Genomic DNA, 274439 nt, shown 5'->3' on the forward strand with positions numbered 1-274439 from the left:
TGATCTTTGATATATTATGATATATTTGAACAATGCAATAAAAAACTCAATGATCTCATCATATACTTTTCCATATCACACATCATATCTCTTTTTAAGCATGCCATCACATCAATACCAACGGCATTTTAAGTTTTAAGTGAATGAAATAATTTTGAGTAAGCTATGCATAAAGTGAGATACAGGTATATAACTCCCACTGTGCCTATTGTGATTACCATAAGTAACCTCTTTCTAAAAAGATTTCGTATGTCCAAACAGTGACATCGTATAAGACAAAAATAATATCATGTTACGTCTCATATAAGTACAAACATCGAAGTTCAAAGTGTTTTGTTTCTCAAAAAATTTTTATCACCGTATTATCATGCAGAAGGCATATTAGTTATATTAAGAGAAATCCGTTTGTATTTCATTATCATTATTTTATTCCCAAGTTGTCCAAAGCATGACATTAGCTTTCTATAGACTGCCATTAGAATTCAGCGGGCTGAATCCAGCGTTCTCCGATGTCCTTGACAAGATCTGCCTACCTTAAGGATGGACGTCTTACACTCCATTTGTTTTTTTATTACTTTTTCGTTTCTAACTTAAAGTCACAATGGAAGTGCTAAGTATTAAATTTTGTACTTCAAAACATTGGAACTTTCGTATTGTTATGTATTAAACGTATACTTTTGATAAGAGAACTTTGCGGGTTTATAACAATAAATACTTACGTATATTGTTTAGTTGCAATAAATTTAGTACTAAACTCGAAGGCACTATGCAAGGGTCCCATCGCCAATAAAAATAGCTTAAGAGCCTGAGGTCGGCAGGCCTTTGTTTTTTTCTAAGTTGTTATTCCGCGTGATGACAAGGTTGAACCAATTTTAAAAAAAATGCCAAAGAATTTTAATGCACACTCAAGGCTACGACACTAGAAAATGACCTCATAGACGATAGCACAATATTTATGAAATACGTCATTTTGTAAAAAATAAAAGGTAATTTATTTCCCCTGTTCTTTTAAGGTCTGAGGCATTTATCATCCTAACATTTGGTAGCTGAGTCAGCTTGACATCATCAAGAGATATAACCAATCGATGATGAAAAATAAATTTTGAATTTCGAATGACGGACTATGAAGATTTACTTGCGGTCAGGTAACTCATATCAAAACTCAGCATAAGTCAGAACTGTTAAAACTGCCTAGTTATTCAATAAATATATTCTCATAGTATGTGAAGTAACAAAGACGTATCAGACAAAGATGATTATCCTATAAGTCTTAAAGACCCGAAATCGATACTATAGAAGAGCAAGCGAAACGTAAGATGTCCACTCACAAGGAAGATATGTAATAAGTCGCCTTCCGGAGAGAGAACGAATCATATTCCACTGAGCTAGCCACTATCTTAGTAGGGACTGCTGATGGACTGTTACTATTAATATTAGGTATTTGCTGATTTCCTCATAGATTTGTCTCTCTTGATTTCTAATAAGGGACGATAATTCATAACTTATCCAGAGTATTCGCCTACCGGGAATTACAAATATATTCTTTTTCAATACCCTATTAGTTCTTGTAATGTCTCATTGTTTCAGCCAATAGTCGCCCACTGCAAGGCATAAACCTCCCCCAAAGGTGTGTGTGGGGGATATACCTCATTCGCCACTCTTTGCAGGCGCGTTGACGACCGCAGTGCGCTGTTACGGTACATAGAGGACGCTACTGTTCATTCTTTGGAAACTTGTTAGAGAACAGTATCAAGCCGAAATAATTCATTCACAAAGTGCGAATTATCCAACAAGATGTCCCGGATACCGTCACAAGTCTCAGTCCTTTACTCTAAATTTCTATTAAGTGATTATAAAGCCTATATCAGTTCTATTTTTTTCCACAGCTCTTTCTATTGTGCTTAATATATTTAGACCCATGTAAAACATTATTAGCTTCCAGAGAATTCATTAAGGGATATCTGAAATACCTACTAGGTGGACAGATGACCTTGTAAGAACTTTGGGAATAGTTTAATGCAGGCCGCATCCGACCTATCTTATTGGAATTTTATGGAAGAGACCTGTGTCCACCAATGGACGCCGTATAGCTTAAACAATCAAAATGTATGTGAGGTGACGGTTACTGGCTCTTAGACTATAAGGGTTTGTGATTTTCAAAATACAGCTATGCGCATCTGTGACCCAACATGACGTAATAACTAAAATAGCTTACAAACATAAAACAATCTCAAAACACTAGAGTTAAACACCTGCTGCGTCTGTCCACCCCCACAAAGTAAAACCATAGTGTCCGCATACATCTTTTTCAATAGCTTCGGACACTTCTCGAGTGTTTCGCTCACAGCTTTGAGCCCGTCATTGTTTACTACGCATGAGTGTTTGTAAACGTGTAATTATTATAGACGACGAGCCCTCTATGCGTGTTCGAGAGAACCGGACGGGCTACCGTTCTCACGGGTTGAAGCGTTTTTCAATATTTCCGACACAAATTTTCTTAAAAATGTAAAATTAATATGCCTACATTTCAGCATCTATGTTTGTTAATATGAATTTATGTATATATGTACATAGTATATTTATACGGTATGGAACGAAAAACAGTGTAATTGTCATTTTAATTTAATTAATAAAACCGATACAAAGACAGATAAAGCATGTAGTAGTGATCGTCTTTCGTTTGTTTTCAGGAAATATCACAAACGTTGTTACACGTGTCTTTATTTACGTTAATATATATATATGTGTTTGTTTCTATGTAGTGTTCACATTGTAAAACACAAAGTATCTCTTGAAGAGAAAGTTAAAATTAACAGACGATCTACATTATTTATGTTTACTCGAAGATCTCAAACAACAAAATCGAAGGACAGTTGATGGTAACTTAATTAAAAAAGTATCCTAATTGTAAAATGTAGAAAAATGCCGCTTATTTCAATAAACATCAACAATTTATTAAAATTGTTCTAGCGAATACAGTATTTATTGCCGAAGCCAAACTTTTAACATTGCCCAGATAGTAACAAAGTTTTAGATAGGGTAAATTAAAAAATATGAAGTACAACCGTGCACGAAAATATAAATGAAAAATTACATATTAATTACAAATCCAAAACAATTATAACTCTAAGAGTAGAGACATACAAGATGCTTTTCAAATCATTCGATACGTTTCATATCTATCAAAATTTTAACATTACTATTGCAGTAATTATAAACATGATTAATAACTTTTTACGCAATTAAAACAAAAAATTAAATATGTGTATATTTCTCGTTTATTTTAACAAACACAAAAGTCGAAGCCATTGGAAACCGCATCGTTTTCCGTCCCTGTGATATATGCACACGCAAATTATACGGATGATGGCGGTGAACGAGCGATATCCATTATGCGACAGGGAAATTACGTCTAATTTTTCTAACAATTGAAGGTCGAAGATTCTTTCCTTACTTTTTACATACTCTTGACCAAGTGAACTAGCATTCGACTGAAAAGGCCACACGGAGTGCAAAACAGAATACCGCTATTGCCTTAAGATTTTAGAGCGAAGACCACGGAACGGTAAGCAATGCGTAAGAAGGTGGAAATACAACTTAGTTAAGGTAGTCAGAAGACACTAGATGCAGACCGCTTTCAAGCTACATGTTGTTGAAAACACTATCTTATGTGACCAAAAGTTTCAAAACACTCTTTGAAACGAAGAAGTCTAAATACAACTTCCAATATTAATATATTCCCATGACCCATGCACTAGATGCATTAAACTTTAACCAATACATAGATAACTGATCGCATTCCGGGCCCTTTATTTCGCAAATGGACCGAACTGTAAGTTTATAAATGCATTTAGTAAAGAGAAAGTAGGCTGTATTGTCCGTTCTCTATCTACCTCTAATAGATTAGGTCTTTGTTATATAACACTGTTAACGATTATTGCTAAATCATGTACTTAGATACTGACGGCCACATAAAATATGCCTGCTACTCTGCAAGCGTTCTATTAAATTATCGTTAATAATAGATAAAATAGATAATTAAATATTCATAATAGCTGCGATCAAAATTTAAATTTCATGGTACCAGTGCATACGAGTTTTCACCAATATTTCTCCTGTACACAATTGTATTAAATCATTTATTTATAAGCAGTAGTATAGAACAAGAAGTGCTTTAATCATTATAATTAAATTACATGAAAGTATTTACATTTTGATACACCTAGTAAAAGTTTGAATAGTTGAAATCTACAACAATAATATTTAACAAAGATATTTATTTATTGCAGACGGTATACGTATGTACAATAAATATTCAAAAAAAATATCCTATCTGCCATTGCGGAAATGTAAATCAATAATAAAAACATGTTTATAAGAAGAGTATATTACTTTACCTAAGAATACCAAACTGATCTTAATGCGTAGAATTGAAATTGAAATGTTGTTGATGCTCAGTCAAGAAGCTAATTAAAGTAATGGACTCATTGTAGTATCTTCCTGTAGTATTGAAAATATGGTTATTTTATGTTGATTGTCGATTCAGAAATGCTTGTTGCAGCCTATTTGAATAAAGAATATTTTGATTGTGATATTTTGGATCATCAATAAATAGTTTAAATACAAAGTACATTATTAAATTTTACTATATATTTCGTGCGCTTTTTATTTAAGAATGTAACATTTATATTCGAAAACTCATCGCCTTTCCTCCCTCTATTCCTTTTCCAAAATATTACAGTTTTACTTATCGCAGTTATATATCTCATTTAGTTATTTCACTTATTTTTATTCTTTTATCTCTAATTTTTTTTATTATATTACTATCGCTTAACATTTTTTTTAAATTTTATTCTTTTTATGAAGTTTTTGTGGTCTTTCCCGACCTTTTACACACTTTTATTCTTTTGTATTGCATTTTGGATGTTCCTGCAATATCTTGGTAATGGTAAGCGACACTTATCATGGCCCAAGAGACAGGCGATGGTTCCTATAAGTTCATTAGAACATTACTACAGTAACCAAATCATCGAAATCAACGCCACCACGAAGAAAACAGTCGTCTACATGTAACTCTCGTTAAGGCCGCCGTTCCAGATATTGCACAAATAACCACTCAACACGGTACTCACCAAACCGAGCTCACATCACGCCTAATTTGATCGCCAACCGATTTGAACCGCTAACATCAACCGGCTCCTAATAAATTGACAATTGTAGCACTATTTCTTACATTTCTCTTATTTAAGCTAATTGCTTGTTATAACGATATTAAGCCGTCAATGTAAAGGTAATAATTTTTTATTTACCTTACCTGTCTATAATACACTTATTTTCTTAAAAACCTTACCCAATAGACTTCGTACTGTTGTAAGTTATAGTAAAACAATGCTCACAGACGAAAAGAAAAAATAAATTACCAAAAAATATTTCAAAATGAGCAGTCTATTTATAAACTTTATATATCTTAATAATAAACAAAGATTACTTACAAAAATAGGTTTTTTATTTCGTATCTTGTTATTTCGATCATATTTTAATTGTAATGCTTTTGAGTATACGTTTTTTTCTTCGTACATTTTTAACACACATTTGTTTAGTTTTAATTGACGTTAAATATTTCCGTTGGAGAACCAAAGTAACAACATGGCTCGAAGAATTGCCCGTCTGAAATGGCAGTGAGCGAGGTACATCGCGAGTCCATTGAACGTTTAAGCTCAAAGTTTTTAGACTGGTGAACATGAGCCGGTAGACGCTTGGGTAAGACATTCTGTGGATAAGAGATCTATTACTGTAGATCTATGGACTCTTAAAATACAAATGAACAGCGAGGAAAATTTTCTTTCTCTCCATTTCATTTCCTGGATCTTCTACTTCATTGTTTTGGTCCATAGACGCCCACTGCTGGGCAAAAAATGACCAGGCTTTGATACCTATACACAAATTCACTTTTAAAGATGTTTACCATATATGTATATATGTGACTAGAACTGGAACTTTTATAATGCATGCATCTTGTCGGGGATCGAACCCTAAACTTCGTTACCTACAATCGTTGTGGTTTACTGACTTCAGTTATGTTAAATGCTATTAAATTACATCGATTCGGCGTAGACAAGGTTTACAAACGGTCCAGTTTATTTACCTATAAATCTAAGTGTTTACGCACCTTCCCTTCATTGGTCCCTTAAAAGGAAATTTTATCATGATCGCAATGTTACACCGACGATAATAATACAATGTTGCTGCTTTATCTAATTTAGCTTAAAGTTATAGTGCCTGTTTTTCAAGGATAGAATATATAAAGACATCAGAGACTTAATTAAGGATAAGTTAAAGAGTTCGCTTATTATTGAAAGGCTTTTTTATGTCTAACAAATTTCGCTCACCACTTTACCTACGATACGAATCCCTATCAATATTAATCAAAATAATTAGTAGTATCTGTACATCTGTACGTCGGTGAATAGCTTCAGTAGTGTTTTAAGAAATGTGCGATATCGGCTTCACCGACATGGAAATTTTTTGCTGATTACAATGCTTCCAACACAATACAGTTTCGAAGAATCTATTTCGTCGTTTCAGCCTATAGACACCCCCTGCAAGGATAGACTTCCTCCAAAAATATCTATGGAGGATATTAAATAATCGCCACGCTTGGCAGGCGAGTTGGCGATCGCAGTGTTGTATTACGATACGCAGAGGATTCTGCCCAACCTCTGGCAACTTGTTTTTGAGCAGAGGTTTGCATTACAATCCTGTATAATTAATGCACAAAATGTAAATTATCTAACTGTGTCTCAAGAATCGAACCCACGACCGACGATCCTAGCCTCATAGCCGCAGTCCTCCAGCACTGGGCTACCATTACTCGAGATATAATTATGTCTTGTATACATATAAGATAATAATAAAGGAGAGACAAGAATCATATGAAAATTGAAGATTTCAATAGAAACAAATCGAATATAAAACAAATGCTCTTTAAAAAAAGAAACGACAATTAAAATCAAAAATCGGTTTCACTTTTCATAATCACCAAAAATCTTAATTAACTAATAACGATATTCACACCATTCATTGTTGTGACAGCTCGGTTGTGTTTTATGATCCTTGTCGGCTATCATTACTTTTGTCGCCATCTATGGAGTAAACAACAACATACCTACTGCTTTATCGTTAGAGAAGTGCTATACATAAAGGCAGATAATATTAGAGAAATATGTTTTCTTTTCATGTATGTGTACTTTTATTTCTTAACCGACCATGATAACATGCTGGGTAGCGTTTAGCCCACTCCAACATACAGGATGATTAGTTACAGGAGTAAAAGCTTTCAAGGGATGAATATGGCGAATACTTCTTTCTAACCAGCTTAATGATAAGTATGAGATATATGTAATATAATTTAATTTTTTCTTTTGAAATGCTACGGGTCAATAACTTCTGACTTTACAGTGTCTTACTTTCCTTACTTTATTTAATCATTTTTTATCATTGATTTATGGATAAGGTTAGGATATATTAATTTTATAAAAAGCAAAAGAAGTAGATATTCATAACATAAATCTTTAATATATAAATAATGAAGAGAATCAAATAAAAAAATATTAGTGTACCGTTTCACCACATCGCCGGGAAAGATCGCAACCTGAGAGCAGACACGCGTTGTCGCCAGAGACATTGCCGCACGAGCCAACGGTTGTGTCACGAACAAATAAATTCGTTACTTTAAACGCTTCGTTCCGCTTCGGTCCTGTACTAAGATCCACAGTAGATACATAGCTTTAAGCATCTGTCTTAACACCTATTGCTATTTAAGACTTATGATTTAATTTTTTTAATTTAATACACACCAAAACTATAGATAAAAAATCAAAAAACAAATGTAATAAAATGACATAGAAATAATAACGAATAGTAAATTAACTGCTAACTAATATATACACATACGTATATATATATATATATATACATATATATCTAAATATATATATTTATATTATACGTCTCATTATCAATATCAATAGGATCTACTGCTAGACATAGGCTTCCTCCATTGATTTCCAATAAGATCAGTTGGAAGCAACCTGCATCCAGTGTCTTCTGACGATCTTAACCAGGTCGTCTGTCGACCTTCTGTGCTTCCACATCATGTTCTACTGCTATGTGGCTACTGCCATTTCGACTTGTCAAACCGCTGAGCTATGGTTACTTTAACAGCTCTGTTACTGATTTGATCTCGTACAGTTATCTCGAGCATAGCCCCCTCCACGGCTTTTTACGCGCACGCAAAGTAAAGTACAATTTTTATCTTAATATTCTTTTTTATTTTCGGTAAAAAATTTCGCTCCAGATACAATAGGAATAAACCCTCTAAACGTCAAAACAGTGAACATAAAAGGCGATCGGCAGTACTCAAAATCATTTCAGGTTAATCACTTACTAATTAAAAATCTCATGCCTATATTTATACGTAAAATAACGATTCTGTGTACATTACTTCGACGTTTATGCTTCGACAGCGAATTTGCGGTGCCGCTAAAAATTTGTCCTCATTCCGATACCGCTTTAACGAATTTTTAAATAATTTAACTGTTATTAATAATTACAGGACAATAAAATAATTATTTTTATTCCTTATTTCCAAATATATGTTAATAATTACCCTGCCACTCATATATTAATCATTATGAGAATAAAAGTCCAGATATACACATATCACTAGTCAAAATTAAGTAATTAATTATCAATAAACAATTTTTAGGCTAACGGGACATACCATAACGTCGAAAATTGCCTGGCAGTTTTTGTAATTTGCTCTAATGCTTAAGAGATTTCGGCCTTATCAATGGCAGTAAAATATTCCAGTGTTTAAATTTAAAATCCTTCAGTTATAACATAAGACGATATCTGTAATCGTCTTCATTAATTCCATGCGGTAATTAGACGTAACATTTAACTAAGCATGTTATTATATCATACATCATTCGACACACACCTATATTTGTTAACAATGTAGCTAGTGAAATGTTACTGTGCTAATAAGATGTAGAATCTTATGTCTTAAAGGTGACGTGCGTAGATGTAAGGTTACGCAAGATTTTGTGATATCACGGGTGTCGGTGTTGGGTCCAGTCTTGTATATAATACACAGAAACGAATCTCACGCACTAAATGTAGTGATAGAGCTATTCGTAGACGACACCCACTTCGTAACTTTATACATAACACCGATGTCATATGTCGACGCTAATCGGGACCAGCTAAAGTTATAAAATGCTGGTTCTGGAAATGTAAGTTTGTAAACAACTGGTAAACATTACTAGACTCTTATCTTTCACCTTCTTTTCACTTTAAATGATTGACGATAATTATTTATAGCAACTTAAAAGATATGACAGTTTTTATCTACTTTTTATTTTACATTTAACTTTGTTTTCAAATCTAAAAATCCTTTTCTTGAAGAGGTGATACGGAGAAACAGAGAGTATAAGTAACAATTTACACATATAGTGAATGCAGCAAACACATAAATTTATTGTAACTTAATTACCGTTACAGGATTTGTCTCTAATAATATATGAATCCGTGATAGAACACAAGACGCGTCGACGAATACACAAATGTATTTCTTGCACATAAATCAATAACTTAGTATTTCTCTGATATCGATATCTGCCACCAAGCAATATTGTATAAATTATACGATATCGTTAAAAATTACGTAGTAACTAATGCAATTACTAAATTTAAATGATGGTTACTTTACAGGGTCATTAGTTATAGGTATGATAAAGGTGTAAATGTCTAAATTATTTGCCAGCAAAAAGGTTCACAGATTTTATGTCTATTTCTAATCACTGAATAAAATCGTCACTCTTAAATATGTTACACAAATTATATTTTCTGTTGAAATGCGACAGGCTAAAAGGTACAGTATGCAGGGACAGATAATAAACAACAATTGATTTTAAAATGTAGTTAGTGTTTCGGGTTTTAGAAGCGCTTTGTTTATTATTTTTGTAACAGAGTATTCATACATTCATTCGTGTAAGACGATACGCACTTATAGCAAGGTATAGGTCCGCTTTCAAGTATCGCCACAATAGAGTGTACGATATATTATTTGTACATTCAAATATTCATTCACTTTTTTAAGGCTTTCAAATCAGAAGCAATTCTTAAGGTTTACGAAAATAAACATATTTTTACTTTAAAGCCAATGCAATACAATTAATGTGAGTCGTTAGTTAAATACCTTGTCACGGTAATAAGAAAAATAATTTTGCATACAATGAGTTGAATGAAAATGAAACCACGAGTGTTAATGTTGATTATCATTGGTTGATGTCAGAATTCATACGTTTTTTTTGTGGCCTTTGTTTTTGGTGGCCGCTCGTACACCCCTAGCTTATTGTCGAAAAGTACATTTAAATTTTTAACGTGTCTTCCATTTTCGATCTTTTACTCCAGTCTTCACATAACCGTTCATTCACTCTTCTAACATATATCACATTCTCATTCATTCTAAATTTTCATCTGTGCATCGCCTTTCATCCTCTCCTCAATTGTCACAGTCTAGGTCTACTCCGTAACAATGTATCACAGTCTATTCTCATTTCAAACGTGTTAGTTAATACCCAATTTAAAACATAGGTGGTTGAGATGGGAAAGCATAATCTTGGTGCACTGGATACACTAATTTAGTGCAGGTGAAAGCGTACGAACAGTAAACAAAGAGTATTTCGTCAACCTGCCATCAAGCATGGGTCTCTATGTATATAAAAGTTAGATTCTGTCCGTCTGTTTCATAAATTTCTATTCATAAAATCCCGTTTTCGTTATCTTCTCACTAGTTTCTTCAATTCAAAAGATCCTGTTCATCATAAATATTTTTTGACGGAATCAATGGCAAGCTCTTTCCATATCATTCTGCCGTTTACTTTCCTCATGGCAATAGTTATAAAGTGTCAAATTGATCATACCAGCGGGTAGGTGATCGATCACAATTTCTTTTGATGGCTACTTAATTACAAGTAGTTTACTAATTATTTTTAAAATAAGTCATTAAAAAATTCAAGAGGGAATTAAATCAATTAGGTGCGCAACTAGACTCCCACTGCTTTTTTTCTGCAACTTAATTGTGCAGAAATATTTACGCATGCAGTGGTAGGCTAGCGATAAAGTAGACTTGCGTTCGTGGACCACGGATTCGATTTCCGGAATACAATCTTATATGAATCAAACTCTGTTCAATAACTATAATACTACCATCATAATCCCACACTGTGATCACCAACCCAACTGCTAAGCTTGAGGGAGGCCTATGCCATGAAGTAAGCAACTTGAACTTATATTGTACAATCTATAGTCGTAGCTAGGACTTCATCCTATTTTTTTGGCACAACACGAACACCGTTTCGATAAAAGTGATCATTTCTTAAAGCTGTTTGGTTTCTGAAATGGTGATAATATTATCCAGGTAAAAGACAAAGTCGTAGATGAATGCATTTTAAATGACAGCTCTAGCCGAGATCCCCTCTCAGGGATCCTTGCGCTATATCACTCCATTAAGGAATTGCTTTAGCGATCTAAAATCTCGAAGTCTTCCCAATCCGACAATACAGTAGAGTGAGCCCTTTTATATTGTTATTTCTTTTTACAAAAAAGCGATCAGTGATCATCGATAACTTTCAATGTCTTATTGCAGTTTTCATAATTGCTGTTGTTATGAAATAAAAAATATAGCGGGCGAACCCACTAAGTGCCGCTAGTGTAGTAAAAAGTGACTGCTTTGACCTGACAGGCGATACACCTGGCTGCCCGTACTCAATCGCGGTTCGGCGGTGGCCAGTAAAACTGATGAGTTAGTTAACTTAAGTAATATACAAAAACAATCTACTACATATCACACCGCTTTAATAATTATTGGATAGTTTAAATGGAATCGTTAGAAAGTTCAAAAAAGCGATGATTTAATACGAACTTACCTTAACTTGATGAGTTACTAAACCATCTTTACAGCTTTATATAAGAAGTGTAACAAAGACTTACTAAATATATGTAGATATGTACATATCATAAAAATTTCCGTATTTTAAATTCGAGAATTTCTTATCTTTTGCTTCTGCACAGGCGACCTACTAAAATAGAATATTTTATTAATCTATTTATTCGTAATTAATTAAAGCCGCTTCAGTAATGTTACAGCTAAAAATTAATACGGAATAAATATGAATTCTAAGATCGGTAATAAAGAACACCAGTCTGCTGTATTTTGTTTATCTTGAGTCACTCCCTGAAAAACTACCACTGTCATATTACTGAGTAATTCGACGTAGCAATTCTTCAATTTGTCACCAAAATTTTATTATAATTATTAATTAAAATATAAATATTTTTTACACGTAATAAAAAAAGATTTATACTTTAATTAATGAAAATGTAAATAAATAGACAATAATAGTTTTGATTTCATTAACGGAAACACGATGAAAATCAAAACAAAAATGTAACAAATTGTTTTACTACGCTGGTTTCATAGCCCCAACCTAATGAGTAGACGGGTAATAAAGGTAAAGAAGTGTAATTGGTCGGGTGGCACGCGCTTGCCACGCTTCTGCTACACGCGGACACAATAGGTAAATCGTTTTGACATAATGCACTCTATTCCGTCGCATCATGAAGCAAAACCGCTTGTTTTCACGATTTAGACATTTTTCTTAACGATAACGTCTTAGAATCAGTTAGTAAAATCAATCTTAATTTGTGGAAGTTTAGAGTTTATTTTCCTGTGCACATATGAAACGATTCATGTGACTACGATAGCGTGTGTGAAATGTGATGAATGTACGTCATAAAGTTTTTTTTTTTGTTTATGTCCCGGAACTAGATAATAACAATTAATTGAATTAATCTATTCTTTACACGTTGTTTATTAATTTTTTAAAGTGTAAGACACCAGTTCACATAATTACATCCAGAAGTTTCAAAACAAAAAACAGTAGCGCGGATGGCAGCGGGAAATCAAACGTGCACGTATTTCTTCCTTCTTATTTACGAGGAAAGTAAAAAGCTGCGATCTTCATCTGGTATATATATAAAAGACAATATTTAGAATAATAACTGACCTAACAATAATAGCAGTGATTATCCATACATTAAAGTCTGAATTACAACCAGGGTTCTGAATTCGAGCGAGCAATAATAATAATTTGCTTAGCATTCGATAGATTCAACGCGAGGTCTGTGTACTGTGCTCGACGCATTCACCTTCCCCAATCATACTTTTATCCATTTCTACATTTTAAATGATTTAAGCAAAGCTATAAAATCACTTCCATAAATTGGAAGAGACCATTACATTTGAATTGACATTGCCTTTAGTACTATAAGAATAACTTTTTTTTTAATTTTCATATTTTTTCTCAGTTGATTCCTTCTTCCGCAATCCTTCTAATCATCGTTTAACAGAAAAATTAAATGAAATCAATGTTTTATTCTAATAATGGAAAGCACAAACAAACGTCAGACACACAAACACATTAACTGATTAAAAAAAGTATTAGTTCCTTATGTGATAAAAAAATTTTTACTTGATTAACTTTTTTTGTTGTTTAATACATTTGAACGTATCATTTAATTATTTTGATATTTAAGTAGTTAACGGCTGTTACACCGTCAATAAGTACGTACATCTGCCAACAATATACTAGGAAAAGATATTTTAAATTTAAATAAATAAATAATTTTAGTGACATACACATAAAATTCATCTATACATATATAGGGCGCATAGCTTTTAAAAATCATGTCCAAATTTGAAAAGGATTTTTCGTAGTGAAAGTACAATAAAATGGATCATTAAAAACTTTTACTGTCTATATTTATAATTTTACCTTTGCGAAAATGTAACTGACTTTTCATTCATAATGTAATGCGATCATAACTATTTTATACAAGTTTTGAGATCTGTGGATAAGGCTGTAGAGTATAATTTGAGATTTTAGTGGCTTAGTCCTAGCGAATTAAAAGCAAATAATTCATCGATCCAGATTAATACATTTATTAATATTTTATTTATTGGCTTTCCCTTTTATTTTATCAGACAAATCAACTGTTAATCAATGTATACCCTGTTTTGAGTTCCTTTAAAATTATTCCTTAAAAATATTCAGAAGCAATTTCTTTTATATAAAGAAATCAATAATAGAAACTTGTTATAATTTTGAGAGTCTTACACAGAAAAATTTGAAAAAAAAAATTACAGTATGAACTATCTACTACTGTATAGGCTAAAAGATACTCTTCTGTTTTTGTTGCTCTTTTAAGATCAAAGCGTGTTTAGAACCCTCGTATGTCATTACAGAGGAACTCAATTTGATTCTAGTTCGTATGACATACGTATGTTCACAAGTGATTACTCTTAAAGGTTCTATGTAGATTTTTATCCACATAAGTTAATTATATCGATATTATGTCAATTAATAATTTAATGCTTTGAATGGCTATCATCTATAGAACCTTTAGCCATGAGTAATGACAATTTCGCTGTGGTGAAGCAACGGCGTAGACAATATTAAACAATTATGTTAATGAGCCGAGAATCGAACACGATATCAACGATCGTCATTCTCCATTCAACAAAACGTATTGACTTGCAGAAAAAGTCTTATAGCTTTTATATTAAAATGAGAAATCTTTTTTTCATGATAAACTGCAATGACAATTTAAAACAGGATGTGTCCGGGTGTCGATGCAAATGCTAAAGACGATTGGCGCCAGAACTAATTCGATTTTCATATCGTGAGATCCGCACTCGAGAAATCGATTAAATCAGACAGAGTATCGACTAATATTATGTTCCTAGCTTCCCATCCTCGTATAAGAAGCTGTTACCTTTGTGGTTATTAAATTTGACTCTATACGAAGAAGTTAAGTCTAACAAGTTGTTCGACTGTGAAGTGCTTATCATATTATTTTTTTATGCCAAGCATCATATTCTGCTCTTTTCTTACAGGTTGAGATATGAGTTTTAGCTTAAATTAATTTTAAAAATTAGTTAAGAAATCAATACGAGGCTTTTGTACGTACAATCTTACTGAACTGAAATAAAAACATTTTATTTATTAGTTATAATTATTTATAATTCTAGTAGGCATTTATTTACATGAACTTTTGAATCGCTTATCATTGCAACTATTTAAATAGTAAGCTACTATTGGCTAGAAATGCTGACCTACTGAGATGAGCCGAAAATCAACACTTTTTTTTAATGAAAAATTAGTTACTTTTGTTTATAACATCAACCATGTAAATGTGCCAACATACCAAACTCCAGGCATTTAGATCATCTAAAAGGCTAGTATTAGATGTATTTAATAATACACTCTCAATTTTAACTTTATATTTAGATATATATATACATAAGACAGATTTATGTAATGAGTCATATGTAATGTTATTAGTGCTATCTATTGATGTTTTTCTTACCGCAATTCAAGAGTTCAAATGCCCTCCAAATTGACGAGAGCTTTTTTTTGGACGCGACTCGTGCCAGCGATTTCTCGGTGATTTTATGATATGTGGCGTTTATACCGCCTTTATAGTTCGTATGTAACAGGAATGTTTTATTGTGCACTTTATATTTTCAGCTCTTTATCTTGAGCAGGAGCAATGCGATTCCGAGTACAAACCGCAGAGTGACCGTTAAATCTCTTAGTTCATCTTTAACGATTGCCATACGGGACATTGTGAGTAATGATCTTTGTTGTTAATTAACTGGCAAGTATATAGTTTTTATCTGTATTTTAGGACGCACAGATAATAAACACTGACGTCTAAATGTCATGTTATGGTGAATTTTTTTTTTAATTTAACTTAATCAGTATTATGTTCTATAATACTTCCAATTATCTACTTAAAATAGTTTGAGACTATTTTAAGTGGATATTTAAAATTTTTAATTAACATATTGCACTTTATACCATTACCTATAGACAGAATCCCTACTGTAATTTACTTCTAGAATGCCATTATTTCGAAGTAGTATTGGAAAATCAAGCATAAAAAATTTGTATTTTTTCCTCTAATATACGGGATTTACAAGTCAAGGGATTAAATTCTAACTAAAAACAGATTAAATGTAAAAAAATTGCACTGTTTTCCGGTTTCTTATTTAATTAAAACAAGTGTTTTTTTTTTCTTTTTTTTTTTTTGACGGACAGCACTCATATGGCCCCTATCCTAAACCTCGTTTTATAACAAAGCACTAGTACTCACTCGGGAGCCTCGAATCGGGCCGTTTCTTACGAATTTACCACCGGTTCGGGTAAAATTACGTATTCTAGGAAGCTTTCACACTAATTTTAAACAATTTGTACAACTAATTACAAGGAAAAGAAATCAAAACAGTGAAATCATCAAAAATACGATGAAAATGGACAATACGGGCAAGTGAAACGTAACAGAAGGATATTCCGGTAGGGTAATCCAATGGGATATTAAGGTTTAAAACATAATTCAGTCAGGTAGACAATCTTCTATCTTATGTTGTATATTATTCTGTACAACTAAAGACTTTTTAAGAATCAGAAAACTTATCAGTATTACTACAGCATTCGTTAGGTAATTTGCACATACTTGGTATTGGACAGTGAGAGCCTAACACTGATATTCTATGAGGAGGAAAAAGGCAAGAGATTGGGGGACAAATGATGAAGATGGAAATCCCCTGACCTCTGGTGAAAGGACAAGGTTGCTGATTTCTACCCATTACACGGGTCAACATGAAATTTGACTTTGATTGCAAAGCATTAAATTTCGGTAGTTTAGGTCGTAATAAGACGGAAAAAAAATATATGGCATGAAAAACTTTGCTTTTGTGCTTAGAAGACTGATTGAACGAAATTTTTAAAAATCTCGGATTTTAATTTTTGATTGAAAATAAAACTATTGAAATAAAAATGTTTATTATTTTTATTAAGTTTTACTATCAAATTAGCTTACAGAAAAGTGGAAAATAACTTAAAAGTGCACACTTTTACTTTTTCTTTTATGTTCATAGCTACTTTCTCTCAATAAACCCCATATATAGTCGCCCATCATGTTTTCATTGTATTGGCCTTGATCTTAACATCATCAAGCAAATTCCACTGTTTTAACCGAGAGCCTAGAAGCTCTGCTTTATTTTTTGGCAAATTTAAATCTCTAATTAGATCGTTAAAATCTTCTGAAGTAATGAGATAGTGTTTTGGTTGTTCAGGTGTAGGCAAAAACTCCTTATCGGAATTACTTTTATAAGAACTAAAAGATGAGCTACTTTTCTGCGATAATTTTTTTGGTGGCTCAGGTACTGGTCGTGTCAGGTCGTGAGCAATTGGAGCAGAAGAAGATTCGAGGTCAGGATATTCAATAGGTTTTGCATTTTTACCTCTACGTCTTTTACTCGGATTCACCATACAAAAGTAGCAGTCAGTAATATGGTCTTTTGGTTCTCGCCAAATCCTTGGTATTGCAAATTTCATAGACCTTTTCTCACCTCGATACCAAAATAAAAATATAAAAATTAAAATTAATATGTCTATTATTTTGGATTCATCGCTTAATTAAATAAAAATTGCTTACCTTCCAAACACCTTTTACAATAACTACAAGCAACATGTGGAGCCCATGGCTTATCTTGATTCCGTACAGGGCAGTCAAAATATGCTTCATAGGCTTCACAGAGAACGTGAGATGTCTTTAGTTCATATTTCACGTCTCGAACTTTAATAAATTGACCACATATAAAACAAAATGCATCAGCATCGTATTTGCACTTTCGTGACGACATTTTAAGTTATTCTGGGCTTGTAAATAACACCTGATGGTTGTTTATCACTCGGGTGCCATCTAGCGGCACAGTGTAAACGTTAATACCCCACTCTCACCGCGCGGTCTTTTTAAAAATATTAAAATCAATTAAAATTTATGAAAAAATTGAAGAATGAGTATTATTATTATAACTATCACAAAAGCAAACTTTATACCGAAAAAAGGTATTTTCTTTTCGTTTTTGTGCATAACTAACTGGAAAATAATAGTATAAACTTTAGGACAAAGAACGAAAATTTTTTTGTAGAGTCGTGTTATAACTCTCTCGGTGGCTGTTTTTCTTTCTTTCGGAAGGGCAAACGGACCTCCTACGGAACTCGCAGGTGTTCCTTAGAGAGACACATAGATATCTAATAGGCAATGTAATATTAATCTTTTGCAATATTTGAGCACATCCAATTTTTCGCAAAGCATATACGGAAACATTGTACCCAGAATACATTATATTACTTCTATCTAATGTTCACACATTTACTAAAGTGAAGGAAACAAATACAAAACTACACGAAACTAATAAATCCGCGTTAGATTTAAACTTCGATCGAGAAAATTTTCATTCCAGTGACTATGCTTTGCTCCGCAAAACTAGTCTTTGTTGCGGATCACATCCTTCTAAATCACAGAGTCGAGGCCATTCGAGCCAGCCCATAAACCATGTATTCAAAGATCATCACTGCTGCCTTCACACGCGGTAATTGGTAGACGCTTCAACACTTAGCAAGTAGGTGTACCATAAACATAGATTAGAAAATCAGGACAGAAATTTTACACTCCTTTTTGACTCGATTTAAGAGTCAATTATACTTGTTATTACTCATATTGCTTTCATTAAATAAATAATTCAATCTAATCTGCTGTAAAATTGTACTAAATTAATAACGATATAAAAATAGCATTAATAATTAATAACTCTTTCAGAAAATGATAAAAACGGTGAAGTCAATTTCATCAAAATAACCTTATAAGTTTAACCCTATCATTGGTTTTAATAATTAAGATATTGTTAATCTTTAAAGCTGTAATAAGTTTAAATATGGTGTTTCCAGAGGATGGACAGCAGCGACCTCTGCGTACCATAATCCACACCGCAATCGCTAGCCTGCCTACCAAATGTGACAATTATGGTATATCCACTCGTAGATAAGTTTGCGAGTAGCCTATGCCACCATCTAAGCCATCACTGCAAGGCATAGGTTTTTCATGTATGTATTGAATCAACGACGTCGGAATTATGTCTAGTACAAGTGGTGCTTTATTGAAAATAAAATGATTTGAAAGCACAAACAGAGGAATCGCGAAAACTAGGAAACAAAACAGTAAAATCAATTACGTAAAATCGCAATGCTATTAATCGAAACATAAAATAAGCCTGTAGGACATTGTCACCCTATTCGTAGACGCTGACCACAATATAATGACTGTTGGTGGACAATTGTTGCGCATTGCACGAAAACAGCACAATGAAGTGGGTAAATCAAAGGGCTGTGTCATTAACGACATTATTTACGAGTGCTATACATTTTGTTGCCGAGAGTATTTCCCTGAGAATTAAGCAGTGCGCTCTATCACTTAACCATAAGAGAACATCGGACGGGACTCATAAATTTAGATTAAAAAGGTAACCACATGTCAATTTTCAAAAAAAAAGATAGTCCTTATTAAATTACAATTTAATTAATGAAAGCTGTATATTTTAAATAATTTTTGAATTTCACTATAGCTTATGGATTTTCATTCTTTCCTTTATCCATGGAACATTCACAGTATCTAATTAAGTATTTTAAGTTCAGACCTTTTTAAAGGCGCCTTTGCTATTTGAAATTATAGCTCTTTTATTTCCGTGTATTCCAAAAAATAACCACATATTTTAAGAAATAAATAAAAAAACTAATCTTTTACTTTTAATCTATTTGTAAAATTTTTGTACTTTACGTAAAAAACAGAATATTGAAAACTGACAATATTATGTAGTTAATAATATTAAAGTTTTTGAATAAAAAAATATTTTAATTATTATTAACTAAAAACTATCATCGGCTATCCTGTAAAGAAAGGCGTTGCCAAATTTATTAACTGAAAGTGGCAAATAATAAAATTCAAATAAAAGAAAAAAAAATGAAAGAAGTTTCGAGCGGTCACATTTTTTGTAAAGATAATTTTTTTTTAAATAATTGTCATTGTTAAATATTCTTAGATTTGTTTATACAGAATTTGTGCTGACTCCAACAATATTTCACCATCATCGCTATATTACTGAGCCCCGGGATTACTTACAAATATTTGCTGTCCCACCAGCGACAACCGACGCTGGCCCATTTCAGAAGAGAATAAATTCTTTCCCTTCCCAAGGAAAGCGCTGGGAGCAAAAAAGCGAACACTCGCAAATGCAAAACTCTTCTCAACTCTTCTATAGCCCTATCACCACCGGATAGAACTAAGCGATTTTAAAAACTTAAAAACCTAAAAAGGATTCTTTTCTAGCCACCTCTATATTTTTTGTGAGACAGAGACAGATAAAAACTACTAGTGGTTTGCGGACCACGACTCCTATTACTTGGGAATGTCCCAAATAACCTGAAAATATATGCAAAAATTAAAAAAGAAATAAAAAATACAGAGAAACATTGTTTCGTAGACGGTTTTTATCGTCATAGAACGTGGTAAAAAAATCGTACATTTTTACTGAAGATTTTTAATATAATTTTAATATAATATAGCTTGTGAATGAATTGCTTCAACCAGTAATTAAATCATTTGTGAAATTCACACAAAAATCCACAGTTCCTTGTGGGCTCTTTTCAGATCCTTTAGCGTTTGAAACCTAGATTAATTTAAGCTGAGGGGTGTCATTATATAGGAACTCAAATTTATAATAGCTTTTATCAAATTGGACTCTTCTATCATTCATCTTATGACGTATATATGTGATCACGTTAAATGATTAAAAATATAAAATAAGTTGAATGAACGAATAAAATCATCTTATCTGAAATCACATTAAAAGGTAGTCCGAAATAAAATTATCTTTTAACTATAAATCTTGTAGGTAACAAGTTAATTAACGTCGAACAGAGCGCCCGTATAACACCTAATTAAGTTCTAATCAAGCCGAGCACGTAGGTCAGGAAGGTATCTTATTGCCACGTGAATTTATCCAAGCCATTTAAGAAACAGTAATCACTACCGGCGCACGCCGTAAAATTAATAATAATAGGTATCTATAACTTTAGAGAACACCCAGCCATTTCCTTTGAATATAAACTGCACTGCCTTAATTAAAGGTTTATCTTCCTACGAGCACTGTGAACTACGTCCGCCTATAAAAACACTCGAGCTAAGGCTGCGTGCACACGTACAACTTAAATGTGTGAATCAAAAAAATATTATTCAATAATTGTACATAATGGGACCGCGTTCAGAGTATCCTTTTGAGTATATAAAATATACTTGTATTAATATAACAGTATTATATATATAATAAGGTCGAAGCTGTTTCACCGGTGTGTTTTGCAGGTGGTAACGTTCGGATCTAAGAAATGGTTGTTCACGATGGGCCTATGAAGCCTCAAGGTCACCCAGTGTGCAATAAAGAGGGCTATGCTTGGAGCTTCGTTGTGAAATCAAAATGGTGGTATCATATCCAACTATAAACACTGCAAGGCATAGGTCTCCCTTAAAGATCGTCGCGATGAAGGGTCTTGCGCTGCCTGTATATATATATCAGAGATAATATATAGTGGGAAGTCAGTAATAGTATCATTAGTAGTTTAAAAATTATGACGTCAGCAACTTTGGAGACACTAACTAGTTTTGGTGTCTTCAACAGACTTCCAATAAATTGTTTCGAAGAATCTTTCTATATTTGACCATAAATAGTTGCATTACGTTCAATAAAAACATTTTCAACAATTACGCATTTTTACAAACAGATCACGTTGACGTATTTAATACATTATTTTTTACTTAAAGATGCTTTTAAGTTTGATGTATATTAAAACTAGTCGACTCTAGTTGTACTGTATTTCCTGATGATGACGTCAATTGAAAGATAAACTTTATCTATAATCTAATAACAATATTATCTATATTCTTGTTGTTGAAGTGATTCCTTGTGTAACTTTTGCAAATCAATATTAACAGCGAGGAATATTATTAATCATAACAAGAATGTTCCCGGTTTCCTGGCGTTGAATCCTATTGCTACACAGCAAATTTTAATTCTTCCCATTGTTAGGACAATAACTACCGTTTAAGGAGAAACGAATTTACAACATTAGCCCATCTTCATTTTAACCATAAGACAACCATTGCGAGACAGAAGCCTCCCCCGTAGTTTTCCAATAAGACTAGCTGAAAGCGACGTGCATTCAGCGAGTATTTTTCAATAAAAAGAAACATTCTTATTGTATATAGTCATGTTATATATATAGATATCTCATGTATAAGTGTAATAAATAAATTAATTGTAATGTAACCCTTCGACAAAATGCTCTAACATATAAACTTAAATAAACATGTATATACGTACAACTGTCATATTTTGTAAAACTTTTAATCATTATTGATTTAACATATGACCGATTACGTCAAAAACAAAAAATTTACTTATTCATGAAATAGTAAGATAAAACGTGTTTAAAATTCGAATTAATGCATATTAAAATTAATTATTGTAAATTATCTGTCTCTGTAGACTTTGTACTGCCAAAAGTTAATAATGTTATATATTTCATAGTGATCACTTTATACAGAGTGATTAGAAATAGATGTAAAAGCTTTAGAGCCTTTTGGTGACAATTGAGCTAAATATTCGCTTTATAGAGAACCTTTACACTTATAACCAATCACACTTTATATATAAGCTGTAATAATAATTCATAGAATAAACAATTCACTGATAGTATGTCGTAAATGATTTAATGTGTGATTCTAACTGTCGCGTCTATTTCAATCGTTTACGACAAATCTTTGATCCGGTTTAAATTACATCTCTCAGTCTAGAGTAGTCCTTACAAGGTGTATAGAGAACAAGTAAATCGTAGCGTGCTACAGTGCGGCTGGTCGACCGGACGCAGCAGGTGCTACCGAGGGTTCAACCGGGTTCACGCCCCCCCTTTACCCCCATGTCCCCTTTGCTTCCCTCCTATCCCCACCTTTTCCCCAGGCCCCGCGCCGCAACCCCAACAGCATCCGCGCAAACCCGTTCCTCTAATAATATAAGGTAGAAATGAAAGATTAATGAGAGCAACTAGTGCACGCCTCTTTCACTCGCGTTTTAGTGATGTTCTAAATGTTTTATCGATAGGCATTGTTTTTATTTATATTTGTTATACTATTATTTATATATTAAATACTGTGATACGATGCTTAACTATTTTTTTATAAATGACCCCCGTTTTTGGGGGCCGCTCGTTCGATATTAATATTTATTTTAAATATTAACATTCATGCTATACTCGTAGAAGTAGGTTCTGGTGCTTGTAGCGCAATCTTAGAACGTTGTTTCTTAAACCCTTTAAACCTAATCTTCACTTTCACACTCTTTAAAAGCAGATATTTAATTCGGATTTTTTTTAGGAATAATCAGGTTTCAACATTAAAAAATCAATTGTATAAACCAATAAATTAAAACCTCTAAAAATTTAACTGTACATCCTTTATAGACGATGGCTTATAAAATGTATACTGACTGTACTTCATACTAGCAATGTTTAACAACACTGCTGGTAAAAGAAACAGTCAGAAGTATCGTAGTAGGTAGTGGGCTGGGACCTGCGATTGTAGGTTGCTGGATCGATTCCGAGGATACAACATTAAATAATTCACACTTTTTACATTATTTATGAGGGTTACCACTGCCTACAAAAAAGTTTCAATGGGATAGGCAGCAGCGTGCTCTGCGTACCATAATACCAAACTTGTGATCGTCAACCCGACTACCAAGCGTGGCGTTTATGGTAGCTATATATCTTCCTATAAATATATTTGAGGGAAGTCTATGCCTTACGATGGACATCTGAAACGATGATTGAGACAGGCGTAGCGTGGTGCAAGTTTTGGGTTACAAAATTGTCGGTATTTACATATATCGTTTGTTATTTAACTCAGCGTGTATATATTCTTTAGAAGACTCTGTACCTATTTCTTTATTTTATCGGCATCGTTAAATCAAGTTCTAAATTTAATTAAAAGACGCCTGAAAAGAAATAACTAAAGCAGATGGAAAAATTTAAATACCCTAATAAATCTGTGAATAATATTACAGGCTTTTTTAGCATTTCCTTGAGGATAAAAATATGAATAAATGAAAAAAAAAATATGCACTTTATTGTAACCAGTTGCAGCTTGCTTCAAACCATAACAGAGTAATATTTGAGAATATAAAAAAATTAATTTGTCAATATTACACCGGTACATCACTAAACGCAACAAGAGCCGATCACGGGCGCAATGAAGACCGCCCAGATAAAATATTAGCCGCGAGCCGGCCGGTAGCCGCCTCGCCACGATGACAGTCGCATTGTCCCGGAGGAATGCCCGCGCTGGAGTCGCGATTAATGTCCCGGTCAAGGTGTACATTTATCAACAATCTAAATTAAGAACACAGGCTAAAGTAATAACGAACTTTTCAACAACAACTTTGTTTTGCAAATTTTAATTATATAATTATTTTTACGAAAAACACTCATCTCTTGATTTTATTTGATATACTAAGGTCTGACAATATATCAAATGTGCATTCTTTATTCAAAAAGTTATATTACTTTTGCACGAAATACAACGGATCTGTTCAATTAATCACGACAAAAAAATTAAGTTTTAAGACTGAAATTGATTTCAATAACATAAATGTTTATTATAGTTTGCCGAAAAATAATTAAATTAGTTTATATCGAACAATCGAAGCGACAAATCAACAACAAAATATCGTATATATGTATACGATAGGAACATTTGGTGTCTAATTATGCCGCATTACCACATATTTAGCAACAAAAAGATTCATCTAACTTTTAAATCTAACACACGTCGAAATACTTACGCGATAAGTAGAACAGAGGTTTAAAAAAACGACACACGTACGAAATAACATTAATTAACTACAATTTGAGAGCAATAACTAAGCTATAATTGAACTAAGATGCTGAATTTCTTCATAATTACACAAGAGCAAAGATGAAACTAATTATTAATGATTAAAAAATCTTAACGTATTTCAGCGTTACCTGTTTGTTAAGTAAGCAAAAAAGTGTAACTTTTCATACTTTTATTTGAATCAAATACAGACAATCTATGTATGGTTCGATTAAAATAATAATTGTTATCGTTTTTGCTTACGAATTAGTAAGACAAAGTGGCAGTATTCAGAGCCTTATGTTTCTAGAGTGGCGATCAAGCACTGGCTAGCACAGCGTAGGACTACCTAGAAAATAGACCGACGACCTTGTCCAACCGGTCTAAATGTAAATCTATGAGACCTATGTCCAGCTGTGAACTTCCTATGGCCGGAGAGACGATAATGATGATAATTGCTACTCACCCATAATCTTTTACATCTTTTTTTCATCGGGTTTGAAGTTGACATAGCGATAAATTGCATTATACATAATTGTCTTAAGAAAATAGAAAACAAAATTAAAAATAACACAGTTCAGAGTGAATTAATATAAACTTAACCACAAGTGGGTAGGCGCTAGGTGCTAAAATCGCAGGAAGTCGCTAGATGCGAGCAGAGCGATACCGCTCATCATGTCGATTTTTGGGGGAGGTCTATGCCATGCAGAGGGCGTAATATAGGGTGAGCCGTAAATTTTTGCACTTTTGAAACATGTGTAGAAATAAAAGTACAAATGCTATTTTGTTTATGATTTATTTACCGTAATTATCATTTATTAAAATTTATTTTTTAAAAATTACATCGTCGACATGTGCTCCGTCTCGCCGTTGGCCCCTTACTTTCACGGTTTTGGAGAAATCAAGTGTTGCTATTTGCAAAAATTTTTGACCCACCCTATATATAGACTATAGGCTATAGGCTGAAACATTGTTTTTCACTTCTGAATTTTGATGCATAAGCACACATCTGCTCTACGTGCTATGTCGTCGCTATGCCGTCTGGCCACTGCCAGTTCTATCGTTACTAGGATACCCGTCAAGGCTGTATCCGAACGCTGGATCTATAGTTATTATCAAATTAATATCGATAATTTAGTCAATAAAAATACTAGTTATTAATCATTTGATAACTTCGTAATAATCAGAGAATTACAGATAGACAACTGACTATTATTTTATTATAAAAAACATAAAGTTGTTCTTTTTTTAAAACATAAAAGTAATTTTCTGTAACACATAATTAGAGTCCAATCAGAGATAGAAATGTTAAAAAGCATAGTATTAATCATTTATCTGTCCGAGAAAGTACTAATTCAGAGAGAATCTTAATTACATATGTAACTTGCTATCATATCAACGAAACGTAATTCGTCATCAATCATCCGTAACGACTCTACTATGATAATACAAGTTTATAACACGTATCCGCTTAGACAGAATAAAAATAGTTTATATGTATTTGCTTTGATAAGGTTTTGGTGATCTCAAAAAGATTCAAATTACAAGATTTTGCTAACAAAATCGTATTTACTAAGTGACTAATGCAATAAATGATGTTAAGATTTCATATTTCATACATCGAACGAGTGATCTATTATATCACCACATGATACATATTATACAAGAGAATTCAATATGATATAATTTTTATCGTATCAAATAACAACTATAAAAAAATATTGCTCTTTATTATTAAATAATTAGTAATTCAAGAATGAATAACCAAGTTTATGTAAAAGAAAAATACATTAAAGACTATAAATAGTCAAGAAATGGACTTTATTGTTTAAAATATATCGAACATTAGATATACATGTAAAAATAAATTAAAATATATCACTGAATTTTCCTAATACCTGAGTAGGTTCTCATAGAAAAAAAATCCAGATGGTCTAGCATTAAAATGTTCATAAAGAATCAATGGGGCAGGCGTTGAGTGTTGTGTGTATCGTTCTTGAAAATAGACGTTGTGTACAGGACCGTATGTCTCGTATCGGAATGTATCAACATTATTTATTTACGTACCAGATAATAGAACTAATAATCAATAATCATTATAATAAACACCACTTTTTTGAGATAGCTTTACTATATTTGTTGAGCATTTAATTATTGATTAATAGCCAAGACAACAGTTGTCGTTACCTAATATTTATATATACACATATCTTTAGGTATATTGGATTGTCATCTATGTGGGGACATACCATAATAGCCACGCTGGACAGGCGAGTTGGCGATCACGGCGTGTTATGGTACACAGAGGATGCCACTGCATCTTCTGGAAACCGATCCCTTATTCGCCTCATACGGCATCCACGGGACGAAATGAGGTGGGCTTATTCTATAACGGGCCTATATGGCAGGAAATGATAGAAGCAGAAATAAGGAGAAACCCATAAAAACCAAGTTCACTGACCAAATTCTAAGATGTGGTCGTCTGAATTGGCAGTGGCCAGGAAACATGGCCAGTGCGGCGGTTAGGTCCAAAAGGTTCTCGAATGGCGACCACAAGCCAACAAAACGCAGTGTAAGTAGGTCCTACTAGGTAGAACGAAAATATAAGGTCGCGGGCAGCGCAAGACGGTCATCGTGGTGACCTCTAAGGAGGACTATGCCTCTTTAAGATGTCAATAATCGCACATTTATGTTACTTCAAATATAATATTTTTTAGCGAGGAGAAATAAATTAATTCAATAACTCTTAACTGCAGATCTAATAATATGTTTATTCAATTAAACAAAATGAGTTATAACGGCTAAAATAGAAATAAAAACAATTGCGAATAAACTCATCGTAAAATATATAAATAAAGATACGGTACGAACATCTGATATTCAAAGCGGCAGTGAAGCCTGAACAATTAAAAAAAAAGATCGGGGCATCGACCAGCACGCTCTCTTTCGCCAGCAAATATGACCCGGCGTCCTTCGAGATGCGGCGCAACGTGCATTAATTGCACATTAGCACGAGCAAGATAATACAACGATGCACACCAGCTCCAATCTTACGGATGGTACATTACAACTGATTGATGCTTACAGATCACATCTGCGTAACGAGTTGATAAAACTTCTTTATTAAAATAAATACAGGGTGATTGGTTAGGCTAAAGTTTAAAGGTGTGAAGGTATGGCTAATTTGTCGTCAAAAAGTTTTAAAACTTTTACACCTTCCAATCACCCTATATAAAATCACTCTGAAACTTGTTACATTATTTTTTTGCGGGAATATATAATACATAATAATTAATGTTATCGTACGATAACCCGAATTTTAAAAATGCTCATTGTTACTACATTTTCATTATTTTTGATAACATCGATTTTTAGACAGGTTGTAACATACATTGATTACCAGAAAATGATCTTTACATTCATCCCTTTAAAGCTTTTTACACCTACTAGTAATCACCCTGCCTATAGTCACTCATAAATATACTAGACTTTTTTTCTATTCGAATGCAATAGGCAATAAATAATTAATTTTAGCTAATGATACCATCGATTTTTAGACAGGTTGTACCATACATTGATTGACAGAAAGTGACACCTATAAAAATCTCCGTAAACAAAAACTTTCGGAATCTAAACATATGTTTTACTACTATCGAATTAATAGATAACAGTAAAAAAACTTATAAATCGCAAACAACTGTACAGACAATAGACAAAGTGCATGGCAGACCGCTCAGCTCAAACGGCGGACTCTATTGTCTGTGGCACGAGTGATAGCATTTCACCTGCCTTATCGAGATCCCGGATACCCCGACTCCGAGATATGGTTAATTGTAACTTCACGCTTTCACGTTACACTGTTGCGTCATGAAACCGTTAAATTCGCACTGAACTTGATTAACACCCATGATTTAATATCATTTGTCAGATTACCGGAACATTCTCTTGATATTCTTATAATGTCGGCATTACGTCTTGCTGAAAGGTAACTGTAATGTAGCTGTGAGGGTTCTTAAATAATTCTTTTTTTTTTCACAGTCGCGGCGGATTATACGAACAAGAATGAACTTTTAAAACTGTTTACCGATAAGCACAAGGTTAGCGCTAAAATATAGGCAAGCTCCTTATTTCTAATAAACATAACATTGACAAGTTAAAGTGACAACATGCAGGTCACATAGCGCGCAGAACTGGTGGCTGCCAAGACTTTAAGGTCATGGAGCGAATACCACGGACCAGCCAGCGCTAACCAATCCAGCAGGTCCCCTAAAAGTTTTTGCTATCCTACCAAGAAGTCAAAGCCCCCTTGGTAAAAAATTATCCAAGATTATAACTACGTCACTTAAGCTCACATTAATGTCACTCCTGTTTCGTACTCGTGGAATTAAAGTTGGCAGGTACTCGTTCAGCCACCTTTTCCAATATTGATCTGCCAACCTGAGAGCGTGCTTCTAATCTCATCTAAGTAATAGATCTTGATCTCAGAGCCTAACTGGCTATGGAGCCACCGATGATCAACCGAGGATAAGATGAAAGGGTGTAAAAGCTTCAGGAACATCTGGTGAGTTTGAAAGGTATGTAGGAGACTCATATCAAAAATATTGTAAATAATGCACACCTTAAACGGGCAGGAACATCATATTTTTACCTAACATTTACTTCTGATGTAAGTTAACAATATAAATAAAAAAATATATACGGCATATTAATTACAGAAACGCCAGTGGGCCACTTGTAATATGTGCAATAATGATACGAAACAACTATGACTCGATTCTACTAACGTAATTGAAGACCGTCGTCCAGTTTAGTAAGACAAACAAAAGAACCTCCAAAACACACAGACCAGTGAAAAACAACGTGTTAAACATGATGATGGTTAATTTACGGAGCAATCAAATTTCACGTTGCGCATACCGTCCGTTATGAAGTGCGAACGCAATTAAGCGGTTGTGAATGCTCGTAAAACTGTGGTTTCCAACCTTTTTCACGCACACACAGCAATTAAGAGATAGTTAAGATAGTATTTAGTTCGTTAAGAAATAGTTTACACAAGATTTAACTTACCCAACGGATACACCTTGGTACAAAATAGATCAATTATTTTCAAAATTGAAATGTTTTTTTTGTGTTTCATAACTAACTGATCGTTCTATTATATCGAACTAGTCATTTTTCTTCTTTTTTTCAACCGACGCCAAGACTACCACGATGTTCGCTCTTACGCTGCCCACATACAACGACTTGTAGCGAACCTAACTATGTCATCTTCCGGACTCCAGGTCGACTCCGAATGCCGGTTAGGCAGTAAGGTTAGCGAGAACTCTATGTTCTCGCTAATCGAAGACAAAGAAGCTAAACCAACGTTCCTAAAAATGTGCAGAACAATTACGGAATACGTGATAAAAAGAAACAAGAGTTGAGTTAAAATTAAAATTGTAAATAAAATTGTAAAAATAGGCAAGTATATAAAATAATACATATAAAAACGTATACATAGAAAAGATCAAAAATGTGATATAGAATAAAAACAAAGAAATTGTAATAGTTAAGATATGAGGAGAAGAAAGAATGGTATCGTATAAAAGGAAAAATGGATATGAAAGAGAAAGAAAGAAGAATTGCAGAAAGAAAGAAAATAAAGGAATAAAAGATCATAGGAGGAACAACAGAAGAGCGCGAAAAAATATTAAATAAAAAGAAAGTCACTGTCCCACAATAGTTAGGGGGGTACGAGGGGTCCCCATAGAAACCTTATTATAAAAAAACCTAACTATGTCGTCGGACTACTACTTAGCGGGGGGCCTATCCACACTTAGTCTACTAACTCATGGTCAGCACTCGACAACCTTTCTGCCCCGGCGGCCATCGGTTGCATGACCAATATGCCCTGCTCACTGTCACTTTAAGCGAGCAATTCTTCGAGCTACGCCGGTAACTATCGTTCTTCAGCCGATATCCTCATTGATGACTTCAAAATTCCGATCATATCTCTGCAAGTCATTCACCCTATATTAATTAAAACGTCAAACCATTGCCAACACATCGTTACTTTAAAATATAGACTTTTACGCAAGCGAGAACGACAAGAAAATAATTTTTCTTTCCCTTATTAAGTCATTTCAAACAAACCTTCTATTCTATGACTTAGACTTCATAAAACTAGTGACCCTTTTCAACAGTGTACGGTTCAACAAAAAAAAACCTTTTCACTTGGTAATACTACTTGTTTTAGTACTATTACGATAATTGTGAATATGATATAGTAGCCAGTCAAAATTTGTTGTGAGTTTTTTATAGATCAGGAAATGTTAGATACGCACGTAGGGTTAAATTAAGAGATGCCATTGTAGAGAAGCTTTATTTGATTCTAGTTTCTATTAATTTGGGCTCTTCTTATAATCTTTCTATGACGTACATAAGTGTTTATTATCATTTACTAATTATTATCCGATAAATAAATTGAACACATTTCAACGAATAATCCGATGATTATGACCAAAAAATATATTTACTAACATCATTATATGGACCTTTGTGTAAATGAAGCTTAAACAAATACAGAAGTTTGGGAAACCGTGTCTCGCAATTAAACCTCGCAAACGTCTTATATTAACTTAAGGAAAGATTTCTCTTGATACGCTAGGAATAATTAGAGCATCACCATATAAAACAATCAAGACGACTGTCTGTACGTTGCGGCACGCTGCCAGTGTTTTCCTCTCTCAGAAAGATACAGAAGTTTCACTACTTGAGTCACCTCTTAATTAAATTAACGTAATAATATTATATGATTTTCCTGTTGTGTAAGATGATAACACAGTTTTTTATTAATTTTAATTTTGTCAATTGGCATTTATAACTTCACCGGATTTCAGTCTTAATGAATAGAATGTTGTTATGGCCAAAATTTATGATTATCACAATTGGGCTGACAAGAAACTAAACACAGATACAATCACAATTTCAAATTAAATATTATAAAATACTTAGTGTACACTTCCTTTAACCCCATTTGGTCTAAAGAACCCACGAAGCGAAATGCTAAACGCGTGTCAAGTGACAACCCAAGTCGTTATTCCCAGGATCTCTCTCGACCGATCACTCTGTGGTGCATCAGTCGAAGCGACCTGATACCGTCCCTAACGGCCCGAATTAAAGGGCCTGAGTGTCCCCATAGACTTCATCATCATCATTTCAGCATTAGGACGCCCACTGCTGGACAAAGGCTAACACCGGTAGGAAGCGGCCTCAGATAAGCTTGTTTAAGTCATCGGATAACGCTGGATTATGGGTGAACTAATTTAAATTACATGACTATGTAAGTAATTGGAAATACAATGTATATTAAAAATCAAAATACATTGTACTTATGCTACATAAACTTCTTAGTGAAGAGTAAACAGAAGTAAAAGCTTAAAATATTACACAAACAAGTAATGGAGATTTACTAACCTTTTCAAATTAGATAGAGATTAAGTTTTACTTATAGACACAGGGAACTCGATCTACGAGCGTACAACTTGTTCAATAAATGATTTGTCTTAAAAGCTGGTTCAGATAAATAGAAACTAAGAAACAAATTTTCACTATCCAGGAATCTCAAATGTTTAATCCTACATAAAACGACTAAAAATAATATTTAATAATATGAAACAGACTAAGGAACTATAAGAACTTTTTACTAAATTCCTATTGTTTTACTCCATATATTAGATAAAATCCGAAGTCTATTTCATACAACTTTGGCAGTTTTTTATGCTTCTGCAGCACATGAATCGGGTTTTATTTTATATTAATGCAAGCCACGGGCTTCTATGACTATAAATATTATATTATCTAATGACAAATTTATGAATATCAATGAGACTTATAACTTGCCGTGGCCGTCATGTGGTGGAAACAATATAAGTTCTAGCTGACAGTATGACAGAATTTGTGAAAGTCAATCTCTGGTTCAAATGAGGAGCGTTTAAGCCAAAACAAAGTGTTTGTGTATTAGAAAGAATCAAAATTATAAATACCAATCTATCTTAACCTTGCTAGTGGTAAATTTCAAAGACTTTTTTTGACATTTCTTATAAAGTAGCGAAAGAGTTCAACTAGTTATCGATACTATTACTCTGCTCTAGACTATAAAGCGATATCCAGGTTTAAGAAACAAAATCTGTACACTTTCATGTAGTCGATAACATTCGAATAAATATGTGGCAATAAAATTGAAATAAAAAATTAGAAATATAGTCTTAATTATATAATGCCAGAAATGATGGGTACAAATGTTTACCTTAAAGCATATTTGGACAAATAAACATTTTTCCTCTAAAACTACACCCCTATAGGAATCTTGACATCTTTGAAATACAAAAAATAGGAACAAACTTAGTCGTAGTTAGACTTAAATTTAACATTCTAATCTGAACAATGCGAAGTATATTTATAATGTCTGAAATTAACACCGATCTCACTGAAAGTTCAAATTTTGCGAGTGCTTCGTCTTTAACCTGAAACGTCAAGACTAGGCTACCGCTATCAGTTTTCGTAGTTTAACAAAAAGTTTCAAAGAAGAAAGTGAAGTTTAAGCCGTTAGGGGTCCCGCACAAACCTTTCGTTGAGAATAAAGGATGTGATTTATTGTTTAGAACATTACTAGTTAATCGACCTCTAATGAATCAGGATTGATGAGACCCCTAGATGAACGAAAAGAACTGACATACCCTAGAGTGGCAAGTTGAAATGGTACCAGGCAAGCCACATAGCGTGCTGGACAAATAGCCTTTTAGGTCTTAAGATTCTGAACTTAAACCACGAACTAGTAAGCCTCTTACAGGACCTGTAGCCAAAGGGTAACGACCTTTTTAATATCATCAGAAGACGCTGAACGCAAGTCGCGCGCAGGGAGATTTATAGTCCGAAAGCCATATCCGCTTGTAATTCTTGATCTGTTTTAATTTTTCTCGAACTGTCGCGAATCTTGGCTGTTGATATGTACGTCGTAATGCTTTTCAAACCGACCTTTTGTTCTATTGTCGAAGTTAAAAAGCTATGACCGTGATGCAGATGCAATAAGCGTATCAGTTCCGCAGACAAGGCCGGGCGTTTGCGTTAGTATTTAATTAGGAATGATCTGCGCTGATTCACAGCTGTAACGGGCGCTCGCGATCTTACGAGACACCGCACGCCACGGCAACGATAAATCCAATCACGTGCCGGATATTTCAACAGATATACAATGATTTTCGTGATATTGACTCACCTGTTGTTTATGCTAACCTTAGGTTATCTTTTAATTTCTATTTTAAAATAATATCCATTTGTATAGATAAATCACCGGTGCTGGCATATTAACATCACGGCAGGAAAAAAATGTCAAATTTTAATTGCCGCAAAACAACAAAAAATTTTTTGGTTTCATATCGTAAAATAACCTAGCCCCCCTCTAGAGGCAGGGTATCTTAAACATTTACAAGAATTGTGCCCCAGAACCAAAAAACTAAATTAGGTTAGGTCTCTTTCTTATCCGGCTGTGGTACTCTTAATATTTAAGAACAAAATCATCAAAAATATTACCCAAGCAAATCGATTTTTTTTGTAAATACACTAATAATTTCATTTGGAGACAAAAGAGAAAAATCGTACGGAAAATACATAAAAAAACGCTTTCCTTTTTACATACAAATCACAAAGTGAAAGCATTTGCCAGTACTTTTCTAACATATATATATATTTATACATTTTTACACCCTTACAATTTTACAATCTTTGTAAAGGCGAATTTAATGCCTCTAGACGTTCTCTACCAGTCAACCTAAAGTGGTGCAGAGGCTATGAGTAGGCAGGTGAACATTTAATCTCACTTTTAGCCGTAAGACGTCTACTGCAAAAAAAAGGACTCGCCTAGATTTGAAATGAATCGATCGCAAGTAGCCTGCATCCAATAACTTCCAACGACCTTAACATGGTCGTCTATCTATTTAGTAACTGGACTTTTTCCACTGCACTTGTCAGTCCGTGGTCCACATAAGAATCTTAAGATCAACTTTTAAAAATGGAACGTGCAAAACTTTTAAGCAGATAAAATAGAAAAATTGCAAAGAATATAGAGGAAACAAACTACAGAATAAATACAACACCTTTTCACTAGTTGTTTGACATTTGGTCTTACTCTAAATCAAATGTACATGTACAGTACATGTAAAGATAATAATATTTATAGAAAGGTTTGCAGTGTATGACATAAAGAACTAATTTTTTTAAAGTAATCGTTGTTTACTGTCATAATCGAGTAAATAAGTCACTCTGAAATAAATTTAATTTCTCCTTTCTTTAGATTACGTTTTGTTATAAATATTTGTATAAGTTTAAAGTAATAATAATGTTTAAGATATAATGATTTTTTGTAATAATTTTGTAAGAATATAATAAATTTTACATTTACATAAAACTATGGTAGCGTGATATATATTATTCTCAGGATTTCGGCATAGGTCTATTTGAGCTATATTTCAGCGGAACATCTTCAATACACGAGATAAATTTTTAATGAAAAAAATCTTTGTATTGGTTTTCTACTTAGTATTACCCCGTGATTGTCGTCCTCGTAACTGTGGAAAGAGAATCGCCTACGGGTCGCATCGGTGCCGTTCAATACAGTGCCAAAACATGTTCAAAGGGAGAGCTAGACCTCCCTTGAAACCTAGAATAAAAATATTTTGAATTTTAATTTGAAACCCTCTTTTTCTTACATGAACACGAAAATATTTCTTATTGCAACTCTCTACAGATTAGCTTCAGTGGACAGTGAAGGCTGTTACTTTCAATCTAATTAATAAAATCCTTTGTCTTTTAAATTACTCTGATTTCAACTTATCAACACTGCAAGAAACCTATTATTTCATAAAAATATCGCGTTTTATATTTGTACAACTATAAAGTTCATTAGCAAAAAATATATATTGGGCCTAATTTAATTTAAAATTAACATTTTAAAAGAAAACTTAAAAAATATAGATATGGGCTGTCGGCTTTTAACGATTATACAATACAGAAATAAAGTTCTAAGTAAATAAATTTTTCGATTTTTAAAATTACACCTGTCTGTATTCGCTGAGTAAACATTGTAAACAAAACACCCTAGCGACACAAATGAAAATAGAAAAATTAAGTATTTTTCAAAACCTATTCTTATATAATCTGAAAACATTTATAAACAAACAATAAAGCAAAGGCGAGTAGTCGTGAATTAAGGAGTTCGTATCCTGACCTGCGTAACCAGAGCAAGGTCCGGTGGAAATGAGGCGAATATCGATCATTATAAATTTCCAGTTAGCGCTAACGGCGGCCGCGCACGCGACCCGACGCAAAGACTAACGGACGGACAGATGCGCACCTTTTACATTTATTATTACTCAAAGTATGGTTTAAGTAAAAAGTTTTTGGTTGCCAAACACAGAGTCACTAATCGGTGTAACATAACTCCTGAAGATGCCCCGTGGAGGGGTGAAACACGTGTTGAGTGATTTGACGCTGGCAGTTGTGTAATTCGCATTGTTCGCCGCATGCGCATTTATCAGCGGGCTGGCGGGCGGTACACTTTGTTGCACGACTACCACTGCATGTGCGGAAGTGGCTAAATATTGGTCCTTTTCTTACTTAGGATGGACTTCTGCAAGGTAACGCCTGATTCCATTAAATATTTAAACACAATGTTACAAAGACTTCTTGATACATGGAAAACTAGAGAGAATACATATGTTATTTATAGCAGGTATAAAAAAGGAATTTTCAAAATGATACATATTCTAATAAATGTAAATTAGTAACATATAATTTTTATATAAATAAAACTGATCCACTTCACTTGAGGCTTTCATAACATTAAAATATTAAGCATTTTAGAGTTGTATTGTTCGGACAGTAAACAAGCATCCATAGAAACCATACATGCTGTGAAAAATTAAATTTAAAGTATTTCTTAGAATTTTATCACGATCAGAGACTTGACAGCGAGCAAAATTTTTGAAAAATACATACACCAGTCAAATTTTTATAACACGATAATGTATTAAATAACTTTTAAGGATTTTTGATAAACCGCATAAGTTGTCACAAGACGGGCTGTTACCGTGATGTTAAGAGTTATGGTAAGACGACTAAAGTGAAGAAGATAGTAAGTCACAATATTTTCTAGTCTAGAAATTATCGCAGCTATGCCCTTTTAAAACAATAACACAGTAATCTTTACACTAATTGTACAAATCCTCCGTCTTGAGACAAGCTAGGTATTTAACTCCACAAATAACGTAACGAAAACGAACAGAAAACAAATCTTAGCCATAAAGGACAATGCTTTACTCGCCGGCAAAGACGGCAATAAACATACATGAGATACAGCCACATGCTGTTACTAATAACTTTTAGCTAAAGTTAGAAGTTTTTTTTAATTGGTAGTAATGATAAGTCGGTAACAGCTGAAGTCGAAGTTCAACTGTCTCGGGTAATTACAAGAATGCTAAACGATTTGAGCCCGAGCTAATCTTGTCGGCTCTTGCAGCTCATTACCCCAACTAAGTACTATCCAAGTAATCTAAGAACTCCTCCCCTTAATACAACTGAAGCTTCAGCAGTGAGAAGAAGCCACAAACTAGACGAAATTAGAGAGAGAAGCGGTTATTTAAATAAAAACGCAGTTAGAGGAAAGACGTAAATTTGCTTTGTACAAGGCTGATGACAATATATTGAAGGAAAACAGGAATAAAAAATGGAAAAATAAGTCGGACATTAACAATCGGGCTGACATCAGCACCGATAAGGAACGTGACGAAACGTGCGCCGGCGTTATCTCTTGCAGCGCCTTGCAATAGGTATTGTGTTCAACTGAACTGTCATTATTTTACTTCGTCGACGTCTTACACTGTGTCCATATTGTTCATTGAATTGAAAAACAAGTTCACTTTACCAACAAACCAAGCGTCCATTTTTAAGATTAACAGCGCCGTTACATCTAGATAAAAAGATTAACTTGATCATACACAATCGTTCCGTCTGGAAAAGAAGACGTAATTTTTTTTTACAAAATGAGGTAATTTTCGTGTAGTAAGCAAAAGATAATAAGAAGTAAATTTAGAGCGAAATGTTGCCAAGGAATATTTAATGGTAAAAGCCCAACTGAATTATAAATAGCTTAGAAGATACTTAATCATCGACGTGATCTTTTTTTCGATACTCAACGACAAATATTTATCTATTTCTGGTTAGTTCTTATCAAAAACTTCCTTTTCTCTGCTTATAACGTCGATTCTTCTGGAAGGAAGACGTCATACGTGCTTTCCTAAACGCGGCCTCTTCTTTAAAACTATCTTCTTTATCTGGCACACCATAGATGTGATTTGCTTACGATCGCTTCTTTATCGTCTACATGGAAGTGACCACTACAGCTAGAACAACGCCAACTTCTTTCGGTTGCTCGCAATGTGTCCAAACCAGATCCTGCACCATAGGCCTTACCGAAGATCGCATTGGTTGAAGACTATTTTATCATTGGGAGTTTTGCGAGGTGAGCATGTTGTAAAGGTTATCGAACTTTAGGACGAATTGTTTAACAAATTCATTGAAAAAGTTACCGCGGCGAAGCTGAGGTGGGGATTATGAATTTAATTACCCTTTTTATTTAATCTTTCCAAAAGGCACTTATAAAAAGTCAAGACGATATATAGCACATATTTGTATATGTATTTCTACATAGACTATTGAGAAATTCGAAACGTTGATTCTATTGAGAAGAACCTGTCAAAAAACTCAATAGTTACTCTTTTAATGCCACTTTTACTATTTTTATCTGTTAAAAACGTCTACAGTCATTCTTATCTAAACTTTATTCGCGATTCAAATTAAATATTGCTTCAGTAACTTTATTGTAGAACCCTATTCCAAAAAATTGTGTAAGCGAAAACTTGGTGTTGCAAACTTATATCTGCATTTGTTATTAAAAGAATAAAAAACAAATTTATAATCGGATCGGAATAAATAAATACAGAAATAAATAAATACAGATTGATATTCTTTCTATACATTTTACCTACTAGTGTTAGTACGAAATGTTCTGCCACTAAAATTGTTAAGGCCATTTTGCCTATCTGATCTATGGCAGCATTACGCCGCGCAGATTACTCCGTGCTCCTCGTCGTCTATAGATCACTGCGCTTGCTCTCTTTACCGACTCAATACCGATAGAAACTATACGATACATGATCTCCATTGCAAACAGGACTCTAAGATCAGAGTATTATAGTGGTAATTAAATAGTCGCTTCGAAGAAATCGCGTTTTTTCACCAGACGATACTTGACTACCATTTGCCGTATTTTAGAGGCACCGATGTCGCATAAATTCCATGCGCTGATTAACCCTATCTCGTCGGAAGTGCAGTCGCACATTTCGACAGCGATTTATTCATTCATTAGCTAAATAACCGCTTTATCTTCTAATTAGAGCGATTGATTAAGCTACCGCGTTTAAGAACGGGGCCCCGGTTATCTTGGGTCACAAGCAAACCATAATACCTTACTCCACGTTGACGATTCCATTACAGGATTCGGCGCGAACCGTTAAACCGGTTGTACGGATTGATACCGTGACAATTAAACCATAACGTTATCAATTTAATCTTCGATTATTATATAAACCAATTCGTACATTTTATAAGTAGCCGGTATAAATTATAAGTACTATTAATTACTTAATTCTTCTAATAAAATTTTGATTGATTGATCATATTTAGCGATAGACATACCGTTGATTAAAAAAATAGATTCTGTAATATTTTTGTAAAAAAAACATTGTATCTTAAAAAATATTGGGTAATTGACAATACGACAATTGTTACAAAAATGGAGTAATTATTGTCTAGTCTTAAACATGAAATTAACTTAAACTTTTATATACTCTCTAACATCGTTCACGACTTGTTAAATATATTTATAAGTCTATTGGCAACTCTGTTGGCAGTAATTCTGAAGTCATATAAATAATAAAAAAAAAAATATTGTAATAACAACATTTATGTAGTAACTGCCGACCTAGTCCGCTGGTTGACGTAAAAAATACAACCGTCACTCACGTCCCACGTTAGAGACGACCTACAAACTAGTATTAAAACATTTCGACTCCGTTCGCGCCACGGAGGTAGAACGGTGCAAAAACAATTGCTAGCGCTAATATCAGATAAATAAACACGGGATCGTAATCCCGGGCTCGATTCCGCTGCGCCGGAGCACCGTCTGAACCCAAGTGTTGCCTCTAAACAAACTAATTCAGAGCGCAGAAACATCGCGATGCAGCGATACGGGCTATCTGCCATCGCGTCCATTGTTGCCAGATCCAGCCCGTTGGGAGACCCCTAATTGTCCGCGAGCAACGCGTGCCTTTTGTCTTTGTTGTAATTACTTTTATAAATCTACTAAGCGATTTACATTTCATGGCGGCGATAGCATCGGGCGCGCAAAGGTTGCGACTTTGTTTCTGTTACGGTCCGGAGTACGCTATTTTCTATTAGAAAATAATTTATGGTGTGTTAGCTTACGTTGAACCGTAATTACGGTGCGAGCATCCGATCGTTCAGATTGCGGTATTTTTTTCTTACAATAAACATAGCGGGCATGTTATCTTTTAATAGTAGTAATTAATTTTTTTTTCCTTTCAATTTTAAATATAAGAACAAATCGCCTCTTTAGATCGAAGAGGTATTACGCATGATCTGTTTTAGATAACACTTTTTTAAGAACTAATCCAAGTAAAAATATAATTAATTGCTGGATTTCTACACCTGGTATTCAGTTTAAGACAGCGACCCCTGAATTGGAGAGTATTTTGAGGCACGATATGCCTCACCAGACCGAACATACTCTCAAATACATTTACGTACGTGTGGCGATAGTGTTGTTAAGAGAAATTGTAACCGTACATACATTGGCTTTTAGATTGCAACTATTTCTTATGGAAAAGCAAGCTCCTTTCAACGTACAGGTTGGAAAACGCAAACATTTAGATGTTTTTTTTTTATTTTAATTTTCGTTTACTCTGCCATCTATCGGTAGACGATGAACAAGCATGAAAGGATATGTACGCATTATCTGAGTTGCTCTTTAATAGGAATATCCTTCATGTTGAAAAAATGATCGGTGTAAAACTACTGAATTAATTTTAATAGTAATATGACCAATTTTTATCCCGATTACACTAATAACAGATTCATATATTTACACTATAATTGAACCGCCACTTTCACCTTGTGTTAGCCGGGATGATAGGACCTATTAACTCTGGTATTCAACCCCTCCTGGCCTCCTAAGATGTTATGTGGAAAGTTTATAGCTATGGTTTATTAGGCGACAAGTAATGTTCTACGTCAAATAACCACTATCAGAACTCCAGCTCCAGCGAGTGCGTACTTTTGTGTGGATATGTGTGTTTTTCCACATAGTAGATGAACATCTCTGCACTTGCTTGCCGGTCCGTCCACGCCAGAACTTTAGGATGAGCGGTCATTTGTTCTAAGCGCTATATATCCAACTGTACAAAACAGACTATCAATTGAAATAGTCACATAGGATCGATGAATGATCCAAATTCAAAAGCAAGCATGTATGAGTCAAGTTTTATGCTGAAAACAGTCTGTTAAATAAGACATACTGGCTTGCAATGAATAGATTTTAAGTATCAATCTTTAACATCTCAGCTGGTAGGTATCAAGTTTCATAAATATATTCCCATGATTTATATCTAAAGTACCTAACTTTTACAGAGAGATAAGGAAAATCAACACAAGTACTCTACATATATTTCGTTTCTAGAGACGAATATTAAATCTGTAAAGCAATAGCGACTACAATATATACTTTACGACTGATTCAATTTACCATCATTTTTAGAAATAACTTCCTTGTGTTAAATGTATTAGGAGTGCTAAATGCGTTAACTAATAAAGATGTATTCATAAATGCCAAAATAAATAAAGATACATTGAAATATGAAATCAAAGTTACCACAGTTATAGAGAGGGCTATGCTCGGGATTTCTCTAAAAGATCAAATCAGAAATTTGATCCGTAGACTAACGAAATTAATCGAGATATTTTAGTAGTTCACATCGCTTTTTGATTTCTATTTAGCTCTTTCTGACATTGTTTTATTATAACTACATGATATATTAAACCGATCGAATCGAGGTGGTTTGAAAATCTTGTCAAGATCTTTGGAAGTCGCAGGATGCAGGCTGCCTTCAACTGGTCTTATTGGAAATCTATAGGAGAAACCTATGTGCAACAGTAGCCGACCTATGGCTGATATTATGATAATGACGATCATACTACCATAAACCATAATGTCAATTTAATTTATACCATATAGCTTCTTAAATAGTTTTAGTCTAATTTAAGCTTAGATTAGTTTAACTTTTTTTTTAAATTTAGAACGCCAGTCAAAGAGTTTCTTAAGCGTCGTCACTGTTTCAACCCATAGACGTCCACGTAAGGCTTAGGTCCTTAAAGATATCTATGGGAGATATATCGTAATCGCTACGCTTTGCAGGCAGGTTGGCGATTACAGTATGGTATGCAGAGGACACTGCTGGCCGTCCTCTGGAAACTTGTTTGTGAAATCTTTGTATCCAGGGAATTGAACCTGCGACCTTCGATTTAAGATCGCCCTTTCAAAACCTCTAAGCTACCTGCAACTTTCTTAATGCAGTTCGGATATTTTTGGTAAGAAATATATTATTGTATCACGATAACCAACATTTTTAACCAATGAGATTACTATTCTAATAATTTAGAGTTTACATATTTTATATTATGTATAAAAGAAAGGAACACAAGTGTTGAAAACTAGATGGCATTACGGTGTTATTGACCGAAGAATCCTTTGCTAAGTGTAAGTCGTACTTATCTCTTTCTCTGTTACTAAATCAACATAATTGAAATGACCGCAAACATTAATTAGATTGTATTACCTTTTAATTTACTCTGGCATCTCAATTGGTCGATGATGTTTGTGAGACGATTCTCTCTATGCACGGCTGTCTTCATTTCATCATCATCCACTTCCATCTTTAATTGCACTTCACTTTTGCACACTTCATCCACTTTTTCACTTTTACACTTGTTTTCTAACGAACTGGAACCGTCTTCACTTTTATTTTTTATTGCATTTTCTAACATTGCTTCGGACATGATGTTTATGGTTGACAATAGTTTTTTTTTTTCCTTTTTAAAGCAATATTGGCACTGGGCTTGTTGCTATATTATTTTATTTATTTTTAACTCATTTGGCAAAAGAGATTAACCATTCTGTGTTAATTTTAGAACTATGTAACTGTATGGTGGAAGAAATAATGTTTAGTTATTAAAAAAAATTGTTAATATTACCCAGAAAATTAGTTAAAATTTTAACCCATTTTAAATATTAGTTATATTATTCAACAAATAGTTTCAATCGGGAATTGAACCAGGGACTTTTAGATGACGCTGGAATTCCAACGTAGTCGTAACTTTATCAATTTGTTTCAACAATATACTGCCATACCTTACAGTCCAATCAACCAGTATGTGCATATATACACATTTTACTGTCAATTCTTGCGCTGAATGAACGTGTTCTAATAGAAACGATATGGTCTTATTTACTGTTGAAGTTAAAATAAAAATTTTCAAAATTATTTTTTCTTATTTATTTATTTTACGATAAGATAACTCATAATTATGTAACTTATATACTTATGCCAAAATCTTTTCTAAACATAAATCTATGATAAGTTCACTTAGTTTCAAAATATTTTTCAATCTTATCCTTGTTGTAATGGAATATATAAAATTTAATTTAATGAATATAATTAACTACAATCTTTTAGTTTGCTCTTCGATCGCATTCTGTTTTCTGATGAAACATTTGTTACATCTTAACGAACGATTTCGAATTTTAAAAATTTATTTTTATGTGATACTTAAAGATTACTTATGACTTTTCAGTTCTCTATTCGATTCGATTGATTTTTGTTTAAAAAAAATGATTACGAATACGATCTATTCTGAGAAATTTCTTAAGCTTGTATTGTGCAAGCGATGACAGATTCAATCTTATCTTAACAGTTATTTAAATTAAACCTTCACTAACCAGAAGAAACACTGGAGACCACTGAAAAGTTAACAAGCTAGAGTCCACTAGAAATTTAAAAAAAAAAACTATAAACGGTTAAAAAAGGTAAAGCGAACAGGTACGGTGTCGGTACAGCGGTTATCACGACGCACAACTGATAACTGAGGTGTCAGGTCAAACGAGCAAATGGGGCGGCACCTAGGTACGTAGCGGCGATAAGCGCCGATAAGGGGCTCTTAACCTTCCGACGGTGGCACTTAGCTCGGAACCGTGTCATCAGGAATGAAGGGTACCGGCTATGGTAAACTATTCAGCAGCCGATACCCGCGAATAGATAGCATATAAATAGCCAGTGCCCTTCCTTATGGCGCTTGAACCTAATTTTATACGTAAATTATACTTTATTTCAAGACTACAAACATAATTATACCAGACTAGACTCTGTCTATATATGACATGAGCACAGTGTGACTGTAACGCATACGTTTGTGATCCGAACGGAAAAAGATTAAAAAATAACAGCCGAAAATGTAATCTGTAAAGCGCTAAAAAACTGTATTTATTTTTATTAGCAGCTATAATGAGTAATAATAATACAGTAATAAACAAATCTTATAAATTAATAAATATCATTGGCTTTCAATATAGCTACGGTGAATATTTAATATGAATTAAAAGACACAAGACTACGTTTGTTTATATTTTTATATTAGGAACATCAGAGTGAAATAGAAGTTGCGGTACTTTAGCCTAAAGAAGAATGGGACGATAGAACTGCAGAAAAGATCTTTATAAAAGCAAAAACTTATAAGAGGAATGTTATTTAATTATTAAAAAACCTTTTTTTTTCATGATCATTTCAGCCGCAGGACGTTCACGTTGTACGTATGCCTCACACATATATTTCCTATAACCTATTGAAAGCAGTCTACTTTCAACATCTTCCGATGACCTTATCGAGTTCGTCTGTCCACTTGTGGCTTTTTTTATGGCCCCCGCTATTGGAGGCCTCTCGTACCCCTAATTTGTTGGGATCAGGGTCTTTGTTTACAAATAAGTTTTTGAAATTTTTATCTTTATTCTTCACTCACGAAGAATGAATCTTCTCAATTTCTTTGGTTCTTACCTTTTTTCCTTCACAATATCTTTCATTTTGTTCTTTCATTCCTTCTTGCTTTCATCGCCTTCCTTCCATCGTCTTATTACCACGTCCACTTGTGGGTGGGTGTGCTGCCCTTACCACTCCTACCTTGACTCCACTCTAGAACCTTAAAGACTAACTTGTGCGCGTTATGTAGCCTGTTCACTGCTAGTTTAACTAAAAAACGTTAGTGAATTAATTTTCAAAATAGTACCGCTATTACAATCAATTCTTAAAAAAGAGCTGTAATAAGAAGATATATGCGTAATGTATTTATTTGTTGCTTGATTCTTCAAGAACGTGGTCTAAAATTATTAAATTTTATTGTATTAAAATTTGGATTTGTTACTATTTGTCATTCATAAAATCCAAAAATTGTTTATAACAAAATCCCAATAAAAACCGATTTTTAAAAAACTTGACTATTACCGCTTAAACCAATAATCATTTATCAGCTATATAACTTCATGGTAAATATTACCTGCGAAGCGTTCCACCTGACTTTGTACTCCCTGAAATTATTGGCCTGTCGTATTTTGATAGAAAATAGTAATGTAACATGTTTCAGAGTGATCACTTTATTTATTAAAACTTATATAAAAAAATATTTTTTAATCGATAGATACTGACCGATGCGATGCTGTTAAAGGACAATATAATGTAGTGGTGCATAAACTTATTACATATTTATCAACGAACTACATTTTAATAGGCATCATTTAGCTTCAATAGATATTTTATAAAATTTTATACTTACTGCAGTATTTTTTCAACATATGAACTAAAGCTATAAAGTCGTTCTCCAGTAATGGTGTGACTACGGAAACTAAGGGTTCATTTATGTGTATTCGCGAAGTGGTTCGTGATCAATACCGCTAGGACAAAATATTACGTAGTTTTATGGTTACACTGTTCGAACGGGAGAAATATTTCTATCATCTATAACATTGTTGTTTTGTACTATGTAACAATAATTTCATTTCATTCAGGATGATTAGTCATAGGTGTAAAGCCTTTTATGTAATGAATCTCATTTTTAATCTATTAACGTATTACTCTACTCAAAAGTCAATAGTTTTAGGAATATTAAATAATGACTTGATAATATAGCAATAATGTTTTCAAAATTCGGAGTCTAATTATTGTTTAGTTTCTGCAAAATCTTGTATTGCTAAAAGTCATTATCCTGTTATTATTGCCAACAGAAAAAAATATTTTGGTATGATCATTTTATACATGAGAATTGAAAAATATTTGAAAATCTTTAAAGCTCTTTGCTAAAAGAGCTATACATTCACTCCTTTAAAGGTTTTGCTTTTAATAGATCAACCTGTATATTTAAGAGATCTTTGTAAAATTTGAATTAATCTTTGAAACACGTTTATGTAAAAAATACGGTTGTATTTTTTATTACTAGTGACTCTTAAGTTAAAAATGTCGTTTCTTGTACACATTTAGCTAAATAACTTCATACATAAATAAAACAATATGTCTAGATACATATTGTTACATCTATAAAACTAGTTGGAAGCGGCCTTCTTCCAGCGACTTCCAAAGATATTAGCGAGATTGTCTATTCACCTTGTAAGTGGAAGTCGTATGTTATGCTTGGGGGTCCTTGCGCCCATCTGCTCTGTACGCTGTATGGCTTGCCCACTGCTATTTCAATTTACTAATCCGGTTGGCTAGGTTGTTTTTTTTTTTTTTTTCGTTTGTCCACAAAAAAAAACCGAAAAATTTATAGTATATAGCTTTGTAAATATGCATTGGATTTCACACTGAAACTCCTGTGCATAGCAGTACTTGCACGAAATGTTTGTTTTTTACTGTAAAATAAAATATTACATTAAATATTCTGACATAGAATATATATATATATATATTCTATTATTATATATTATATATATTCTATTATATTAAGCAAACAACTTATTAACCTTTCTTTAAAATTTCCTAAGTGAAGTAGAGTAAGCGTACCATGTCCTCTAAAAGACGAAGGCATTGATCTAGCGGATCAATCGATCGAAACCGATCGTTGGATGTGCAGCCGAGTTGCGCGGGCGCAGGGCGGTCACACCGTCGTGACTGGAGATAAGCCGATAAGACGGCCTGTGATAGCGAACTGTGACTCGCACGACCGCTGACAAAGCGAAGCGGTATCAGCTTCGAGGAAACGCGTTGATAATGTTATTTTTGCCCGTCCGAAACCGACAGCTGCACCCTATTTACTTTCAGTTACATAGACTAGTTCATAGGCTACGTACTGTCTTCAGTTAAGTCTTCAACATACACGCTTTCAACCATTTAGAAACATTTTAACTCTCATTAAATTGCCCCTGCTATTAGCACGTTGGTAAAACCAAATCAACTATAAATACAGCTTACAAAATTATTGTAACTGAAATTATGTAAATATATTGATAAGTAATACACAAAATCTAGGGGGCCTTCGTTCTTTCGCAGTTCATTAAGAATTCGTTTTAGCAATCTAAATTTTCGGCCATCTTCCAATCTGGTAAAAACTTAATATAACGACTTAGCAGTCCTTGAATAGTGTACTAAAACAAGTTTTCGACTAGAACTCCAGAACCCTACGACGTCCAATTCGTTAAATATGTGTTGACCAATAAGGCAATAACAGTAAATAAGAGTAACTTGCTTCATTAGATTTATGTTTTATCGCGCGCGAGAACAATTTTTATTATATTTTTTTAAAAAACTTTTTATGCTCTTTCGTATAACGTCGAACTTATTGCGAAAGGCAATCTTTGCCAGTTAACAGTTTAGGCGGTGCAAAGATAAATTGATAAGGTAGGTGAAAATAGTTAATATCAAAAATAAAAAGTAAAATCAAATTGAGAAGGAATAGAATCACATAAAAACACATACACATACACGCAAATATATATATATATATATACATATACATCTCTACATCTACATATATATCTACATATACCTTGACATTAGCTCTCACACCTTCACTTTAAATGCCCAACGATTCCTAATATCGAGGGGGAACGTGTTCCAGAAGCTTATATTGAAAAGGAAGAGTGGGTAAAGTCGGTGCTATAGAGGGGACATTTCACTAGACGATTTCTCAAGGAGCGAAGTGTTTTTTCATGTGAATTGGCTACGAAGTGGAATTGAGATGTTACATAGGCAGGTGAAGTGGGAGAAAAGAGTAAAGAGAAAAGTGTAGTTAGTGCAGCACGTAGCCATTTTAGCTGAAAACGGTAGGGAGATATGAAACTTAAATACATACAAGAAGAAGTGAACTGTTTAATTTAATACTTTTTTTTTAAATGTAATACCCACAAAGAAAACAAAAAACAGAATTGTAATAACACAAAGAGGTACTCGTATGTAGAATTCACGCTTCGTATTGTTGGCCAGTACAACCACAATACTTTTATATTAAAACATTCTTACGCGTTCGAATTTAAGGTAAGACGCCGATTTGAATTCGGACGCCATAAGTGATGTGGTCGCTGCTATTATATTAGAGTTGTGCAAATTGTAAATACTCTTTTTACATATGTGAATCACACCAACTTCGTGCAACCTTGGCTGTTTCTTTCCAGAGTACTCGGCTGGTAAATCACTTCCTCTCTAAACCACCTCCAGCCGCTAATTGCTAATATAGGTGACCCCGACATGATTAGTCATATAATGGGTGGTCTGGTCACATCATTCAAGCAATTTCTTAAAGAATACCATAGTATGAAAACAGAAGAAGGATAAATTGTGACAAGTAGGCATATACATTGTACGAGATAGTTAAAAACTTGATAAATACTTTTTAATAATAAATATGTTAAAGGCATTATTATAATTAAGTAGAAACACGAGAAAATTATATTATTATAGTTTATTCACATATATTTGCATATTTAATAAACTTTGATCCTATAATATTTCTGGTTGGTAATTCGGAATAAAAGTCACTGCTATATTAAAGACACATTTCTCCAGAGAATCGAAATATCCGCGACTTATTGTATTTTATACGATATAAATGTTTTTATATTTATACAATTATTAACATATAAGTATGGGTGTCTTTATATAGAAATAGATAGGTTTCGTTAATTGTAAATATATGTGTATGTATATTTGAATGCTAATATATTTATATTGTCTCAAACGCAAGCGCCTGGCGAATTCGGCACGCTAATTTCGACGCAGGAGGTCGTGACCCGACCTGACGATTCTAAAAACGCGCGCCAACTAACGTCACACGCCGTTTGTAACTGTGACGTCACGGGCCAATAGCTATTTTTAATCTTTAGCCAATGGTTTTCTGTTTGTCATTGTAACTTATTTATCTGTATCAAATATTGTTACACGGTCATAACCGTTTCGTAGACGATTTTTTTCCTTTTTGGTTTTGATAATAAAACATAATTTCAGTTTTTAAAATCGTATCGAATTTATAATATTTGTTTTCAAAGTCGCTTTACAATAGCTATATATATGTCCTCTCTAGATGAACCGGTGACATAACAATGATGGTAAGAAGCTGCTGGGTATAGCGCAAGACGTACGATTACCCCTAGGACTGTTTGGCAGCGGCCTACATCTAGCGTCTTCCGACGACCTTAACAAGGTCGCGTCTACCTTGTAGGTGGTCGTCATACGCTGGTAGTTTGGTATATGAATCCCACTCCACAACCTAAAAGACACAGCGACCATCTGATCGCCACTTTGTGACGTGTCCACACCCACTTCTACTTATTAATCTGTTGGACTATGTCGGTTACATTCGTTCGTCATGTGATGAAAGTCCTCATAAAAATAATTTGTAATTAAGAATTTAAAAATATGTTACTGCTTGTGTCACTTCGGGCACATATATTGTGTGTAATATATGTATATGATGTTTATTTTGATAAATTGTAACTGAAAAACTAGAGATTTTACCTAAAAATATACAGTCATGGATATTTGTTCACAATACCAAAGATAAATAACTCTTAAATATTAAATGTAGAAAGTTTGAATGAACACAATATTTGTGTTTGATAAGATGAGATGACCGATAGGCGATCTGAATACGCGACGGTGGCGTTTCGTTTTTGGCTTGGTTCCACGTCTAGGAGTATTTCAGGAGCCGGCGGGCCGAGGTCATGACCCTCCACCTTCCGCCCGCACCCCAAGCCCGCCGTATACGCCGGCGAACCGCGTTGGTTGATACTATATTAAAACTAAACTTGCGATGTGACCTGTTATGTAACTTTTCATGGATGTGTTTTACTTGCTCTCCGCAGACGCAAGTTTATAATACAGTCCCACCAAGATTTTGTCTGAAACCATTACCATACCTCACATAAAATATTGTGAGGCATCTAATACATAGGTATAGCATAGCATAGCATAAAATATTTACTATTAAAAATATGCAAAATTAAATAACAAAATTTAACAAGACAGCTGACTGAGACTATGGTACTGAGTCTATATTTTAGATATATCTCAGTAAACAAATTAACAAACTTAGACATTAAAACTGTTTATTGACAAAACTGAAACATTTGTTCTCCTGAAAAAATCCAATGCATAGTTTACACCCTTAAACTAAATATGCAAAGTGACCTGTTATTTAACATTCTCTGAATGTATTTCACTTTCTGATACAGATATTTCTGTCTAAAATGCTATTCAGAATTTTACATTAATCAATTAACACATCCCACGTGAACTTTATTCGTAGGTTAATAATAGGTATTGAAGTCGTAAGGCGAAAAACAATATTCACTCTCATAAATATGCAAAATCATATACCAAAATATAATCAGTCGGTATTCTTTTGAAGTAATGCCTATAATAATATCTCGTAATAAATAACAACTTAATGTTGAATAAACTAAAAATCTGATCTTGTATAAAGTTCCTAAGTTTAAACCCATACATAAATGAATATTGTGGCCAATTCTCTCAATGTCCTCTAAATTTGTTTTTTATATTTTTGAGAAGCCACATATCAAAAGGACAAAACAGTCGGCTAATAATTTATTCCCTAAAATACATTTTGAGGCAATTCCTGAACTCTTACATAATTATAGTGATTAATAAAAAATACGGAAGAATAAAAGTATTGAAATTCAAAATCTGAAAGCAAAGTAGTTTTTACTAAAGAGATGTACTAGTCTCTTTCAGTTTACCATATTCTACATTAACACTTCTATTTCTACTGCCAAACATTTCAGCGCAAGGGTCACGGCATTTTCAAAAGAACTGTACAGCTGAAATTTTTAGCAGAAGCTAAAACCTAGCTAGAACCTAGTCGGGTTTAATTTTGAATTACAAAATTCTTAACCGATTTACACTACTTTAACTATAGCATTAATAAATATTTATCAAGGGATCAATCACTTCTGTATCGACACTTACGATTTCTTTGTATCTGACAAAGAAATATAAAATTACGTACACCATTCACATTATATTCACGCTAACATTTCGTTTTATTTCTGCGATAAGAAAATTCATATTATATTATAGAAAAACAAAATTAGATTCTGTGAATACAAGAAACCAATTTATGGATAATAAAAATTCTCTCACGTTTTCCATTTTTAAGAATTTTCAATGAAATTGGTACGATTTTACTTTGCCTAAATAAACTTGAATGCGACTTCAAAATTAAAATGAAAACTTGTTTGCAGTTTATTAACATTCAAATTATATTACTGCTTTTGCGTTTATTGCGAAATTCAACAGGGCAATACCCCGGAATATTGAGTGTACTCCACCACTATCCGGAACAAAGGTATAGTTATCAGCGTAACGACAGAGATTACTACGATTTTTCGAAAGAAGGTATGCGAAAGTTGAGTCGTCATCGGAAGAAAATATTTCGAACTAGCGAAGAAATGTTCCAGAAGACCAACGGGAAATACGATAATTATGAGGATTATCATTGTAAATGCTCGTGTAGAAATTGTGCAAAGATTAAACCTTGTTGCATTGAAAAATGTGCGGAGTGTTTCAAAAATGATAGTCCGAGTGTTGTTTACGTGCCGTATCCAGTACCGCTTGTTATTTCTGTACCAAGCTCTTTGCAACCATCTTCAGTTACCACCACCACAACATATTTTAGCACACTGCCACCTACTGCAACCACCGCTGCAACAATAAGAGAATCAAGTACAAGTACAAGACCTCCACAACCATTACCACAAACATTGACTTCATTTAACAATAACTTTAAATACTGCTCGCCAATGACAAATTGTAGAGGATACGAAAAGCGTCAACGAAGCAACTTTCATAGATTATTACCGAATAGATACGACTCATACGAGAAAAATGGTATCAGACGGACAATACCAGATTACGAGTTTGTCATCGGCAAATCTATGAGACAAACGAAGAGAGATTGGATGCCTAAATACTTTATGCCGATTCACGATGATCTAGGCGTAAAGTTTCGATCGGACTTGCGAAACTATAATTAAAATCAACATAAATCAGCTTTTTTTGATCATCATCAACACCATTTCAGCCGTAAAACTTCCACTGCTAGACATATGTCTCATTAGTAATTTTCCAATAGGACAGGTTGGAATCGGCCTACATCCAATGACTTCCAACGTCTTTAATGCGTCTTATTTTAATGACAATAAACTAATAATAAGAAAAGAAATTTAATTGTTCTGGATATTGCCAATTAACAACAATTATTGTACATGCTTATAACTAGAAAGTAAAAAAGATTAGTCAAACGTAATGCCAATGTTTTGGAGTCGTTAATCCATTGCTTCATATAGTACGTAATAAAGCATCTTAAACTTATTAATAACATATTTAAATATAAGATACATAGTGCTCATCATAAAGTGTACAAGACAGATACTTTTAACATAATTTTACAGGCTTTGTCTGTCGTCAGTTTCTTTACAAGAATAGTCAGTAATAACATAATTATAATCTCAATTCATATGTTAAGAAAAGAGTTATTTGAATTAAAAAGATCTTTACAAAATGTGTACATATCATGAATAATTAAAATAAAAATAAATAATAAAAAGAATATACTCGTATTTAAGAAATTTTAGTAAAGCACCTTATAATCGTTATGAAAATCGAATATTGACAAAATTCTTCTTTGAGCTGCGTCGGTGATGTTTATTCTTCTACGGATCTCTTCATTTCTGATTCAATCTCGCAGCGAAACTTCAAGCATATTGCTTCATTATTACTTCATTGCTCTCTGGGTGACTTTGGGCCTTTTTAGTAGGCTCCACGTCTTGGATCCGTACGCCATCGCTAGCAACACACATTGATCAAAACCCTCGTTTTTAGTCATTGAAGTACTTTAGAAGTAGAGTTAAGCAAACAAATTTAAATAATACAGTATATTTATCGAGCTCTTTAAAAAAATGATAAATAGTGTTTTTATTATTGATTTTCCATAAAAAGAAGAATATGTTACTAAATAAATTGTTTGTTTTGTAATAAGAATACTCTTATTTTAATTTCATAAGAATATTTAGCTAATTAGGTTCTAATATGAAGACATAGTTTAAATTCTTTGTTAGGTTAATAAATATTATCTTCAAAAGCATCATAATTTCAGCTGTAAGACATCCACAGCTGGACATAGGCCTTCATTACAAATTTTTTTGGGCCAGTTGGACGGGCTTTGCATCCAGCGTCTTCTGATGCCCTTGACTAAATCGTCCGTCCACTTTATGGGTTGCCCACCTAAGCTGCGCTTGACGGGCAGTTGCCCGTCTCTGTCTCCACTCAGGTACTATCAGGATCTGGCGGTCATCTACTCTGCATGTTGTGGCCTACTCCCTACCACTTCATCTTGCCAATTCGTTGGACTATTCCGGTTATTTTAGTTGATCTACGAATCATATAATTCCTGATTGGATATCGTAGAGAATTACTGAGCCTGCATGTCTCTCCGTGGATTGTTCAGCAAATGAGTTTGCCAATGAATCCCAGAGTATGAGACCACGTTTCAATGCTGTAAGTCATCACTGGTAACACATATTAGTGGTAGACTTTCGTCTTTGGGCAATGAGGGATATTGAACAAAAAGTTGTTTTGTGGTTTTCCAAATGCCAGACCATAAATTCATAAATAATAATTCGCACATGTAACACCTGCTTCAATAGAATTCCAATATGAAATTATTACGTTTCTTATCAACTTGATTCGTTCGAATTGGTTTGATAAACAATATTTCAGAATTTTACAGCCTGGTCGTACAATAATTTTAAATATCGTTTTATTTCGTATTTCAATTTTCACATTTAAAAAACTAGAGTTTTTTTTATCATGAATGCTGTTAATTTTTGTTTGTATCTTTTATTTTATACTTCCACCTTTATACAGTAACTAAATTTTACGGGTTCTTGAGAACCCCTCAGGTTTTACGTTGTATAAAAAATTGGACCTCAATGTGTTTTCACATTTGTTTATTATGAAAACTGTGCGGAATGCGTTAATATATGTAATATTATAAAATTAATTGATTAAAAAATAATATTTGAAAATTTATTTTCAGATAATCAACGTTCAAATAATGTTATTTACATTTCAAAATTCAGCTTGTCAACCGATTGGTTATTTACTGGATAATTCAGAGCAAAGGTATAAACAGAACTACGACAGCGACTACAGCGAATGGTCAAAAGAAAGAATGAGGAAATTAAACCTTCACAGAAGAAGAGTACTCCGTATCAGTAAGATGTTAGATATTAATAGAGATAATAGCGGTGAGAATAGTGAATGCGAATGCTCTTGTCGAAATTGCTCGAACCCAAAGCCATGCTGTAGAGAAATATGCGCCTCTTGTCCGGACCCAGATGATATATTCGAAATGCCTCAGATAAAACGACGTAGAATTATTTTACCAAAATATCTTCGAAATTCTCCCACCACGAGCACTATGCCGCCAACTCCTAAAACCAAGACACCAAGCACCAGAAGTACACAAGCGGTTACAATTAGAAGGACATTGGCTACATCTACTAAAAGAAGCAGTATGACTAAAGATAAGTTAAGAGGCGAGTTCGCGAATCTACCAACACGGTCGGGATTAAGAAGTAGATGGAACTATTGTCTACCCATGATCAATTGTGAAGACGACGATGGAGATCACGACCATCCGAACTTGTATAAGAAAATCTTAGCGAACAGATTTCTGTGAAAATAAAATACATTTAAATCAAGTACTATTAGTGAAAAATAATAGAGTTATAATATATTTGTGACTAAGTTACAATCTTAGATTAAATATAATAAACGTGAATGATTGAATGAAGTAATTAATTCCAATTATATTTTAAAAATTATTAGTCTTGATTTGATTTGGATGTCGATCTACTTCTAATGTATTCCATGTCTCCTCGTGTTTTGTTCAATCAGTCCCTACCCGCTAATTCCGAAGTATCATATGTATCTCATTTTGTGAGTCCAGACCACTATTTCTTTTCCAGTTGGACCTCCCGGTTTTATTGAAACCTTTATGTTTACAGCGCACTATGTACCGACCCGATCGTAACTTTGATCTAAGAGCCTACGTGAGTGGGTCGTATACGTTAATAGTGCATCTTATATCTTGGCATCTGATTTTTAAGGTTCTTCTTATCGCGAATATATAAGTACATCTCTGCATTGATTTTTCGTGGTTTTTATTCTACATTTAACTTTATGGTGAAAGTCCATGTTTGGTAACCATTGAGTATGTAATACATGTACTAATCCTTTTCAGGATTATGCTGAAAATGTCAATGTATATTCCAAAATAATTAATGTCATTTATATAGAGAATAATATATATTATTTTAATCATAATATTTTCAAAATGTACTTTTGTTCCTACTTCACAAATGTATTTTTCGAAGTGTAAAGCTTCTGTTAATAATTGCAATTTTGCAAAAAATACGATAGCTAGTTTCACTTTTTTTTTCATTTTTACGTCAAATTTATTGGTTTTGGTTGTATTTCAATGAAAACTTCGTTCTGAAAATACTTTATTTTATAAATATGTTGCATTGAGGATTTGACGTGTAATATTATTGACACGAATCCAAGTGGTAAAAATATTTTATTCAATAAATGTTTTCATAGTTACCATTATAAGAATATGGGGTACGAGTTATCTGACAGCAAGAGATTTCTGATGCCTCACAACAATACCATAATAAAGAACATTTAAAACATATAATCTTTCTAGTTATATTAGAAGTAAAGACGACTTTTGCTTTTGCCACCTCTTAACATCTTACGTCGGGATATGGTATTCCATTAGCAACATGATACTATCTATGTACAGATCTCTTCAGGGTCAGAGTGCATAGGTATCTACTGAGTTCGCGTGCCTTCATCTTTGACTACATCGCCCCTTTCCATGAGGAGTTGGTGGTCAAATGCGAATAAGAAAACATTCAAAAAAATTTTGATGTTATTCGAAACTCTCATCCTTAGTCACGTAAGCATACGCATTACTTATGTTTGTTATAAAAATATATCAGTAGTGGGAGGAGAATAAGAAGGTTTTGTGTATCTTATCTGTTTAAATTTTATCTATGCCATAATAGGCAAGATTTAAATTTTTTTCGACCATAGGCATCTTTTTTAAGGTCATTGATAAAAAAACATAAAAAACTTTTATTGAAGAATTGTTCATTAAAATAACGACTTTTGTGTTATATAAAATAAAGTGAAATCAAGGGCTATCTAGTCCTATTTTATCGTAGAAAAATCATATATTTGAAATAATTATATTTTATTGAGGAAGTGTTCAAATTAATAATGGAATGGAATGGGAATTAGTGACTTGATTTAAGGTGACGAGGATGATATTTTCAGTTTGTAGTCGTTTATTTTAATTTTCATAATAATAATAAATAACATTTTTTTTTCATTTTATTTTAAAACTTGAACGAACTTTTGTTATGATGATTAGCAAATTATTTTATATATTTCGCAGCTCCATTTCAATGTAAGTAGATTTTTCTAGGTATCCTGAATTTAGTTCACACACATTGCTATATACAAAAAAACTGAAAATGTTTAGAATCATAACGATTGGATTCCAAAAAGGTCTGTTTCATATTGATCAATAGGTAATGTTCAATATCGAACAATGGTTTGATTTCACTTTTGCAACAAGAAAAATTTAACGCCTATACTTGAACACCTGCACACAAGCGCCGCAGTCGAACTATTGTTGAAGCAGCGGCCAGGATGTCACTGGAGAAGAAGTAGACTGACTCTACATATATTATGAAACTGGTATGAATTCTTTATTTAAATGTACGTTTTAATAAACCCAAATGTGTAAAATAAAACTATGTAATACTAATAAAACTGTGTAATAGAAACTGTGACTCATAAAAATCTACTGAAATAGTAGACAGTAATCGCTCGTTTGAAGTGGCGGTGGATGGAAAACATCGTTCGTGCAATCGACGGCCGTTGGACCTAAAGATTCTCAAGTGGCAACCTCGACCCGGTATTGGCATACAGGCCCCTCACTAGATGAACTGATGACTTAAAGTCGCGGAAAGTCGCAGGATAGGATTAGCGCCAAAACTGTTCATCGTAATGATCCTAGGTGATGGCCTGTACCTTGCAGTAAGCGTCTATCGGCTGTTATGATGATGACTATGAATGACTACAGAATTAAAACAATTTGTCATCAATTATAACGATTCGTCTAACCTCTGTAAGCCCAAAACAACCCATTTAATCCTAAGAGGTAGGTTAGGCTTTCTGAGAGAAACTTAGGATCCAAAAATCGGAACTTAGCTATATTTGTTTACATATATTTTAATATATACTTTCCTTATTATCAAATTTATTTTTGACAGGCTATTTAAGCTAAAATATGTTTTCGTTAAAAAAAAAAAACAATTAAGTGTAATTTTATACCATTTTTAAGATCTCATTACATTATAAAGTTCTGCTTTTTTAGACAACTAAATATTGTTACTGCAATTTGACTAAATAATTTTATTAAATTAACTTAAAACAGCTCTCAGCTTTTTCTCTGTAATCCTTTTCTCTGCTTTTCTCTAGGCAGTAGTAAAGGAACCAAGTTATTCACACATTCAACGGATAAGTGTCATTTTCCCTGCCACCGGTAATTTGACGAAATTTTCCTATTGTCTACGGGTAATGGTAGAAGCCTATATATGCAGCGATGAACGTCATACGACTGAATTGATGATATTTCTTTACAGATAAGCAACATTCTCGCTTTTTGCATGATGGTGAATTGTGGTCGTTCACAATTTGAATATGGAGAATACTTTAAGCAACAGTCACCAGACGTCGAGTACCACGGTATATCACAGTCCAACTACCTGAATAACGCAGACGCACTGCCGATTTTTGGCAACGAATACAACTACGACACAGCCGTCTGTGAATGCACCTGCGACATATGCTACACAGAACCTAAGACATGTTGCATTCAATTCTGCTCCAAATGCGCGCAAGCAGGCGGACAACCAGGCTACGTGTACGTTCCCTATCCGTACATTGTTGTAAATTCACCTAAAACCACAAACGCCCAAACAAAAGAATTGGAAACAACAACAACTCCTCGAACTACGACTAAAGTTACAAAACCAACAACACAATCAACAACAATAGAGACGATTACCGAAACTGAAACACTCCAATCGGAAAATGAAGATACTTTACAAGGCAATTACATGAAAGAGCTAATGGAAAATCAAAGAACGTTCAAAAAAAATAAAAACGACGAAGTAATGCTAACGTCTGTGAGACGCACAAAACCAAGATGGATGCCGAGATTTGGTATAGTGCCTATACCGGACCAATTAGCGGAAAAATTAATGTTGCGTATTAGACACATGAAGGTTTTGCATCCTGAGAGAGATACAGTTAGAAAAATTGAATCGATATATCCTAATGACAGTAACATAAATTTGTAACGAAAAACATTGAATATTTAACTTACATTTTTATTATATTAGAACTTTAACAGAATTTTAAGCTAGTTCATAACTAGATTTTAAAATTAAAATTCTTCGTATCACAGATTAACAGCCTTGCAGTTTGAGTTGTAAATTAAAAAAAAATTCAAAATAGTTTAAAATTATTTAAAAAAACATTGAAATGCTTGAAAACATTACGATAAGGATATAGTAATGAAAAACATTATTCATAAATATTACTAATTTAATGTATTTGATAATATTTTTTCTAATTTAGGTGTATTTTATAACAGTATTTTAATTTTTTTATATTCAATTTTAAAAATTCTTGAATGAATTTACGTTGGATTGCTTATCTCAATGACTTCAATTTGAGTCTACTGCCTGTTCAGATGATACAGTAAATGCTTTAAACCTCAAAAACATGCAAAAGAAGGTCAGCGAGAGCAACATACATGTCTTTTAAATAATGTAAAATCACATATATAATGATTATTAAAATGGAAAAAATCTAAATGGAAATGATGTGTTCGCATCCCGATTGTACGAACTTTTGTGATCTATATAATACGATGCTACTATTCTGAAAATGTTTTTGGATATCCTTTTGTAAATTTCTAGCCGGCTCTTCTCAGGTCAGCATTCCGACCTGGTGATAGCTTACTCGTGAATTTACTGATCTTTTTTATAATATTGAAAATTATAAACGATTCAAAAGTGCGGGTAAATGCCTAGTTGAATATTTTTAATTTGAATTTAAATTTGTAAAATCATATACATTGCTCATAACAAGATTAAGTGACTCGATAAAGTCGTAGGTAACCAAAGTATGATTTTGAAACAATAGAACTACGCTAAAAAAATTCTTTTGAATAGCCTTTACTTATCGCATTTGTAAAGTCAAGACATTATATACAACACTTTAAATGGGTATTTACACGTAGACGCCAGGACGAGAAAAACCTCGCAAGAAACTTCAAAGTTACTCTTAAACGTTGATTTTACAACTTTTTCTGTTTTATATCGTCTATTTATTATCGTCTACTTATCGCGTGAAAATTAGTATGATACTAATCTCAGGCATGTGTATATCCAATATAATCTTCAATACAATAAAATGCCTTTTTGATCAACCATTGCAACAAGCATTGAATTTTAATTTACCTCTGGTGTTTACATTGCCTAGTCTCATTTAGGAAAATGGGTTTTCTATGTTAGCTGATACTATCTCCCCTAAAACTGACACTGAACCGTACAATATCAAACTGTCACATCACTAAAGCACACAACGAAAACCGGCACAGAGAATCGATTCGCGAGAGGAAGGGCCGCGGAAGAGATCGCGGTGTAATCTGCGATTGGTTTTACATAAATTATCGCGCGAAACAATGGGCCGCGACATGTCGGACGGGATTTGACCTTTCCGAACGGCGTGCGACTGCGGCCGAGTCGCGCGGGGTCACCAAAGATGTATTTTTAGAGTTGAAAGTTCGAAATACGACGGTTACGCGCTGCGACCGCCCGGCGCGTGAGGCGCTTCCGGCCGTTGAATCCCGAATTTTTATTATCCTTTTAACGCACCATCGCAGAAATAAAAATTCAGCCTCTCCTTATCTGTTGAATTTATCTCGCAAAATTTAAGAAATTATAATTACGGAAGGAATACATAAACAAACCCTCAACCGGTTCTCTTATTTGAAAAATGGATCCGAATTTAATTATATCATTATGCACTTAGTGTCATTTACAGAAGAAACTTTTTAAAAAATTTGAAAGAAATCGGTAAAATCGTCCTCAAGTTATCTGATGGTCGAAGGAAATAGCGATGCGTTTTTATTTACTGTGATTACTTATAAGGTGTAAAATTTTGAAAGGACACAAAACAAAGGCAATATGTCAGCAAAAAGCTTTAAGGCTTTTTTATCTATTTTCCCTCCTTCTGTATAAAGTGATCACTCTAAAATATATTACACTAATTTATTTTTTCTTTTTGAATGCGACTGGCAAAAACTTCTGGGAGTATAGTCTACAGGGAAAGATAGTAAACAATAGTTAAATTTCATATGCAGGAATCCGAATTTTAACGTATTATTATATTTATTATCTCGATAACCATTGATTTTTACATTCGATGTTTCATACAGTAATTTACCTCTCTAAAAGTTTTTACAGCAATAACCAAACATTCTATATAAGAAGGAACTACGGCGGTAAGTTTTGTATCAAGAATTTATTTGTATTAAATATATAAGACCGGGCTTTTCCTACACATACCATGACTAACAATATTCGCTGACTTGCATTTTCTTATTTTCTACATCTGTACTAATTCCGCAAACATTTCTCACATTATTCATTTATTCAAATTATTTTCAAAAGTTCCAAACGCGCTCTGATCTAAGAATAGCCTACAGAAAACTCAGAGTTGTTTTTTTTTGTGTTCACCAACGATATCATTAATACAATAGTAGAGTGATTCATTACCAGGCTTATTATCACTTAGAATATTTCACACTGTGATACAATTTTTTTACAAATTTTTGTTAATAAAACTTCATTTTTTCACGAAGGTACGTGACATCAGACTGGAGGTATTGTGATACCACACATTTTAAAGCTATATACGTTCTCTTTTAATCCCTAAAAGAAACGTCCCCTTTACGATTTCAAAGATATAGTATTAGATTAAGTAAAGCCTCGTTATTCAACTATTTTATAAAGTTAAAATGCCAAATATAAATGCCAATCCAAGCAACGCGTTCACTTGACGGCAAAGGCAACAAGCTTAAATTTAAAAAAAAAACATGCTGCGCAAGAATACACACATCTACATATTTACGTTTATCACATAAAATTCACCTAAAATTATATTATGTAGTAATTACGACTAATAAAACCTATCACAAGTAATTTGATGTAAAAAAATTAATATTCAAAATTCGAAGATATGAGATTTTAGAGTTTATTGAAATAAAATATAGCATTTTGAGTTGGAAATAGTAAGTTAGTTATTTATTGTACACGCTTGAAAATATATACCTAATTGCATAATAGTAAAGAAAAAAGTACAATGGGCGGTTTTATCACACGAGGCATTTTCTTCCTGACAGCCATAGTATGCAACAGTAATAAGTTTTAAATAGGAAAAAGTCTTCAATATTAAACCATTCGTAAACTCAGGAACAAATAAAATTTAAAAGTAACAAAAATTAAGTTAATCTTTCACCGATGAAATGAATTCCTCTGAAATATTTGTTTACAGCGAAGTTTCGTCACGTTTGTGAGTAAGCCTATACATTAATATATTTGCTTACGAATTCATTTATAGTTTCTGGAAGCATTCATGTCTTTCATCATTATTTTAACTGTAAGACGTTCACTGCAGTCTTATTTATATTATAACAAATATTAAAATTAGACGAACGTTTTTGTAAATGTCGACTCTGTCACTTACATTTAAATGATCTAAACGAATTTCGAATACATTTTTTTTATTTACAGTTAGATTTTACGAATTATTTTTAACCTCTTAATGTATGTTACTACAATGTATAGAGACCTAAGAATTGTTGAAAAAGCTAAAGTAATGTTTCGTGAATAAAAAATTATAATAATATACTTACGTCAATTTATACATGATAACTTTGTCAATATCCTATAAGAAGAAAGATTAGGACTTACTAATTAATGTTATGAATAGACATTTGGACAATCTTGTTTTACTTTTCTCTTGGCTCTTTTATGGGCAATTGTGTACTCTTTTACAATAAAATTAGTGCTTAATTCCTACTACTTTGTAAAGTTTTATTAAGAAAAAACTACAGAAAGAAATTACAGCAATTAGTCAAAAGATAAATAAAATAAAAAAAAATATTTAAAACTGTGGTGGTGTAGCAAACTGTGATCTAGGAACGAAGATGAGGGAACGAACTAGACTGACTTTTTCCCTTTCTATCGCTTTTCATTATTTTGACATTTCTTTTGAAAATTAATATCTAAATATTTAGAATATTAATAACACTTTGGCTAAGAATCATCAACATTGTAACAATTCAATTTAATTCGACTGTATTTGTTAAAAAAATGTATGTACATTTATCATTCCTCTAGTTTGTATACATAGGTTTCTTAATAGATATGTATATTTTAAATAAAATTATTTTATTTTATTATTTACATGGTGCCTTATCAAAGTTAACAAACGCAAATGAATACCACGAAGTAAAGTTTCTCCGAAATTAAATTAACCAGCACCTTTAGTAATTAAAGAATATGAGCAATACTAACTAAATATCAAGCTTTAACTTAAAGTTTAATAACATTTAATACTACCTAAAAACACAATAATACTACCTAAAAGTTGATAATAAAATGTACTTATTATTAAACCACTAACACTGTTATAAGTGACCGATGCTATACGCCTATTAGAAAAAAATAGCAATAAATGAAATATGTAAGTAATGCTCAAATTATATACCAGGCGTTATCAACAGAACACTGAACACAGATGTAAATCTCTAAGGCTTGTTTTAACAACATAATTTAACAATACCCTCAATTACAAAAATGGAAATAATAGTTCATCTTTGGAAGGACCTCATCAGGTTAACTTTAAAATATACATACGCATCCGAAAACCAAGACAGTTCTCGAAATTCTGGACGATGAGACGATAGTAATTCAAGCCTCATAAATAAGCATCAATTAAAAACAAGCAGTGCTTATTGGCGAAGACATACTTCTTCACGCGATCACGTAGTTCAGGGTAGTTAACCTTGTTGCGTTTTTCTGAACGCAGCTATTGCATTGTACAGGAAACCCTGACAGGACTGTCAGATACCGTCTTATTTGTCAACGCACGAAATACCGTGCGTTGACAAATTATATACAGTTGACGTATTAATAAATAACCCTGTACTAGTTAATACATTAATTTAAGTATATAGATATGCTCGTTTCATTCCGGTGCCAATCCTTCAAGATTAATTGCCACACAAGGGTTTCCAGACCATCAATTAAAAGGGATATTGCAGGAATTTCGTTCGCCACTTCTTCTAGCGCTAATACTTTTCGAAGTAGTAATAATGTTAACTAGGCTATAGCAACTGACCAAGTCAAGGGTCGATCATACATACTAAGTGACAGCACTTACAGAGGACCTCATTTAGGGATACTAAAGTCAGGTAACTCCATCGAACATTGGCAAAAACAATCTAAGAGCACGGTTCCTTTCTGGTAATGAAAATAGTTCTGCTCTCAAGCGAAAGCGAAGTCAACTCGTCTTGTTTTACATACGACTCGCCTTCAAGAAAATCGCTGCAACGGACGACGCAGTTAGAGAAAAGCCGTCACATACTGCACTTTACCAGGCGTCACTAGAATAATCCATGTTAGGGAGTCCAATACAGCAACAGCGTATGTTGTTTTTCGCCGTTGCAGTAGTAATGCGTTCGTAGTAAATAGGTCGAGGCAGAGTAAAAAGTCTAAACCAGCGTCATGCGAATATATAACCTTCAAGTCGTCATGTATGGGTCAAAATGAAAACATACAGTATGCCATACAACGCGCGATTATCGCAACCGTTTATGATATTAACACCGTGGCTGCATAATTATCCATTTTATTTTGACAACACAAGCATTCTGTAAGGAAGATCGATGCGGTTTACTTCACAATCCAGATACAGTTGGTATTTTATTAAAATTAGAATTAACAAATTATCTGAAATATGGCCTTTCCAATTTTTATATACGGAGCTGAGACCTGGACGCTAATAATTCCAGATCTAGAAATGAGGTGCTGAAGATGCTTAGAATCCTGAGAAGAACCGCAGCAAAGTTTTGATCCTCAAAGAACTCAACATAAAAGACAGGTTATCATTGACTGTGCAAATACGAATCCTCAAGTTCTTTGGACATGTAACTCGTAATGAGGACTCACTGGAACGTTTGGTGGTGCAAGACAAAGTGAAAGGCAAGCAATCTGTTCTCCAGCTAGATAGACAGATCTTAAAACTGCCATTATATACCCGGCAAATATTTGGGGGACCGGAAAGTAGTGTTGTTTATCTTAACATATTTTACAGAAAAAACAATTGATTTTTACTGCTCCCGCATTGAAAATTTGTATACTAGATAGCAAAAGGTTCTTGATAACGAAGGTGAATATATTGTTCAAATTCTTCGTCTCATAGTAAAATTGTACTGGCAAAGAATTTGGGTTCCTCGTGAATTGACAGAAACGGCGCTTGATGAACAGCGTACCACTTGCTCGTCTTCAACTTTTTTTAATTTGTTATTTTTGACTACTCTTCTTAGTAAGATGTTATAGCTATGGAAAAGAAGCTGGGAAACATTTCACAACAAAACATCTTTCAAAAAAATTAGTGTCATGAGAGATTTTGTACTCCATTTATTGATTATATGGTGATGATAATGATAGCAAATCCAAATAATGTAAGGGTATTAAAATAAAAAACAAGAAAAACATTATGGAAATTTTATATTTATCTTAAAACTAGGAAGTACACAGCCATCTTTGTTTACTATATATTAACACAACACAATAGTCAAACGTAATAGTCAAAATATGAAACAAACTATTGACTCTATAACAATTATTATATTAATTATTAACAATACGAGCATGCTTGAGAAGCTCTAGACCATATTTGCGCCTTTATAGATTACATTTAACATATAGGCTAGTATATAGTTTTTACAACCGTCAAACTTCAATAAGGAGCCATCAATAAGCCAGGCACGGGATTTTTCATTTTTCTATGAGATCGAATCAGAAATGAGTTTTGCCGATTGGCAAGTCGAAATAGCAGTGGGCAGGCCCCATATAGTCCACAGAACTCATTTTTACCCACAAATTATACAGACGATCAATCAAAAGATACAAACCGCCTATCCTATCGACCTAATTGGAAATGATGGCCTATTTTCAGTGGACGTTCTATAGCTGAAATTATGATATGCTGAAACCTACAAGGAAAAGTGATAGAAAAATATCTCTCTTCGGACCAATTTGTTAATAGTGACCAGGAATCAGAGCTCCAAACAATGCAATAGTACAATAAATAATTACCTATTCGATTATAATAGTAAATGTACGATATATTAAAATAACATAAGAATTCTTCACTAAAAATAAATGTGTAAATAATTATATTCTCGACTACACACACTCAATCGGGACTATGCCCCGATAATACTTAGTCTAAAAACTTTTGTACTGAATGTACTGTACAATCAAATCACACAACATAGATGTAAATAAATGCGCAATCCAATTCCGCTTCTATAACTATTAAATATAAAGTTTAAATTCAAATTTACATAATAGCAACATTTTAGCTAATATCCACAGTTGCGAACGCTTTTATTCTAAAGCAATAAGGTCTTAAATAGTATATCTAAATTCTTCTATGATAGATAAGAGGAACTCATTTCGCTTGGATTGTGAGGGAGCTTATGAGCTCTTGAAAATCGGTGACGTACCACAGCGCCCTCTTTTTAACCTCCTCTCGCACCACGTTGCCTCCGAATCCTGCAAATTAGTGTTAGTAGAATGTTAATATTATTCAATACTAAATTTAATACACTAAAAATCTTTAAATTATTATGTTACCACATGAGGAATATATTATACTAACTATATAATATATATACTTCCTTATTACAATGCTTTCGGGTATAAAAATTATTTTTTACTTTTTATTAGACAGAAAAACACACATTAAATTAATGTATTAGTACACCTTATCGACAAATAAATGATTCCAGAAATAATAACTAACCTAATGAAAATAAAGTTAAAAAAAACGTTTTTAAAATTTGTACAGTAGTACATTCATATAAAATATAATATAATTTCATATAAAAATAATTATTGATCACTATTTGTCCATACCGACTTTGACATGAGCGCCAGAAATTATCGGCATGTCGCATTCCAGTGAAAAAAATCAATTGATTTAACAATATTTCTTAGTATCTCACATCATACAGGGTGATTAGAAATAAGTGTAATATTATGCACACTATTGAGCTATGCATACACTCTCTTTAAAGTATACACGTAGTCCCATAAATCAACGTCGAAATTAAATCCGGTGAAAGTAGAGATAGCTAACCTAGCAATCATAAAAAAACAATGTAAGATATTAAATTGGAGGTATACCTATGAAACCATCAGCAGGCGGGCAAGCCTCAGCATCCGTAGCCCCGTCTCCAATCATGACCAAACGTTGGTAGTTGTGATGCTCCTTCAACCTTTTGATCACCAGCCCCTTACCGCCAGACCTCGACGTGGGTTCGTTCTCATCGAAACCTGCATATTCACCTGGAATAAATAAACATACTAATTATAAATAACAGTTAACCAACACGAAGCTTTCTACAAAAAATAAAAAGTAATTGCAAAAATTAAAAAAACAAACAGCGTAGTTTCCAATATCATATATTCCACAATATTTTTAGTCACAGGACGCCATGCGGAGCCTTTTTGCAAGTCTTTTGGAACTCCAAATTAGAGAGTTAGTGAGAAAGAAAAGCCAGATTTAAAACTACAATAAACAAAATTTTAGTATACAGGACGGGCGTTTTCATATCCAAAATGTTTAATTTTTGATACAAGTATAAGATCTTTCTTTTAAAACTAAGCTATATCACTGACAGAAGCACCTGTTAAACGATGTAAATTTTCAAATCGCATAACAAACATAACCTTCTGCCAAAACTACCTACTAACCTATACCTACGAACAAACAAAGAATAAGATAAGATATATAGAAGTTTTTCACAAGTTATAGAGTCAACAAATTAGTCAATAATTTTTGCATATGTCGGCGCCCCTACCGAATATAATGGACAATCGCCGTTATCATTTTTATCGGGTTTCTCCAATATTTCCAATCTACGAGATCCTATACATTGTCAATTTTTTCATTAGTTTCGGGCAAAAAATTTCGAAGATAGTTTCCCATCTCCGACATTTTCGCGTGGCTGGGGGCGGCGATATCTATTTATTGCAGCCACAAAATATTTATTTGTATAAAATGTTGTAAAGTTATATTATTACTTAACAGATGTAAGTGAGGAGTAATCCTCTTTAGAGGCCTTAAAATTCTGGAGACCACAGATCTGCAAACGCAGCCTAGGACGTCCTCGTAGAGGGTGAACAAAAGACATTGTTAAAGTCGTAGGTGGATATTGGATGCGTACCGCTTTCTACCAATCATATTAGAAATCTATAGTGAGAGGTTTACGTAGTGAACGGCATACGGCTGAAAAAATTATGATGATGACTCTTTTTTTGTATCTCATCATACAACTAGATTTGAGCTTTAGTGAAACTATCTAATTCGTTATAACAGCTGATATATCTGACATGATTAACTAAAAGAAAAAATCTTGAATAGTTCGCTAGCAGTTTCACCTTGACCAATCCTCGGGCACAGACTACAATGAAAACAATTATATTACAAAAACAAGTAACATCGTTGTCCCAGATCCGATTTACGCAAAAGGCAGCAAACAGTCGTCAGCAAACACGCACGACGCGCGTGCCCACAGATTATGCATGAGCATAAACAATACGGGATACTCGTGTTTTGTTTGTTATGAAATTATACAATATATATTTTTATTCCTCTATTTATTCGCTTTATTTTCCACAATTTATCATTTATAATGACTTTTTTATTTACATCTATATTACAAAAAATATATAATCTCTTCAATTCAATTACAAAGAGTTTACCGTGCATCATTGTGTACATAAAGGATGATCAGAAATAGGTGTAAAAGCTTTAAAAGTGTAGAAAAAAAGCCAGTTAAGCAACATTTGCTGTCAATTTATGTATGGTATATCTTATCCAAAAATTGATAGTTTCAGAAGTAATAAATAACGTAATAGTAATATAACGAGAAAAGCGTTTTCGAAAATCAAATTTCCACATTTCACAATTATTTATTTTTTATTATTATAATTACCCGTAGACCGTAGCTGGCAGAAGTTATTGTCCAATAATTGAGAAAAAAAAACATTAATGTCACATATTTCATAGTCTTAAATATTTGCTGATGAATGAGCATTCACCCCTTTAAACTGCCCCAATTACACCTCGTATCTTTATATATCTTACGCATAAAAAACATATTATTAAAAAATATCAGTATTGAAATTATATTTGAAATCACTATATTTTAATTTTTAATTAAAAATAGTGGCAATAGTTAATGAAAAATGTACCATAGTAAATAAGTCAATTTTAAATCAAAGACAATTCGAAAAAAGAACATACGAATTTATGATTTCACGAGTAATATACGAATTCTACACTTCCGTATTGTTTATTTTCAAAAATAGAATATCGGTAGTATGAAACTGAGTTTCTCCATAATAGCATCGTTTAATCGCATCCTGATTCGAAAACATTGGCGCAAAATATATTATTTAAAAATTAATGTTTTATGTCCATTATCGATCGCCTTTGAATTCACAACGCATAACTCCTTAGACACACAAAAAACTAATGTAAAATTCTTACCCAGAAGAGAACTTTAAAAAAGCTTAAACTAATGATGTAATGATAATTTAAGAATAATATGAAAAAATAGTAAAAAATATATAATAATAATCCTCACAATAGCGGCATGCGGTTGAAAACAATGTTTAATATCTTCATAAACAACAGAGGTCAATCACGTAGTTTAATATACGCATAACAATGTATTTCTTCAATAAATTACAATACTTCAAGGAAGTATTAATAACTGGGGTTCCTAAAATAAGGTTAGAATTGTCCAAAGAAATGTTTAATAGATATTTCAAGATTATTCCAATTGCGTAATCTTATCAACATCGATAGGAAAACTAGCGGAAAAATTTTACAATTCCCTGTTTACTTAAACATTTTTCAAACAAAAGGTTTTATGGCATGTGATCGTAATATAAAAACAGAGAATATAGTACACAGAATTTGTTTCAAATATAAAAACAGGATAAATTAATTTCGTAGTACGTTTAGTTATAATTAATTCTCAAATTAATGTACAATGCCACAATAACTAGCAGAAATGACTTTGCTCAACAATTTTGGTCATCTACTCGATATGAATACAGGTTGCGTGTAAATATTTGCCACTGCAAGGCACATAGCCTCCACCAGAGATATCTATAAAGGAATATACGATGAACGCCACGTTTGGGAGACATTCTCTGAAAACTTTTAGTGAGCAGTGATAATCCCATATAAATAATGCACAAAGTGTAAATTACACAGATTAAATTCCAGAAATCGAACTTGCGACCTATCCGCAAGTCTTGGTCCTCCACCGCTGGTCTACGACTTTTATGGTGTTTAATATGATCTAAGTATTTCATTAATTCTAAACATCTACGTAAATGAACTCTTATATTATATATTGTTGATTGTAATTTGTTATTGTAATAAGCTAGTTTCATTTAAATAAAAAAATATTTCGAAACGGCTGGAGCCAGTGCCTTTGGACAATCTTAAAAACTTCGTCCCCACTCTAAATCCTTAAGCGGTTTGTTCTGCGCGTTACATAATTTACCCACTGCTACCTCAACTTGCCAATTCGCTGGCTATTTCATTTACTTAGTTCATCTACGGATTTCCTTAAATAATTCAATCTCGTAAATAAATGACGAGCATAGCTATCTCTTATTACTCGGTAATTGACATTAGAGCCTATTAAATTAAAAAAATCGCTTTGATATTACTATACACCTTTTTTCTCGTGGGGAAATCCTGCATGGGATACCCCTCCGCTGCGGGAGCAACGAAAGAGTTATGTCGGGTAAATGACTGTACACCTAAAGCAATAGATACACAATTTTGTCTTTACTAAAATTATCGACTTATAATCCAGGCATGTACATCACCCCTTATTTAATTGCGCGTCAGCGGTGTTTACATAAAGTGTGTATCATGCAGAGTTCATAAGTCAATAACGCCCCCCTCGACGTTTCTTATCACTATACGTACAATTTCTACTCGATATTACACTATCTGGATTGACGATTTTATGTATTTGTAGTGCTGTATGTACAACAAATTTATTTAAAAATCAATGTATCGATAGATACGTTCGTATGCATCGTATATCGATACATTATTAATGTCTATTAAATTTATTTTATGGACACTGGACATGGGCCCCCCTTATAGATTACGAATGAGACTGGTTGGAAGCGATCTACATCCAGCGTGTTCCAGAATCATATCAAAAACATCTGTTCACCTTGTGGGTGAAAGTCGTACGGTTCCCTAACGTTAAGATCGTCATACTTTTTAGACCATAGACGCTCACTCCAAGGCTAAAATCTCTCTTAAACATATCTTTAGAGAAATATAACATAATCATGCTTGGCAGGGGGCTTGGCAATCGCAATGTGGTATAATGGTACGCTGAGGACGCTTTTGCCCATCCTCAGGAAACATGTTTATAAGCCGTGGCAATTCTATATAATTAACGCTATAATTAACGCAAGTGTAAATCGTATAAGATTGTATCCCGGGAATAAAACCCGTGGCCTAAGATCGCAAGTCTTAGTTTTCTACTGCTACGCTACAACTGCTCGTGAATACGCCATATATATTCGTACGCCTGTGGACCGCAAGTTTTGGCACAAACCGGTACATTCTAAACTTATCATAACTTTGTTATTTATAAAGCAATTTACGTGAAACTTTCAGAAATTTTACAGTTTAATGTAAGTCTTAGTTTTCTAGACTAGCACTGCTGCCTGTTACTACAGCTACAAATATTAAATGGATTTTCTTCACTTTTATGTTACTAAATTTCATTAGTCTGATATTAAAGGAAAATAGCACTTGTTACAACTGTACCAAAATTAATAACAAGGTCCTTCGTTTAAAAATTTTAAAAATACGTAGTATACACATTTCCTGACCACCGGAAGCAAGCAACAGCAACACAGCAACACCGGCCTTATCACTTGATTTCGCATTGATTTTAATTTATGACATCATGTACATTTATTAATACCATTCTAAAAAAAATTGTTTATTCTAAAGTCATGAAATTTAATTTGATCTTCGAGTGCATGTTTATGTTCACAGTGCGTTAACTGATTACGGAAAGTCCTTTTCTATCGCAACAATTTCGAAATACGAACGGGCGAATGATATGACACCTGCTTGTGCGCAGTTACACAGTATGAATACAATATTTTTTTAATTTTATATTTCATTAACCAATTTTAGTGTATATAGATATACATTCGAGTATAAGTTCAATGTATCATATGCCTACATATTTAAAAATACATGACGCAATCAATACGTCTCTAAAAATTTCATAGCATGACCTATGTAACGAAAACAAACAAAAATTGGAAATATACTCAAGCTGTGATAAGACTACAAACTCGCAGTCGGGGAAATCTCTTTATCACCATAATTTCGTAAACTAAAAATATCTCAGGTCAAAGCATATGTAATCGTCTTAGCGCGTTGTCTATATTTAACTACTGCTACGGTATATGCAAACACGAGATATAATCTTATAAAATTACTAATTAACACATTTCTTCGACGGAAAATAATAGGGTTTTCCCTTGCTGTTTGTTTCCTTTGTATACCTCAATATTCATAGAAACTTATGAAGACATCTAGATATATTTACTTTCGCGTATCAGTTAGCTATTAAATTTAATTAATTTAATATATATTATACACTATTTTATATAAACACTATTTTCATGTCTTCACATATATATGCTCGAAACCCATAAGAAGCTCTAACGATGGCATTCCCTTCTCGTAAATGAAAAACTATTTTCCTAAAATAGTTTACGAATTAGAGACATAATTTCTCAACATTGCATGGATTCAACTTGCGGGTGCCAAGTCTATTGTTGTAAATTAAGTTCTCGTTCCAGGAAAAAAGGCCGGATAAAGTTAACGAGATTGAAAAACAGCGTAGCAGTTTCAGAGGCTCCGCCTTATTTAATGCTACGTTTTTAGAACCTCTCGTTCCTCTGTTATGGACACGTCAGAAACTTTATTTCGATGATATTTTTACATAGCTTTGTTTACGTGCTCATCTTTAATATTTCTCAATTTCACCATTCCTTTCCTTCTTCCATTCTTCTTAATTCCTCTCACCCCATGATTTTCCAATACATGCTTTCCACTCATCGCCTTCCATCCTTTTGCTGTATATCACAAAGCACTTCATTATATTTTTATATTTTGTTTTCCTTTTTACGTTTTGTTTAAATTATAATTTATACAATGAAAACATTTTTATTCTTGTAAAATTTTCTAAAATGTATATAGCACTGGTATTACCACTTCATTTGTTTAAAAGGGTCTCTCCTTGCAATACGTTCACCACAAGGTTACTCTCCCTACTCAACAAATTTGAAACGAACCTACCAATACTAATAAATAGGCTGTCGTTCTACCTTCACGGGCCTTAAATCCATTAGTAGGTTATAGAGATTCGCTATAACGACGTTATAACAATACCGTCTCTCTTCTTACCTTCACCACGGATAAATTCACTATGATTTTATCCTAAATCATTTCATTGCCAAAGTTCCTTAAAAAATTTAATAAAATGGAGTAAAATATTATATTTACACAACACATCTTAATGGAGTATAGATTTGTAAATATATATGTATAAATATATTACTAGCTGTCCGACGCTCGCGTACGTAATGAACAGGAAGACGTTCACGCATGGGCAAGAATTTCATAAAATCCTTTCTTACCTAACCACTAATCGGCAAAAGGAATATTCCTACTCTAAGTCTTATAGTTTCAGAGATATCGTAATGACTCAGTACTTCATTTATGTATTTAGATTAATTATTTGTAAATTTCATAACGTCGGTTTTATCTTTAAATATCGTACGATAGCGGACGCTTCACGACTATTGCGCATGTACTGTTTTTATGGCGCGTTTTCAATCACGTGCCATATTAACAGGTCGACCGCCACCCTCTGACACGATTAGTCATATGTTCGATTATAATAAAATAGATAAAAGTAACTTGGCAGTGCAATTATAAATTATAAAAAAGGCAATTATAAAAAAGTCACTTCCTTATATTATTCTTTTTTCGAAATAATAAGTACATGTCATCTTTCGAACACTAGCAAAAATTTATTTATAGATATCACAAATATCACAGTAATGTGTCCTATATTGAGAAATCTTTTATGTTCACGAAGCAGAAGGGTCAGTGAACTAAGTTCCGATGAAGCTATAAAAGCCTACGGGCTAACAGCACCAACTTCAAGCGAAAGCAAACAAATTAAGAAATCATTTTTAAAAATATATATTCATCAATAAATAATATGGCAATATATAAATATGTCAGATAGGTTAAGAATCTAGTGACACAAGGAAATCCCCGATTTCTATTACTACAAAGAAGTCTATGCTAAGCGTTTTCAGCACTCTGACACTAGGCGTTAAAACAGACTATATGAGCACGTTGGCCTAACTTTATATTTAGGAACGATTTTATTGGTCATTGAGCTCGGGTAGGTAAATGGACAATGAATCACTGCATTCTTAATACGAACAGACAGTAGTTGGTGCTTTCTTACAAGGCCACAGATCTAAAACTACGTAATATGACTTAAAGAAAAAAAGTTTAAAGCATAAGCCTTATCAGCAAAAAGCTTTAAAGTGTTCACGCCATTTTTTATAATATCAAATGTTCACTCTGAAATATGTTACATTAATTTATGTTGTCTATTGTACGCGTTCTATTTCTCGTAATATCTTAAGCATATACTATGTTATCAGTTCTTTATTTATTATTTCCGAAACCTTTGATTTTTGGATAGGGTGTACTATACATAAATTGACAGCAAATGATCTACACCTTCATCACTGAAGCTTATAACTAATAACCCTACATTTACACTTAAGATACCTGCAGAAAATAAACAACGGATAAAAAATTCGCCATGTTTGCTAACTTACTCACCGTCAAAGAAAAACTTCAGTCTGTTTGCGTAGACATTGGTCACGGGGATGTTAAGCAACTCCGCAACAGGATCTATGAGACAACGGAAGCCTCCAGACACCAGATACACCTTCACACCTCGGTCTTGCAATGCCTTCACTAGCTGTCTGTTGATTAAATACAAATATATCGTTTACATAATTGTAATCAAAAATAATTTACTATGGATGTCTGGAAGAAATTGCCTCGTGCAATAAGACCGTACATTGTACTTAACTATTGTGCAACTAGGCATATACTTTCTAACGTTAACCATGATATTAAAAAAAGATTGGAGACTCCAAAAAATGCTCGAGAAACAGCTGTAGAGAAGTAGCTCATAATAACAAATGCATTTACAATAGCGGCTTGTAATAAAACTTTTATGCTTGCAAAAGAATTAATTAAATACAATCGATTATTCAACGTAGTATAGGGATACCAGCAGTTAATTAGTTTTAAATATCAACACACTTTAGATGACAAACTAAATTAAATTATAATTATTATATCAGGACACATTTTTGACTCTTTCTAACCTATATACTACTAATTCAGTTATTTATTTTTAATGTTTCCTTTAAGCACGAGAGAGATTCTTTTAAAGAGTAAATCAAAAATTGCGAGGAGAGTAAGAATTACAATTTACTTATTACCTTTTTTTCTCCTTACCTTCTTTTCTTTTTTATTTGACCCTGAATGAAAGAAATCAATTCTAACAAAGAATATATTTTACAATTTAATAAGGGAAAAATTGTGTATAATTTATAATACATTTGCATTACAATGAAAATATAACAGCATTATTAGTATAGCCTTGAATTGTACGAATCATTTCATTGCTTACTATTCCGACATTAAATCAATTGATAAATAGAATGATCTCTATGAAATACTATAGTTAGTACAAACTGTTTTTTTTTTTCTATTAATTTACGACATGACAAGTCAGCCAGTACGAAATCTGTCGAAGCATATTTTTTTAATTATTTATCATTTATTTCCATATAATTGTATTTTTATTACTGTATTATAAAGTAATGCAAAAAATCGAATTTGCGTTAGTGTTCCGTAAAAGGAGATCGAATTATCTCCGGCGAGGTCGGGAGTGATAAGGGAAGAAGCGGTGCGGTCTAGATAGTGGTCAAACTAACCGTGCGAACGCGGTGATGAAATGTAAACACTTTGTTAAGTAGCTCAATGACTTATTTCCATTTTCCTTTTATTTTGATAACACTTTATATAGATCGCATAATGGATTTAGAACTTAAAAATTGTGTTAATATCTTTTTGTGCGAAACTGGTAGCAGTGTATTCTAAGTTTAAGGTTTTATAGGAGATCTCAATTTGATTCTAATTTCGATCTTTTATCGTTATTCTCATTACATATATAAGTGATAATATAAATTGTCCAAGTTGGATAACAATATTTATGTATTTATTTACTCGTTGTTGTAACAAAAAGACTAAAATATGTGCAAAAGGCGGTCTTGTCGCAAATTTCTTCCAGACAACCAATTTTTTGTGTAATGGACCCCGTTTTTGGGGGTTTCTCGTTCCCCCTGGTACTTGTGGTGCAGGGAGGTTACATTTGAGGTGTGAATAATTTTTTTCCTGTCAAATTCTTTTTCTTTTCTCACATCTTCCACAAAATCTTTCATTCTCCAGGTTCTGATCTTCTTTCACACATCGCTTTACTTCTCTCATCTATATTCCTGATTACATTCAGTTCTTATATCACAGCATGTATTTGTTTCTTTTCTTTATTTACAATTTTTTTATCCTTTGTATCTATTTATTTATCCCATAATAATCGGTAGTGGACTTTACTCTTTTATTGTATACATATACAACTTTTGGTTTCTTGTTAGAAAAAAAAATAATATAGGATAAAGGATATAGTGGTCATTGAGCGATAGAAAGTTAAATTTATTTATGAATATTATACTTACTTTAAGAAATAGGAAACGTGTTTTATGTTACATGATTATAGATTAATACCGACGTCGCTATATGCGGACGACCGGCCATCGTTGCGATATTTAGAGGAAGCCTATACCTTGCAGTACCCCTATCGGCTGATATAAAGATGATGAAAGATCCAATTAAACAAAGGATACACTTACGATATTCCTGGTGTGAGATTGATGGGGAACGTAGAAATGAACTGGCGGATCTGACTAACACTCGGCCTGATGATGTCCAGCCTTTTCTTCAACGCTTCCTGAAACGTCATACTGCCTCCCATTGCCTCGGCAGTTCTGTAACAAATATTTTTGTTAAGAAAAAAAAAACATTATCAACATTTGTATTTGCCCTAATAACCTCGAGGTGAAAACTTGTACAACAAATACAACAGATTGTATTGTACGTCATTTCATTTTAAATTGTACATGCCGATAACCGATATTTTAATTTTTTACCGGTTATTTATATTGTAACACAATTACAAAATTAAAAAAATATACCGGAGATTCCATATTTGGGTCTTACGTAATACTTTTTGCCTTTGTTATTTTATGATCTATTTTAAGACCTAATTTTATTACATACTCGCTGACACGACCGACTTTATACTATTAAAAGTTATTTGCCAGTGCCTGTCCAATAGAAAACAAAATATGTAGGTTATTTCTCAGAAATTATTTCTTCCTTTCAGCCCATAGACGCCTACAGGAAGGAATAAGCCTCCCGCGATATATAGGAAGATATATAGGAGGATATTCAATAATCTCCACTCAGGCGGATTGGCGATCGCAGTGTGGTATTATGGTAAGCAGAGAACGCTGCTGCCTATCCTCTGGAAACTTGTTTGCGAGCATTGGCAATCCTATATAATTAATTCAAAAAATGTGAATTATATAAAATTGTATCCGGGAATCGAACTCGCCCACCTACAGTCGCAAGTCTCTGTCCTTTACTGCTGGCTTACTACTTCAGAAACGATTACATACAAAAATGTTTACTTTTGCGTATCAAATTGTTATCATTTTCACCTTTATATTCGTTTTCCAATAACACTCCTTAATTTATATTAGCGCTACGGAAAGTTTTCAATTCGGAGAGATCACGTAGTTCAATAAGTCGCAAAATATAAATAATGTGGGGCGTTTTAATCATGACTATGAATCGGTTCGAAGCGGTTTCGACACGTGGTTGATGCAGACTACACAATGACCCGTAAAGCAACTGACAACACAATTTTTATCAGCTGCTAACGTTGAACGATTTATAAGACACATGTACATAATCGTGACTAGCTGTATATTTTCTTTTATTTTTTTTCTCTATGCACTACCTATTAAATAATTTAATTAAAATAGTTGCACTATGTGAATCTAAGCTAGAACCCTGGTGAATACCGAGTCCCCCGAACACTAAGTTAGAACCAAAGCAATCCTCATCAAACGACCCTTGAGTTTTTCTTCTCGGACAAGACGTTGGATATTTACACATTCTTCTAGACAGCTTACTCGCTATATCGAAGTCTATGAAATTAGATTATTGATCATTGATCTGCAGTAGGCAGTTTGTGTTTTACCTTAACCTATGAAGTATAAAAAAAAACTGTAAAAATAGAAAATGGCAAATATTAATGTTGATATTACATTACACGAATATGAAAGTCATCCATAAAAAATGTTTTCATAATTCGCGTATAATCATACCACAGCATTAATACATATATCATTGGCACATAGCAACATTTACCTTATCATTTACGTTACAATACAATCAAATGTATTGTAGGTCATCTATAAAGTACTTAATGCGAAATCGATACGAACTAGTGACTAAGGACATTCGATAAAAAAAATATTTATCAGTGTTTTTAAACAAACACTTTGATGTCCGCACAATCTTATAATATGCGTAGTATTCTTGTTTTTATTTAATACAACGCAAATATTAGTCATTTTATATTGTTTTTGTTTTTTATCAATAATCGTCCTTTCATAAAAAAAGATAATATAAACCGAACAAAAACATTTATTTGCGAGATCTAAATCCGATGTGTTATCAATGATGACTTATGGTTAAGAAACGTGGTCTCATTGGCCAACTCAGTCGCTCAACGAACCATGACAGACTATACTCGGATTTCTCTATGAGATCGTAGGTTAAAGTGACAGTGGATAGGCCTGATAGCCTGTAGAACCGATGCCCGCTAGGGCCTTAACGTTCTGGAATGGAGATCAAGTACCATCATGCGCAGCGCAGCGTCTTGAGGGTGGTAAGACAACCTTGTAAGGTCGTTGAAAGTTAAAATTAATTAACTCTCCTTATGAAATCGATCGACTTGATCAAAATATGAAAGTATTTTTTTACGATTTCCATTTTAACAATGAGATAATGTTCATTTAAACAAGTTAACATTTATATCTATCCCATCCCACATGCTAAGTAATATTAGAATAGCTTAGTCCCCTACCTCTCGTAAAAGAAGACTAAAAGAGGGCGTTGGTTTCGCGAGTCCACGCACGTTAAGCAAACTCGAGGAAGGTAGCGACACGAAGTAGTCTCGTGTAAGTTGAATCTACCCCGGCTTCTACACTATACAGTACCTATATAATAGTAACCTATATAACCCATATGTAGAAGATACAGGGGCCCTTCTATATTGAAGTCGGACACCAAAGTGTTTTTGATGGATAGAAATATTATATAACCTTTGTCTTCCCGCAATGAGAAAGAGTACATTGTGTATATCCAGATTAAGACTCCCCCAACAAAAAGGTAATAAGTAAATAATAAAATGAATACTACACTATTACTTAAGAGGCATTTAAAATTTCCGCAAGTTCGAGGGGGCAGTGCGCGGATGGCGTTAAGACTAAATCTTAATCTCTTTTATCGTTAAAAAAAACTCGAGGACGCCCTAGGGAATCACGGTTCGAACCGCTACAATCGACATCGGGATTGGGAGAGAACGATTGCACAACTGCCGGTCATGAACTAGAAACCTCTCTGCTAGAGAATAAATAGTTTAACACGCGAGCTCAATTCGGATAGTATTTCATATTTTTAGTTCCAAAACATTCAAGATTCCTTACATTTTTTTCCTTCAATCTTTACAATCAGCGGTAATATAGTTCGAATCCGCGACCTACAGTCGCATTCTTTATCCACTAAGCTACCACTGCTCTATTAGCGTTTTAATCGGCAATCAATTTTTTTGTTATCATATATGGACGACGAAAAACTTCTACATTAATTTTATCTCAATTATTTACAGTTTATAAAAATATGTAGAGTTTATATTTATTAAATGGACATAAATAGCATTTAACAATTTAGCATTTATATTAATAAAAACGAATCAACAAATGTGTTGCTAAGCACTAAAATCGAAAACTGCTGATTCAATTCACATTTTTATTTTCCTGTCAATATTAGTGATTACATAATTTGTAACAAAAACACTGTTTATTGTCAAGTTTTTTGTGTCACGACTTTTTAATTCTATTTTCTGATGCGTTAGGAAATAACATTGATTACGAGAATATGCGACGTACAAATGGCAAAACATGTATTTTCAAGATAAATTTTCTTTTGGCTTTGTTTTTACGGCCGCTCGTTCCTCTATCATTTTTAGGGATCTTTATTTCATTATTTTTTATTTGTTTCTTTCCTTTCACATTTACATATTTATGAAGCATCGAGAGACAATTGCAATTTATTTATCGATAAAAAAGTCGTTATGGAGTAATCATGTGACCACGAGAAATAGGGACTAATTTTATAAATACACATTTTAAAAATCTTATTAAATTGATAACAAAAAATTGAAAAATCGCGAGGAAAGAATTTAAAAAAAGTCGAGGAAATTTACCCACCTATCCCTAAGCTATCAAATATTTGATGTCAAACAAAACCAAAACGGCGTATTATTATATATAACGTGATTATGTTTTATACTTTATGTTTATTATAAAAAGACATTAAATATACGTTAAAAGTATTTTAAAGTAATCATTTCACTTATTTATAATTTTTTCCCGCTATATTGCGACAAGCCAACAACTCTTTTCAATATGAAGTCTTCTGAGAACATTTCACAAGGAAGTCAAGATCAATTATTACATCAGCTGTAAAGGAAAAAAAAAGTAAATACGATTTACTTACAATCGTTTAACTTCGTCGCCTTTGCCGCAAAACTTGGCCAACTCATCAATACCCTCATCTTGGATGACCGTGGAGTCTACATCGAAACACACGCAGTCGGCAGTACGGAACAACTCCTGGACGCTCTGCTGCGGTGACATCACGCTTATTGACACTAGTGATAGAGTCTTCAGGGTTGCGTACTGAAGATTACTTTTTAAACTGCAACGATAAATACATATTAAACCTCCTTTTAACTCGATACTACATATCTATTAAACATACAATAAAATTAAAAAAATATATACATTCTATTTATTTATTTGAATTTTTGACGTCTTACCAAAAGAAGCCACTACACACATTTAACAAGCTAACATGCAGTGGCTTTGAAAGAACGTTAGTGTAACAATGACACAATGGTCTGTCGTTAGAAATATAGAGTGAAAATTGTGGTCATATTGCGTGCGATAAAAATAGAATCAAAGGTTTATATGTACTCGTAGTTTGCGGTGACGAGTTGGTTGCATTAAATAATCATAGCTACAACGGTATCACGTCGACCGTGAGCTCAAACCTTGAATGTTACTGGTGCGCACTGGCGTTTACCGTCGGTTCTAATTCAATTCAATTTCCATGCATTAAAAATGACTAGAATGTTCATGCATAACGTGCATTCGAAATTCAAAAAAATACCTGTACAGTGCCATTTTCAGTCTTCTCAAATAACAAAAAAAAATGAACACGACTTTATACAGCAAGCGGCCAAATGAAACTTCTCTCAATTAAAGTTAAAGAGGAACCTTATAGAACCCGTTTGTTGACAAGCACGTACACGCCTCCGTCGTATGTGATATCATAAAGTACAGTGCACTCGTCGACCCTTTATCGCCTTATATTCGCAGGCGTCCCCGAGATAATGTTGTGATGCGAGCTACAGCACTGCTATCTGAGAGCTACGTACTATGAATGACGTCAAAACATCATCTTCATTAAAAGACATACGGCCAGACACAAGTGATTTTATAAGTAAGGGCGCTAAACCAGCATCTATCTCGCTCACTCGTGATAGAAGAGTGTGGAATGTTTGTGAAGACACTTGTTTTGCGAATTGCGCCGAGCGCAAAACCGATAAGCCGAGAGATAAGCACGGAGACAATATAAAAATATTATATTAAAATATCTATTAAACGTAATTTCTAATCGTACAAACAAACCGATACAAATATAACCTTGATATTTAAGCTTTAATATGAACAACGCATGCAATTTCTTAAAAAAAAGTCAAAACGAACCAAAATAGGTATTAATTAAAGTTAAGTAAATGTGCCTATCATTACATCACTTTATCTAAGTTAGGTACAAATATTTTATAAACAAAAAAACATGTTGACAATAATGCAAATAAGATTTTAAGCCAACCAATCCATCACCAACTGCTTTATCGATTACAGAATATTAAGCAAGATGCCATAAAATATATTTTTTTTAAATAAAAGAATTATTTTCAAAAAGTGACATAATAATTTTTTTTAAATGTATACAGGGTAATTGGTTATACATATGAATATAGCTTTAATGGGGAGAATGGGTACCATAATTGTCAGCAAAATGCTTTCAACCTTTATAAAGTGATCACTCATAAAAATTTTACATTAATTTACTTTTTTCATTTGAATACTAAAAGACAATAGTAATTTTACATTGTCAGATTATAAACAATAATTCATTTTAATTTAAAATTTTTATATCTTGTAATCCAAATTATAAAAACACTTTTCGCTAGTTATAGTATCATTACATTATTTATTTTTTCTGATTTTTGTTTGAGGTGCATACATTCATTGACAACAAATAGGGTTTTACATTCACTCCATTTAAACCTTTTACATATATAACCAATCATCATGTATATAACTAGTTGTCTTCGGCCCCAATTGCATAATTCACACTATTTCAGTTTCGGCAATTAATGCCCCAAAATAAATATTCAGGTCAAGTTTCATACTCTTATGACCTATATAGTTTGAAATTATAGTTTTTTTAATGAATACTTTTTCAACAAAACTTATAGGTGGAATTTCATAATTTTTTTTCTTACCTGACCTCTACTCAGCATAAGGAATGATCCTACTAAATTTCATGCATCTAAGCACCAGAGATATATAGTGATGAGTCAGTGTATGGTTGGAAATTTTGTGTATATATATAGATGAACAATACAGAGGTTGGATGTTCAGATGCATATTTACCTAAAGTTGAAGAGTTGGCTTATTGCAGAAAGCATTTTTGTTTTAAAGAAATCCAGGAATGTAAATGGGAGATTGAGACTGATAACTATGCCTCCTTGTGCATAAGTAGAAGGCACTGAAAACAGAACCTTTTGTTAGTTTATACTTTAACAGATAATTAAAGCAACAATTACAATTTTTAGCCAAATGAAAACCCAAGGCAAATATACATCTGATTATTTGATGTGTGGTTATTAATTATTATTACCACTTAATATGCTGGGTAATTGGTTAAAGAGGTGACTGTATAGCTGATTTGTCAGCAAAAAACTTAAAGGCTTTTATATTTATTTTCAATCATCATTTATTTATAGTTTTTTAAAGGCATAATGCTTGCTACCATTATGACCAGCTAGTATTCATTAGTTTTGTTAAAGATTAAATACAAGTCGTATCAAGTACTCATATCTGTTGATAATAACAAAAAAAAACAGTGGCCTGGTTTTTTCTCTTCCAATAATATTGTCATATACAAATTAGAACAGATAATTTTGTGTCAATACATAAAAAAAATTTAAATAAACTAATAGTAAACTTTTATAATAAAATTTCATGTCTTCTCTAAATTACCATCGGGTTTAGCGGAAAGATTATTGGCACAATCACAGTATAGATAACTTTTTTATTATCTATTGGTCACACCATATGTTTATTGATAATTATTATGGAATGACTACTGTAGAATTTAATAAACTGTTCAAAAAATATCACAAATTTAAAATCCATTAATGAAATAGATTATAACATTCCTTCATAGCCTTTAATTCCTATTATTTTACTCAACAGCTCCAAAAAAATTACTTCAATATATGTTTATCCTTTAAATAAATTTAAATTAAATGTTTATAAGTGTAAATTAATTCGAATTCGTTGAATAGACTAGGTTATGATACAATCAGTTCGAATAAACTTATTTACTTTAACGGATAATATATAAATTATACATACAAACATACGATATCATTTAATATAACCTTAACCTAAATTTAACCATCTAGGTAAAAGTACTCTACCTGTAACGAATGCACTTAACTTGACGATCTTTATTTTTAGGGCATATATATAGCCTTGCTAAAATTTCAGTACCACCAAATGAAAATGCAGGATACTTTCAACTTCTTCAGATTATTGAACCATCTCAGACACACATTCAATCAGTGACAGGAATATATAGTATGGCTTTTATTTCTGTAATTTTTCTAGGTCACTTTCATCAACATTTCACTCAAAAACCATATTAATTAATACATTAATGGCTTAATTTACCTTTAAAAACAGGTCGTATTTACTTTTTACCTATGCATTTGACATTGATGACTTATAGATAGGTACGTCAGTGTCAAATGGATAAACCTAGAATGATTTTTGATGACATCATTTTTCTAAGGAGTTCTTGCACAGACAACACATGGAAATTATATTCCCGTATTTATACTGTATTCGCCAGTCTAGATACCAGAAAATGAAGAACATATATCATAAGTTAACAATAACGATAGATAAAGTTATTTACGTGCACGTAATTCACATATTTCTATGTAACCTGTAAATAAACATGTTCTTACATTAATTTCTGTTTAATATGACTTTGTGTGTTTATAAGACAAAGATGGCTAGTACGTAAAAAAAATCGCAATGTAATGATTGGAAAGGCATTTGTCGGCAACTAAGATGGTGATGAGAAAAAATTTAAAAACATATTTTGCTACTTTTATATGAATAATCTCATTTAAAGGATTTTTTAGCACAGAAAACAAAAAATAAATATAAATACGTATATCACTATTTTTTGATGAATAGTCTTGTAAAGATTTCTTTACTGATTAAAAATTAATTTCAATGGAGTCATAAGTATATTTCATTTTACATACAAAAATACAGTCGATAATTTTCTATAGTATTCACCCACCGAATAAATATAACTTTATTATGGTTGCTGGCTGAATAGATCAAAATTTAGTCAACTATTATAATAAAAAAAAATTGTTGTGAAAATTGGAGGGAATCGGTGCTCCGGCGTCATAATTTGGATTTTATTTTACGAAAATATTATTTCAGTACACTTTTTCATTTGCATTAAATTTCATCTATTTTGGTAAGGTTTAATAATGAACGTCGTTCAAAGGGATACGCGTGTAAAAAAATTAAAACAAAAATTAAACAACCAGTTTGTTAGAAAAGATGCATCTTTGGGTAAGAAGTGCAGAAAAATTTTGCGCATGTTATGTTATTCTAAGTCATTGTTTTTTTGTCCCGTTATTTAAGCAATAATCACTTACATAATATAATTTTGTTGGAATTATTTTACTCTATTTATGTAATTTATGTATTAGGTATTTCGTTTGAGTAACGAAATTTAATTTTTAATCACCTTTAAAAATTACTATATCTCTGCGATGTTTCCTATTTTTAACGTAAAAAGATTAAAATAACTTTTTTTTGTTCTCCAGGAATTCGAGGAGGTATGACTATTTTACCACCGAACAAGGTACCTCGCTATCAATTTACTGCAAATACTCGAAATTCCCTTCCAACCGGTAACCCAATGGGACCACCAGAAGGATCACCCCGAAGATTAAAACGAAAGTAAATATAAAATACAACAATATTTGTTAAATATTTATTATTGTGTTTAATACACCGCATCTTAAGAGATCAAAGATTAGATATTCATCTAAAGTTATTTGATGATGCAATTTACTTATTTTTATTGGCTATAAAGTTAATGAGGTGGCTTCAGTATTACTAACTAGTATAAACTCACTAATGGGACTGTTTTCGGAGTCTAACTGCATAAGTAAATTTTGTAATTATCTGATTGACTAGTTCGCATATCCGGATTTTTTAGATACAAAAATACTTTCCGTAATAAGCCAATACTTAAACTTCAAGTAATGCAACATCATCAACATTCCATTTTTATCTTTTATTTCTCGATCGGAATTTTAATATAGAAGCAGTAGATATATCATAAAGTTTATCTCCGTTAGTTACACTTGGATTGGGATAAACCGTTTTATCTATAAATAATTATGATAAACTAATTTTAAAACTAGTTACCTATGACTAGTATGATGACATCTAAAGGTCGCTGCGCACGGGCCATGAGCAACGGCCGCTAAACTTTAGAAAACGCTACAAAGTACGCTGCCAGTTTGTGGAGTTTCCTGAAACTGGTGAAACACATGCAGTCAATGGCTTCTATTTTAGTTCTTTCGCGCATTATCATAATGAACTCTGATGAGGAAGTTTATGTACTGTTTCTCATCAAAAACGTCACAGTAGATGATATTGTGGTTAAGAGCAAAAAAATAAAAAGTAGCTCGTCCACCAGGCACGGTGACGATTTGTAGCTTGTACCAGTCTACTTTGTGTGGCGAATCCTTATGAAATAAACAAAAACTACGGGAAATATGTTAATGATGGTATTTTGTAGAGTTCACATAGCTAACCTAAACAAGTAAATTATAATTTAAACACCATAATTTCCTTGCAATCCTAGAATGGTATACAATTCAAGTTCAGCAAAACCTGAATCCTCATCCAGTGGCCAAGCGAGACCAAGGATACTGGCGAGTGACTCAGGAGCCGTTGATACAACACAAGATTTTGTTACGCCGAAGAACAGGCCATTGCCGATTAGATACATTAGTAGCAGTAGTAGAGGTGAAGAAATTTTCTTATCACCATCATGTTAAACTAGTTACACTAGACGCTATACAATACGTATACAGGTCCAGGGACTTCCCGCCTTGATTACGTCATCAGTAGCTAACTAGTGGGGAACATACTCACACCACATCCACAGATTAGTCGTCCTTGCAATAGTCATAAAAGAGGTTTTATATCTTCATAACAAAAATTCCAAAAAATATAAACTCTCTTTTTGGTCTTGTGACGGTATTAAAACTGTAACCTAATCCTTTATTATTTATTCATTTTTAAAATAATGGATGTCCTATCCGTGACTTGAACTGTATTACGAATACTAAAATTAAATAATCGACTTTGACTCGCAAGTCTTATCGACCAGTAGCACTCGGTCCGAACGTGTGCCTGACCTAATAAATGACATTCCAACAAAGTTAGCATTCGGATCAAATATATATATTTTAAATTTGGAATTCCTCTTCGATGAACGCATCCATATAAATTAGCAAATTTATTCAATTTTCTGAATAAGACACCGTTTCGTTGAGTTTTTGGGCAAATGTGTCAAAATCGTAATCAAATCCGCCGATGAACGCCTAATGCAAGGCATATGGATCCCATAGTTCGCCACGATGTCCGAAACGGTTAAATAATATATTTAATCAGTGTATAATATAAAGTATAACAATGATCTGAAAAGAATATTTAAAAGTTTTGAAACTGTAAATTATAATATATTAATAATCTTTATAATTAAATTTTAATGAAAATCAAAAAATGACCTCAATGTCAACTGCAAGTTTTCGATCTCAATAACATCCATAACGAATAAATATGTAATAAAGTGATTCCCCTTTTCCGATTGTTTGTGGTATTGGTTCAGAAACAGGGACTGTTTTCTCGTTATCTTAATGTATGTTAGCCCACAAATGTCATTTATTTTTGCAATATTATTACCTATTTATACAAGTTTATTTGTCAGTTAATATTTATGGTTAACTTCCTTAGTACATTTGAAAAAGGAACAAATAAATATCTCGATGGTTCCAGAGTGTTCTTTTTATGAAAATGTTCAATATTTGACGTAGGTAATTGGAATTCCTAAACTCAAATGACTTTGACTTCCAATAAAAAAAAAGATGCACATGGTTTTTAACAGTTCATCGATTATTTTGTTTTAATGCAAAGTTCTATAGGTTTTATTACTGAGGTTGCAGCTATTGAAATATTTGATATTTTACTTACTCTATCTTAAGGCGGCTATAGCGGTACTAAGTTCGCCCGTTCGACTTCCATCTCAGTGGTTGAAGCCAGTGTTATCCTCGGTAAGTTCTACTATAGTATTAATATTTTTTTGTTGAATAAATTATCAATTGAATATAAATTAACTGATTATTAAAAACTTAAGAGTTTCAATCAAAAAAAAATTGCTTTCAATCTTGAGTCAAAGCAAACAGGAGCAAACCTTTGCTTTGTAGGGTATCCTCATATTATTTCAATGAGAAATAAAACCGTAGTGACTTTTATTTATTTATTTCGACGTCCTTAAAAGCTGTCAGTTTCGTTCGACCAATTATATGACTGAAATATTTTACGTCAAATTATTTTCTCTATAGTTATGCGACAAGTCAATAACTTAAGGGCAGTACACAGTCTGCAAGGACAGATAGTAATCTTAATATGTCAAATTTAAAAGTCGACGAAAAATTTCACTAATTATATTATCATTATGTTATTTATTAGTTCTAAAACCATGGATTTTAATAGGCTGTACACCATTGTATACTATACATGCACATCTTTAAAGCCTTTAACCGATCCCTATATATATATATATATATATATATATATATATCTTCTCATCATAGAAGTATCCATAAAATTGATCTTTGAAAATAATTTTAGCAATTTCGGAAGGCAGAGGCATGGCACGAGGTGAAATAGGCATGGCAGCGATAGATCTCAGACATCCACACTTAGTGCTTTGTCAGTTCAGCGATACCTTACTTTACACGCACACAATGACTAAAATTAATTACTTTAATCCAGTTGAGGTAAACAATTATTTTTTATTATTATTTCGCTTCTAACTCGTACAACTTTTGTTATGATAGATGGGCGAATATTTAACGTGCTTTTTGTTTCTTGGTCATGAAAAAAATTCTACAACCTTTATGTCGTTTTGGATTATTTCACTACAACAGAGTTTTGAGCTGTCCACACTTAAAAAGATGGAAAAGATTTTAACAAATAATGTATTTAAAGACACCGAATATTTTATTTAAATTTTTTTATCAAAAGTAAAAATATGGACTTATTAATAGTTATATTCTCTTATATTTATTAATTTATTATGTACATTAATATCCATATGAAGAATACCAGAAAAGTCCAGTTTAATAGAAACTAAAATTAAAATTAGCTTCTAGCACCTTTGATAATAAATAAAATAATGGCTCTGAGGTTTCTAAACTTATTATTATCTGAGAGGAGCCTGCAACGAATTTAGATGGATTTTTTCGTGTGAATAATTATATATGTCTTAAATCCATTTAACTTACAAACCTTATTACCTCTTAAAATAAGATTGGTACACTTAAAGATTTTTTAACGAATTTTCATTTTACACGCTATCTAAATATTTAGAATGAAAATTCACAACAAAACTTTTATAATATTATTTATTATTTATTATTACTGTATTCATTCAGTTCTTACGCCGAGCTCCACGAGATATATATGATTACGATAGTGGAGAACTTAAATGTAGGCTGGATTTGTTCTCGATGTAGACAGATAATATTTTAAGACGCTCAGCTACTGTTATTTGTATAAACCTGTATATTCCGCTCGAGACTAATTAATTGATTTAAAATTAAATTTGACTTTTTTTCTTTGAAAAATTAAAACCTGTTTGAAACTCAGTCGCAACACAAATTTCTATAGTTATATCTAATGTTAACATTGTCGAGTTTTGAGAATATGGTAGAAATGTTACTGGTGGTAATTTTGAAGATAATCTATAAGGAAAAAAAGTCTAAAAATCTTTTATCTAGATAATAGTACCGCACACATTCTGCGAGGGCGCTCAGCCAAGCCAACTGTACAAGCTAATGAAAGATCATTATCCGCTGGTGAATCTAACCACCGTACAAAGGAGACATTTCAACGACGCTGCAGGTCGACAACAGATTCAGTCTCTCTGTGCGCCACAATACAGCGCTGTTTATTTACAAGTGTTGCAGAAGTAAGACATTCAAATATTATTAACTGTGTAAATTATACTCCCTGTACAAATTATTTGGGGTACTTTATATATTATTTTAATTATTCACGGAACATTGTCTTTTTCAAGAAAGTCTGTACTGTAAATAAGTTAGAGTAGTTGCAATATCAATTATACCCATGGTTGCAATATATATACCATCATCATTATGTAAACCAATAAATACCAACTGCACGGCAAAGGCCTCCCCAAATGTAAATGTGATCGCCACGATGATCGGTCTTGCTCTGTCGACTTGTAAGACGACTTCCCGCGACCATAACTATGTCGTCTGTCGATCTATTGGAGCCTACACACGCCGCATATTAAAGAAAAAATCATTAAAAGGCGTTTGTTTTAAGACTCAAAATCAACCTGTTCTAACCATAGGGTAGCCAAAACGAAACAAATACGAATAAAATAAAAAACTTCTCTATAAACTATCTTCTCTAGCATTAACAAAAAATACGAGCCCGAGTAAAGTATTATCAAGTCTAAAGATTGTTTAAACAAAATCAATATCAACAACTAGCTAATAAGCCTTTTTATATTGTACACTTATGTTTAATAGAGCTGCCCATAGACGAACACTGCAAGGTATAGGGCTGCCCCAAAGATATCTACGGGAGATCCAAAAATAAGGTTGGCGATCGCAGTGTAATATTATGGTACGCTAAGGAAGCTACTTCCCTTTCTCTGGAAACTTGTTTGTATGCAGGGGCAATCTCATTTATTTAATGCAAACAATATGAATTATATAAGATTGTATGTTGGTAATCGAATCCGCGACTTACAATCGCAAGTATCAGTCCTCAACCGCCTGCTCATAGATACGCTTACATAGAATAACATTGTAGAATACAGGGGATGGTACAATACGTTAGTTATAGTAATTCTAATAAGCGCCTTACAAATCTAAACACAATCAATATTTACACGTTTTTATATAGCTATCATATATAGGCGCTGAAAGAAAGATATATTAATGCTTAAAGAATTTGTACGTAATATATAATTATCTCGGACCTGTTTATGGTCGAGACGTTATGACTGTGTATGTTTAAGTCTTTGTCCAACAGTGGACATCCTAATGATAATAATGATGAAATTCTCATAACAAGAATATTTCAGATTTTATGCTCTGACAGCTGCTGCGGCCGTTTTGAAATATGTGGAATACATTCAATGTATTGTTTTTGCAAGAGAATCTTTGAAGATTGAATATCACTCCTCGGAGGACACTATGATCATTGGTAATTTAAAAATTAATAGTTCAATATTTGTTATATTATTTATTCTGATTTTATTGTGTGATAATTTAATATTGATGTTTAATCTCCTATATCAAAACACAAATCTTTTAAAAATTATCCATTTCATGTCCCAACCACTTGTGACTATTACACGTGTACAACCCTTAAACTACTTGACAGGCACTGTAGAGACAAGACATCGTTCCGCAAAATAATAAAATAGTTTGCGCGCTTCCAACATCACATAGATTAAAATTCAGATGCTTCGACAATGACTCTCCTTTAAATTTGAATTTTGGAACATATATAAACATATAATACATAACATTGTAAATAACAGTTCAGAAATATCTTGTTTATTATCTATACATAGATGTAGGCACGGCTACCCAATTGGAGTTGGTTCAACCACTAGTCCCGTCGGCTGGGCCGACGTGTTGTCTGTTAGGCGTATTAGGGCCCACGTACACTATCGGCGGTATAAGAGCTCTAAGAGCAGCTATATTACAACCTCCGTGTAATAAAGATTTCATTGAAGAAAGATTAAATTGTGTACAAGAACTAATTGAAAGCGACAGTGGGTTAATGGTGGATTTGCAGGTGAACTATTTTTAATTTCATTATTGTAGGTGTAATTATTTTTTTAATTACGAATAATATTAATAACAAAATTTTATAAATTTTACGCTCATTAATTGTTGCGTAATACGTTATTATTAATTATTCTAATCACTATTAATTTTACCGTTGCTGGTACACGAGCTTGCCTAAAAGAGTAATAATGTAAAGGTATTAAAAAAAACATTGTCAAATATTGATATAATGTTACCGACACCGCGATACCGCGCTTAAGGAATGCGAGCGGCGACACAGGGGCAGTATTGGCTGCTCCGTACATCGTCGTATTTTCCTAAGGCATGGTACAATGGTATCTCTAACCATAAAATTGTATTTAATGTTTTCTTACTTATTTCATTGAGGAATCTTGAAGGATCTTTGGTTGTAGATCTACTCTAACCTAGTTCATTTGTTCCTTGTCTGTTGTCTTATTCAAACAGTAATAAAGAAAGTACTGTAACTGTAAGGCTGCCATACTTATTATTTTATACTATATACTATTTCATTGACGGTACTGTCCAGCATCTGTCTTTACAATATATGATGTGTTTAGCTCATTGTTAATAATTTCTTCGATTGAAAAAAAAATAAACATTAAATTGAACGTGATTTTTGTGTAGGACATCATAAAGAAACTCTGCGAGATCGATAAAATATTATTTCTCTGTATGGAAACACCGAATATTAATGTTTATAAATTTGGAGAGGCGCAACTCAATCAAACGATATTGCTAAAAACCACAATGGAATTGGTACCTAAATTAGCGGAAGCACTCCAAGTTGCAGAAAGTGGTAGACTAAGGAAAATTAAAATGGTAAATGTCACCTCTTATTATTATACATTCACGGTATATTATTATTAATTAAAGAGTTAAATACAATAAAAAAATAAAGACTGTCGTGGAAAAAAATGTTACCGATTTTGAGAGCGTATATCTGATATTAATTAATTTTGCAAAGATACTAAAATATAAATCAGAAAAGAAAATTTTAAACCTTAAGGACCTCAGATAAAAACTTTTTAATCATCTCTTTCTTCATCTTAGCCACTTCCTCGTGACTGCGAGGCGTGGCTAAACATGTCAGTCTAAAAGTAATACGTAAGGTAGTAATAGATTACAAAACATAACAATTTTTGATAAGGTAAAGCAAACTCGCTGTGATAAAAAAAATTGTGATATAGAAATAAGATGTAATAATAAAAGAATATAAAAACTGTAAGTAAAATTGTTAAAATATATATAAATGAAATAGTAAAAAAGAAGTCTAGGAGAAAGTGATGAAGGAAGAGGCGATGCATGAAAGGTAAAACAATAAAAGATTATGTAAGAGAAAAAAGGAACGAGTGAGGAGAGATATTGAGACGGACTAAAAAAGAGTGAGAAAACAAGTAGAAAAAACAATAAATTCTTAAGTAAAAGACTGTCCCTGTGAACCGCAGGGTCCACGAGAGGTCTAAAATAGCGAGCCCCAAATAAAAAAATATATTAGTCTAGTTTTAAGAAGCCATGCACGGTGGTGTTTCAAGTTTTTGTAACTACACCAGTCTACCAAATAGACTGTCTGTCCTCCCTTTTACATTCTACATTATCAATAACTAAACCTTTTCTATATTTTATGAGCTCATCTGTCAATTAAGGCTGTAGTATGTATGTATTCTACACAAGCAAACTGTGGATAATCGCGTCATTAATTTAAGCTCTTTGAGAATTAGTGCGGTGCGCTGTACAAAGGACTGTTACTGTAGGATTCTTCCTCGGGCCGGTCTTGAGGTAATAACAACATGAAGTCCGAAGTAGAAGTGTGTGTGTGTGTATTCATTTTGCTTCGTCCGTATTTATACCGAGGTAAAGAAAAAATAAAAAAAATCAGTGGAATTCCCCTTTTCGATGCGCCGCTGATGATGACGTAATCTTGCTCCTATATTACCATTCGGCGCCAACACCATATCTCTAATGCGTCTAACCTTTGCCTTGCAAGAAACACTTAATTTGGTGTTTTGTATGGATCGCCTTGTTTCTCCATTTTATTCACTTACTGTGTTATAATTACAAATTTATTGACACTCCGTCAAATAAAGATTTTATTTCCAAGCAATAAGTATTCTCTATGAATAAGAAAAATTAAATATATAATGTTATTCTATTAAGGATTTCGAAAATCCACATTACAACGAAATATATCAACGAATTCGTAAAATCATTCAAGAGGATGCGCATTTAGAAAAAGGCGCAATGGGCAGCTTACAAAGATGTTTCGCAGTCAAGCCCGATATAAATGGACTTTTAGACGTTGCCAGAAGAACGTATTCTGAACTCATAGAAGATATACAGAAGATAGTTGAACAACTAGCCGAATCTCATGACATGCCTCTTAGGGTGAGCCAAAATGTTATGAAAGGATTTCATATCATTTTACCGATTGCACCAAAAAACAGATGTAATTTCAATGTTGAAGATCTACCAGATATATTTATTCAGGTATATATAAACAAAGTTGTATTAATATTACTTTAAATACACAAGATGGTAAGATTATAGGTAAAATCTTTAAAAAGCTGCCAATTATTATATGATTCATCCTATCAAAAAAAAAAAACAATGGTTTCACAAATAAAGTAATGATAATATAGTAGGAAAAGGCATTTCCAAGAATCTGTGCCTGCAGGCTTTGTACAGTCAGAAGTTATAGAACTGAACCGTATTCCTGTAAAAAAATGCAACATATTTCAATATGTTTTTCTTATATAGGATAGGTAAACAGAAATAGCTATAAAGGTTTTTTTAAAGCGTATTGCTATGCTAACTATAGATTAACCCCTTTCACGCCTATAATCAAGCATCCTGTATATATCACTCATAACTACATTTCTGTAGATATTTTGCATACTCTAAAAATACTGCCTAAATTATTTATAACTTGTTCTGGTATAAATTATATGTTATTTCTTCTCGCTTAAAATTAATATATATCGCGTTTTTAAGGCGTTGTATTGTCTTGTGCACTTTCTATTGTTTTTGTTATTTAATTAGCCGTTTCACTATATTTTCTCTTAAATATTTATAGTATCAAAAATTACCTATAAACAACCTACAGTTAGCTAAAAAAATAACCTATAGTTTAAAATTGTTACATGGAACACAGTTACAACAGTTATGATAATTCACATTTGCCAACTTTATTTATTCTTCCAAGGTGCACTTCAATGGGGCAAGCGTTACCATGACAACCGAAGAACTTGTAGTCCTTGATCAACAGGCAAAAGAATCGCTAAATGAGATACAAAAAATGAGTAACATGTCAGTATTTTATTAATATTCGTGAGAGGTGTAACCATTGTAATATCTGTCGATAGATCAGAGATCGCCACGATGAAAAAAAAAACCATTACTGAAAGTTCTCGAATGGTGAGCACATGTCAGTAAACGCGGCGTGGGTAAGCACTGAACTAGATGGAAAGACGACAAAATATGTTATGTCTATTGTGATAATCTTAGGTAAAGCCTTTACCTTGCAGTAGACGTCTATCGGCTAACATGAATGAACCACAAAGTCTCTTTATATGACTAATTATCATCCTTTTTTGAAATTATTGAATATATGTATCACAAACATTAGTGTCCGTGCCTTTATATTTACAATAACAGTTAACATTTAATTCCGTTCTTCCTTTTTCACTCGCGTTTCTGCATGTCACAGTGTTTATTAAACTATATATTCTAGTCAAAAAAAAAGTGAATTCTACTTAATATTTTTGTGTTTTTTAATTTTCTTTTCTTTTCACAATTATAATTAAGGTCGCGGGAATTTGGTGGATGCGAGCAGCGCAAGGCTAGACGCGTGGTGATATTTGGAGGATACTTATGCCTAACAGTGGGCGTTTATTGATGGTCATGATGATGATCATAACTACATATTTTTATTATTTTATAATCGGTTTTAAGTTCATATTTTATGTCAAATTTGTTATATAAACGTTTCCACTTACAATGATAGTGCTTGTTACATTATTTTTTTATTATATTTTTACAACAATGGCTGATGGATCTAAATCCTTAGTTAAGAGTAGTCCAAGTGGACTCCCCGGGGTTCACAGTGAGATCGACGGGTGGTTTATGTTGGCATAATAAAAAAATGGAAGCTCACAATTCTTCCACAAAAATTTATTAGATAGTGAAGAGCTAAGATGTTGGATTGAATACTTTTAATATAGGCAAATAATATTTTAAAACGCTATGACTGTTACTTGCAAAATTTTGCATATATCATATTCAGTGCAATTTAAAACAATAATCTTCACGTTTTTTTGTTTACTTTTGAGGCTATACTAGGAAATATTGAAAGCTGCAGGAATCCACTGGAAATAGCCAAAATTTGAAAGTGGTTCATGAGAAAAAATGTTTGGGATTTACCGATTTAAATGAATAAATGAAAATGAAAAATAATATATTTATTATATGTATGTTCGCAGTGTAATATTTGAATTGCTTAAAGAATTACGACCATTTATGCCAAGTCTGTATCGGCTATGTGAGAACGTTGCGGAATTGGATATCCTGTTGGCCTTAGCTCAAGTATGTCATACATAAATATATTATATGAAGTTTATTGTTTTTAAATTGAAAATATCTAATAATCTTTTTCTAGGCAAGCTCCATTGGCTCGTATATAAGGCCAGAATTCAATGCGTACATGGATGTTAGGAACTCCGTTCATCCGCTTTTGGACTACAACAGTCAAACGATGCCGGTGCCAAACGATATAGTAATATATATATTAATGTCAAGTTTATTTTATAGTTTCATTTCCTTCATATGACAATATTTGACAAAAGAGTTTATAAACGTTCTAAACTTTTTCCAATAAAAATATTCAAAATACAAAACTAGTAAAAAAAACACATTAAATTGTTATTAACATCCAAATTTACCATAGATAACATATTATATACATAATTCATATTATTTATCTGCAGCAATTACAAAAAAAAGTTTTGCTTTCCTATAAAAAACGTATAAAATGTATACGGCCTCTCTCACAATTTCATCGATGTCTCCCCGAGCCATGCTCGCATTTATTGAGGGGCTATGTCTTGAGATTTTCTCACTTGTCCATCACTGATCTAGGCGATCGCAGGATCTAGACACAAATAATTAAAAGCAGCTATATATCTGGACCTTGTAATTATTATTAATTTTAGAAAGCAGATTAACGCCAAAGTACATTAAGTAATTTTAAGACAATAATTTCAATATAACTTAAAAACATTTTACAACATTTTAATAGCATTTATTTATATTAACAGTTCGCAAGCCCTGAATACAACTTCACTATAATAACGGGACCAAATATGGGAGGAAAAAGCATTTATATTAAACAGATTGCTTTAATGCAAATAATGGCACAAGTAAGTCCTTAAAAAAAAGCAAAACACTTATAAAAATGTAACTTTTAATTAATCGTCCCTTTTATATCTTTCAGTTGGGATGTTTTCTACCAGCAACTAACGCTGTACTAAGGCTATGCGATCGTATCTTTTCTAGGATAGGTTTTAATGATAGTGTCGAAATGAACGCGTCGACTTACGTCGTTGAAGTAAGATTCAAATATCAATGTTTAATTTTATCACAAATAATTATGTATATTTAATACTCTTTAAATATAATTATGTAAATATATACGTTAAATTTCATGAAAATCATAATACCGTCATCAACATCATTTCAGCCACAGAACGTCCACTACTGGACAGTCGAGAACGACATGCATTAAAACTATCGTACTCGTTTTTTTTTTAATTTAAAGGCTTTTATCTTTCTTGGACCTAATGCTATATTGGTTTCAAATGTCTGTACCTGTATCTTTAGAGATCTCTAACACTGCACTGCAATCCAAAATGATACTTCGATCTAATTCACTCTACGAGGCCACAGATTTTGTTATTAAAAATATGTAAAAGATTAATGACATTATTATTTTCAATAGATGAAGGAGATACAACATATACTTAAAGGGTTAACATCTTCAAGTCTTGTTATAATAGACGAACTATGCAGGTGAATTGTCAATCCAAGAGATCGTAAATATTTTTTATAAATATTCAAAATAATTGATATTTATACTAATTTATTTAGAGGTACATGTTCAGAAGAGGGTACCAGCATGGCGTGGGCCATTTGTGAAGAGTTGATCCAAAGCGAAGCATTCACATTTTTCACAACACATTTTTTGTACTTGACGAGATTGGAGAATTTGTACTTCAACGTTATTAAGTATTATAGCATTTTCTCTCAATTTTAAATCTCAGTAGTTTGAAATCTTAAAGATAACTACATGCTACATTGATGCTATTATTACTTTTTATAAAGTTTTTCACACTACATAGAATGCTTTTATGAAAAAATTGTATATTGTGCAAAAACTCAAAAAAGTTTGGAATAAAACGTATTTAAATTTAGCGCATTTGTCAGATCGCTATGAATTTGTGTGATGTATGATTCTTATTGAATTTCGCGCGTTTGACTATTAAATATTGATACAGCTGCATTGAGCAGTATTTATCTATTAAAAAAGCTTAGCCTTGTAGTCTGTCGAAAAAGTTAGCATTTATTAAAAAAAAAATCTTCGAAAAAAATTTGCTGCTGCCGAGACGTTTTACATAAAAAAAATCCCAAAATCATAATGGATAATTTCCTCTTACTGTTCCTAGTCGGTTTAGACGCGCTTCTCTTTAGAATACAATACATATTGTTCACGTAAATAATATAAACCTATGACAACAACTATTTAACCGAGGTTCGCACATATCTATCGTCCTTGAATGGCAATGGTCAACGGGATGCAACTAATAACCTTGATGGGGTTCCCACTCAGAGGGTTTTGAACCCCAAAAATTCATGAAGTTGACCAAGCAACTGAGCCAAAGCTTACTTATGGTAAAAAGCTGCACCTATTAGCGCTAAACGCCTTAAACTGTTTCCTTTGACGGAAAAACAACATTTACCCATATTAATAAAATATATATATTGCGAAGAATATTCATTCAGAGTGCCTTCATCAAAAAGACATGTGTTAACATATTTGTCTTCGTGTTACAACTGTACCATCATTTAACAGATTTTATAAAATTTAAAAAAAATATTAAAAAATGATTATGATTTTACGTTTTAACGTTGTAAATTTTTAACAGCTGTCACACGGTAGTAAAGGAAGAAACGACGAAAGATGAAAATAATATTCAACACAGACTTATATACCAACATAAGATCGAACGCGGGGTTACAAAAATCGAACATTATGGCTTATCATTAGCTGCCATCACAAATTTGCCAGAAGAAACCGTAAATCTCGCTCGGGAACTAGCACAGATGATTGCCAAAAATAAAACCGTAAATTATTTTCAATTTTACCTCCCGCTATATGTGCAGGGCTTGTACAATCTTTTGTACAAAATTTTATTAATGTAACACATGAATTGATTTCCTAGACATATTAACACTATCATAGTGTTAATATGTCTATCATCATCATTTAGGCCATCATCAGTTAGTGTCAGATAGTGTTTTCCAATAAATCCGGTAACAAGCAACCTGCGTCCAACTTCTTCAGACGACCGTTAATATTAAATCTAGTATTGAAGAAATCCATTCAACCTAGATAACTTGAAATCTGTCACGAGAATTGCATGAGCACGTTATAAAAATAATTTGGTCATTAGAAATAAACTGCAACATATTAAATGTTTAACTATTAAAATTATTATTGAACGATATAACGTAAACGGAATCAGTTCCAAATAATTAGGACGAAAGTCACCATTTAATTACATCGACGTTTGATCAAAATTATTTAAATTTGTTTGTTTGTTTATTTACATTTTTTTTAGTAAAAGTTAAATTTAAAATTCTTTTATGTAAATAATTATATTTGAGACTTTTTTTTCAGCCAAAGTGTTACAATAATCTACCCGTACAAGATAATGAAGATGCAATTCTTTATAAACTATATGCAGATGTAAAACAAGAAACAAGAAAAGCGGACAATTCTAACGAGCAGACGACAGCGATTCTTCGAAAATTTAAATTCGATAATAAAAATTGTTTCGAAAAAATTAAAAGTCAACACAGTGAATTAAATACTTATGTGAATTCTTCTAATCAATTTTCTTCTGAAAATAGTAAAACAATCGAAAGAGTCGCTTATGAATGTATTGATTCTGAAAGTACAAAAACCTTTACCAAAGAAACATCAACTAATAAGAAAGATATATTACAGAGTAAAAAAACTCCCAATTGTTCCCCTTTACCGATAAGAAATGTCAATAGTGATATTAAAAATTACGAAGATAATATTCGATCATGTGTCAAATTGTCCACTGAATTATTAACAACTGTACCGAATAATAATACCTTTAATGATGATTTAGAAATTATTCCTCAAAATTTGCCTGATGAGGTAATTACATCCGTAAATTATAAGTGTTCGCAACTGGAGAATACACTAAATGATCCAACTAATATATTGAATACCGAAGAGTATATAAGCTCCCAAAGGTTGAGTCACAACATAGATAAATTCTACTCTTTGGATTCTGACACAATGGATGATGATAAAAGTGTAGTTAATATGGAAGATGGTATAATTTCGCAAATTGTAATGAATGAAGAATCTGAAATTAGCGATATCGAAGCTGACGCTCTTACACAAGTCATAGCTAAATACTCCTCATCATCTTCTAACTCAAGTGAAACTAGCGAAACTAATTTTGTACGTGATGATTTAACTGAAGAAACTATAGACGATATAACTAAAGATTTTAATAATTTTGATGATAATGAAATTTTTGTACTAACTCCTCCACACGGTTTTCGTAATAATTAATTTAAAGAAATGTATTAGTGTTTATTTAAAGTAAATTAATATTTCTAGACGTAAAAAATATTATTCAAATTATTTTACCTTCTTTCACAATTCAAAAAGTTTTGTGTATTCTCAAAAAAGTAGTTTTTTGAGAATAGACAAAACTAATAGTGTTTTTAAATAAAATTAGTTCGTTAATAATACAGTTTTATTTATTCATTCTATTGATACGATACCAATAAAGAAACATTTAATAAACCAGTAATAATGTTTTCGTTTTAATGCGTTTATTGCGTTGCTTATGTAATGTCTAAAACCAACACAAGCCACCTAAATAGAAATCTTAATGCCAAATTCATAGCCTTATCGTATTTATTGGTTTAAGCCGCCAATCTTCAGCAAACGCACGGCGTTCGAGTTTTAGAAGTTTTAAGAGGCGTAGTCTTGTCCCAACTTTTTACTTGAGGCGATGAGCGTAAAAGTCATCTTTTTTACGAAAGTAAACTCCGACAGTCAATGTTGCTGTTAAAAATAGGCTATATCATTTTTCATGATCTAGCTATATCGACATAATAATTCAAGATATGAAAAAATATCCCTTAAAAATTATTTTAATCGATTACCGTAATTTAATACAAAAGTGTGTAATATTTTTAGAGCTTAAAGTAACGCTATGTATAAACTTTTACAAAATTGAATGCTAATTTAAAATTTGTAAAAAAATGCGTATGTCATACTGTATCAGATAGAAATTGCTTTTTTTTACATTCATTAAGATTTTTATTAATTAATAATACATCAAGAAGTAACCGGTTAATATAGTTTCGGCATCTGCACATCACTATCTACAAAAATAGCATTTGCAAATGGCTGCCGTTAAAATAATGGTTATATTTACGAACACTTTATTTTTACAGAAATAATTAATGTTTATTAATGCGAAAATAATTTAACAGCAAATATTGTAGAATAAGAGAGAAGTAAGTTTTTATTTTTCTTTTTATATATTTACATTTGCCGGCTAAAATAATCTATGTGATGGATCATGTCGCCATTAAATAAAGTTGTAGGTTTTGTGTTAGTGTATTATTCATTGTTTTAGAAGGCGTGCAGCCATGTCGCTGCCGCCGTATTTGTTGGGGCCCAACCCATGGGCCACAATGATGGCCCAGCAGCAACTTGCGGCCGCGCAGCAAGCTGCGTTGCAAGCGCATGCTGCCGCCGCTGCCGTTGCGCCTCCTGTGCCTCCATCGCAACCGCCAAAACCTCACCACATACCCGAAGAGAAAATAAAAGAAAAAGGTATAAATGTTCAAACTGTTTAGTTATTGATTTCATTTTTAATTTAAAAAGTACAAACTTGATTAATTGACTTTTTTAAATGGCATCATATACGACGTAAAAAATCAACGATGATCTAAAATTTTTTGCTCTAATATTCGCAGCAGCAATGTTTAAAAATCCTGACAACAAAATTTGTTTATGAGATATATGGAAAAACAGATATGATGTGTTCCTTTTTTATTTAGTTTAAATTATTTATCAAAACCTCCTTTAGGAATCTGGGAATATACATTAAATCTTATATATACCAATTCACAAAGGAAAGATAAATATGCAATAGATATAATTTTCTATTTAAGTATTATAGAAAATGCTGAAATTGCATACAATCATATGATTATTTTTTGGAAAGGAAAACTATTTTTTATTCTAATATGATCATCAATTGTTCGATACCAATCAAAAATTATTAAATAATTTGTGTATTTAAACCAAAAATGTCCATTTTAATTTTTTTAATGTATTTATACATTAGATTTAGTTTGTTAATTTTGATGTAAAAAGCTAGTTTGGCATTGATGCTCTGTGTTCTTCAAAAAATAATTACATTTTTGAGAAGTAACCTATATGAAAGTAATCTATCTTGAATATTTTGGAATACCAGTAATATCTATCTATCATTTCCCAGGTTTTTTAAATGACAAGTTTTTCCATGTACATTTTTTTGTAATAACCAAATATGTTTGTTCAATTAGCTCAAAAATGGCTTCAACTTCAATCAAAACGATTTGCCGAGAAGAGAAAATTCGGATTTGTCGATGCTCAGAAAGAAGACATGCCACCTGAACACATCAGAAAGATTATAAGAGATCATGGCGATATGACAAGTAGAAAATACCGTCATGACAAACGAGTCTATCTTGGTGCCTTGAAATACATGCCACATGCAGTTATGAAGCTTCTAGAAAATATGCCCATGCCCTGGGAACAGATCAGAGATGTTAAAGTTTTATACCATATTACTGGTGCTATCACATTTGTGAATGAAATCCCCTGGGTAATTGAGCCAGTATACATTGCACAGTGGGGCACTATGTGGATTATGATGAGAAGAGAAAAGCGAGATCGTAGACACTTCAAAAGAATGAGATTTCCTCCATTTGATGATGAGGAACCTCCCTTAGATTATGCTGATAATATACTTGATGTTGAACCTTTGGAGCCTATTCAAATTGAATTAGACCCTGAAGAAGATGCAGCTGTAGCATCATGGTTCTATGACCACAAGCCTCTTGTAGGGACAAGACATGTAAATGGTTCTACATACAGAAAATGGAATCTGACTCTACCACAAATGGCAACACTTTACCGTCTTGCCAATCAACTCTTAACTGATCTTGTGGATGATAATTACTTTTATTTGTTTGATTCTAAAAGCTTCTTTACTGCAAAAGCCTTAAACATGGCAATACCTGGAGGACCAAAATTTGAGCCTCTAGTCAAAGATAATTCAGCTGGTGATGAAGACTGGAATGAATTTAATGATATAAATAAGATTATTATTAGACAGCCAATAAGAACTGAATACAGGATTGCATTCCCATATTTGTACAACAACTTGCCTCATTTTGTTCAACTCTCATGGTAAATATATGTTTTTAAAGTGATTTTCATAAAATGTGGTATTCTTTGTGTAAAATATTTTTTTATTACTAGAGTTTACTATAGAATATACCAATTTCCAGGTATCACACCCCAAATGTAGTGTACATTAAAACTGAAGACCCTGATCTGCCTGCATTCTATTTTGATCCTTTGATAAATCCCATTTCACACCGACATTCAGTCAAGTCCTTAGATCCAGTGCCCGATGAAGATGAATTTGTTTTGCCTGAAGAAGTGTCTCCATTCCTCCAAGAAACTGCACTGTATACTGATAATACTGCCAATGGCATTGCTTTATTGTGGGCGCCAAGACCTTTCAATATGAGATCAGGTGAATGGTATTTTATATAAGAATTTCTTTATTGGCTTTGGCATATATATTTCTAGGGACCATGTATAATTTTTAAATTTATTTTTACAGGACGCACAAGACGTGCAATAGATGTGCCTCTGGTGAAGACATGGTATAAAGAACACTGTCCACCTGGTCAACCCGTAAAAGTTAGAGTTTCTTATCAGAAATTACTGAAGTACTATGTATTAAATGCATTAAAACACAGACCTCCAAAGCCACAGAAAAAAAGGTTAGTTAACTGTTAATATTAACACACTCAATTTTGCACCTTCATTATGTTATATGAAAGGGTGAATATAGGTATCTACACTAAATGCAACATGGGTAGTACCAATGACAGTCAAACTTGCAGCAATTGTCTATGGGCTAACATGATTGTTTATAACAGGGGTGGCCAAAGTACAGCTTTTGGCTTCGATTGGTTGTCGAATTATTTTAATTTAAATAACCTATGACAGCTCTTGGTAAATCAAAACAATTACTGGTGTGAATAATTATTGTTCCATCATAAAATTAGTGAAATCCAAACACCATTCTTATTGCATCTTAATCATTATTAGGAGAGGTATTAAATACATGTGTCATTATATCTAACTTCAATATGCAAATTTTGTACTTTTGTCATATAATTTCAGTAAATATAATTTTTGTAAAAAATATATTGGTTTGCGTGTTTTAAATGTGTATTAAATTGCGGCTCGCGAGCAATGGCTCCAACTATCAAGGAGCTTGGCCCCTGATATATAATGTAAGTTTATTCTTCCAGATATCTATTCCGATCATTCAAATCAACAAAATTCTTCCAAACAACAACTTTGGACTGGGTAGAAGCAGGTTTGCAAGTTTGCAGGCAGGGCTATAACATGTTGAATTTGTTAATTCACCGTAAGAACCTAAACTACCTCCACTTGGACTATAACTTCAACTTGAAGCCAGTGAAAACTTTAACAACTAAGGAGAGAAAGAAATCCCGATTTGGAAATGGTAATATTATATATATACACATATTTATTTAATGTTTAAAACTTAGTGTTGTAACTTTTTTAATTATTGTTAATTAACTGATAATAAATATTAATTGCACAATAACTATGCTGCCAAGGTACAAAATGATTGACTCAATAAAACAATGTAACATAATTTAAATCTCTATACCTAAAGAACGTGAATAATATATATAAGGAAAAAATGGTGACCCATGTGACATTTCAAAATGTACTTTGCTGCCTTAATGTACAGCAAAAAAAAAGATCTATAAAGCCACATTGATCCAATCTTAACATAACAGTAACCTAGAATCTCAAATTGCCAATTCAGCATTAAAAATTATTTATTGAAATAAATCAGTATACTTAATGTTTACAAAGAAATGTCACTTTGATCACTACAGTTCTCCCTTCCATGCCTGTATATTAAGCTACTGTAAGTACTATTGTGTAATACATGTATATTTCTAAAATAAATTTATTGTTTTGTTTTTTAGCATTCCATTTGTGTCGTGAGATCCTACGTTTGACAAAGCTGATTGTAGACTCTCATGTGCAATACAGGCTGAACAATGTGGACTCATTCCAACTTGCTGATGGACTGCAGTACATATTTGCACATGTTGGACAACTCACTGGAATGTACAGATACAAGTACAAGCTTATGAGACAAATCAGAATGTGTAAAGATTTAAAACATCTTATCTACTACAGATTTAATACTGTGAGTAACATTAAACACTTTTAATACTTCTTCATGTATTCTATTTTATTATACATTAAATTTGATCTGGATAGTTTTTATTTATTTATTGCAAAATCTCCTCAGAGTGCAAGACATTTTGCTTCATTATTATTTTTGCTAAGAAATGAAGGTTTTTTAAATTTTTTTTATTTTCACTAGTTCCAAGTATAGTTATCTATCTTACATACCCATCTCAATTTTTTTTCATACAAAAGCCCTACCCATAGTTATCCAACATGAGGAAAGTTTGCATGTGAATATTAAATCTATGGTTTATATAATTAAAAAGACTTATTACATACACTTACTTAATAGACCATACATGATTATTGTTTTTGTTTGCATTAGTCGTATGAAACAAAATATTTAGTGATATCACTTTTCATTAAAAAAAAGCATAATTGTTAATAAATGAGAAAGCAAAAAAATTTCTACCTGTAAAATATTTTACACTTATTATTTATTGATGTGAATAATAAAGTTTTAACGGTAATTCTAGGGTCCGGTGTCCAAAGGACCTGGATGCGGTTTCTGGGCGCCAGGTTGGCGTGTGTGGCTGTTTTTCATGCGAGGTATAACACCTTTGCTGGAACGTTGGCTGGGAAACTTGCTATCTCGTCAGTTTGAAGGACGTCATTCCAAAGGTAATCTCTATACCTTTATGTACATAGATAATCACTTATTTAATGTTATGTTTTGTCTACAGACATTTATTTTTAATTTCTCAAGGAAAGTCTGCAGAATTTGTACTGTTAAAATTTATTGATTTGTTACAGTCCTACAGAAAATATACTTGTTCCAGAGATTGTGTATATATATTAATTTAATGTCTTAATAATAAACAATGACTCATTAGAAAAATAAGTTTTCTATTTCATATGGAACATATTTGAGACTTGTTAATAATCTGGTCCATGTAACTTTTTGTTTGAGTACATTCTAAGGCATCCATCCATTTTTGGTTTAATTGAAGTTATGAACAAGATTTTACATTTTTACAAGTTTTCACTTTATTCCCTCTTCATAAAGACACTTTGAAATAAGTATGAAAAAAAGTATAACCAAATTGGTTGAGCCTTTCTACAAATTTGGTTATGTTTTATTTCTTACTTAATTTGCTATATATATAAAATTTGTAGCCATTATTCATGTATTGTATATTACATAACTTATATTTTGATAGGTGTCGCTAAGACCGTTACGAAGCAGCGTGTGGAGTCTCACTTCGATTTGGAGTTGCGCGCGTCAGTCATGCACGACATAGTAGACATGATGCCGGAAGGTATCAAGCAGAACAAAGCCAGAACAATATTGCAGCATCTTTCTGAGGCATGGCGATGCTGGAAGGCAAATATTCCTTGGAAGGTTTGTAGTTTCCTCATCACATATTTATATATTATAAAAACAAATGCTATCATTTAAATTAAAGATTTTCAATCTGGAAGACCATGGAAAATTTTGAAGGAGGTCTCGAAGGGACTTCTCATACTAACATAGACAAAATAGACTTTAAATGTGTGGTTTTTATTTAAAAATCTGATTGATTAAGTTATCAAAAATTGTTCTAATTAGGTGCCTGGATTACCAACGCCAATTGAAAACATGATCTTGAGGTATGTGAAGATGAAGGCAGATTGGTGGACAAATACTGCACATTATAATCGTGAGAGAATCCGTCGTGGCGCCACTGTTGATAAGACCGTATGTAAGAAAAATCTGGGACGTCTTACACGACTTTATCTTAAAGCTGAACAAGAGCGACAGCACAACTACTTAAAGGTAACAACAGAGTTGTTTACTTTACATAATAAAATTATCTTTTATTGTATTCTTTGTACATAATTATATTAAGGCTTTCATTACGAGCTTATAGACGACATCCGCGGAACAGTCTGTCTCGTGGCTATAATCCGTCGGGAATCAGTGTAATTTTATCACCTTTATGCAGAAACTCGCTTGAGTTAGCAATTAAAATCGGCGCCGCTCAAGTGCAATGGATTAAATTAATAGCAATAAACATATAAGTGTTAAAAGTTGTACATTATTTAGATTGATGCATAAGTATTTTTATGTTTAAAAAAAACAGGATGGACCTTACATCTCACCCGAAGAAGCCGTAGCAATTTACACTACAACAGTTCATTGGCTAGAATCACGGCGTTTCGCTCCGATACCTTTCCCGCCGCTGTCATACAAGCACGACACGAAACTCCTGATTCTGGCATTGGAAAGATTAAAAGAAGCATATAGCGTAAAGTCGCGCCTGAACCAGAGTCAGAGAGAAGAACTGGGACTTATTGAACAGGCATATGACAATCCTCATGAAGCGCTTTCCAGAATCAAACGTCATTTGCTTACGCAGAGGACTTTCAGAGAGGTGTTTATTTTACATTCTTTTCTTAACGAGATATCATTTTTTATTCATGTCACGCCTTTATCTATTTTATATTATTAAGTTTTGAATTAACTTCCGATTAAATTTAACATTTACATACAGTTTAACATTAATTTATTACACCTAAGTGCAGGTTCTTCCTAGCATATACTTTGATTATGTTCAATATATACTTATTTTACAGTTTTGGATAAAAATACTATTATAAAAAGGTTCTTATTGTGATTGTGAATAATAATGTATTTTTTGTACAAAAAATGACACAAAATAAGTATAATAATGATATAATACACATAAAATGAAATAAAACTGCTCTATAATAATTAATTAAATAAGCATAACTATGTTTGTACAGTTGTAATATTTTTTTTCAAAGTGGAATAAATAGGCGAATAATAAACACACACACTTAGATGGAGCAATTAAAGTGAATATTTCTTGTATTATCCAAGGGGAAAGTCCATGTCTGTGTATATAGACAGGTTTAAAGTTGGTTAATGCTACAATTAATATTTGAAATGTTAATTACGCTTTTCAAAATGGCTTTTTTGTAAGTTTGTTGCTTTTAACAGGTTGGCATTGAATTCATGGACCTCTATTCACACCTTGTCCCTGTTTATGATGTGGAGCCTCTTGAAAAGATAACTGATGCATATCTGGACCAATATCTGTGGTATGAAGCCGACAAACGCCGCCTCCTACCGCCATGGGTTAAGCCAGCTGATACAGAACCTTCTCCACTTCTCGTCTACAAATGGTGTCAAGGTAATATTAGTTTCGATCCTTGGCTTTTTAATACTTTAACCATTTTAATGCAGAGAGGTTCTAATACATTACCCTTGTATAACGAGACGAAACGCAATAGCGTTTCTCTCGTTGTACCAAGAATGCGGAAATGCTAATGTCTGTTAATATGATTTTTGCATCTATTAAGCGTATTTGTATTCTTATCAATTACTTTTATTTATTTCACCCAATTGAGGTTTGGCATAGAATAAGAATTAAAATATAGTGTGATTGTGGTAAAAATGTGTCAATACATAGATATAGATCATGTTTTGACTTAACTTTTTTTAAAATGATTACTAAATTTTTAAGAAATTAAAGACATTTTTATGTGCAGAATAATATATAAAACTAATTGCTTAATTTTTTCAACCATACCACAATCCACAGCTCTGGTATAATTGAGCTTACCCCACTGTGTTTCATTTATTTATTTGAAGTAAAAGTACTTTTTGAAAAGTTTAATAAAAAATTCAAGCATATAAGAAAATTCTTTAACAATCAAATAGTTAATGTTATTTTTTAAACAGGTTCTACAAAATTCGTTTTTGCAGACACATTTAAACATTTCGTTATAATACCATGTTTTAATTAAGCTATTTATTAGATTGTACTGTAAATATCTCTATTTTATATGAGTTATTTTTTTTCCGTAGGTTATTTGTGATGAGTGTGAATGTGAAGTTGAAAAGTACATTATATACATATAAAATATGTTTTCACTTAGCATTACATGTACATTGCAAATACCAATATATACATTTAACTTCATAATTGATTTGTTAATTGATAATATCTTAAGTATTTTGTGCCTGATAGATTTTTGACCTAAAACACCGATAATTATTTCTAAATTTCTTGATAAAAATATGACATTCTTATTACTATTCAAAATCAAAATTAAGAGAACAAAATATATTTATTGGCATTCAATATTTCAACATAATTTTGAATAATGAGATAATTTTCTTTTATAATAGTGTTTTTCATAGCTACACTGGATCATAAGTTAATAATCTTTTAGGTACTGTTGTCATTTTCAAGAAAATAACATTGCAGAATGTTTGTTTGCGCCATAATAACAAGATTAACCTTTTGGACAGATAGATGAATTGTTTTTTTTTTTTTTAATGGAAATGGATGTATTTTATACTGCCTCTCAATAGCCTGTGTACCTACTACGCCCACTTAAGGGCGGAACAGTCAACATTGGGAACCTATGAGCTACACTTTAGTACTAGAATAGAAGCCGATTGACCAACAAACAGAAGAAGCAATTACCCATAGTGTGCGTTGTGGCAAAGGAGATTTATGTGGTTGTATCATCCCCTTGTTACAAACCTCACGTTGGTTGATTGCACAGTCATCAGGTGATGTTGAAGAGGATCCAGAAGACAGGAGTTACATAAGCTGTATCAAATAAAATTATAATAAAAACTTGTTTAAAAAAAACATTTTGTGCTATGTATGCTTATGTAATAAACATTCACGCTTTAAAATAACACCAGTGTTCAATTCAACTCAAGGCTTTTTTCTTATTAGGTATTTTTATTTTGTCTCTGTATAAAAAAAATCTAAAATGATATTTTATAGTGCTATCAAAAACGCTGTATCGCGTTTTATGGGTCCTAAAAATAGCTTGAGTGCCGATTTCAGTACGGAGCAAACGTTGCTCCCCCCGTCTCACCACACTTATATACAAGGGACGGTACCGCGGTTTCGGTAGCACTATAACAGATATATTATATAATCTATAACATTAGTTAATGTTGGCATTTTAATATACATTTTTAGGCTGTGTCATTTAATGACTTAATAAACAAGTTTTTGAGCTTGACAAATTAATAAAATGTCGTTTGTTACCACAGAGTGTAGTAAGAATTTAATTTTAATGATACTATTTTTCCCGCCTTGTGTTAAAGGTATAAATAATCTGCAAGACGTTTGGGATGTGGGAGAGGGAGAATGTAACGTCCTCCTGGAGTCGAAGTTCGAGAAACTGTACGAAAAGATTGATCTTACACTCCTCAACCGTCTGCTTCGGCTGATAGTCGACCACAACATCGCAGATTACATGACTGCCAAGAACAACGTCGTAATCAATTACAAGGTAAATACAAATGTAAATGATAGAAACTACATAAAAAAAGGTATTTTCCAAAAAAATTTTGTCACTAATACAAAAACATGAAGTTATCCACTATAAACAGAGGTAATTGTCAGCGTACATACGCAATTTATAGCTAATAGTAGTAGTGTTTAGAAACATTTTAAAGCTAAAATGGTCGCTTGTTAAGGAAAGCACTTCGAAAATTCTCGCGACGCGTATAGTGAATTAAATCTTATAACCATCAACCACTGCACCTCCGAGACTCCGCACTGGACATAGCGTCATCCATTCTTAGAGGGCGGCCTCCCTAACCCCGAACAGCATGGGCGAACCGAGGTTGGAACCGAATCCTTGACTCGGGTGTGGTCCACGCTGCCGTCCCAAGCCGCATACACACAGCATAAACACTACACAGCTCTACTCAGGTAGAGCGGTTTACTACATGCGAACGACATGTGCAACTGGAATGCGACCATCCAGCTTCTGTTTTATTTTTAAATTCATGGTCCCTTTTGCTACGTGGACTCAGTTCCGATAAAGCTGTAAAAGCCTCAGGACTAGCAGCATAAACTGTAACCGAAACCAAGCAAGTTTTATAATTAAACCTGCCTTAAACTCTACTAACTGTTACTTTTGTTAGCTTATTTATTAGTAGTATCGAAGTTAGACACATATATCTTAGCGAAGCTAACTTAAAAAATTTCAATCTCAGGATAAGACAATGGTGTACTGGAGGTACAAAGAGGAGGATTTATTGATGGAACTTATATTGAACTACTACTATACAATTTGATTTAAAATTTCCATTTTAGGACATGAACCACACAAATTCCTATGGAATCATTCGAGGACTGCAGTTCGCGTCATTCATCGTACAATATTACGGACTGGTGTTGGACTTACTGGTATTAGGTTTACAACGGGCGAGCGAAATGGCTGGACCTCCTCAATTGCCTAATGATTTCCTATCTTATCAAGATAGACAGACTGAGGTCACGCATCCGATCCGTTTGTACTGTAGATACGTCGACAGGATTCATATATTCTTTAGGTGAGTAGATTAATTCATAAACCGAATTTATTTACATTTATAACATCCAGTCTGTCACCCGCTCACTCCACAAAGTTATTGAATCCCTTCCTCAAACCTCATGGATGGAATTAAGTAAAATTAGTTCTTAGCTTACCTCTATTAAAGGATAAAATTTAAATAATCGTGAAAATTCCTGTATTTTTCGTTTTGTGTATCACTGTCAGTAATTCATGTATGTTAAGCTTACCTTGTGAATGTAAAAGTAATATTAATAAAAAAAATATCTTATCACAGGTTCAGTGCAGAAGAAGCACGCGATCTGATCCAGAGATATCTGACTGAACACCCTGATCCAAACAACGAGAACATTGTTGGCTACAACAATAAGAAGTGCTGGCCAAGGGATGCACGTATGCGACTAATGAAACATGACGTCAATTTGTAAGTCGCTCTGTTACCTCAAAAGTGTCACAAAATTCTTTTAATATTTAGTATTTAATATGGTTCAAAGTCGATTAATAACATTATTCATTATTTTAAATTTATGCTATATACTCAACTAATTGTAAACAAATGTCACAATTGGTATATTGAGGGGAAGTAAAGATTTTATTTAATTAAAATAAAATAGACAAAAATTATTACAATTTAAAGAAATTGACAAAAAAATTGCACATTACTATGTGTATGATTGAAGCTGCTACTCAATTAAGGCTTTGTGCAGCTTCATTAAAATTGAGCTCTTGGAAATTGAGGCCTGTGAGCTAAAAAAATACTCTGGCTGATTGTATTCGAGTTACATAATTGACAAGAACAAATATGAAAACAATAATGTAGTGCACTACGGACAATTATCCGAATTGTTGACTGTCATGCATTGCATCTGGTTAAAAAATGTATCAGAGAAATATAAAAAAGATCACATAACATTCACCATTAATTTTCTTAAAGGTTTTGGTTTTTGTAATAAAATAAATTTAAAATTTGAGTCTTGTTAACATTTAGTTAACCATTTATACCAATGGTGCATAGTATGTTATTAAATTAATTATTTAATACTAAATATAATGGATTGTATGATTAAACTTTACTATTTGGAATATTAATAATAAAAGATAATTCTTGCAGGGGTCGTGCCGTGTTCTGGGACATCAAGAATCGTCTGCCGCGATCAGTCACCACCATACAATGGGAGAACAGTTTCGTATCTGTATATTCAAAGGATAATCCCAACCTACTCTTCAATATGGCTGGATTTGAATGCAGGATATTGCCAAAGGTACTTAGATTTTACCATCATATTATATTACATGCATTGACTAACTGTCCTCACCTGCATTGCATGGTGTACTCTGCCTTTTATAAGTAATTTCATTAAATATATTATTAGTTTTTAAAATCTAAAAAAAATGCAGGTTGATACCATTCAGAGAGCGATTCGTTTTTAGCTGTCCTCTACTAAAAATTCCTATTAAATTTAGTCTCTAAGCCTGATGGTTCCTGAGATATTGTTATGGATCAGTAATTAGGTGGAAATTTCTTATTCGAGAGCGGACATTTAGCGTGAATTTCAATTAATGATTTGATCGAAAATACATATTTTAATATTAGAAATATTTTAATTTGTCATATTATATTTGTCAGAGTACTGCAGTCATATAAAAAGTGCGTTAGGTACATACTGGCACATATTTATATATGATCCACTATCCAGTACTAATTGACTAATAACGACTTAATATGCGATCTGACTACAATGTGCTAAAATATCTGGATGTCCATCTAATATAGCTCCATTTTTATAACCAGTAAAGTATGTAATATTCAAGTACATTGAAGTTTGTTATACTCCCACTATTATTTTATTTTTTTATAGTGATATTCTTGAATGTAAATTATTGATTAAAATCCTAACAGTGCCGCAGTCAACACGAGGAGTTGTCCCATCGTGATGGCGTATGGAATCTCCAGAACGAAGTGACTAAGGAAAGGACTGCTCAGTGTTACCTGCGTGTTGATGATGAATCTCTAGCACGTTTCCACAACCGTGTGCGCCAGATACTGATGGCATCCGGATCTACTACCTTCACTAAGATTGTTAACAAATGGAACACTGCCTTAATTGGTGAGTTTTCTATTATATTAGGACATAAAAATGATTTCTAATTTGGAATTCAATATTGGTGATGTTTTGATAATTAGTGGTTCAGTTATTTGGATGTCTTAAAGTATTTTTCTTTAGTCACTCAAAAACTGCGACAAGGGGTACTCATCCCATCTACTTCTTTCCGTTAGTTCGCCCTCAATACATGCGGCGGCGGCATAGCTTTTTCGACAGCACCATACTTCTACACTTATGAGTTAAATAGTAAAATTTAGTAAGGTTAAGAGCTTATTTCTTAGTTTATGAAGATAAAAAATTTGAAGACTTGCTAAAATTATTTTTAGTCGTCTCTTTCATATCGAGCGATAGTTTTATTACTATTGTTTATTCTTTTAGCTAACACATGAAATTTAGATTACTAAGCATCCAAATATCTGATCTCTATTAACAATTAGACGTGATGAATCGCGTAGGGGTCCTGAAACCAGAGAATCCCTGTGCTCTGGGGATGGACAGTGACTATGGGCGCGCTGATCGTGACGTACCATAGCACTGTTCATTTGAGACAACGCTATCTGATCTAATGCAACATATAAAACCATATATATGCACTAGATATATGTCAACGAGTTAACTGTATGATATTTTTAGGTCTCATGACATACTTCCGCGAGGCTGTCGTCAATACTCAGGAATTACTGGATTTGTTGGTAAAATGCGAGAATAAAATTCAGACCCGTATCAAGATTGGTCTTAACTCAAAAATGCCTTCCCGTTTCCCGCCTGTAGTGTTCTACACACCTAAAGAGTTGGGTGGCCTTGGAATGTTGTCTATGGGTCATGTTTTAATTCCACAGGTAAAATATCGTTCCTTTGTTTTTTTTTTTACATAATTAATAGTATTTTAAAACTATTGAATATCATGTTAGTCCATAAGTGCCCACATAGTAGGCATAGGCATCACCGTGATGACCAAAGTGAAAATGAAATTATTGGCTATAAATATACATAATTAGTCTTTTACTCATGTTTTTCAAAGCAAGTTATGTATTATTTTTTGCTATCGACAAAATCGCCGGCTCCTTGTCTGCAAGGCCCAGAATACTTAACTAATGTTAAATGCCATCCATTTGTTGTGTTATATAGAAAAATTACTAGCTATAATGTTAGCAATAATTAATATTGTCAGTCACAACATAAATGCGGCCACTATTAACTTAGGTCGTTGGAAAATTCTGAATGCGGGCCATATTCAACAAGTCTTATAAATTTAAGGGGAAGGTTTTAGTCCTGTTTAGGGTGGCCATTGGCTGAGATGATGATGATGCTGAATAACAAATAATTCTTTATTACCAAAAATAACTTACTGTTGTCTTTACTTAGTTGTAAGTATAGATAATTTATGAGACTTGCAAAATATTAACCTAAATTATATAGTGCTAGGCGATTTCCCGAACATTATTGATTGCCTTATTTGTTTAAATGCTACACCAAGACTTTAATTTATAAGACTTTAGTTCATGCATTAACAATATTGTTAATACTCTTATTACGATTTTGGACCGTCGTTAGGCGTTTTTGAAACGCAATGATCTATGTGTAAGTTTATTTAATTAATTGTCCTGTTCTGCAATTGAAGCAGCAAAAGCTCTGAAACTACATTTGGTGAATGTATGTGAAGTCGTGTATTGCCCCATCTCATGTGCAGCAAGTCTTACACAGCATATTCTTTGGTGTTCTGGGAAAATGAGATTTCCATGTACAAGGGAAGGCCTCTTTATTCATGATCGACTCTAGAACCTGTAAATATTTACAAAAGTATATTTATGTTACAGTCTGACCTTCGTTGGTCGAAGCAAACCGACGTGGGCATCACCCATTTCCGTTCGGGTATGTCTCACGACGAGGACCAACTGATTCCCAATTTATATCGCTATATACAACCGTGGGAGGCTGAGTTTGTAGACTCACAACGCGTTTGGGCGGAATATGCGCTCAAGAGACAAGAAGCTAACGCTCAGAACAGGTACACATTTACCTTTCTATAACTGACAAATGTAACATTTGCTTGTACTTAAAAATGTAAAAGAATTGTCAATTCATTAGACATTTCTTTTAAATATCAATAAATCATGTAATTTTATTTTATTTGGGAGAACAAAAATAATAAATAATTACATTAAAGAATACAAGATAATAACAATAGTAAATTTATATATTATACAATTGGTGCTATTCACCAAATATATTTAAAAAAAAAACTGGCAAAACAGCAACAATAAAATGATGACAAATATACGAAGAAATCTTTATTTATTATTAAAAAAAACATAAGTAGATGAATTTTCTCTGAAGATATGTGAAAAAAAAATTAGAATTTTTTTCCGGACATAAAAAAATAAAATATTATTGAAATAAAGATAAAAGAAATATATTTAATAATGTTTCACAAGGTATCTTAGGCGTCCTTTTCTTAGTTTTAAATCAAAATTTAAACGTATATATTAAAATAAATCTTGTATAGTTTTCAAGTGTTTTTAGTTGATAGAAAGTTGTGGAACAACCATGCAGTTGATGTTATAATGTGTATTGCAAACATCGTTAATTGTCCTTGTTAATTTAGTAGCTTTTTTTTGAAGTATATAAATAACCAAAAATGATGAATTGCGTAGGGGTCCAGAAACCAGAGAAGCCATGTGCTCTGGGGACGTACGTCGTCTGTGAGCTCGCTGATCGCGAAGTATTGCAGCGTCTTGCGTCTGAAAATACGCTGTCTGATAATTTTTAACATAATATAAATTTATTTTCTTTATTGACATATTCAAAACAAATATATTTATTTATCATAGGCGTTTAACACTTGAAGACTTGGAAGATTCGTGGGACAGGGGAATACCTAGGATCAATACATTGTTCCAGAAGGATCGTCATACGCTAGCTTATGATAAAGGCTGGCGTATACGTACGGAGTTCAAACAGTATCAGGTAGATAAAAATTATTTAAATTTTTCTAGATTTCTTATAGAAGGAACATATTAGAACATACTAGAAGGAACAATTAACTGTTCCGAAAGAAGCGTATTTTTAGATCCTAAAATTAACTTAATACAAAATAAATTTTCATGTTGTGGCAAATGAAACTTTCAATACTATGAAATTTTTCAGGTGTTGAAACAAAATCCTTTCTGGTGGACGCACCAACGCCACGACGGAAAGTTGTGGAACTTGAACAATTACCGTACTGATATGATCCAAGCACTTGGAGGAGTTGAGGGCATCCTTGAACACACCCTGTTCAAAGGAACTTACTTCCCTACATGGGAAGGTTTGTTCTGGTCAGTATAATTTTTAAATGGAATCTAAAGGGTACTCAATTTAATTTTCGGTTATAATTATTTTTTATTAAATTGCCTATCTTTGGCCATTTACTTACTGATGTGTGCAATCACAGGGAGAAGGCATCAGGATTCGAAGAGTCAATGAAATACAAAAAGTTGACAAATGCTCAACGTTCTGGTTTGAACCAAATCCCCAACCGTCGATTTACGCTTTGGTGGTCGCCCACTATCAACAGAGCCAACGTGTACGTCGGTTTCCAGGTAATTTTTAGCAACTATTGATGAAGAAAATTGTTTGTAATTGTGAATTGTTTCTCAAGAGTTTTTGAAATGAATTAAAATTATTTTATTTTAGGTGCAACTGGATTTAACAGGAATTTTCATGCACGGTAAAATTCCAACGCTGAAAATTTCTCTCATCCAAATATTTAGGGCCCACTTGTGGCAGAAAGTACACGAGTCTATTGTCATGGACTTGTGTCAGGTAATATATTTTTTTAATCAAAAAACTTTTTAAAAAGTCATTTATCTATTTATGTGTTTTTATTTTAAATTTTCTGGGTATTATAAATATATATTCTATTCTTTAGGTGTTCGATCAAGAGTTAGATGCACTGGAAATTGAAACGGTACAAAAGGAGACAATCCATCCGCGAAAGTCTTACAAGATGAACTCCTCATGTGCAGATATTTTGCTCTTCTCTGCTTACAAGTGGAATGTTTCGCGTCCGTCGTTACTGGCTGACTCCAAGTATGTCTTACTATTTTTATAAACTTCGATTTCTATCATAAACACTCATATTACATGGTTAAAAAAAATAAAACAAGTCTTTCTTTATAGTATACTGTGATAAAGCAGAACATAAAGAATAAAATTATGCAAGAATAATTTATAAAGTTAAAAATATTCTTATATGCATAATCTTTGGGGATGGCTTTTATGTAATAAATTACAAGATTGTGCTAATTTATTAATTTATAGCATATAATATACAAAGGTTGTTGGGTAAGATTGCTTCTGCATATATTGTTTAATTCTTGGTAAATTTTTTTTTAATACATTTTGTTTTGGATATATTATTGTTTAATATTCTTAAATAATATAAACAAACTATAAATTAGGTTTGTACAAAACTTTGTTGATTAGCGTAATGTAAACTATCTATTGACCTTTCAAAATCACTGTCCATGACATAACATAAATTTTTTATTGACAATGCAGTAAAGATTTCTTTTCTTCTTTTGTCGTATTAGTAAATTTTCAAAAGATACTACCTAACTAACTATATACTAAAATCGTCACATTTTGTCATCAGCATTAGTAACAGTTAATAAAGCACTATCCAATAAGAAGTTATTTTATGTCTTTATTAATAACTTTTTTTATATCTAGAGATACAATGGACAACACAACAACACAGAAGTACTGGCTGGACATACAGTTACGCTGGGGCGACTACGATTCGCACGACGTGGAGCGCTACGCCCGCGCTAAGTTCCTTGACTACACCACGGACAACATGTCCATTTATCCATCACCAACTGGATTGCTTATAGCAATAGACCTTGCTTATAACTTGCACAGGTATGTTTAACAAACAAACATGCAAGTGTTGCATGACAAACACATGCCATGGCACAGGTTTTATTTTCGGATTAATAATTACTTAATGTTAACAAGTTACATTATTATGGAAAGCACTTTTGTATTAAAGTCTATGATACAAATAAGTTTATAAGATGTTAGTTATACCTGTTTGTGTACAGAGCGAAAATCTGAAGATGACTGACTACTGGTTCTTTTTGTTGATTTATCTGATAGTCATTAAAGCAACCTCCATAGTTTTTTTAGTTAAAAAAGACATAAGGTAAATATGCATTCAAAAGCCAAATCTCTGATAATGTTATGTTAACACACATTAGCTTTTCACTGAAAATCAGTATATAATACAATATAGAACTAAAATAAATAAGTCTTGTTAAAGAGATTGTGATTTCTATTCAAGCTTCATCATTATCTGAATTTTATTTTACAGTGCTTACGGTAATTGGTTCCCTGGCTGCAAACCATTGATTCAACAAGCCATGGCTAAGATTATGAAGGCAAATCCTGCTCTTTATGTGTTACGTGAACGCATACGAAAGGCCCTACAACTATACTCTTCTGAACCAACTGAACCTTACCTTTCTAGCCAAAATTATGGAGAACTTTTCTCTAATCAAATCATTTGGTGAGTATCTATATCAGTGTTGTTTTTAACCCCTTAACTCTTTTTTAATGTACTATTGCAATGAAAGGTAAAAACAGTGTAAAGCAAAAATAATTAAAATACTTTATCATTAATGGACTGGTGAAAATTTAAATCAGCATAATGTCTTAAAACAAGGAAGAGCATAAGCCTACATTACATTTTTCACTATAAACGAGAGATTCCTTCTTTCTCTTCTTCATCTATTTTACTGTAAAAAACACCATACAGTGTCTTGTCAGGGTGTTATTTTCCATTGATGGACTTTAAACTGGAAAAGAAAAATTAAATGAAACATGTCATTTCGTTAGCTTGAGAAACCAGAGTTTCTTTGGCTAAACATGCTTTGTGAGCCTAGATTCTGAGTGAAGTTCCTATATTATACACCATACAAGCTTAGTGCGTAAAATTAGATTTTCTTTCCTACTGTCAATTTTTTTCTGATACAATGATAGTTACAATTTTTGAAAGTCAAGTTGTAAGTAATTTTTTGTGTTATTTAAATGTATTATAACTAATTACATACACAGGTTTGTGGACGATACAAATGTATACAGAGTAACAATACACAAGACATTTGAGGGTAATCTTACAACTAAGCCGATCAATGGAGCCATCTTTATTTTCAATCCGCGCACTGGCCAATTATTCCTCAAGATCATCCACACCAGCGTATGGGCTGGACAGAAGCGTTTAGGACAGGTGATTTATTTATAATAATAATTTATTATCTTCATATTTTATATAAAAAGGAGCTTATTAAAATGTGACATAAGGTGGTAATTAACTCTATTTCATATAATTGATAAAATTTACCTTATTTTTAGAATGGAAGAATTATTCTAAATTAGTATACTGTTTAAAAAACAGTCAACTATACATCATGTTTCATAAGAATTAAACTTTGCTTTTATATGCCTTATACATTCATGTCATCTGAGAGACGCCCACTGCAAGCCATAGGCCACCGGTCTTATGCTGCAGCGTCCAGTGACTTTCAATGATCTTGATTATGTCGTCAGTCCAGCTAGTGGGCGGCCTACCCATATAACGTCATATAAAACGTAATAAGTAATAAATACAATGCACAAACATTTGGAAATCCCGTCTGTCTATAAGCTCATTAAAGTCTTTAAGGAATAGGCCAAGACTTTTTGTCAAGGTCTTTGTTGAATACAAACGAGGGTGTATTCTGAAAAGATTAAGACCAGGTTCAATCTGTATTAAACTTATATTATTAAATGTCAGATCATGGAAAGTAGTTCATCACCAAAAAGTTTTAATTACAGCTTTCTGACTGAATGTAGATAGAAAGAGGAAATTAATAAATATAAAAAATAATAGATAAACGCCAGTATAGTTCACCCTTTGTTATTGGTAACAAATTGGTGCTTACATGACATTTGATTAATATGTGATTTTATTTAAATTTAATAGCTTGCAAAATGGAAAACTGCTGAAGAAGTCGCAGCTCTTATTCGATCTCTGCCTGTAGAGGAACAGCCAAAACAAATTATTGTCACCAGAAAGGGAATGTTGGATCCATTGGAGGTAAAGTATAATTTATTTAATAATTATTATAACATACTCACACTAATACATAACAATGTGGTCTAGATATGCATAATACTGTTAATAAATATGAAACATAATGCATAAGGTTGCCACATACATCAGGAACTCTTGTGGATAACTGTGTATTGTAAAATAATATAATGTATCCTAATTATTATGTAATAAATTTAAAGAAGTTCTTTAAACTAAACTTTACATCAAATTTTAACAATCCTATTATAGTGTGAATGATTTTTATGTGATAATAAAACTTATGAATTAATTGCTCTACTACTTTCTGGAGGATTTTGTAAAGTGATCACAAAAAACAAATCCGTCAGTTTGTTGTGGGATTTTTGCAGATCAGGCCACTTTTGGAACTCACATTGCTTTAATTTTACGGTTACTATTATAGGGTAGCTCAATCTGATCCTGTAACAGTTTCTATCATTTTGAGTTCTTCTGGAATTCTTCCTGTGATGGTTACAAGTGGTGTATATGGTTAATAATATGAATATAACAGTTACTCATAATTTCATTAAAAATATGTTTTAAAAAATGTTTAATAAATGTCTTTGATTACCAGGTCCACTTGCTTGACTTCCCGAACATTGTCATCAAAGGTTCAGAACTCCAGTTGCCATTCCAAGCATGTCTAAAGGTGGAGAAATTCGGAGATTTGATTCTGAAAGCAACAGAACCTCAGATGGTACTATTCAACCTTTATGATGACTGGTTGAAGACTATTTCATCATATACCGTAAGTATTTATTATTTGTTATTTATATTCTTTGGAAAATTATTATTGATAATTTTATTAGTCGTAGCATCTCTAGATAAATATTTTCAATCCATCAAAGATCCAAGTATACATAAGTTGTACCTTCATTGCTTAATGCATCATTAAGTAAAGTTCATGTTGAAAATTTTTATTTAGGTTAAATGGGCCATAGCCTTTATCACCAAAATATTGTATATTTAACAATTCTTTCATCTTGTCATTTACGGTTTACAAATTTGGTTTACAGGCATTCAGTAGGTTGATATTGATCCTGCGCGCTTTGCACGTGAACACTGAACGCACTAAAGTACTACTAAAGCCAGACAAGACCACACTCACCGAGCCACATCACATTTGGCCCACTCTTTCTGATGATGATTGGATCAAAGTGGAAGTTCAACTCAAAGACCTCATCCTTGCTGATTATGGCAAAAAGAACAAGTAAGTTTGATTAATTTTTAAATTAATAGGTACTATTACGTCTTTCATATTATATTTTTGGTGCTGATGGTGGACAAGCAACCTTGTTAAAGTAGTTGAAAGACACTGGATGCAGCCCATCTTCACCCTAATGGAAGTTTATGGGGAAGTGAAACTGATGAAAAAAGTGATGATAGGCTAAGAATGAACTTAAGAGCTAAGGCACAGGTGACAGACCCCAATCCCAGAAATACTGTACCAAGCTTGTATTGCTAAATTTATGAAAGTTCATTCAGTTTAGGATTGCCAATATTTGCATACTTATTTATATATTTGCGTATATTTATATACTTAAAAATATATTAATGAAACTTATTTAACACAGTGTAAACGTTGCGTCACTCACACAATCTGAAATTCGAGACATAATCCTCGGTATGGAGATCTCCGCACCATCAGCTCAGCGGCAACAAATCGCGGAGATCGAGAAGCAGAGCAAGGAACAGAGCCAGCTGACTGCCACTACCACACGCACTGTGAACAAACACGGCGACGAAATCATCACATCCACTACCAGCAACTATGAGTCACAGACCTTCAGGTACAGAAACCTTCACCACCTTTGATTAATCCAATTTTTATATGTTTCACCTAAAATAAATATATTCTTTACATGTCAGTGTTTGCTACGATTTTATTTCAAGCTTTTCTGTTTTCTGAATGTTTTAAGGAATTGTACACGGCGTTGTTTCACGCTTTTAATTGTATTAGTCAACCAAATGGGATCCATCCTCTAGCTCTTTTACACTCTACATTTTCGACAATTAAAGCAATGTAATATCTGCAAATTATTGATAGTCGAGTTCTTTTTTTAATCTCCGACGATAGATAGATTTGTTGAATTAGTGTATTTTTAATATTTATTTTAAAATTGTAGAACACTTGTGATAGGTCCAACTTATTTACTCATTCTTGTATATTTTATCTAGTGCCATAAGTGTTGCATTGTCTCATAGGAATAAGGGAGGGATGGACACTTTCATGAAGTTGGTATAAAGCACATGGAGAAATAATTATCTAACTAAAATGTTTATTTTGCCGCATTATCGTTAAGGGGGTTGGAATTTTTTATTTCTTGTAAAAGGGGTGATATTCCAAGAAGGTGTTAGCTTTGGTTACATTACCCATGTTATATACTTTTTTCCCCACAGTTCGAAGACAGAGTGGCGCGTACGTGCAATCTCGGCGACAAACTTGCATTTGCGAACAAATCATATCTACGTGAGTTCAGATGACATTAAAGAGAGTGGCTATACATATATCCTACCGAAGAATCTGCTCAAGAAGTTTGTCACCATATCTGATTTAAGAGCACAGGTGAGCATATACTTCACATGTATAAAATCTTCGAAAACCGAACATGTTTAAATTTGTTGACTTGAAGTAACATACCAAATCATAAGTGGAATAATTAACCATTTATTATTTTAATTGTATGGAATTTTAATTACTTAAGTCTATTCTTGTCTCTTCTATTTGCTGATGAAGCCCTATTTATATAAACTTACCAATTTAAAAAAAATAATTTCCATTTGTTATCTATATAGGCATGTACTCGTAAAAATAATAGATACGAAGAATTTACGGCAAATTTAAGATAAAACTGGTCAGGAAAAAATTAAACAGATTAAAACTTAAATGTACATGTAAAAGCACAGTTTGAGTTTAATTTAGTGTATTTAGTTTGTACACTGAATCAAAAAATGATTAGACATTTCGTATCTCACTGCTAAACTATTAATGCAGAATAAATCAGTGTCTTAATGACATAAAATCTTGTTGAATTTACTTAAAATTAAATATCTCATAGAAATAAAAATGATGGTTATGAACATTAATATTTGTGTGGTTTTTTATTGGTGTTTAAAAATATTTCCTTTATGGTTATGTCCATAGATCGCATGTTACCTATATGGTAGCTCACCACCGGACAATCCAATGGTACGAGAGGTGCAGTGTGCCGTGGTGCCGCCCCAGTGGGGAACCCACCAGCAAGTCCATCTACCTCGTCAACTGCCCCGCCACGCAGCGCTTGCACATCTTCAGCCTCTCGGCTGGATGCATACTCAACCTAATGAGCTTCCACAGCTTTCCCCTCAGGTCTGTCCAAAATTAAACAAATATTTATTATTTTTAATAGGTACCTTTGCTAAGCACCTTCAAAAAGTCAAGATGTTGCTATAACGTAAATTATAATATTTATTTATACATGGACTACTGCAAGGTTCATAATGTTTAGTATATTGAGAAGAACCTGATTAGAAACTCGATAACTCTTTTAATTCCAATTTTACACTTTTCACAAGAAAATCATCAATACTAATTCCAGGCATGTTTATTTCTTGTATATTCTTTAATACAATAATAGCCTTTATTAATAAAGCTTTTACTTTTATGTCGACAAATTTAAAATTGCTTTATTGATTCTGTTATATAAAGTTTCACTCACACTGTTTTATAATGAAAATTGTGACTTAATGTCATTGTGGGGAAGACAAAGTTTAAAGATTGCTACCCATGAAAACTTACTAGATCTTACAATTTCTTACAGAGCATACCATTAGTTTGCTCTATCATGTGGAGGAACAGTTCTTATAGTTCATGTTCCACTACAACAACAGAAAGATAATTTATGTTTATGTCTTGGTATAGTGGATAGTGAAGGCCTCTGTCATTAATGCCTGCGAACTAGACACCCATTTTAATAGCCTTCGTAAAGGTTTGATTATAACTTAATCTTGGCAATAACATGTAAAGTGGTTTGCCTTAGTAGGTTGAGCTCTAAAAGACTTAGAAGGTTGCATATAAAGTGCAAGTACTAATTATATATACAATTTTTAACTATTTTAGGATATAACAACACATGCAAAGATTATGGCTGAAAATCCAACATGGGATGGAGAGAAGACAATAATCATCACTTGCTCTTTCACACCCGGTTCATGCTCCCTTACCGCGTACAAACTGACGCCCAGCGGTTATGAGTGGGGAGCTAAGAATACCGACAGAGGAAATAACCCTAAGGGTTACTTGCCCAGTCACTACGAAAGAGTGCAAATGTTACTCTCCGATCGCTTCCTTGGTTACTTCATGGTACCTTCTCAGGGTAGTTGGAATTACAATTTCATGGGTAAGTCAACCATATGTATAGTACATTGGCAAATTATTATTCAAAAAACTGTATGTTTTTTTTCTTTTTGCAATAAAATTGCAACTACACTTAGTTTTTTTCTAAAAACTCTTTACAATTCCATTTTCAATTACCCAAAACTTTTTGTAATTGCAGAGTGTACACAATATTTTTTGTAAAATCTTCTGTAAAAGCCTAAGGCCTTTATGATCGATGATAAATCTTTAATAATTTGTGTAGGTGTCCGACATGACCCCAACATGAAATATGGAGTACAGTTAGGCAATCCACGTGAATTCTACCATGAAGTTCATCGGCCTGCTCACTTCATGAACTTTGCAGCAATGGAAGATGCTACAGCTCCTACCCTCGCGGCCGACAGAGAAGACCTCTTCGCTTAGAAAATAGTTAATGATATTTTAATTGGGAAGCTGTATAATATAAGAATAATTTCAATTTTTTTTTCTTGTTTTATTTTTACACCTGTATCCAGTACATAATGAAACTAATTTTTATAAAAGAATAAATAATTAGGACATTACCTATTTTAATAAAAAATAATTGAATACAACAAAAGGTTGTAAGATAGAGAGAAATGTAGCATATAAATGATAAGTTACCATGTTTCATGTTATTTTCTATGTAAATAAACGTAAGGTAAATGTAAATGCTTGGTACAAGAACAATATACTTAACGTTTTACTAATAATTGTTCATTGCTGACAGTTTTAGAATTAGCCAGCTTCGAAATCATATTAAAAATATTGTTTTAAAATTTGAAAATGGTAATTTGTCTTTTCACATAAATTATTCTGGGTTCACAAATTGATGGCAACTAATAAATTACATTTCAGCATTATTTTTGAGCAACAAAAATTTTATTAAATCCACCACAATTGCCAATAAAAAATTCAGTGGAAGATGTGTGTGATCGAAGTGATTATATTTTTCCTTTTCTTTTGTTTGGTCAGACTGGCCATTAAGTAGCAATTGTTTTCGAAAATAAAAAAAAGCAGTAACATCAGAATGGTAAACAAGCATTTGTTTGCCTGTCGTTATGAAAAGTTACAACATGTAGTAGTCTGCTTATACCTGCGTATACCTTCAATAAGACAATGCGTAAGCATGCTCGACGAACAACCCAGTATTTGACTATGGTGAAATTATTGGGAGGATCCTCCTTACACCATACAGCTTTCATTTATATCTGAAGAAAAAAAACATCGAATACAGTTTGAAGATCCCGAAGACGCAGTGGCTACGTTCGATAACACCGTAAAAAATCTTAAAAGAGCAATGGGTCCACTTTTCAAAATGGTTTTATAGGATTCCAAAATTTTTGTATTTTAACTTTCAGTCCCACTTTTGTATTTGTTTTCTCTGTCTATTATACGATGTATGTCAAATAAAGTCCCTTGCTTTACGATACGAAAAAAACACTTGTCATTGACAAAATAGTTTTGACAGTTTGGTCCGTTAACCGTCAACATTTTTCTTCGTAAAAAAAGGATATCACTGTTGAGTGTTTGTTGAGTGTATGTTGAATATTTTGTTATTATTACATTAACATGGGGGATCACGACAATTTTGATGACAATCAATATCCGGATAATGATGAGTTTATACCGTATGTAACCGGAGGTAATTTACCTCAAAGAAATGGCGCGAAAGTTGCTTTGTGGGGAAAAGTTACTAAAGTTACGGCCAATGAAGGTTTCTATGTTAAAACCGTAGACGATCAAGAAGTTCTTATAAGAATGAAGAAACCTCTCTGTGAAGCTTTAGAAGGCTGGTATGAGATATACGGTGTGTCACAAGGCAAAAGCGTTCTTTGTGACGAGTATGTTGCATTTTCGAACGACATGACGAAGAACATCGATACTGAAGGTCATAAAAGTCTCGCTAAGTTTCTAGCAGCACTTGATGATCCTTGGAATCTTGGAGAACAATCTAGTGACATGCAAGGCGTTACTCCAATGGACTAAATTCATTGTGGTTGTTTTTGTAGAACTTAGTTCATGCTGTGTTAGTAGTATTTAAATGCAAAAACTTTTACAACAGACACGAAAACGACTTTGACTTTAAAAGTTAAATTGTTCTGTATGTGAGGTTTTATTAAAATTAGATACATCGTAAGTTAATTGTACTTTTAAGTTTCACAAATGTAATAGTAGTTTCAAAATTTAAAAGCCATAATCCCAGTATAATTTTCTCAAAATGTAACATAGTTAATACAGAAAAAAATTTAATTATAAAAAAAAAAACTATAATGCTACTACACTACAGTGTAACAAATGCTTTTAATGTTAACACATAACCTATTTAATGCTAAAATTATACTACTGTGTAAAGTATAAAGCCATAAATGTATTCTCTAATACATTTTGTTACAAATAATTTACTAGATATTAAGGCATTGAAATTAAAACATGTTTGTGAAAAAAAGTTTTATTTTGTTATATTTAAATAAAATATACTTTTATAACATTGTTTCATTGTTAACTTAAAAACATTCTGCATATTTGTCTTTAGTAATTTCAATTTGTTTCAGTTTTTTTTATTGACTTAGAGGACAATTTTCATAGTGTCTATTATATTGCAAATTGTCCTAAAACTTAGATAATTTTTCAGCAGTTTACCAACACTGTACTCTTGAGTATGCACAAATACCCATTTCCTTCTCTCTTTTCTCTTGAAGTTTCTTTCTCTTTTCATGTATTACAGCATTAGACAGTGCACCTTCTATACAGGTTACAGGACGAGGCCTATAAAAACAAACAGATGTTAGTTCGCAATGCTGGTATTGAATTTATTTTACTATATACCCATTTAATTTTGCTTTAGGACAATTGATTAGTTAATTTCTTAAATGTCTATCATATTTCTAGAAAAGAGTGTGTGCAATAATCATTCAATCATTAATAAAAAAGAAATAAATTGTAGTGTTCTAGTACATGTTTCAAAAATTTATTTTTAATGCAAAATTAAATTTATTCATATTCCTTTATTATAAATATTGTAAGAATTTTTTAAATTAATATTAATGGATTAAAAATGCAATCTAGAAGTTTATATTACTGATGTTCTAATTACATTAAAAAGAGATTTGAAGTCATGATTGATAAGATCATAGAAGATATGTCCTCATGACGTCTTTCAAATCTGTAGCATTAATAGAACTTACTGTTATAATTATATTAACTTCTGTGACCTAGTCAAAAAAATAGGGAATATATTCAAACTAATTTATTTATAATTTTTAAATATCTGTAACCTGTTGATGGACTGAAGCCTGACAAGAGTGACATCTGCTCATTTTTAGAACAGGCTTCTTAACATTGGTATATTCATTTCAATTTTGAATAGGTAGGTAAAGAAGTCTGGTCGGTGCAGGTCATATTGATTCATTCTTCAGATTTTTTAAGTGGTTTGTTAGCCTTCAGTACCATACTTGGTCTGACTTCCTACAATGCGAAGGACTTGAACTGGTATGATTACTTTGAATTCGGATAAGCAGGGAAAGGAGTGTAGCTAGTGAAGGTGGCACTGTTTTATTTCTTAATCTATTAAACCCTTTGAGCACCATATTGGATCCTTCACCCTACAAAGCAATGGACTTGGATTGGTATAATTATTTGAATTTGATTAGATTGGGAAAGGATTCTGGTCAATGAAGGTAATGCATGAAGCATTCCTTAACCTATTAAGCTGTTAGCTCTGAGTACAATACCCGGCCCCTCTCCCTACAGTGCAATGTACTGGGTGTCCACACGATCAAACTATAGAATGCTAAGGAATTACGTCTTTTTTTACAATTTGTTACTATACATAAGGTAAAGTTTATTTTTTAATATGAAAGTAAATACTACTACTACTAAAGATTTACATACAAATTGTTTCCTGTATCATTGATTTTCTGCAATCTTGTCTGTAGTTTCATACTTGCTGGTCTTTCTTTGCCGCCAGTAAGTGCCAGTTCTGTTAGATACTTTTTAATGTATTGCTTTAGTTGAACATTTTCTTTCGCAAGTTTTGCTTTTTCTGCTCTCAAGCACATTGATTGCACTTTGGCTCTGTTAACTTTTTGTAAGAATTTATCCATTTTTAAATACGCTTTGCATTCACTCTGTAAATAGCAATGATTATATACGTGCTGCAAGGTAGTTGATTCTAGAAGAAGACTATTTGCTATATCATTTTTTTTTATTACAATTGGTCCACTTACAGTTGAATATGAAGTGTACACACTAATTTAAAATAAGTTGCAAAATAATTATGAGCAAACACAATATGAAAACAGTAAAAAAAAGGGAAGATCCACTCTTTACCATACTTTCAATACAAATGTATGACATAAGGATATCACGATAAACGGATTAGGATTCAATTCAGTTAGCTAGACAATTAAGATGAGAATATGACAGTATTACTACTGCATTTGTTCACTAATATGCGTATTTGTTTGTATTCAACAGTAAGAACCAAACACGAATCTATAAGGAGGGCAAAAACAAGTGATTGAGCCATCTGGATTCCTTGCTAATACTTTAATATTAATTATTTACAATGGTCGTTTCAGCCCATAGACGCTTGCTGCAAGATGTAGGCTTCTACCAAAGAAATCTATGGGGGTGTATGCTAAGCTTGGCAGGAGGGTGGGCGATCAGAGTGTTGTATTATGAGGAGCGGACGCTGCTGCCCATCAACAATCATCTTCCGCAATCATATACATTTAATGTGCGGTGTGAATTATATGTAAAATTGTATCCTGAGAATCGAAGCCCCGACTTATGATCGCATGTCTCAGTCCTCTCAGAACCTAATTTAGAGCATAAACAGTCATATTATTTAAACAATAAAGCTATGGTTTGATAATTTTTTCAATAAACTAAATAATAATTTTGGGTCATAATGAACTTTTATTTTCAGACATGGAGTGTTATTAAACAAGAAAATTTTGGAATCAAGACCAAAGACTTCTAGAACTATTCACTTTTTTTTTAATTGCAAAGAGCTAGATTTGGCGGCATTGAGAAATTAAAAATGAAATGTGAATTTTCTATCAGAACTATTTATCATGTTTTGGCAAAAAGGGTTAGTCTCACTCCAGATTTTAAATATGCATTAATTTGATCCACTTTGTATAGACTCTATGTTTAACAAAGCCTCATAAAAATTATACTTGTTAATGAGATTACTTATATTCAGCTTGTGTACAGAAAATACATATAGACTTAGCATATTTTTATAACAAAATCAAAAAGTTATACAGTACTATCATCTCATCGGTGAGGTTTTCAAAATTTTGCGGGATCCATTCTTCAGAACAATCTTCTAGAACATCAATCCGTTCTTTTTCGTACTTACTGCATATTTGGTACATTTGTGTTATTTTATAAATTTTATCTCTCACTTCTTGTAAGCGCTGTAGAAAAACATTAACTTATTAAAATTGCATACCGTACATTAAGCACAACGGTAGGCTATCTCGACCTGGTTTCCGATTTTGTGGCATTGGGTTCAGTAGTGGACTGGGTTACATATGGTGAAGCTAAGAGAAACCTCCAGGTCGGCTTAGATTGAATGCCTGGTCCGAAGTGGCTTCTCTTATTGGACTCGATGAGTCCCTTTCAGTGAAGATACAAGTCATTTATTTATTTATTCACTTGTGTGTGTGATGATAAGAATTCCAGAAGACCCTGATTTGTTAAAAACTATAATCAGATTGAGCTACCCTAAGAATCCTTCAACTTAAAGCTACGAAGGTTTAACGCGTTTTTCTTTTGTTTCCTAGTGCTTTGTTTTCTTAAATGTGCGTCATAAATTTGGGTTTGGATTTCTCAATAAGTGCTAATAGGACTTCATAGATATGTTGGCTTCTTGTCTCAAATAGTTAAAACTTTATGTCTATAATACACTATTTCTTATTTGTTTTTAGATAAAAACAAAACGATTGTATTCTAAATATATGGTATTACTAACCTTAGTTGTATCTTGACTTGAATTTACAAGCACTGTTAACATATAATTGTCCCTATTAGTAGATGTTTTAGACTCTTTCTTCATCTGCCAATATTTCTTAGCAAGATCTTCCTTGTGCTTATTCATGCGGTCCACCTTATTGCTTATCGTTTTCGATGTCCGTAACCACTCGTGTTGCAGGTTTGTAACGATTTCCTATTAAATGTCATACTTAATTAAAAAAAAAAAAAAACTTTTTCTATTTCGATTAAATTATTAGGAAAATATCATTAAACGCAATATTTAAATAATGTTTTCGATGACCTGACGACCAGAGCTAATAGGGTCACGAAATATTAACAGTAAGGACGAATGTTGAAAATTTGTGAAGATTTCATTCTTAAGGAGCTTTAAATCAAACGTCTCTCGGCAATCGTTCAGTCTCAAATTTTAAAATGATTTTTCCGTAATTCCTAACGCAAACAACCCTATCGAGTAGCTTGTTCCATTACTTACGCGCGACCGCTGGGTCGCAAACCTTTGCAATGGATGGAACAGATGATGGTCCCCAGCGGCGCCCCCTGAGACAGCTAAGAGCATCGTCTTGGACTATCATGGTACAACAATGATATGACAGAAGCCGCCAGCCAGCGCGGTTGCGGCAGTTATCAAACGCGAGCGTCCTATGGACGGCTTCTTTTTCGAACATTATTTTTCAACTCAAAATAAACCTTATTTCACGTATTTAAAGTTTAGAACCGGCGGCAAAGTTAATAGTTATAGCTGCGAGGTGGGGGGGGGGGGGGGGATCAGGCCTAGAGCGTGCCAGGGTTTAATTGCACACGGGCGCTGCACGATCTAGAGCCGCCCCTGGGAATGGTAGCGGGAAATTTTGAGATGTGCCTGTATAAACTTACGTGATCACAATTACTCTAGCAAGAGCATCCAACTAAGACGAAGAGAGGCATTCATGGGTTCGCTGCATGGACAACGATAGAGTTATGACGGACTCCTAGTTAAATTCCCTTTGATGTTTATTGTCAAAAGTACGGGTACTTACGTTTTGGCATATTACCCTAGTTTAAATAGCGTTGGACTAGTGCAACAACCACTTAAGATAGAGCTGGAGTTTTCACGAGACAAAATAAGGAAAAAAATTCACATGGCATTCTAGACTTTGATAATCTTACCGAGGCTTGTTCTATAAGATGTTCATTTCTGGCGATATCTCTTTGGTAGAAGTCGTCTTTCTCTCGGAGCGCTCGGTAGTGACCCATGATGGGGTTGTGCTGTTCCTGGTATGAGTTGTACACTTCTCGTAGTCTACTGAAGTACATTTCTATCTCCAATTGCTTCGGACGGCAGAGATTCCGCATTTTTTCCTCATACTGTATAAAACGTACTTTAATTTTTACATTTATTTTAACTTATTTATTAACACAGATTACAATTTGAAATAGACGTTGATTAACAAAACATATTAGTATGAAATATTATGTGGGTGACAAATAAGCCTCGTATATCAATTATACTAATTTTACATTTACAATTATTGTAGTTGAAAGAGAAAATATCGAGTTTCTTGACAGTTTCTTCTCAATTAAATCAACTTTTTTAGTTTGACATTATGGAAATAATTAGGTACAATTTATAAATACATATTTGAATGTACATTACATAAATGTAATGACTTTTTCGAAGGTGCTTAGTAAAGCCTGTATGAAAAAAAAAGATTTGTTTTATTTTTCTATTAACAAATTTCATTGCGTCGTTAGTAAGAGGTTAATAATTTGAAGAAATTATATCTTAAACTAGCTGTCCCCACAGATTTGGTATTATCAGAAGTAATTGATCTGTTGCATTCCATCAGAAAAAATAAGTTAATGTAATAAATTTAAGAGTCTTTTTACTTTATTTTAGATTAAATGTGAAATATGTAAATTAATTTCGTGAACGATAAACACTGACCATACACTAAACTATAATGCAATTCTTTACAAGGCCAGACTAATTCAATGATACATTTTTAATTAGATATTATTTTTAAATGATTTAATTTTTAATTTTATATGGAGAATATCATACTTAATTTTCGATACAGGATGAAGATAATTTCGCTAAGAAGCTATAAATGGTGTAAATACAACGACTTAATTCTATGCTACTATTCTGTAAAGGTATTTTAAATTTCTCTTCTTATCATAGTCAATATCATAATCTATTCATCATTATTACGACCATCTGTAGATGGGATAAGAGGATGGGAGATCTGTATGTACCGATTTTTTCATTTCCGGTAACTATTCACATACGTGGATAGATATTTCCGTCGTTTTTATGATTCTGGTAGTTTGAGTGGCGTAGTTGATGAATCAGAAGCCCGTAATTGCGTAATATAATAAACTGAGCATAGCATATTTTAATCTGTGGATATTATTTCGATTTTACTTAATGTAACTTATTTTTCCTTTAAATTGTATGTTGAAGATACACATCGATACCATCATAAGTCAAGTAGATTATCAAAATTGAACTTGGAGAAGTCAAAGAGCAGATTACGCTTTGGCAGCGACTTTCAGCAGCCTGACCTCGAGCATTTAGAGAATTTTTTAAAATGGTAATCAAAATATATTTTTACAATAAATCTCTTTTAGAAATGTTAACAAGTTGGATACTTTAATAATCATCATCCTAATTTCAATCCTCTGACGTCTTCTGCTTGACAAAGGCCACTCATGTAGTTTTTCAATAGGGCAGACTACTTCCAGCGTCTTGCGATATTGTTTCAAAACCTCTATTGAATAACAATTATTAAAGAGGCTGATAAAATGGCAGTACAAATGTTTTAAAATAATTGAAAAAACAGAACACTTGTGAGCAAGCAAATAATAAAAAAAAGTATAAGGTACTTATTTATTTTTCAATAGCAATTGTTTGGATTAACCTAAAAGTATTGCATGTAAGCAACTCAAACCTATTCTAATTCCCATATCACTAAGACTGTATTAGATAATAATCTAATATTATTAAAGCCATTAAAACAATCTAAAACGGACTACATTATTATGAGATTTAGTTATCGTATACATTTGTGGCGAATGTGTATTATCTAAACAATTGTTCATAGATCGTGTGCGTCGGTTTAGTTTCGTGTCATTCAGAGGGTAGTCGAGCGTGGTGGACGCCATTTTATATATTATGCCGGTACCTTGTCACTGAACATTGTAATTGTTTGTTTGAAATTGGATATGAGTGCTCCGCGATTGTCGCTGGTTTTATGTTTTTCGTATTTTATTTACGGTTGCTCCGTGAGTATGTCAGTTTTGTATAGATTTCTTATTAAAATTAATGAGGATTACTGTGAAAGATACCATTTTGCCTAACGTAACGTTTTTAAACGTATTTAGTAATAATAAATTTGGGTATTAATATCTATATAAAATCGAAACAGTCTATATAATTTTTTACGAAGTTGAATAAATGATGAATTACTTCATTAACAACATCGAGTTAGCTCTTAACTTTTCAATATTCCCTCTGAGGGCCTAAAACTTTCATAAAAAGCCGCATGTTTGTGGTTTACTTATTATTTGGATCCTCAAGTAAATTAAGGGATATAGCACTTCCTTATGATATTTTACTCAGTTGTTAACTTACCAGAAAAGATTCGAAATTACGATCTGTGTCTAAGTGTAGTAAGCCCAGATTGTGCTGTCGGCAGATACTTATCTATATACGAAATTGTACATTCAGGATTTAACCGCACGAAATTTCTAATGAACGTACGAGGTTGAAGTTACTTTAAAAAATAGGGGTCAAGATATTTAAACATATCCTAGAAACATTGTATATTGAGGTCTCATAGAGTATTTTTCGCGACAGGGCTTGAACTGTCACATAAGAACAGGCCCCGGTAAAGAAAGTCAATGGATGAACATTTACAGAGATTGTGTAAAAAAACAAGAACTAAAGAATACGACTGGTGAAGATCATAAAAACGAAAACGTTTGGACTCGATATGAAATTGTACCAAAAGATAAAAAAGATCAAAAAAAGATTGATGAAAGCATTAGATTAAGTAAAGAAAATACAAAATATAATACCGATCAAGATGGTGTATCTGATAGAACGACTACAGAAAGCGACTACGGCGACGAGGATAGTACGGATGATGACGACGGTGATGTCAGTACAGAAGGAGAAGCAGAAAGTAGTAATACAAGCCACGGCGAAGAATACATGGATGTAAGTAAAGTAAAAGACTTACAAATTTTAGGACTGCATTAGAAGTTTGATGTAAAAGAAAGAAATAAAAGTTAACTATAAATTTATCATGTCAATAGTTTTGCGTTTTGCACACACTTCTCCATACTGCGATAAAGAATTGGCAATATATATTTAAATCGATAGAGCCTCATGGTAATAATTTCACGTTCACTGCTGTATAGATTCCCAATACGTTTTTCATCGATCTTAATGGGGTTATATTTCTACCTTGTAATTGGACCTCCTTCGTGTCTGGTACCTTATATAAAATGTTTATCATATCAACCTCTATTTCATTCTGCACATTTGCCATATTCTTAGATATTCATTGTCTTAAAACGTATTTTTCATCACTGAAAGTTTAGATATTTTGGAAATACATTTAAGAAATCGATAACTATTTGTTTCCATGTCTTCTAACTTCAGCTTTCTTAGGAGCGATAGAAACTTCCGTTATAGTTTATCCTGATCAGACTGGTAAGTGATCGTTCACGTGGTCTTTTGCTGTTTACCCTTTCTACAATCGTTGTCAGAGGTTATCGAAGTTATCTAATCGTCGAAGGTCTCGATCTGACCAAAACAGCTTAAAGTTCGTTAAATGCATATTGTGGTTTTTAGTTGAGCGCGGATGAACTTGCTGGTGCATTTTGCTGTTAATGCGCAACATTTTTCTCTTACACTACTTTTCAAAAGCTTAGATCTTTTTGTAGTCTGCTATACTCAGTCCTCGCTTTAAAATTTATCTAGTGACACAGACGTAACAAAGGAAAAAATATTTTTTTGTGAAATAAATTTTTTTTTAACTGTAGGACGTGGCCCAATACGAAAATTATCGATCGTTATCCTCCCGCCTCGATCGACAGAAGCGCGCAAAGAGTAAAGAGATGAACTCCGGACAGAGGAGCCAATACAATCCCAATATGAAGAGGGATTCCGAGGAGGATGATACTAATCAAAGCGCTGATACAGACCAACCACGCAAAGAACCGAAACACTCCAGGAACAACGCGTGTGCTTTGCATTGCTTTGTCGAAGCTTTGAAAATGGTGATAGAATTTATATTTTTATTTATTACCGATTAGTAGATCTCGAATTCTATTATTATATTATAGTAATTAAACAAATGATTATTATAGTAAGAAAGAGTGCTTTCAAAATTCGAACTACTTCTACTTTGCTATCTATTACTGCCGACTTTATACAGCTAGAAGTTATTGGTCTCTCGCACTTCAATAGTGTTTGAGAGTGATCACTCTATATAGGGTGATTAGGAATAGATGTTAAAGTTTTAAAGCTTTTTGTTGATCACCATCACCCTGCCAGGCGATAAACACCTAATGCAAGTCACCAAAAGATTGCCACAATAATGGGTCTTGTACTGCTCGCATTCAGCGTATTCACACAAACTAGACTATGTCTACACAACTATATGGACTAACCAATTACTCTGTATTTAATTAATATTAATATCTCAAATTATAATCTGTAATTTTTTTTCTAGACGGATGCTACGGGGTTCCCCAATAAATATTTTGTAAGACAAGCAATAACACAGGACATAGAGGATCAAGAATTAAAGGATTTCTTAAACGAGTCTTCCGATGAATGTTTTCAAATATTGAAGGGTGTGTCAAATTTAAATTATATATTTAAAAAGAGTTGAGACAGCATTGTCGTCATCAACAATATAGCTTTTGTGATTACGACAAGTTTCCGAACATCGGTAACAGCGGGACGCTCTGGTTGTTCAAATGACAATTCTATCGTCTTTGTGCCTTCGACGAGTTGTTATTTATTTTCACCAAAAATACATACATTTTGTTTATAGTAATTACTTTTTAACGTTCAAATGTTTTCGAAAAATTGTCTCTACGTTGTCGCTTCAGCCCATACACGTCTTCTGCAAGGTATAGGCCTCCCTCAAAGATATCTATGGTAAATATACTATAATTGTCACGCTTGGCAGGCGAGTTAGTAATTGCAGTGTGATATAATGGCACGCGGAGGACGCTGGTCCCCTTTCTTTGGTAACTTATTTGTGAAATGTGTGGCAATCATATATAATTAAGGTACAAAGTGTGAATTATTTGATATTGCATCACGAAATTGAACCCACGTCCTATGATCACATGTCTAAGTCCTCTATCACTGGGCTACTGATAGCTCAGCAATAGTGTCAGCCTTATAATAATAGCTTTCCAACATTTATTTAGAACATTTTCGTCGCTGCATGTAAGGACAATTCTTAGGTTAACGGAAGGTACAGGAATGGGTAGCAGTCTACAAACATAATTTTATTTTGCTTTAATCATTTGTTCCAGCAAACAAGGTGGACAAGTGCGAGTACTCTAGAAACCTACTGATATGCCTCTCAGACAAGGGTAAAGCAAACTGCGACGATTGGAAAAACGACATGCCCGAAATAGATTTGATAGGTATCAAACATTTCAAAGATCTATATAAATATTATGTACTGAATGGATTGTGGTCATAACGGTTTTTATAAACATAATTAATTTTAAATATAGTTTGTTTTTTATTTCATGACCTTATACAATAAAACTACACAAGTTTATATGAATAGTTTACAGTTAGTAATCAGAAATTATGATATCACTAGAAGAACCAATGTCACTGACGTAGCTTTGAGAATTATTCGTGTGAAGTGTCAGTAATCGGGGCACATTGGTTATACAACCGATAGCCGTCGTAATAAAAAAAAAATAACAAAACCAAATAGGAAAACTTGAACCAAAATGAATAATATGCACATGTAAAAGAACTTATTAAATAATAATAGAATGTAAGACAAGACTCTAATGTATTAAAAAGTCTAATCTAAACAAACCGGTGATATTAAAAGATAAGGATAGAAAATGTAAGAATACAATAAAGATTAGAAATAAAATTGTACCTAGCCATCTAAGAGTACAAAAGATGAGGAAAAGAAGGCGATGAAAGCAAGAAGGAATGAAAGAACAAAAAAAAATGAAAGATATTGTGAAGGATAAAAGGAAAGAATAAAAGAAATTGAGAAGAATGAAAGTGAGTGTAGAATAAAGATAAAACTCTGAAAAAATTATTTGTAAATAAAGTCCCTGTCTCAAAAAAAATAGTGGTACGAGAGGCTCCCAATAGCGGGGGCCATAAAAAAAACCGATAGCCGTCACAGCCAAAAGGTTTTCGAGTGACCAATACGAGCCAGTAGACCCGGCGTAGATAGGCCTCCCAATAGGTGGACTGACAACATAATGAAGGTCACAGAAAGTCCCTGGATGCGGGTAGCGAAAGACCGATCATCATGGCGATCTTTGGGCAAGGATCTATGTCTTTTTTTTCATGGCTTCCGTTTTTAGGGGCTCTCATTCACCCTTAGGTTATTGTGGGAAAGACTTTAACATTTTTAATAAATTTTTCGTGTCTTTTATTTTCACTATCTTCCAGTCTTCACCTAATCGTTCATTCACTCTTCGAACATATATCATAATCTAACATTCTCATTCATTCTAAATTTTCTTCTTTGAATCTCTTTTCATTCTCTCCTCAATTATCACAGTTTAGATCTATCCATAACAATGTATTTTAATAGACCTTAAGTTATTTATTAGTATTACAGATGTATTTCTATCATAGTTTATAGCTCTTTGGTGTTTTGTATATTAAATATTTTTAATTACATTTTTATTTTATCACCGTATTCCGTTACTTGTATTGCTTATCTATATTTTTATTCTTGTTTCTTATGCCTTTCCTTTTTTCTATCGATGATGATTACAATTGTATATGATCGTTATATTTTTATTAAAACTTGAGTTAGAGGAAAAGTAATTTTGACAATACGAAGTCAGTCCAGACAGCTTGTATGTAATACATGTATAATAATTAATCCCATAATCATGGTGACCCAATAATTTGAGAACTTTACTGATTTCATTTAATTTTCTAATAATTCGCAGAAGATTCTTACGGAAAAATATACGTAACACCAATGCAGTGTCGATAAATAAATCGTAAAGGCAGTTATTGAGTGTCTTAGCATCAATCTTAAAATTATTTTTTAACCAGAAAGTTTTAAATAATTACTATCAATATTGAGTACTGAAAGAAAAGTAAATTTTTAATTTATTCAAAAACTGATTGTTTTCCACGATAAAGTATTTGAAATTACTTTTCAGCAAAGATAGGGCAACGTCTGAACTTATTATGCAACACATCGCCATCAGGTCTAGCAATGTGTTATATAAATGAATCAGTCCTTACCTCCAGTCTTTCGTCGTTTTTAGTTGTTAACATTTCCATTTGTTTTTCCTTCTTATACGCTCTGAAATCTCTATCCTGTATGTAAGCTATCAAAGTCAACTTTAATTCTGCTTTATCCTGGCTATCCGTTATCCCTCCTTCTTCATTTTCCCAGGCCTCCAAAAGAATATCCTTTTGATTCTCGTATTCCGTCTGAAGCTTATCTAATTGCTGTGAACCTATCTCTGTAATTAAGCAAATTATTATTAATTTGAATAGAGTGGACACGATAAAGTGCTTTAAATTGATAAAAAGTTTGAAAGCGATAAAACTAAAATATCTTTTTCCAAAGTTTGTTACATGTTTCTTTGTCAATACATGTAAAAACTGCTACACACGGAACCCTGTTTTTTAATATGAGTAAGCATACCATGTTTTTTTAAATAAGCTTAAGGATTTTGAAATAACATGGTCTTCTTCATGGTATATATATACATATATATATGTGTATATATATATAATTTTTGGTGTTTTTAATAAAATAAAATACTTACTGAGGAAATAGTTTATATTCTCCGCGTGGGCCTGAAACGCGCGGCGGTGTTGGTCGTCGGAGTCCTCCAGTGCTTTGGTGAGAGATGCGATCAGACGGTCTTTTCTTTCCACCAAGAAGTTGAAGCTAAAGATCATGCCCTGTTAAAGATTACTATTTGAGTGGTACATTACGGCCTTCTTTATTTGAAAGTTATTCTGTTTTAGTTTTGTAATGTTGATCGAATGTAATTCTTCGCGAACCGTCAGCACTGCCATTAAGAAGTTGTTACTTAGTCAACAATAATATCTTTTTCTCGGTCAATTCCATAGAAATTGATCCGTGAATCGTAATAATTTGACTTGATACATCGGTTATGATATATACACTATATTTTTATTTCAGGACTCACCTGTATGTCGTGTGCCATTTGTTTACATTTTATTTTGCGTAATACGTAACGCCATTGCTGGTTAATCTTTGCAGTGTTCATCTTGCTGTAAGATTCCTCTTTTTCAAGTTTGTTCTAGAACAGTATAGATATATTGAAAGATTTTATCAGAATTTACAAAATAGATTAAAAGTTTGCAAGTTACTTCTTAGACTAGACATGCTTTTATGATACATTCGTCGTATTCCGTAGCTCTCCTATTAGAAGTTAAAGTAAATAAATGTGGAGAAAGGAGAATTTTTGGGAACTTTAGTTCACCGAAACATCTGGAAATAAACTTAACAAAACAAAGATACTAGAATACGTGGTAAGATTTAGACATATGACTACGAGAAGTGAGATAGTCATCTTCCATTACGACTCTTGTAGCAAAACTAAACCAAAAATATAATGTTTATGCACGACGACTTGTTTTATTTTCCTAAATTTGGTTAGAATAGTGCCCTGATTATTACAATTTCGTAGATATTCAAAGTAAACATTGAATAAGCTACAGCCTCCTCTTTCTTGCGTCATATCCCTCAGTATTAAACATCCTGATCCTCTTCTGGAAAGTTTGTCGTACATTTTGTTACAAATTTGTCTCCGGCTCTGTATATTATCTCGGCTACTATGATATCTAGCGTGGTTTGGACCTTGTCAAACCTGCGCAAGGGTCTGTGGTCACCTAATACCTTAATAAATCTGCCGATGAGTTCTCTCTTTCTCCGGCGTGCTTCTTCCTCCATGTCGGCTCTATGTTGGAGGTATTTAGCGCGCTCCTCGTCTGACATGCGCGCCAGCTTGTTCACTTTACTCTTCTTCGGCATCTTTATAAGCGACGCTACTGCAAAACTGGAAAAACTGAGAAAGAAGATAAACTTAACTTTAACTTTACTTAACTAAACTGAAGGCGAAATCACGCAAACTTAATAATGTACTACTTACAAATCATTCAAAGAACATCGTGGTCAGTGTGGACTATACTATATTTAACCAGAGATAGATTACAATTATAGATTTAATTTTTAACTTCAATTACTACTTTTTAATTAAAAATTTTTAAGCCATATATAAGTAAGTTAGGTCGCAGCACTTGTTCACCTTAGTTTAGGTACTTTTGTTTTTTTTTTTTCTTTTAATATAAAAGCCAGTTGCGTTACATAAAAAGCAACAATAATTTCCAAACAGAGAAGACTTAAAATCACGGTGTTTGCGTAATTTACCTAACAATAATTGCTATATAATAACTAGTGTATTATATATGAAGCAATATCAGTTAAATTATTATAAAGTTTCGTAAATTTTGTATAATAATATATAGCAGTTATTAGTATAGCTATTATTGCTCAAAACATTAAAGTAAAGTAGTGAAAAAGATTATTATTAAAAAAAAGTTTTGGAATTAGTTTCCTACCTTGTTAAACAACGCGAAGTGGCCGAGTTATTGAACAAACATTATATTCCGTTACGAAGCAACGGGTGTATAGATAGTCGAATCAGTTTTCTGGCGTTATCAGCATAAGTTTTTCATAGAATAATGGAGAATTGGTAACACGTCTAAATCCAGGAGTAAGTTATTTTTATAATACATGTATGTCGTAAATAATGTGTTTTATTTTAAATAAATATTTGTGTTTAAAAATAAATAAATTTTGGTTATTTTTTTGCGATAGTCACTAAATATTTAACCTTTATTACAATACTAGCTATCTTGCCCGCTTAACCAACTTGATGAATGACGCTTAACCTCTTGCAGGTGGGACTTGATAAAACCTGTTTTTACCTAACTTCTCCTGGGCGAAAAGAATATTTCAACAAAATTTCAAGTGTGTCAATTTCTAGGCTACGTAATTTCAAATATATTTTGTTTAGTCAGTATATAGGAAAAAATATCTGTTATAAATAGCCAAGCCGAGTAGTAGTAATCCAACGGTAGAGAACTGAAACTTGCGATCGTAAGTCGCGGGTTCGATTCCCGGGATATAATCTTATGTAATTCACATTTCGTGAATCATCTTTGGGGAAGGCCTATATTTGCAATGAGCATCTAGGGGCTAAAACATCTTTATGTATATATATATATATATATATATATATATATATATATATATATATACACACACACATAAATACATATGACATAGAGTGAGCGAGAGTTAATATTTAGTGTGTAAAATAAGTTGCATTATTCAAATTATCAATTTAAATTGGTCAACATGACAATATTTTTTCAAGAATCTTGGAAGTCCATAATAACATATACGTAGGTTTGGAATAATTTTCCTCAACCAGGCTTTACTATATCCTCACTGAGAGACTGATATTTATAGGTCATCTATAACTGAGAAGAGAGATCTAAACATAAAAAGTTTCCATTCATTATTTCGACTGTATTGTTGCCTTAGCAACCGATGTGTTTGCCAATCGTTGAATTGTGTTAGATATAATTATTAAATACGTTTTAGAATAAAAAAACAGGTCATGGAATCCCAGTCAGTTGGGACATTACAATCACCGTCTACCTTTTCGGAGAGCTCTAAGACTGGCAGCAGCAAATCCGGTGCCAGTGGCAAAGAAGAGCAAGATTTCACTAAAGATAACGGTAGCTATATTTTTACTTTGCGACGAAAATAGGAGTAGTGGTAGCGTAGTGGTTGATTGAAGTTTACTAACGTAATTCTGAATTACGATATTCAACAAGAAGTACCATTTTATCATAATTGTAACCGTAGGCCTGTTGGAAATCGCCCGTATCAAGCCTCATTCGACGATCTTAACAATATCATCTTTCTACATTGTGGGAGACATTACTTGGTGCTTACCGGTTTGTAATGTCTACACCAGAACCCCAAGGCAGCATTACCTAGTTTGAATAAAAAACGTCTATCTCATATAATTTAGTATATTTTGCAACCAAAAATCCGAAAAGTATCATTTTATCATCACACTTGACCGGCGTAGTGGATCCTTATCCTCTTCTTAATACGTGCCATTTTTTCGACTAATATACAAAGAAATATTTATAGCCTGTCAACGGAAAATATCAAATATGATACTTGAAGTCTGTGTTTGCTTGTTATGGGAGGCATTTTTATATCTAAAGTATCAATGAAATAGAATGAATAAAAAAAATTGATAATTATAACTGATCTGGTGAGCGATACTACAAATAATGCCTACATGGAATCCGTAAACAGTTCCTAATTAATTTTTCAATCAATAGGTCGTTGAAACCAACTCCTTAACATGCTTTTACAAATTCGAGTTCTATCTACGACATATGTTATACAAATTTATATAAATAGAATTGTGGTCTATTGTTGCTTCAATTGGTATCATTATTTCCATTGTTTTGATTATTAGAATAATAATAAATTAATTTTATAAGTAAATACAGAACATTGATTTTTTAAGACAAAATCTAATGAATTTCTTAATATGTGGCTTCACATATGAATGAACATGAATGAGGAACCAGGTATGAATAGATACGTAGGTGAACCTTCAGGAAAGGAGTCAAATTGTCAATTAAAATAGCAATGGGCAGGCCACATAACACGCAGAAGTGATGGCTGTTTATCTGCTGGTTTGACAGACAGACGACCTTGTTGAGGTTGTCGGAAGATTCTAGATGCAGGCCGCCTCCGGATGGTTCTAGTGGAAATCTTTTAGTGAGGGCTCATGTGTAGCAGGTCGACCTCTTACTTGATTTTAATAAACCAGATTAAAGAAGACTCAACGAGTCGATATTTGTAAATTAAATTTACACTTGTTAAATATGTTATGTTAACGTGTAAAATAAAAATGAATATATGATATAAATTCTTGTTTTACACAGCTGCTTCTCCCATCGATTTGGAATGCCACATCCAAGCAGAACGAATAACAAAAATTCTAGACGAATCAATAAACAAAACCAAGCTTGCTATATGCCTGCCGAACCTTGTGAAGGAGTATCGTACCCTGAGTTCAATCCTCTCCAGCCAGCACATGGATGATCTAATTTTAATTTTTGACCAGTACGACAGTCCCTTGTTCTCATCTAGTTTACTGAACACGAACGCTATTGATGATTTGAAAGCGGTAAGTGTTTGACATTGTTACTAAGACGGCAGACGATGAATGCAGGCCGCTACCAGCCGGTCCTATTAGAAATGTATGGAGGATCCTTATGTCCAATAGTGGATAACGAAGTGTTTAATTCATTTTAATACATTTTACGAAGAATTTCAATGCATGAATCATCTCAGAATAAGAGAACAAACCTTTATATGTTAAAAAAGAAGGTTCGTAACTTATTCGCGGAAGAATCGTCATAACTCCATCTGTATTGTTTCGAGAGATGTTTGTGCTGTTTCCTTAAGGCTTTTACAGCTTTATCGGACAAGAGTTCACGGAGCGGAAGGGTACACTACTCTTTCTAATAATAAATTATGTACGATCTATAAGCTGTTGTTTACGCTTTACTTTATCTTAAACATTTTTATTATTTTAATTACAATAATAATTAAACCTTTTGGATTTTCAGGGTGATGTATCATTAAAGAATCGCTTGAATCCTGAATTGGGCCTTCTTCTGCACATTATGAACAGCTACCCTGCGTTGAAAGCAGTGGTCAACGAAATGGTAGACGAGGTAATTTAAAAAAAATTACTCTGAACAAACACGTTATTCCTTTTTGGACTATTTTTTTATCCATTACTCGTAGCGAATAACGATGAGAAAATATAAAATAGAGATACAGATATAGAGGTAGATTGAATATAATAACATATATTTACATAGTCCATATATGTATAAATTTATTAAAAAAAATTCTGTGCTTTACAGATGAAATTGGAGGTATCAAATGGTGTAAGTTGTAACTGTTTTTGTTATAATTTAAATATAAATACGTTTAATATTGTATTATTAAATGTTAAATATAAACTGGATATCACAATTTATATTCTTTATTAATCATTATTATTCTTTTGTTTACACACTTAATATATTTTTTCTATATATTTAAGGATAAAGAAGCATCTCCCAGTTTGAAGTACATTATAGCTTTGGAAAATTTCCGCGATCTGATGATAAAGCAAATGGAAACCACAGCTGCCGAGGAATTAGCGATGAAGCTCAAAACCAGGAAGCTAGAGGCCTCGAATGAAAAACTAATCGAAAATATTAATGGTGATTTAGAAATCTCTATAAATTTTATGGTAATTTTTGTACCGAAAATATTATATGACAGGGGTGAACAAGCTCCTTGATAGTTCGAGCCATTGTTTGGAATTTACATATTTTCGCTAGTCGCAATTTGAATACGCATTTAAAACATGCAAAGAACATTCTTTTTTTTACAAAAAAATTATGACTAAAGTACAAAATATGTGTATTGAAGTTAGATATATGGTCCACGTGTATGACAGCACTCCTAATAATACTTAAGATGCCGGTTAGTTAATTATGATCGGTGTTTGGATTTCGCTAATTTTATGGTAAAATATTAATAATTATTATTCGCACCAGTAATTTGTTTCGATTTCCCAGAAACTGACATAGGTTATATAAATTTAAATATTGGAATAATTCGATAATCAATCGTGGCCAAAAACAATCGTTCAAAGAGCCGAAAGTGGTTTATGCGCAGTTTTGCTCCCTCTATTATATAATATATTCTTCTTATTAATGTGCCATCTTCTTACGAAGGTTGGCGACCATAAAGGTTATTTAAATTTTTGACATCGCGGCTCTGAAAATCAGGTTCTCTTTTTAAACCACTGACATAAGTTTTTCAGCGATCATATCCGGCTTCTACCAACGCTTTGCTTTCCATGAATTTTACCCTCTACGATAAGTATAATACATAAAGGGTTTACATAAATAATTTTTTATTACAGTCAGTACTTGACAGAAAAACCTTCGTTTACTTTATCATTGTAAGGAACAATGATACAGTACCTAATCGATTACAGCGATGAAAGAGGATAGAAAGAAATTGAAATTATGAGATAGATTAGCTTCTCACGACAACAGGTGGCTTAACCTAACCGAAAGGCTATGAATGGATTCCATCTATAAAAGCCAAGAATGTGTTTACTGATTGATGTTACACATTTTCGATTTGACCCAGATTATCACAGCTTGCTTGCATGGCATAAAATCATACAACTTTGTACACCATTTGCTGTTTGTTAGTTTATTAAGCCCTTAATATTTTCCAAATATTACTAAAAGGTCTTAAAGGTTAAGATTGTAGAAATTTTTCTTTTAATTACTCCGTGTTCGCAACACAGCATGAAACGACCGTTAGGAAGACGTTAGTATGATACGATGAAATACGTTTTTTATACTTCATATCATTCACTTTTTAATTGGCTAACTTCTACTTTCTTCCGACATTTTTAGACTTAGGACATATCAAGATTATGTACAATCTAATCCAAAACCATCTGTTAATTAAATTTGAGTTTAGTGAATAAGCAATGCAATGTCCATGACTAGTAGAGAATGTTATACGGCAGAAATGACAACGATGTGTGTCTAAACGAGAAAGCTAGTTCGAATTGCGTAATATAGAATATCTATTAAATGAAATACTTGAAATGTTTGTGATGCAGAGTACACGCGGACATTGAAAGAGGAGACCGAAAATTTCGAAGAGACGATGAAGAATAAGGCTCAGATCATCGCGAATCTGGAGAGCGATCTGGCCGCGCAGAACCACGAGACCTCCTTGAGACTGCAGAAAAAAATGTAAGATAGCCAAATTAAAAACATGACTTCAACTAATTCTTTAACACTTTTGTGGGTAACAAGTAATTATTTTTTACTGTACTTTAACAAACGAAAAAATTAAACATGCTGACTGCAATTTAGAATTAAATAGGTTTGGTTAGGTGGCGATTGTCTTAGCATTATCTTGGGACAAGCCCGATTAATCACTAACAGCATCAAATGAATACCCTGAAGTAAAACAATGTAATTGTCATACTTAATTTTTGTTAAACATATAACTGTACACGTTCTTTAAATTCAACGGTACACTAGTTTTTTTTATTAAGGGGTAATTGTTATTGTGGCTTATGTCCAGTTATGGATGTCTTACGTTTGAAATGATAAAAATGATAATGATGTCAGTGTTTGTTGGCGCTCTCATTTTAGGTTCCGAACCTGCTTTTTGTATACACGTGCCGTAGGGACGAAATGCGTAATTTTTTTCATTAGTTGTATTGTTTTTTCATTATGATTCAGCGTAGCGTCAATTGACGTCGTAAACTGTATCCACACTTGCTTGTCTTTTATCAGACGATGAGTTTGTTTGTAAGGCGTCCGGGGACTCCCCGTATACTTCACGTGTACTAAGATAAAATGTAACCGAAATAGAAATGAAATTATACTGTACGGTAATCTACTAATAGTCTATTTTCTTGTTGCTATAAATTTTAGACTTGATTCCGAGCGAAAGATGGTGTTGGCAACGCGGGCACATTTAGTCAAAAGTGAGATGCTTAAAGAAGAAGAAGCAGAGAGTATTGAAAATTACGAAACTCTTTTGAAGATGCATCTTGCCGATGAGAAAACTCAAAGAGCACGCAGGTGATATTGGTGTTTTATCTACATAATTTATGCTTTTTAATCATATTATAAATAAATATGAAATTGATCTAATGGTCCAAAAAAATTTCGACATAAATTTACTGCAGGGCCCAAAGTGGTTACATGACAAAACTAAAGACGGGAAAATTATGGCCACTTGTTAGATTTAAGCGAATATTACTCACGGTACAATTGAGTTTTACGGGCGTAGAGAGAGGTTCTCTATTCTGTCTGAAATGCAGCACTGTTGTGCGAAATAAGATAAGAATATGAAGTTGTTTATACATTAGCGGGAACAATATCACAAAAGATCAATCTGACTACCGCACGACGGATGAAGGCATTTTGTGGCGACGTTTGTCAATGCGATGTCCCTTTATAGCGGCGTTCCTGGTAGCGAGTCGTCCGCTGTCGCGGTCTAGTTAAAGTTGCTAGTCAAACAAGGTAGTTGTTAAAAGTCCAAAGGCCCAGCAGACTTAGGCTATAGTTCAGACTGAGGCAGCAAAAAGTCGTTTCCGCGACTATGGAACCATGCATCTTGTAAAAATTTTGATTGTTGGATTAACCTCAAAAATTAATAAATTATCAACACTAATCATTAAGCCTTATGCTGTAATGTAGCTTGACCCGTACAGCTTATCAGTAAAGAGTCATATGGATGTTGTTTTCAATATCACTTATATGTTATTTTTTGCACAAAGAAGGTATTAGTTTGATAAACGATACTGTTTGAAGTCTATGGCGGAGGCCTCTTTGTCATAACATGAACATTCTAGTGGTGATATGTTCTTCTTATTATCAGCCTATAGATGCCCGCTGCAAGACACAGGCCTCCAAATATTGCAATAATGAACTGTCTTGCGCCGCCTACAATCATTTAATTCCTGTGACCTTGATTATGTTGTCAATCGACCTAGTGTGCGACCTACCCACGCCGCATCTACAGGCTCATGGAAGTTACTCGAGAACCATTTGACTCCAACTGCTGATATGTTTATCATGTATTTTGCTTAAATTTTAAGACTCAAAGTGGAGACCCAGCTACTGTCGTGGTTGCAGAAGTACGATGGTGAGATGGCAGACAAGCAGTTGGAACTCGATGACTTCACCGAAAAATACGAGGATGAGTTGAACAAGTGTGAAGAATTGGAGGTGCGTTAATACAATGCATAGAGTAATGAAGTTTTTCAGCTCGCGAAGCCGAACCGCTGAGACCGACGAAGCTGTAATAGCCCTACGAGACTAACGTCGACATCAGTCGAAACCACAAATGGAAATTAAAATATAAAACCTTCTTGCTATTATTAGTATAGAAGTAATATACCTATTTAAATGGCTGAAATAAATTTTGAAGACTCAATTTAACGCGTCAAATGTCATTTAAAATCACTTTGTTGTCTGTGTTGTATTAGTTTCTAAATATTTATAGCTATTTAAGAATAAATGTGGATATGTAACAAATAAATGAAAACAGCACACATTTCAAGGTTATCTATTTAATTTTAATACAGTATTTCAAGGAACAAGACTTTTTTTCCAAAAATGTAATCAAATCTTTAAGATATTTATTCTGAGAAGTAAATTATTTGCCATTTGATTGGTAATGATAATTATGTATATTTACTATATTTAATAAACTTCGTCAAGTTTCGTGTGTTTCTTTGTCCACTAGGCGAAACTAGCAGAGCAGGACAAAGAATATATACCGCTTATGGAGGAAAGAGAGGCCGAGTACCATCAAGAAATGGCCGAGAAGATGGCAAAGTTCCTTCAAGAGCACGCCGCGAGGGTTATACAGACAGCATGGAGGACGGTTCTGACAAACCGCGCGGAAAAGAAAAAGGTATTTGAAAAGATTTTATTTTGTACTGATTTTTTGATAACTTTTACAATTGTCCCATAAATCCAATAGATTTTTGATCCTGGTATGTGCTGGATACCGTATGATATATTCTTTCATTGTTAGCAGCAATCTTACCAGATTACAAAGTGTCCCATAAATCAGCGTCAAAGTGACGTCTGTTGATAGGCATGTAGTGGTTAACCTCCAAAAATAATTTATTTTGAACTTTGAATGTCAATATCCTTTATATTACCATTCAATTAATACATAAATTTGTTATCTTCTTTATATTACAATAACTAAAAATTTTCACTATTACTTTTTTCACATTCAAATGAGTAGCTTCTGTGAACGACAGATGAAAATTCAATGCAATGGTCTAATTTACAAAGAAAATAGTACTTATTGCCAAACCATTTTTGTACCGATATTTAAATAAATGGAAGCAGAAATCTGCTTCCATCTTTAACCATCCGTAAAAATGTGTGACATATGTAGATTATTCATCAATATATGGGGCATACTGTATCACAATAAATTGCGAATCTAATCTTCAATATATTATGATAATATAATAAACCTGTAACGATCTTCTGTAAGTAAAATTAATGCAAAATTACTTTTGTTGCTTGTAGAAATTATTATGTTGTTAATATATGATGTAAAGGGAACACAAAGGATAATACGTCTCAATTTGTAGTGCACTTTTCTTAGATAAGGGCATGTTCAGAATTGTCGTTTTAAAATTTTATATTTGTCGCAGTTAAAAGGAAGATCTAAAAAGGCAAAAAAGAAGAATTAAACATCCAAGTTGTATCCCTCCCATCTCTTTTATTATTCCTTCCAAATCCGTTTCCTATGCCCATTAATTATTTTCAGCTCAAAAAGCTCCAGAAGAAAATGCAACAGGCCGCCGCCGCTGCGGAGAAAAAGGGAGGGAAAAAGTGAAACAGAGACGATTGTACTGTTACATTTTTATTTTTAATAATTGATAATAAAATCTAAAACATCATTATTTTTATTTACAAATAATATCCTAGACACATGGGTATAATGTACTTATGATGAAACGTTGAAGCATCTAAAGCAATTTCTATAAAGCGTACATTCAACGATATGAATTTCTATTCAATGTAGAGATAAATGCGCGGTCTATTTTTTATTTAAAATAGATATCTTTACCATCATTATCAGGACGTCTACAGCTGAACAAAAGCTTTTACTTATAGATTTATAATAAGATCGGTTGTAAGTGGCCTCCTGCAGGCCTCCAGACCTTCCTGGTTTTCTAGAGACCAGGAAGTCCTGACCCTGAACTTGATCATCTAGGTCATCTGCCGACGTAGGTGGATGTCCTACGCTGCGCTTCTCGGCTTCTCTGCGCATTCAATTTTTTCAATCCGCTCCCGGGTAATTTACTTGAACTATAGTCCGATTACAGCCCAGCGGACGAAATGAACTGGTTTTGCTCATTCCCATTCCTATTGCTATCGCGATCATATAGAGGAATTTCGAGCAAATGCCTTTCCATGGTTCGTCGGTCTAATGCGAGCTAGCCGCAGAGGCCCGAAGATGTACATTTGCTACGCAATAATACTATAGTTAAGTACTAAAATAATTTCTCAACGTTTTCTTATGCTATATCTTACTTTTCTTCATTAACTTTCGTATCATTATATTCTTTATTTCTATCTTTAATCATTTCATAAAATTTTAATCATAATTTCTCTTCATCGTCCAGAACTTTGAGATGTCTGATCGCTTTAACGTCAATAAGAGTGTCAGAAGAACTTTTGGTGGTCGGCACGAATGATATAGCGCGTCGAGCTCTTTCTCCGTTGCGGAATATTGGATGATCCTGTAAAAGATCGTCAAACATCTTTTAGTGATATTTGCATATTACAAAAGGGTGTATATTGATTTAAGTGTAAATTTCAACATGCAATAGTAACTAGATGTAATTGTTGAATGTAATAAAGCTTTTGATGAGTATCGGGCAGTGTTATGGCATAGTCCAAATCCAACAAGAAAACGTTAAAAACAGAAACAGTTTATTTTATAATTTATTGCTTATCAGGAACATAACTGCTTTTTATTCATACATAAACTGTCGTTTAACTGTGTTTAGCAGTATTAGGTTATAGAACCTTGCGCAGACGAATAATTAAAACTTTCTTAATTATCGTAAGCATGTACGACATTCCAATATACGATACTTGATGCAATTTGTGTCTTAACACGTATTCCTAGCTGTCAATTTCTCTGTGATTATATGTTATTATGTGGTAATAAAATGTTCCAGGCTATTTTGGAATTTCGACATTTTATCTCTTTAGGAAAGCATGTGCGATTTAAATATCAATAATGAAAATATTTGAATTGTCAGAGTTGTTTTCAGTTTTTTTGGTTAGTAACATAATTAATGATTAATTTGTATATACATACGTAGATAGATTAAAAAAGACAAAATCGAAATACACACGAAATATAATGAAATAATTAAAGTTGTTTTTATAACAAAGCATACAATGAAGCGTAACATGAAATGTGAATAATACTAACCCTTAGTTGTACATGCAGCGCTTGGGCGTTGTGTTCAGTCTTGGATATTTTCTCTTGGGCCGCTTTTAGTTCTGCATCCAGTCGCTGCTTCTCTTCTTCCAATTCTTTTAGTCTTCTTTCGGCTTCTGTAACATTAAACTATCGTTATAAGAATCCTCAAATTGTACACGATAAAAAATGTGACAATAATAATTATTTTATTACTACTCGTACATAACATAATCACCATCTCAACCGTAGGACATTCACTGTTGGAGACTGCTATCGATTTCCAATAAGACCGTTAAGAAGTGACCAGCATTGAACGTCTACCATCATACCTTTACAAGGTCACCTGTCTACCTTGTCGGTGAACGTTCTACACTACGCTTGCCGGTCCATAATCTTCAATCCAGAACCTTAAAGCCGTAGCAGTCATCCGTTCTGCGCTCTATGTGACCTGTCCACTGTCATTTTAACTTGCTAATCCACTAGGATACCTAAGTTACTATTGTTTAATGTACACAAAATAATCGACCTCGGAACTGAGCCTCTTTCTCCGCTTGAAGCATTTCAAACTGTTTCCTTTTAAGTCTTTCCTCTTCTAACAGTTTATTCTGTTCTTCTTGAAGACGCTCCAATTCTTCTCTTCTTTCCCATTCCTCAGCCAGAACTCTAAAAGTAAAATAAATGTGAAAATTAAGGTAATATAAAATTCCTCTAAAGATTTCTTATTTAATAACTTAAATTGAGCATTCACAGGCTTCATTATAGTTACTGTTTTTTTTTTTATTAATTCACGTTATGTATACTTTCCTACTCTTTAAGTAAACGGTCGGTACTTACGTATCCATTTTAAGAGAATTCTTTATTATACGGTATCACATTTCATTAAATATTTTTAATATTTGTTCTATATATTTATACGGATTATCTAAAATGTTGCCAGTTATATTTATGTTTATCTTTTTCTATTATTATTAATCCTATTTGTCTTTGTTTGCTCATAGACGTTCATTGCAAGGCATATATATATCTATAGATATCTAACTATAGATATATACACAGAGGGCGCTGCTGCCTGTCTTCTGGAAACTTCTATGTGACCAGTGGCAAACTTATATAATTCAAGCACAAAGCGTGAATTATATTACATTTTTTTTTCGAGAATCGAACCCGCAATCTACAATCGTAAGTATCGATACTCTACTGCTTGGCTACCACTGCTATATAAATACTAAACATAAGGTTTTTTTATCTATATATTTCATTTGCAATATATTGACTCTGGGGTGAACTGCTTTCTTAAGATAAAACTTTTGATTTTGTTTATATTATTGTACAATTTTGTAAATATGTAATAGCATTAAAGCTTAGCCGTCACTTAGCCATCACTTAGCCATTATGAATAAAATAAATAAAAGATATAGTAAGATATTATAAAATACCCATACACTTATACACACAATATTACATATATACATTGTTGTTACATATACATTATTGTTATATTTGTCATGTATCTGATTGTGTACAAATTCGATAGTCGATAATAATAAGTATCACTTTCCTGGCGCGATATATACCTTGCTTGCAGCGCCCTTACTATTTCTTCATCTCTTTTAGCCTGTGTCTCTTCTTGCAGAAGTTTTTCGAGCTCTGCTTGTGCGTTCTTCAATTCTTCTAATTTCTTATTGTCTTGCTGGGCTAATTCAGCTAATTCCTGTAAAGTATCTTTATATAATTTTTTACGTAGGTGACGAGAAGCCAAAATCACCAACACTTATTGTAATAAATATAGTGAACTCAATAGCACTGTATTTTAGCCCGGTTTTTGAAATACAATTTTCGGAAAAATGCTATAATTTTATTTAATTTCTATCTATCTTTCATTTTATAACCACGTCTACAGAGCGTTGTCTTTATCATACAGTGCTCCGTTAGTGTGGTACGTATGTACAGTAGTAAAATCAATATAGTCTATCGTCATCGTTTTAAAAATAAACACTCCTGGACAGGTCAGAAACGCCCTGTATTCAGGCGGTTGAAAATTTGAAAATGGAAGTCTTTCCGCTTAGGTTATGTAGAGCGTATACGTCCTACGCCGTGTTTGCCGGTTCGTGGTTTCTATTCCAGAACCATAATGGGACGTGCCAAATCAATTGACACGTTTACTGCAAAATTAAAAGACAGTATTGTTTGCATATTACCACTCGAGGGCCTGATGGTATTATCTGAAAGGCATACAAAGGAAGAGTAACACTTACTAATAATAGGAACCCTTATAGAAAAAAATACTATTGACTTTTTTAACAGGCTGAGGTCTCTTTTTGAGGTTTCTTGTAACAGGTCACTTTTTGGTAAGCCAATAAAATCTCACCTGCGCCTGCGCTTCGGCAGCGAGTCTCGCTCGAACTTCATGCTGTAGACGAGCTCTTGTCTCCCGGGCTTCTCTTTCTCGTCGTGCCCCCGCCCCGCGTCTCCCTGCTCGCGCCCTCCTCTGATAACCCTCTGCACCTCCTGACACCGCTGCCGCCTGACGCAGTGACGACACCCATTGCAACCGACTCCTGGTTTAACATTCGATATAAATGTAATTTCTAGAATGTACGACATAAGCCAGGCTATACCTGATGATGGATTTCGTTGTATAATAATTTATAACGAAATTCATCATCGGCTATATCGAGAGAGAGCGCGTTGCAGAGAAGAATAGATTCTATTGCGAATGAACAGTGAGTATAGTGATCAAAATAATACACAATCAGTGTTATGTACTTGTGATCTTGTGTGCCGAACTCGAAAGTCCTCTCTGGCGTGATCAGCTGGAACCTCTGCAGCTTGCCTTCCCCAGCTGCAGCCTCCACGGAGCAGTATTCATCGATGGCGATTCTTCCGCACTGCTCCCGCTGAGAGGAGCTCTTGTAGTAGGTGAGAGCGCAGGGCTGCAGCACGCACCAGTATTCGCGCATGGTCGGCAGGAGATAGCCTCGCTTGTAGAGGTAGCCCTGGTTATAAAACTTAGTTAACAATCTGTAAATAATCATTGTTTTATTTTTAGAAAAGCTTTTTAAGGTATTTTTATAGAGGCTCGCAATAAATAGATTAGTTTTATACATTATTCTCTTTTCTATTTTATTTCTAGAAATAAGCACATGCATTATACATAGCGTACGTAGGGTTGATGTAGGTATAAAAGTTTTAAAGGGGTGCACGTATAACTCATTTGATAACAAAATCTTTAAAGCCCATTACACTTATTTACAATCAACTTTTATAAAATTATCAATCTGATGCTCTTGAAGTGCGATAGGCCAAAAACTACTACTGGCAGTATATAATCTGCAAGGACAGGTAATAAAAATTAATTAATTTCTTTTAGTTATCTTATATATAGTCAGCCGAATTTTGTAATCGTTTTTTCTATATTGTCTGGTGTATAGAACTATATCTGACAGGAAATGAGCTATACACCTTTAAAGCTTTTGTACTTTTAACAAAATACCTTGTTTATTTTACCTTTTTAATGATATCCTCGATGAACACGTCGTATATTTCATCAACAGCCTCCACTATGGCTTCGGAGTGGAGCTGTTGGTCGCAGCAGTATTTCGCTTCGAGTACCGCGAGGAAGGCGGCCCACTTGAAGTGTCCGATGGAGGAGCCAAGCGCCTCCCAGTCGGCGGCGTCCCAACGCAAGCCTAGACAGTGCACCAGCTGCTCCGCCACTATACCTGCTTCGGACGGTTGCAGAACCACCTGGAAAGAAGTAACCAGCTAGTTAATATATATTAATTATTACGAAAGGCGAACATTAGATTATGTTATACTCGCCCTTTTAAATAATATATAGGAAGACTTTAAATTAAAAACAAATAAAAGGAATTACAAAATGATATACAAGCAGGTGTGAGGAAATATGTAGCTATTATTTTTTATTATAAAAGTTAAATCGTACCACAGAAGGCCATCGTGCTGGATAATTGCCACTTAGTTACGCCAATACGTACAAATCATTACATATTACATCAACGCTATATAAAAATAAATTTAATACCTAATAAGACGTAGTTATATTTTAAATTGTCTCCCATTCATTGATTTTATTAAAGGGTCATGTAACTTAGCTAATTGTAAGCACAAACGATTAGTTTAAAAGGTGCAATACGTAAAAAAATACATATTTAAGATGATTAATTGTAAATTTTGTATGACTTTTACATAATTACTGCTTACATCTAGCAATCTATTGTCGATAACATTCTCGAAGGGGCCTTCGAGTTTAGTCATTTATTGCATCTGTTGCCTAAGCGATTAAGACTTTTGTGGTTTTCCAATCCACTGGAACTGTAGCAGCTCGAGCCGAGGTGCCCCAAGGAGCCCTCTAGCTTTTGTACATAAAAGAGAGGTTGAGGATTTACATTTTTTGATGAGAACGGAGCGTGGCTACGCTGACGGACAATAATGATTCACATCTTTCTTAACGCAAACGAACCATAGGTGGGCATAGTATTTAATATTCCTCCATTAAAAGAAATTTGGTGCCTCATCATTTCAACGCCAAAAATAATTACGCTTTGTTAGATTATCTAAATATTATATCTGGGTATCGACTATGACGTATATTGTATAAAAATACAACGAAATCACTTTTGCCACTTGAAACACTTTTATCTATTGAATACTAAAAATAAAACTCAATTGCTTTGATCATCAACACGTAATTTTATTAAATGCACATCGTAAAACAGTCTGCGCGAATATAATTAAAGTAAAAAAAATTGGATGGAGGTAGTTGGAAGTGGCCAGTATTATCGGTAAATGTCGTCTATTCACTTTGACTATCTACCATCACATAACGTCCGCGGTATCAACTCCAGAAAGGCGCCAACTGACAGTTGTTCTGTGCTCAATGTGGCCAGTTCATTGCCACTTCTATTTTCCAATCTGCTAGGCTATGTCGATTACTTTCGTTCGTCTACGGATTTACTCATACCTAACCTGATCTCGTAGAGAAATTGAGAGCATAGACATTTCCATGGTTGAACGACTTCTCACATCACTGATAATTACTTTGAATAATTATTTATTAAATATTATGACAATAGTATGTAACAACATAAATAGGACATTTGCAGTTCAAAATTGATGGAAGTGTACCTTTACTTTGGATACTATCCACGAAAGTGTATCAAAGGATATGTTGAGCATCTAGGAATCATCAGAGACAACTAGATATCTGCCATAGCTTGTATCAGTAACCATTATAATATAAATATTTTAAAATATAAACTCTAAGGAGCTCTTTCACCGTGAAATCGATTCTATTAGGTTCAGTAGACTAATACCGGAAATTTAGTCCATTACACTAATGGCAACCATTAGTTAATAGCGTTAGTCTAAAATGTTTTAGCACTATTATTTTGCCTCGGTTTCCGCTCAGCAACCACTTTGAACATTTTCTTTAATTATAGTGCACCGATTTTTGATCATAAACACCAATACGTCAAATGCGATCAATATTTAACAAGTCGTAATTTTATGAATTATTAATTTTAAAAGTTATTATTTATTCACATTTAGGAATGTGTAATAAATTTAAATGATTATTAAAACGATTGCAATTTAATTATAGATATAGAAATATAGAGACTCAGATAAAATTATAGTGAAGATATTAGTTCGGTACATAGTCGATTTTTATGACAATCTAGTACATAGACCAAAGCGCAGATGTGTTAATAGATTTAATAAAAATAACAACGCGCATAAAAGTTAGCAGTAGATTCGTTTAATAAAGATAAGTGTGTCATACTCTGGGCTTTATTAAATTTGTAATTCTTTTGTGGACAACTGTGTACGACAGTATACACTCCCATGTAAAGCAAAAACTTGTAAAAATATCCATTTATAGTGTGAAGGTTTTCTTAAGTAATAATAAAGCCCCCAAAGATCTGCACGATGTCTGTTCTTACGCTTCCAACGATTGTCCGCGACCTTAACTATGTCATCGGTCCCACTAGTGGGAGACCTACCCACGCCGTGTCTATTGGTCTGAAGTTGCATCACGAGAACCTTTTGACCTCAACGGGCATCGGTTGTACGTACGATATGCCCCGCCCACTGCCACTAGAATTAATTTATCTGCTTTTGTACCTGAGGTTTTGTAAAAGTGACCACAAAAAAGTCCATCTAAGTTCGTTATGCGTTAGGTTCTCAGATAAGGTTGCGTTTAGAGAATCCAATCTGATTCTAGTTATTATCAAATTGTGCGTTAAAAGTATATGTGCGAATAGACTGTAATAATATATAAAGTATATTACATTCGATATTTTAGCTTCGAAGCCTTTATTCAAAGAAGAAGTAAATAGGCACGAACCAAATAAAATGTGATATAAAATCATACGTATATGTATATACATACTTGTATAAGTATTACAATGACTCGTTATGCACACTGTATCAATGCAAATGCGAGAAGATTTGTGCTCCATTTGCGACAAGTCAATTGAAGTTACAAGGGTGAATAACCTCGACAGGCAGTCGTTGTTCATCGCATCCATCACATCTGCAAACCGCATGTGCGATGTAAAAGATATGTGTGAAGACGTCATAAGACCTTTTTTGTTTTGGTGGTGATTATTTATTAATTAATGACCTACATGATATGTCTTGTCAAGATGTAATTCTTTACATAGGTTTTCTTACATTTAGTTAAATAGTCTTCCCAGTTTTGTATCCCTTATACAAAATTGATCGTAATGTTTTTTTTTAGTAAAAAAATGCGTTTTCAAAATTCGGACTACTATATATAAAATCAATTCTTTTTTACATATCCGTATAGCTCTGTACTGCGTGGAGTTTTTGGCCTGAGAAGTGTGACGTTTCAGCCAATAGATGCTCACTGCATAGGCACTCACATCATAGACCCCCCCCCCCCAAAAGATGGGGGGATGTATAATCGCCACGCAGTGCAGGCAGGTTAGCGATCGAAGTGTTTATGTATTATGGTACGCAGAGAACACTGATGGCCATCCTCTGGAAACATAAGTGTAATATAATTATAATAGATTGTATCGCAGAAATCGAACCCTCGACCTACTAACGCAAGTCTCAGTCCTCTACCGCTGGGCTACTGGTGATTTCTTAAGAAGTAATTGATTGATAATTGATTATTTCTAATCATCCTGTATATTGTCACACAAAGCATTCATAAAAGCTTATATACCAGTAAAAGCTTTAAAGTTATTTACGAATAAGTGAGTTGTATATTTACAAGTTTAATGATTTTACAACTATGACCAATCTACCTATATATTTAATAAGAGTTTTGGGAACTAACCTATAAATCAGGCTATGTATACAAAAATATCTATTCGTAGTTTTGTATATTTAGAAATTTTCCAGTATTTATGATGGAATAGGTCAAATACAATGTACTGCTTACAATAACCAAGATGTAACACTTATATGGAGCAAGTGTATTGTAAGTGTGGCCTTTGGTAATATTGAATCGCTATAATTATTTAAGCAAATAACGACAAAATTGGAGGAAATATCTTGATTGAAACTATTTCTAAAAAACTTGCAAGATCAAGAAAACTGAATAAACAGTCAGTAGATCTTTTATCTGCAAATGTATCCCTCGATATACATGAAGCAATGTTTCATACACATGGTCACCATTATCATCACTTCAGCCGCAGGATGTCCACTGTTGGCCTTCCTCATATTTCTAAATCGTTCTGCAATGACCCTAATAAGATCTATCGGCTTTGTGGCCAGTTTTAATTAACGATTTTTATATACATACATATCTGCATAAAGACTTATTCATTGCACCGGTCGTCATTGACGTTAAGGTTCCAAATTCGAAACAGAAACGTAAGTAAGCCCTTTTGGCCGCAGTCCAACTTATAACAACTTCATGACGCATGCGGAGACATACGCCGCGAATAATTAATGACACGTAATATGAATTAAATGCACACGATTATGAAGAACTATTCTTAAGTTTGTACGTGTCGTAAAGACCATAATCGTTTGACGTAAGTTTCGCAACACGTTTTTTAAAAATCAATACATGTGATGTATCGATTGGGTTACAAACGATTCTTGTGTTATTTGAGTGAATAGATATAAATTGGTGTCAAATGTAATTGATAAATAAACGATTATTAAATATATTAAAACAAAATAGTACTACTGTGATCAAAAAGTAAGGAGAATTAATTGATAAAATGTTGTAAATTCTTATTTTTTTTTTCCAAATCAATTTCATCCCCGTCAAAGTAATTCCCGTTCGATAAAACGCACTTTTGACAACGTTTCTCCAGTCTTCGAAAAGGTCGGAATAGCCTTCAAGAACTTCGATTCGGTTTTTATGTCAATCGTGTCAAAACTGTGTCCCCGTATTAACCTTTTGAGTTTGTTGAATAGCCAGAAGTCGCACGGAGTCAAATCAGGCGAATATGGTGGTTTGGAAAGATAAGATTCGAGTTTTTGGCAAAAAGTTGCGAAGAATCAATGCAGTATGACATTGACCTATAGAGACGACGCGTTTGAGCCCTCGTCGGTTTTAAATGACTATTTAACCATACTTTTTCACCACATTTAAAATGTACTACCTATTTTTGTACTTTTTATTTTCTGTTTCAAATATGCATTGATTTTTAGCGTAGTATTGATTAAACAAAATTGTAGTAAGAATGAAATAGTTTGTTTTTATTTTATCTTGGTGATTTTAATGTATTAATATCTAAAAAACAAACGTTACTTAACTTGAAGAGGTCTGGAATAGTCGCCATAGGGAACTTACCCAGAAATCAACAGAATCTGTGCTAGTATGGTAGGTGGGCAATAGAATAGGTAAAGGAGGTATGCAAAGGACTAGAGAAATGTGAAGGTATGATGTGGAGAGAAAAAGAATAGGCGATGAAAATATGGAAATGGCGAAATAATACGCAATGGAAATATGAAAAGGGCAACATAAAATGCTATGAAAAATAATAAAAGGGCGACATATTATGCGAAGGAAATATGAAAAGAACTAAAATTTTCGATGGTAATGTGAAGAGGTCAACGGAATATGCGATGGAGACGTAAAAAAGGCGACGTAATATGCGATAAAAATTAGAATGGGCTAGAAAATATGCGATGGCAATTTGAAGTTGGCAGAATTTGTTACGAATTCGACATGAGATCAAAATAGCGCCCAAACATTCGACAAAAAGATCGATTTAGCCAGAAACTGATTTTGAGATTGTATAGGGGAGAAAAAGCTTACCACATAACGGCTTGTTTCTTCAGCGTCATGTACGAGGTCAGCGAGCAGACAGAATATTCTGAATAGCTTGAACACCGACTCATCACCGAACACGGGCTTGTCGCGTTGCAGAAGACTCTTACGACAAACGAACCAGCAAACCTGAATAGGGAATAACTAGATAATTACATCATTTTGCAAAGTATCTGAAATTTATTGTTACTAATATAATAAAAAAGTTTAATGATTTTTACACAACCTTACGAACGTCATGCAATAAGTGAACTTGTTACAATTACGCCCACAGACGAAGAGCGATTGTCTTTCACCCGTAACCATTGCGCGATAGGAATATAAGATGTCTATTGTTTCACTACCGGTGCAGTCATTAGCCGGCGCACGGAACTGGTTATAGCGATTAGATATAAGCCCGGTTGATTTCAGACCACAAAGAACGTTATTAAGACTCTGTAGTAGTTCACATTGTTTTTTATATTTTTTGTACCGTGGTAGAAAGTGCTGGCCAGTTCTCAATTTAACAGTTTAACTAAAAAGCACAATTTAGCTACGGATGTATGAATTGCAGTTAGTATCTACCTTAATAGTCTAGCTTATATTTACCAATCTTGGAGTGCAGTTTTTGCAATGATACAATAGTGTACAATTACAACGAAAGGTAACATAGAAACATCTTAGGATACTAATAAAAACTGAACGACGAAGTATCGACTTGATTTATTGTATTTCAAAATAATTTCCTTGACTATCTATGAATCATTGCATCCTATTAAGCTATTGTGAGAAGCAGTAGGTCCATTTCTTTGAATGTGACTGCCAATGAACAAACTGCCAGGATTTTCTGATAGATAGTTCTCTAGTCATAGTCTATCAATTGCCGTGCAACTTTGATTAAAAATCTGAGACTTTTTTTAAAAAAAAATCATATTTTCAAACAATGGCTCATATAGCATAAAACTTAAATTTTTTTTAGGCTTGTTAAAAATTATCTTCATAATTTTATTGTATTAATACATACATGCACATAACAATACAATATGATAATAAATTATGATTAGTATCTTGCGTACCTCACTTATCTTCTTCTCGTATTCTCTGACAACGGGCAGCGTCACAGTCTTCGGCAGTGAACTGAAGACCTCATGCTGTAGGTAGTGGCGAAACTCATCAAAGGTCAACTCCTGGGAGGATCTGAAGTGGTCCAAACCTTTCTCCACTCCGTACAGGTCCAACAGTGTTCCAATGTTCGCAGTTAAGACCTGAAAATAATGGAAATCACCGATTTAGTTTTTACTTTGAGTCGTGTAAGTGCCTATTTTTATGCCTAGGTTTTTTATTATTAAAGTGGCAGTGGGCGAGGTACATTGCTCGTGCCGAAAGTTCTTCGAGCGGCGACCACGAGGCGGTAGATGCAGCGTGGGAAGGCGCTCTACTAGGTAGGCCAACGACATGTTTAAGGTAGCAGGATAATGCTGGATAGTAGCTGCGCAGGTCATTGTGGCGATATTTGGGAAAGGCCTATACCTTGTAGTGAAACCAGAAATTATAATAAGGTCCAATGCGAAGGAAAATTCATGGGTTATCATTAAATTTAATAACTAATCGATGTTGAAAGACCAAGAAAGCTGAGCGAAAGACAATTAATCTCTAACTTTTGCGTCTAAAACTAAACACACAAAGCTCCAAAAAGTAAAAAACAAAGTAGTAACATAACAAAATACAATAGCCGGTCTTATCCCTCGAGTCAATTTCGTACAGGCAACCCTAATTTTGGGCAATGGCAACCTAACGATAGAGGATTAAAACTGGCGATCGAAGTTCGCGGGTTCAATTTCCGGGATTAAGATTCAAAAATGTAGGTCTTTTATAATTCAAAGGCAATCAAGTTTCCAGAGGATGGGCAGCAACGTCCTCTGCGTATCATACGTATTTACTTATATTTATAAATATATTAAAACAGTTGTTTTATTTATGTATTAACGTAATATTAAATACAACATAAAATTGCAATACAAATACTCCTTTACAAATCATTATAAATAAAATTTATCGCCTAATGTATTGCTAAGCGCAGAATTTTAGAATGGCTGTACTCTAAAAAATAAAAATTATGTCGGAAAAATAAAAGCAACGCTTCGTTTCTCAAATAAAACAACTAATCAATTAAAACACCTATCTCTAGCTGTGGAATAAAAATAATCGCGATAAATTCTTTTAGTGCAGAAAGAAAACTCATTTTGGTAAATAATTGCTGTTAGTTATTAAAATACAATAAAATCAATAAATATAGTGTTCGCCTTTAAATAGTTTTTATTTAATGAATTTTATATTGAACAATGACATGGACAACTTTTGACAGCACCAAATCGGTCGTGTCAGATAGTGAGTAATAAAATGAAGTGTTAAAAGTTTACAAAAGAGTAGTGTAGTATATGGTGTAGTATAGTAGGTGTAGTGCATTATGTAAGCCCAAACTAATGCATCTCATGCTATTGATTATTTTTTGAAGTTATGTAAAAGATAATAAAATCATCAGCCTGTAAATATATGAAATATCGGAAATCGTCAACCATAACTTAACAGCGCGATCTGACAACCCTATTTATCGGCATGTCGTTTTGGTCCGCGTATAGTGTTACTGTCGCTTTATCTTGGCTAATGAGTAAGGAGAGAACAAAGCTGTGTCATCGTTGTGTAACCCAAAGCAACGTGACTCCAATAGCTGGAAATGTTGATAAGCAAATCGTCCTTTATAATGTTTCAGTTAGTTCTACCCACTGGAAAGTTGTCTCTTTGTTGATAATATTATCTCTCTCTCGCTCAATATATATGTATGTATTTTTCAGGTACAAAATTATTTCTATTTAAGCTTTAGCTGATGTATCTTAACTAAGCGTCAAAGGAGCTGAACTTGGGTGATGGTGTACCTGATGTTTTGTTGCTTATCCTACTGTACTATTTATTTATGTATTATTGACATAATGTTTTGTATTAACTTGTTCTAAAACAGGGGTATTAAACTCGCAGCCCGGTTAAATGTTTTTGCGGCCCTGTTAAAAATATTCTGAAAGAGACTTTTACATTTTGATAAATTTTTATTTTCGCTTTTTTCAGTCTTCTTTCAGTCTTCACGTAATCGTTCATTCACTCTTCCAACAATATCACTTATCTTAAAAATCCCATTCATTCTAAATTTCTTTCTTTGCATCGCCTTTCATTCTCTCCTCAATTATCACAGTCTAGATCTATCTGTAACAAATTACCACAGTCTATTCTTATTTTATTAGAGTTTAGGTTATTTATTTGTGTTACAATATATCTGTTTATTAGAGTCAGAATAAAAAATATTGCTTCTATGAACATCAATTTTGTTTTGCGGCCCACTTAAAGTTAAACATTGGCCCAAGTTAGCTTTTAAGTTTGACTCCGGGTCATTATTTTTTTTTGTTTGAATGAGGATAAAGTGACAGTTAAAAGTTTATGAACAATTGAATGTGTATTTATCACGATAAGCGATATTACTTTTAATAAATATTTTCAGTATTGTACACAAAGTATTGTGTTCGTTTTACCTTGAATGTGCATTGTTTATAATTTATGCTTTTTGTCCGATAACGTTACTTTAAAACCACTTTGTGTTTCCCAGCACGGCGCCGTATGATGTAATGTGAAGGAAACGTAATAAATCCGTCAAGTTACGAAAAAGTCCTTTGTTTTTTAAGGTAACATGTAATAAGATTTATATATATGCCTTTATAAACTCGATTTTTTCTGTTATAAATTGAAATATACAGGTTGATTGGTTATAATCGTAAAACCTTGCCTATTCTCTATAAATTGATTTGTCTGAAATGTGTTAAATTAATGTGTGGAGGCGAGAATAAAACTAATATAAGTATGTATTTTACAAACAAAATGCGTTTTCATCTTTTTATTCCTTTTTTGTAAAACATCCGTTGGCATCTGTCAAAAAAAAACACCTAAAAATTAAAAAAAGGAGGCAAAGGTAACATATTGTCTCATCCTACGTTAATTTATTTTTTCTATTGGAATGTGACATGCCAATAACGTTTGACAAGAGCAGATAATGAACAATAATCTTAAGATGTAGTAATCTGAATTCTAAATTCGCTTTTTCTTTCTATATTATCATTACGTTATTTATTATTTATAAAACCATTTTCTTATGTATAGAGTGTAGCATACACCAATTGACAGCAAATGACCTATACACAAAAGCTTTTAATTCTATAACTAATCACCTGTATAAGGGTGATTGGCGTAATTTTAAAATGGGAAAGACAGGCGCAGCTAATTGCGCAGGTAAGTAAGGTGAACCTCAAAAAAAAACTTCATACGTTACCGTTCAAATAAGTTTTTATTTAACCTAAAATTACATATTTAATTCCATACATAACTTTTCCATTAGTACACCATAGTCAAGTTCACGGTCCCTTGCGTTCAGTGAACTAAGTTCCTATGAAGCTGTAAAAGGCTAATAGCATAAATATCTATAGAAATAATACTAGTACACCATTCAAATATACTACTACGTTTGAAATTAACATCATAAATAGTAAAGTGAATTGCCTATGACCGAGGTATAAAAAATCCATATTACATTTCGATGTATTTTTATAGATTTTCTTCTTTTTAGCTGATAAACACCTCCCCCCAAAAATAGTCAAGCCAATTTTGTAAATTTGTAGTACATGACGTTTATTTGCTTAAGTCATTTAGTACCAGTGAATGACAGCCGATTAATTAAAAAAAAAAACAGGATCCGTATTAAAAAAATATTTTTGTCTATATGTATATAACCGATTGATGTAAATTTAAAAAAAAAAACGACTGAAAACGTTCGTCGATGCGTTTTCAACCGGTCATATTAGAAATGTATACGAGAGGCCTCTGTCCAGCTGTGGACGTATATACTGTTGATGGTATGGCGGTAATGATTATAAGGTTCAAAAACCTTTTTTATTTGGCCCCATATTTTCGTTTTTTTTTTCCATTGCTAGATTTAAAAACTGTCAAAGAAGGTTTTCTCCTAGCGGTTACTACAGTGTATTATTTTACAGAAAATCACACCTGGGGAACGATGTCTACGCCTCTAGGCTACTCTAATTTTAAAATTTTATCATTTTTATCATTTACAAGAGCTTAGACATTGACTTCCTTTCGCATGTTTTACTCAGTTTTGAGGCATTTCACCCGAACAGGTGGTAGATTGAGCATAAAGTTAACAAGAGTACATCTGCTCATTGTATATTGAATAAATAATTTTTGAATTAGAATTCAAATCTGTTTTAAAGATAAATTTAATCACTCTGAAACCCCTAACGGAATTTAGAAATGAAACACCTTACTGAATTAATTTTATAATTTATGTTGTAGTAGAGTAAATTTTGATTTAATATCGTAATAAACATTCACTTGACTGACGTTTCTGTCGCATGAAACCTCGTCGCAAAGGCGACAGCGCTGCGCCGTCGGATGACTCATCGCTTCATTGCTCGGATGTACAAATACGGATACTATCACACAGCTAGCTAAGTTTATGCTATACTTTTTTATTTCATGTCCTAACGATTTTTTTAGCTGCAAAAAATTGAGCGTTAGATGATGTATGACATGGTTACTAACCTAATTTAAAACGTGAAATTAAAGGGTCGTAGGTATAAATCTTTAATTGTATCATTATTTTTTAGAAGTCTTGCAGTGTACGGAAAAAATATAGTTTGTAAGTTCGTTGTGTATCGTTGTTTATTTATTTTTTCTACTAGATTGTGTCAGGCCACTTTTAGTACGCTGTCAGTCAGAACAACTAGCTTTGAACGTAATTCGTTAAAACCAAAATATATGTGCAACAGAAAATAATTAGTAATCCGTCATGGTGTTTGGTTAGTCATCGAAATAAAAATATAACAGCTTAGGTTAGTCGTACATGGCAATTTAGGTCTTTACAATATAATACATCAAGTTTGATATTTGAATCTTGTTTACAAAGTACCTAAACTTAAGAAGTACAGAAAAAATTTGCTTAGCTGGAACATAGTATAGCTGTTAGTGTGCGACTGGCTTCGTTTATGTACGTCGTACGAATCACATCGACCTCACGCCCACGCCTGCCGTCTGGCGTCGCTTTGTCATAGACGCAGATGACTTTTCATTATAATGCAACCGCCGCAAAAGCAAGCATTGCGTAGTTTATTGTTCCCTAATGACGCTGTAATCTCTTAACACTATCGATTACGGAAGTATTATAACTTTTAGAAGGTAATTTAATTTTTTAAAACCGAATACGGTTTTTCTTAGGAGTGTGTTTAAAAATCGAACAACTAATATGAACTTTGGATTTTAAAATTATAAAAGGCTATATCTATGATCAAGATAACCGATGGCCGCTCGTGATTAAAGGTTTTAGAGTGGAGACCACAGATCTGCAAGGGCAGCGTAGCACATCTAACAAAGTGTAGAGGCGACCTTATTTAGGTCGCCGGAAGACGCTGCATGCAGACGGCTTTCTACCGATCCTATTGGAAGTCTATGGGGGTGGCCTATGTTGAGTTAATGTCGAACGTGATAAAGAAGTATAATGAAGTGATTATGTTTAGATTCTAGTAAATAAAACATGTTAAAATTTTTAAATTATTGTCGGTTATTTAAGTCATTTGCAGTGTTCCCAACCAAAGAGGAATTTTCTACGCAAAAAGGAAATATAACCTAAAAAACGGAAATATCTATACTCTGCAGTCCAGGTTATAATAAATAATTAAAGTCAATTAAGAAGGCGTTCTAATGCCAAGGATTAAAGAATGTTGTGTCACTGACATCGAGTAAAAAAACTTAATTGATTAGTTGATAGCAATAAAGACGCCATTTGTGCGCTTAGCAGTAATAAGAAAAACAATAACATATACTGTATTCAATACACAGTTAATGTCGATCATTTAAAATTACGTACTAAAATAATGTATGATTTTAAAAGTAAATAATTTTTTTTTGTACTTATATCATACTCATCTATTGTGTATTATTTAATAATATATTTTGTTTATTTTCGTTAACAACAAGCTTATATTATAACGTTTTATATTTTAAATTGTACCATTAGTTTTTGACAAATGTGTGGGATCATAAAATATATAAAAATCATTCTATAAAAATTAAACAGACTAATAAAAAAAGTAGAAATTTTAAGCAGGGAAAGAAAAAGCGTACCCAAAAATTGTCTTATGTTAGCGTAAACATCTTGTTATAAGAAAGATGTTTAAATTCAGTCCTGTGTAGTCTTGTTGCTATAGATAACATACGGGTTGATTAGGAAGGTGAGAAAGCAACAAAGTGTAAAATGTAAAAAGTGACAAGTAACAGCAAAAAGCTTTAAAGGTTTTTCACATATTTTCGATCATCCTATATAAAGAGATTTTTCTGAATCTACTGGAATGTCAGACTTATAAGTTCTGTCAGTAAAAAGAGTGCAAAGACAGATAGTAAACAATGATTATTTTAATATGTAGTTATCGGAATTCCTGAAATGCTTTTTCTTACAATATAATCAGTATGTTATTTATTATTTCTAAAACCGTTGATTTCTGGATAGGGTGTACTGTGCATAAATTAACAGCAAATGGCTACACATTCAACCCTTTCAAACTTTAATATTTATAATCAATCGCTCTGTAGACCTTTTAGTAGAACACTGCTATGATTTGAATTAGTTATTTATGTATGCAAGGTAAGTAAGAAACTTGTTTTAAAGTTCGATTGAAATAAATTTTGAATTGCAAGGCTTGTATGTTTTCTGTTCGGTGTGAAACAGCTGTTATTCATTGCGGTCAGTGTCCTTTATTTTTATTTTGACATGTTAATAACAAATATACCTGAATTATTTTTATTGATATATCCAAATGCGAATGGATAAATGCGACTACAAGTATTTGTGCGCTGCTATAGAATTTATTGAGGCCGCCTCCATAATTTCTTAGCGTATTAGGTAAATATATATCTGAATATATGATTTCTGGTAAATTTTTGCAGTTTCTAGAAATTAATACATAGACTAAGCAATGGATAACGCCACACAGTTTTTAGATATTGGCTTATTATAAGAATTATACCAACGACGTTCTCAAAGCTAATATTTTAGAATAGCACGTAAGCGATTTGAACATTGGATGTAAGCGAAGGCAGTACCAACATGGACTCACGAGAAATGGCTCCTCGATAAGAAAGCACATAAAATCGGGTCTAGAGTTACCGCATTTCTATTTGATCTTTAAGTGAAACTTAAAATAAAATTGTTTTTAGAAATGAAATCTCGCGTTCTTGATATTTGACCACTGGAATAACAAAGTATATTTACAACACGATCCTATTGTTAAATAAGCGTTTAAATTCCAGTAAGACCTCGGTACAACCAGCCCGTAATGACCGTCCGCCTTCGTCGCTTGAGGTCATCTTCAATAACGATTTATACAATACACTTTTTGTTCGATACGCATTTAACATACGATATTTTTAGTAAAATAAACTGTTTGTAAAGACTATTTGATTGCTTAATTTTGGGGTTTTTACACTAGTCAAAATATTGCATATTTTTTAGCGTGAATACAATATTTTTGGACTTTATCATAGTATCAATAATAATGAGGTTTTACATCATCACCTTATATCAGTACAAGAGAATTATTACATAAAAATTCAAAACTATTCTAATTTAGTCTTAGTTATTGCCTTCGGAAATTTATAGGGGAAACCTATATCCTGTAGTTGATGTCCAATTGTTGAACAGATGATGATTAAATATGATAAATGATAGTGATCGAATGTATAATTTGACTTAACTGCGTCTTATTTTGCGGTATTTTTTTGAAAGAATAATTTTTCGAACATTTTGCAAAAAAGTATTTTATAAAACCTGTTAAAATTACCCGGATTCTCTATTGAAAAATGTTTCTGACAATCATTAATGACATGCAGACGTATTTAAGCTGCAATAGATTTAAAGTTCGTTAATTATTGTTGCATATCTGAATTAGTGAGACTAATATTTTTTGGTTCTAAGGTTACAAATTGAATTATGAACTATGTGGCGTTGTGCAAGATTTTGTAATAAAAAGGTAGCATCGCATTGTAGACAAAATCTATTATAATGCGAACTTCCCACGTCTTGTTGCTATATAAAATAACGTATGAAAATGTACCCATAAACGCAGTAAAGATTCGACCTTTATTACGTAGCGAAGTAAATTGCCTCGAGCGATAAAAACTCACATATTCTGCAACATGGCGGCGTTGTTGGGTTGTTATAATCAGTTGTCACTTGTTACCGCCTGCATTGACCAAGATTTTTATTTTTAAAGAACTATAAACATTTACGTACTTTTTTAAGTCTCAAAAATTAATTAACACTAGAATCGCTATTTGGCCAATTAATTGGTTTTAGAAGATGTTCAAAGGAATTTTATATAAAAACTTTTTTATTATTTTTAAAATATTTCATAACTTTTTTCTAAATATATGTATTCAATAACAACTGATATTTGGATGTCACTATACAAGGACGTAAAATTAGTTATCTACATAATAAAATAGAAGATATAAACTTTACTATTTGTGAACTATTTTTGTTAAATAATGAATATAATAAAATATTTTTATTACTTTGCAAACACAAGTCATGCGATCACTGTGACCGGTGGGAAAGGTTAGGTATTATTTGAATGTTATATATATATTGTTATAAATTACATTACACTCGTATGTAATATCTCTAAATCATCTTATAATAAATATAAGTTCATTAAACAAAAACTTCTTAAAATTCTATTGTCGTGGGAAGGATTTTCTATATGATAATAAACTTTTGCTATGAATTGCTCTAACGTCTAAAGGCTATTGTAAAAGTTACCATAAAAATTCCTTTGAGTTTATTGTGGGCTTTTCTCTCATAAGGGCGCGTTTGGAACCTTCGTAGCGTCAAGATAAAGGTTGCCATTACTGGGAAGTATAATTTGATTATAGTTTCTGTCAAAGTAGGCTCTTCGGGCATTCTTTCCATGATGATGCTACATGAATAATACTATGGACAATTTAATTATTTTTATTTTAAATATCGAATTCCGCTATGACACGATAGATATTCGATTAAAAGTGAACGAAGTGACCAGGATTACGTCAAATGATCGAAATACAAAGATAATTAAATATTACATAATATTTAATAACCATAGCCTTCAAGAATTTTGCAGTGTTTGCATTTTGCGAATTTGTTTTACGTTTTGCAAATGTACAGCGAAAGTGGATGGCTCACGTCTGACATTATTACGCAAGTGATGTCGCCAACTTTCGTAAATATTGCCGATTCTATTTACTGTACAAATAATCGTAAGTGCAGTGTTTTAAAATGCTAAATACTTTCTAAATTTTCGTTCACCTCTGCGCTATTTCTCAACATATAAAGGTTTTTTCATTTAATTTAACTTAAATAGTTATTATTATTTTTAAGCTGAACAACCACAAGTTTATTTATGCTTAGGACTGACCACAAGAGAATACTCGGAAGATTTGTCATACAAATTGGTAATTATTTTTTAAATATTATCATAATTTCAGCCGAATGACGATGTCCTCTCTAAGAGAGTTCTCATAATCCTCACGACCGTAACAAGGTCCTATACACCTTGTGGGTGGACGTCATATTTTATACATAAATTATTTGGTGACGGCACTGCGTCGTACACTCACCGGCAATTCAAACCGATCCTCTCCCAACTTCGATATGATGTTTTCGGAGAAAAAGTTCACACCTTTCTCCGAAAGAGGTGTAGGTATCAATTAGTCAATACAATACACTAGGCGAAGCATCTGACGTACTTTTTTTTTTATTTATTACCTCGCGTATTTCGGATCCGCGAGCCTTGTCTCCGAAGGAGCTATAAAAGCTAGAAAAGTTAATATCGTCCAGCACCTGTATGTAGCCAAGATTACATTATCATTTTACAAGATATTGTAAGCCTATATTCACATAAAAAGTAATAGACAGACATTATGAGGATAACAAAATTAGTTTTACTATATCGAATTAGAAACCGGAATTACGGAAACAACAATGACTTGCAATATGAAAAAATATTGTAAAACAAAACCTGTTCAAAAATCACGTATGTCTGTTTTTAGGTAGTAAGAGTTACCATCTCAAAAATTTGGATATTTTTTTGGTAAATGGAATCTTGAAACGTCTTGGATGTTTTTAGTGAAAAAAATATATAGAGTTGAAATTAATCATAACAACGTGTTATAAGACCTCTGGCATACTAATTCAGCGACTGAGGTCAAAAACCCTGATTACTTAAACAAGGAAGTGAGGAACGCAAACATTGCGGTTGTTCTGAGATTAATCTCAGAAGTATAATGTGTCGGCGTCATTAGCGGCATAGGGATGGATAGACGAACTCTTGTGTATGCCTACTTGATGGACTGGTTCCGTAGTCTGAACCGGCGTAGTCCTGAATCCATCTGCGACAAAACTGTGTCAAAGATAATTTAGAAATTTAAATTTTCTACAGTTCCAATGATACAAGAAAGAATAGGTTTTGTGAAGCAAATTTTTTATCTCTAAATATATTTCCATCTACATACTGACTTATCTCAATATCTCTGGAAAAATCAGGCTTAGAGACTTGAAATTTGATAAAAATATTCCCTTTGCTTAGTAATTTTTTAAATCTTAATTTTTAATCTAGGTTTTTATCCTTGCCAGGACATCAACCCCATTGTGACTATCATAAATGTTAAACCATTCAACAATCATTAAGAAGGGAAGACGATAATCTGCAATACAGTCTAACCACCTCTGGCTTCGGTTCCATTAAAATAGGTCGTGCGATGCCAACATCGTACAGAACAAATTTCAATAGCCTTAATAGCATCTCTCTTACGTCGATTCTTGGCACATTTTATTTGCAAATAGTATTGATTTAACGAAATTTCACATGTGAAAGAGATAAGGGGCTACGATTAAAAAATGTTCATTTTCCAACTACAGCTCCCATAAGTATAAAACTTGGCCAGAATACTTTTTGGCTTGTTGAAAATTACCACGAATTGATTTTATGAAATTAAAGCCAAAAAAGGCAGCGCGGGTTACGCAAAGCGGGCGGGGGACAGCCAGTATCTACAACATAAATAAACGAGTTCTAATATCGAACGAACTCCTCTATGGGGAAGTTTACTTCGACCTATAATATTTTGACACAGACCGCTTGACCTGGATATTTTTCAAGACCGGGCTACGTCGTTCAAAAAATACTCCTGAATATTATCTAGTTTCCATTGTTCATTTACTGTAAATTTTGCCTTTGTTATTAGTCTGTTGTCTATGATGTATTTATTTAATTTTATTTATAGATTCAATAAGTGGTTTGTTAATTTAGGTACATAGAAAACGTTGTGCACAACTTTTATAATTGTATGCACTAGTTTTAGGATTTGCAGCAATAAATCATTTTTTTTCAAATTATTAAATTAAAATGATTCGCTTAATTTGTCGGTAAAAGTAAAGCATGGGAATTTCTAGATCAATCTAGGTATATTATTTCATATTTCCGTCAAGTAAGATACATATTTTTCATGTAAAACATAAAGTAAATTAAAAATCTTTCTAGCTGTCAAACATTTGATGTCAATCAATTCATAAAAAGGTGTATTGGGATGTATAAAGAAACATCGTGTACAATGAAGCATTACAATTAAAATTATAATTGCATTGTTACTAAACTTGCTCTAAGTACAGTTTTTCTTTTTGTAAGTAATTGTTGATAAATATTAAGAAATCAAATCAATAAACAGTCTTTTTTAGAAGTTTTTCTGGGAAAAGTTATTTTTATTTATTTATTTCTTAGACCGTGAAAGGTCAATAACTTTTTTATATTTATTTTAAGGAATAACACAATAATTGAAATAAATCTAAAGTAAAAATAAATGTACACTAATTACATTTTTGCGCCTATAAAAATGTAATTAGTGTAAATTAACTTTGACACAAACATTCTAATATGACAGTACAAAATCGGTACGGACAAGTAGTATTTTAACATATTTTTTAACTCTGACAAAATGACGAGAGGAGTAAGGGTCATATGTTAATAAGTGATTATAACGAGGCGTGCTTATAACGTGCGTCAACACATATTTACATATCACCACATTTGAGTTCATCATCTTAACACTTGTGATATGTCGAATGATTAAACAAATTACATCATGTAACATTATCAAAATATCACTTTTATCTGGCTTCATCGAAGTCAGAGTTCAAGTGTCTGTAATACGCAAGTTAAAAATCAATATAATTCATGACTCAAGAAGTAATAAATGTGTAAATGTTCAAGCGTATCGAGAAATCGAAACAGGGTCTTTTACAATGGTTACTATTTGCAATTTGTATGATATTTTTATGACAATCTTTAGTTTCTATTACGCGCGTAAAAGATTCCATCAACCTTATTCACTGACCCATATCAGTGGCAATAAAACACGGCCATTTCTAGCAGCTCTCGTCGACGGTAAGCCGAGAATGCTGCCTCGCCATAAATGTGAGAAATGCGACGGAGTCTTTGCGCCATTTTATAGCGAATTACGTCGCGACCACCTGATTTGTGAAGCCTTTATAGACGCCGGGGACAAGATATAGTCCACATAAAATAATGCGATTTCATTTGTTTGTATTTTCGAATTTTTATTTATCCTTATTTTGGCAAGTGACCTTTAATAGCAATATTTAAACGATTTTTCTTAGATCATATCTGAACTTTTTTTCAGTCAATTGTATATATTATTTCTTACAGCTGCCTCAAGTATTTTTAATAGATAGTATCACAAGACTAATTGTCTCTATTCAACGTCGTATGTTCTATGACTGTATATGCCTTGAGGCGAGTGAATGGTGTTAATTTTTGTATCTATTTTTATTCCGTTTAATTTGGCAATTTTTAATTGTTAGTTGTTGATTACACTTAACGCAGACTGACCCAAAAACTTATGATCGGAGGTTCGATTCTCGTGTTACAATCTTATATAATTCACACTTTCTGTTTTAATTATATACGATTGCCACTGCTCACATACAAGTTTCTAGAGGATGAGCAGCAGTATTGTCTGTGTATCACACTACGATAGCCAATCCGCCCAAGTGGCGATTATGGTATACCCCCTCCCCCCATAGACATCTTTGGGGGAAGCCTATTCTTTCCCAGGTGCCTCTTTGGGCTGAGACGATAAGTAGTTGATTATAACCTATTGAAATAGTTATTTAATAGTAATGAAGATGGGAGACAGTAGCGCGAACTTTTTCGGCTATGCCTACAAAATAAATTTTAGTGATCATATACGTTGATTACTTGTACTACATTAAAAGATGGTTAAAATATACAGCGAAAGGCTTTTTCTATCCTTAAAACATCTGATTAGATACATAAACAACAAGAGCAAGAATATAGAATCCTACAGGATATAGCGCTGAAGACTTCTTAGTCGGATTTGTTTTTATTTAAAAAAAAACATTTAGACGTTTAGTACTAATAGAACTTACTGTTTCTGGGATACCAATTTATCTGAATATTATAACACTATGATAAACAAGTACTACGACTTAGTCAATGATATAACTAGGATTAAATTAATAGTGAATTTCTATGCGGTGATGGTAGGAGCGGGAGATAGAAGAGTAATCTTTTTATAACTTAGTCAAGAATTTATGTGTGTCAAAAATGAACGTTGGCTTATTTGAAACGGACATGCAAATCAGCATTGGTATGTGTATCTAAATTAGTTATGAAGAGTAGACGTCTCAATAACACAGCTATGCTCGGAGCTACGTTGCGAGATGGGTTCAGAAATGAGACGATCCTCAGAAGAACCAATATCACCGATGAATTGTTCTTCTAAAGTTGCAGTGGACGGTGCACATCGCTCGTGCAGCTGATGGGTGTTGAAGCCGAAAATTTCTTCCGATGGACGCAGTGTGGATAGGCCACTAGGTGGACCTACGACATAGTTACGGTTGGTTGACTCTGTGTTTGGCACTAATCGGTGTAACATAACTAAGATGGCCCGTGGAGGGGTGAAACACGTGTAGAGTGATTTAACGGTGGCAGTTGTGTGATTCGAATTATTTGCCGCATGCATTATCAGCGGGCTGGCGGGCGGTGCACTTTGTTGCACGACTACCACTGCATGTGCGGAAGTGGCTAAATATTGGTCCTTTGCTTACATAGTTACGGTCATCGTGAAGGTCTTTGTTTAAGCCTTGCAGTAAGCTTCCTTGCTGAAAAGAAGAAGATATACGGCAAAGTTCTATTTCATCTCCTTTAGCTTTTTCTTCTAATAGATTAAAGAATTTTCTAACCTCATTTGAAAGAGGGCGTGATATTTGAAGGGAAATGTAGACGCGGCTAATTGCTTCAATTTGATTCAATTAGCGATCGTCTGTTGAAAGCGGATGTTGTGTAGGGGTTAATAGAACTTTCTGTTTGCTAACCTTCATTAATTTGATGTTTATTTTGTAATAAGTTGTTAGCTTTTTTAATAATATGATTTGTGTTTTATTTAATGAAAAGGAAATTTAAAACTTTTATATTTTTTCAGTGTGATATCTATTTTATTTTTTATGAGGTTCTTCGGCCGACTAAAACAACAACTTTACGGTATTTCAATAAAATGTTATCATGAAATTTTTGAAAAATCTGTTATAATGTGAACGATTTTTGAAGTAATAATAGCTTTGTTATGAACTGTTCTAATTTATACCGAAGCTTCACTATTAGGAATATTGTAAAAATGATCGCAAAAAAAATCCTGTCTGAGTTTGTTGTTTGATTCTTCTCAGACCAGGACGCGTTTGGAATTTTCCCAGCTTTAATTTGAAGAATGGATCGTAGGGGAACTTAATCTGGTTTTAGTCTCTCATAAAATTGAGTTCTCAAGACATTCTTGTCATTATGTACACAGGTGGTCACTTTAATATGGTTTAAAAAATAAAGAATATACATTTATATTGCACATGTATTGGGAAAATAGTCTTTTTCTTATACAACCTGTAGTTGTTTTGGAGTAAGCAACACATATGGGCCTGAAATAGTTAAATATTATCTATAATTACAATGAAAATAAATCCCAAGACGGCCATTAGTACCTCATGTTCGCTATATTCATAGTTTCATTGTTAATTCAAATTCATGACAAACATTATCTTTTCCTTTCCATTCCATTCATTAGTGTTTTCCTGTACGACTTATCTCGTTTGATTTATCTTTAAGACTCCGTGAAGTATTAATAATATAGTTCAACTAAAAGTTCACATTTACTAACAACTTACTTAACTAGTAACTTTGTAATAATTGTACTAGCGCTACTGAAATCGCTGTACCGCGCCTTAGGAATGCGTGGCGAGGCGAGGGAGTATCAGCAGTCCGTTCCTAATTTTCTTTTTTGCTTGGCCTCACTGTCAGCTCTCCTACCTCTAATATTACCTCCCACGCTCGAGCCCCAATGTATTTAATTTCTTTCTAAATATACGAAACAATTATGTTTCTTTATTTTAAATATCTTTTTATAATATTTTAAACATTATTGCAAATGACTAGAATATTTTCTCACATATAATTAGGTCTCCAAGGCTATATATAGTTATTACAGAGATTTCATTTCTTCAAGACAACGCGTCTCGATTGATACAGAAGTTTGAAGGAAAACACAAAAAGTTTTCTTTCTGGGGTAAAAGTATGCTATAATTCCTAATGGATTGGTGAGCTCGGCAATCCAATGATCCTCATAATAGGACCGCGCCTGTTAGTGCGTCATGAACGTTTTCTTTGTGAGTTTTTTTTTACGTAATGATCCATTAGGCAAGCGATGCTTGCGTGCGTAGACATTGTCCATCCTTAAACAAGAAACAAAATAACGGACAGATATATAATACGTTACAAGCAAACAATAATATATTTACATAAATTATTTTAATATGAATTAACTATATGCACTGGAAATCATTGACGATTTCAAAGTCGCCCAGCAAGCCACGGATAGGGTTATTCCCGTGATGGGAGCTATAAGATTGAATCAAGAATAAGGAGATTTGGAAGCGAATTATCGGTTGTAATAGAACACACCCATACGATAGTCTCCCACAAGATGTACAAAAAACCTTGTTAAGGTCGTGAGACGACACTGGAGCCAGATCTGATAATCACGAAAGTATAGACCATGTCATGTACTCGTCTCTCCCGTTCAAGTTTCACAGCGCGGCGTATTTAAAGTTCCCTAAGAAAATCAATGAAAGAAATCTAATATGAATTGTAAAAGATCGCAGATCTCTTTGAATTGTGAATTAAACGCAACTATATTTAAGACATTGTTAGTTTGACGTCATCTGACCTTATTTAACCTAGTTACAAAGCCACAAGCCGGAAAGCATTTGTGGTATATATGAGTGTCTTTTTACCAATAATCAAAGGCGAAACTTCAGTGGTCTGTAGAAACCGCAAGGAGAAAAGGTGGTAACCAGATGCAGTAATTTATAATATCATTGTTACATGTACATATATAGTTTAAATAATAGACCACACTTAGGTACTACAAGAACTCACCGTTCCCTGAAAAAGAAATATGGAGTAACACACGACTATAGTGACCTAGTTAAAAAAATACACCAAAACTCAGTTTGCGTAGTGGTTACGTTCCAAAAAAAACACGACGCAAATTGAAACGCCGCAAAGTGAATTAGGATTTTCTATAGCAAACCATGTAAAGATCGAAGATAGGTTTCAGGGTTACGAAAATACAACTTTTTAAAAAGAAAATTGAACAAAGTAAACATTTAAAAAACAAACATAATATAACTCTGACAATAAATAAATTGCCTTTTTTGTAACCAGAAACAACACGTTAAAATTTATATAAATTTATTATTCTCTTTTAGGAACGTCTTTAAAGCACAACACACTACTTAATTAAAACTGAACTCCAAAATTAGCAAGACAAAGTGAAAATAAAACTGTATCAAAATTGCGTCGATTTTTAGTTAGAAAGGGGATCCCCGAGTTTTGATGGCATGGCGCAATTAGAAACAAAAGTGTTGCCAACTTTTAGAAAAAAAAGAAAATTTCCAAAAAATTAAAGACTCGAACCCAAAACAACGCAACTTCGAAAATCTAACGACGCACAGTGAAAATTAGTACTAATTAAGCAGCGACGCATCTTCGAATAAAACGCAAAACGAAACGACGCAAAGCGAGGTATTGGTGTACCTAAAAAAATCACTGTGAATTTGTATTCAGCAGGGACAAAAAAAGCATGTGCATTTATAAGCAGGGTAGAGGTGGGAGCAAGCGATAGAGAAAGGAGTAGAGGTGAACCAGTATTAAATATACTGGTTAACGAAATAACTAAAATAAATTTATTGTGAATTTATATGCAGTAGAGTTAGGATATATAATAGCCAAATAAGATACCCATAAAATCTATTATAGATTAGACGTCTAGGCGTCATAGCATTTCCCAGAACTGCCTTATATGTCAATCTAACATTACCGAAACTTATCATCACTTAAATATCATCAGCATCATTTTAACCATAAGACCTCTACAGCTTGGCGAAGGCTTCTTCATTGACTGATAGCGCCGGCTGGAAGAAGCCTGCATCCAGCTTATTTTGATGAACTTAACATGGTCGCCTGTTAACTTTCTGCGCAGGCGTCCTATACTGTGCTTGTCGTTTCAGTCTCTACTTCAGAAACTTAAAGTTATAGCGCCAATCTGTTTTTGTGCGCTATGTGGCCTGCCCACTGGCTAGATTATATCAGTTACTTTCTTCCGTCCACGGATCTTCCCATTTCTGATTCGATCTCGTAAAAATATATAATAAACGAATAATACCGATAATAAACCTCCTTTATATTTACGGTTTATTTTAATTTAACAAACAGTGATTGTCATGCAGTTTCTGCATATTTAATTATTATGGTCGTATTAAATCCTTGACTCGGAAAACTTCCTGTTCTTTATAGAATGCGACCGTATATTGGCTTACTTCTGCAGTGTTTGCCTTTTAATTTGGTATTATTTTTCAGTTGTTCCCTCATAGCTAAAGGTGGCGGCCAATCATGCTACTATTCCGCTAGTTTTCCTTCAAGCTATGAACCGTGCCCGATGGCGTTGCACGCTTTTGTAACTGTGTCAGTCCAGTGAATCGGCAACCGTCCCCTAGCCCTTTCATCTTCTCTATATAGAAAATCTATATTTAGAATCATCTATATTGAACAATATGAAAATTTAAATTATAACTCCCTTGTAAGGTTTCCAAGATCTTTTGTATTGCTTGTCAAAACCGGTATTTCGAGGTGTCAATTTTTTTGACAAATTGTAGAAAAGTTATAAAAGCTAAACATTTATTATAACCTTAAAAGCCGAATTGCGCTATGTCCCTTTTGTAGTTCACATGAAGACTTGGCAATATGAGATAGAGGTGGAACGTTATTGTTAGAGTCGATAAAAAATAGATTGGTCATGTGTATAGAACACATATTTTATGTATTAACAAAACTTTCAGTCAAACTTAAAGATATGATAGTAACAATAAATACCTACGTCTGTAAGATTTGCACCAAGAACAGCCTTATAAATGAAAAATATAAAAGAACTAAGATTTTTACGCTTCTATCAACTATATTACCATTCTCCTACGATCTTCTAAGTATTTCGGACACATCGCCTAAAAAGAAAGAAACCTCGAGAAGCTTGGCCATTGCTAAGAGAGGCAAAATAGATAAAAGAAGTGAAATCCACACCGCATTGAACAAAAAAGTTTATGAAGCCAACGAAAATCGAAACTAGCGGGGTCATAACTCTAGACTCTAAGGAATATAATGCGAATAAGAATAAATATTTTGATAAGTATACTTTCTTTCTTCAGCATCGTTAACATTTTTGTCTTCAGAAGTCCACTGCTGGACATGGGCCTACGCCGTAAATTTATAATAAAATTGATTGAAAGCAGCCACCCAGCACCTTCTTACCACCTTAACGAGGTTATTGTAGACGGGCTTTCTGACCTGCGCTCGCTTGTCTAAGATCTCAACTCCAGAACAACAAGGCTCCAGCTGCCGTCTATTCTGCTTGCTATTTACCATTGGCACTTTAACTTGTTAATCCACTGTGCTATGACTATTCATTATATCATGAGCCTTATTTAATATTTAACATTTTTTAATGACAATTTATTTTACTATAAAACATTGTTGTAACAAGCAGCCTGGTTGATGTAAATAGTCATGTGTATGCGAGGTCGTGATTTCATTTTTCATAAATACGAAACTAAAACAAAACTTTAGTTTTCAATATTAAAAAATACACCGTTTAATAATATTTATAATATTGAATAATTAATTTAAGAATAATAATACTTGTTAAAATTATATATAGGTATTTAGATTTGTTGTTAATTTGTATTTTATTTAAAAAAAAAATTTTAACCTAGCGCATGTCGTGATTGACAGGCAACGTACAAATTGCAGTTAGTCCAGTATTTTTTAATATTTTATATTTGTATGTAATGCTATTATTGTCGAATGTAATACAAATCGCCCTTTTTGTATAATAATAGAAATGTGTGATTCTTAGATGTTTTTTAAATACAAAAACATCGATTTTATTTGATGAATTACCTTAACAAAGAAATTTAAAAGTCTGAAGAAACTACATTAACAGAAGGCGCTTCGTTACAAATGTTTCACCGAATACACATAGACCCATTAGGTAATTGCTGTATTATGAGGCTTTTCACCTGGAACACTCCTTCGAACGGAACATCACTTTTAAATGCCACTCCTGTACAAGCGTAGTTATTATTCTACAATCGGGTCAATGACAACTAGTTTTGCTAAATACGGTTTATTCACCCAGAATTTTTATTCCTTAAACCAGAATAGTGCAATAATTAATTTTATTATTTAATTATTGTATTAGGGGGACCAGAAAGTAATCTCTCTTTCTTAAGTTAAATCCACACGATTACATTTTAAAGAAGTTGTTATTTCTAATCAACAATATAGTAATCATATACAATAATAAAGTTCGTTATCAAAAACCTTTTGCCATCTAGTATACAAATTTTTAATGCCGGACCGATAAAAATCAATCGGGGTTTCTGTAAAATATGTCGACAGAAATGACATTACTTTCCGGTCCCCCTATTACAATTCTGGTTTAAAGAACAATATTAAAATTAACATTAGTCGTCGTCTTAGCCTATAGAAGCTCTCTGCAAGGCCTCCCCCAAAGATATCTACAGAGGGATCGATCGCGGCGTTAATATGCTGGGCTAAAGACGCTGTTGCCCATGCTATGAAAAATTTTTTTGTAAGCAGCGGCAATACTATTTAATCAATGCACTTAGTGTGAATTAAAAAGGATGGTATCCCAGAAATCGAACCCGCCACCTACGATCGCAAGTCTCATTCTTCTACCACTGTGATCACTTACGTTGAAAATGAGATTTAAATTTAGTAAAAATTATTATTTTATAATTAATCCAGAGTAGGATTAATATTTGTATGACCAGTACATCTGTCATATTTGAATCACAAGTGACATGCTATGTTAACAGAGAAACAAGCAATTTTTATAAAAACAAAGTTCAGTAACAGAAAAGAATATTATTAATCTGTGGAATCGTTTCTTATATTTTTATTTAGGTTCTGTGAAAGGCATTAGTCACGATTAGCCCACATCATTTCGCCGGACGAAAGGCGAGATAATAACATTATCATTTACGAACTAACATAATCATAAATTAACTTCTGTTTGTTTGTATACATGAGGTAATGTTAGTTTTTGTATAAATGAGAATAATGATTCATTATAATGGTATTTTCACATTATAAGAAGATAAACTATGAAGCTGTTCTTTAAATGTCATTTTAACCTTTTTAAAATTGGTTCATTTATTGAAAATAAATAGTTATTTATTTATAGATGTTAAAGAATAAATTGTAAGTATATTTTAACTCGCGCTTGACTTTGTAATAAAATATATAATTGTCTTAAAATTAAAAAAAAAACAATCACAAACCTTCAACTTAGATTTATGAACGACGTCGTTATTTTGTAATGAGTCAAATGCATGCCAGATGCAATTCGTAACGTTTTTCAAAAGTGCGGACATTTTGTAAACACTAAATCACGACCAATCACATTAATCGTTCATTTAATTTAAATACAAGGACGTAAATTCCCTGTGAGCCACCGCGCACGCGTGAAGCTGTCTCTCGGTCGAAGTTCGTACTGGCGAACGCGTATGATATCAGACGAAAGGAAACTGGCAAAGTGGAACGTTAACTTTGTGTTGATACCAACTTACATTGAACGAAAAAAAAATCTATGCAATTGTAAGTCATGCGAATTTTAAATGTATTAATTTAGGTATTACATCTTAATCATTGATCAATATTTAATAAAAAATTTACAGGATTACAGTAATAGATGAAATAAAACAAATTTACACAACACATATTTATTAAATATTTATTTACTTTACGAGATCAAAGGTAAAAATAAAGATGACGATATTTGATCTACTGATTGTCAAGGTATTATCAATTTATTTTTTTAATCCATTTTATTATTGAATCTATCTTCACAACTATATTGTCGCTTCGCTAGGTGTTATAGTTGTGGAGAAAAAGGAAGAAATAGCTAAATAACAACACAACTTTTAAAAAAAGTATATCAACATATACATTTTAAAATATAGTACACGTAGTTCATACTAATATTATTTTTTTAAAATTTTTAAGTAATTTGAGATACTGTTACTGGCAAATTTAACGAAGTTGACGTAACACGGCTATTGAAGAGATAAAAGAATATATATTAACTACACGCGATATCAATATTTAAATATTGAAAAAAAAATGTACACGCATAGATCATGCTAGTAATAAAAATTTCTATGCTATTAAATCAAATATTATCTTACAAGTAATTATTTATTTAATGTTTTTTTATTAATTCTAATTTGTATCGCAACGTTTGTTATAAAATATTATACATACAATTATATTTACAATTATTCTTATATAATTTTCTCGTTTTGGTAAATACAGCTAAAATGTATAAATATAAACAATATTATTTGGAAGTTTTACTCAATTATAGTTTAATTGGTACATTATTTTATTTCAGACCGTTGAATGCCTTGAGGTTTAGGACAAATTGCCGGGTCTACTCGTCAAAAGATTCTGCCGTATTTTTTTTATATACAAGTTTAAAACATTTTTAAATAGCAAAATATGAAATAAAACAAGTCGACGTAGCACATATTCATTAAACATAGTAACTTTAAAGTTATTAATTATTATATAAAATGATAAAAGTTTTTGTCAAAATGATATTTAAAGAAGCAAAATGATAAAGGGCAATGGAGCAAATCTAATATATAAAATTCTCGTGTCACGGTGTTCGAACTTGAACTCCTCCTAAACGGCTTGACCGACTTTCACCAAATTTTATATGCGTATTCAGTAGATCTGAGAATCGGCTACTATCTATTTTTCATACCCCCAAGTGATAAGGGTGGTCCACCCCTAAATTATTTTTTTTTATTTTTCAGACAATTTTTTTGGTTTTTATTTTATTATGATACAGCATACAAAAATACATACAACCTTAAATTTTCACCCCTCTACGATCAACCCTTATTTTTTTGTTAATTAAAACCCTATTTTTTTTGCAAAACAACGTTTGCGGGAACAGCTAGTAATTTATAAAATTCTCTCGCGTAATTTAATGTATAAAGTGTTAAAAATGTTACTGGTAATTACTGGTTTACTAAGGTTTAGACAAACCTTATGTACCATAATAGTAAATAATGATTTATCACCGGCTATGTTTATGGAGACCTGTCAATGTAATATACTAAAACCTACAAGCTCTTTCGTGGCCTTATAAAGAATTCAAGGCAGACATTTGATTGACAGAAAGGCATTTAAAATTGTAGACAAATTAATAACTTAAATTACATTTAATAAAGATTTTTATGATTTATTATTTAATGTCTGTGGTGTTCTCGTAAGATTGCTTCGTATTTCTGGCCAGTACTACCAAAAAACTTTTTTATTTCAATCATTCACGGATCTCTAATTAAAATTCGAACGCCGATTTGAATTTGGAATCCGTCAATGTTGTGATCGCTGTCACTGTAATTGGCTTGATTTTGAGGAACAAACACACGCACGGGGTGTCACCTTCATCTCCTTGCACCAATCTAAAATAAGAAGGTACAGTAACAAAGTTTGGAATTCACCTCTATCAAGGGTGTATATGTGTATATATATATATATATACATATATATATATATATATATGTATATATATATATATATATATATGTTCTTATATGTATATATTCTTTTCATCTTTACTCATTTGGACACCGGAAAACCGGCATTTGATTTACAAAATCGTTCACAGCACCGCGATGCATCAATCGCCTTGTGACGTAATATTTTGTCTTATCCTAATATTTAAATAGCTTAAGTTTTTGGATAGAACAAACATTTATCTGTCAAAATAATTTTATAATAGCTTTGATGGTGTAGGTGCTTTTCTAACGAGTGTCAACTCATAAAAAAACAGAAGACTTATTTATATTATATTATTGTATAATCATTATATTTATTTATTTATCATCATTAATAATTTGTTTTCAGGGGAAAATTCAATAGTAAATAATTTAAGTAAAATATATTGAAGCAAACATATCAGGGGAACCAGAAAATAATGTCGCTTTCTTAAGTTAATTTCACACGACTACATTTTTAACAAGTTTTTATTTGTAATCAATTTCCTTATCAACAACCTTTTGCCATCTAGTAAACAATCTTTCAATGCCGGAGCGGTAATAATCAATCGGTTTCTGTAAAATATGTCAACAGAAGCGACATTATTTTCCAGTAGTATTTTTTCTAAAATACACGATTGAACGAAGTTTAACTTGACTTATTGCATGAAAAATCATTTATGCAACATGTTTTTTTCATCACAATTCTTAGCAGTTGTTTCTACGTACCGTTTTTAATCTAAGAAATCTCGTCAGAACGATTGTTGACTTAATATTCAAATAGTCCCCCACAAGAATACATTACTCATCAAAACGCTGAGAAGCGTTCGTTCTCGTGCCTTTTTACCATATCCGTGGCCTGACTCATACCGCTAGCTGTATAATTTGTGTTGCCGACTGTGCATCCAATTATTTATGACCAAACTAAGGGATCGGTGGGTATCGCATGCGGTGGATTTTTGTTTCTAGATTGTTTCTTTTTAAATAAAAAAAAAACTTCAGCCTTGTATTAGCAATTCAAAAAATGAACAATCACATCATTAAAGGTACGTATGCATTTGATATACGTATTCCTCTTCTTTTTTTTTAGCTGATAAACTCCTACTGTAAGACATAAATCTCAAAGATCGCCACGATGACCTAACTATACCATCAGAGAGGGGCCTACCCATCCACTCGAAAATATTTCGGCTCCAACGGTCACCGGTCGCAGGAGCAAGTGCAAAAGTATTAACGAAAATTAATTTGTTATATTAACGATACACGTCTAACATATTTCATTCATAGTTCATTCTTTCCAAGTTTCTTGCAGTACAGTACTGAACTCTCTTTGTGAACTTTTTTTTAATTTTAATAAATACATTTGAGTAATCAAGAACTATAACAAATAACGTCTTTGGTTTCAATGTTAATATTATGGATATTAATAATATGTTCTACGCAGTACCGAGTGGTTTTTTTACCTCTTAAAACGTCCAATGAGAGCTCATTAATTACACAAACGAAATACTCCAAAAATTGGAGCATAGCGAGGGCTGTGAACAAATGTTCTGCTGTTAACAAATTTTCCAAAAAACAATAAACACAAAATTGGATGATTTACATGACATATAGTTACTTTTAAATTAACATTCGAACCATAATAAGACTAATTTATTATCAATTATCACAAAACAATCACCCCTACGTAAACTTAATTTGAGAGACGCGGTATTTTGAAAGCGAACGCACGTGGCCGTCAAACGACAAAAATGGCGGCAAAACCTTCATGCGCTTCCGATAGACGCCGCCATTTGCATATCTGACCCAATCTGAACAATACATATATGGACATCGGCAGCCAAGATTTTCCTGACTGTGATTTGGAGCGGCGGAACACATAGAAAGGGACATTTAATATATAGATTTTAAAGGTCGTAAACAAACACTTCGCTAATTTTTTTCAGTCTTCTATATGCTGTGATTTGTTTTAATAAAGCAATCTAAATTTTTTTTATTTAAGTCTGACGGCCTCTATGAAAGCCATCTTTGCTACAAAGTCTGCTGACTAGAGAATTTCCATCTTTTTTGATTAATCTACGCATGTATATATAAAACGGGCGTATTGGCTACACCTCTTATAACATATAAATGGCTAAACTAATTTTAAATATTATGAGTATTCTGATTTTGTTCAGAGTAGAATAATAAGTTCAGTTTGAGCGATTTTAAAATAATCATAAAAAACTACAAATCTTAAGAAAAGGAATATTTATAATATTCCATTTTATTTTAAAATAACATTACGGACGCGTGTGAACTAACTAGACACATATCCCTAATCTACACAAATTTTAGTAAACTCGCTGGCACATCACTCGTGAATTAGTGGACATATTGCGGCGACATTTGACGCCCTCTTTTTGAGCAGGGCGTCGTCGGTTTACCGGCATAAACTCGGTTCCTGAGGTGACTCTCAGAGCAAAAAAATCCAATGCTATGAGATGTGACTCCGAATAGGCCTATCCCTTCGATGTGATATCAGTTTTCCACTAAACGTTCCGTTTGCTACCGCCAAAGATTCGCCCCATTTTGTTTTAAGATTCAAAATTATGCAGCTGGAAAGAAAAAGTTAAGTAAAATCGCTCTTTCATAATGCAATCATAAAATTCGCACGCCTTTTTATTTGCAAAATTTTAACACTGAAAAAATATGTAAATTAAATTATATTAATACATAAATTAAAAAGGAATAAAATTTAAACAAAAACAAAACAAATGTCAAAACATTAGATTAGCCGTGTAATAAAAAAAAATTAAAAATTTTAGAGTAAATTTGAAAATCCAAAATCTATTCATTCACTGACTGTTAAGCGAAACGAAGTTCTCTGGTAAAAGCTGAAGCTTTTTTATTAAAAGAAGCTAAACAATATTATCGTGTAAAATAGTCGAAAGTAATGTGATCGCAACGGCGATTTCTTCCAAACAACAGTTACGCTTGTGGGATACAACCTCTCTGAAATTGAATTACCATAAAGGCCATGTGCAAATTATTGTATTTCGTTCATATTTAGATGTTATGACTTATCTCGCTTGATATATTATTTAAAATGTCGTAATGAGAATAAAACCTTTCGCTCCAATCATAATCATCAAACCACCGGTCCCACCACTGTTTCTTCTAAAAGTTCTGCGAATTGTAATTTACGATTGCTGTTTATTGCGGTAAATCACTTGCATAAGAGTTTAACGGATACACAGGTAATTGGGTATAGATGTGAAAGGTTTAGTAGGGTGAATAATAGCTAATTTATTGTCAATAATTGTATGGTACATTCGTTTCCAAAATTAATGGTTTCGGAAATAATCCATAAAGTAAGGATCCGTTTTATTTCAAAATGTCGGAGTAATCACATCATACAGAGTAAGTGAAAATCGGTAGAGATCTTTAAATATTTTTGTTGATAAAAAAGCTATATATTGACCGATAAACTAAATAATAAACCTTGTACCTATCATCCAGTATAATACAAAAGGCGTCGTTCGTAGTCTTATTTACTAATTTAGTGTACAATATAATCGTCACGATACAATAAAATAAATAATTAAAATTTTCTTGGAATGTTTTCCATGCTCAGGTATGTTGTGTAATTGCGTGCATATATATATTACAATGAATATTTTTATGAACACTTCGTATACCATATAAACTAAAAAAAACACTTTAAAATACAAATACAAAATTTGAAGTTTGTCAAGAACGAATTTGACACATCAATTTGAGCCTTAAATCGTTTAGATTGCATATTATTGTTAATTATTACTTATCGTATGTTGTGATAACAGTATTGCGTATATTTTACGTTTACAAATAAAGAATGTGATTGTTTATAGAAGCAAAACTGCAGCCTTCGTTTTGCGAATATGGTAAACGGCAGTCACTTAAAACTGACAGTTCGGCAATAACCTTATATAGTTCAACGACACAGTATTATAAATTTAAAACGGCACCTTTTGTTCAGGTAAATTCTCGAACATTTTTAATAACTTAAGAGGCGAATGTAATTTACCTTGGCTAAATAAGTAAAATATTATCAAAGTAAATATGTAAATTTTTGCATCTTGGGTGTGTTTACGTTTGAACTCGTGAAATTCGAAAAAAAAAAATTCTAACCCTTATTCTTTTGGTTTTGTAACATGTACGAACATAAGACAATGATAAATGAAAATTAAAACACAGGGACAGGAAATGAGTGATACATTCACCCATTTAAATCGTTTACACCTACAACTAACTAACGGGTTTTAGTGCCTTTGGTGTGTTTACGTTTGAACTAACTACCTAAACTAACTTAACTTAGTTACTTATAACATGCATAAACTCAAACTAATGATTAAACAAAAATATAATACGCTGCATATTTCTATAAATCTTAATAGAGGTAAAATAAAGTTCATCGTCCATTTCCGGCGTACGTTAAAAGCACACATAAAAAGGTTTCATAAAGGAAGAAAATATTAAATTTTTGGTTTTATTAAAATATTCTTGCATTATTAAAGCGATTTTATATAATCTATATCACAAATATTTTTCTACTCAGTTGTACTGCGCAAAACAACGGCTGCTTTCAAATATTGATTTTTCTGTCTTTATGTCAACACGTTCATTGCGTCGACGCCTAAAAAAAATTGTGTAGACCCTCGGATCGCTCGAATGTCGTATATATTTCGGATTTTAGAATATATTAGTTTGCTCACGATGTTTTCCTTTTAGATCAATAGGCCGTGAGCGCCAAATTTACATTATTTTTATAAAGACCTCGGATCGATCGGATGTTTTATTTTTTGGTCCTGTTATATGCCAGTTAACACACGATGTTTTTCTTTTAGATCAATAGGCCGTGAGCGCCAAACTTACATTGTTTTTATAAGGACCTCGGATCGATCGGATGTTTTATTTTTTGGTCCTGTTATATGCCAGTTAACACACGATGTTTTTCTTTTAGATCAATAGGCCGTGAGCGCCAAACTTACATTGTTTTTATAAGGACCTCGGATCGTTCGGATGTTTTATTTTTTGGTCCCGTTATGTGCCAGTTAACACACGATGTTTTCCTTTTTCCAATAGGTCGTGTGCGCTAGGTCGACATTATTTTCAATAAGGACCTTGGACCGATTGGATGTCATATTTTTCTGGTTTTTAGTACTATATTAAGGCAGTTCGCTCACGAGTTTTTCGTTTTAGAGCAAAAGTCCATGAGCGTTAGACTTTGATTGTTTTATAAGCTGTAAATTTCTCAGAAAATACTCTCAATTATAGAAAAACTGATTTTTGGTCACCGTTATCTATATCAATGAGCAAAACTATGTTAATATTTTTTCGATTATTTGCTTCCATTCCTTCACAGTGCCAAAGTTATACAATTCACTAATCGTATGACTGCCTTGAATCGAATTGTGACTTATTGACTGATTGATTGTCTTGTTACAAATTATCCCAGTTTGATCGAGTCTATAATATTAACAGTTCCTAAGTATATGTATAACCATCGTACCGTCGTATCACCATCGAATCTGAAAAAGTTTACTTCACAAGGTGATCATTTGAACTTCTTGTAAAAATGAACTATTCTTCTAACTTTCAACCTGATAATTTAAAACTAGTGTTATCAATTGATACTTCTTAGATAATTAAAGTGAGCGGTGGTAGCTCAGTGGTAAGAATTGAGACTTGCGATTGTAGGTCGGGGGTGCAATGCCCGGGATACAATTTTATATACTATAAACTTTGTGCATTTATGAGGCCTATGTCTTGCAGTGGGCGTCTATAGGCTAAAACGACGTTATAGTTAAAACGCAAATGACATTGCAATTGCAAATTTTTTTTATTCAACATAGGATAGATTACATCTCTTGTAGACAAGCGTAAAAGCATATCTAATGGATTCATGCGTTACCTTGCGGAAGTCCATCCTAAGTAAGAATAGGACCGATATTTAGCCATTTCCGCACATGCAGTGGTAGTCGTGCAACAAAGTGCACCGCTCGCCAGCCCGCTGATAAATGCGTATGCGGCAAACAATGCGAATTACACAACTACCACCGTTAAATCACTCAACACGTGTTTCACCCCTCCACGGGGCATCCTCAGGAGTAATGTTACACCGATTAGTGCCAAAAGAGTGTTTTGGCAGTAGTTTGGAAGTAGCTGTATATTAGTCCTTTTCTTTCCTAAAAGCTTATATTATCCATAGAACGATAAAACTCGATGAAGTCGTGTCTTATACATTAGTTTTAGCTTCTTGTATTTATACATTGTATTATCTGTAAAACTGGTGATGTTTTTGAGGATATGCAATATAAATTTTGATAAACATACAGAAACAAAAAGACAATTTAATATTTCTTTTTTAAGACATAAAAACTCATTAAAATTGTAATAGCTTTAAACTATTGAATATATAACTCATTTACTGTCTGTTTCATAAATAAAAAATAACGTAATGATAATATACTAAGAAAAAGCGACAAAACTCTGGTTACTTTATATAAAAGTAATTGTACTGTCACATTTCAATAGAAAAAATAAATTAACGTAACATATTTCAGAGTGATCAAATAGCGTGATTTGAAATAGGTGTAATAATAACAGCTTTACTTTTGCCCTTTTACAAGCTTTTATACGTGTAACACCTGTATTTATCTAAAACAGCTTCCAACAGTCACCTTGTATAGTTGTTTTTCCGGATCGAGAGTGCACATATGTGTAGGGCCAATTTAACAATACAGACTTTTAGGATTGTAATATAACATATATCCTCTTTGCAATATAAAATGAGTTTTCTTAAGTATTCGTGTGATACGTTTCATCAACTAATAAGGTAGCTGTGAAACAAAAGGGGTTCCTTTCGCCGACTTTACTTAACGTATCAGGTATTTGAATAGGTGTTTTCTACAGTCTGCGTTTACAGCGCCATCGTGTCGACCATTAAACAAATATTGAACATCTTGCATACTTGTCATTCAAAATTAAATGGACAATATAAATAAAACACACAATTAATATCTTTGGTAAGAGTTTATTAATTACATCTATTAAGACAAAATTACACTTACAAAACTGACAATATACGAAATACTTAATGTAACCGTCTATGTCGTATAGGACTTATTCTACGCAAATTCATTAAGTAAAAACGAATTGCAACCACTTGAACAAACCGGAATTCCAAACCGACATACTTTGTATTGTGTATATGTATTCCTTTTTTTAATTTTATTTTGTATTCCATACTAAACTGTATTTGCCGAACAAACTTAATAATCTCTTTCAAATGCACTTGAAAGTGAAAGGGACAGACAATTGTAGTAAAGGACAACTGTAAAGATATTTAGAGATGTGTTTACACATGGTGACTTTTTAGGTTAAATAAAAATCATACCACTGACATGTCAAAGTAGGATCACTATACATTTCAACAGTAACAATAAAGTTAAGAGCGGCTTACCTCTTTATTAAGCTTTGAGATAAATTGTGCATTTACCTGTGTCCGGAAAATACATTAGAGTATAAATGACATTTGTATGGCAACTATTTTACGTTTTTTTTTATGCTTATAAATAGTCTATTTTTTTTTTGAAATTGCGAATTATTGGTACGTATAAGAACAGGATAAAAACTATACATCGTACAGTGCGTTTGAGTGTGTGCGTTCAAGTTTACATGTGTGGGTACTACATTTTCGTCGATCCGGCGGTTATATTCAAGTAGCTACAATAACCAATTTTAATCGGTCTTCAAAACAATACATACGAAGCGATTGACGAGATTTAAAGACGATGTAGATAATGTAAATATAAAAATTATTCTTTTAAGCTTGAATTAAAATGGCTCGCTGTGGGAATACACTTCAAATAATTTACCTCTAAAGACAAACTTAATTGTTTTGTAAACTATATGAAGTAATGGATTATTGGGATTAAAATAGTTTCACATCAAAAGTTTAGAATTAGGAGCTTCCCTTGCGTCATATAGTGTTACCTAAACCGCTGTACCGCACCTAAAATATGCGCGGGGCGAGACTGGGAGGAGTGTTGATCGCTCCATTCTTCACAGTCCGCCGTAGAAGGCTTCGGCGTCGGCGCTTATGCTCCTTTTTCCTCTTCTCCCACCTTGCTACGCGGTTTTTTAACTCCCGGTACAGTGGTTTGTGTAGCACTATAGACTATGGGTCCTTTACCTAAACAATCTAAAAGTATAGTGGCTTAGTAATCCTTATGGGCACGAGCCAAGGTTTCTTCGTTGGAGACAAAGAGATCAAAAATATTGCTGCTATATTAACAATTGTCCGCTGACCTAGCCATGCAGTTGAGTTCGAAACTTTGCCCACAATCAGTCACCGGACTTGTCTGCATTCTTAACGCAAATGAAATTTATTTTTGCTTTCAGATGCATTCCCACTGCGAGCGATGTAACTCGACCAAGTTATAAGTACTTATCCATCACCCAAATCACCGTTCCTGCGTTTTCTAATTCAAGCGCTTTTATATTATGTTATAGACTATCAGCGGAATGTAAGCCAAGTAACCAACAACCGTCTCTTAAAACACACATAGCTGTCGACTAATTTATCGTGTATTTAAAACTAAAAAATATGAGTTCGGTCTTGTATTACAATGAAATACCTATTGTTATGATATCACGGTGTATATTTTGCAATGTAGTGTAAAAATGAGGTACAAGCGTCTTATGGTCGCTAATTCGTTACTTACATAAGAGATTTCATATTCGGATACACATTTGCGAAGACTTAAAGTGTAAAAGTGACCAAAAAAAACCCATCAGTTTGTTGTGGGCTATTCAAGAATGCCGTTATATGAGAGCTCAAATCTCATTCGAATTTCTATCAATTTGGGTTTATTTGGTATTTTTTTGTTTTTCGGTCACATATCTAGGAAAAACGGCGCAAAATTGGAAAAACCTGGTCATCAAAAACATGCACTGATTCGAACCAATGTGGATACAATAATCCAAGCAATAAACATCGCAGACCGGTATTCTTTCTAAATAAAAATCCTCGGTAGATATAGATACGAGGAGGTATTCTTCTATGATGTCACCGAAAATGTTCCTCGGAGGATAATTATATAAATTAACTAAATATTGTTTTTTTACAAGGAAAACACTAAAAAAAAACTACACTCGCTTGTGCGGCGGTCGATGCGCCTTTTTAATTTATTTGCCAAAAAAAAAAAACTACGTAAATATGTATCCGATTATTCAATCTCTAATATAAAGAGCATGAATTTGTATATTCTCAACGAGTACATACAAGCGTAACGTTAAAAAATACTGGCATTTTGTCTATGGTTACTAAAGTAATATATTTTTTTAAAGCTGGTCTGGTGTCGGGTCAAACTGTTTTTGTATCGACTATTTATTCTAAATTTGATTATTTTGTTCTCATCCAAACAATTGTAAAAATTAACCTGAATTGCGTATTTCGGTTCTAATCTATCTATGGGAAGAAGTATTAATCGCGAGAGTTTAAGAGTGTAATAAAAAATATGGGTGGAGAACCATCCCACTTATACAGGCTCGTGGTAGCGACTCGAGAACCTTTCGGCCCTAAAATACTGTCGGTTGCACAAGTGATGTGCCCCACGGCCACTACAGACTATACTTCCACTTCTAACACTTTGAAGTGTTAACAAAAGAAAACTACTAATTCAATTACATCGACATACAAACTAAAAAAAAACTAACAAAATATCAGTGGGCCAGAGATGACACAAAAACAACTTAAAAAAAGGAATAAGTTCAACGAATTTCATAGCAAAACATATTCTCAATTTAAAATTGATTCAATTCGTTTACTATTATTACTTAATATCAAGTGAAAGTGGAAATATATTTCGTAGCTTCCATCAGTCAGTAGTGTTAGTGTTGTCAGTAAATATGTATTTGACAAGAACCATCATCTTTTATCTGGATTCACTTTTTAGCTTTAACACACTCTAAGATATTTAAAAAACATAAACTCGTAGTCCATTTTAAGTTATAAATAAACTAAGAATGAGATTATTTCGATCAATCCGTTCTATTGTATTATTTATCGATGTTTTACGTAAATATTAAAATTTCACTACACAGTGATTCTGTTAAAATGCAGTAAAATTTCAGTGTAAAACGGGTGAAGTCTTTAGCCAGAAAATTAAATATATTAAGATTAACACATTTACTATTTTTTTTAAGTTAAACTATGTATATATTTTTTTTTTAAACTAGATGAACTAAATATACAAAAACAAAATGAAAACTCCTATAGACATACATTATTATTGTCTATGGTAAAATAAATGTGTGTAGTAAACTTGAGGTATTTCAAACTACAACTGTCAAAACTACGAAACCATTGAAATGTACATAAAACATTAGTTTGAGATTTAATCATATTATTTCTCAGCTCAGAAAGTATCATATTCATAAAACCATGTGAACAATCGCTTCAGTAAATAACCTATAGCTAAGCAAATTAAATACCAATAAACGCACGCTAAATATTACTTAATTAACACAACCGTTGTACTGAAAAAATTCGAGGGAAAGTCGACACACGCACACTACACAACCATACCAGGCCTGTATTTGGTGATACATAAAAACATAATTCATTTTCGTGTTGCAATAACACAGGGAGTACAGATATAAAAAATGTATAACAAAATATAACATTACTTACAATTATAATATCGCAAAATTTAATTATCAAAACAATTAAAATTATTAAAAATAAATAGAATATAATAAACACTAATTCTCTGACCGTATTGCGTATGGTAAGCAAAATAACCTAGCTCCATTCTTGTTCCTATAAAAGGTAACAGGGTAGGGTAACAGGTGATTGCACTATGTCAAGTGCAGTTCATTTTGATTTTTTATCGATATATTCAGCGCTGACCCGAGGACCAAGATGACATAGCCGTTAGACTCTCGTTTGATTTGGTTAACATGCTTCCATATCAAAACAGAATATAAATAACAATAATTTACATACACGTGAATTTAAACTGAAAACTGCGAATGTAAAAGGTGACTATTGACTAAAGCTGTATGTGTTAATTAATGTAGATGAATAATATTGTTTACCACATTTCGGTGAATATTATGCGACGTGATGTATGTGCTTCCGAATGGAAGAAGTTTAGTCGTAAACAGTAGTATGTATTTGGCTATCTTTATATAATTCATATTTTCAAATATGACTTGTGTATATTAGACGGCTTGACATTTGCTTATGTGTAGTACTGACAGGGGCCGCTCATAAAATACTTTCGCTCTGATAGTAGGGTGATATATCGCTTAGTGTGACAAGTGGTGTGTCATATCGATCGTCGAGAACTATCACTGTTGTCAATAGTTTCTTAAACAATCCGGAGATATCTTCGGATTGTTTAAGAAACTCTTGGACACTTGACACTACATTTGAAAATTTATTTTCGTGGAATAGTGAAATTTCAGGTGACGTATTTTTTGAACGGCCCCAAACCTATGTTTACGTTGAAAATATTAAGAGCAGTATTAATAGATTTGTTATTAGTTGCGGTGCTTTTGTTGCCTTGTTCACGTCAGCTTCGTAAGTTATACAATGAGATGATGAAAAAAGTCACAAAAGCGACACTTAATAATATAGCGTGATACGGGGACACTAGGGGTTTGACTAGGTTTTGTCACAGAAAAGTGCCTTACTCTAAGAATACATTGAACGACTAATATTTAAATATTTTGTGCCGCCCCACCACAGTCCGTTAGAGCATAAATTGTTTATAGTAAAATACGAAGTGACAAATACATTAATAGCATCAAGATATAAATGAATAGTCCAAACCTATTCTCATTGCAGTCAATTATGATAAAATTGATACCAATAAAAACAAATATTGCTAACACAGCATAAAAATTGATAAATACAATTTGTGTATTGGTAGATTTGGTATAAAAATTGTTAATTTGGTAGAATTAGTAAATAAAAATGGTAAATTTGTAGAATTGGTAACCAAAAATGGTAAATCGGTAGAATTCTTTAATGTAATAATTTATTGCCCGAAAAAATACATTTGATCTTACACGGATGTAAGTTTGAACTATTCCAACGATGAATTTGCTAAAAAAAATATTTTCAAAGCTGTCAAACGACGTAAACTCATGTTGCCACTTAAATTGCCAATTTTATTTTGAATATACGGTTGCAAGACTGAAGATTTACCTATTATATTTTCACTATATAAAAACGACTTTGGTCATTTATACATATAGTTCATAATATATTAATGAACACTTGTTTTTATATTACTAGCGTTTCGAAAAATTGTGTAAATAGGATAATTTGGGATAGGTGGAAAGTACTTATAAATTATTATGCATTGGACTAACAATTAATCTAATACATTTCGAATAACATATTTGAATATTAAATATATAAGAAAAATATTTCAAACATAACTATTATATTAATATTTGTTCTGTTAATTATTTTATAATAATAAATTATAAAAACATTAGGAGTAATATCACAACCATCTACGTATGTAGTATGGCTTATAAGACATCGGATGCATATTAATCTAAACTTTAAGTTCCAGCTTTTTACAGAAAGATCTTTTGTACCGCAAAAAAGCCGATTTTGGGAAAGTTTAAAAGTTGTTTATAGACTTTATTTATTTTTTTCTCATAAATTTCCTTTCTTATCATCAATTGTTCATAATGCTGATAATATTACTTGAAGTACCTCCGGTGCACATATCATAAGTTGATTCTTACCATGGGCACAGAGTGTCACTTTTTTGACCGCAATGGTTCGTAAAAATGTATTTGTTACACAGGTTTTTTGTTTTATAGAAATAGTTTAAAACATGTCTAATATATATTTACCATTTTAAGTAACGAAATTTTTCATTTAAAATAAAAATGTTATCAGGCTCCAATAAAATGGAACTATGTTCATTATAATTGAACAGTGCTTAGATTTTTAATCGCAATGGGCACGCAAAAAAAGATTAAGTTTAGATATTAGCTTTTATGGAATACATTTTTGAGCCCAAAAGTACAATTCGAAAGTAAAGTTTTATCATAACTAAAAAATGAAACAGACAACTAAACTTGCTTGTGAGAGGGAGACGATAGTTCGTCTCCATCAGCAAGTGAGAATAACTTACTTTTAATTTTCATTTAGTACCATACTCAAGTCGGTTATTGCGAAAAAATGACATTAGGAAAATATGCATCCAATTATCTGATTTCTGCTCGTAATGTATTTAAATTAAAAACCAGTCAGGAGGTAAAAGTTCGTTGCACAGTAATAGGAATTCCCCGAACTGTATAGACAACAAATTGATATGATTATTAGGAACACTTACAAATTCTCCATATTTTATAAGTGAACTAAGGTAAATCGTCAGTCTCGAATTTATCGATGCGAAACGACTAAAGTCGGTCGATCGGATAAAATATAACCCTGTATCCATATGCAATGGCACGTTGAGGAATTTACAGCCGCGATTATTTATGCAGTATGGCAACACAAACCCACGAACGTTCAACGCTATTGAAAGTACCTTTTGATGCTCAGAATCTGAAAGTATTTTCAAAACTTTAACGAAATTATTCTTTACTTCAGTAATAATAAAGTTCAATTTTAAATGGAAACCTCTAAATATAAAAATTTTGAAAAGTAAATATAACTCTAAATTGTAATCGAAATTGAACCTTATGTAGACAACTTTAAAGTATAACTTACAACAAATGACAACATTTAATGAAAACACTAAAGATTTTTTTAGGAAATTGAGCGTTATCGTTATATATAAGGTAGAGAGTAAATTGGTTTGCGTGGGGTGCGGGTGTGGTGGTGGCAGCTAGGCGGCGGTGGGCGGAGGCGCTGGCGGCACGTGTCACCGCGGGCCCACCGAGCCACGGCCGCGTCTTCCTGGCTTACCGCGACGATTAAAACCCCTAAAAATTCACAAGAATATTCTTTACAATTGACTGTACTATTTTCTCTTTTTGATTCATGGACAAACCTTTCCTCTGTTCCCAAAGTAAGCCAGATGGACCTAGAAGGGCACACGGGAGAATTGATCACAATTTGTAAGCGTGAGTCCACGAAAATTTATCTTTCGATAGTGAAGAACCAAAATGTTGGCTTAAATTCACTTATCAATATAGGCAAATAATAGTTTAAGCTCAGCTACTTGTCAAAACTTGAATATTGCAAATTAAAGTTTTGGAATTATGGTAGAAAGTAGTTGCAGGGTCTTTTACTATATCTGTTTTAAAGCCAAATCAAAGTAATAAACGCATTTGTAAAAATTAAGAAATTTTATATACCTTTGTTTCCTTTCTGTGGTTGGTAGAATGTGCGTTTTTTTGAGGATCCATAGACAATAATGTCTATTCTTTTTAAATTGTCGATGGTCCGTCACGAAAAGCCAAGAAAAATAGAAGGTTACCTGTAAGGGCCGCGATACACTGGACGTGCTTGCGGCGATCCGGGAGACGAGCTGTCATTAGATGTGCTGCCAAATGCCTGGCCGTTGGCGATGGCTTCAGACTTCGCTGCTTCCTGCGAAGTACTGCAAGAGCCGTTGGCTTCCTAGAATACGTAACTTGTGTGAACAAAATCAAATAGGTATCCAAATTACTAGTTTTATCTTTAGACCTAAAACATACCTAGAATAAAGTTTGTTTTTCAACTTTTTTTGAAACGGACCCTCACTTCGAGGCTGCAGGACACAGAAAGTACTTAGCCAACTACCTTTTTTAAGGCAGCGAAGCTTAAAGGTTCTTGTAAGGGCCTCGGCTTGGACCACTCCTAACTACATTTTAGAGGATCGCTTCAACGGATGTTCCATGGAATGACTACTGTTACTTGTCAATAATATCAGCATAGCATTTAGACACGTGCCCGAGAGGGCCGAATCTTGACTTGGTTGGGTGCCTGGCCAATAACACTAATATTTCTTAAACTACCTTCAACATTTTTTAGCATTGTGGTATGTGTGTGGCCTAGAGCGTTTAAACGTACACTATTTACACAAGGTAATAAATACCGAGAAAATTTTTAGTCGATTTATTTTTTACTTTATTTGAAACTAGGGTAAGACTATAATTATTTTGCTTTAATAATTACAATTATTATTATAGGTAAAATATTTTAAAAGTTGCACATTTATCTAATTTTCTCTTAATATCTGGCGTAATCGCATTGTAAAATTGCATAATTGTTAATAATTGATAATTAAAAGACAGACATTTGTCAAATATTTATTATGATTGGAGGAATATTAGTGGGTATAAACGACCCGTCATTCAACTTAATTTTAAATAATTTAGGATTTAAGTTAATATATAGTTTAAGACTTCAACACTAACTTGCAAAAACTAAACGAAAATAAATTTGGAAGTATTAAACGTAATTGTAAAAACAAAGGATAACGGACTCTAATTTCTTTTGGATGTAGTCCTAATAATAAAAAAATATTAACGACCCACCGACGAAGACCACGGAAGTTTTTTTTTTTAAATCTTTGAATAAGTTGTTATGCTATCAGTGGAATGATCATGATGTCAGCCAATAGGCGTCCACTACAAGGGATATTTCTTCGCCAAAGATCGCCACGATGGACGGTGTTGCCGCACATATCCAGCGACTTCCGTCACACTTGTGCACATTACCCATATCGCGTCTATCAATTCATGATTGAATATCTACGAAACTGTGTTATATAATCACTACAATTATATTAATGTCGGTTTCTTAGACATATTAATATTCTATGTCTAGATTCTTACTTCTCATTACATAAGTTATATTTTAATTTTATAGAAAATAAATAAATTAGTATTAATCTTAACGAATTTTCGATATTTCATAATAAAACACTTACGTCATCATTAGGAGTGGTAATGGTCAATGGCGGTGGTCCAGTATCACCATCTCCGACTAAACCCCCTTTGGCTGCCTGCTGGGCGAGCAGACTTGCCATCTTCCTCTGCAAAGCCTGCGTTCAAACAACCACCATCAACATCACAATTTTATTATCATCATTCATCAATGCAAGACATAGGCCTCCACCAAAGATCGACACGATGACAGGTCTCACGCTGCACATATTCACCGACTTCCCGAGATACATACACCACGTTGGCTGTGCGTGGTCGCCAGTCAAGAATTTTCTGGCTCCAACGACAATACGATGACGTCACAAACGATACCAGTTAAATCCGAAATACTACTGATCCCTTTAGCTGCTCAGTTGTTTTCCATGTTATTCCGAAAAATAATCCATGTAACACCTTCATTCTTGTATTAAAAGAATGGTGATCGTATTTTTTTTGGGCCCCGCTATTGGAAGCCTCTCGTACCCCTAATTTGTTGGGATCAGGGTCTTTGTTTACAAATAAGTTTTTCAAATTTTTATCATTATTCTTGACTCACTTTTTTCCTTTACAATATCTTTCATTTTGTTCTTTCATTCCTTCTTGCTTTCATCGCCTTCCTTCCATCATCTTATTCGATCTTTGTTTTATATCACATTATCTATATTATTGCAATAAATAAATATAAAGGATTTTCGTTTATTTCTCACCATTATCTCCGCAGTCAAGTGAAAAGGCGGAGCGCTAACAGACTCGATGGGCGGAGGCGCCTCCTGCAGGGACTCCACATCGCAGGACACGGGGCAGCGGCACACTGGACAAGTTTGCTGATAACGGAAGGTACATCTACTTTAGTCATCAGAACTACAAACAGTTATTAGAAAGTAAACCCTCAGTCATTAAGGAAAAAGGGTCATGTTAGGTAAATTTAAACTGCTGTTAATGAATTAAAATAAACACCCTGCCAGGAATATTTTAGCCAATGGTTCAATAAACTATTCACAAAATTTCAAACCACGTCTTGAATACCCTTTCTAGATTTATTTAACAATGATGGGAAAAGAAGGATTTTTATGATCATGCCATGAGGGCATAACGTGAATATGAATTTATGTTTGCTTTAAGACATCTAAAATGTTGTTAAAACTACTAAACTAACGCCATATGGACTTCGATTTCTTTTATCATTATAAAGTTGAATCAACGAACACAATCATTAATTTTAAATAAACATAGCTTTCTATTTATTTGTTTTGTTGAATTACCAAAACCAGTAAAAAAAATTAGCTGCCAAGCTTATGATCTCGAGGGAGCCCTCGTACGTTGCCACCTAAAAAGAGGTTCATATCTTCGGCACCTTGTCACCTCTAGCTTGCGATATCTGTAAAGACCAGCATGCCAACACTAACCTAACCATAAGTGTTCAACTGAAGGTTTTGGACCCAATTTTGATTAAAACATTATATACAGCCGCCATTTTTTTTAATTTTACGTACAAATCTTAACAATTCTCCTCAACGAACTGTTCACACTAATAACATACAGACCATATGATTTCGAGTGTATAGGCAGCATCGTCGTTTCAAGCAATAGACGCCCATTGCAAGGCTCACCCAAAGATATGATACGCAAAGGACGCTGCTGCCCATCTTCTGGAATCTTGTTTGTAAGTAGTGGCTATATAATTAATGCACATAGTCAATTATATAAGATTGTATCTCTGGAATCAAACCTGCGACCTACGATCGCAAGTCTGTCTTTTACCGTCGGGCTACCATGCTCAATGGCATTGTATCTGTATTAAAACACGCATTTTAAACATTTTTTTACTTATTTCATCATAATCGTTGGTGATTAAAATATTGAATGTCTTATTGTTCTAGAATTTTCTACTTCAAAATTGACTCACTTAGAAAGCGCCGAGCGGTTCTGGTTGTATTGTCCCTGTATAAAAATCTTGTGGAAAAAATATATTGTCGTTATTACTGTAACATAAAGTTAAGAATTCCGTTTAGGTGTATGTCCTACAATCACTTGTCTTTTTTCTTGTCGAATTTCCATGTTTGTCTCCCACTCTCCAATACCACGAATGTGCAAATAAACGAACGAATGCAATGGTTTATATCAGTATTCATTTATTACCAGGGTCTACTTTACCTACCAAATTTACCTTACTGAATATCAAATCCCCAGTTGTCCCACTGGAATAAATAATCTTGATATTATTCCCAGCATTTGTGTTGACCATTTTATACCATATTTTTTTGTTTGCTTACATTTGTTTGTGCAACTTATTCTAAATTAGTGTGCAAGCTTTATGTTATTATACATGATAACTGCAAGCGAAGACATGAACGCAGTATGTACTCAGTAACGGGTAAAGGGCGCGCAAGCTGGCCAACAGCCAGGGTATAGAATTATATTAAATTTTAGAAAAAAAGCAATACAACAAATCTTATATCTTACATGTATGCAACAGGAATAGCATAAATTATATTTCAAATGCGCTCGTCAATACTCTTATTTTTAAAATAAATAATCTTTTATAAAGCTCTTTTTTTCGTAATTTTTACTACTTTTCTAATTTGCAATAAAATTGTATATTCTTTTATGAAAGAACTCCGAATTATGTTTTGCTCGGGGCTCTTAGAACCCTAAAACAGGCTCTGCTTGTACTTCGTTACCCGATTGTTAAATTTACGGAGTTGTTGTTAGCAAAATATTACCAACAAATTAAAAAAAAAAAACATTTTTCTTTTAACATAGATAAAATACTTTATTTACCTGATACGGCAGCGCTTGAGTTTGCTGCCAGTTGGGCAATTTCTCCAATTCCTCTTGGTAATATTTCTTGCCGGCGTTGAGATGACTGGCCAGGCAATGGCTATGGAAGTGATGGTAGCATTGGGTCTTGATAAACACGTCACCTTCCACAAACCCGTACAAACATATCACGCACTGTCCACTTGGAAGGTTGCTTTCGGTCAGGTTCTCGCGTATAAGCTGCGAATAATAATTTCATTGTCATTTCAAACGTAGAAAGTCCACTGCCAAACCTATGTCCAGTAGTAGACTTCCTAACGTCTGAAAAGATCCAGCAGGTTTGTCACTTCTCATAGATTCCCAAGACGACCGGTTGAAATCAGCCCGCATACTCCATCTAGCGTCTTTTTTTGACTTTAACAAAGTCATATGTCCACAACATAGATATTTTACGCAGTGCTTGTCCCCAACTTATTTAACACAAGTTTTTATTCGAAAGTTTCAGGATAATTTACAAGTTATGTTAAGTGCAATAACGAGTATCGTTGTTGAAAAACTCATTTTTATTCTACCCGAATATCTCTCCCATACGATGATCATCCTTGCTGTAATTTATGACATTTTTTATGATAAGATCTTTATCATAACGCAAATAAACATTAATAGCTAACCATTTGAAATTATTATTGTTCTGGGTGCCGCATGAATCTATTTAAAATTAAATTTTACTCTGAAATATAAGGATAATCTAAAATTCGCTACAGTAACTAATCCCTGCCAAAGACAAGACGCATTAGTTGTTATCCGTCTATATGGTTTTAAGTAAAAACTATTTTAAAGTTTGTAAAAAGGAATATTAAAAAGCTCTATTTGCATCAGCCTTCTGTAAAAGTCAAAAAATAGTAGCACAAACTATTTTTTTTTTTGGAAATCTCTTGTGTTCCTTTATGTGGGATAGAGACTTTGTTAACGAGGGTAATTTTTTTACAGTTTTGATTTTCTTTTTTCGTGCTTAACATTTCATTTTGTTCAACTTTTGTTCCTCAAAATTAATATTATTCTTTACATTCTTTGCAAGTCGTTCAGACATGATATAACAGTTTTGTTTTAACTGTCACATTATTTTGCTATCACAGACTTTGTTACTGGTTTACGACTTGCGTCTATATCTTGTTTTGACTTTGTTCATTTTAGTAAACACTGACAATTACAAATTTTATTTCAATTCTTATTTATGAATCACAGTATTATGGCTCAGCCCCTACCCGGCCCTGCCTTACGTAAGTATGACTTACTACTACATATTCCAATCTGTCCTAATGTTTTGAACAACGTCAGGAATATGAGGCAATGTTCTTCATCGCCCATCAGGAAGGTAATGTCATAATAATGGCACTTAATAAGTAGAACGTTGAACTATACTCAAGTGCTTTAATAGTCTCGTAATTTAATAGAATAAAAATAATTAATGCTTATAAGTGTCCTTAGGTGAACGAATTTTTAAATTGGAAAAAACAGCGCATTTGCTAAATGAAGTGGCAGTGGTTACATAGCGCCAGTGTCCTGACACAGATGGCCACTGTGACCTTAATGTTCTGGATTGGATCGGCAAGCGCAGAACAGATGACCTAGTTAAGGGCGGCGAAAAATTCTGGATACAGGCCGCCTACAATTGATCTTATTGGGAATCAATAGTGGAGACCTATGTCCAACAGTGACCATCTTACTGCTGAAATAACTATCATATTCTTTATTCGTATCGACATTTAACAGCATAAAATTAAGTAATGTCGATCTCAGTAATTATTTCAACAAAGTGATAAACGAGTTTTTACCCTATAAAACAAAATGTAACCATTTTATGATAAAACATTTACGCGACATTTACAAAACAGTCGTATGTTATATTATTCGTACATGTTTATATTGATTTAAACGTAGAATAAGACGCCATAACAAAGAGTCCTTCAAAGCTATTTATATCCGTACGTAAATATTTACCCGTGAAAAAAATCAATAAGGAGAGAAATTATTGCGAGAATTATTTTCGCAATACTTTCTACCTGGAATATTACTATGGATATTGGCACTGTAATATTATTGATTGAATTCTTTGCCCATGCGCGTATCATGCGCGATGTACTGGAAACGGGTTGATGAAATTTTACATCAGAACGGTTTGCATATTTTGCGGTATATTATGAAAATGTCACATTAGACCTTCTAAAAATTATTACTTATGGAATATTGAATAAAAAATGGTTACGAAATATCCCTCGTTTTAAATATATAACCATGGGCGACCATGTCACTCTTACTAAAAAGTTTTATTATTTTTGCCGTAATACGGCCACAGTTAGACATAGACCCCCCCCCCCCCCTCTTTAACTACAAGAACCTCTGATAGAACATTTTAAGCTTCCTGCATCCAACGTCTTTGCGTTGTCTAGAGTCTTAAGACTCCAGTGGCCATCAGTTTTAATGTAGCCTGTCTACCTCCACTTTAACTTCCAAACCCGCTGGGCTATGGCGGTTACTTTCATTTTTCTCCGGTTCGCGTCATTCTTGATTCCATTTCGTAAAGAAATCCCGAGAATAGCTCTCTGTATGACTCGTTAAGTAGCATATATTAAACTTAGACTTTCGCTTTAGGCACTGAGAGATATTAGACAAAAAAAGCTTTCGTAGTTTTAAAAATGCTTTCCAGTTGAGTTGGATTCGACAGTTGACTTGGTTCTCGAAGATGGACTTCCCTACTTAATATTACTAATAAATCTAAGCATGACAAAAATATTAGAAGAAGCTGCTTTCAAAAGTCATTTAGGTTTTCTTTCAAGGTATCTAAAGGAGTCATGGCGGTTGCAATGCTTTACCAATTTTCCACATCACAAACCTAAAGTTACACTAACTCAGAGAGACTTATTTTTGAATTCACTCAACCATAACCTGCCTATCATAAGTTGAATATTCAATATGCAAATATAGAATATGCATAACTCATTGATTTTCGTGTACTGGTAGATTGGAAAATAGTAAAATGTTTTACTTTAAACAAATTTTAGCAATATTAGTTATAGGTGTAAAAGCTCTAAAGTGTTAAATGTATACCTAATTTGCTGTCAATTAATGTATTATCTACACCCTGTTAAAAAATTCTTAATTACAGAAGTTATAACACAATAAGAAGGTGTTTTGTAAGTATGGATTACTACTTTTTAAATTCAATTATTTTTTACAATCTGCCTTTGTAGTTTGTCCTTTCAAAATTTTGGAAGAATTGGCCTGTCACATTCCAATGGAAAAAAAAATTAATGAAACATTGTCCAGAAGTCACTATATTAGACATAGGCATAAAAGCTTTTTGCTGTCAAATAAATTATACTTTTAATCCCTTGAAAACTTTTAAGCCTATTTAAAATAACCTTATATGTATATAGCAAATTGAAGCAGATGAAATCACAGGTAAATGCATGTATATTATAACGATCAAGCAAAGCAAGCACTGCAAAAGTGAATTTGAGACTAAGACATCTTTGCGCAGGCAGTCAGTAATTTACATTTGACAATTACAATTTTAATATATTATTTGGCTTATTAACTTCTATTATTATATTTACTATAAATAATAATTGACAGGTAAAACATGCCCAATGAAGCACTAACAAATAATTTCTCTATAACATTACACACTTGCCTATCAGTTATTTCTATGTCAACCCCAGGTCCGTCTTGATTAGCAAATACTTTAATTTTGCTGTTACACAAGTTGTAAAGTGTAAATATATGAATAAAAAAAAAACTATTAATTTGTATTAATAATATTATATATGTATTTATAATAATAAACAATATGATGATAAGTGTGAACATTAATATTTTTTGCATTACATTAACTTTGTATTACTGTTACTTTTTCAGAAGAAAAGCTTTTAACATCTTTCTTTTAGTTAAAGTGTTAAAATGTTATAGAAAATTGTTGGTCAAACTATCTAAGGTTTATATTAAAATTTTCATTTCTCACATTAGACTTGCAGTGAATACTTTTTTATCCATATAGATATGAGACGAGGCCATATATTACATAACCTTTGCTTTTTTTACTATTTTAGGGCCTCTTTAATGGCTTTAAGAAGGTGTCAAAAATATTAGAAAGGAGCATCTTGCATATGATTTGTAAAACAATATTTTTACTGAAAAACTGGTGATTATTCTCCTATAGTTTAATCTAATCTTCTCACATATATAGATATTTTTTCTATGCAGTAATAAAAATGTAATGAAAATTTTCAAAATTAATATCTTTGTTAAATAGCTGAATGGACATGATTCTATTGATTCCTAAAGTTTATTATTCTGCTATTTACATTTCTACATGACTCTAGGAAGAATGTAATATAGTCAGCAATAAATAAATGATACTGGAATAAAAATTATTACACATATCAATTTTAGATTAATGCAAACTTCACAATAAAACATAATAAAGGGAGGACTGGTCAAAGGTGTAGAATATTTAAAGAAGTAAATATATTGCTCATTTGTAAGCAAAAAGCTTTTGCACTATTTCCAATCAACCTGTATAAAATGATCACTCCCAAATGTCATATTAATTAAATTTTTCTATTGAAATGAGATAGGCCAGTAACTTTAGCCAGGACAAAGTCTGCAAGGACAAATAGTAAAAAATTATTCACTTTACTAAATTGCATCATTTATTATTTCTGAAAGCACTGATTTTTAGATTGGGTGTACCATATATTAATTACCAGCAAATGAGAGAATCCCTTTTAAGCTTTTACACTTAAAACCAATTTCTCTGTATAAATATTCTAACAAGATTTGATACATTTATAAATAATTATTTATAATATTTAACAAAACAATGACATTCAAGTAAAAATTTGAAAAAGGCTAGTTTTTTACCTTATTTAATAGCTAAAATATCATTGATTTAGATAAACTTGCAACATGCAACATTTGTTGAAATTATTTGTGAAATTGTTTTAAAAATATTGTTAGATTTTTTTATTAAAGTAAGCCATTTTTAAGTTTTTAAATTGATTTCTCTATATAGAACAAAAGATTTTTATTATTAATTTCTCACCAAAAATATTGCATAATAATTGCAGTAACTTAGCTACGAGGTCATTAAATATTAAATTTAATTATATTGTTTGATCAACTTAAACATAAAAAAATAAAAATGTCATAATACTTCAATATAGCATTAGGGACAAATACGATGAAATAAAAAAATTGTCCGAAATTAATTTTTGAAAAACAATATTTGCTTACCTCTATAAGCTCGAAAACCACAGGCTGCCCTAGACATGCTTTTAGTTTATTCTTGATTTGTGAATTAATGTGGGCTATCAGTTTGTCGTCTAAGCCTCTCGGATTCCTGAGGATTACGTCGGGAACGCTATCTGGATAGTTTGGAGTCAATTGAACCTCCAAAGTCACGCATACAAATCTCTGATCAACATCCTCTCCAGTTGATGGGTGGACAACTGTTTCGATCACAGTGGGCACATTATCGACACGTTTAATAACGACATCATCCATTAAAATTGCCTCCAAGGCTTCTAATTCGTCAGTGACCCTAGAAAATTAATAATCGATGTAAAAACACAAAACGATGGAATAAATTTTATAATCTCAAGCACACCTTTCGTCGACGGACGTCATGTTGGGAAAGGAGCTTGACTTGAACTGAGATCCGGAGCTAGGTCTGGGCTAGGTTTTTAAGTGCATTCAGTTCAGACAGGCGCAATGCAGACGGTGCAACGAACAGCTGCTTCTCACCGAATCGCGTACAAAATCAATCATGCTGCTATCACTACACACAGACAACATATATGAGAAATATTCAAACTAGTATACAGATAAGCGAATATTTTTTGAAACTGTCATTTTCCAACATTTACTACACAAAAAAATAAATTAGTCTATACATTTATATGCAATTACAGTTAGAATAAAAAATACATATTAAGAAATTTGTTAAATTTGCAATACATTAAGGTGAGTTAACATGTAGTAGATATCAATAAAACATTTTTGAAAAATGGCATTTACGCATTATCTTGTCCAGTTTGGATTAATTTAATTCATAATACCAATTTCTTATTAATAATTTCTTAATCTGATAGTGATAAATTAAAGTAGTAATAAGCCCTATTTTATTTTTAAAATAGGGCTTATTTTATTTAAAAATATGTATAAAAAAAAAACTACAATATACGTGAAAACATTTAAAATATTTGCTGCTCATTAGTGATTTTCAGATATCAAACTATTTTATATACAAGTTATTTTAATACTTAACTAAAATTTCACGGTTATCAGTCTAGGTCTTATGTTATTCTTTTATACAAAATATTCCCAATTACTCTTCGAATACTTTATGCTTAAAAAAATGATACGCCATTTTCAACGTTTCATATTTAGTTCATCATTTAAACGATTCTATTAAGACTTGTGAAGATGTTCAGTTTCAATTATTCTTTCCAATGTCCAAATTCATTAAAATTAATAATAATATATCTTAGTTTTAACCCAGACATATTTATATATTAATGCTTACTTCTTTGTTTTCCTTAAGAGCTCGAGTTTATACGATCAATAACGTTGTGTGATACCATCATAAGCGATTTTCCGCCTCTTTGTTAATTAACTCTCTATCTTTGTCTAGCACATTCGCTGGCTAGTTTTGTCTAGCTATAATACATTAATTAATAAGAGAGTATATATTTATTTTAAATCATCTTATTCATTCGCAATTTGTTATTTTTTAAGATTAATAAATTATGTTAAGAGAAATACAAATGTCTCTGAGTCTGATCATATTTGTTTTATTAATTATTTACAAAATTATTAACGGCATGTCAAATTTATATCAATTTCAATGTTGATAAAATGCAGTTTATATATATAGTTATCTGAATACTCACGCGCTTTATTAAATTAATTTTGTAATATATGAACTAGTGTAAGTAATATTCCATTTATTTCGCTTGTTTTAAAATAAACTAATTAGGCGAAGTTGTACAGCAAAAATTGAGTAAAATAGTGTGTCAAATCTTAATAAAAAGATTGTAGAACGTAGAAATCCTTCTTGGTTCCGATAATTTCATTAGTATCAGGTATCAGTATACTGACATGACTTAAATTATTTACCAAACAATAAAATTTCATTTTAAATGCTCTTCTGCAAATCTAATGGTCTTTTTGCACACTGTAGAAAATGAAAATAAAATTAATTCAAGAAAATTGTACATGTTGTGTAAAATATTTTTGAGAAACCTAATTTTCAAAGATACTTTTTAAGGAGAATTTCTTATCCTAATTAAAATGAAATAATATTGTGTGAAGTGAACCGTACGAATAATTATAATTGAATGAATTACAAGCCAATTACACAATTACACCATCGGGAATAAAATCGTGGAGGACTCCCACAATCGCGTGGCGTATCAGTGACTCGTAGCAACATTTGTCGAAACGGTGTCTCGTTGCTCTTTAGGAGTAAAAAACTCTAGGCGTTATTCTGTACATCGACATTGTCTGTTAACAAGATAATTGAAAAAAGAACATTATCTCTTCTCTTAAAGTAAGTAAGGGACACGTAAGTAAGCAATTAGGCGAGAATAAGTGTAGCTTTAAATGTGGTAGCAATTCAAAATATCCATTTTTAAAAATCTTTTTATAATTGAAGTTTTGCCGGGATTACGACGCCCACTGCTAGACACAAGCCTCTACTAAAGATATCTATGAGGGATACACCACAATCGTCATGCTTGACAGACTGGTTGGTGATCGCAATGTTGTATTATGGTAAAACTTGTTTGTGAGCAGTGGCAATCCTATATATTAAAAGCTTAAAGTGTGATTTACATAAGACTTCATCCACGGAATGGAATCCAATTTAAACTAATTTTTAACTAATAGTTTACTAAGAGAGTAGACAAAAATATTTTGATAGGTATTGTCATCGGATAGTATATAAAAACGTCATCTAATTGACAAATGAAAAAAAAACATGTAAAATAACAGCAGTAATTATTTGAAAGTAAACTTTTATCCATAAACAATAAATGAATAAAAAAGAATATTAAATTTGAGTAAACACTTTGTGCGAAGATTTTTTATATTAAGAATCTTGACTCAGAGGTTGTTTGTTTTTCAATGGACATATTAATAGATTGGTGTTTTACAAATATCAACTAATCTTATACGTATTTTATACGTCGGTACGTATACAGTATTTGTTGGGCAGTGTTAAAGATGTAAAGATGGGAAATAGGTGCTTGTAAAAGAAAACTATTTAAAAAGATATTTAAGTAAGTAATACATGTATTTATTATATTTTAACAACATCTTCTTCGGCGTCCTGTGGCTAAAATGATCATGATGTCGTTTCGTTATTCCAGAAAAACACCAAGTGTAGATTAAAAATCAATGCGTGTAATTACAGATTAAATACAAATTTACCTTATGATATAGAACAGAAATAGAAGTTAGGTTAAAAATACGGCATGTCACGGAGTTTACAGGAACTTTAAATATATGAGCAAGTAAAACAGGTCAACTTTGTACGGATATAAAAATTCTGCCATCGTGTGAACGCATTCTTATTTGGATTCACGCAACAAAGAGTTTTATTATGCTTTCTCTGGTATTTACTATGTCCGAATATAGTATAATTTTACTTATTTATATATTTATTTCAGGTTTCATATATAACTTCGAATTATTGCAGCAATCTCCATCCTTCTGGTTTATGGAATGCTATTAATTTAAAATTATTTTATAACCATTATGAGATCTTGCAACTTCCCATTAAACTTTGGATTTATGGTGAAAATTAAACTGTATGAACTATGGGGTTTGCAATGTAGTGGAAGATATCCAATCATATTATAATGGGATGTGCCGACTGGATTTACGAAAGGATTAAGTAAATATGTTTTCAAAGTTTTTATACAAATATGTATTTGTTGATTAGAGAGGGATAATATTTTTTTTGTAAATATTAGGAAGACCGGAAAGAAATATCGCTTTTTTAAGTTTACACAACTACTTTTTTAACAAGTTTTTATTTCTGATCAACAATATATTCACCTTCGTCATCAACATTAGTATACAAATTTTCAATGCCGGAGCGGTAAAATTAAATCGTTTTTTATGTAAAATATATCGACAGAAAAAACATTAATTTCCGATTCCCCTAGTAGTATACATAATTGGATATAAATTATCAGAATGGCATATCTACGGACAAAACCCCCAAATTAATTAATATACAAATAACGATTAAAAACTATTAATTCCTGACTTAAAAAAATCTACTTGTAATATTTCATACAACTTAAAAAAATGAATAATGAAAGAATTTTCTTTACGTTGTATTTTCTTAAGAGTTGAATAGCTTCTAAATAAATGCCTCTTGGTGCCAGTGACTAAACAATAACTTAAATCTATTTTATATGCAAGCAAGTGCTTAACTTTGAATCTAATTATAAGTAAATTTTATAACATCGTCGTATTATAATCTTTTAAGACATCTTGAAGCGTATCTGTCATATTTTAATATAATGAGAACTTGATAATCTATTTTAAGATCAATTTTATTTGTATTGGGGATTTGAGCTAACTTTGGTTCCGTCTCGGCTAAGGTTTGATTCTAATGTGATACTGCTGTTTTGACTGCGTGAAAGTGTTGATCCTTTAGAATTGCGATAGTCTCGGAACCTGTGGAGATTAAAAATGTTAAAAAGTCTGTCAAAAAAATGACAATGCATGTCTAGCACGATAAATATAACTATATTCATTTTAACTAAGTTGAGTTTCTTGTTACTTGAAACATAAAATCAATGAAGCAAGCGGCCATAGTTTGTGACATATACACACTAGTGCTACTACTTAATATCTATTTGATTATATATCTTTCATCGGCATGGAAAGTAAATAATAATATTTTGAAGTGGCGCTATAATTTCAAAAGGCGCCGATAGATAGCGCTGGTAACTTAAATGGAAAGGAATCGTTCAGCCCCATCTATCGATATAAACCGAAGTTTCGTAAAAATTATTTTATTGCCATGTTCAATAAGCTAATATGAAAACTTACGAAGCACATTCTTATTTACACCTATGTAATTGATTAATAATTTATGAAAACTAATGTTTTACTCTCATTGAGATCAAGCAGCTACTCGGCGATCATTTACTCTCAAATAGAATATAATGGCTAGGTACGTTATGTAAAAGAACGACGACTATGGAGAGATTTGTTGTTCAGAGTAGAGTGAATGGCTTGAGAGCCAGAGGCTGTCAAGTTTATCGACAGATCAATTGACACTTATTTAATTATTTCTGAATGTATACGTGTGAAGTGTCATGGAAACATGGTACTGTAAAAGTATCCTTTTACGGTCTCCATAATCACAACTATTTTGTTAACAGTACATGTCTGAAGAAGTGGGAAAAAATATGTTTTTTATTATTTTACTTGGCTAAAATTTTTTGGCCTACCTTTCTTGTAAAAACAAGGACAAATTTCGTCGGATTTGCACAAATCATTAAAACAATATTATTAAGTGTCTGTGTATATATATTATGCTCATAATATTTACCTTCTCTTTAGTTGCTTATTAATTTTAGCCTTGCACACGAAGATGATAAATATCGCCAGGCCGATTAGCAAGTTGTACGCGTCGGTGAAATACCAAATTTCCAGCTGCGGCTTCAACGAGCTGACCACTTCCAGTATCCAGTTAATGCCCATGATGACGGACAACTTTAAATACACCAAGAATCTGCGGATGAAATATTCCAAATTCAAATAATGAGTATATAAAACCTGACAGAAATAAAGTTACGACAAATTAAAAAAAATCATTGCAATTTGTAACACACTTGTAATGTTTCCAAATTATCGTGAAATGAATCTGAGAAGTTTAATAAAAAAACATGTCAACAAATTACAACATGAAATGTCTTTTAAGTGATCTCTCTTCAACTGTATTAAGAATATTCTGTATATTGTGTGAATACAAAAATCCCGAGTTTATCATGGGGTCTTCGTAGATCAGGGCGCGTTCGGAAACTTAATATTTTAAAGTAAGCGATGTCGTTATAAGTAAGCTCAATTTGATACTTGTTTCTGTCAAATTGAGCTGTTGTGGGATCTTCTCATGACGTATACATATGATCAATTTGATCTTAAGTAGAATAAAATAAATAAATGAATAAATTAAATAAACGAGACCAAAACTTAAACTAAAGCATTATGAAAATAATTATGGACGAGATATTAAAATAATGGGAATAAAAACTGATCTATCGTATGAGTTCTGATATGTTCCAGATTTGAATACAAGAGTGCCGACTCCTTACCTGTGCCGATTGAAACGATGAGCAGATGGCATTCCAGCTGCAGCGGAATTAAGTACAGCTGTACCTCGACTGAGCCGCCAAATGTTAAACGCTGTCATTAAGAAGAAAATCCAGTTGCATAGGATCAGGATCAACATCGGTACGTAAAGGTATAAAAGCTTTTCCCCACCTGGAAGTTCATTTTAATTATGACATGTAGATTATATATTTATAATTACAACAGGATGCGCGATAGTGGATAAATTTATGTTGTAGTGCGATTTCTTCAGGTATGTCAATCATCTTCGAATGAAAAATGAACGAAACGAATAAAAGAGCGAGAGAGAGGGATAAAGTTAGTGAGAAAGACAGATTTACAACCAAAGAAGTGATGAATCGTAGATGTTACTCAAGTCATACTAATTATTTGGCGTTAATAATACAGTGAATCCTAATAAATCGTTCTTAATTAGTTTCGTTTCATTGAATTTGAAAGTATGCCTTTACCTGGTCACAGCAACTTGGAAATAAAAAAAAAAAACTGTGTTGAAACTTCAGGTGACGAATTTCATGGTTAACCTTTTGAATGTTAATACTTTGTTTTAACAGTTTCATTGGTATTGGTCAATATACATCGATCACTGAAGTTATTTATTTATTAAACATTTAATCCATAAATGAAGTTGTTACTATAAAATAGGTTACATTACTTTATTTTTTCTATTGAAATGCGGCTTTACTTCTGGCATTACAGTCTGTTGTGCTAGTATTAATAAAGAAGAAAAAAATAAAACAGCATAATTTTTTGTGTCAACATTATCATGTCAGCAAATAGACGCCCACTGCCAGACTCAAGCGCTGCCATTATCTAGCAACTTGCCACGACCTTGACTATGTCGTCGACAAGTGGGGGACGTAGTGATTTTTTTTGTAAAAACATTATATAAGTCATATTACCTTCTAAGAAACATCCGTTTCTGGGTATATTCGGCTTAATCAGCCACGGTAGGTGCGATAATTCGGTTTGGTTTATAACAGCGAACCCAATCGTCATGACCAGTGGCACACCCCAACCATAAAGGCAGTACATGAGGAACTTGAAGGTCTCTCCTCGTCGGTGAATGGGTCGAGCTTTGGCGTATCCTCTGTGAAAAAGTCAAACTTTCAAAACGGTATATAAGGGTTTTTAAGAATTTTTTATGCCTCGTTCTAATAGCCGCCTGAATTGAGTGACTTTTAGCTTGCCTGAAGGGGAACCAATTATGGTCACCGTTCGCTGAGTTGGCGTCTGTATAAACTTATATACTTATAAAAATACGCTTAAAAATAAGCATTTTTCATATAATGAATGTAAAATATATGTTTTATATGTTTGATGAATAATCTCACTGTAACTTTAATAGTGTCTGTACTTTTTATTGCATGTAGTGTTCAGAGTTCTAGAAAACGAACACATGGTTTAGTTTCTTACATATATTTTATTTATAATTTGTAAATACAAAGTACACTTTGTATAATCGAATAATTTAGTGAATCGAATAAAAAAAAATTGTTTCTTTTTTTAATTTCCCATTTTTTGACACAAGTGTACTCAGTGCGAGGGAGATTTTTTTTTCTGTCGAAGCGTAGTAATTAGTGTAAGCGACTGTCAACTCTATCCAGCCTGTTATAATGCGGGTCTAACCCAGGATTTTAGAAATTAAAATAAGTCGCAACACTGCGTTTGCGCTGGAAACAGTGTTCCGAAAACCATGGGAAATGTGATGGAAATTATCTACTGCCTAATAGTTATGCTCCAAGTCAATGCGAGGCAAGTGTTTTGGGTTTGAATTTTCAGAATTATTTCGCTAAAGAGTATTTACTTTAGATTTGTGTAACAATCTAGAGAAATAGGATAGTATGAGCCGATAGCCCAGTAGTTTAAGTTGAATTATTTTATCGAAGACTATTATTCTGTGTGGAATGAATGTTAATGTGTGGAATTAAATGTTGCTGGTGATACAGGAAGCTAATTATTTATATGAACTCATTGTAATATTATATTAAAAATAGCAAATATTGAGTTCCTTGCATGCTCTTTTCAGCAGTACTGCTTTCTGGCTTTTCAGTGGTAGCTTCCTTAGGATTGACAGTGCTGACATTTTATGTTGATTAATTCGAAAGCGCTTGTACCAGCCTATTTGAATAAAAAATGTTTTGATTTGATTTGAATCGATGATTCAACTGATATAGCTTTAAATTCAGAACTTTACTGTCTCAGACGATAAAACTTAATAACTTTATATCTTTAACACAATCATGAAATATTGAATCAGTTAATACAAATGGATCGATGGTCTGATTTCAGCTATTGAATATTCAACTCTGCGCATAGGCTTCTCTCATAGATTTTTTGAATCCAATTAAATTAAATTGAGTAATAGATATAAAAAAAAACTTGCCTAAAAGTCCACCAAATGTCTATTGACATGACATTCATCCAACAGAAGCTCGATAAGAAGAAAAAGTAAATACTGAAAGCTGTAACAAAACAATAAATTAGATTCTTACATTACATACTTAACAAGTGGAAAGATTTTAGAATTATTTTTTACTCTTTTTAATAACTTTTATCTGCTCTATAAATCATTTTTCTTTTAAAGTCAGTTGTTTATTTTATTAACATTATTATTCAGTTTGAATAGACCGACCAAACCAAATGTCTATTTATAAAAAAGCTTGATGACAAGCAATTTGCTTATTAACAGAACTTCTTACGCTTAGAGCCTGTTATTTTCAAAAACCATAGGATTGGCGGCAAAGTACTTTGCTTCGGTCATTACATGTTTATGATATTATTGCGAAGCAGGGTATCGCCGAACTGGTGTACCTTAAATGATTTCTAATACATTCAATACATTTACCCCTTTAAATTTTTTTAAGCTTATAGGTGAGTTTTGTAGGTAATTGGTTATAACCAATCAACCTGTATGTTACTAAAAATTGGAGATATCTGCCTCCATACAGCGTTGTCTTCAATTCTGAGGGTCACAAGGTTCTCTCACATACATTCACCGTATGATGTTACACCATCGAACAATGGTGACGAGCTATGATCGGATCATATAATGAGCTGCACTCATGTGCTCTTTGCATTCTACATTTCCGTTGATCATCATTATACTATATTTTAAAGTTAAGTGTTAAAAAAGTTAGTCTTACTTAATCCAAGACAGCCCATAACACTATGGTCACCGATCTGAATGATTGCCAGGAACAGAAAGGCACCAAATTGACTCGCAACGTACGCCATAAGCACCATTCCGCAAAGGTTGCGCAAATCGGGTAGGAGTAAGTACACGATCAATGTAAGGAGTAGAAATACGCAAGAAATGAGAAGTGCTGGAAAAATAAAGATTAGAAACATTAAAATCTGTGTAGATAAGTAGAAGTATAATATTAAAATAAAATGTGCTCTGAAAATTGGTAACACATTTCCATTTATTGTAAACATGCCAGCCGACAAACGCCCACTGACGAGCAGTGGTCTCCTGCGAAGACCGCCGTTATGACCAGTCTTTGCGTTGTTCGCATCTTGCGACTACCTGCTACGGTCCACGTAGTAACGAACCTACCTACGTCACGTCTACCGGCTCCTGGTAACCAGTCGAAAATTAAGTCCACTTAAAATTGATTATAAGCTAAATTCTTAAAGCTATTGTAATAAGTTATATTTTAACTTATGATCAAATTAGATGTACTAGAAGATTACTAAATATATTACGATTTTGCATGCAAATACTTTTTCCCTTATATTATGGTAATTATTTTCGAACAGCGAAAAAAAAAAGTTAACAGTCGAATCCACAAACGCCGGTGCAAGGTTTGGGAAACTACGAAACAACTTCTTGTCCAATATCCAAGTGGCAGACGTAGGTTTACAATCGATATGTGTTACAAGTGATATATTATTCAGAAACGTTACTTCGGGCCTCACTGTCATGCTCACGGTCGCTCAACGAGCCATGGAGAGCGCTATGGGTTTTGAGATCCAATCAGGGTTGAGGAAATCCTTAGATGAACGGAAGTAACTGGCGTAGCACAGCGGATGGCAATAGGAAGTGGCGGTGGACAGACCATGGATATCTGCTCCGGCCTTAAGGTTCTTGAGTGGAACATGGACCGCCAAGCACTGAGTAGTTCGTCCATTCATAAGGTAAACAGAACAGAATCTGTAGAAGAGATATACGTCCACAAAAGGGATGACCTGAACCGATGGCAGAAACGATGATTATGATGTTGATGATTATGTTTTAATCAACTTAAATATATTCACCAGTTGTGAAGAACGCATTGCTTTGGGGAATAAATTCCATGTCAAGCACTATGAATATTTTTGGTACAATTCGTCCATTGGTCTGGAGCTGTTGCTCGATGCAGAAGTTTTTGGTCTCCAAACGCACCCATCTTCGGTACGCATTTGGTGTTTCTAAGTACACTATACCATCCTGTAAGCGATAATATTCAGGTTTATAATTATCATCTACTTTAAGCTGTTGCGTCATTTATTTATACGCCATTGCAGTAGAAAAAAGTGCATCTGACATGACCCTGATGCGATCAAATCGGGTTTTCAATTCATTATTTTTGTCTCCGCAACCAAAGTACTACCAAAATATACATGGTAACCTTTTATTAGCATTACTAAATGTTTAAATAATTATAAAATATGTTATCAAATTTATTCATAAGATTCACATGTTTTGATAGAGACAAAAAAAAAATTAAAATAGCACGAAACAAAATTTTACTAACATTGTAACCTTTTGAAAATAATCAATATCAAATAGAAATAAATATCCAAAGGATATTTAATTTATATGTACATAACAGCACAGAGTAATTATGTATTTTATTTCTCAAAATGAAAGCTAAGAATCTCTTTTTATATAAATTCGACTTCTCACCGACTGGTTTTTAGAACAACATACGCAGGAAATTTCCTAGAAGAGCTCATGCAAAATAAGCATTTTAAATTAAAATATTAAACTTTATCATTATTGTTTGTTTTAACATTATTATTGTAACAGTAAACGAACAAGGAAAATAACTATGCAAACAAGGAAACGGTCAGTTAATTAACATAAAACGCAAATGAAACCCAAAAAAATGCGGTTAAATGCGACAAAGTTAAATACCAAGTGAAAAATACAAAATTATGTCGAACACAAGAAATTATTGTCTCTATAAGTAAAGCAATCTTTCTAATTAAAAAGCTTGGTGTCAGTTACTTTGATATAACTAATATTATTGCGATGATTTGAATACAGTTTTTAACAAATTAGAGATCAATTGAGATTTTTTTTTTCATTTAAGAGAAAATGAACAAAAAGAACCCTTTAAATTTCCAATAAGACCGGTTCAAGGTCTTATTGGAAATTTAAAGGGAAGGCATATGTTCAGCAGTGGATTTTTACGACTGAAATGAGGGGGATTGTTTTCAAGCAATGTCTCGTGTATAACATTATTCTTATAATCAATATGATCTAAAAAGGACCATGTTTTTATTCAAATGTCTCTTTTCGATTCAGCGATTGTTCAAACAATCTTTTTTTAATTTAGATGTTATTATTCCAGAATTAAAGCAAACCATGATTCATCGTCGTCATTATATCAGCCGATAGACGAATATTACGTAAAGGTGTACGTTTTATAGTCAAAATCGAATTATATTTTTTAGATATTTAATAATTGGCTTTAAAAACATACTTATGGCATTGTAAATATCGATTGTATGCATCGGATTGACTGAGGCACACAAGTAATGTACATAAGAGGTCGGGTAAAACTATTTTCGCATAAACCATGAATAAACTTGTAATAAAATTTCTTTGTCTATAGTATTTGTATATGATGTCATTAAAAAAGGTTACATTTGAAAAAAAAGAGCAAAATATTATTTAGAAGAGAAAAGAAAAAACCATTGTTGAATAATTTTTCTTTATGTTTAAATTTAGAATTCGATTCATATTAAATTTTTACTGCAAATAATGAATAAATACGTTGGAAGCCGTGAAAAAAATTTGGATGTTATGGAACTAATAAACAAAACAAATAAACAAAGTTGTCTTAAATGTTTTAAATTTGGAAATTTTTCTGTCAAAGATGCGCATTGTCCCATCGCTCAGTTATATGTAAAATAAACGCCATTCCTTAAAAAATGCATCAAGATATTATTAGTTTTGACATAGGCCAAGAAACGAAAATTGATAACAAAATAATATTGACCCATTTGAACAAAACTGGATAATTGGGTGTTTGCGAGATTCCTGGAAGAAACCTAATGAACCGAGTAGCCATTTGTGACTTTATTAAAACGTTATGATTACTGGTGATGAAAAGCGGATCACCTACGACAAGAACATACGAAAACGATTCATGTCGAAGATCGGACAAGCTTCACAGACTGTGTGCAATGTCAGGTTTAACTCGCAATTATTTATTATGAGCTTTTACAATTAAGCAGAAGCATTGAGTAGAAGTTTTACTGGCAACAAATGACGAGATTAAATCAATAAAAAGTCTGTGGTCTTTCATCATAACAACGCCAGACTAAACACATTTTTTTCATTAGATCCATTCAGCCAAAGTTAAGTACTTTTGACTGGAAGGTGGTAATGCATCAGTCATATAAACCTGACTTTGCACCTTCAGATATCCGTCTATTTCGGTCTTTTCTGTTTTATTTAGGCAGTATCAAGTAACATCAACAGAGAACTGCCAAAACTACTTTTCGCTTATTTTCGATCAGATGTCACAAAATTTCTACAGCGACGCCATCATGTGAAAAATGGCACCTATATATATATATACTATGAGTTAAATGTGAATATACTTTTGAAAAGGCATATTGCCTCTAATAATAATAAAGTACTTTTCCCCCAACCTATTACATTGTGTATTCTAATATCACAGACGTAAAGTCAGGTTTTAAGTGTAGTTTTTATTGATTATAATGAGAATATGATATTTATGGCAAAAGTAAGATTTAGCTTTGTCTATTTAATTAGCGTTCTGTGTTAAATTATATTAAGAATAAAGCAAATGTTGCAAATGTTTCTTACCTCTGTTAAATAATTGTTTTGTCCCATTACCGTCATATCGAACGCCATCATTCTAAAACTCACATTCTTAAACGTTCCAGGTAGGAGATTGAATATATCTCTTACGTATAATCCGCTTTCTTCTATATCATTAGTGTATACAGTTAAGTTGTCAAAATTGATGCTTGTCGTATGAGGTATGCAGTTTTTCCTTTTGTCAACATAATCGGTTGCGTTGCAACATTTTGGTATACATATCTTTGTCTCACAATCAACGACATCTTCTTTAATAAAACTACCTTGTGCGGCTATTGCAAAAAATTCCGTTGTATGAATATATATAACACAGAACGCTAAAAGCGCAGCTTTACGGGGTTTCATGCTTGCGTCTTCCCGGTTGCTTCACTATAAACTTCCAATGAATAATTATTATACCTACGACTATGAGTTGCGTACACTCGATTGCAAAAAAAGCGGTACCTAATTTATTTGTCTATGAATAAAGACATATATAACCAAATAGTTGTATTTTTCATTGTTATTTAGTTGGTATTAAATGATTTATTGATATTAATGATACGCAGCATTCACAGGTAACGGTAATAGCCCGGTGAGGCAGACCAAAATGTTCGCAGAACTAATGTCCGTTGGGCTTTTAGGTTCTGGAGTACCAGCGAGCGCGGCGTAAGACGTATATGCACAAACTGGACAGACGACCTTATTAAGATCGTCAGGAAGCTACCACTGGTCCACTCCACTGGTCTACCGTTGTAAGACGTCTAATGGCTTCCAGCCCAGAGACTCCCAAGGGAACCGGTTGGTAGCGACATCTAATTACCTTGACAAGGTCGGTCTACCTTGTGAGGGGAGCTCCTTCGACGCGCTTGATGGTCCATGGTCATCATTAATGAACCTCAAAGCACCCAGCGGTCATTTGTTCTGCTAGACATGTGACCTGCTCATTACACGCAATATATTTGTTTGTGCCTAAACATAATACACACAACATACTTTATTCCTCTTTAAGAACGTCGAACTGGTGGTCATTTAGCTAACGAAAGAAGGCGTTCTAAAGTAACGAACTTAGCTATGATATATAAAACTTTTTATTACAAAACCTTGCCTAAGGCTGCACTTCAATTCACATTTTTTAAAAATAAAATGATTACTTTAAATACACTTCACATACGCACTGATGTATAAATTAATTTAAATTTAGGACTTCTAATCCTTATCAAAGAGTAGGCGTTTTGAGGAAGAACACAGTTTGTTATTGTTTATAAAATGCACGTACGAGTTTATTGAAAATTGTATGTATACAAAACATAAAATAAGAATATGTATATGAAAACAAAGAACTATGAAAAGGCTTTTTAATTCCATTCTAAAATTTCTTCCAGTAAGGCCAATAACCATATAATTTGTTCATGGCCTTTAAGAAAAATTGTTACTGACATACGAAGACTCTATGCGTTCACTAGAGTATTAAATAAATATTATTAAGAGTCTCTAAATAACCTATTATTAACAAAATAGTGTATCGCCAATTTAATTCATACTTTATATCATTATCTATTCAGGATCATTACTAGTGTTCCAAAGAGAGCCCAATTTAAAAGAAACTAGAATTAAATTGACTTATAGAGAATGCTTAAAGGCATTAAGCCCGCCTTTCCAAAAATTGTAAGTGTGAATAAATTTAGATCTCATAAAAAGCATCTCTTGAAGCTAATAAGTTTCTAATTGATTTACATTTATTTAAACCTATGGTAAAGTTTGACTAAGTTGTGTATATCATGAAATTATTTTCAATGTTTTCATAAATATACTTTCATTCGAGTAGTGGTAGCTCAGCGGTAAAGGAATGAGACTTATGGCTTGCGTAGGTCACTGGCTCGATTCCTGAGACACAATCTTATGTTATAAACAATTTGCGCAGTAATTTTATAGGATACCCACAGCTGACAAACAAGTTTCCAAAGGTTGGGCAGCAAATATCTTTGGAGGAACCTTGCAGTGGGCGTCTATGTTGTTAAACGATGAATTTCAAATAAGAATTATAATTATAATTTGAAAATCAATATAATATACAGTATATTATTTGTTAAAGAGAATAAGTATCACTTAAAAAGTTTTACTTTTAAAAATATATTATAACTTTACAGTTTTATTGCAATTAAGTGTAAATTTAATTCCTTATTTGTTTGCCTGGGCGATGGCTCAGTGCGTTTTGATAAACGATGTTAGCCCTTTTAATAACTTAATGTAGTTCAGATGAGGATGTATAATATACATGACGGGTCTTCGTTGATTCTTTTGTATTAATTAATAACTGATTTACTTTTTTTATTTGGACTACAATGCTGCCTAAGAGACACTGGTAATTTGCGCGTGATCGAGAGAGTGAGGCGCAGATGGTGCTTTTACAAGCCCTTTTTATAGCTTAAAAAGTTCGAGGACTTCCCAAGGCTCAGGTTCACTGCATACGACTGTATTACCATATTAGGACACCGCCGAGATCTAAAATTCTTATGTGGGCGCCCCATTAAGAGACACTTTAGGGACGTACATGGTTTGGTGTATTAATACCAGTAAGAAAAGGAACAATATATAGCTACTTCCGCTATGTAGCAGTAGTCGTGCAATAAAGTGCACCGCCCGCCAAACCGCAGATTAGTGCCAAACACCGAGTACACATCCGTGCCAAACACCAATTAGTCCCAAACACCGAGCACTAATCGGTGTAACAATACTCCTGAGGATGCCCCGTGGAGTGACACGTATTTAGTGATTTAACGGTGGTGGTTGTGTAATTCGCATTTTTTGCGGCATGCGCATTTATCAGCGGGCTGGCGGGCGGTGCACTTTATTGCACGACTACTGCTACATAGCGGAAGTAACTATATATTGGTCCTTTTCTTACTAAGGATAGACTTCCGCAAAGTAACGCCTGAATCCATTAGATATGTTAATACCAGTTTTGTACTCCGACTCACGGGCAGCTGATGGGGTTGAACTTTGATTTAGACGTTCGATATTGCAGTAGGCTACATGAGAATTCGATAGTATAACTCTAGCTTCTACCTTCAGCGTATATAATCACTATAAATTTATTTCTACTTATCTTAGTCTTGTGGTCTTTAGGTATATTTGGTACTAAGGAAACCTTTAATTCTATTAGCCTTACACGTTTCAATGTCCTTGAAAATAGAAACAAATCTAGCTTAGAATACTTTAACGCTATATGTTTTGGATTCTATATTATTTCTCGTACGTGTCCATCATCTTTACAAAAATGAGTTCGTTGAATTTCCTGATCCTTCTTTCATAAAAATGATGGCTTATATATCTACAATATCCTCAGAGATTCTGTATTTATTTATTTCAAATAGGCCAACAGAAATATTTAAAATAAGCATTTACCCATTGTTAGATTACAGAGATCTGGACTTAATTATGTTAGCAATTTTAATGTTTATATAATAATCTCGTATTGGTTTTACAGTATTCTATGTGTAGAAGTGGGAGTGGCAAATAAGCAAATAAGTCTGAGTAAAAAAGAAAAAAAAACCATGGATACTACATATGATAATTGTTAACGCCATACAATAGAGAATAAAAATTATTACACCAGATGTGGTCAGTTCAACATAGTATATGGTAATCATGACCTAAATCAATTAAGTCAATACCATTAATGCTATTACACCTATGACTGTATAAAAGCGCACAAATTTCACCAGATCTAGATTAGTAATCTTAAGTTTACATATAATTTAATTAGTGTATATTTTAGTAAATATTTTAATTTAAATTTTGAACTAGAAATGTAAAAATTTTTAAAGGTTCCTTCCTTGTGATGGAAGGAGGATTTCAACTGAAAAGACGGTATTCAATATATTTTAAATTTAAGTGTGTCTATGTAGCTTTTAATAAAAATTAAAATGAACTTGAATTAGTCGTTAAAGTACTCGTGTTATAAATAAATAAGGCAAATGACAAATGGGTCAAAGCGTGCGCATTGCATGTGCGTCGGTAGGAATGACTCACTGGTCTTTAGGTAAACAGTTCTCAGCATTGCCTCTTATCGACAATAGCCTTAGTCCGAACCATTAACAACCAATGTTATAATAAAATAAAGTAGAAAATTTTTGCTATGTCTATTTATTAAGTCTACAGGTACAGAGCAAATAGTAAGTAATTATAATATGTATCTATATATATATACGCCAGACGGCCTCGTATGCAAAAAAATAAACGTACTCCGCTGACAACCGCACTCCATATGAACGAGGATGCGCCAAGGCTCTAAGCTAGGACCAATCCTAAATACGCTCTACACAAACCAATTATATAGAAGTGACTCTATTTTAACGCAGGAATCAAAACCCAATTGAAGAACTGACATGGGGCCAATAAGCGTATAATTTTATTTCATATTTAAAATAATTACAAAACTAAATAGGTAATACAGAGTATTTAAACAATAAATCAATGGTTTCTGAAATAATAAATATCATAATGATGATATGAGAAAAGAGTTTTCAAAATTTCGATTACTACATATTAAAATTAATTATTAATTATAATCAGTCCCTTTGTACAGCCTGATGTTATTAATGTTATATTTCAGACTGATTACCCTGAGTGAAAGCCTTAAAGGTTTGTGTGATAAATGACCTACACATTCACCCATTTAAAATGTTACAGCCTATTTCCAATTACTCTGTATATTATCTGGAATAAATTATAATTAAGCTCCTGAAAAAAATAATTAGCAATATTTTAACATATTTTTTTTGCTTTACTATCTATCGCAGTGAAGACATCTAAATGTTAGCGCTTTTCTATTATCCAGATTAAGAAATAGTTAATGGAAATAATGACCAATAGTTAAATCGTAACATTATTTTTATTTCTTCGTTTTTAAATACACAAATCAGCAGAATACATTACGCACATTTACAATGAAAAAATATTTTAAAGATCTTAAATGAGTCATTTCTTCCTCCAATCGTTTTACATACTACACGATTCTTAAATAAAGTGAACCAAGCTAATTACAATTACACAAAATTGTGATATTACAATATAAAAGCTACAAATATTAAGATAAACATATATACATAATATGTAAACATTTAGTACTACTATAAAAGACTAGAAAATTATGTTGTAAACATTGCGTATATGAGGTGTTTGAGTGGTCCCAGAATACGATCTTATGTGAAAAAAAATTAGATAATTTTTCAGCTTAAATGTATAATTAATAAACACTTTATATAATGCAAATTTGTAACACAGCTTTTTGGAGAGTGCCTCGAAGTTAAGTAAATTTATTCCTACTCTCCTTTCTTACGTCGGACAACAATACGCAAGGATTCACTATATCGATCCATACAAGGATGATATCCCTTCAAACCGCACTAAGCGTTTTTACATTACTTTTATAGTGCTGTCTTTGTTTCTAGCTAACGATAACTTGGGAGTCTTCAAGTCAAGAGTGAATAGGCTTCTTCTAGGCAAGCATATTGCATCGTAGACGCCGTCATCATTTATCATCAGGCGAGACAGAGGTCAAATGCTTTGCCTACAGTCGATGAAATAAACATAGCTGCTATTTTATAAATAAATTTACATCAGAAACTTTGACAATATTTGACAATAATGCTATAAATTATGCAAGTTAATTTTAAAGAGTCAAAAACACTAAAAGCAATCAGTGCATGAGAAAAAACACAATAGGCGTATAAATCAGTTGATTACTTATTAATTGATAACTATTCAATTATTCATTTATACGAATACAACGTTCAAATGTACGAAAAACATTCACTTTCCTAAAATAGTTTTATAAGAAATGGTTTTAAAAGTGGTTTGGGGAAAAAGTTATTTCGTATTTAATATGAAAATTCGCATTTGTTTCGCGGCTTGCATTTATTCTTTTCGCAAGAAAAAGTCACTGATTTTGACGGAAAAATATCCGAAAAATCCAACGAAAAAAATTTCACTTGTTTTTATTTTTAAAATGTAATCTTTTAATATTATCGGAACCAGCCAGATACAAATGGTAGAACCCCAGAGATTTTATATATGTATACTATTTGCGAAGAAACTTTTTCTCCGACATAATATTTCGATGTAAATAATCTTCTATCAAACTAAATATATATGCATATCTTACGTAATTTGTTCATAGAATAAAATAGACTTAATATGATTGTTGTTGTACTGTCTCGTTAAAAATATATATGGCTAGTGAATTAAAAACTAATTAAAACAACTGCAATGACACATGCGTTCTTTCTTTTTTAAATTATAGCTAAAAGTCTAAACGTATGGTGTATAACAAATGAAAAATGCATTTTTTTTATTAGAATTACCATCACTTTAAACGAACTGTCATAATCACTCCGAGAGAAGGTTCCTTACCCTCGCGATATTTTTTACGACTTAAAATTTTACTATTACAGTTTTTTTGCTATGTTTTATTGCTGTTTTTTGACTTTAGGTAAACTAAATTAGCTAAACTAGACTGGTCGAGATATGACGAAATAGTCTTAGCCGTATTATTTGTTGGTAGTCTTTGCTTAGCTTTTTTTAAATATTGAATTAAAAATTTTAAATTTATTACAGACAAAATCGGGACTGAGATTCGTAAATATGTTTTACTATACATTACTAATATTAAAAAAATCATCTTACTATTAAAATGACAGTACGATTCTCTAAAAAAATAGCTAGATTACGTAAATGCACCAAAAAATTAACCCCACAAAAGCGCAGAGTAAATACTAGACATTACAGATAAAAAATATAATATTGTAATAGTGCGACAGATTTAAAAATAAAGATTTTTGACAGATACGGCACCTCTTGAATATCTGTTGAATCATCGTGGTATATTTTAATAACTTATTCTCTAATATTGTTATTTACTGATTATAATAAATCTGTCGCCTTGGTTTGAATTTTAGCAGCAAAATTATGAATCTGTTGAATTATTCAATCTCCTTCATCCTCACTCATGTCTCGTTGGCATGCTTTATGGAGCTCAATCTGTAGTCATCTCGACTGTCCATAGTTCGAGTGGAGGTTGTTTGCGTTCGCGATATCGGCTGTCCTCTCAGCTGCTTATATCTGGAGGAACAAAAATGTTTTGATAATATCTAATAAAAAGACATTTTCCATTACATATATGTAATTCAACTGTACACAACATAATATACGAGATTTATCAAAAAAAGGAGGGGACTTTTTGTATTTGTATGATACACATGGATATGTTTTTTTTTAAAGGAGATCTGTTTTTAAAATTTATTACCGATGTATATTTAGTAAAATTTAGCAGGATTTAAATATGCTATATAGTACATTACAACGCAACATATTTATTTCGTTTTTAACAAGTAAATAAAGACGACAAACAAAGAAAATAACAATCAATGGTTACTATAATATTTACTAGTTTTCGTAATTCATTGGGGTAAGTTCATATAAATATATACATTTTATATACATTTAGTAAATCCCTTCACTTATTGACATCAAAGTTAATAGGAATCGTTTCACAGTGTTTGTACAAACCATGCGGAAAAAATCATTTAAATTTGCGTAATAATTACAATTATATAATACAAAATAATGAATTCTGTTTACAGTGAAAGGCGTGGTTATGGCAATAGTTTAGCATATTCACTAATTACCGCAATCTTCACACTGAAAATCGGTAATATTTGTACACCACTGAATGTTTTTTGTCATATTTTTTTATTATTAATCACACCGAATTATTTACAGTAACCACTTATGCATATCATGAGTATAAAGTCAGATAACTCAATTTATGAGAAAATAGAATCAGATTTGAAGTCCCCTACAAACACATCCTTCAACTTAAACCTAAAAGGGTTTTAAATGAGCCCGGATCTGAGAAAAGCCTACCACAAATTAAGACGAGTTTTTTTAGTCGCTTTTACACTATCTTTAATATGAGGAAAATAAAAAATTATAATTTCAGTTTATGAAAAAAAAAAACCATCAATGACAAAATAATGTCGCCCAATATGCCGCTATGGTTCAAATTGTATTTATTGCTGTAGAAAATAGCATAGCATTTTAAGTTAAAGGTTTGATGTAAATTATGATATTTCCATCTTTAAACATATCAATAATAAAATATATATATAATCATAATCTGACCAAAACATATCATATATTTCTAGAGAGTCAATTAAATGTTAAACATATTTGATGACTGTTTCGTCAGATCTGACGTGAACATAATATATTCATTATTGATATAAGAATAGAAACACAATTTGTAATTAAAAAGAAATATTGCACAAAGGCAACGAAAAATATGTGCCACATTTGACCTTTTGTGAAAAGCTATCATGTTTCGTTACTTCTCAAACAGTAGTAGAGCGATGCTCAAACTTTATTATGAGTTTAAAAATTTCTTCACACTGTAATAGATTTTTTTACAAAGTTTCGTTTTTTTAATTTATAACATGAAAATTAAGAGATACGATTGTAATATTAATTATTGTATTATACAGTTACCCAAACTAACTGTAGTCGAAGGGAGTACGACTTATCGATTTATAGATCGTGGGTAATCACGACTGGTGCATACTATGTGTAACATATATATTGAAAGCTGTATAAGTGTTCTGTCTGTTGGGTCTTCAGATTGAAAGTTTGCGCCATGGATATTATCATTTAAGTAATTATTTCTTGCATCCAGATCTATCAAATATGTTATCTATTCTAATTTTTATTATTAATTAATTATTAAAATTATTTTATTCTTGTTTAAAAAAAATATTGCTGAAAGTGTTTAAATTATTATTATACAATTGACAAAATCCATTGTCCTATTCTTCGTTATTTATTAGTAATCAATAAATTTAATTATAATATTGTGTTTTTCTACCAAGTTATAACAGAAGTGCAGTTGATTATACTGAATAGCTATTGTTATATTTGACGTCTTTGTAAATGCTTAAAGTCAAGTATACGTCTTCATGGTTTATTAGGAGTTATCAATAAAAAGAGAAATTAATTAATACCAGATTATTTAATTTCTCTTTTTAACAAATAAATAAAAATATACAAAAGAAGTCTACTTAATGTTATCAACGCTACTGAACAATATTCAATTAGAGCTGGGTGCTTTTAGCCTTTCTAGCTTCTTCAAAATAAGAGCTAATAAATTAGGAAAATATCTATGTCAGATGCAACGACTGACGTTTTGTCAACTGACCCATTATTGGAGAAAGGTGTAAAACTTTTCTTTGAAGACCTTTTAGCTGAATCTTTATATCAGAAGTTGGATGAGAATCGGTTTGAGTCACCGGAGAGTGTGGCACTATGTGAAGGCAGCTCGTTTTAAAACTGATTCGGTTGTCAGTCACTTGTCAAAAGTCTTGTGTGGGTAAACCTACATTCAAATATCATATAAGATACGAGTGAATTTAAAACAGGCGGACACTTTGTAGATTACGAAATATGATACTATAATACTATAATGTATATGATAATAACTTTGAACACCGTTTGTGGATTACATATCGTCAGAGAGCAAAATTCACTAACAGAAGTTTTCCGAGCTCAGGATTGCATACGTTCTGATTATGTTATATCATATGATGTGTACTCGTATATATGTATGCAAGTGTTTTAATTAGGCTTGTAAGTAACTATGGTTCTTTTATAAAGAGAACAATAATACTTGACCAATTATATTACTTCTACTTAACTGTAAAAATGGCACTGAGATTGCATTAATCTATTCACCACTTTATTGTATTATTAATATAAGATAACATCAATAAAATAACAATACATGAGTAAAATTATCAGTATTATCGCTATCCGCGATTTATTACAGATAATCTTTAAAGATTTTAGAAAAAAATCCCAATCAATAAATTAATTAGTATTAATTGACCATATATATAGTTCGAAACAACATTAGCATGTTTTAAAAGCAACTATTGAGAATTGGGTTATATAAACAATCTTTACTGCTATATCATCCAAGCTATTCCCAGAATTTTTTTTTTTGTCAACATATCGTCTGAGGTTAAAGATCATCTCAAAAGTGGATAATTAATCATTTGCTGTTTAAAATAATCTATATCTACAGAAGACTGTACAAATTTATTAACTTTTATATAATGTTAGAACACTAAAGCCGAAAGCAGCAGTTAGGAACTTCTTAATTAATTTAAAAACAGTAACTTGCAGTCAAAGAGTCTGGTAGAGTGTGTTATAGAAAGCAGTAAACAATCGTTATTGTTAAGTGTCTGAAGTACCCAAACCGGTGCATTGGAAATATGTGCTTTGTACCTCTTTGTATGTCCAACAGCCTTGATATCTTTATAAACATTGTATATTGTAACAAATGTAAATTGAGGTAATGATGGTGTTTCACTTATACAAATATATCTCTTCTTTCTATAATATTGTAGTTTTGTATCCTTGTATTGAATCTTTATCGTCAATGATTGTTTTTATAGTTTCAATACTACCCCTCTGTGGTTGACGGTCCTCCCAGAGCCTCTTTGGTATTGTTCTTTTGTATTTCGTATCCTTGGAGTTGTGTATCTCTTTGGAAAACTTCTCCTTGATCCTAATATTCACAAAAATATACTTTTAGCCCTACATTTTACTTTAGACATATATTGTAAATGCAAACATGGAATACACGTAACAGCTTTTTCTATTTAAGTAACGCACATAGCTATTTTAATTTTATGTATTCATAAATTGCTTTGTTACTAACTCGATTGTAAATATAATCTCTGAAATTGCAACATTTTCAAATAACATTAACAGTTATGTCAGATAGTTCTAAAGTCAAATGTGCAGAACGATAAAACTGACTAATAAACCTTTACTTTGAAATGCAGTAAAATTATTTCGTGTTTGTGTGTGTATAATTATAGTAATAAGTAATATAACTGTTTTGTGTTTAAAACAAGATATAAATAAATATAACACATAATTGTAAATCACAAAATAGTTTGGAAGTTAAATAATAGTGTGAGATGTTGCACCAGAAGCCGTTGCAGCGACATTTATATAGAATAAAATGAGATCATACATTACTCTGGAACAAACCTCTTCTTTATGAGGTGGAATATTTTCCTCTTACAAACGAAGATTACGAATATGGTGACTCCTATGAGGACGTTGTAGGCGTCGGTAAAGGTCCAAATATAGTCGGCGGTAGGATACAGGGCGCTGATAACCTCAAGAATCCAATTGATGCCCATCACGGTGAATAATTTTAGATACAACAGTAATCTGGAAAATATTAACAAGTTTTACATGACTTTCATTTTTTTTATTGTCTATTGGGGACCTCTCGTTCCACCCCTATTTATTTGGGAACAGGGTTTTTTATTTCCCCAAAAAAATTTCTCACATTACTTTTTATTTTCTTTCTCATCTTCCATGCTTCACATTGTCTTTTTTCCTACTTTCCCTCATTCCACAATTCAAACTTTCTTTCCCTTCTATTCAGTCTCTAAAAATAGTAAAAAATAGTAATAAAATTATTTATTGGAAAATATTTTTAATAGATTATAAGTAAGCACAAGTTTTTAGTGCTTAAATAAATTCATTAATTCATATAATTCACTTAAGATCATTTATAGTGACTACTTATGAAGAATACCGGAGGAACCCGATACGATACAAACTAGAATCAGACGGAAGCTTAATTTAAAATAGTAATGGTATTTTTCAATTTAAAGCTATGAGAGTTTTAAACGCGTCTCGATCAAACTGTAGTCATGAATTTAATACTGTACGAAATGGTTAGGTCTATTGGGTTGACTCTACTCCTGTTTCTTTCTCCATAAAATAACCAGGTTATGCCTTCACGGAGGCAGGATAAAACCTTTAAAAATTCCCCGTGGGGAAGTAGAAGTGTTTGGTTATTTATATTTACCGCTGCTTATCCTTCCTGTGTTGGTCGTGCATGGCGCTCTCTTTTGACTTCAGCATGGCTGTCTGCTGCTTTATTTGTGCAATTTTTATCACGGTCATTATGAAGAATACCATGTTCGCCAGGCAGAGAATGAACATTGGACCGTATAAATATAAAAGTTTATTCTTTCCTATAAAAAAATTATCAGTATTTAATTCTAATAAGTTACCATAAATGAAGAAAAGAAAGCAACTTAAATTCATAGCTCTTTAAAAAAACTGAAAATTGAAGTAGCTATGAAAGGGCTATTTGTCGAGGATAAAAACAAATGAAGAGTCGGGGAGAAAAGACCAAATATAAGAGGAAGTGCAAGGCGCCCTTCAAGATGTAACTTAGATCTCAGAAGAGAGGCCAGAAGTTTAATGGATGATGTGAACAAAGGAAAATATGCGGTCGAAGTAGGAAATTAGGGAAAAGTTATGCGCAGTGATTAGTTTTAAACTTTTAATTTTATTTTTATTTTGGTTTGGAGACACAACAGATAACACAGTTGAATGAAATTTACCTTTGATAGTTCCTCTGAACTTGAACTAAATTATTAATTTGAAATTTCCTCCCAAAACCAAAACTGATTTATTTTTATTACTATAAATTTTACCAACATATATAAAACAAATACCTGCTTTGGGCAGACTATAATTTGAAAAACATTATACTGATTTCCAGGGGCGGCTCTAGTAGTTCCCGTGTGCAATGAAACCCTGGCGCCCCCTAGGCCTGACCCCCCCCCCTCGCGGCTATAACTACTAACTTTGCCGTCGTAACAAGAAAGTTAATTCATATTCCAACAAGCTATTTTATAAGTAGGTATAGCTAACAGTACTGTATACTGGCAGCTTCTAAACTTTAAATACGTGAAATAACGTTTATTTCGAGTTGAAACAAAATGTTCGAAAAAGAAGCCGCCCATAGGGCCCTCGCGTTTGATAACTGCCGCCACCGCGCTGGCTTACCGCTTCATCATATCATTGTTGTACCATGATGGTCCACGACGATGCTTTTAGCTGTCTAAGGGAGCGCCGCGGCACCCGTGTGCATTGCACAGCTTGCACTATAGGTTAAGCCGCCCCCGCTGATTTCGTTCATTTCGCCTTAGTTTTCTAATACTTTGTAAAATGACATTATGAAGAAACGCAAACAGGACAGAAACTTCACAAGATGGTTATTAATTTCAGTTAGGGTAAATAACTTATTAACCTCTTAAAATGATGCCCTGTGGTGATTGACATAGACTTTAACGTTATTCTACGTATTGTTGCTCAGTTTCGATTCTCTAGCTTTTATAAAGTGAATGTATTTAAATGAATTAGTCAAATGCTTGAGGAGGAAGTAAAAGGTAATAGAAATCCGAACTGTATCAAAAACACTTACCAAATAAGAAACAGCCCTGGTATCTAATTAAAGGCAGAAATGGATTTGGTGGAAGCCCAGAAAACTCCAGACACGTGAGTATTATAGTCAGCAATGTCGGTACCCCAAATGCGTATAATGAGTATGCACAAAACCGCTTGGAAACCTTGTTGAGGGTCATTCCTCCCTTGCCACTGAAATTAAAGAGGAATATTAAAACGGTGCATGTATTACAAATCTGCTTAGCCTGTTGTATTTTGAAAACAGAAATGATCGAACAGTTGGCGCCTTCTACAGATGATCGAAGTGAATTTATGATTAGTAACAGGTATAAACAATAGATGGCGCAAAAGACAAATAGATATATGGGTGACATAATTCGGTCTGCATCTGCATTTATATAGTTAAGCATTCCGACTCAAGTATGTTCTAGAAGATCGAACATTGATTTAGTCAGTTGCTATTTCTTGGCTTACTACCATGTCAGAAAGCGATAACGATGGGTGAAGTAAGCTCAAGAAACGCAATGTATATAGGATGATCGCGGGTTGTATGTCTCTATCGGTTCTTACTCAACTTCGTTGACGAAAACAATTAGTTTTTAATTGTCTGCGAATATCTTTTTTAGTTATCTATCTTATTATTGTCGCACCATGCGGATTGTCGAGAGTATGTGCCAGCTTTAGAATAAAGCGCTTGAATGAGCACGCAGGGCTTGAATTATGTGAATCAAATAATATTAAAATAATACCTGAATGTCCACCAGATGTCGAAGCTCATGACGTTAAGCCAAAAGAACGCAGACTCCAAGGCGTAATAAATGATAATCGCTAGAAAAGATTAAAAATCATAAGTATGTTTTAGGTAACTTAAAATACGAGAAATCTTATTTCGAATGGAATATTTATTCAGTAAAATTAAAGATAATAATTGGAGACATATTCCAAAAGTGAGACGGTTTCTTCTGTAAGCGTATCATACACATAAACTTTTTCTTCCGCCAAGTGCGTTAGTATTTCTTGGTTCTGTTTTAAAAGCAATCGCTTTGCTACTCAGGGTACTTAATATTTTGTGTGGGTAGAAAGAGAATTTTATATCTACATGTGAGTGGTACTAAAGCAGTGGTAGCCTAACGGCTGAGGAATGAGAATTGCGATCATATGTCGCGGGTTGGATTTCTGGGATATAATGCTAACATTAAGTTTTCAGAGGATGGGCAACAGCGTCCTCTGCATACCATAATGCCACACTGCGATCGCCAACCCGCCTGCCAAGCGTCTCGATTATAGCATATAATACTGAATATTGTTTTGGTATGTATTGTGGTATAGTAGATGGTATATATTGTGTGATATTGGTCCCCGGAGTCTTATTTTCACAGTTTTAAATAATAAACACTTCAAAAAAAGACATATACCCTAGTTTCTTTGACCTTTATTTTAACTGTATAAAAGTACTAATCAAATTGAAGGTATAGCAAATATTTAAAAAAAAATTTTTTTTTTGGTTTTGATTGACCTTAAATGTTTAACGTCTAGGGAACATTTGTTTTTATTGTTCCAGTGGCTTTTTTGTCTGTTACAAGAGTATTGCTTTTTTCTATTTTTCTCGTAATTTTTCCATTTTTATTTCATTACCAAATAATAAAAGTTTGTCGGATTGGCCTAGCCGTTCTCGACTATTGCGTTTAGCAACACATTTATCAATTCATTTTTATTTAATATATGTAGGACTATTACTTATTTACCACTAATTTGTTTCTTTTACCGATAATACGAAAATTAAATAAATATGCCATTGAATTTGCATATTACAAAAGTATCTAGAACTAGCATATTCGAAAAAATATTATTCAGTAACAAAAAAAAAAATCAGTAACAATAAATCCATTGTTTATTACGTATATCACTTAGTGTTATATAAAACACAGCTGTAAAAATATTACGCCATTAAATTTTATAGCTGGATGAAAGTAAATCAACACATAATATTGGTGAGAACTTTGAGTGCCTGATATAAAATGTTGACCTACTTATAGTTTTAATAACTCCGATACTAGAGTAGTGGGTATTTCACATATTTAAATATTTTAATGTAATATATTCAATTAATTATTTAAGAATTCAGGAACTGATGAAAATATATAAGTGATCATCGTCACCACAAGACATCCACTGCTGGAGTCCTCATATACAATTTAATCAAGGTAGACGACCTTATACCCTTGCTGCTCCGTGATCTCCACTCAGGGGCATATGGATCCTCGCGATCATTTGTTTTGGTTAGAGCTACCAAGGTTTATATATAAAGGTTTCTTATGGCATTTACACCTTTAAAAAGGTTAAGATGACTGAATTGATAGCGGTTTATCTAAGTCTCTTTATATAACTGAACTCTCGGGTTAGTATTACATTTTTACATATTTCATAGGATTACAAGGTTCCCAAATTGTACAGATTACTTAGGTCATTCAAAAGAGAGAGGCACAAATGCAAGACGGGTATAAGGAGTCTAAACGCGTTCAGAATTTCGATTAGTGGGTATGCGAGTCCCCTGAATAACGACTCAATTGTTTGCTATTAACTAATCATATAATACTTAAAAGCTTATAACAAAAACTACGTCCATTAAAGAGTTTAATAATAAAAAAAAAATAATTAGCTCAACATTTGAAAAAACTATAAAACCAACTTTTTAAATATTACCCTCTGGGGGGCTCACACCAGGGCTTCTTAAACTTTTGTCATTCACGACCCCAATTATGATTGCGAGTTTCTTGACGACCCCATACAGATATAAAAGATAAATATTAATAATTAATATTTTTTGATGATTTATTTATTAGGTAACAATATACATATACAAATGAAAATGTATAGTTTTAGAATTCGTTTTGAAACATACAAAAATATAAAATTAAAAATAGCACAAAAAATTATAAAATTGTATTTATATTAGTTTAAAACCTTCAACAAATGCGCGTGTCTAGACACTGCAAGTCCACTGTATTTCGCCAACTCTAGTGATGTTATAAAATGGTATATATAAATATTTGACATTAAAATCTCTCGACCCCAGAATTTTGCTACGCGACCCCATTTGGGGTCGCGACCCATAGTTTAAGAAGCCCTGCTCTACACTAGTCACTGCCCGTCTCAAAGAATGAATCACATGTGAAATGACAATGGACTGGAGCCAAGCGTTAGACATTAAAAGTAAAATAAAACATCTCTTTGTCAACATTTTATTAAGACAGGTTTCTCACAAGAATCGGCATTATGACAGGTTTGCGCTACTCGAAACTAGCGACTTATCGCGATCTTAACTATGTCGTCGGTACACCGAGGAGGGGGTCTATACCCGACGCGTCTATCGGCTCGTGTTCGCCCCTCGAAAACCTTTCAGCCCCAGATACTTAATCAATTAACAGTTTATGATCAATTTAAAATTGGTTTTGCTGGTATTTTTGGCGAGGTTATAGTTGAGTTTGTAAGTTTTATTAAAACAGAACTGTAATACTTACTCAATACGACGCAGAGAGTTTGAGTGATGTTATTTATGGTCAGCATGATCTGCATACTGGCCATACAAATGAACCCGATGAAAAGGCAGAGCAGGTAAGCCATTAGCACCCTCCCGTGCATGTTCCGGAGCTCTGGGAGCCAAGCGTACACCGCCACCGTCACCAGTATGAACACACAGGAGACAAGCATACCTGGAAAGTAAAATGTATATTTAATTCCGTTGAAGAAGAGATGTTGCTTGTACCAATCAGAGGTGTGTTAATTAATATTTTAAATTGTCTGTACGGTATTAATTTATATGTATGTAATCATAAAAACACACCCATTTCATGCTAAAATTAAAATCAATATAGATTGTTAAACATATTTTTATTCCATTCAAGAGATGCCGCTTGTGTTTATCTCAATTTGTCTGTACATATTTCATTTAAATATATGTAACTATAGATTTTCACCAGTTCGATACTAAAATTTATATCCTTTTGGAATTAATTGTTAAACAAACCTTTAATTCCATTTAAGTAGTGTTGCCGTCTGTATTATTGAATTTTTCACAATCTAAAGCAATAAATATAACAATTTGTTTGCGTATTTTTTAACTATAATTATGTTCGTAACTAAAGATCCAGGTCTGTTTTATAAAACAAATTAAATCTATTTGGAATATATTGTGAATATCTTTCAAAAAGAATTGCTTCATACAGAAAGTATTTAATCAATTCTCAATATATATATATATATATATATATATATATATATATATATATATATATATATATATATATTCGCACGTATTCAACAATAGACGGACACTTATTTCATGTAAAGATTATTATCGGTCTTAATGTTGTAACTACTCTTACAAGAAAACTAATACCCGTTTGTTTTAAATTTAATTTAATTTTTTAATCTTTGTATATATACAATATAATATACTCTGTACTATTTTTTATTTATTGGACCAAGTTCCTACGTTGCCAGTCCGTGATCAATATAAATATTATAGCTATATCAATTACAGTAATATTAAGCGTATCTATAACTAAGTGGTGAAGAGTTTTGAATTTCGATCAGAGGTCTATAATGAAGGTCAAAAGTCATAAGTAAAAATCACACGTACAATGATATTGCTTGGAACAAAAGTTCAAATGATATATGACCTCCACAGAGCGTAAAGATTGTGTTCCGAAATTTCGCATAAAAGATAATAACTACCAACATAAAGGTATATAAATAAATGTTAAAAATGTCACTAGGGAAAGCTGTAATATAAACATTATCAAGAAAGCTATCGAAGCTTTTACAAAATTGTATCCCTTACATTTGTTTGATAGTTAAATAGATTTCGTCCATACAAATCAAGTGAGAAAATAATAGAAAAAACACTTCATCTTTCGATATCATTGATCGAATTATAAATATTCATGCATAGATCTTTGTTTATGACTTTTATATGGTTATGTTTATAAGACAATTAAAAAATTAATAACAGAAGCCGAATTCACTCGCCATCTGTGTTGTGAAATTGGAACTGTAGATGAATGTTCTGAAAGTATTTATTATCTTTGGCGTCTATCGACCTCTTTCAGCTGCTCATGTTTCTTGAATTAAGTGGATTTAGAGATGACCTACTTTAATAGAGATATTTTTAAACTCCCGATCTAAAAGTGTCGTATTTCTAAAACGGTTCTGAAGTAAACATGAAAAACTTTTAGAAGACGAACGTGTTTTAAGTATTTTAAAAATAAAAAAGGTATAGATAGAAAAAAAATTACATGCGCTTCGAACTTCAAAATGGTTGGAAGGGGCCTCATCGGCAAAACAAGCCAGTGCGTCGAGACGGGCCTGCGTGTCGCCATTTTCATCTGTATACAGGAATGTGTCGATGCAGTACTTGTCAGGTGTTAATACTGTCCATGGTGGGATACTTGTAGTTAGTTCGACGAACAAGTTTCCATCCTGAAAAAAACAAATAATTGTTTTAAAAAATGTTGTACTTATAGGACATAGAGTAGAATTTTGAGCACCAATTGCTTACCACATATTAGCTATTGCGAATCAAGTCAAATTTACATATATATATACATATATATATAAAATGTAAATTTTCTAGCAACAACATTATTGCAAAATATTGCTATACTTTACAAACATATAAAATAAGTAATATATATGTACAAATATAATACATCTTTCTTTTTGAGGGTTATCCAATTTATATGCAAAATATAAAGACTTAATTATGTAATCAAGTTATGCTACGTTATAATTATTAATATACTTTTCTTTTTGCTAAAATGCTACCGAAACTGCTGTACCGCGCCTTGGGGATGTCGCTTTGGGTAACGGAATATCGGCCAATCCGTTCCGTCAGTCAACTAACAACTCACTCGGCGACGGCTCTTATGCTAATTTTTCCTCACCCTACCAAAGGCGTGGTACAGCGAATTCGGCAGCACTATGCCATATACATTTTTATTCTAACAGTTATTACATAGTAACCGTCGAGGAAAACAATGACGACGTTATCTTCATTTTCATTCTTTCAAACGATTAAGCTTTACTTGCGATTTAACATTGAAAGTCACATGAAATTTCACAAAAAATTACTCAAAAAAATTTCAAACTGTCTTTTAAGTTTTATGTTATTTTTACACACTAACTTTTGAGTATAATTCTGGTATATACTCTAAATACTGAGTACTATACTGTAATTTCTCATGTAGAAAATAATATCAAAAGTGAGAGAGTGTGTGTATTCTAGAATTTTAAAATATAAAAAACCCTCGTAGCTAATTTAGTAACATTGACTGTAAATCTTTTATTTGTTCTGAAAAAAATGTGCTTAATAGCTTAAAAGGGAGATTGATCTATTCCAAACGCTACATAGGAAGTATAAAGGCATATTCACTTATTACGGTGCTTGTAATAAAAATCAAATTGGTCACACATTACGATCATTAATAATAAAATAAAGTCGTTATGCAGCCAGCAACTGTACAAAAAATATAATTACATTTTTTATATGAAATTTTAAATGAAAATTTGTTTGTTTAAGAATATGGTAGCTTTAAAAGTACACAGTAGTATATTTTTCACTAAATTAGTATGTCAAGGTTATTAAAGCGCCTTTTCAATCTCACTTTTGTAAGATAAAAGGATACAGATGAAAAAATACTGAACGTCAAAAATTTTAAACAGGCGTTTACACGTGGCTCGTTTTAAAAAAGGTACAGGAGTAACAATTTTTTATGTAATCCAAATCTTCGTCAATATACGGTTCACTGCCAGTTTGAATAAATCATATCAATCACGAGTTCGCCTGTTTTAGTCGGAGTTCAAAAAGACTCAATTCGTATAGTAAGAAGAAAAAATCAACATAAGTTTCATATAAGAACGCATTTCTAAACGTTCAGATAAAAGAAGTTAAAAGATTATTGACATTTCGTCCCTATGTAAACTTTATTTTACTCCGTAGAAATAAAGTGAAATGCATAAAAAAATTGTCAGATATTTTTAAGATTTAATTATTTTATACCAAGTATTACGCAAAGTTTAAGTACCTTGTCATGTATCGTGAGTCTTATCTAGTGTGGGAGAGCCAGAAAAACAAACCGGCTTTAATAGACTACTTTCAAGAACGGGATTTCCCTACATCCAGTTACCCGGTTGTTACTTACTTTCGTTTCTTTAACATCGGCTAATAAACATTCTACTTCGCTACCCTAATATCTGTGCTTTTATAATTAAGTTTACTGTATTACCTGATATCGGAGAACTATATTATAGTGGCTATAAAATAATATTTAAACCAAATTTTCGCCTATCGTAACTATAGTGTAATATCCATTAGTACACAAGATAAGGAAGCGTTCACATAGGGGCAAAATATCAGTAGATCAAGATCTGTCGCTTGCAAGGTGACAGATATATTTTCTTGCATTTCAAACATTTAGACTATATGTAGACTTCTTGAACTAAACGTACTTGAAAATTTTTTGAAAATCTAAGGGCTATTTGAAACTGCGAATATGATAGCTAGGCGCGGTAATTTTTTTTCTATGGCATTTCAATAGCAGGCAGGACAAAATCTATCAGTTGGTATATTATAAAATACAGTTCACTATTACAAATAGCATACAACATTTTTGATATTATTTTTGTAACAGATTATTTATAATTTTTGCGATGTATAAGCATGCGTAATAATTAATTAAATAGTATTGAATGTTTAGAATTTATATCGGATTACAAACGTATCGTACATACGCAAAAAACAGATTAAATCAGTCTAGTAATAAACAAAAAAGTATGTATGAAATTACTGTATAAAAAGATAAAAATCATTTTTTTTTCATTTAATAAAATCTATCATTAAAAATTTAATTCGAGAAGATGACAAAATGTAAGTGTATAATACAAGAGCATTTCAAATTAAATATCTATTTAAAAAAATGTTCTGCAATTGGAATGCGTCATCCATTATAGATAAGCCGATAGTTAATTCATGACGTATCTATTAATCAGAGTATTAAAATAGGAAATGCAGTTTCCTTTATAATTGCGTTTTAAAAATGTCTATGTCATCAAAATTGACCATTGACAAATAAATGCTGTTTGATTGTCAACGACCAAGTGTAACTTTTTTTTTAGGATTTATCAAAAAAGTATTTATTATGAGACATAAAAGATTTTTGATTGTGGAAAAATATTTAGACAACGGACAGGCAAACGTAGCGTAGGATATTCGCCCACAAAGTGGACAGCCAACTTCATTAATTTCGTCGAGAGGCGGTGAATGTAAAATGCTTTTAACCGGTCTTATAAAAATGTAAAGGGGAGTCCTATGTCTAGCTGTGGACGGCTAATGGCTAAAATAATGACGACGAACATCATAAGTTATTTAAGAACATTTTTTGTCGATATATCTTGTCTTGTATTTGGTTATATATATCTAAAATCATCATATAAGGATCACTTTTGAAATAAATAATGCAGGAAATACATTAGTATACGTAGCTTAAGCAGCCGACATATGGACACTGCAAGGTATAGGCCTACCCCAAAGATGTATATGGGAGGATTTATGATCGCCACAATTGGCAGGCGGGTTGGCGATCGCAATGTGATGTTACGGTACGCAGAGGCTGCTGCCCATCCTCTGGAAATTTCTAAGCAGTAGAAATCTAAAATAATTAATGAATAAATTGTGAATTACATAAAATTGGACATCGAGAATCGACCCCGGTACCTCGCAAGTATATGTCATCTACCGCTGGGGTACTACTGCTCATGATTTAGATAAAGAAAATGTAATGAAAGTGTTTCTAAATATCTAGGAATCAAATAAATTGTTATGGGAAGGGCGTATCTATTCTCTAAGGTGAACGCCCGATTTTATAAAAGATTGAATGAGATTGCTGAGTAAACAAGAAAATTAGAATGCAGGGAGCACGTTGAAATTTTAGTATTTCTCAAAGTTCAAAAGTTTTAAGGAATAAACGAAGTCTATAAAAAAATCAGTAAACAACGAAACCAGTATTCAAACGTTTCAAGGCCATGTTATTTAGATGATCATGCATAATAATGACGATGCCAATTGCCTCTCCGTTTATCGTTATGAATGTTTGTTAAAACTTTAATAATTTCTGTAATTTAAATTTTGATATGAAACTAGTTATTTTTGGTTAAAATCTTCTAGAAAAGTGTTCTATGGTTATAATTTACAAATAGTAACAAAATAAAGGTGTTATTTGAAAATAATGGATAGGAATAATAATAATGATGCAAGTAGCTGTCCACTATTCTAATTGAAAATCTATGGGAAACTATAGGTGCCTATATCTAGCTGTGAACATCCTATATATAAAAATATGGCGATGATAATGATATGACCCCGCATAAATTTAATCCAGTGGATTATTTTATTTATTGTATTTTATCGTATGATCAAAGCTACGAACTCATAGGTAACACATTCGTTGTTTTGGCTGCGTGACATATGGCACTGTCATAACCAGATGTCAATTCATATCAGTCGCAAAACAAAGCAGTTGTGGAGCAGCACTATATTTATCATTTTTTTAAAAAAAGGTGAATGTTTGAGTTATTTCGAAAGAGTTTATGGCTTTTTTATTAGTGCCAGAGTATATACTTTTGTATGAAGATCAAACTACTAATAATATAATAGACATATCTTAAGATTACATGAAGAAAAAATTGTTTTATTTATACATCAGAGATGAATAGTGATTACCCTTATAGACAATGATTTATGACAAGTACACAGAGAGAGGAAAAATACGCGGATAAAACTTGCATGCCTGGTCTTTCATTACGGTTTAAAAATCATAGTGAATTTATTTAGTACAGGAAAATGATATTTAAGCCACTTTACTGTTAATTTATATTTTATTAACCAGTCGCATATTCCAACAGAAGAAATAATTTTTGTACCATATTTCAAAACGGTTTCTATATTTATAGATTAAATACGAAATAAAAGACTATTAATTTTAAACGTAGATAGTGACCAATGCTACTTTTAAATGTCAATATAGCAAGCAAACTATCATTGGCGCGAAGTTCACAGTGAACTGTCAAATGCACAAAAATTCAATAGACATAATGTTTTCCGAAATTTTTAAAATGTCTTTTCAATTTTTTTCTTTTTTAATAAGAAAATACTACAAAGTGTAAGGAAACTTGAAAAAATAAATGTAAATGAAATCGATAAAGTTGTTCTAAAATTAAATTATAATCTAGAGAAATAGTGATTCATTTTTACAACTATACTTATCCACGTCTATTACGTTGTTCTGTTTTTATACTTTTATTGATCGAGCGGTATTTTATTTATCTCTCTTTTCTTTGTAGCAACCAGACAAGCGATCTAAGATTTAGGTGGTTTACAAATTTTGTGCTCATTTATTGTATTGATGTGTAGGGTAAGTACCTTCAACGTTCTTTTTATCGAAAATCTAAAGATCTGATTAAACCTCATTTAGCGATGATAAAATAAAGTTTTTTAAGAAGCTATATGTAATAGAAGTATATAAAAAACAACGCTTTAAATAAGAATAGATGTTGGCTTTACTGGAACATTCCTCACTAGACCGGCATGTTATCTTTATATTTACATTCAAATTATATAGCTAAGTTTCTCGCCATACTTTTCCATTCATCAGCATTCGCTGAATAATTATTAAACAGTATGAATTATACATATTGTTGTTTGTTATAATTTAATCGAAGATTGAATATGAATGCCACCGATGCCGGTCTTAAAGCCGGATACGAAATGGCGGAGGATTAGGCAGGTGAAACTATCATCGTCTGTATTGCAGCCATAGAAAACTGCTGGGCTTAGATTTCACCTATAGATCTGTAATTGGACTGGTCGGAATAAGTCTGCGTAAGCGTCTTGTAAATCATAACTATGTTTGAATTTCTTGAGAGGATATGCATAAAATACCTTGCTCTCTGGGGCAAAATAAGGTGTGAGATTCCTACCCACAAAAACCCCTCGGTGCACGAACTATGTGCGTCGTATATTGCCACTTCATACAAACAACCCATAAGGAAATGTTAGGTTATATTTTAATATAATCTAATACATAATAATATACATGTTTTAACACGTATATTATTTTTCCTTGGTAACATTGAATATGGGTTGAAAAAAAGAAATTGAAATGTAACTCATTAAAATTATTCATTAAAAGTAGTTTTTTATTAAAACCTATTAATTTAAAAGATTCCTTATTACTTATGAAACTAATGAGACTAATAATAATAAATGTTTTGCTGAATTGATAAACAGGAAGCAAAAGCAAACATTTCAATAAAAAAAAGCTATAAACGTTATCCTTAGGGACTGGCAGTATATATCAATAGACGATTAGGGATAATTTTCGGCCGCCTAATTGCTAGTAGAGTAGGTGTGGTCAGACATTGTGTGAATTGATGGCATCTGATAGTGAAAGCCTTTTCAACGAAATTGGACGAAACTAAAGGAATGTTTGTACAGGGTGTATTAAGAGGGGTGTTCAATGTATTCTTTATATCAGGATGATATACTTAATGACGAGAGTAATTAAAGACATTGATTAAAAGAACACTAAAATTAATTTATATTAAAAAATTATGCTTCATTTTGAAATAATTGATAATTATTTTTTATTTTATGTATTTAAGCATTAAGTTTAGTTTTAGACTATAAATTTATTATTTTAAATTACTTTTGTTTTGTATTTATAAACGGATTTATGTATCTACTTAAAACGAAGCAAAGTACGTGATTTTTATGTTCTATTTTTAAGGTTGCGGCTAGTGGATTTAAATAAATAAATTAATGGTTAGAATTCAATATTAAAATATATCGTACACCCGACAAAATATTTAACAAATATAGGAGAGACTCAAAATGTTATTCACGAAGAAGTATCGTTTCTCAGGTTGTTTACCAAAATTCTGTTTCTTTTATATACTACTACTTTTATATATTACGTTTCATAAGGGGTAAAGGGAGTGTGGAAGAATATCCACGTGCCAGTGAACTGTTTACTGCAACCACTCAAGAAAACATCAAAATCGTTGACAAATTTATAATAATAAATATGAATTTAAATAATAAAACATTATTAACAATTTAAATAATTTTAAATTTATACCGATGTAACATAGAACGAAGATTAGCCTTCGTTTTACGTCCAGCAAAAAAGCTTTGTGAAATTTTTCGTTCCCGTACATGGAATAATTAATCTCATTGCGTGTGTATGCGGTAATTAAAATGTTGTTTCTGAGTTATAGCTTTAATAATTTGTTAATTTAATTAATCAAAAAAATAGATCACAATGACTCTTTTTTGCAAGTTGTGACTGTGTGGGACTGCGTACAATCACGCGGCTGGTTATTAAAATGAGTTTTAAAAGGTGTAAAGGTTTTTTCCAAAAATATTTTTTTCTTGGTTTTGATCTACACGGTTCCCTTGTTGTCATTTACAGACTCGGCGAGCTTTTTTGTCAACATTTTCCTTCTTCCTTCCTTCACAGTATCTTCCATGCTTTTTCTTTCTTTCATCCATCATAAAATTTTTCACTCCATACGCATTATTGTCATTCAACCATCGCCTTTCATTTTTCTTCGCCGTCCCCAAAGTACCACAGGGAGTGCCAAAAAGCTATTAGGCTAAATTTCGTTTTGTTAAATTAGCCCGAAGATTTTTCCGAGAGCCACGCCTTGGGCAATTACATAACATACAAAATGACCGGATTGGAAGGCCGAGTTCTCTCTCACACCTGGAGCAGGAAACTTCGAGATAGCACCTCGGCTCGGACTTTCACTCAATACAGGTTATATTTTTAACTTAAAGGCCCTGAAAGATCCGACCCACAACGTAGACGATTGCCAGGCTAAAATTATAATAATTTTGGAAAAAGTTAGTGTGACTTTAAAACCATGTTCTAAAAATGAGTTGATGTTCACTCTGGACAGACCCAAATTATCCAGTAAATTAAAGGATACAAATTCACTATTAATTTATTCCCAGTGTTTTTCACTTTAATTGTGGTAGGTATGTTTCTCATAGTATTAGTTAATTTTATTCAACCGGTTTTAATGTTTTTAAAAATAGAAAAAAGACTTGTTTAACTTAATAAAATCATCAGATTATAAAGTTCTAGTCTGCAAATTTTCATCACTAGCTACCCTTTTACTGACGACGTTCTCATTGCGTTCTTGAACATAGCCAAAGTATTTTTTTAAACAATAATAAACCGCCAAGTGTATTGCTAAACGCAAAACTAGACTTTAGATACTCGAGACATTATTTTTTCTTTTAAATCGTTTTTGAGAAGTCACGAAGATGATTCTTATGGAGAAAAAAAATATGGAAAAACTGTGAGGTGGATACTAATATCAACAATTCTTCTTCCGTGTAAACTACAGAGTATATCATAACACTTGTCCCTAGCTGTCAAACATTTGACGTCAATCAAAACCGAAACCGAAGGCGTGTTAAATGTAGACAAACAAAAAATATCATATACATAAAGCATTACAATAAAAATACAATCGTATTATTAATGAATTCTCGCGAAATCGAAAACCTGTTTAAACACATAATCGTTTTTAATTTGTAGATATTAAATCTAAAATAAAAGAGACTCAGTTTGTATGTATATATAATTACCTTTTTGATTACTATAGACAAATCATTGTTTGCAAAATGATTATTAATATATATGAATTAAAACAAACTCATCTTGGTATATGATATATATACACATATATATACACACACACACACACACATATATATATATATATATATATATATATATGTATTGATGGCTAACTGAAAGAATTTGGTTTCGTCTAAAAGTAACACTAAATTATTCTACTAAATTATAATGGGCATTATTTTATTTTATTTTTTTATTTTATTTGATTAATAATAAAAGTCATAAAATCTGTCTTTGTTATAGATGGTGTAACCAACATGAGTTTGTTTTAATTCATACATTTTAATAATATATATATATATATAAATATATATATACTTATATATATATATATAAATATATATATATACATATATATATATATATATATATATATATATATATAAATATATAAGTTTAATAAGTTTGCCATTATTAAAAATAAATTATGGAATGTTATAAGATTTTTGGTTAACATTAGAAACTGTAAAATGCAGTAAACATCTACCAAAGTAACATCAGCAGCCAACTCAAAGGAACTGTTTATAATAGAATAGATAATTAATCAAACACTAACGTAATTAACGAATACATTTACATTTAAATCACATGTTATAAAAAAATAGCTCAGTAATTAATTTTACACGCAATAAGATGAAAAGCAGTTAAAATGGTTTTTTGGGAAACCCTTGTGGTTATATAGATTGATTGAACGTATTGCTAAGGTACTTATTTTATTATATCAGAGAGAGAGAGACCTGACGAGTGGGGAGTTTGTAAATTATATGAAAACCTGCGTGGCATCACGTTTGCGCTATGTTTAAATGACAGGTTGATTGGTGTAAAAGTTTTAAAAGGATGAATATATAAATCGTTTCCCAAGAAATTATTAACAACCAAATGTATAAATAGTAATAATAAACGTATTCGCATCACTATGTATTGAATGTCGTAGGAAGTTATTGGATACGGGCAGCGACCGGTCATTGTAGCAATCTTTGGGAGAGGATTATGCTTTGTGGTGAACGTCTATCAGCTGATATGATGATGACGATGATGATATATTTAAATTAATTGTTGTTTACTATGTGATCGCTTTATACAGGATGTTTGAAAAAAGGTGTAAAGCTTTAATACGTTTTGTTGACAAATGACCTTCATACATTCACAAGTTTAAAGTTTTTCAACCAATACTCACCTACTTTTTTACAAATTATATCCTTAAAACGTCAGTTTTAAACTTGCATTTATTGCAAAGAACATAGTCTAATTGGCAAAAATTATGAAGATATGAACTTAATGCGATTTGCGAAAAATTCACTGTGCGTATTTAATAATGTGTCAAAACATCGTTGCCTTACTTTTATATACTTAAGGGTTCCCTCAAGAGCCTCTGCATGGGCTGTTACGTACCATTTCAGTTAACCAAATGTTTTAAGTTTACGGTAATAAAACTGTATAACTTAGTGAATGAACAATAAAAAAGTTATTATTCTATTTTTATGATCATCATAATGTCAGCCGATAGACACCCAGGGCAATGTTTAGACATCTTCAAAACGTAAAAACGATGATCAGTCTTACGTTGTCCGCATTCAGCGATGTCAGCTTGAGATGAGATGATTCAGATGCCAGCTTCACTACATGCCTACCCCCGCCACTACTAGCAGGTTCATAATCGGCACTCGAGAAGCGTTTATTTATTTAAACCAGGGGTGAGCAACCTTTTTTGGTCGGAGGGCCACGGTTTTAAAAACAGTGGGCCATGAAAAAAAGATATATAATAAATATATTCAAGGTTCAAACCATGTTCTAAACGTAATTTATGTTCGTAATCGATTTACAACTAATAGGACACTATTATTATTATTAAAGCCTTGATTCTAGCATTTTTATTTAAAAAATACAAAAATAAATTAAAATTTGCGTGCCTCGAGGGCCGCATGCGACCCGCGGGCTGCTCATCCCTGTTTTAAGCAATTCATTTAAAATTTAGCTCCAATGTTTTTTATTATGTAACTTTTCCGCTAGTTAACAACAGCACGCAAATGTAACCGAATCTATTTTTATTACAACAACGCATTGTCAAATTTATCTGATAATAAAGGCAGAAGTTTCGTGATAGTGTCCTGTTGTTATAGTGGCTATTAAAAAAGTTATTTAAAATGTTAATACGCAAAACTCCAGTCGTGATAGATGATAAACATCACACGGATCTAAAATACCGGTACACGAATCTGTTAAAAATATTACCGTTAATGTTTACCGATTTTGTATTAGTCGTAACGGTTTTTTGAAGTCTATTTATGGTATAAATTAAGTTTCGTTTTTATTTCTTGATGCGAATTTCTTAATGACATACCTACGCCTATATTTGATTCATATAAAAGCTTGTATGATTTTGGCCAAGATTATGTACGCCTACAATACGCAAACGTATTAAATGTTATACATTGTTAAATGAAAATAATGTAAACATATATTAAGTATTGATATTTGCATGACTATTTGAAATAAATAAATAAATTCACTCAATATAATTATTTCAAAATTTGGATTACTTAAACTTGACTGAGACTAGAATCAACTTGAACTCCCCTATTATGGCATCGTTTAATTTACGCTTTTTGATCAATTATACAATTGTAAGATGACATTTTGTTTGACGAAGTTTTTAAATTATTATACACATATCTTTAGTAGCTTAATTTAATATAAGGTTAATGTGCAGTCTTACCGATTTAAGATGCCAATTGTCAGACCAATCAAGCACACCGATCTGCGATACACGAACCCTCACCATGTTACACGTGCAGTTCATTTTTCCAATTGTGAAACGGAATATATCACGAGCAAACACACCCTCCAGCACCTTGTAGTCATCCCAAACGGGTGCATCGAAATAGGTTGTACTGTTAACACAAGATCTTCCTACATTCGCGTAGCCGAACGGACAGCATTTACGAATAACTAACTTAGAACACGCTGTAACTTTTGTTGCGTTAACCTTTATGTAATCCCCTTTCTCATATATAACCCCTTTGTGAAGAATTTGTCCGTTATCCAAACGTTCTCCATTTGATATATCGACTTCTTCTTCGCAAGGTGCTAAACTAACACATCCTAATAAAGCGAGGAAGAATATAGCTTTCACTAATAAATTAGACATTATTGAACTTTAAAGTTACATAAACAATTGTTTATGTTTACTAACAACTACTGGCACCGATTTTATTTTATCAGCATCTCAGAGGCACGTCCGCACCGTACGAAGTCACGTCGCAACTGTCCAAGCAGCGTATGAATACTGGTTACTCAATGAGGGAATTCCGTACACACACTAATAAAAACTCAGGTAAATAAAGAAGTCACAACGTATCGAAACCAATTACCTTCGTATTTCCTTATTGTAAACAATAAGAAAAAAATCTAGTCTATTAAATTTGTATCGATGTCGTTACGACGAACTTTTTATATTCATTTTCGAACCAAGATTTCGCTAAATAGATATTAATAACAATATTTAGGGTGAAAATATAAAATTCATTAATAAATTTATCGACCGTCTGTAAACAGCAAAAAGCATAATGTTTAAATAAATAAAAATAATTTAGAGTGCATAAGATTATCATTAATGAAAGCTTATCTATATAAACAATAGTTCTTATCATGTAGGACTTCTTCTGTTTTTAATTTAACCGTAATTACAGCAGAAACGAGTGCCAATTATTATATTATATTCGTACTCGATGAATACCGTCTGTCGTCATCTCAAAACAGGTTTTGGTCACCCTACTACAACTTGCGAAGTTTTTGTATCGATGTTGGAATTTTTGTCGGCGAATCACAATCAATACAAAAATATCAATTAAATATAGAAATAAGACTAGGATCTTTTTGGACTCTCTAAAATTTGTTACATAACGATACTTCTACAATCTTATTTATTTATTTTTTATTTAATATTCTTTATTGTACACGATAGAATACATATAAATAGTTTCATAATAATAAACAAAAAGTACAGTGGGCGGTGTTATCAAACCAGGCAATCTCTAACAGACAACCATAGTATGCAAAACAGTAGAAGTATAAATAATGAATAGTTAACGTGTATAAAACATACATATATACAAACATATACACATAAACATACATATATATAAGCTTTTACTCATAAACTCGTAAATTACATGTATATTCTTACTTATAAACAACACCACAGTATATAAATATATAATTCTCTTGTCTTCAATTATATTGTTAAGAATTAATTTATTAGCTTCTTTTATTATCACATTTTTATTCCTTTATAGTTCGTATAGCTTAATTTTGTAGCATAACCACGACCGGCGTATGCCTTCGTTGTTTCAGCCCATATATACCTATTGCAAAACATAGGTCTCTACTGGGAAGATATACGGGGATTCGAGGATATGGGAAGATATACCATAATCACGAAGTTTGGCGGGTGTGTTGGCGATCGCAGTATGGTGATATGATACGCAGAGGACGCTGCTGTCTATTCTGGAGACTTGCTTGTTAGCAGTGGCAATGCTATAATTACATAATTAACATTATATTATTACATTTGTTTAATGTTTATATTATACAAAATGTTAATTATTTATGAATGTATTCCAGGAATCGAACTCGCTACCTACTTTCGCAAATCTCCGTCCTTTGCCACTGGATTTACTACTGCTCAATTCTATTATTAAAATTAATGAATTCTCAATAATATTATTTGGTACCAGAAATCATTGTATTAATTAACAGCATTAAAGTAATCTAAAACAGTGTCTAGGAAAACTGAAAAGCCGTACACTAATAAATTAAAGAAAATAAGGGTAGAAATAGTAAGCTAGACCTTTGTCCTTTACTTGAAGGCTATAAGTTCACAACATTTATTTATGCACTAAATATCAATTACATATAAGACTGAATCCAGAGAATCGAGCCCTCGATCTCGTCTCAGCCCTTTTAGGTTAGGTACTGTTTAACTTTTCGTGTTTAACATATCCAAAATGCCGTGAAACAAGCACAGACATACGATAAACGAACCGGTCCGACAAGATAGTGATTTTATTGTGGCGTTATGTAAACATGTGAATTTGTGCTAAATAATTGTCAATTGCGGGTATGTCAGTTTTCTCATTCCATTCTAAGAAAGCGCATCACAGGCTGATTTAGGTTTAAAGAATTTCTATTTAATTAAAAACACCTTTGGCCGCAATTCGTTCCGTCGCTTTCGCGTTCGATGTACACGACTGGTCAGTGTATTGGAATTTCAAAACCATTTAAAGAACCTGAATTAGTGAATTTCCTCGATAAGTGATCTGTGCCACAAGCAAGAACAGACTTCTTCAGTATTGGGAGTCATCAGCCAAGCTATTCATAAGTAAATAAACGCGTTGGGAAAGATTCAAAACTAAGGTTCCTTAGGATTCGAAGTTAAAGGATGTAACATAAAAACAGCGAGAACTAAGTTGCGCATTTAATACACTAATATCGCTTTGGGACGTTTCGTTTTGCGTTTTTTTGAAGTTGCGTCGCTGCTTAATTAGTACTATTTTTCACTGTGCGTCGCTAGATTTGGATTCGAGTCTTTCCTTTTTTTTTAAAAAAAATTCTATTTTTTCTAAAAGATGGCAACTCGGGGGTTCCCTTTTTAACTAAAAATCAACGCAACTTGAATACAGTTTTATTTTCACTTTGTTTTGGTAATTTAAGAATTCAGTTTCAATTACGTAGTGTGTTCTGCTTTTTTTAAAAGAGAATAATAAATTTATATACATTTTTACGTGTTGTTTCTGGTTACAAAAAGGTAAATATTATTTCAATTTATTTATTGGCAGAGTTATATTATTTTTGTTTTTTAAATGTTTATTTTTTTCAATTTTCTTTTTAAAAAGTATCATTTTCGTGACCCTGGAACCTATCTTCGATCTTTACATGCTATAGAAAATCTTAATTCATTTTGCGGCGTTTCAATTTGCGTCGTGTTTTTTTCGAACGTAACCACGACGTAAAGTAAGGTATTGGTGTACTATGTTTTGCTGGCGCTTCGAAATCATTATATCAACAGATAAACGTCAAAACGTCAACTTCAAGGCATGTACCTCCTCTAAAGATCTTGGTCTTCCTGGTCTTGCGCTGCCCGCATTGATCTATACCCCGCGACCTTATCTATGGCGCCGGTCCTCCTAGTAGGCGCGAAAATGTAATCTAAAAAGTTTTGTAACAACTAGAATAGTAATCTATTTATAGCTCATTTTGTTATTTGTTTGATCCTATTATTTTTCTAACCATATAAATGACATAAATGATATCGACAGATGTTAAAAGCAATTTACACAACTATGCGGTAAATAACTTGTCGTGTACTCATTGTAGGAGATAATACTTAACTACGTAAACGATTAAATATATGTTTTACAAATATACTGTCATATTTAACAACGTATTAATTCCATAAGGCATTATTAAACAGACGAACTCTAATACAAAATATAAACGATATTAATAATTTGATAGGCGCCAAGCAACTGTGAAATTGTATTGATAGACGTCTGTCCGATGATGGAAATACTTTAGTCCATCTATTTTCACATCAGCTGTCATCTTTTTGCTTAGTGTATCTTGCACTGTATTTTGTGAGAGTTGTTTCATAAAATAAATTTTTGTTATTTTTAAACATGCTTGAAAAGTTTTGTTCATATAAGACCTGAAAGAATCCTCCCTAACTCTCCCTGCGAGAAGAATTTCACATCCGTTCTTAGCTGATTTCTATGCGGTAAAAAAATCTTAACAAATTCCAAGTCTGTAACTTTTATGATTCTAGAGATGTCGTGATGAGTTAGGACAAAGGTGGAAAGCTCTTTTATAAATAATGACATAGTCGTAGCAATACTAACAATAGATGGAAGCTAAAATAGAAGAAAGAATCGTTATTTCACTTTAACATGTTAAATTAAGATTTAATTTATGTCGGGTTTTAATTTATTTATCTTCTTTGGATCCAATATGGTGAACGCTTTTAACGTCACGAGAAAAATGTCTGAAGGGAATGACAGAACGTAGGGTACGTTCTGTTCTTAATGATAGATAACAATGACAGGCCAGCGTTCCTCAAAAGCTGCAGGAGGATAGTGGAGAATGCAATAAAGAGAAAAAAACTGATAAAGGTCGGGTAGGAACCAAATAAACAAGAGATAGAGTAAAAAAAATAAAACTAGATTAAAAGGAATTAGGAAGAAATAAAAAAAAATAAGATAAAAGCGGGAAACTGCGATAAATTGTGATTGTTCGTTATAAATTAGCGTATTAAATAAGAATGTAAAAGCATAAAATAAATATCAATTCAGGTAAAGAAATGTAATATTACCCGGAACTGTGATATTTGAGGAACGACGTAAAGGAAGTGAGGCGATGAATGAATGAAAATAAGTATGAAAAAGAATGACAGAAAGTCATAAAATGAAAAAAGAAGAAAAGTAGATCATACGAAGAATGATAGTAGAATATAAAAAAAAGGAAATGAAAATGAAAAAAAATCATTAAAGAATATCAAGCCCTGTCCTACAACAAGATAGGGAACACAAGACGTCCCTAATAACGAGGGCTAATAAAAGTACCCTCTGTGACGCGCCCGCAACATACATACATTATCAAGTTAGTTTCTTTTATCGTGTGTGCGTGTGTAATTTAGAGTAATTCATTCTCAAACTTCATTATATATATAATTCCGAACACTGTTATAGCAGGGGGTAAGTCTGCCCCAAAGATATCTGTGAGTGGATATACCGTAATCGCCACGCTTGGCAGGCTGGTTTGCGATCAAAGTGTATTATGGTAGGCAAAGAACGGTGAACTTGTTCGTGAGCAATGGCAATCCTATGCAATCAATGCACAAAGAGTGAATTATTTAAGATTGTATTTCGGGAAGCCAACCCGCCACCTACAATTCCAAATCTCAGTCTTCTACCACTGGTTTACCACTGCCCAATTTTTTTACTAAAATTAATGAACTTTCCAACAATATAATTTAGTCCAACGAATCATTGGTTTGTTGTCTGCCATAAAGAAATGTCATCTAAAATAGTGCCAAGGAGATCTGAAAAGCCATATAGTAATATATCCTTTGTATCACTTGAAAGCAATAAGTTCAAAATATTCCCGAGATAGTCCATCGAAGTTGAATAAAGAAATGTGAATTTAATAAGTAAATTTGTATGTACAACTAATGAAACGATATTAAACTTGGTTTCGTTTATTTAGTTTTGATAGCAGCTATACAAATTCAGTAAAAAATAAGTTTTGTTTCGTAAAAAACATGTATATACCGTTAGTATAGCCAGTCGTATAAAAAGAGTTTGCACAAAAGAGTTCCGATATCCATGACGGACCAAACTAAAAATATATTTGGAACCGCTTCGCCGGGCTAGGTATTTTGTTACATGACAATCAACCGGAGAGTTGACTTCCTCGGTCATTTCGTTTTTTATTTCATCTATCGTTTAAAGGTAATTATAATATTAATGTGTTGAGGAATTTAAAACGCTAAATCGTCATCGTCATTATTTCAGCTGTAGGAAATCCACAACTGGACATACCTTCTACTATAGATTTCCATTAACACCGGGACGGAATGCTTCGCATATAACGATCATCAATTTTTACTATTATTTAAAAACATCAATATACGTTATATCTTGGTTTTTGCATATGGCTCAACATTTCAAATTCGGTCACCAATAATGAGCTATATTCGGTCGCGAATAATAAAACGGTGTTTAGCACTAATCTGTGTAACAACTCCTGAAGATGCCCCGTGGAGGGGTGAAACACGTGTTGAGTGAATTTACGGTGGCGGTTGTGTAGTTGGCATTGTCTGTCGCATGCGCATTTACGAGCGAGCTGGCGGGCGGTGCACTTTCATGCACGACAACCACTGCATGTGCGGAGGTGGCTAGATATTGGTCCTTTCTTATTTAGGATGGACTTCCGCAATGTAACGCCTGAATCCATTAAATAATAATAAAACAGTATCGTTTTAAAAATAATTCACCACATAACTCCATTATTAAGGATAAAAAGCGTTAACGAAAATGCTTTTAAAATTCATCACTGTTATTATTAACCTGTATTCGTTTTATTTAAATTGTTATACAAATGAAAGTTGTTTTGCAAGTTTTATGATTGCACGTATTATCTGCCTGATACAATTATCGACAATGGGTTCGTTCTGTTTTGGGTTGTTCCGTAATTTTTTTATAATTTTTTTTCACTGTTGCGTAAATCCTTCAATCATCGTTGAAAGTACAACGCACTCAGCACTCAAGCATTTAGCTAACTTATGGATAATATTAATGTAAATCTAAATGTGTATTAAAAAAAATCCAGAATAATGATTGTTTTACTATTTCATACTTTGTTACTAAAGAGTTACTACCAGAAGTACGAGAAGTCGATTTATAGTTAGTGTATTAAATTATAATTATATATTCAAGAGAAAAGTCAATGAATTTTCAACCAGAAGCTTAAAGCTGCTAGATTTGGCTAATATTTGGATTCGGAGTGAAGAATGGCGATTCTTTTACTGTAACTTCCGTAACTAAAGTCAAATCGCGATAAATGAATAATGTAAATATTACTATATGCTAATTGTTATACGTATATGTGATCCGGTTTAAAAATCGCATAGTTGTTGAAAATTTATTAAAATAAGGAAGACACATATCTGGCTGTTAAAAAAGGGTAATTGGAGAACTAATATTTTTAAGCACTGTTGGTTTAAATACGGCACCAACAGTACACGAAGAGGATTTTTTCGCTAATCTTTGAAGACGTTGTTACGCTGTAGTCCAATATAAGATTCTAAGAAACTACATATGTGGTATTTGAAATTTGTAGAAATCAGAAGTAAAGTTAGTGTTGTTGTAATATTGGCATCACGTTTTTTTTTAATACTATTACAGTTATTTCAATAACATAAGGAACAATCAGAAGCGGTTATAATAGACACGCGTGGAATAAGTAGGTTGCTTGTTAAAAAAAAAACCTTTTGTGTACAATAAAATTCCACAATCAGTTTCTGATCTGCCATAAAAATACTATTTAAAAAAGTATAGTATTCTATTTAAGAATACGATAGTGATGTTAGTGCGTGAATTTAATGTTGATGATGCTAACTCAGAAAGATAATTGTTGTCAAGCACTTTAAAACTATTTGTATAGAGCAACTGTTGACTTTCTCGCCGGTTCTTCTCAGCAGAACTGCTTTCCGAGCCAATGGTAGATTCATGTATGGATAACAATGCCGACGTTATAAACTATTTTGATTGATTCGAAAGCGCTAACAGCCTATTCGAATAAAGAATATATTCTTTTTTTATTTTGCTTGGTTTCGTTACATATTTTCCTTTGTTTATGCTATTTAACAATAAAGAAGGAATATCGTCGTTGTAAATTCGACGTTACTCTTACTTACCGTTCCCGTACAAGGATGTATGCGTAGATATTTACTGTGTGTAAAATACAAAAAAGTATTTACTTTGAAGAATTCCATCGCAATAAAAGAACAAATATACGGTATTGATTTATAGTGAATATTGCTAATATAACTACTCGCTAATTTTTGCTAATAGTGCTAATTCCTTTGCGGTTATAAGTTTTATTTTTTTCCGATCCCACCCTTTATGTAAATTATACATGGTGTTTGGTTATACCTGTAAAAGCTTTAAAAGGCAAAAAGCTCATATATTAAAAAAACCGCTTTTTCTTTCAGTTATTACTTACGTTATTTTTTTACTTTTAACGGAATATTTGGAAAAAGATTTAAACCCTTTTGCAAATGAGACATTCCTCTTTTTAAAATATGTTACACCTTTAACTAATGACCCTGTATGAAGTGAAGATAGAAGTAATAAGTATGCTACTATAGAGATAGATACGTGACAAGGCAATCATAATATATCTTAATTCGAGATATTTGTATAATTTGTGAAAAATTAAAAGGCTTAAAATTTCATTAATAAACTATTATATTATATTAAAGTCATGTATACGAGTATGTGCAAAATAGTTCTTTTTCTAGAAGAAACGATCTTAACGATGGTACATAAGAATTTTATATTTTTTATGAGGAAAACATTAGTATTGATTAGATCAAATTAATTCGCAATATATCAACTTAATCACAGGTTGTAAACATGCTGTTCGTATGAGAAATTGTCCCCTGGAGACCAAATTTTAATTTGTATTAAAAGACTAATTAATACTCTTTACGTTGTCCTTACTTCATAAAATTAATTATTCAAATTAGGAACTTTATATACTCTGTGGAAATGTCACTTGCAACTATTTCTTTTTTAAATTAAAAAATGATCCTAACCTGTCCCGAAAGATTTTGTACTGCCAGAAGTTATTAGTTGTTTATTATCTTTTAACCGTGATCATTTTATTGATTAAACGTGAAATAAATAAATTTTGATAAAATAAATAAATACTGACTGACGCTGCTTTTAAATGACAATATACATTTGCAGCACGTGAACATACAAATGCGCGAAGAGAAACAAACTGATTTTCCAGGATTCAAACGCGTAAAAAAAATGAAAATATCAGAGTTATTACTGGTCTCATTTTTGTGGTATTGGAGAAATGGAAAGAATTATTAAAAGGTCTATGACTGTTTAAATGGTATATACTAGGGCCTTGTATCGCACGCTAGGTATGCGTGCACAGTTCCTGTCGAATTAGTGCAGGTATATAGTTTAATACGATGATCAAACATGATGATGAAGTTAGTTAGACGTTTCTAGTTTTTATAATTTTTCATATAAGAGCGAGACATTCAATCTTTTCAAATGGTCTGTTATTTTTAAATAAGTAAAAGCCTGTATTTTATTCTGTTGTATACAGGGATGAATAGTTAAAAGCTAAATGAGTGAATGCAAAGCTCATCTTTCAGTACAAAACTTTAAAGTTTTTACACTTATTTTCAATTACTCTGTATAATACATTTCGCGCATTTGAATTTTCTGGCGTTGGACATTTATACTATCATTTAACTGCTGCATCTGTCAGCATTTAAAAGTCGCAAATTTTTTATTTATAATTTATTTCACGTTAAATACATCAATAAATTGATTAATCTGAAATATGTTACATAAATTAAATTTTTCTGTAGGAATTGGACAGGTCAATAATTTCTGGCAAAGGCAGCAAGCATATGCAAAAGTTAATATATAGAGATCTGAAATATTTTTCTAACTAAATTATCATATATTATTTCTTTGGCTATTGATTATCGATGTATGATTAATTGACAGTAAATGTGCAATACATTTTTCTTTGCATTTACATCTATGACCAAACATTCTGTGTCACCTTTAAATACACACCTGTACATTCATACTTACTTTTAAACAAACTACGTAAATATTGGTCTTAACCTAGGTACCGTCCCTTCACTGCAGCAGCCATTGACGTATTTTCCCATATAACTTGACCTTTATGACTGTATGTTTTAAGTAAATACATTTTTACAGTATAAAAGCAGTGTGTCAGAAGTTTCGTCATTTTTAAATTAAACAAATTAACGGTAATTGTCAAGGCGATCCTGTGGGAAATATGACTGACGATATTTCTAAATGATTGTGAAAGCATTGGTTTGATTAAAGCCTTACTGTGCTTCTGTTAATTAAAATATTTATATTTTTTATAAGAAATGTTTTATTACAATTATTATATACATGTTTACCATAGTATCTCGATTTTAATTCGAATTTATAGTTTATGAAAAAGGTTTAAAAGTTTTAAAGTGGAGAATCTATGCAACATTTATCTGCAAAAAGCTTTGAAGCTTTTACATTTATTTCAAACCACCCCCTGTAAAGCGTTTACTTTGAAATATGCTACATCAATTATTTTTTCTGTTGGAATGCGACAGACTCCTAACTTCTTTCAATACAAAGTCAGAAGGAACAGATAGTATTCAATAATTAATTTTAATATGTAGTGAACCGAATTTTACAATGTTATCATTGCGTTATATCATTTCTGAAACTATTTTTGGATAGGGTGTACAATTAATTTATAGCATATGATCCATATATTATAAATTATAGTTTACCCAATATTGTCTCAATTTATCTTCTACTTACATGTCTCGTTCTTATTATTATTTATATGTATATACAGTACCCGGCGATAAATATTGCACATCGACCTTTGGAAAGAGACAATCGGCTAATTTCGGCTTCGTAGAACGTTATCTCTGTTGCACACTACCTCTGTGCAGTCGTGCGACATATTTATCGCAGGGTACTGTATGTACATGTAAGTACTCTTGTATGTATGTATAGTAATATATGTATTTGTATGTAAGTATACACTAAGGTTTTTTTTTTCGAAGAGGTTTAAAAATACGTTTACGTATCATAGGGCCTGATGGTGGTGCCCCGTATGTCAGACTCGATCTAGGCGTCAATACCGACTAAAAACAATCCTCTTTCTTCGGTATCCCTGGTCCCCGCGGCATGGCCGCTAGGCATTACTTCGCGGGGGGGATTTAGCCGCAGCTTTCTCTGATAAACTGCCTGTTCAGGCCAGCTTCCTTCGCCCCTGCTCTATTTTTCGCAAGTATACAGTATACACTAAGCTGCCTCCTTCATGTCTCATATCTCCATCCAAAGGCTGTCTGGTAGAGATCGCCTCGAGCGATAATACCGACTCTTGTACCATATGAAATGTTTCTTTCTTTTTCCTTTATTTATTATCTATAGTGTATAAAAAAGTGTTCAATGAAAATGAATAAATAAATATTGTCCGTATGTTAATATGTCTTAATAACATCTTCACAAAAAAATTGTTTCATGTTGAATGTTCTCTAGATTGCACAAACTGTCAATAGTAGTAAATATGTGTAAAAAAATATTCTGTACTACACAAGCTGTGATATTTAAGAATACATATAGATCTTTTTTGTTCAAACGTTTCTCGGAAATACGTTGTGGTTTTTAAACAACAGATGCTTGACCATGGCTTTCATCCATTAATCACTCTGTTGCTAGGTTTTTAAGATGACAAGAAGTACAACGCACCTTTTTACCTTGATTTTTTTATCTAATAGCAAAATTAAACTTTAAAGTTTAAGGAAAGATGAACAGACAGACCGCAACAAATTGGTAACTACTATTGCTAAAGAATCTAATAATCAGTTAAGTAATAAAAAAGATAGGTGTTACGACATACAAATATCTAAACACGCTTTTATATAAATTGTGAATGATTTAGAACGTTGTCACGAAAATGTTTTATTTTATACCGAATATTTTCGTTGACAACTTTACATTTACTTTAAAATGATTTTGAAATTTAATATTTCATTTACAGGTATCACATTAACTTTTAAATATATGTTTAGCAAAATTTGTTAGTTTCAATTTAAAGAATACCCTCAAATGATTAATGCTAATAGTAGCTCGTAATGTAACGTTTCGAAGTAGATACCAAGGACTGGGGTATCACAGCATAGGATGTCCATATATGAGGTGGAAAGACGACGTGTTAAGTTCGAAAGATGCTGGAACCAGTCCGCTTATATTACGTTATTATTTTTGAAACTATTTTTAGGTTTTGGATTTTTGAATGTATCATACATTAATTAACACCAAATGAGCTATACGTTTACTTCCTTAGCCCTTAATAGCCTAGTTTCAATTTTGGTACCTTCCTTTAAACCGAATGTTCTCATTACTATTAGTTTTTTATAGGTTAGCTGTACGAATTTTACTGTTGCATAATATTCTTTCCAACGAAATTAAAAAAAAAATCTATTTTTCTCTTCATCTAGACCCTCAAGCAAACACAGTAATATTAAAAAAAATCACTTTCGTAAATCAGGCTATTAATGATTAAAATTTTTACACCCATAACCAATCATCCTGTAAATATGACCAATCGTTTTAAATTAACAATTTTAATTATTTAAATAAAGAGTGTAAATAGTAATATTAGGTATAGATGATCGGAGTCTCATAAAACAGGCATCTCCTAAAAGGAGACTAGCGACTAGCTTGTTAATGGAAATATTAACAAAATTTTTAAATAAGTTTCATTGAACTAAATAGTTATTATAAATACAAACTAAACATTGAAGACTTATAAACAAGAGTTGAATATATTTTTATTTGACGCAAATCAATTGTAAATTAATATCGAATTAACCTTTTTATTTATTATTATATAAAGACATATAACGTTTCTTTTGTTCTTAATATAAATTGAAATCGTATTTAATATTACACGTCACATTAACGATGTGCCCAATTGAGTGATGACGTCAGAACATAAAACTACCTGTTGTGTTGGAGATAAACGACAGACAATGTTAATTATACGAGGAAGTTTCATATTATGCCTTTTATTTCAGAATGAAAGTTGACCTTCTCCAAAAGAAGAGACTTGTATCATTTTTAATACCATAAAGTATTTACATTGTTAGCTGTTCTAATAAGATGAACACTTGTTTCGACATACCCACCAATTATTTCCAGGTTTTTGATGAAAATATCGGATCTATGGCTATTGGGGGCCTCTCGTTCTCCCCTATTGTATTCATGGGACAGGGCATAACAAGCTTATTCATTTTTTTATCCGTCATTTGATCTTTCTTAAGTTTTCCAATTTTTCTATCATTTTGATTCCTTTCATGCGTCGTCTCACTTTTATCACCTCGTTCCTCAACTGTTACAGATTCAAGTATTTATTACTGTTATTATTATTAGCTTAAATTTTTGCTTTGCTATTCAATATCCTTAATTAATATACTTCTTTAATTTCACATTTCATCACAATTAAACAATTTTAGCTTATTTACATAACATACTCTTTTATTTATTTTCTCTTTATTTATTTCACATTAATGTTTTACTTTTCCTCCTATTACTTTAATTTTTTAATTAACCACACTGAATGATCCAATTAATTCTGCTTTGGAAGCCCGTGCGAGAAATGCCGATATCGCTCGACATCGTGCGACATCGCTCGACGTCGTCCGACATCACTCGAAAACGTCCGAAATCGCTCGAAAACGTCTGACATCGCCCAACATCATCCGAAAACGTCTGACATCGCCCAACATCGTCCGAAAACGGCCGACATCGCCCGACATCATCCAAAAACGTCCGACATCGCCCGATATCGCCCGACATTACCCGACATTAAATGGAAGCCATTTACAAATAGTCGCTAGTCTTGTTGATGAACTTATAAAACACTCCTTACTCTCCAATATTTGTCAATGTGGTTTGAATTTTGTTTGTATAACTACTTCACATTGTAACAAAAAAGCTGACGTAACCGTTTTGCAAAATCGTGCAATTGTTGAAATTTAATTCACACATTTTTATAACATCTAATTCATTCATTTATTCGTTCATTAATTAATTCATTCATTCATTCATTCATATCAGTTAACATATGCTCACTGCAAGGCATATCCTCAAAAAACGCCACAATAACCGGTCCTGCGATGACTGCATCCATCATTAAGGGTGGTGAAAAATAAGAATGTTGCTAATTTGTCGGTATGAATAACATAAAAATAACGAAACGACACCGCAAGGTAGAATAGCTTCTTTGAACAGTAAAGACGTATCAGTAGCATATATGAATATTTTCCGAAACTCTTGTATTAGCGCTAATATCATAAAAAAAACTAATTGTGTTATTTCTCTGATATACAGGGTGTATATCGACAATGCAACATGGTGATCGAAACATCCGAACGGCAAGTGTTTTCACCGTCATCACTCTCTGCTCAGCACCGTTTATTACGTTTGAGATAATCGTATTTAAAAATGAAAATCTGTCATCAGACACCTTGTATAATAAGTATAACATATAAATATTATTTAAAGCTACATCTAATTATCTATAATTAAAATAACAAATATAATAAAAAACAAGATCATTTGAAACTAGTAGTTTATAATAATAGCCTTTTGTAATTTTATGAGACACATCTGTTCTACAATTTTGAAATATGTACAATACAGTTGTAAATCGAATGAATGTGACATTAATTTCATAATAAACGTTCCAGTTCCGTTCCCGTACATGCGATGCAAATTAAAATAGCGTTATTATGACCTTGTAACATAACGAACAAATAGCTGAATATTGTGACCAACCTGTAGTTTTTTTAGATTATATTCATTAATGTCTGGTACTGTTGATTAGAATCCTCGTGTTTTAAATTAAAGGATGCTTTTACTGTAGAGTGATTGGATTGTATTTCCTATGAAATAATACTTTTCTGATATCCTTTTCTCGATATATGATGACTGTGTATGATCATGTTAAGGTCGTTGAAACTGCTGGCTGTGAACCACTTTCAATCGGTGTTATTCTTATAGGGCTTCTCAATATATATATATTGAGAAGCTTTTTGTTCACCAGTAGACGTCCTACGGCTGAAATTTGATGTTGACTATTTTTCTACTTCTTGGTCAATTATCTTTCTTGCTAAAGGCTCCTTCCTCGAAAGCCTTGGTCGAGTATCCGGCGAGGTGCCACTACAGATCTCTAAGACCTGCTCTCGTACGTACTCCTGTTATTTGTCACCATTCGAACAAAGTCCGCCCTTCAGGTTGGGATTCCTCTTGGTTTCTTTGCCTCTATTTTTCCCACGATAACGAGTTTATCGCGACTGTTTGGTGTATAAATGACTATAAATAGTTTAAACCTTCACAGAACAATCTTTCTTGTAAATATAGGTTGTTGAAAACGATCGTATTTTTAAATACATATCAATTTCTTTTTGTCGAAATACGTAAATTCATTACGCAAATGGTTTATCCTTTTTATGCATGCGTCAACGCGGTTATCATATCGTTTTACTTTATACTTCAGACAATTATATTTTGTAAAATTATGTCAAATAAGGTTTAACCGCATCGATTGGAGAAACCAAGTTTTTAAAAAAGGATGTTGTTGTTTACGTTGCTAAAAGTTTTCCGTTGTTATTTCCGTACAAGTTATTTTATTATGAAATAACATGTTTGTATTTAAATTATTACTATTCAAAAATAAACACATTTATTCCCAAAAATTATTGCGAAGTTCCTTCCAGTTTTTACAAATTGACGCCACGGACATTCTGATTTCATTAATATTTCAGCTGTACATGGCAGTAATTATGATAATACAGATAGGAGAGGGCGTTGTTGTCAACGTCAGCTACATATTCCACCGCTGCACCTCACGGAGATTTCCAATTAGACCGGTAGGAAGCGGATTAACAAGATCATGTTCACTTTGTGTGTGGACGTCCTGTACTGCGTTTTGGTTCCGTGGTCAACGTTTTGAAACCTTATGGCTGCAGCCATCTGTTCTGTCTTAGCTACCAATGATCGAAAAGGAACTTTTAAACTTGCAAAGTTCATAGCGTCTGTAAAATGCGCAGTTTAAAAATTGTTGTGTATAAATTGTCTTTTTCTTGTTATTGAGAGTTATCGTGTATGTTTATTATTCAAACGTTATTTCAATAAATAAAGTGTGTGTATTAATTATTATTTTTATTGGCTTGTAAAACTTCAATATTTTTTTATCATTATGACAAACCCTACTAATTCCGTAATCAACCGATCTTGTAGGAAACGAGGTCGGATCGTATATCTCAGGGGATTCCAACCCCCGTAATGTTACTAGATAGAAGCGTTGCTGGAGTTTCTACCGCCACTTCTCCTAGTGCTCACTTTTCTCAAAGCGTTGACTTTAGCCAGGAAATTCCAACTAACCTAGCCGAGGTTCGGTCCTATCGGGCACCCATGTTTCGCCTCTTCGTATTATCGAGTAACAACTCAGGTCCTAGTTCTCCTGGTATACGCCTTAACCGAGCCTCCATCAGGAGCTCTCTTGCTTCGCTTATGTAAAAGAGGTCTTAGGTTAGGCGCACTTTAAGCCCAGCCATCTCAAATCCAAATGGCTTCTGCAAATACCATTTGGGCAATAATAATAGTACGGTTAAAAAAACAGACTCAAGAAACGAGCCTGTAAACAAATTTGTCTACAAAATCAAACTTCTGTTTGCAACTTCATGTGTGGCTAGCAACTTTAGAGGGTCACATAAAAGTAGCTTAATTATAATATATTATACTATTGTCGATTACTATTTGTTCCAAATATACATTGTTTAGAATTATATGATCATAGTTTTATGTCTAACTCGCAAATAGAATTCGAAATATCGGGTTCCTCGCGTTCATTATCATTGGAAGCGTATCCTGACAGAGTCACCCACGGACTGAATTGATGATCTCATTGAATAATTCGCTAATAAAAAATTATTTATGTAAACTACGCAGTAATGTTTAACTATGTATTGTTTATGTTATGTATCATTTCAATTTGAATGTTAACTGCTCCTTTTAACTTCGCAGTTAAACATGTTTTTGGACTGTATACTGATATGCACGAAAGGAATAAAATTAATATATAAAATTTGTTTCGGAGTGATCAATTCGTTTGTTAATTTTATGTCATAATATTAAACAAGGATTAGAAACAAAAATAAAAACAAGTGCGATTGATGATAATTGATTAAGCAGTAGTAGCCTTCTGTTAGAGGACTGAGTCTTGTAATTGAAGATCGCGCGTTCGATTCCCGAGACACCATTTTATAATTCACATTTTGTGCATTAATTACACAGGATTATCACTACTCAAAAACAAGTTTTAAAAGGTTAGGCAACAGCGTCCTCTGTATACCGTAATACTAAACTGCGACTGTCAACCTACCTGCCTAGTGGCAGTTATGGCATATGCTTCCATTGATATCTTTGGGGAAGGCCTATGGTTTTTCATGGGCGTCTATTGCCTGAAATGACGACGAGTGCTAACGAAAAAGTGGGTTTAAAGATAACATTCATGTATTATATAATGTTAATATTTTCTTATTTTTTAAGGCGTATCAAAGGTAATCCCTGTATGTACTTTTAGTTTTAATCGCTGTCAAACTTACTCGTACAATAGTTGAAGTTGATATTCAGATTTTAAAGTTTTTCTTCACCATGGTTTGCATGGGAAAATAAAATTATTGTATTTTATTTTCTCGCGTAATTTTACCGTAATTTCTGTTTATAAGAACCTTTCTTTATGAGACCGAATAAATAATAAGCGCGCAGAACAGAATATGGATCGCCAAGCTTAGAGAAGAACATCCATCCACCCACGCTGAATACGGATCGCTTCATGTTAATGTTGATGATGACTCTCTCTTATAATCAAAACTCTTTATTATGTGTTTTTTTTTATTAATTCTAATTTGTATCGCTAGTGTTTTTTACAACATTTATTTCTCGCTTAAATTAAACGCAGACAGTTGGGAGAGGGTTTCCGCTGTTTGATACGAATCTTTCTTCTCCCAGCTGCGAGGCACAATAGCGTTTTATAATTTTTTTTACAATTTTTCTTACTCAAGTTTCTCTTATGGGTAAATACAGCTGAAATTTACATATTAACAATACAATTTGGAATACTCAATTATACATTAGTTGCTACATAATGTTTTTTCAAGTCGCTGCCCAAGCGCTACAGACCGGTTACAGCGGATTTGCCGGGCCAACTCATCAAAAGATTCTGCTGTAGATTTTTTCTTGAGAAGGTTGGGTAAGTTGAACGGAGTTATATTAAGGTTTTCACATAAGGTCACGTGGTTACGTCTTTTGGATGCAAATCGGGAGCAGTGTCTGAGTAAGTGAACAAAAGTCTGTACCGTGGAGTCACATGGGCAAGTCTCATTATCGATTATTTTAAAACGGTGCAGGTACTGCTTGCGGTACCCGTGCCCGCTTAGTAAATGTGTGAGATGGAAAGATGTCTTGATAAGTTTTCGCAGTTTGTTTATGTCGGTGAGTTTCGAAAAGAGTCCTATGGTATGTCGACCCTGAGCCGAGTTCTCGTATCTAGCCTGCCAAATGCAGTTGTGTTCAGCGCGGATTGCGCTCTTCAAGAAACTCTTCATTATATGTAAGAGATACATTTAAAATAAATTTTAATCCTTACGATGTGATACAAGGATTGACGCCAGGCCCCATGAGACTGTGCGCTAAACAATTAAAACAGTTACGTAAAACAACTTAGCAAGAACTTAGCTAACCTTGTGTTAAGTGTCATGGCCTTCGTTTAACTGACTGTCCATTTGACTTAGGTTCTAAACGGTTTAATTTAAAATTACACGTGAAACCTATAGGTGTTTTAGTTAGATTACATCCTATTATCACTGTAAACTGTTGTAATATATTAGACGGTGTCTAATATATTACGCATATGCTAGAAGTAATAACAATATTTTAGAAAAATAATGACGATATTTTAGAATAATTAAAGGAAAAACGTTTGCTTTAAAATCTAAAAATAAAAGCTACCTTCCACTTTAAACTGATTTTCTGTTCGCATAAAATTTTAACAAGCTTTTTTTATAATAAGATCACTTTTCAATTATCACTTTGTTTACTTTTGTATACCTAACTTTATAGCCACAAAAAAGTTTCTATAATATGATTTATTTTATAACAAAAATGGGATAAACTATGTGAAAAGTATATATGCATATACAGTATGTACAATAAATCAACGTCAAAGGCCTCCTGTAAAATGAAAGTAGTAATTAATTTTGTAGGGACACAGAGATAGAGAGATAGAGGAGTAAGAATTGCGATGGTGGGTTGCGGGTTCCATTATATATATTACACACTTGGTGCGTTATTTATATTGGAGATAGCAATGGCATTGCTTAAAAACACGTTTTCAGAGGATGTGTATGTCAACACGCCTTCCAAGCGTAGCGATTATGGTATATCCCCCTATATATATCTTTGGGTGAGGCCCACGCCAGTGGGCGCCAGTGGGTAGGAACGACAATCTGTCTTTGCGGATTGCACTACCAGAGGATATTGGCCTCTCTCATTCTAATAGAAAAAACAAATGAATGTTACGTACTTTAAAGTGATCATTTTATACGGGCTGATTTTAAAATAAGTGCAAAAGTTTTAAATGGCGTGTGTGTGCCATTGGCGTACCCATTTAGGTGAATGTATACACCCCTTAAAAGCTTTCGTATGTTTTATCAACCATCCCGTATACACATATACATTTAATGAGGAGGATTTTAAAATGAGGTACGATATGTGATTGTATATTGACGATGCCTCACAAATATCTTCTCTTACTCTTTGCGAAGAAGAACTCTCATGTTTTATTATATCACATTCATCATAAATCCATTATAATAGATTTGGTCTCGTACTATACACTGATCAGTTAGCGCCGATAAGCGGTGTGAAGTGAATCCATTATTTTATGGAATTCCCTCTGCGAGCAAGCAATTAATGTCCATTAAGGTCGTTTCACACTCAATTAAACGAAAAAACAAACCATTGACATTGAGACGGTGTTTTATTATATTTTATACAAATATTTATTTACTATTTAATGTAATTTAAGCGCCATATTGACCTTAGTATTTCTAATGTTTTTTTTTTAGTATCACGTGCAATTTATAAGGCATAACTACACAGGTATTTATTGAATAGTATAATTTATAATTTTTCTGTGAATGTTTTCGTATTCTTATAGTGGTAAATGTCACTGTTCAGACCAAAAACCATTTAATATGGAACTTTATCCATCCTCTTCTCCTCATCCTATCCTCCTCTCCATCTTCTTTAAAAGCCGAGTGTCTTGCAAGGAATGTGCCTCTCTCAAAAATCGCCACGATAAGCGGTCTTGCGTTGCCCGCTTCCAACGACCTAGCGACAATATATTTGGCGGCGATGTACTACTAGTGGAGGGCCAATCCACGCCGC

General features: G+C 32.6%; 13 protein-coding genes across 18 annotated transcripts; 6 read left to right on the forward strand and 7 right to left on the reverse strand.

Annotated features, from left to right (window-relative positions):
* Positions 1–57426: 57426 nt before the first annotated feature.
* LOC137933495 (uncharacterized) lies at positions 57427–59167 on the forward strand. Its single transcript, XM_068777454.1, has 2 exons — positions 57427–57497; positions 58448–59167. Exons 1-2 carry the CDS (start codon positions 57489–57491, stop codon positions 59165–59167), a joined length of 729 nt encoding a protein of 242 aa, XP_068633555.1. The 5' UTR covers positions 57427–57488.
* A 7035-nt stretch (positions 59168–66202) lies between these two features.
* On the reverse strand, positions 66203–84903 carry aay (phosphoserine phosphatase). 4 transcript variants are annotated; one of them, XM_068777134.1, is made up of 6 exons: positions 84613–84903; positions 81330–81530; positions 77330–77464; positions 75186–75331; positions 67361–67522; positions 66203–66727 (listed from the first exon to the last, which is right to left on the reverse strand). In XM_068777134.1, exons 2-6 carry the CDS (start codon positions 81467–81469, stop codon positions 66624–66626), a joined length of 687 nt encoding a protein of 228 aa, XP_068633235.1. In that variant the 5' UTR covers positions 81470–81530; positions 84613–84903; the 3' UTR covers positions 66203–66623. The 4 variants fall into 4 exon arrangements, with proteins under 4 accessions (XP_068633235.1, XP_068633232.1, XP_068633233.1 ...); XM_068777131.1 differs by lacking the exon at positions 84613–84903 and adding an exon at positions 83561–83692; XM_068777132.1 differs by lacking the exon at positions 84613–84903 and adding an exon at positions 82005–82484.
* An 804-nt stretch (positions 84904–85707) lies between these two features.
* On the forward strand, positions 85708–101266 carry LOC137933496 (mutS protein homolog 4-like). The gene is made up of 19 exons (XM_068777455.1): positions 85708–85792; positions 86050–86185; positions 87102–87265; positions 88507–88575; positions 89156–89304; positions 90307–90497; positions 91647–91768; positions 92142–92368; positions 93007–93201; positions 94537–94866; positions 95582–95685; positions 96858–96960; positions 97034–97150; positions 97692–97793; positions 97868–97981; positions 98372–98442; positions 98521–98658; positions 99576–99774; positions 100865–101266. Exons 1-19 carry the CDS (start codon positions 85708–85710, stop codon positions 101264–101266), a joined length of 3018 nt encoding a protein of 1005 aa, XP_068633556.1.
* Positions 101267–102107: 841 nt separating this feature from the next.
* On the forward strand, positions 102108–126701 carry Prp8 (pre-mRNA processing factor 8). Its single transcript, XM_068777484.1, has 35 exons — positions 102108–102225; positions 102348–102547; positions 103285–104173; positions 104275–104525; positions 104616–104778; positions 105316–105533; positions 106033–106259; positions 106780–106924; positions 107464–107645; positions 107853–108059; positions 108367–108657; positions 109248–109440; positions 111384–111571; positions 112384–112622; positions 112899–113045; positions 113733–113883; positions 114522–114729; positions 115360–115565; positions 116544–116734; positions 117558–117693; positions 117874–118043; positions 118160–118307; positions 118402–118530; positions 118637–118797; positions 119440–119631; positions 120083–120277; positions 120826–120997; positions 121733–121846; positions 122436–122609; positions 122878–123071; positions 123436–123651; positions 124262–124427; positions 125007–125210; positions 125961–126240; positions 126481–126701. Exons 2-35 carry the CDS (start codon positions 102361–102363, stop codon positions 126639–126641), a joined length of 7095 nt encoding a protein of 2364 aa, XP_068633585.1. The 5' UTR covers positions 102108–102225; positions 102348–102360; the 3' UTR covers positions 126642–126701.
* A 1002-nt stretch (positions 126702–127703) lies between these two features.
* LOC137933526 (uncharacterized) lies at positions 127704–128622 on the forward strand. Its single transcript, XM_068777486.1, has one exon. The coding sequence runs from the start codon at positions 127809–127811 to the stop codon at positions 128223–128225; it is 417 nt and encodes a 138-aa protein (XP_068633587.1). The 5' UTR covers positions 127704–127808; the 3' UTR covers positions 128226–128622.
* A 253-nt stretch (positions 128623–128875) lies between these two features.
* On the reverse strand, positions 128876–142498 carry LOC137933572 (dynein regulatory complex subunit 2-like). Its single transcript, XM_068777568.1, has 9 exons — positions 142364–142498; positions 141651–141764; positions 141261–141399; positions 140728–140951; positions 133392–133589; positions 132223–132417; positions 131516–131665; positions 130131–130366; positions 128876–129005 (listed from the first exon to the last, which is right to left on the reverse strand). The coding sequence occupies exons 1-9, from the start codon at positions 142496–142498 to the stop codon at positions 128876–128878; spliced, it is 1521 nt and encodes a 506-aa protein (XP_068633669.1).
* LOC137933418 (general odorant-binding protein 71-like) lies at positions 135377–138961 on the forward strand. The gene is made up of 5 exons (XM_068777370.1): positions 135377–135509; positions 136084–136446; positions 137277–137513; positions 137969–138092; positions 138789–138961. The coding sequence occupies exons 1-5, from the start codon at positions 135450–135452 to the stop codon at positions 138959–138961; spliced, it is 957 nt and encodes a 318-aa protein (XP_068633471.1). The 5' UTR covers positions 135377–135449.
* A 1654-nt stretch (positions 142499–144152) lies between the features above and the next one.
* On the forward strand, positions 144153–152047 carry LOC137933581 (dynein regulatory complex protein 10). Its single transcript, XM_068777583.1, has 10 exons — positions 144153–144273; positions 145510–145754; positions 146200–146307; positions 146503–146526; positions 146685–146847; positions 148278–148413; positions 149107–149256; positions 150279–150408; positions 150929–151099; positions 151979–152047. Exons 1-10 carry the CDS (start codon positions 144153–144155, stop codon positions 152045–152047), a joined length of 1317 nt encoding a protein of 438 aa, XP_068633684.1.
* Positions 152048–152629: 582 nt separating this feature from the next.
* Positions 152630–185252, reverse strand: LOC137933330 (differentially expressed in FDCP 6-like). The gene is made up of 10 exons (XM_068777249.1): positions 185056–185252; positions 163994–164182; positions 162927–163067; positions 157160–157399; positions 156419–156648; positions 156021–156210; positions 155227–155363; positions 154179–154315; positions 153662–153786; positions 152630–152957 (listed from the first exon to the last, which is right to left on the reverse strand). Exons 1-10 carry the CDS (start codon positions 185146–185148, stop codon positions 152817–152819), a joined length of 1623 nt encoding a protein of 540 aa, XP_068633350.1. The 5' UTR covers positions 185149–185252; the 3' UTR covers positions 152630–152816.
* Positions 185253–200577: 15325 nt separating this feature from the next.
* Positions 200578–211841, reverse strand: LOC137933377 (E3 ubiquitin-protein ligase RNF25). The gene is made up of 7 exons (XM_068777320.1): positions 211670–211841; positions 211297–211603; positions 206023–206241; positions 203949–204065; positions 203247–203360; positions 201810–201952; positions 200578–201312 (listed from the first exon to the last, which is right to left on the reverse strand). The coding sequence occupies exons 1-7, from the start codon at positions 211687–211689 to the stop codon at positions 201252–201254; spliced, it is 981 nt and encodes a 326-aa protein (XP_068633421.1). The 5' UTR covers positions 211690–211841; the 3' UTR covers positions 200578–201251.
* Positions 211842–215566: 3725 nt separating this feature from the next.
* Positions 215567–225641, reverse strand: LOC137933479 (G-protein coupled receptor Mth2-like). The gene is made up of 9 exons (XM_068777438.1): positions 225580–225641; positions 224483–224873; positions 221695–221866; positions 220581–220760; positions 219821–219899; positions 218337–218524; positions 217401–217569; positions 216638–216820; positions 215567–215754 (listed from the first exon to the last, which is right to left on the reverse strand). Exons 2-9 carry the CDS (start codon positions 224840–224842, stop codon positions 215631–215633), a joined length of 1455 nt encoding a protein of 484 aa, XP_068633539.1. The 5' UTR covers positions 224843–224873; positions 225580–225641; the 3' UTR covers positions 215567–215630.
* A 5286-nt stretch (positions 225642–230927) lies between these two features.
* On the reverse strand, positions 230928–243291 carry LOC137933279 (G-protein coupled receptor Mth2-like). 3 transcript variants are annotated; one of them, XM_068777164.1, is made up of 7 exons: positions 243115–243291; positions 241339–241530; positions 238567–238645; positions 237837–238009; positions 236427–236595; positions 235580–235777; positions 230928–231601 (listed from the first exon to the last, which is right to left on the reverse strand). In XM_068777164.1, the coding sequence occupies exons 2-7, from the start codon at positions 241526–241528 to the stop codon at positions 231487–231489; spliced, it is 924 nt and encodes a 307-aa protein (XP_068633265.1). In that variant the 5' UTR covers positions 241529–241530; positions 243115–243291; the 3' UTR covers positions 230928–231486. The 3 variants fall into 3 exon arrangements, with proteins under 3 accessions (XP_068633265.1, XP_068633263.1, XP_068633264.1); XM_068777162.1 differs by having other exon boundaries at positions 235592–235777; positions 243115–243197; XM_068777163.1 differs by having other exon boundaries at positions 231523–231601; positions 235575–235777; positions 243115–243197.
* On the reverse strand, positions 241667–254731 carry LOC137933497 (uncharacterized). Its single transcript, XM_068777456.1, has 3 exons — positions 254300–254731; positions 243115–243298; positions 241667–241671 (listed from the first exon to the last, which is right to left on the reverse strand). The coding sequence occupies exons 1-3, from the start codon at positions 254729–254731 to the stop codon at positions 241667–241669; spliced, it is 621 nt and encodes a 206-aa protein (XP_068633557.1).
* Between the last annotated feature and the right edge of the window lie 19708 nt (positions 254732–274439).

The sequence above is a fragment of the Battus philenor genome, unplaced genomic scaffold (genome assembly GCF_028537555.1).
Source record: "Battus philenor isolate CCGP_79_NKW_IND1 unplaced genomic scaffold, ilBatPhil1.0.hap1 SCAF_13, whole genome shotgun sequence".
NCBI lineage: Eukaryota > Metazoa > Arthropoda > Insecta > Lepidoptera > Papilionidae > Battus > Battus philenor.

Coding starts and splice junctions, on each gene's coding strand:
- aay (XM_068777131.1), bottom strand. CDS start 83,595: ATGCTTTCTGCAATAAGCCAACTCTTCAACTTTAG. Junction 81,531..83,560: donor AGCCAACTCTTCAACTTTAG/GTAAATATGCAT, acceptor TTATCGTTGCAG/TTTAAAAAGTAATCTTCAGT. Junction 77,465..81,329: donor GGCGACGAAGTTAAACGATT/GTAAGTAAATCG, acceptor TATTTGTTACAG/AACTGCCGAGGCAATGGGAG.
- LOC137933496 (XM_068777455.1), top strand. CDS start 85,708: ATGAACGTCGTTCAAAGGGATACGCGTGTAAAAAAATTAAAACAAAAA. Junction 85,793..86,049: donor TAGAAAAGATGCATCTTTGG/GTAAGAAGTGCA, acceptor TTTGTTCTCCAG/GAATTCGAGGAGGTATGACT. Junction 94,867..95,581: donor TACCAGATATATTTATTCAG/GTATATATAAAC, acceptor TATTCTTCCAAG/GTGCACTTCAATGGGGCAAG.
- Prp8 (XM_068777484.1), top strand. CDS start 102,361: ATGTCGCTGCCGCCGTATTTGTTGGGGCCCAACCCATGGGCCACAATG. Junction 104,526..104,615: donor ACCTTTCAATATGAGATCAG/GTGAATGGTATT, acceptor TTATTTTTACAG/GACGCACAAGACGTGCAATA. Junction 109,441..111,383: donor CGTCTACAAATGGTGTCAAG/GTAATATTAGTT, acceptor CTTGTGTTAAAG/GTATAAATAATCTGCAAGAC.
- LOC137933526 (XM_068777486.1), top strand. CDS start 127,809: ATGGGGGATCACGACAATTTTGATGACAATCAATATCCGGATAATGAT.
- LOC137933418 (XM_068777370.1), top strand. CDS start 135,450: ATGAGTGCTCCGCGATTGTCGCTGGTTTTATGTTTTTCGTATTTTATT. Junction 137,514..137,968: donor TTGTCGAAGCTTTGAAAATG/GTGATAGAATTT, acceptor TTTTTTTTCTAG/ACGGATGCTACGGGGTTCCC. Junction 138,093..138,788: donor ATGTTTTCAAATATTGAAGG/GTGTGTCAAATT, acceptor CATTTGTTCCAG/CAAACAAGGTGGACAAGTGC.
- LOC137933572 (XM_068777568.1), bottom strand. CDS start 142,498: ATGCCGAAGAAGAGTAAAGTGAACAAGCTGGCGCGCATGTCAGACGAG. Junction 133,590..140,727: donor AAAACGACGAAAGACTGGAG/GTAAGGACTGAT, acceptor CGTTTTATACAG/TATGAGGAAAAAATGCGGAA. Junction 131,666..132,222: donor CAAGTCAAGATACAACTAAG/GTTAGTAATACC, acceptor GTTTTTCTACAG/CGCTTACAAGAAGTGAGAGA.
- LOC137933581 (XM_068777583.1), top strand. CDS start 144,153: ATGGAATCCCAGTCAGTTGGGACATTACAATCACCGTCTACCTTTTCG. Junction 146,848..148,277: donor ACTAATCGAAAATATTAATG/GTGATTTAGAAA, acceptor TTTGTGATGCAG/AGTACACGCGGACATTGAAA. Junction 148,414..149,106: donor TTGAGACTGCAGAAAAAAAT/GTAAGATAGCCA, acceptor TATAAATTTTAG/ACTTGATTCCGAGCGAAAGA.
- LOC137933330 (XM_068777249.1), bottom strand. CDS start 185,148: ATGTCCGCACTTTTGAAAAACGTTACGAATTGCATCTGGCATGCATTT. Junction 164,183..185,055: donor TTCATAAATCTAAGTTGAAG/GTTTGTGATTGT, acceptor CATTATTTTCAG/GTCTTAACTGCGAACATTGG. Junction 163,068..163,993: donor ACGAGAAGAAGATAAGTGAG/GTACGCAAGATA, acceptor TTCCCTATTCAG/GTTTGCTGGTTCGTTTGTCG.
- LOC137933377 (XM_068777320.1), bottom strand. CDS start 211,689: ATGACGTCCGTCGACGAAAG. Junction 211,604..211,669: donor ATGACGTCCGTCGACGAAAG/GTGTGCTTGAGA, acceptor TTAATTTTCTAG/GGTCACTGACGAATTAGAAG. Junction 206,242..211,296: donor TGGTTTTCGAGCTTATAGAG/GTAAGCAAATAT, acceptor TATTATTCGCAG/CTTATACGCGAGAACCTGAC.
- LOC137933479 (XM_068777438.1), bottom strand. CDS start 224,842: ATGAAACCCCGTAAAGCTGCGCTTTTAGCGTTCTGTGTTATATATATT. Junction 221,867..224,482: donor AAAACAATTATTTAACAGAG/GTAAGAAACATT, acceptor TATCGCTTACAG/GATGGTATAGTGTACTTAGA. Junction 216,821..217,400: donor CATCGTTTCAATCGGCACAG/GTAAGGAGTCGG, acceptor TTTCATCCGCAG/ATTCTTGGTGTATTTAAAGT.
- LOC137933279 (XM_068777164.1), bottom strand. CDS start 241,528: ATGCTTGTCTCCTGTGTGTTCATACTGGTGACGGTGGCGGTGTACGCT. Junction 238,010..238,566: donor GACATCTGGTGGACATTCAG/GTATTATTTTAA, acceptor CTTTAATTTCAG/TGGCAAGGGAGGAATGACCC. Junction 231,602..235,579: donor AAGAAGAGGTTTGTTCCAGA/GTAATGTATGAT, acceptor TTGTTCCTCCAG/ATATAAGCAGCTGAGAGGAC.
- LOC137933497 (XM_068777456.1), bottom strand. CDS start 254,731: ATGTCTAATTTATTAGTGAAAGCTATATTCTTCCTCGCTTTATTAGGA. Junction 243,299..254,299: donor ACAATTGGCATCTTAAATCG/GTAAGACTGCAC, acceptor TGTTTTTTTCAG/GATGGAAACTTGTTCGTCGA.